Genomic DNA, 247,972 nt, shown 5'->3' on the forward strand with positions numbered 1-247,972 from the left:
ACATCTAGTCATCTCAAAGTTCCTCTGATCAGGGGGGTCTCACTGCCAATATACCTCACAATCCGCTATCATCACCTGGGAGAGCATGCAAGTAGTCTTTAAAGGTGTTGTAAAGTACCAAAAAATATGACATATCCTCAGGATAAGCCATCAATATCTAACGGTCAGGGTCCAACTACCGGCACCCCCGCCAATCAGCTTTTTGGAAGGGCCGCAGTGCTCGTACAAAACCTGCTTCCCCTTCATTCCTTATCTGCTCCTCCTGTGAATCGCCGACACACTTGTAGCGGTAGTTCGCAGTATTACAACCGCCCATTCAAGTGAATAGGACAATGTTATAATATTGGGAAGCACCACTAGAAGTGTGTCAGCGATTCAGCGTGAACAGTAAATGATATAAAGGGAAAGCAGCTCTTGTACGAGCACTGCGACTCCTTAAAAACAGCTGATGGGCGGGGTCGGGATTCGATCCCGAATGATCAGATATTGATGGCCTATTTTCAGGATAGGCCATCAAGTTTTTGGAACTCGACAACTCTTTCCTGACAGCCACCGTTTATACACAGTGGATGTTGCGGGGGAATGTATGGACTGCGCTCAGAAGCTGAGCCTGCTCTGTACACAACCAGTGTTAGGCCTCATGCACACGACCGTAGCCATGTGCACGGCCGTGATTTTCAGGGTCGGTCGGGGGAGGCCTTTCACCCCCGAGCCGCCCCCTAGTCACAGGCCATGCACATGGCCACGGACATTATTTGCTATGAGCCTGGAACGCAGAACACGGCCGTAATAAGACATGCCCGTTCTTTCTGCGGTCCAGGCTCGTGGGCCATGCACGGACCGTGGAAACCACGGTAGTGTGCATGGCCCCATAGGAATGAATGGGGAATTGCGGCCGCAAAAGCACGTTCGTGTGCATGGAGCCTTAGCTCTATATTACTCAGCCTGAGGGTGTAGCCCTAGAAAATCGTAGTCATTGGCCACCACAAGTGGGGATTTGGCCACATGCAGCAACCGCTACGCTGGACCACACCCTTTACTCTTATATGCAGACATAGTCAAATTACAGTTTATTGCCGCGCTTACTGCAAAATCGGTAACTAACTGAACGCACCATGTATACGAGGACATGGAGTATGAGTATAACTGCACAGGTGCGATCTTTTCGCATTGTGACTAATCACCGTTTTGCAAAACGTGGCAATTCGCAGACGGTTTTGCAGTCGCAGAGCAAGAAGACGGTGCAATCCGGCACATTGTGAAGTTAACCCCCCCCCCCCCAGGAGGTAAGGCTTCGTGGTGAGCGGCCTGGTGCGCGATTGGTTGCGTTCAGAAGGAGGCGGGGCTTCAGGTAGCATGGAAGTGCTTGTACGGCTTCCGGCTCATGCCGCGCACTGATGCTGAGGTACGGCGCTTTTATTGCGGACATGTAATGTGGGGAGTGGATAAGCGGCTGAATGACAGGCATTCTGCGCTCCTTCCGCATACTATAGTGGAGGGCAATGCCTACTTAGGGGTGACAGACCAATACAGATTTGGATAGGAGCTCCGGCTCTGTCAATCCAGCTATGGCGTATAACAATATGTGCTAGTTCGGGGCTTTCTTGTATCGGCCACTATGGTTCCCGAAGGCTGTGCAGGGGGAGGGGGTCCGTGGCATACTCCTGATGTTCGGCATCTACAGTAACGTGCAGCTCTTTCTCTCCTCACATGGCCGGAGTGTTCACATGCTGTCTGCGCTGCTGCTAGACTGTAGTTCTGCAGAGACGTTATTGTACGTTATTTCTTTATATGGGATTTATTAGGATTCTAGGTCTTTCTGGAAGCCCTCAGTAGCTGGGTCTGGGTAAAAACAGGTGTGTCCTACCCATTCAGATCACCCTGGTGTACTCTTGTTTGTTACTTTACATCACCCAGGCTGTGCCATACTCCATCATGGAACTGGTGGCATGTCCTCTTGCACACGACCGGGTTCGGGCCGTGAAAAACGGTCCGTGCGTTGGCCGCATTTCCCGACCGCGTTAGGCCCTGTTCACACTGAGTTTTTTGGGGCAGAAACCGCGCAAAAAAAACTCCTCAAAAACCGCCCGAGAATGCCTCCCATTGATTTCAATGGGAGGCAGATGAGTTTTTTTACCACAAGTAAAAAAAAACTCGTCGTGGTAGGCCCTGTTCACACAGAGTTTTTTGAAGCGGAAACCGCGCCGCAAAACTCCTCAAAAACCGCCCGAAAATGCCTCCCATTGATTTCAATGGGATTTGGACAAGTTTTTTACCGCGAGTAAAAAAAACGCGTCACGGTAAAAAGAAGCGTCATGACCCATCTTGAGGCGGTTTCCGCCTCCAAAACCCCATTTCAATCAGTCAGAAAGAGGAAAAAAACGCCTCGACGAGTGTTTTGACGAGTTTTTGTCAAACCACTGTGCAAAAACCGTCTGGAGCAGTTTTTGCAGGAGGAATTTTCCTCCTGCAAAAAACTCTGTGTGAACACAGCCATACAGGTGAACGGGACTCCTGGCATCCCAGACGTTTTATGATACTAGGAGTCCCTGCCTCCCCGCTGAACTGCTGTTCCATACTGAACAGAATGATCCAGTACAAAACAGCAGTTCTGCGGGGACACAGGGACTCCTAGTATCATAAAACGCCTGGGATGCCAGGAGTCCCGTTCACCTGTATCGCGGTCGGGCCGGGAAATCCAGACAACATTCGAACCGTTTTTCACGGCCCGAACTCTGTCATGTATAAGAGGTGGGGGGTTTGTAACGAGGGAACATGTATATGCACAATTTACTTTAGTAAAGCAGAAGAGCTCCTAGTCCTGTGATATACAGATGATAACCCCTCTGATTCTGAATATACTACGTATTCTCCTCAGTAGTATTGTATTAGATTTTGGACACCATCTAATAGCTTACAGATTCAATTAGGGTCCTGTTCACATAACGTTTATTTACCTATGTTTGACGTATATGCCGGTAGAAAGCTCCCCAATGTATACGTTAAACGTAGGCTGTGACAGATTCTTAACCGTGTTATCTATTACCATAGGCTATAATGGTTTCCATCACGAGGGTTGACACATCCATTAAAAGAATACTATTATATTCTATGGGTGACAGATGCCGCTATTGGGCACTATTATCGTTTAACATGTCCATCACCCATAGGCAATAATAGTATCTGCTAAACGCATACGTTGTGAAAAACCAATGACATACAGGAGTGTGGACACGTCTCACACTCCGCGTCCCGCCAGTCAGGTATACAGCCCCTTGGTCTCAGAGAATCTACTGCATTTAGGTCCTAGAAGACTGCTTTACTAGTATCTATAGGGGCTAATATGTACAGAAATACATTTGTTGTCCCCAGGGCGCCATAGATCACAATGGAACAAAGTGCTGGTTTATGGGCTAATCTCTATGTAAAGTAAAAAGGTGAAACTTCCACCATGCGTAGGGATCAGGCTATATACCGATACCATCCGTTTCTATATGGGATATAAATTCATAAACGTACTATTTTTCATTCTGCATTCATGTAAAAGATGGCGTTTAATAAAGTGATATACACGTTCCGTGGATAATCCGTATATATTATTAAAGGGACCTGTCTTATAGGGGAGGGGAAGGGCATTTTAAACTTTTTTTTTTCCTCAGTCATGCAAGTCGCTTGGGAAGCGGTGGTCGCAAGTGCCACTCTTTTCTGTGAGTAACGGCTCTAGCGGCCGTCATTCAGAATGCTACAGCCGTCACTCAGAGCAGAGGGTCGTGCAGCGGTACTTGTTCTCGGTGCCCCGGGAGAATTAAAAAAACAAACAAAAAACCTTTTCTCAGTTGCATGACTGAGAAAAAAGTTCCATTCCTATATCGCGCTTTCAGCAGATTTTAAACCTTAAAACTGCTGACAGGTTCCCTTTAAGGAATTGTTGTTCATGCAATTCCTTTATGTAAAAGAATGGGGTTCAATAGCATGATGGTGTGTTTATTACTTTATTGTACCCCTTCCTTTTACATGAATTCAGCATCCACAGTAATTCCTAGAAGAATATCTGTCAGCTCATCTATTGAATAGTGCCTTACTTTTACCCAATGTGGCTGCAATCAGCCCTGATGCGCCATGCAAAGTTCAGTGACCTGGTGCTGGAAAGTCCTATATATTCTGTGCTGCCTATTCCCGACAACAGGTATTATGCCAGTTTCTTCGCTATAGGTAAATCACAGCTGGGTGGCAGAAGAAGGAAGCCTGCTTCAAATATGACTTCTTACTACCGGCGCTAGCTTATTGGCCTTTTCTTTAATTTCTTGTAGCAAAAATCAAGAAAATAGATGTCAAAATTGAGAATTGCCCACGAGCATGACAAAATTGAAACTTTATTTTTAGGCCATATGGCCCAGCCCTACCTCTGAGGGGTTAACATAAGGAAAAGTTCTTGTATCACCCTCCTGGGGTAAGGCTGTACAGGAGGAGAGATGATAGTTCCTACTGTGACTTGCAGCCTCCACCCCACCCTGAGGGTATATTCACACATTACCACAATTTTTTTTTTAAACCGCATTGTTTTGCTGAGATTTTGCCCTAATTGCAGCAATAAACCGTCATTTGACAGCACCGTGGGAATAGACCCTAACGCCTCATGCACACGACCGTGTGTGCTGTCCAGTCAGTGATCCGAGGAAAGATAGGACACGTTCTGTCTTTCCTCGGATCGGAGACTCGGACCATTTTTCACGGACCCGATTCACCCGCTAAAGTGAATGGGTCCGGGAAGACTATCGGGTGCCACTCGGATGCCATGAAAAATGGCCCGAGTGGCACAACAGTTGTGTGTATGAGGCGTTATGGGCACAAAACCAGGAAGTAAAACTTTGAATCTGCTCCTTGACTTCAAACGAGTACTGCACTTATAGCCTGGTATCATTTGAAAGCTTAGATTCTAGGATTTAATATAATACCAAGATCTAAGCCCATACCTTATATTTTAAGGTCATGACATATTACATATGGCCTTGGCAATTAAAGAAGTTTTCCCGTTTCAGACGTTTATGCCATGTCCACAGGAAGTTACACTAATGTCACATCCAGGCGAAGACTCAGGTGGCCGGATGTACGGAAACAGCTGAGCATGCAGAGTTACGTTGTTTCTGTAACTGCCATATAAGTGAAGGGGAGTCTAGCACAGTGCGCTTGGCTGTTTCTGTACACCCAGCTGCCTTGCCAGTGAGTCTTCTCCTGGATGCGGCGGCCATCTCACCCAAGAGGTGTCGAGGGACTCCTGTTCTCGGTATAGTTGGTGGTCCCAGATCTGATACCTGCATGTCAAACATTTATGGCATAACCTGTGGATATGCTATAAATGTTAAATATTAAATTCCTCTGATCACACAAAACATAAACATTTTTTTAAATAGATTACTGTAATTAACCCCTTCACGACTGCCATACGGCTATATACGTTCTAACTGCCGATGCCCCGTGCAGTTAGCACGTGTATAAACGTTGACAGCCTGGAATAGGTTTAATGAGTGCAGTGCTGCACTCTCATGTCTGCCGGGGCTTTGAGAGACCCGGAATACACCCCCACTGTAGATAACTCCACCCACAACCCCCTGTAGGCAGTGCAAAACCCTCTGTAGAGAGCGCCACCCAAGCTTCCCCCAGCATCGGAATCCCCGGCCAGCTCTTTGGCTGAGGATTCCCCTCCTAGAAGGCGCCCCCACCGGCTCTCCAGTGCCACCCCCTCTGCAGATGGCACCCCCCACTGTAGATATCGCCACCTGAACTGACTCTAGAGGGATCCCTGGTGTCCGATCGCACTGGCCAGGGATTCCGCTTCTAGAAAGAGCCCCTGACGTCACTGTCCACTTGACAGTGACATTAGTGGCTCTCTCTAGGAGCGGAATCCCCGGCCGACACTCTGGCCAGGGATTCCGCTACTGGAGAAGCTCCGGGTGTGACTATCCATATATGGACAATGATGGCAGTGGCTCTCTCTAAGAGCGGAATCCCCAGTGTCAGATCGCTCTGTCGGGGATTCCGCTACTTGAGAAGCCCCTGGTGTCACTATCCATAAATGGACAGTGATGTCAGGGGCTACTCCTGTAGCGGAATCCCCTCTCTGGCAGAAATGGCCGTTACTCCCGCGTCGTACTATTCCGGCGCTGTGCGCGAACGATGCACTTAGCACGACGGAATAGTACGTCGCTGAGCGCGAAGGGGTTAAAGAGGCTCTGTCACCAGATTCTCAAATCCCTATCTCCTATTGCATGTGATCGGCGCTGCAATGTAGAGAACAGTAACGTTTTGTTTTTTTTAAAAAACGTTCATTTTTGGCCAAGTTATGAGCTATTTTATATATATGCAAATGAGCTTTGAAATGGACAACTGGGCGTTTTTTTTTCGTTATGTCCAACTGGGCGTGTATTGTGTTTTTAACTGGGCGTGTTTACGTGTATGACGCTGACCAATCGAGATTACGGAGGTAAGCGAGATTTTGTTTTCCTTGCTGGAAATCTCACAGAAAAGATTCAGAAGTGTCAGGATTCTGAATACACATGACGTCCAGGCTGGATGATCATGTGTATTCATTATCCGGACACTTGATTAACGTTAATCTCTGTGTATGTGGCTGCACATCGCTGCTGTGTAAATGAATGGAGAGGAGTGTGACGCTGACTGGTCATTGATTGGTCAGCGTCATACACGTAAACACGCCCAGTTAAAAACACAATACACGCCCAGTTGGACATAACGGAAAAAAAAACACGCCCAGTTGTCCATTTCAAAGCTCATTTGCATATATATAAAATAGCTCATAACTTGGTCAAAAATGAACATTTTTTTTTTAAAAAAAACACGTTCCTGTTCTCTACATTGCAGCGCCGATCACATGCAATAGGAGATAGGGATTTGAGAATCTGGTGACAGAGCCTCTTTAAAACATTTACTTTTCATTTTTACACAACTTGTTTTTTTACTTTGTCCCACTAAGGGACTTGAGGGCAGGAGGCCCTGATCGCAATTTTAATACACTGCACTACATGTGCTGACAGCAAGCATAGTGGGTCCTGACTTTGACATGACCTAATAGTACGTCCAGGAGTGGGAACGGGTTAATCATTGAAATTAGGTATTTCATTCAATCCATGGGTGTAAAAACACCTAGCCATGTAGTCTGCCTTTACAATCACTTATGAAAGAATGGGTTGTTCTAAAGGCTCACTGAATTCCAGCGTGGTACAGTAATATGATGCCACCGTTGCAACAAGTCAGTTTGTTAAATTTTTTCCTTACTAGATATTCCATGATCAGCTGTGAGTGGTATTATTGCAAAGTGGAAGCATTTAGGAACCAAAGCTACTCAGCCACAAAGAGGTAGACCACGTAAAGTAACAGAGCGGTGATGCTGAGTGCATAAAGTTGCCAATGCTCTGCTGACTCAATAACTTTAGAGTTTCAAACCTCCTCTGGCATTAATATTAGCACAAAAACTGTGCACCGGTAGCTTAATGGCATGAGTTCCCATGGCTGACCTGTAGCATGCAAGCCTTACATCACCAAACACAATGCCAAGATTCAGATGGTGTAAACCACGCCGCCGCTGGGCTCTGGAGCAGTGGAAACGTGTTATGTGGAGTGACAAATCATGCATCTCTATCTGGCAGTCTGATGAATGAGTCTGGGTTGGTGAATGTCAGGAGAGTGTTACCTGCCTGACTGCATTGTGCTAACTGTAAAGTTTGACGGAGGAGGGATGATGCAATGGGGTTGTTTTTCAGGGGTTGACCTAAGCCTAAGGGAAATCTTAAAGAGGCTCTGTCACCAGATTTTCAAACCCCTATCTCGTATTGCAGCAGATAGGCGCTGCAATGTAGATAACAGTAACGTTTTGTTTTCTTCAAAAACAAGCATTTTTGACCAAGTTATGAGCATTTTTATATTTATGCAAATGAGCCTCTTATGGACAACTGGGCGTGTTTAAAGTTATGTCCAAGTGGGCGTGTATTGTGTATGTACATCTGGGCATTTTTACTTGTTTTACTAGCTGGGCGTTGTGAATGGGAGTGTATGATGCTGACGAATCAGCATCATCCACTTCTCTTCGTTAACACCCAGCTTCTGGCAGTGCACAGACACACAGCGTGTTCTCGAGAGATCACGCTGTGACGTCACTCACTTCCTGCCCCAGGTCCTGCATCGTGTCTGCACTGCCAGAAGCTGGGTGGTAACGAAGAGAAGTGGATGATGCTCATTCGTCAGCATCATACAATGACAGCACTGATGACATGTCACTATGAAGTCAAAAGTTTTATGAAAGTTAGTTAGACTTTAAGGGCTTATTCAAACGAGCATGTGACTGTCGTTAAAAAAACGTCCGTCACACGGACACATGTATTTAGTTGTTTTACCGGACCGTGTGAAGGGTTCATAGAAAAATAGGACATGTCCTATTTTCTTCCGTTTTCACGAAACCCTCAATAGACCCAAGTCTATCAGAGATCCATGAAAACAGGTCCCGCACGGGTGCAACTCGGACGTGAAAAACGGCTAGTTTTTCACGGCCGAGTTTGTACTTGTTTGTGTGAATCTGTCCTAAGACTCAATAAACTGATAAATGAAATCTATGGTTGTGCAGATACTAAATATGTGTAGGTTTTTTGTTTTTATGTAATCTATGGACAACCAAATGTATTCTCCCTTTTCATAATGCTATACTGGAGTGATCAAAGGGTCAAACGCCTTGATCGGAAATTCACCGATCCCATCTGTATAGCAGGTGGCTGCTCTAAGGACCGGAGCTGTTATTAACAGTGCATTCATAGAGCAGAAAACCTCAGGAAGCTGTTAACCCCCGCCACCTCTACTGCAGCATCACCGCTGCCTTCAAGACAGTGGGCAGTCATTAAGGGGTTAAAGCACATGGTTTTGGGATGAGATGTCCAACATGCATATATAGGTGTGATGGTCAGCTGTCCCAAAAAAAATTTCCCCTATAATGTATACACTGTTAAAGTCATACGTTTACGGACACCTAGCCACAATTATTAACTCAGCTTTTCACAATTCCTGACATGATCCTGGTACACATTTCCTCTCTTAGGGCATGACCACACATGGCGGAATTCCTCCGCAACTGTCCGCATCAATGCCGCACAGAATCTGCGTTGCAGATTCTGCAGCGGATCTGCACAAAATGTGCCGAAAATTGATGCGGACTGGCCGCTGCGGACTGCAGGAAAAGTGCTTCTCTTCTCCCTATTCAGTGCAGGATAGAGAGAAGGGACAGCACTTTCCCTAGTGAAAGTCAAAGAAATTCATACTTACCGCCCGTTGTCTTGGTGACGCGTCCCTCTTTCGGCATCCGGCCCGACCTCCCTGGATGACGCTCCAGTCCATGTGACCGCTGCAGCCTGTGCTTGGCCTGTGATTGGCTGCAGCCGTCACTTACACTGAAACGTCATCCTGGGAGGCCGGACTGTAGACAGACGCAGGGAGTTCTCGGTAAGTATGAACTTATATTTTTTTTTACAGATACATGTATATTGAGATCGGTAGTCACTGTCCCGGGTGCAGAAACAGTTACTGCCGATCGCTTAACTCTTTCAGCACCCTGGACAGTGACTATTTACAGACGTCTCCTAGCAACGCTCCCGTCATTACGGGAGCCCCATTGACTTCCTCAGTCTGGCTGTAGACCTAGAAATACATAGGTCCAGCCAGAATGAAGAAATGTCATGGTAGTAAAAACAATACGCTCCGCAGCACACATAAGATCTGCGGACGTCATTGCGGAATTTTGACTCTCCATTGAAGTCAATGGAGAAATTCCGCCATGAGTCCGCAACCAGTCCGCCACTGCTCCGCAACAGACAGAGCATGCTGCGGACACCAAATTCCGCTCCGCAGCCTATGCTCCGCAGCGGAATTGTACGCATCGTGTAAACGAACACTGCTAAATTAAAGTGAAAGTCAATGGAGAAACGGCTCCGCTGCGGATTAACGCTGCGGAGTGTCCGCAGCGGAATTTAAGTGAAATTCCGCTATGTGTGAACCCGCCCTTAGGTTAGTTAGGATCACTACTATATATCAAGAATGTGAAATGTCAGAATAATACTAGAGGCAATGATTTGCATACATGTGGTTAGTATTTGATAGCATTGCCTTAAAATCTTGCTTCTAGCAGCAGCACGAACTATGTAAAGTCCTATGCAGTAGGTGACAGAGCGTCCTGCTTGTCTCCATGGCTCCTGTATCCAGAACCGCCATTGGCGCTATAGCATTCTACAGCACTAATGTCTTGGCTGATTTCTTGTCATGTCAAGCAAAGTATGTTAAAGTGTAGCTACTCGTTTGGTAAGCTTGTGAGAGCTCTACTAGCAACTGGCAGAAGTTTGGATTGGTGGGGGTCCGAGCAATAAGACCCCCACTAATTGCTAGAACGAAGCAGCTGAATTCTCAGTGCTTGGACCCTCACCAATCCAGGCTTCTGACATGTCACTATGACATGTCAGAAGTTTGTCAAACGATTCGCTACACTTTAAGGTCTTGAAGGTAGGTTGTAAAGTACTGCCACAGGTACTCCTCCAATGATGTCAATGACCCTATCAGAAGCTTCTAAAGCCATGACATCGTTTTCTGAAATTTTCCAAACTATTTAAAGGCACAGTCAACTTGGTATATGTAAACTCCTGAGCTACTGGGAATGTGATGAAAAAAAATAAAAGCTGGAATAAATCATTGTCTATTCACAATCCCGACACTTCATTAATGTTTCTGTGGTAGTTACAGCAGAGCAAGCAATAATGTTTTGTGCTGACTAGATGATTAGAGTGTGACACCATGAGTCTACAATCTTCAACTTTTACCCAATTATTCTAATTTTCTGGGAGACTAAATTTTGGGTTTTCATTAACTGTTATCCATAATCATCAACATTACAAGAAAAGAATGCTGGAAATAGATCACTCCGTGTGTAATGAATCTATATAATATACGAGTTTCACTTTTTGAATTAAATTACTGAAATTAACTTTTTGATGATATTCTAATTCATTGAGAAGGACCTGTATATCCTCAGTGGTTATGAATGTGTATAAGAAATGGCAAAGGAAAACGTGAGATTAGCTACGTTTGCTATCACCAACATTCACAATACTGACACAACTTATTTATAGCGTATGCTTCTATGTTGCTATATACATGCCCTCATTTGTCCATGTGGGTAAAACTTTAGAAGTGACAGCTCCTATATTTGGCAGATTATTTTTTTTGAACGATTACAGGTCAGTTTTTTCATGGAGCCAAGTCATACAGTATGTCTAGTACAATACTAAGTTATTACTAGTTGCCGCCATCTTCCACTAGATGGTGCTAGAAAACAAATATGAATGAAACAGAATGGCCCACACCCATTATAAACCATCTGTCATTTTCTCTAGCTGTAAACTTCCATTGATATTGTAAAATCCTTTTGCATTCTTAGCATTGATTTTAGAACTGTTGGGACCCCACTCATATTGTGTTCAGGCGTGTTTGCCTTTTTAAATTTGCCATTTCTATGGACGGTTTTGGATCTGATATCGGATCTACACTGACCTTGTGCAATAGCAGCTTTCCAGCTTATACTTTTTAGAGGTAAATTTGGAGCAACATTTTATGAGTTTTGTCTTAAGCAGCTCTCAACGTAACACTCCAGAGAAGGGAACCCCACTATGGTGGAACAGACAACACAGTTTAGCGAAATGATTTGAGCCTTCAATGGGATGTTGATGGAATCCATGCAGTACTGGCTGCTTTTCCCTCCATTAATGTTATTTTAGGTATACCTGGTTGTACAGACGGGTAAAGCAATAGTTATTATCTCCTCTTCTACAGTGCTGGGGGGGTGCACTTTATTCAGTTATACGTCTTATTATGACACTTGCTATAGAGAAGCATAACCTTCCATTCAATGCCTATACCTCTTAAATATGACTATCCAGAAATGGAGCCACTTGGAATACTATAACGTTCCAACTGTCCTCATAGATTTTTTTTCTGGCGGTAGAGTAGAGGTTGCCTGGTACGGATTATTACAGGGTGCACACCGCTCTGTCTTGGAGGAGTTGCATTAGAATCTATTTACACATTGTGGACAAATTGCTGCAAAAAAACGTGATCTGAAGATTGGTAAGTATCATTAGAATGACAGTTAAAGCTTCTTCTCACTAAAGCTTCATAGATACGGCCGTGTGCATTTTGACCCATAATAAAACGGCTGGTCTTACACCGCCAATAATTCTCCTTCATACACACTGGTCAGTTAACTGCCCGACTTATTTGGGAAATGAGGGATTTGCCGGTGTGATCGGGCCTTTTACTTGATTATATGAATATTCATCCTACAGTGATCTCAATAATTTAATAAAATATGTAGCTAGAATACTGAAACAAGTTACAAGATCCAGTGACGAGAGGTAGAATTGAGGGCGGACAGCCAAAGAAACCGTGCCAAGAAATAGATGTAGTGCAGGATTTGGGAAAGAAGCCAAGACCTGTGAGAGGGTCGTCGTAAGTATAACGCCAGAAGTCCTGTGTCGATGTGGATTTATACCATATCTATATCATGGCTGCTGTCCTAATACATTGCAGAATCCGTTTCTCATTCTTTTTGTTACAGGGTAGCAGTTGTTTGCAGTATGCTTTGGCCTCTTCTTATCTGAGATGTGGTTCTTTGTGCGGTAATGTTTCTGGACACACATGATAAAGCGTACCCTGTGCTACACAAGACCTTGATCTTGATGTACAAAAGCCGTCATCTCTTCTGGGATGAGTTACAATGTATAATGAATTCAGTGTCTGTGCTGTTCAGAGCTGGACACAATTGCAGCATTGAGTTGTATTGTATTCAAGACAAGTTGTTTTGCATTTGCCAGTCAGCCCACTTTAAATCCAAGCATGCAGGATTTTCACTAGATCAAGTTGGCTTCATTTTCTGTCCCTTTTTTTTTTTTTATTATTATTACTAAAGATTGCTGAGGTAAAGTGTATATTATATAACCTTATACAACCAAAGACTGCAATATGTTTAATTTGTAAAGAACAATGTGTTTTCCTGATGTTGTTCATGGTTTTTACTAGCTGAGATAAGTATTTGAGGTCATGTCTAATGCATCTAAGCCTCCGTTGCAGATTCCATTGTTTTTTGCCAGACAAAATAGGACCGTATGCTGCGCTATTTTGTCCGGAAAAAACAATGGAAACTTAACGTCAACGGGTTCTGTCAAACGCCGTTTTTTCCCATCATGCGACAGACCCAGCAGCTCTGTTTTAGCGTTGTACATCTAACCTTTTGCACTAGGCATCCCACATCACTTCCATGCCACTATTTTTATTTTTTTATCCTGAATAGAAAGCAGTCACAACCTCTGAAGAAATGTATTGAGCAGTTTAATTTACAAATGTCCAGCTTTGCCTCATAAACTAAAGAGATGGACAGCCTGGAGATTCCTTCAGTCTGATGACGTCTGCCTAGGGCATATGGAAACCAAGCCATTTCTTGTCTGCAGTGTTGTACATCTTTTCTGGAAGGGTGCGGAAGCTAACTATTGTATACAAGGAATAATAGAAGGAAGTTAAGGGGGTTTTACACTGGGCAATTATAGGGCAGACGAGCGTTCGAGTGTGTAAACAGGGCAGCGATCAGCAGATGAACGAGCAAACACTTGTTCATCTGCTGATCTTATTGTTTTAAAAAGCCGACATGATAATGTATGGGGACGAGCGATCGTCGTAACGACAACTCGTCCCCATCTATAACTCCTCGTGACAGGAGCAGACGAGCGCTGATCAACAAGCTGTCTCGTTGATTGATGCTCGCTGCACCGGCCACAATCGGCCAGTGTAATAGGGGCTTTACAGTGTATCAAGATTTAAGGGAATGTGTCACAAAAAATGACTTGTTGTAACACCTCTATATAGATTACACAGGATCCACCATTGACTATAGGTGATGGACACAGCTCCCCTCCTATCCCTTCCAGCACAATGACCTCTGCACAGGTCACAGAGCATGCCCAGAAAACTCTCCTATAGAACTCAATGGGCTCTATTCCTGTTCACTGGTTCCTACGGTCCATGTGGCTGCTGTAAAGTATCTCTCTAAATGCTGTTGAGAGAGCAGCTCAGGCAAGATAGCTGCCCCCATAATAATATACAGAAAGAAGAATAAAAAAAGAAAAACATTAGAAAAAAAGAATATCTAGCACTATCTGGTTTTAATTAAAGTGCAGCTAAACGTTCAACAAACTTCTGACATATCATAGTGACATGTCAGAAGTTTAGATTAGTAAGCACGGAGACCCCCACCAATCGCTAGAATGAAGCACTCGTGTGAGTTCTCAGCCGCTTCGTTTCTGTTCTGCTTTTTCCGGAAAGCCGATGTATAGGAGTACAGGCTGATAGACTTTCTATGGAGTCCGTACACTGATACATTTATTTCCGGAAAAAGCCGAACAGACCCGAAGCAGCTGAGCGCTCACACGAGCTCTTCAGCTGCTTCATTCTAGCGATTGGTGGGGGTCTCCATGCTCGGACCCCCACCAATCCAAACTTATGACATGTCACTATGACATGTCAGAAGTTTGCCGAACGTTTAGCTACACTTTAAAGAAGTATATAGGTGAAACATTCCATTAAGGGTCTGTTCACATAATGTTTACCATTTACGGTCAATCTCCCGATGTACGTGCTGAACATAAAGGACCAACTTATGCCACTGTATGACACAGAAGCCCCTATTTTAAAATAAACAAATATTGCAGAATACTTTTTTTATTTTTGCGGTGGCCCACTGTATAGGAAAGTGTCATAGAATGATTTTCCGTGCATTATAGAAAAACAAGTAAACCTGCCTGGTGGCACCCAAAAGGACACTCTTTCAGCATCCTCTGGGTCCATAGGGCTCTGTGTGTGTGTGTGTGTGTGTGTGGGTGTGTGTGTGTGTGGGTGTGTGTGTGTGTGTCATATGTGGGTGTCATATGTGGGTGTCATATGTGGGTGTCATATGTGGTGTGAACAGAGACATAGATTATCAGATGAACATTTTTATTTCCCTCTTAGTAAAAATAAAATGCAAACTACACGGAGAAAATAAAAAAGTCATGTATGCAGATTTCAGAATTGCTGACAATCATTTTAACCTTTGCCTTAAATAGATCTTTTTTTTTTTTTTTTTCTGTCTTTAGGTTCTTGATGACTGAGAAAACAATTCATCAATGGTGAGTATTTATATACAAACAAATGAACCCAACAAATATGCATTCCATTAAAGGGGTATACAAATCTCAGAAAGTGATGGTGTATTTTAGCAATATTCCATCACTTTATGAGATTTGTATACTTTTTTGAAGAAATTAAAGGAGCTATGTTTATGGATGTTATAGAGAGGGGTACCCACTCAGGAGCCCCCCCCCCCCCCTATGAACAGGACAGATCAGCAGCGGATTGCAAACTTCCCTCCTCCAATATCAAATGTGTGCAGAGTGTCTTGCTTTGTGAAGAGACAAACCCATTAAAGTTGATCTCCAGTTACAGAAAATACCTGAGTGTTATAGAGACATATCAGGAGTTCCCAAGGTTAAGTGGAGTGTTGGCCCACCAATCGCTATAATGATGGAGAGTGGCATATGCCTCTCTGAAATGTAGCCAAGGTGGCCCATGGACTGTAATGCAAGTCTATGGCCTGTTTTCCCCTCTCCTGAATGAAGGGAAGAAACTGTTACTTGACTAATATCTACTAGTTAAATGCAATGAAAATAACAAACAAGGAGCCCCTGTACTCTCAGAGCAGAATGTTCCCAGCCCAGCTGTTGTAGGTACAGGGAAAAGATTATTTCCCATAGCACTTACTTCTACCACTACACAGCAATCCCCATGTGGACTTTATTGTTCTGTTTGTAGCACAAATCATATTTTGGCTTCCTAGCCTTAAGGCCCACAAAAGGATCCTGAAAAACGAATGGCCTGTCCAGATCTGCCTGTATTAAGCAGTGGGGGTGGAAGTTTCATAGTCCGGAACCTTGTACAGCAGGAAGTGGAGTCGTTTTCCCACAGTGTCCGCACGTCTTCCCATCCTCCCGTGTGACACTGCACTTACAGCTCCCTATATATTATTATTATTGTTGATGAGTATTCGGAGCGTTCTTCAGGGCTGTACCTGAATACACACTCTGTAAAGTTTCTGTTTTTCTGGAATAGTTTAAGTAGTTAAATAATAAAGTTTTCTTCCTGTATGTATAACACTGCTGGACAGCTGCTGAAGCAGATGTGTTTTGGGGTTTTCATAGCAATCCCAAGTGTTATGAAGGATGTTTGCTTTGGCTTTGTGGTTTGCTTGAATGTATAGATAGTTAAAATTATACTTTGCTGTCTGTGAAATGTCTCATTTTTACAATGCTACGTTATACAATATACAGTGTTTGACGTTTGCTGAATTAAAAAAACAGGAAGTGAATAAGGTACTTGAGCGTTGCTACATCTGTAGATTTTTTTTTCCCCACAAAGATCAGATTATAATAATAAACGGGTTTGTTAAAATTCATACACAAGTACATGTATTCCTATGGACTGTCAACTCTCCGTTTCTTTTTCAGCCGTCACAACATTTTCTGTATATAGTCAAAGTTAATCCCTTCCCGCATTTGGATGCAACGGTATGTCCGTTTTAGCAGGGCCTTCCTGCAAATAGGCATTGTTACATCCACTGGATGGCATGGGCACAGAAGCTGTGCCCACGCTATCTGCAGCAGATGCGGGCTATAATGTACAGCCGAGATCCCACTGCAACAGTCAAGATCGGTGTTCCCTCTGATTCTGACCGTTTTAACTCCTTAGATGGCGCTGTCAGTAGCAACCACGGCAACTAGGTGGTTGGGCAGAGGGAGGAGGCTCCCTCTATCACTTATTGGTGTCCCACGATAATAGACCACCTATAGCTATATATCTATAAGGCCATGCAAAAGGCCTAATAGCTTGCCTGTCAGTTTGTTACTATGCTTTGGTATACTAAGTGTACCAAAGCATTATATCACCGATCAAAGATTAGCAATGTTAATTCCCCTAGTGGGGCTGAAAAAGAAATTAAATAAAGCTTTTAACAAAGCTTCACATTTAAAAAAAAAAAAAGTTTTTATTTTGCAAAATGGTATAGCTGGAATCGTAATGACTCATACAATAAAGTTATCACGTTATTTGTTCAACACGGTGAACAACATAAAAAGAGGCAGAATAGGTTTTTTTTATTTTCTTCCTCAAAAAAATATAATAAAAGTTAATCAATAATTTATTTGTCCCTCATAATGGTTCTTTTAAAAAAATGTGACTCGTCCTGCAAAACACAAGCCCTCTCATACAGCTACATTGATGGAAAAATTAAAAACGTATGGCTCTTGGAATGCGGCAAAATAAAAACTATTTTTTTTATGAAATTGTGCAAAAGTAGTCAATAAAAAAAACTACTTTATTTGGTATTGCCATATGTACTAAACCATAGAATAAAGGTAACGATACATATATCCCCGCGATGAACGGCGCAGAATTTCTAACCCCAAAAATGTTTTGCTTTGGTTTTTTTTCCCCCAGAAAGAGTTAATAAAAGTTTACCAATAAGTAATATGTACCCTAAAATTCAGCCCTCATGTAGACAGAAAAAAGTTATGGTACTCGAAATGCAGCGACGCAAGAACAGAAAAAAAGTGGCCAAAATAGCCTCGGTCCCGAAGGGGGGTTTAAGGAGATTGATTAATCAAATGCACTGGGGGCATATTGCTAGGAGATGACCACAATGTCTTTAATGAGACCACCCTTGTAAAGTCATGGGGGGAGGACTCCCATTAGGGGATGCCAAAGGAAAAGTTTCCACCAACCTGGAAGAATGTTTTCAACGCGTCTCCATGCCATGCTATGCCATCTTGCCGGGGTCCGTTTCCATTTGAAAAGCTTTTACTTCAAGACATTGGGACATAATGAAATATACTGCGTCACTGATAAAAATAAGTTTGTTGGTTAGAAATACTAGTACGATAAGATCTACATATGGGGCTAGGAATATGGTACACATTAGTGATGCAAACTACCACAAGTAATTTTGTTTTTCTGTAATTGTCACCTTATTTCTAGGCAAACATACACGTTCAAGAATCTGAGCCCTGGTATGCTGGGCGGGTGTATTCCAGGTACTGGAGGCATTATAGTCAAGCAATGCAGTGGCTGTACAGGCATAAGAGAGCATACAGAATGGCCGTGGCATCTATGTGTTATCCCCCCTGGTACCAGGCTGAAACCTTTCATAACACACGGTATACAGATTGGGAAGGAGGAGAGTCCTCTTATTCGTCCATGTATGGCAGGCCACAGAAACAAGCTGTGCCGCCACGCCGGGATCGTCCATGTTTAAAGGTATCATGTTCTAAAGAAGAGGAGTCTGAAATGGAACAAGAAGCTGCTTCAACGGATTCTGATGAGGAAGGAATAGAATGTGACATGAGCAACATGGAGATAACCGAGGAGCTGCGCCAATACTTTGCAGAGACTGAGAGACACCGAGAAGAGCTAAGTAAGTATCTGTCATCTGTTTGTAGGGGATCCCATATATTGGTTCACTGCACACAACTTCCTTATTATACTGCAATATTACATACAAGTATTCAGTGGGAAATGCACAGTAGTGGTATAAAAACTTGTACTCTATGGAGTATTTTGGTAAAAAGTCCTATGTATACACATTGAAATTCTTTTAATCCCATAATCCAGCACTTGTTTTCAGCACAGAAATATAATGGGGACTTTTCCAAGACCAAAAGCAGAAGACTGAGAAGAAGCCATTAGGAAGTTCATTGGATTTAAAAAAAAAATTCTCGTAGATCCCCTTAAGGTTGACGACCCATGATTGAAGTGTTTCACAATTGAGAAGCGGGTATAAAAGACAATAGTTGTCTGCAGAGGTCAAGTCACTGCTGCTCTGTTATAATAAAGGGTTTAGTGATATTACATTTGATAGTTTGTGGCTTGAATCCCCTGGCAATGAAGAAGGTAAATAAATCTCTCTAGGTTGTCACTTTGCTGGGTTATTGGCTTGTGTGTCTGTATGAAGCGTCGCTTACCAGTCTATACTGGATCATTATTATGCGCTGTTCCCCAGTCTCATTTCTGACTTCATGCGCGTTCCTTTATTATGTGGGATCTAGCTGTAATGTGACAAAATTTGTATTCCTTCTCTTGCTTCTTGTCCAAGCTAATTTAGTATTTTAATGTGAAATACCTTCCAGCAACCACATAATGGCTGCGATACTATTTTCTTATAAGCCTAAAGCACATTGCACTGAAGGGCTTTATGGTGTCACTGATACTACTTCCAAGACCGCTTCATGTTCAGCTTCCTTTAAGACATTGCAATCCCACTCTCTAAAGTTTCCATAACAACAGTGCAGATCGCTTAGAAAGGCTCCATTGACAGGACTCAGTAGGGCCCCTTCGAGTAGGAGAGAACTGGAAGCTCCGAAGAAACAAAAGGGAGACCAACACAGAAAAATGGAGTCCTATCTCTCAGAATATATACTGTGTGTGCACCTTATACAATGTGTGTGTGTGTGTGTGTGTGTGTGTGTGTGTGTGTGTGTATATACAGTGCCTTGCAAAAGTTTGCGGAAAAAGATGCGGAAGGCATCATGCTTTTCACAAATTGTAAAAAAAAAACTCTCCATGCTAGTTGTGCTTATCACACTTGATATTTTTCTTTAGGGATCTGTAACTTCTTCTTAACAATACTGCTTGTGGTTATAGCTACGTGTTTTTTCATCTCTCTTTAGAACCATAGAAGACCGAGCTTTTCCCATGAACTCCCTGCTGGAGTTATGTATACTTCTAATATTGACCAAGCTGTGGTTGAGTTTTCTCAGACCCCCCCCCCCCCCCAAAAAAAAAGTGTTGTAGAATATAACGGACACTAGTCTTTCTTATAAATGCTTCATAGAATGATTGGCAGTTCCCCCTTTTTATATTTCAGCTTTGTTCTGATTCACGGGTGATTCCAGTGCCTGGCAAGTGGACTCTAAAGACCCAGTACTTATGTTTTAATAAGATGTGTTCGCACATAAAAGGCAACCTAAGTCCTGGTCACATTAGAGTGGATATGCTCTGGGAAGACCGCATAGATCAAGAATATAGTTTACTTTTTAATATTTAGAGATTTAATATTAATTTTGGGAAGACCGCATAGATCAAGAATATAGTTTACTTTTTAATATTTAGAGATTTAATATTAATTTTGGGAAGACCACATAGATCAAGAATATAGTTTACTTTTTAACACTGTCCCTTGCATGCTTTACAGCAGTGGTGCCTTATTGGCGAGCCGGGCACCATTGCCCCTGAATCGCAGCAATTATTTACAGGTTTTTGTTAACGACTGTTAATTGGCCACTCTAAATAATCTTCTTTTAGTGCCCCTAAATGAGTGGCACAGAAATGTGAAGGATGGATCTAAGCGCACGCTGCTTTATCTGGGGCTGTGACTCGTCTGCACAATCCTATTCACACGCAGTGGAAAAAATCTGCACAAATTTTAAGGCCGCAAAGATCCGTGGTGGAAATTGGCAAAGAATGAGCAGCCGATATACAACGTTGACCCTCTTGAGAGATGGCTTTAGCTTTCTGCTGATTAGACGCTGGAGCCGTCTTTAAGAGGGAAGGGAATGGTGGCATTGCGTGGAGCCCGGAGCATTAAACATGAAGTGGTCGTCTCTGGGGCACTTGCTTTTGCTGTGTTGAGGACAGGAAAAGGCAGACTTATTTATGACCGATACCACAGGGCTAGTTATGCTGCTCTCCCCATTCTCTATATAGCGCTTTAAGCAGTTTTGAGGGCTCAAAACCGGTGACCGATTCCCTATAACACACTGCATTATTGACGGCAACACACACATATGCACTATCTGATATCTAAGGTAGTTCTACATATATCAAAGCTGAGAGACAGGCCTTATTGTGATAGAAACATGTTTGAAAGATAAAAACCAAATACTCTACTGCAAGAAATTGGGCTGTCAGGAATTGGCTCAGGGTTTGGCAGAGCCGCTTCATTTTTTCCACTTGATGCTTTCCTTTTTCTAACCTGGCACTCGCAATGCAAGAGATTTTGTACTTTCCCACCTCCCACTTCTCCCTCATCACTCTCTTGCATTCTTTAGCTGAGCATCTGCTGCCATGTACCAGGGAAATTCTGACTCATGCCAGGATTTGTTGTATGCGAAGGTTTCTTGCAGGTCCTCTGAATTCACCACTAATTCAAGAAAAGAGGTCAAAACAGGTTTTGTCTGAAGTATAAGTATTGCCCATACACACACTTGTACATGCAATATATAGTATAGTGGAGCAGTTAATAGAAACCAATCAGATTCCTGCTTTCATATTTTTATGGGCAGTTTAGAATATGTATTAAGTGTGAAAGGATCTGATTGGTTTATGTGAGCCACTTCTCCACTAGTTATTACAAGTTCCTTACAACAAACAGCAGTAATATAATTCATGTATTTAATATGTGGATAACAAAGCTATTGCTTGGCTTTCCACTAAATGTGGATGCCTCAGTATTTTTGTAGTGTAACTATACCACAGCCTTACGAATGTGAAATCCAAGTTTTATCCGGTAAGTGCTTTTGAAATGCTTTACTGCAGATATATGTAAAAACAAAAGTAACCACAGAAGTGAATGCCAAAAAGTCTGTTTTAAATTGCAAAATGCGTATTTATTGTGGATTCCACAGAAAACTAAAGTCACTTTAATAAGGTTTTAACAAACACTATTCGCAAACCATGTAAAAACAAATTCACCAAATCTGACTTTCAAGCGGTTTCCACGGCATTTTATTATTAGTATGTGAATCCAGCCTTACTTGTATATTTGGTGAACTTATTATAGTTGGGTGAGTTAATTATACCAGTAACGCCTGGTTCACACCGCGTTATATTCCTTCCATCGGAGGTATATGTCCGCAGGAGTCCTAACGTATACCTCTGATGGAAGATAGTGATGTATTCCGCTGTATATTGGCATATATTAATAATCTTTATTCAACATATTCCACAGCACTTTACAATTTAGAGGGTTTATGTATAGACATTATCAGACATTACATATTGACAAAGCTAATATACAATTCAAACAAGAGGAGTGAGGACCCTGCTCGCAAGAACTTACAATCTATGAGGAGATAAGGGAAACACAAAATTTAAAAAGTGCAATGGTCCATATAGTAAGATACGTTGCCTGAGCACTGTTCTACTTGAAGCACTGCCCAGGGAAGCCCCTGATGTCACTGTCTGTATATGGACAGTGATGTCAGGGGCTTTCAACTACGGAGTCCCCAGCCAGAGCATCACAAGCGCTCTGGGAGAAGACTCCTGTCGTGGGAAAGCCATCGACGTCACTGTTCATTTATGCACAGGTCCTGGACTCCCCAGGCCAGAGCCTCGGCAATTCTCTGGCCGGGCATTCCTCTCCGGGAGGAGCCCCTGATATCGCTGTCCATTTATGGACAGTGACATCAGGGGCTCTTCCAGTCCCAGAGTCCCCGGCCAGAGTGCGTACCGATGCTCCATACGTCATGAGCTTCCCCAGAGTTAGAATCCCCAGGCCCAGCTATATCTGATGTTCTGCCCAGGTACTTGGGCCCTGGGGAAACTCCCTAAACTATAGGTTTAACATATACCTCAGATGGATGAAATACAGTGGCATCCGTGACACATAGCTCCTGTTAAAAAAAATAAAATAAATGTATACCGCACAGTATTTTCCGCGGTATCCCTCAGACTGTAATAGCATAGTCTACTACGTTATTCCATCCCCAAAAAAGGTATACCAGCCTGCTGGAGGCCTTCTGAAGCCCTATGGAGTTTTCCCGACGTACACGATAAACGCAGGGCTAAAACGCAATATGAATCAGGCCTAAGTGCCAAAGTATATGACATAACTATGGCTGTCGTGGACACTGCTACGTGTTAAATCGCATTGAAAAGAATCCTACGTCCCATTAAGGTGTCATCGTTTTTAAGCAATTAAAGTCTTAGTGTAATTAACTTACATATGGATTGACAGAGTTCATTGAAAGTATGGACATGTTCAACCAACATAACAGGTAATCTGTCTAAGGTTCACTGCTGGCATGAGTGTTCTCAGTTTACTATTTGTAACCTGTAGGTTTTATTGAGCTTTGCTTTGAGCTAAAATCATAAATCATTGGTATAGACTGCAAAGCGCAATGAACAACATGGCTTGGAGCATCAAAGAAAATGAAGGTAGTTTCTCAAAATGAGTTACAAGTGTGCTCGCAAAGACAGAAGAACCTCTGATGAAATCCCTACGTGGTACCAATGACACACCACCTGGTCCACTGAAATGACTTCTATTGATTCCGTTGATTGTTGTTGTTCAGTGTTGACAGGTATCCAATGACCATACAACGGATTGTGGGGATGGATTTTTCTGTGAAATATTTGTTGGTTTGTTTTGTTAGGCTAAAACACAATCGCTCTCTTTTTTTTTTTTTACCCTACTATTTCAGAGAGACAACAGGAGCTTGAGGAGGAAATGCATGCACAGTATGTAGATGCCGGTCATGATCTGCACATTCCCACTAAAACATCAACTCAGCCGCCTTCTGAAAGACCCGGAGAAAGGCGTCGGATAGAGATGCAGAAACTATATGGAGAAGATGCAGCTCAAATCCAAGGAATGGAAACTGCAATGCAACTCAACTTTGATCGGCACTGTGATAAGAAACAACCGAAGTACTGGCCCATCATCCCACTAAAGCTCTAAGTTTCTGGGCAGAGATGTGAACAGTTTTTACATCCCTGTATGTAGCGACCACAGCTGTATCAACTTGTAAAATGAACATCTACTTGAGCAATAGATTCCCACACTGAAACTGTTTTGACAGTTACTGTGTCCATGAACATTGTTGCATTTTTTTTTGTACTGAATATTTCAACCGCGTTATGCTTTTTTATTTGAATATTATTTACCTTCCACCATATTTTTCATAAATGACCTGTATTTGTACATGTACATAAATCTAAATTGAAACTATAAAACTTAGTAACTGAGAGAGAGCATTTAGATTATATATATTTTTTTCTCTTCGGAAAATGTATAAACTAGTATTAAAGGGGTTATCCAAGTGAATAGGACAGTGGTGCAATTCCTTGCACGGCCACTACAAATGTAACGGCGCGTGCAAGTACGAACGAGGAGAAGCATGTAAACAATGAAGAGTGCGAGCACCGCATCCGCATCAAACAGCAGATTGGCGGTGGTGCTGGTAGTCGGTCCCCTACTAAGGATAGGCCATCAATTTTACAAACCCGGATAACACCTTTAAGGATAGAGATTTGGGTGTTACACATTTAATCCATCAGATCTACTGTGGTTGTAAGTAGATGACCTCTAAAAGGGGCAATTCTGTGCATCGCAGCTTCTATAGAGGAATCATTGCATTTTTGGTATGCGCCAGCTTATTTATTTGTGAAGGCATCCGTGGCAAAATGTATCAATGATCGTAAATGTAGAATAATATATAGCATTTATTTAACATTGCCGAAATGATTCCCACTTCTGTATGTAGCATTAGCATGATCTAAGTTCTGATAATTTGCACTTTGGTTGTATACAGTAGTGCTGTTCTAAAGACTACACATGCAATCTATTCTTTTATTTGTTACACTGTGCCTTTGGCAATACACGTGGGTTTTGCTAGGAAAATAAAAAGCTGAAATATTGTTTGAAGTTCTGCATTAGATCTCATTATTTGGTAGTGTCAGTTAAAAAGCGCCATAAAATGTTGCCATTTTATATCTAAGCTTAACATTTTTGCATTCGTTATTTACCAAAATAATTAATTTATAGAGCACTACTATTTCCCAGTGATGGATATTTAGGCCCCATGTACACTACAGTATTTTTTCCCTCCCGTAAAAAAAGGGGCTGGAAATGTCACAATCATGTCCAAACCAATTAAAAGGGTCACATGGTCTCACAGACGCCATTTTCTTTGCTTCTCTTTATTCAAAAATGTAAATCTCCTGACGTCGCCTAGCAACGCTCCAGTAATTACGGGAGCCCGATAGATTTCTATGGGCCTGCCAGTGGCGTAATTACGGCCTGAAATAGGACATGTTCTATATTTTTCAACGTCCCGGGCACCTTCCCATACGCAAACGGGAAGATACCCGTGGCCAATAGAAGTCTATGGGCCCGTAATTACGGGCGTTTTTACGGTCGTGTGCATGGGGCCTTAAAGTGTAGCTAAACGTTTGACGAACTTCTGACATGTCAATATTACATGTCAGAAGTTTGGTTTGGTGGGGGTCCGAGCACTGAGACCCCCACCAATCGCTAGAATGAAGCAGCTGAAGCGCTCGTGTGTGCGCTCAGCCGCTTCGTGTCTGTTTGGCTCTTTCTGGAAATAAATGTATCTGTGTACGGAATCAATAGAAAGTCCATTAGCCCGTACACCGATACATTGGGTTTCCGGAAAAAGCCGAACAGACACGAAGCAGCTGAACGCTCACACGAGCGTAGGAAAACCTGTACGAAAAATGCAAACATGGGGAGAATAACTTAAAGCCTGGTTATCGCACCCACTTTGGTTCGGTTGGTAGAATTAAAATTGTTACATTTCCAATATCTTTCTCTTCTCTTGAGAGCAATACAGAAGTCACACTTTAAAATACGGAGAGACGTCCGTTATTTTTCTGGGGTACCTTGGCCCGATGACTGTCAAAAAGACACTTGAAAAGTGTGGGGAGAGTTGCTCTATCCAACCTCTACAGTGAAGGAAATAAGTATTTGATCCCTTGGTGATTTTGTAAGTTTGCCCACTGTCAAAGACATGAACAGTCTAGAATTTTTAGGCTAGGTTAATTTTACCAGTGAGAGAGAGATTATATTTAAAAAAAAAAACAGAAAATCACATTGTCAAAATTATATATATTTATTTGCATTGTGCACAGAGAAATAAGTATTTGTTCCCCTACCAACCATTAAGAGTTCAGCCTCCTCCAGACCAGTTACACCCTCCAAATGAACTTGGTGCCTGCATTAAAGACAGCTGTCTTACATGGTCACCTGTATAAAAGACTCCTGTCCACAGACTCAATTAATCAGTCTGACTCTAACCTCTACAACATGGGCAAGACCAAAGAGCTTTCTAAGGATGTCAGGGACAAGATCATAGACCTGCACAAGGCAGGAATGGGCTACAAAACCATAAGTAAGACGCTGGGTGAGAAGGAGACAACTGTTCGTGCAATAGTAAGAAAATGGAAGACATACAAAATGACTGTCAATCGACATCGATCTGGGGCTCCACACAAAATCTCACCTCGTGGGGTATCCTTGATCCTGAGGAAGGTGGGAGCTCAGCCGAAAACAACACGGGGGGAACTTGTTAATGATCTCAAGGCAGCTGGGACCACAGTCACCAAGAAAACCATTGGTAACACATTACGCCGTAATGGATTAAAATCCTGCAGTGCCCGCAAGGTCCCCCTGCTCAAGAAGGCAGTCCCCTAGTGGGACAAGTGAAAAAAGTAAAAAAAAGAATAAAAATGTTTTAAAAAAAGTGTAAAAATAAAAGTTACAAGTGATATAAACAAGAACTGCATTTTTTCCTATTATAAGTCTTTTATTATAGGAAAAAAAATGAATACGTAAAAAAAAATTACACATATTTGGTATCACCGCGTTCGTAACGACCCCAACTATAAAACTATAATATTATTTTTCCCGCACTGTGAACGCCGCATAAAAAATAAACGAAAAACAATGCCAGAATCACTATTTTTTTGGTCACCACCCCTCCCAAAATATACAATAAAAAGTGATCAAAAGTCGCATGTACGCCAAAATAGTACCGATACAAACTACAACCCGTCCCGCAAAAAACAAGCCCTTACACAGCTTTTTTGACTGAAAAATAAAAAGGTTATGGCTCTCAGAATATGGGGATACAAAAAATAAATTATTTTCTAAATAAGTTATTTTATTGCGCAAACGCTGCAAAACATAAAAAAACTTATATACATCTGGTATCGCCGTAATCGTACCGACCAGCAGAATAAAGTATAATAGTCATTTATAGCCCCGGGTAAACGCCGTCAAAAATAAATAAAAATCATTGTCAGAATTGATGGTTTTTGGTCACCTGGCTTGCCGAAAAATGGAATAAAAAGTGATCAACAAAATCACATGTACCCCAAAATGGTACCAATGAAAATTACAGATTGTCCCGCAACAAATAAGCCCTCACACGGCTCCGGTGGTGAAAAAATAAAAAAAGTTGCGGCTCCCAGATTATGGCGATGCAAAATGTGCTGAGTGTTCCAAAAGCAGATAAGATCGGGCGCCATTTATAAGCGCGACACTGGCCACAGATCTGTGGATTATTATTTATTTACCCCATTATTATACCCTCTCATTATGCCCCTGATGTACTCTGCCCAGCCTACATGTGCCCCCACATTATAAACTGAAATACCAGCAAAACGCCAGAGCTACTACCAAGCAAAATATGCGCTCCAAAAGCCAAATGGCGTCCCTCCCTTCTGAGCCCTACAGCGTGCCCAAACAGCCGTTTACGTCCACCGATATGGCATCGCCATACCCGGGAGAACCCTGTTAATATTTTATGTGGTATTTGTGGCACAAACTGGGCACAACATATAGTGCACTAAAATGACACATCAGTGGAAAATTTTAATTTTCACTCTGCACCATCCGCTGCGCATTAAACCCTTCGCGCACCATGACTTAATAGCATGTCGTGGTGTGGGGGGTGATATATGGAGCGTCTCACGCGCTGAGCCCGCGCCATACGCTGTAGGTGTCAGCTGTGTATTACATCTGATACCCGGGACTAACGGACAGAAACAGCGATCGCGCTGTTACAGGAGCCTGTAAAAATGACAATATACTGCAATACATTAGTATTGTAGTGTATTCTAACAGTGATTTAACGATCGCTGGTTCAAGTCTCCCAGGGGGACTAATAAAATATGTAAAAACAAAAGTAAATAGTTATTATCAGTGGAAAAAATTAAATAAATATTTAAAGTCCAAAAAGAAACCCTTTTCACATTTTTTCTCTAACGTAATGTAAAAAAATACACAAAATTGGTATTGCTGCGTCCGTAAAAGTCCAAGCTATTAGAATATACCATTATTTAACTCACACGGTAAACGCCGTGAAAAATAAAGAATTTTAAACGGCAAAATCGCGTTTTTTTGGTCACCCTGGCTCTAACAAAAAATTTAATAAAAAGTGCTAAAAAAGTCTTATGTACCAAAAAATGGTACCAATAAAAACTACAGCTCGTCCCGCAAAAAATAAGCTCTGACACCGCTCTATTGACGGAAAAATAAAAAAGTAGTGGCTCTCGGAAAGCGGGGAGGAAAAACAAAAAAGCAAAACATGAATCAGTTCGTAAAGGGTTAATTACTTTCGAATGAAAAAAACATTTATGACCACATGTGGGGTATAGCCGTACTTGGGAGAAATTGCTTTACAAATGTTGGGGTGCATTTCCTCCTTTATCCTTTGTGAAATTGAAAAAAATCAACATTTTAGTGGAAATAATGTTGATATTCATTTTCACGCCCTAATTCTAATAAATTCTGCAAAAGCTCACTATACCCCTAGATACCTTAAGTGGTGTAGTTTCCCAAATGGGGTTACTTTTGGGGGGCTTCCACTGTTTCGGTCTCTCAGGGGCTTTGCAAATTCGACATGACACCCAAAAACTATTCCAGCTAAATTTGAGCTCCAAAAGCCAAATAGCGCTCCTTCCCTTCTAAGCCCCGGTGTGGGTCCAAACAGCAGTTTATTACCACATATGGGGTATTTACGTAATCAGGAGAAATTGTTTTACAAATGTTGCGGTGCTTTTTCTCCTTTATTCCTTGTAAAAATTAAAAATGGCTACCTTTTTTCACCAAAAAAGTAGATTTTCATCTTCACATACTAATTCAAATAAACTTAGCAAAAAAACTGTGGGTTTAAAATACTAACTATACCCATAGATAAATTCCTTGAGGGGTATAGTTTCCAAAATGGGGTCACTTTTGGGGGGTTTCCACTGTTTTCATCCCTCCAGTGCATTGCAAACGCGACACGGCACTGAAAACTATTCCAGCAAAATCAGAAATCCAAAATCCAAATGGCGCTCCTTCCCTTCTGAGCCCTGCTGTGGGTCCAAACAGCAGTTTATTACCACATATGGGGTATTGCTATAATCGGAAGAAATTGCTTTACATATGTTGGGGTGTTTTTTCTACTATATTCCTTGTAAAAATTTAAAATTTCTAAGTTTTTTCACCAAAAAAGTAGATTTTCATCTTCACATACTAATTCAAATAAACTTAGCAAAAAAACTGTGGGTTCAAAATGCTAACTATACCCATAGATAAATTCATTGAGGGGTGTAGTTTCCAAAATGGGGTCACTTTTGGGGGGTTTCCACTGTTTTGGCAGCACAAGACCTCCTCAAACCTGACATGGTACCTAAAATATATTCTAAAAAAAGGAGGCCCAAAATCCACTAAGTGCTCCTTTGCTTCTGAGGCCTGTGTTTCAGTCCAGTAGCACACTAGGGCCACATGTGGGATATTTCTAAAAACTGCAGAATCTGGGCAATAAATATTGAGTTGCATTTCTTGGGTAAAACCTTCTGTGGTACATAAAAAATTTATTAGGAATGAATTTTTGAAGAAAAAAAATGAAATTTGTAAATTTCACCTCTACTTTTCTTTAATTCCTGTGAAACGCCTAAAGGGCTAAAACACTTTGTGAATGCTGTTTTGAATACTTTGATGGGTTCAGTTTTCAAAATAGGGTGATTTATGGGGACTTTCTAATATATAAGGCCCTCAAAGCCATTTCAGAACTGAACTGGTCCCTGAAAAAATAGCCTTTTGAAATTTTCTTAAAAATATGAGAAATTGCTGCTAAAGTTCTAAGCCTTGTAACGTCCTAGAAAAATAAAAGAATGTTCAAAAAACGACGCAAGCATAAAGTAGACATATGGGAAATGTTAACTAGTAAGTATTTTGTGTGGTATTACTATCTGTTTTACAAGTAAATACATTAAAATTTAGAAAAATGCTAATTTTTGCTAATTTTCTCTAAATCTTGGCGTTTCTTACAAATAAATATTGAATTTAACGACTAAATTTTTTCAGTATCATAAAGTACAACATGTCACGAGAAAACAATCCCAGAATCGCTTGGATAGGTAAAAGCATTCTGGAGTTATTACCACATAAAGTGACACACGTCAGATTTGCAAAAATGGGGCTGGTCCTGAAGGCCAAAACAGGCTTAGACACTAAGGGGTTAATCCCATCGAAAACTTATGGAGGGAGCTGAAGACACAAGGTGCTTTTCTGTTTACATTCTGAGTTTGACAGCTGTTGCGCGAACCACGCAGGTCGCACGGAAGTGCTTCCGTGCGACCTGCGTGGTTTTCACGCACCCATTGACTTCAATGGGTGCGTAATGCGCGAAAAAATGCTGAAATATAGAACATGTCGTGAGTTTTACGCAGCGCATTCACGCTGCGCAAAACTCACGGACTGTCTGCACTGCCCCATAGCCTAATATAGGTGCGTATATTACGCTCGTGTAAATGATGCCTTATTGTGAAAAGTATGTTTGCTACCCTGTTTCCTCTAGGAGGATATGTCTATAAGGCAACAGATTTTAGTTCATATCTGTTGTATATTACATTACAATCTTTAAAACAGGGAGAAGTTGAACCTAAAGATACCATCCAGATATTTCCCTTGGTAGAATGCAAACTATGGCACATGTATCAACTACAGCCACCATGCCACATTCATTGGAAAAGAAATGCAGTGGTGCAGGTTATCGAATGTTCTATGGCCAGATTCACACAAACTAGTGCAAACTCGGACGTGAAAAACTTCACGTCCAAGTTGCACCCGTGCGGGACTCGTTTTCACGGATCCCTATAGACTTGAGACTATCGGGGGATCCGTGATAATGGAAGAGAAGAGGACGTGTTCTATTTTTCAACGGACCCTTCACACGGTCCGTTAAAACAATGGCCGTGTGAACGGCCCCATTGAAATGCATGCGTCCGTGTGATGGCCGTGGTTTTAATGGGCGTCACACGGACGTATACTATGGTCGTCTGAATTTGGCCTAACTTGAACTCTTTGCGGAGCCATCAGGGTATGTGCACACGAGGGCATTATGTCCGTAATTGACGGACGTATTTCGGCTGCAAGTATCGGACCGAACACACTGCAGGGAGCCGGGCTCCTAGCATCACACTTATGTACGACGCTAGGAGTCCCTGCCTCGCTGCAGGACTACTGTCCCGTACTGTAATCATGTTTTCGGTACGGGACAGTAGTTCCACGGAGAGGCAGGGACTCCCAGCGTCGTACGTAACTATGATGCTAGGAGCCCGGCTCCCTGCACTGTGTTCGGTCCGGGACTTCCGGCCGAAATACGTCCGTCCATTACGGACGTTAATGTGGTCGTGTGAACCCAGCCTAACCGTGAATACAGGGATCATAAAGCTCTTTGAATATGCAGGTACATAGTTGATGTTGCACCTCCCCTGGAGTTTACCTTAAATTTACAATATTTTTTCCACAAATAAGAACTTTATCAAAAACCATCTAAGCAGGTTCTCCCAAGTATGTTGTCTCACCTGGATCAATACTACAAATGAATGTATACCTGAAGGAAATCGCTTCCTCTGAATAAACCCTTAATGTGAGGCACATGGAGGTTAAATTCATCACATCTCGTGCCTCAGATTAAGGCCCCATGCCCACTTCAGTTTTTTCCTTCTGGGTGCTAGCCGTTTTTCTGATGGCTAGCACACTGACCCATTCATAATAATGGGGCCATGCTAACTTCAGTTTCTTTGACGGTCCCGTTGCTCTATTCCGATACAAAGTAGAGCATGTCCTACTTTGGTCCGAGATTCTGTGACCCATGCAAGTCAATGGGGCCGTCAAGAAAACAGAATGCACGCGGAAGGCGTCCGTGTGCCGTCCGTGTGTGACGGAGCCGTTGCCTAGCAACGGCTGGGCGGGCAGAAATACATTACAGAAATATTACACTAATCGGCAGCCACTTCTTTCTATTAATCACTGATAGTTCATACATACCCGGTCGTTGTCTTGGTGACGAGTCCCTCTTCTTCCTCCAGTCCGACCTTCCTGAATGACGCGGTAGCCTGTGAATGGCTGCAGAGGCCGCTGCAGCCTGTGATTGGCTGCAGAGGCGGTCACGTGGGATGTCATCCCTGGAGGCCGGCCTTCTGACATCATCATGACGTGCGTGACCGCCACTACAGCCTGTGATTGGCTGCAGCGGCGACATGGATGAAATGTCATTGCTGGAGGCCGGACAGGAGGAATGTAAGTATGAACTTATTTTTTATTTGTTTTTATTACATTAAAATTGTATTTTCCGAGTGCCGAGCATGGTACTGTCCAGGGTGCTGAAAGAGTTACGGCCGATCAGTGCAGCCCATTAACTCTTCCAGCACCCCGGACAGTACCATGCTCGGCGCTCGGGAGTGCACACGTCCGCTAAACCGTAAGCATTAGCGATGTTTCCGTCACTATTGAGATCAATGGTGACTGGAACGGAAGCTGTGCTGTCAGTTTCACTTTCCGTTGCGGGGTTCACCCGACGGAACCCCGGAACGGAAATGAACAGTGATGTGAACAGGCCCTAATACAACTCGTCTTACACATAGATCACTTATGTGTCCTGAAGTCCTGTTCCTCTGTAAAATGTACTGTCTACAGTTCAATAACCAGAAAGAATGTTGTCAGATTTTTCTTTTGGTATAAGCCAATATTTTTCTTTTTATTATACGGCAACAAAGTGCTTGGACTCTTCAGGGAATGTGTTTTTTGTGGTAAGTGTAGCGAGAATTAGAGGGAGGAAATATATAGTAATTCTGAGAGTATTTGTTTGAAGTAAATATTAGGTTTTCTTATATTTATTGACCACTATTTTTTTTTTTTTTAACTCAACCATGTATATAATTCTATTCACACAATTACACAAAAAACACAGCCGAATAAGCTATAAGGAATTTTACCATAAAACCAGTTTTAGATTAAAGAGGCTCTGTCACCACATTATAAGTGGCCTATATTGTACATGACGTGATCGGCGCTGTAGATTACAGCAGTGTTTTTCATTTAGAAAAACGATCATTTTTTACGGAGTTATGACCTATTTTAGCTTTATGCTAATGAGTTTCTTAATGAACAACTGGCCGTGTTTTACTTTTTGGTCAAGTGGGCGTTGTAGAGAGAAGTGTATTACGCTGACCAATCAGTGACCAATCAGCGTCATACACTTCTCCCCATTCATTTACACTGCAGATAGTGATATAGCTATATCGCTATGTGCAGCCACATAAACACACTATAACATTACTGCAGTGTCCTGATAATGAATATACATTACCTCCAGCCATGACGTGTATTCATTCTCCTGACCACTTCTGTAGCATCTCTGTGATTTAGAGCATAGCAGGCGTAGTCTCGCGAGATTACGCTGTAAATTGTCATTTACAGCGAGATCTCGCTGTGCTGTGCTGTAAATCACACAGATGCTACAGAAGTGGTCAGGATTCTGAATACACATCACGTCCTGGCTGGAGGTAATATGTATTCATTGTCAGGACACTGCAGTAACATTATAGTGTGTTTATGTGGCTGCACATAGCGATATAGCTATATCGCTATCTGCAGTGTAAATGAATGGAGAGAAGTGCATGATGCTGATTGGTCAGCGTCATACACTCCTCTGTACAACGCCCACTTGGTTATATAGTAAAACACGCCCAGTTGTCCATTGAGAAACTCATTAGCATAAAGCTAATATAGGCCATAACTCCATCAAAAATGATAGTTTTTCTAAATAAAAAACACTGCTGTGATCTACATTACAGCGCCGATCACATCATGTACAATATAGGCCACTTATAATGTGGTGACAGAGCCTCTTTAAACAATTTATGGTACTGTCATAGAAGAGAGCATATAGATCCTTCGTTATGATGGTGCTACTCTTGTGTACTTACTGGAGTCCAGCTGCTGGAAAAAAACATTCAGGCCTTGTTTACATTGTGCAGATTTTGCGTGTATTTTTTAATCCAAAACTAGGAATGGAACCTGAACAGAAGAGATATACGGTATAAATGAAGGCCTTATAGGTCTGCTCTCCTGGATCCAATTCTCGTTTTGGCTTAAAAAAATGCATGCAAAATCAGCAACAAATCTGCACTGTGTGAAAAAGGCCTTACCGTGGTGATTGGTAAAATCACCGTAACTCGCTTGTCTGCCATCTTTTTATATGTAGAGTGTGCTGCTTTGTTCTAATTTTTGTAGCATAGATTCAACAAGTGGTTTTTGTTTGGTTTTATTTATGTTTAAACTGCATTTTTTTGAGTAACGTGTTTTTGTACATGTTTCTTGATGCGTTTTTTAAGACATATTAAAAAATTAAACATAGCATACTGCATTAACAAAAACAAAAAACACGGACTACAAAAACAACATCTTATTAAAAAAAAAAAAAAAAAGGAACTGTCGGAGGATATTTCAAAAGTTTTAGGAATCCTTTAGTCAGACCTTGAAAAAGGTCTAAAACCTTGTACATTAAAAATTCAATTTTCAGCCTTCAAGGCTATGTGCACTTTTTTTTTTTTTAATTATTATTAAATCGGTTTTCTGTGTTTACAAATTAGTTTTAATTGATTTTTGTTTTTATGATACAGATCTTTGCTTCCTTAACCCCTTAGTGACCAGCCTATATTAGGCCTTCACGACCAAGCTATTTTTTACGTTTTTCCATAGTTTCATTCAAAGAGCTATAACTTTTTTATTTTTGCCTCGACATAGCTGTATAAGGTCTTGTTTTTTGCGGGACAAGTTGTTTTTTTTTTAATAGCACCATTTTGGGGTACTTAGAATTTATTGATTAACTTTTATTAACTTTTTTTGGGGGGAGAATAGAAAAAAACTGAAATTTTGACACACTTTTTTGCGTCCTAAATTTACGCAGTTTACCGTGTGGTATAAATAACACAATAACTTTATTCAGCGGGTTGTTACGATTGTAACAATACCAAATTTATATAGATTTTGCATGTTTTACTACTTTTACACAGTAAAAACACTTTTTTTTCAAAATTATTTGTTTCTGTGTCTGATATTTCAAGAGCCACAACTTTTTTATTTTTTCGCCGATGCAGTTGTATGAGGGCATTTTTTGATGGACAGCTTGTAGTTTTTATTGGTACCATTTTGGAGTAGATGCGAATTGTTGATCACTTTTTATCACATTTTTTTTTAAGGAAGGATTTACAGAAAACAGCAATTTTTGCATTGTTTTTATTTTATTTTATTAACTTTATTAATCTTATTTATATACTTTTTTACTAGTCCCACTAGGGGATATTACTATGCGATCCTCCGATCTCTTTTATAATACACTGCAATACTTTTTTATTGCAGTGTATTAGTGCCTGTCCACTGTGTTATATCAAGTCCAGAGTCAGCGCAGCCGTCTAGTAGGAAATTTTAGAGTGCTTCATGCTTCCCTCTGCTGACAAGCTTTATGAAGATGTGATTTCATTTTCTAGCAGGGCTTGGCACCTGCCCACACTGCCAAAAGTACCAATACCTGGTACAATAACCACAAGTATCACTGCACTTGACTGGCCAGCAAACTCACCTGACCTAAACCCCACAGAGGATCTATGGGGTATTGTCAAGAGGAAGATGAGACACCAGACCCAACAATGCAGACGAGCTGAAGGCCAAAATCAAAGCAACCTGGTCTTCCATAACACCTCAGCAGTGCCACAGGCTGATCACCTCCATGCCACGCCGCATTGATAACACCTCAGCAGTGCCACAGGCTGATCGCCTCCATGCCACGCCGCATTGATGCAGTAATTCATGCAAAAGGAGCCCCGACCAAGTATTGAGGGCATATACTGGACATACTTTTCAGTAGGCCTATATTTCGGCATTAAAAATTATTTTTGAATTGGGATTATATAATATTCTCATTTTCTGAGACACAAAATTTTGGGTTTTCATTAACTGTTACCATAATCATCAACATTAAAAGAAAAAATTCTGGAAATAGATCACTCTGTGTGTAATGAATCTACATAATATATGAGCTTCACTTTTTGAATTGAATTACTGAAATAAATTCACTTTTTGATGATATTCTAATTCATTGAGAAGGACTAGTATATATATAGAGGATACATAGAGGCTGTATCGTAAAAACGATTATTATTTTTTTTATAAAAGTCAATTCAAAAAATGTTTATACACACATAAAACATAGATTTAATGCAAAACAATTGCTTCCAAAGATGTACATAGCCTTTAGGGTAGGAACACACTAGGCGTAAATACTGCGGATTTCATTGCCAAAAATCTGCAACGTAATACAGTAGCAGCAGTGTGGGTGAGATTTCAACATTCCCGCACATAGTGGAAAAACACTCTGAAATTGACCTGGCGTGCGGTTTTTTCAGCCGCAGCATGTCAAATTGTGTTGCGGATTTTACCTAATAAAATCAATGGGATGCTTAAACCCGCAAAAAGTAGTATGTGTTGCGACACTTGCAGCGGAATCGCAGTGATTCCGCTGCAAAAAATCGCAAGTAAGAACAAATAAATAAAGTTATACTTATCCAGAATTCCCTGCTTCTTCTCCAGTCCGGCCTCCTGTGATTGACTGCAGCGGTCACATGGCCTGCAACTTCATTTTAGGAGGCCGGACTACGCACATTTTTTTTTAGATATAGTGTGGTTTTTCAGATGGCATTCCCTGCAGGATTCAGGTATCCGCCCTGAACGTGCTGTGTGTGTTCCTACCCTTAAAGGGATGGATGGGATTAGAAAAATAACTGCTTTCTTCCACAAACGGCACCACACATGTCATTGAAGTGAATGGTTCTGAGCTGCAATACCACACACAGCCTGTGGACAAATATGGCACTGTTTTTGAAAGAAAGCAGCCATGTTTTTCTAATTCTGGACAACCCCTTTAAGGGGCCTGTTATGTGATAAGACAACTTTCCCCTCACCACCGTTAGGCCCGGATCACACACTGTGGATTTGGCCTGGATTCTTTCCCCAAGATACCACAATGCATGTGAATGGGATTTGGAAAACCTTATTTACATGTTGTGAAAAAAAAATCTGTACATATTTGAGTATGCTATGGATTTTCATATCCATTGCAGATTTTGCATGTTCATTTTGTGGATTTCATCCATTTCAATTCAATAGGGGAAGTCCCATCCAAAGACGCATGCGGATTTACAATACGAAAAAAGGTCTGGTTAATAAAAAAAAATTCAGAGACATACGCAGTAAGTAAACCCGGCCATACACAATCACCAGCATGAAACATTGACAATGCAGTTGACCTCAAATAAGCCTTGCATAACAATATACATACATACATACATACATACACACGTACGTACGTACGTACGTACGTACGTACGTACGTACGTACACAATACATACATACAAACACTCACACACATATATACATACGTACGTACGTACGTACGTACGTACGTACGTACATACGTACGTACGTACACACACGCGCACATACATACGCACATACATACATACATACACACACACACATATATACGTACGTACGTACACAATACATACATACACACACTCACACACACATATATACATACATACGTACATATGTACATACATACACGCATACATACATACATACATACACACACATATATACATACATACATACATACACACACACATATACGTACACAATACATACATACACACACACATATATACATACATACATACATACACGCGCACATACATACATACATACATACATACATACATACACACACACATATATACATACACACACACACACACACACACACACACACATATACATACATACACACACACACACATATATACGTACACAATACATACATACACACACTCACACACACACACACACACACACATATATACATACATACATACATACATACATACATACGTACATACATACACGCGCGCATACATACATACATACATACATACATACATACGTACGTACGTACGTACGTACGTACGTACTATGTTCTGTCTGTGGTACTGCCAGATAGCATCAATGCCCTTCCATAGTAAAACGATAATGCTGTCAGTTTTATGACTGTTCTAAACAAAGACTATTTTTATGGAATAGCAGAATCTTTTCACTTTACTTGGCAGTTAATCCAAGATTATCACATCTAGTGTTCTGTGGATCAGGCTGAGGAGCCTAATGAGATTCGAGTTGTTGATGACAGGATTAACCCTTGTATGACAGGAATTCACATAAGAAGATTTAATACTATGGCAATGTCATGGCAATATATAATGTTCATTTACAAAGCAAAGACGTTTTTATTTCAGGAATTAGCCTTATCACATTACAAAAGTTAAAGGTCATTAAAGGGGTCTTTCAACAATTAACATTTATCATCTATCCACAGGATAGCTGATAAACGTATGACCGTGTTCCTTCTCACCACGTTTGCAGTGAGGAGGATTTTGAATTGAATGGCGGTCATGGATGGACGCTGCCGCACCATTTAAAATGTGAATGACGGAAACAGCCAAGTTCCTGCCGTACACGCTAAGGGTCAATGCACACGACGATGTGTATTATGTGCGGTTTTGCTGAGCGTATTTGCGTGCGGCAAAGCCTTAGCGTAATACAGTACCAGCATAGACAATGAGAGTCCAGGAAATTTCATGTACTCGCTGCCGTATTTTCCCGCAAATAAAATGACCTGCAGTGTGGATATTAAAATCTGTGGCATGTACGTTTATCTTGCGTTTCCGCTTGCGAATTCTATCTGCCTAGTGCAGAGGAAAATCGCACATCAAAATTCCGCGATTTACGAATCAAAACGTAAAAACCGAAAACCGAATCAAGGAACGTATCTTCAGGTGTGTTTTTTTTCCTGCGAATTTCTTTCGGTTTCCTGCGTTTTTGCAGCATATTTCTGCAGAAAAATACGCAATGTGTGCATGTATCCAGCAAAAAAACTAACCGATACTTAATGGAAACATGACTGTTCCATTATCAGTCAATGAAGAAAAACACGGATCCGTCATGATGGATTATAACGGATCTGTCATATCCACTATGGCTCCTGTAAAAACAGAAATCATTACGCAAGTCCTGGGATGACATTTCATCCCATGTGACTGCTGCAGCCAATTACGGGCTCCAGCGGTCACATGGGCTGCAGCGTCATCCTGGGAGGCCGGACTGCATGAGAATGGAGGGACGCATCGCCATGACTACAACCGCGATAAGAATGAGCGTTTTTTGTTTTTTTTTCTAGCGCTTCTTTCTGCAGAGGAAATGACACCCATTTTTTTTCGGATGGAATACAATATCTAGGTCGGATACGCTGTGTCGTTTTGCGCAGCTTATCCGACGCGTGGGAATCCGGCCTGAAGGGAACCGGTCATGCACATTCTGCTGCGCTCACTGAGTGTGTATGTACACCTAAACCTTGGATTTCTGCCACAAATTTGCACGATTTGCACGCTTATTAGTGCCATCAGATCTAAACTTTTCAGCACAGAATCCGTGTGAATATGAACATGGGTTATAAAATATGCTGCACGATCATTATTCCATGCTGATTTTTTTCAAAATATGTTAATGAGTCATAAAAATAAAAAAACAATCACATGCATAATTGCTGCAGTTTCTGTTTGGGTTTAGGTGCGGAATCACACTTGCAGTTTTTGGTGCTGTTTTTTGCTCCTTCTTTTAGCCAAACACATGTTGAATATAAAAGAGAGGAGATGCATCAGTCTTTTCTCTTTACTTTTCCTTCTTTTTGGATCCATTCCTGGCTCGAAAAAAAATGCCACAAAAATTGCATGTGTGATTCCAGCCTTAGGATACAAACATATAAGGAACATATAAAGGCACTGGGGGACACATAACAAGTGCAAGAGTAAAACCTCTGCAGTATGTCGCCTCTCACCACTATAACGTATTTATAAGCCGTGTGTGAAGTTTATCCCAATATTTAAAAAAAAAACAAAAAAAAAAACGGTGACGTCATAGAGTCTCACTGCAGCGAGAACCGCCCCTCAGCTGGGCTGCGTGACGTCACTGGCCCGCCTCCCTCTGCGCTGCAGAACGTGTCAGGCAGCCGCGGCTACTACATCTCCAATGAAGTGAGAGCAAGCGGCTCCATCTCAGTACCATCCCCGCCGGGCACACAAGACGCTCACACGGGACAGACAAGAAGGCGCAGGGCACCTCGTACAGAGCTCATCATGGGTAAGTGCTCGCCTGTCTTGTGCCACTAATCCCTGTCATGTGTGCGCTGCAGAGCTTCCCCTGCATACTATGTACCACAACCCCCTCCAATACCGAGGCTGATCCGAACTTTACAAACTTTCACCCAGTGCATCCTGCAGGGGCATGTGCCAGGTGAGAGGGCACCAACAGTGACCATTCCACCGTCCTCCAGCGGAATATACACCGCACTACTGACCCTTTCTGTGCCCAGCACCACCAGGTGCTCATTTCCTATTAGACATTGATTTCATGTAGCTGGAGCAGCCCTGTGGGTATGACCCCTCCAAGTTTCTACTGGTGGAGTGTTCTGTAGTGATTACATGGAGTTACAATACAGGGCTTTTCTGGGATTTAGTAATCTAGCGGCACGTGTGGTTATCTGACTTCATGATATAGTGTGCGTTCTAATCCCGAGCACTGATGTCGTGAATTGTTGCTGGGGTGGTGAGTTTGGTTAGTTTACACTAGGGATAGAATATGTGGGATATATCCATGAAGAGCACAAGAACTTATACGGACAAGCAGAATATAAACAAACAGTGCTCGCATTGTAACAACGGTCCCTGAGATCAGCAAAAAGGGACAAATTTACCAACATGGTGTAAAGAGCGAGCGAGATGTCGTCATCTTTAGATATGGCCCATTTGCAACTTTTTCTTATTCTGTTCCAACGTGGCTGATAAACTGTGTGATGGACTCGTAAAAGATGTGCCCGAAATGTACGATAGAAAATGTGACCTATTCCTTATATATCATAACGCATTTCAGTGTATATGTCACACACCTATAGGTTTCCAGTATGATCTGATGCCTTTAATACATGACGCGGGCATTATATTAGGAATCTAGAGCACTAGACCTGGTGTGTTATTTTAATCCTATTTACAACATCCTCTTCAGTATTTATCCGCAGTAACAATCTGATGTCATCGAGCGTGAGAAAGTCCTAGACCTTTTCTGTGCTTCTAGTTCATTCTGGATGTCCTCTAGAAGTGGTCTCTGGGATTTGAGGCTGCTATATGGAATTTCTCTACACAGCAGGTTTCTGACCCGTTCCTAATGCATTGAGTGGGGCCTGACGTGACCCATTGTTTAAACAATGCCTTGCCTTTTTTGGGAAGCGTAATGGAAGACGCTGTGTGACGTTGGCGTAGTCCACCTGCTGACAAGTAGATATGCAATTTCAAGTTTTGGGGGCTGGGATTGTGAAAACGACTCTGGTGTTGTGCATTAAACTTTTTTTTCAAGTTGTTACCAGGTGGGACTCGAGTAGACGTAAAATTGTAGGGGAGTCCTCTATTTTACGTGCAGCTCCAAATGTTCATGTGTCACTCGCTAGATCAGTAGATCGCAAGATGGCCATACACATTAGATTACGATTTTCCACCAGGAGACTGATCATTATCGTATACAAACATTCTCAACCTCAACATACCAGACTGGCAGATCGGGGGCATAGTTATAAAAAAAAAATTGTGGTGAACAAACTGCCATATTTTTAGATAATGACCGGTCGGTCACCTTTTTTTAGATGTCGTTTTCGTAGGCAATCGCAAACAGTAGTTTTTGTAAAAATCTTCATCCAACTTATAAGTGCCCTATCTCCTACATAATCTGATCGGTGCTGTAATGTAGGTGACAGTGGTTTTTATTTTGAAAAACGATAATTTTTGAGCAAGTTATAAACAATTTTAGATTTATGCTAATTTGTTTCTTAATAGACAACTGGGCGTGTTTTTACCAACTGGGCGTTGTACAGAGAAGTGTATGACGCTGACCAATCGGCATCAAACACTTCATATTGTTCCAGCCCATTGTTAAGCCGGATTCACACGAGCGTGTGCGATTTGCGTGCGCAAAAGGTCCATAAAAGCTCCATGTGTCAGCAGCATATGATGCGTGGCTGCGAGATTTTCGCGCAGCCGCCATCATTGTCACACTCTATTTTTATGTTTGTAAACAGAAAAGCACGTGGTGCTTTTCTGTTTTCATTCATTGTTTTGACTACTGTAGCACGCATCACACGCGGCACACGGAAGTGCGTCCGTGTGCCTTGCACGGTTTTCACGCACCCAATGGGTGCGTGATGCAAGAAAAACAGGCAAATATAGGACATATCGGGAGTGTTACGCAACGGACATACGCTGCGTGAAAATCACTGACAGTCTGAACGGCCCCATTGACTAACACAGGGCCGTTGCACGGACCTATTATACGTTCGTCTGAATAAGGCCTTACAGTGTGATTGTGCAGTGAAAGAAGCTGGGCTGGAACAATGAGAAGTGTATAACGCTGATTAGTCACTGATTGGTCAGCGTCATACACTTCTCATTGTTCCAGCCCAGCTTCTTTGGCCTCATGCACACGACCGTGTTTTTGCGTCCGCAATTCCCCCGCAAATCCACGGGAGAATTGCGGACCCATTCTTTTCTATGGGGCCGTGCACACGACCGTAGTTTTTGCGGTCCGTGCACGGCCCGGGAACCCGGACCGCAGAAAGTACGGACATGTCCTATTATGGTCCGGAGTTGCGGTCCGGGCTCATTGAAAACAATGGCCCGGCCATGTGCATGTGCGGGCGGCTTGCGGCTGACAGTCCGCTGACAGTCCGCAGCCGGCCGACACGAAAATCACGGGCGTGCACACGGCTACGGTCGGGCTACGGTCGTGTGCATGAGGCCTTTCACTGCACAATCACACTGTGCTGTGGATCATGCTGGGCTGGAACAATGAGAAGTGCAGGACACTGATTAGTCACTGATTGGTCAGCGTCATACACTTCTCATTGTTCCAGCCCAGCTTCTTTCACTGCACAATCACACTGTGCTGTGGATCATGCTGGGCTGGAACAATGAGAAGTGCAGGACACTGATTAGTCACTGATTGGTCAGCCTCATACACTTCTCATTGTTCCAGCCCAGCTTCTTTCACTGCACAATCACACTGCTGTGGATCATGCTGGGCTGGAACAATGAGAAGTGCAGGACACTGATTAGTCAGCCTCACACACTCCTCTGTACAACACCCAGTTGGTAAAAAGTAAAAACACGCCCAGTTGTCTATTAAGAAACTAATTGCTCATAACGTGCTAAAAAATGATCGTTTTTTTTCAAAATAAAAACCACTGTTATCTACATTACAGCGCCGATCAGATTATGTAGGAGATAGGGCATTTATAATCTGGTGACAGTGTTTAATCAGAATTACATAATGATATACAGACAATGAATTATATATTTGTTAATGTTTTGTTAACTCTTGTTTCATAGTAGACAAGTGATTCTAGAGCCAGACATAAAATGAGTTCTCCATAGTCTAGTAATCTGTTATCCAGCTCTACCAAGACTAGGATTACTGGGAGTACATGGAATATTAGGAGCACAATTGTGCCGCGTAAGGGTAAGTTTGAAAAACGGCAGCATGTTCCAATTTCCGGCCGGAAAATACTCAGCAGCGTGAATCCAGCCTAAGGGTTACAAAGGAATTACATTTTCTTCTTCGGATATCTGACCTGTCCGATGGAACATTATATCAACCGGGTTAAAATTAAAAAGCAAATCTGCTTTTTCCATAGAGTATTTTTTTTATGGAACCACAACATGTCACAGGGAGGTGAAAAGATCTGATGTGTTCTATAAAGTGGTTTTCCGTATGTGAAGCGGTCTTTAACGGTTTGGTTTTGTCATCCTAAAAACAGCTGGATTTTTAAAGTGGAATTGAAATAGAACTGCCACAATTTCAGAACAAGGCTCTCAAATAGCTTTTTGATAATGAGCCAACACTTCTTCCCTTGCTGAATTTTGACTAAAAAAACCTACCTGATGTATACATATCCTTCTAGATGTGAGATCAAGATGTAGCAGAGTTGAGTTTGTGATGTTACAATGTGTTATCTGTGGTATTCCTTACAGCTAGAGATAAACCTCCAGTGTTGCCTTATCTCAGTTATTATGATGACCAACATTTTTCTAACCATGAAACATGTCTCGTTCTTGACATGGTTTTTTTCCCCCAAGCTGACTTTTATGGCTTCTAAATTGGGTTCAGGCTTCCACACATGGCTACATACTGCCCATGAAGTGTTTGATGGGTCCACACACTTCCTATAATGCCACATATTGCTATTCTCAAGCTCCATTGTTATGTAAATTGTGTAGACCAGCATTGGCAGCTAGGCGTGGTTCACACATTGGAATTTTTAGAATTGCTGCGTTTTGTTTCTTTTTTTGCTTTTTTTGCTTTTTTTGCTAAATCTCTACATTTTCAAAGCCGTTGCGGTGAAAAAAAAATCCTGACTTGACCAGAACTTTTGAATCAGCCCTTAGGGTACTTACACATGCACCAGTTTTACTGCTCTTTGGCTAATATAATAATTTATTGCAATGGTAAGATATGCTATTGTGGAAAATAAGACTTTAAAAAATGTGTGCAGTGCGGTCTAAAACCACATGATATTCAATCTGCGCTGTTTTTTTTGTTTTTTTAAAACGTACAATGCCCTACTGGCCACAGTTTTGAGTTCAATGGGGAAAAAGTCAGCATTGAAAATTCCTGGTTTTGACATAACCATAAAGCATTGCACTATGAATCTGTCATAAGTAAAGCTCTGCTACATCTGCAAATAATACCTTATCCATTAAACAGTATTTGTACAGATGTAGCCAAGTTTATCTGGACTCTGATAACTTGCTGCAGCGTGATATCACACCACAAAAGCCATTGAAAAGTCATTGAAAAAGTAAAGTTAAAGATTCTTGCCACTGTGTATTTAATGCGTTGAGCCAAGATAAAAATGGCTACATCTGTGTATAAAATTAGTAGTCTTCCTTGTTTAAAAATAAAAAAAGACAGCCACAAAGCTTAATAAGTGTCAAAAATAGGAGCAGCAGAGTTTAAAATATAATCTTGTTTTTAATTTCATGTAGGAGGATATACCGATGTGATGGATGATTGTTTAATCCTAAATTACATCCATTGTTCACACATTAAGGGTAGATATGCTTATTGTATTAAAGTGGGTGGTTTGTTTTAGCATACATTATTCCCAAGGTGCTCTGTACACTATAGGTTCTTAACACCACAGAAATTACAAAACGTTTGTATGTTACTGGGCTCGACAGGTGAAGATGCCAAAAAGATGTCCCCTTTTCTGATCTCACTTCCTGCTCCAGATATTGGCTGAAGCTGCAGCTTACATACTTCTGCTCTGCCGACCCCCTGCAAGCGCACGTGAACCTGGTGATACTGAATGCTCTGTGCTCCAATTTAACAGCTTCCTCCTGCATTTGCACCAGAAAGCATAAGGAAGCAGCTAAAAGGAAAGCTTCGCATTATATGCAGAGTCAATGTAAGGGGTGGAAAGAGCTGGAAGTCTGTGAGGTGAAGCTTCGGCCAATGGCTGCCGAGCTCTTACTGATGTTATTTAGCCATTTTGTTATTTTCTGTAGTATGATGGTCCTATAGTATACATAATGTTTTGTAGTCTTGTATTTGAGGAATCAGAGTAAAAAAAATAAGGTTATGTTCACATCACGTTTTATAACGGTAGCTATCTGTTTTGTCCCCTAGGCTTCTAAGACTGACAGTTTTTAGTGAGAGTGGCCCTTGACCCTGACACGGAAACTGAGGCAGACACCGTACAGTTCTTCAAAACAAGACTTTTACTCTGGCTAAGACACGAGGCGTGAAGGATATACAACAGTGGTACTAAGTGCAGCAGTTACATTTTAGTACTCATTCACACTGAATCTTTGCAGCGCTGTTTTATGGCATAGTATTTCGGAGATGTTCTCTCCTAGAAGCAGGGCCCCTATAGATGAAAATTGGGAGCTTGTACAAAGCTCTAATCCTCCTGTGTAGATGAGCCCTTACACAGATATATTGTAGCAAATTAATAGAGCAGAGATCTTGAAATGGTAGGCATTTTAATAAACGGTGAATACATTTCAATTGCATAAAACCAGAAAACCCCTTTTAATTCTAACTAGCACTTAGTTAGGGCATTCCTTTATACTAGTTGTTATATTTATGTCAAATTTAATATCTTGTAGACAATATGGATAAAGGTTTACAGCTCAGAATAATACTATGAGAACCTCATGCTTTAGCTTTAACATCTGCAATTAAATCTCATAAAAGTACCCCAATTTCTTCCATTCATCGGTTCTGTTCGACCTTCCCGTCGGAGGATCCGTTGAAAGGAAGCCATAGCATCCGTTTGCGTTACCATTGATTTCAATAATAATGCTTCCATTGCAGTTGGTTTCCATTCCGCAAAGTTTCCTTTTCTCTTTTCACAGAATAGCGCAGTCGACTACACCATTAATAATTTTAGCGAAAAAAACAAACTTTGCGGAACGAAAACAAATGGAAACCAACTGCAACGGAAGCATTACCACTGAAATCCATGGTAATGCAAACGGAAGCTATATTTCCGTTTGGCTATCTGTTCATCGGTTCCTCCGTTCGACTTTTCTGTCAGCCCTTAAGCACACAGCCGAGCTATGTGAATGCAGCCCGTACGAAGGCACACATAGTTTCTGTGACTTTTTACTACAGAGCCATTGGTAGTCACTCCATGTGCCGCCATATGGTGTTTTCATACGACCCTGTATTATGGATGTGCTGTCTGCTAGAAGTTCTGATAAGTAATGCCACTTTTTCCCGTTGGATTCCATATGAAAAAACCTCGGTATGGCTCCATATGAGGGTTTTGTATACGCAGGTACAGTAGATTCCCATAGTCTTGTATGGACATCATATTTTGGCTCCATACAACTCAGACGTTGTATGATGGAGTCCTAAAGTGGTCATATTCATGAGCCTTTAACCTTTTGTAGAAATTTCCTACATAAGCATTTGTACTTTTTAAGCTGTAGCCTTAGGGTCCAATCACGCGGTGAGTTGCGGTTAGAACCGAATCCAAAAATGGCACACATTTTTTACTGCGATTTGGTTAGTTTTGCAATGCGGTAGCAGTAAAAACTGCAACGAAAATTGCATCAAACCGCTGTAAAAACGCATATGCTGTTTTCAGGTGCAGTTTTTCGATGGGGCACTAACCGCAACGTGTGAAAGGAACCTTAGCAGCCATCATCGGGTATTAAAGGCGTTGTTCGAAATTAGATCAAAGGGTCTGGTATCTCTAGAAATAACGCCCTTTTTTTCTTGGGCTGTGTTTGATATTGCAGCTCATTACTATTCACGTTCATGGGATTGAGTGGTGCAGATTCTGGAAAAATTACACAACCATTTAATCTAGTCCTGACAACCCTTTAGGGTGTATTCAGGCATGGCGGTTTAGGTGCGGAAAAAACCACATGCGTTTTTACTGCAATTTGATGCATTTTTTTTTATGCAGTTGCAATTCTTTTTACCACAACTGCATAAAAGCGTGATAAAACGCATGCTGTTTTTTCATTCGTTTTTAACCGCACTTCAACCGTAACGTCAGAATATATCGTTTATAGTTCAGACTGAAATTCCTTGATGTATACATGGAATAATTTTGCGATTCCCAAAATGAAAATGCTAAATTTCTAGAAAGCAAACCAGTTACTCTTCAATTATTCTTTTCCATTTAATGCCTCTCTTGGCTCGTTTCCAACCCCAACAGCTGTCTCTTATAGCGGGGTATTAACATTAAATAAGAGTTAGTAATTCAAGGCAAGGACTGCAGATTGTGATGTGAAGGCTGAAATAACAATCCTGACATATATCACATCATAGGTTTACGTCCGTTGGAAATATGTAAAGAAATGTAACAATTTCAAACCCTGTATGGTGATATGTGGGTTAGGCTGACTTGTTCAGAATTTAACATTCCATGGCATCACCTATAAAATAACCACATAGCACACTTACAAATTCCGGTATAGATGACCTATTTATTTTGAGGGTGTGTAGCCGAACGGCAACCTTCTGTATATTTTTACGTTTCCAAGGAATTTTGCCCAATACTGGCTACACTTCTGCAGCTTTACTATTTGCTGAGTGTCAAAACTTTTCAAGTATTGTCCATTTAAATGCAACTACAAACTATGCTAAATATTTTTCTTGCTCGGTTGTGTTTGTCAGATATAAGTGCTTCCGGCCAATGGTTTTTACACTTCTACAAGTTCTAACACATTTATCCATGTCTCTAAAATATATACGTTTCCATGAATCGGGTTGTGTCCCAGTCCTATCTTTTCTGTTGGAATACATGGCTAACACATCTGAGAAGGGATCTCCAGATACCCCACTGCTCTACATATTGCAGCATTGTAGCTGGACTATTGCGGCTGATTAATCTGATTGTCGGGCTGAATTGTTTGTTTGAATGGGATCTTGGCTTTTGTTCACTAGATGGTGTAACTCTCTCACAGCGGCCGGTCATGTGATGCCATTGTCCTTGATGGAATCGTTCACATGGGAAACTGTCAGTTTGACAGGCTCTTTAATGCTGCCACAACATAGCAGAATATACATTAGCTAGCTGAAGGTGCTAAATGTGCAACTGTAAGCATCCCGTGTCATTAGTTCGGGGGGAAAAATTGCAAGAGTTCGAATTTAAGTGCAGGTAAAAGTACGTTTTGATATAGACTTAACTTTACAGCTCACTTTATACTAATTGCAGCTAGAACAGCTTCCGCTTTTTTGGGAAGGTTTTCTACAAGATTTTGGAGTGTCTGTGGGAACTGTTGCCCATTCATCCAGAAGAGCATTTGTGAGGTCAGACGCTGATGTTGGATGAGAGGACCAGGCTCGCAATCTCCGTTCTAATTCGTCTCAAAGGTGTTTGAGGTTGAGGTCAGGGCTCTGTGTGGGCCGGTCAAGTTCTTCCACACCAAACTCCCCCAACCATGCCTTTCTGTACCTTGCTTTGTACACTGGGGCACAGTAATGCTGGAACACAAAAAGGTCCCCCCCCCCCCCCCAAACTGTTCCCACAATGTTGGAATCATACAATTGTCCAAAAAATCTTGTATACTGAAGCTTCAAGATTTCCCTTCACTGGAACTAAGAGGCCTAGGCAAATCCCTGAAGAACAATCCCATAGCAGTATCCCTCCTCCACCAAACTTTACAGCTGGCATAATGCAGTCAGGCAGGTAACGTTCTCCTGACATTCACCAACCCAGACTCATCCATCAGACTGCTAGATAAAGTAGCGTGATTCATCGATCCACAGAACATGTTTCCACTCCTCCAGAGTCTAGTGGTGGCGTGCTTTACACCACTCCATCCAATGCTTGGCATTGTGCTTGGTGATGTAAGGCTTGCATGCAACTGCTCGGCCATGGAAACCCATGCAATGAAGCTCCCGGCGCACAGTTTTTGTGCGGATCTTCATGCCAGAGGTTTGGAAATCTGCAGCTATTGTCATTAGAGCGTTGGCGACTTTTATGCACTGTGCGTCTCGGCACTCGGCGACCCTGCTCGATAACTTTACACGAACTGCCACTTCGTGGCTGAGTTGCTGTAGTTCCGAAACGCTTCTACTTTGCAATGATACCACTGACAGTTGATCGTGGGATATGGTGGAGGGAAGATATTTTGCAAACTGACTTGTTTTTTTTTTTGTTTTTTTTTGTCGGAAGGTTCGTATTGCCAACATTTTTTCCATTAACCAATCCAAGCGTACCTGGTTAGTGAGTTCCTGAAGGACCAAAGGTGACGGGGACTTCCAGGATCTAGCTATTATAATTCTAGTCGCCATTATTATATGTCCCACAATCGTCCTCATGGATTGTGGGATGTCCATAATGCCTATGAAGCATAGAGCTAGAGCCTGGGACGGGAGGATTGTGCAGCGAGTAACGTTAGATATTAAGGAAAAAGACACCTTCCAAAATTCAAAGACCCGTGGGCATTTCCACCAAGCATGAAGGAAATCACCCCTCTCACCACAGTTACGCCAACATAGTGGAGAGTAGGATGAGTTAAACCTGGAGATTTGTGCAGGCGTTTTGTACCATCTCATCATAATTTTTAAAGCAGTTTCCCAATGTGATGAACTATGAGAGGCTTGTTTTGAGCCTCTGATGGCCTGCATCCAGTCATCCATTGAGACAGTAGTATTGAGCTCCTCTTCCCACACCAAAAAATGACCAGGTTTCAAAGAGAGTTGAGGCCTATGTAGAGCAGTATAAAAAAAAGGAAATACCTTTTAGTTGATGGGATGAGCTGTTCTAGTAATCGAAGGCTGCTTTGGGAATAGTCGGAGAGTCAGGTGACCAGGACTGTAAAAGATGTCGGATCTGGAGGAATTTATAAAAGTCCCGATTCGTGATGCCATACGTATTGCTGAGATGTTGGAAAGAAATGAGACCTGTGGAGTCCAGGAGAAGATTTATCTGGGAGATGCCCGCTTCTTCCCATCCTTGGAAGGGCAAACTGACTTGTTTTAACGGTGGCATTCTATTCCAGCGCCACGCTGGAATTCAGTGAGCTCTTTAGAACGACTCAGTACTTCACAAATGTTTGTAAAGGCAGACTGCATGGCTAGGTGCTGGATTTTATACGCCTGTGGCTATGGGACTGAATGACACACTTAAAGAGGATATGTCACTAGTTTATTAATTCCCTATCTCATAACTAATCTAATAGACGCTATGATGCTGATAACTACAGTGTAATTTTTTTTCCAGAAACGTTTATTTGCAAATTTATAACCATTTTTCTAAATATGCTAATGTAGCTCTAATAACCAAATATGAGGGGACTCCTTCTTTTCACTCTGGGCGGTGTAATGTTTTCTGTATGACGCTGTCCAATCGGCATACAGCTTCTCCCCCTTCCCTGTCCAGCAACACAGCCTGATCATATAGTATACAGCTTCCATTCCCAACTGTGTATTCAACTGGTGATATCTCCGGTTGTTTCACTGCTAGATCTTGCTCTGTACAGCGATCCTGGTCTCGTATGAAAGATTAGAATCTCATCTTTCGTATGCCATCAGAAACACAGCCAGAGATATGGCTGTTTGAAGTGATCCCGCTTCCCCCCCAGCTTCAGTCTCTCACTGTAATGTCCGTGGCTGTGGGCTGTCAGCTCCAACCTCCCCCTGACAGCCGCAGCCACGAGTCGGCAAGCGCTGGCCCCAGCCTCCTCCTCAGGAGACGCCAGCGCTCGCGTCCACTCACCTCAGCCGAATCCCGTAGGGATTAACTTTGACCCGTGAGTACCCTGGACCATAAGAGGGGTCCAGCCCCCTAGTTCTATGTCTGAGCGGCGTTGTGTTCCATAGTTTGTCTATGTGATGGCCTCCTAGTGTGTTTTCTGTTCCAGTCCCTGTCCCTGTACCTGTTCCTAGCAAACCATACATCCCTGGTCTAGCACTGAGCTGTGCCAAAGTCGTGCTGCGCTACATCCACATCTGCCCTGCTCCACCTCGCCTGACGTCTCCCTGCTACCTAGTCCCAGCCGAGCCTGCCCTGCTGCTGTCTGAGCTGCCACAGGTACCTATAGACATTCACCTGCTCCCTGTTGGCCAGCTGCCTTACCGCCAAGGCGGTACGGCCCAGTGGGTCCACAGACCCTTCGTGACACTCACACTATGTGGAGCAGCTTCATGCTGATAGGACAGCGTCAGACTGTGAGGTGGCTCCACCTCCGGAGAATAACTGCTGTTGATGCTAATTTGTCAAGTAAAGGCTCATTTACATATTTAGATAAAAGCTTATAACTTTTAAAATCTTGGGACACAATTTTCACTAGCATTATCAGTGCGACAGCGCCTATTAGATTAGTTAGGAGATATGGCATTACTAAAATAGTGACAGATCCTCCTTAAATTCATTTGTAAAGTGGTGTGTCCCAATACTTTTGTCTATCTAGTATTTTATTTATTTTTACGTTGCTTAAAGAATTCTAAGATATTCTGTTCACAGTTTAGAAACACATCAGTTTCTTTCTCCTTTGGGACGATCAATCTAATTGTGTTTTTGGAGTGTGGGAATCCCGCACAAGTATGGGGAAAACATGCAAACACCATACAGATGTTGCTTGCTCAGATTCTAATCCAAAACCCAAGTGCTGCAATACAGCAGTACTAACCCCTGAGTCACCATGTGTTTACTTCTCATATGTAAGCAGTTGTTTTGTGTTGTATATCTATTTCATTGTACCAGTTGCTGTGAACTGCATTAGACTGTGTTTATTGCAGAAACATTATAATAGTATTTTGGGAACTCCTCCTCGACACCGAATGCATTTTACACTCCGTAAGGCTTGAGCTTCTTGATGGGTATAACCATTTCCGCTTTACATTTGTCATGAAGACCTTTTGGCCATGGCCACACTGAGGCCTCATTCACACGACAGGGTTTCCCGTCCGGGTGCCGGCCGTTCATAAATCGGCCAGCACCCGGCTGCATTAGGAATAATAGACCCCTAATGGGGCTATTCACACCGATTTTATTTTTTTTGACGTGGGGCCGGGTAATACACGGCCATCACCGGAATGTGTCCCGAGTGATGGCCGGGTTTTCCGTGGCTTGCGCTCTATCTCCTCCTCCTCCTCACAACGCAGAGTGCATGTGAGGAGGAGGAGTTTATGCCATTCGGACGAATGGCTACGCTGTACACTGTGTGGCAGGGCCGGGGTGTACAGCAGGTGGAAGGAGCGCTGCGCTGGCTCCCTTCCCCTTCTTGTTAAAAGCGCCCTGGCCCGGCGACACCTTCCATGGCGCCGCTAGCAGCTGCTGCTGCGGCTGCTACTACTGTAGCGACGCCACTATAGCAGAGCAGGGAGGTATCTCCCCGCTCTGCTATGTGCTAGCCCCACTTTAGCTCCTTGAAGGAGCGGAATCCCCGTGTTTTCGGGGATTCCGCTCCTGGACAGAGCGCTTGATGTCTCTGTCCATATCTGGGCAGTGACATCAGGGGAAACTCCTGAAGCGGAATCCCCAAACACATGGGGATTCCCCTTCAGGAGTTGCCGCTGATGTCACTGTCCAGATCTGCCCGGCCCGGAATGGATGCAAAACTTTATGCAAACCGGCCGGGCAAAATGGCAGATTTTACCGGCCGACACTTGGGCTCGGGCGGGACCCGGTCGTGTGAATCCCGCCTGAGACTTTTTGTAGTACTGCTGATTGATTTCAACTATAAAGTGACAGCTGCAGTCTGAGATTGCATGCTATGCAGTGTACTCGATTGATTTTAACTATGGAGCCACAGCTGAAGTCCAATCAGTAGCTCTACAAAAACTTTAGGTGTAGCCCAGGCCTTTGGCTTGGGAAGCTGTGTATTAACTCCACAGGTAGTGGTGGGTAAGCACATGGGTGACTCTAGGTCTGGTGGAGCTATAAAAATTCCCTAATTCACATTCCACAAATTGGTGGTAACTAAAGGTCCTCTTACATGGCCCGTCCTGGGCCCTATAAACTAGCGCCGATCAACCAGACCGCTCGCTAATAGGCGCTCGTTTGCTCCTTTGACAAGAAACTAGTATGGGGACGAGCGCTCGTTACTCTGATTAATCGTTACTCCGATCGCTTGTCTCCATACATTATCATGTCGCAGCGCATCTCCCTGTTTACACGGGAAATGTGCTGCCGACAACCGTAATATTTAACTTTTTTAAAACGATACGATCAGCAGATGAACAAGCGTTTGCTCGTTCATCTGCTGATCACTGCCCTGTTTACACGGGGCAGTTATCGGCAACGAGCGTTCAACTATCGTTTGCCTGATAACTGGCCCGTGTAAAAAAAACTAAACTGGAAAATAACAAAGTTTTTTATATAAAATATATATTTTTGTTTTTTAATCCCTGCAACGCTTCTCAATCTATTAATGCCCCCTGAATATCGTTATCCAATTTTTTATTTACCATTATGTTCTTGTGTTTACATTGAGAGGTTTGTTTACCTCTGTGTGTTCGTTGCGTCGCTCTTCTGGTCATACAGTCCCCGGCCTGCACGGCTTGTGTCACAGCATGCAATGCTCCGGCAGCAGGGACTCCTCAGGCCTATTACACCCAGCTATAAACATTTTCTAATCTCCGTTGCCATCTTACTGCTCTCATTAGATCAGTATGAGCTAACGATAAACGTGCAACATATCAGGGCTGTACCAAACAACACTCTTAGCACTGTTCCTGGGACTACAGCTCTTCTCCTGACATCACTGTCCATATATGGATAGTGATGTCAGGGGCTTCCCCAGAGCCAGAGTCCTGGGCAGAGCGCTAGTATAGGCGCTGTAAAACTACGATTGGTGGAAAGTGAATGATGCATGCACGATTTGAAATCAACTGCTGTGTAAGTGGAAGATGCTGTTAGTTATTTCAACGCAGAGCACACGGTCGAGGAACTTGCTTGTCTGAATGAGCCCTTACTCTCAAAAAGTCATTTTGTGTTTCAAAATGTTCTGTAAGAGTGTAATTATTTTTCTCATTCTTAGTAACTGGTTATTGGAAATATTAGCGATCCAAGGGGAAAAAATTACAACTGTCATTTTCAATGTAACTATTATGGTTTGTATGCCTTGCCAGTTTGTTCTAATTTCTTTCTAGCTGGCATTCCAAGTCAATTTGACATTCCAATAATTTGGGTTTAGGGATGTCTGAAAATTCTCAAGCCCCTCTCTTTCTCATTCTCCGATGCAGTCATCTATTTAGTGCCACCAGAGTTTCAACTCCCCTGGTGGGCTACCATAGAAGTATTTTTCCTCCCACATGCTCAAAAACAATTTGACGTAGCTGGGGGCGAATATTACTTGCATCGCCACTCCGGAAATTTTCCGGAAAATACTATTGTTCCACCAAAATAAATTGTGGTTAAGCGCACAATCAATACATTACAGAAGGAAACACCGGTTCCCCTGGTATATCGGCATCACTACCCACAATTTCTCTGATGGAATTTAGACCCAAAGTATGTGGAATACTAGTGTACAGTGATTTCACACTAACTCTGCACAACTAGTGGTTGGCCTTCCTCTTCATAACATCCACATAGGAAACCAGGTATGTAAAAATCCTTTCTTTACAAAGGAATTTCTTTGATGCATTTCTCGGTGGAAGGATTTAATATATTCCCTCAAATTGGAATTAAGGGATTATATTACTGATACTAAATTGGAGGGAGGGGGGGGGGGGTATTGACACTTTTGTGCACTTAGGGGAGAAAATAACTTATTTACGATGTTTAACATGCAAAAATTCAAGCTCCCTTTAAACCACAATCACCCGTTTTCCCTTATCTAATTATTTTTTCAACTGTTCCTGAAATTCGCCATTTTGGTTGGAGTTTAACTTAATATATGTATTAACCTCCCTAAGCCTATCATTCATCACCTCCTATGTACTGTATTTTTTGCAATATCACAACCTCCTTTCCTTGTGTGCTGGTTATATCACAATTTTTTTTATTGCGTTCCAGCTCCCTTAAGACTGTTCTTTTCGATAATAACCAGATGTTTTAAATCTTCGAAAGAAGCCAATTTCACTGGGGGGTAGGGGGGGGGGGGGTGTTGAAAGTGGATGGATTTTTCAAAGTGGTGCGTACCATGTAGCAAAAAGGAGGAATGATCCAGCGATCTGTGATAAAGGTGGGGGAAACTCTGTTCCCACTTTATTAGAAAAATCAAAACACGAATGATACAACAAAATGAACGAAAAACACCAGGAGGATGACAAGGTGGTAGAATTGGCATGATATGAAGCCTACGCGTTTCAAGCACTGGCTGTGCTCTTACTCATGGCTCAGACAGTGGTGCGTACCATGGTCTGATCGATACTTTTAACGTCCGAGTTCCCTTCTTTCCTTATTTCTTCTTTATTTAGAATGAATTTCTTAATCTTCGGATTTCTTATGTATTTCTGGACATTAATAAAATTTAATTGTGCATCAGGAGCAAATTTTATAACTTTTTGAATAATTTATATTAAGTGATCAGTATATCTGCAATATTGTAAATAGCTGCTGGTTGTACCTCAACCGCTGGTTTACCCCTAACTTCTATTTCCTGCCTCCTGTTTTTTGGGGGTTCCTTCACTTTTCTCTACTTTCTCCTTTTTCTAAGTCTCCTTTTCTTTTTCCTGAAAAAACAGTTTCTACAGACTGTTGCTTCAAAGGGGTAAAACAATTCTTCTTTTTCACGGCTGTTGCACGGGACTAATTTCTCTCACCCCTTGTGTACCCCTTGTTTGTCCATTGTACATACCACGATGTCCATCTTCATAATAAGAGTTCTGATGTTGATAACCCGGTCTATTGGTGGGGGGGAAGGGAGGCGTATTCATCATAGGAAAGTGTTAATGCGACTCCTAGTTCGAATTAGGGGTAAATTAATTTATTGGTTTACAAAATCATGTGGTATACTGCTAATTATTTGTTAATGAGGGAAAGGATATTGCATGGATGTTGTATCAGGATGTTGTTCATATTGTTCTTCGCTCCTACTATTAGGTCATTAATACCCTTATTGCCTGGCCATCTATACCCCTGTTCTCTGATAATCTAATTTTTCCCTATTGTATTTCTTCCACATAATGTCATTCTCTATTTTCTCCAACCTCTGACTGAACACTTCCAATAGTGTTTAATAACTATCTAAATCTTTAAGTATGAGGAATTTCTCCCTCATGTCATTGTTCTGGCTAGCTATCTTTTTTTAATTTTCCCCTTCCCATTCCTAAATTAAAAACCACACCCCCCCCCTGCACACTTCTCCGAACAATATTCGGAAGGTTCTGTTGAGGCACAGTGTTTCAGCACACTATGCTAATACTTAAAAAAATATAAAAATTACCTAGTTGCTTACAGGTTGAGTATATGCAAATTTGAACAGGATTGGAGGGGAGGAAATGTTATATGGTCATTCTCCCTAGAAGAAACCGAATACAATTTTTATTTTATTTTTTTTACTAAATCCTATTTCACCAAAAACAGCACAGACTCCTTTTTTTTTCTTGTATGTTAATTTTTTTTTATTTTTTTTTATGCTAAATCGCTATTTTAGAGTCATTAATATTTATTTATATGTACCTTTGACCTGGAAGCATCTCTAGGTCGAGCCTTTTAACCCCCGAACTGATGAAGCCGGAATGCCCGAAACCTATTGGGTTTGATCGTGGATTTTATCATCATGTGAGACGACTAGCTCTTTGACAAGATTTTATTATTCTAAGTTTTAACCAATGAAAGTGGTGTTCCCTGTTTATACTGATTCCACCCAGTGGTTATTCTCTTCTTCTTTTTCTCTTTAAAATTTCTCCCTCACTGCGAAGGATTCTGCCTAAAGATACCAAGTCTGAGGATCTAGTTATTTCCAGTTTTCCGCAGCTACGTTCATCTTAGGACTTCTTGGTCCCAGAGGCGAGCAAGCTCCTATATCGGCATCTATGTGGACGCCAACATAGGAGAAAGTAAGAGTGGTGAAGGACTTGTTTCTGACAGCAAGCAGTTTGCACATTAAAAGATGCACTAATTACACTGCTATTTGTATATCTTTGTGTTGACTGTGTGTATTAAGTTCTGGGACTGTTGGTGTATATATTACACGTACTATTGAGACTTTTGCTATTGCTGAGTGCAGGACTCGGCGTGCCTAGTTTAAAACTTGTATGTGTTTAGTGTCCCCTGCTCTACCCAACGACTATTGATATAGATCTACCAATGAGAACTCTTTCTGTGGCAAACAAACCAGAGTTAGTTGCTAGTAGTGTGTGTGTGTGTGTGTGTGTGTGTGTGTGTGTGTGTGTGTGTGTGTACTGTGCAGCGTTTTTACACAATTGCCTAAAACTTTTACAAAGTTAGAATGTTTTCAAAAATGAAAGTGTTAATAGTTGTTTTTTTTTTTATCAATTATCAAAATGCAAAGAGAAGAGAAATCTTAATTAAATCATTATTTGGGGTTACCACCTTTTTGCCTTCAAAACAGCAAACATCTTGGAAAACTAACCACGGATCTTCTGTGGATTTATCCAAAGCAGAAAATTACCACAGCACTGGACCACAAGTGGGTGCACGCCTCAATAGGACCGGATCCGTGGTCCCCAATATCAGATAGACAAAATAGACGAGGAGACAGCACTTCCAAAATATGTCAGCTTTTTAATCACCCGTGCGACGTTTCAGTCCTTCTGTGGATTTAGGCTTCCTTAAATCCTTCTGTCTCCATCTAATCCAAGATAGATGTTGAGATCAGTGCACTGTGGGGGCCATAGCATCACTTCTAGGTCTCCTTGGTCATCTTTACGCTGAATATAGTTCTTAATAACATTGGCTGTATGTTTGTGGTCGTTCTGCTGCAGAATAAATTTGGAGCCAATCAGATGCCTCCCTGATTGTATTCCATGATGGATAAGTATCTGCCTTTATTTTTCAGCAAATCCCCCCCCCCCCCAAAGCTTCATTTGCTGAGATGCAGCCCAAAACTTGGAGCCTCCACCATGCATCACTGTTGCATGCAGATACTTATTATTGTACCTCTCTCCAGCCCTTCGGTGAATAAACTGCCCTTATTACAGACAAATATTTCAAATTGACCTAGTGTAGAGCACCTGCTGCCACTTTTCTGCCACTTTTCGTGCCTTGAGTCGCATGACTTTATTTCCACGGTGAAGGTATGGCTTTTTGGCCTCAATTCTTCCATGAAGACCACTTCTCGCCAGACTTCTCTGAACAGGAATTGGTGTACCTGGGTCCCACTGGTTTCTGCCAGTTCTGAGCTGATGGCACTGCTGGACATCTGATTTAGAAGGGAAGTAAGCACGATGTGTCTTTGATCTACTGCACTAAGTTTCCTTGCCAACTACTGCGTCTATGGTTTTTAACATTGCCCGTTTATTTGTTCTTCTTCAAAAGGGCTTTAACAGCATATCTTGAAACCCCAGTCTGCTGTGAAATCTTTACCTGAAAAAGACCTTGCTGAAACAGTATAACTACCTTGTGTCTTGTTGCTGCCCTCAGTCTTGCCATGTGGCCCTGTGACATAAAACGGTCTTCCACAATCTCACCTTTTGTAGCAGAGTTTGTTTTTTCCTCATCCAATTTTAGGCCTCCTACACAGCTGTTACAGTTAATGACTGTGTTTTAACCTACATATGAAAATTGCATTTAGTCAGGGGGATCCTGGAGTTCCCTTTTAATGAGTTTTTCAGCTAGTTGTTGGACTCACTTGAAATTTATGAACGCTCCTCAACCTGTCACCTGGACTCCTGAAATGCTAATAAATAAGCGGGTGATGCCATAAACACTTGTTGGTCAAGCCATTTGTTTGTTTAGTGCAGGGGTCTCAAACATGCGGGCCGCATGCATCCTCTGAGGCAATCATCTGCGGCCCGCGGGGCACCGAAGCTCCCGAAACGTCCTCGTGACACCAGAGAGCAGGCGAAGTAGGAGTCACACATACACCCCCTCTAGAAAGTGCAACCACCCTGTAGATGGCACCCCACCATGACGACAGCGCGACACCCCCCCCCTCCCTGTAGATGGTTCTATTGGGGCTCCCTCTAGGAGTGGAATCCCCGGCCTAGAGGTGGCCCTGACGTCCCTGTCTTCAGGAGAGGAATCCCCGGCAAGCGCATCGGCAACGCTCTGACTGGGGATTCCACTCCTAGATGGAGCCCCAATGGAGCTTTATACAGGGCGGAGGTGTAGCGCTGTTGACAGGGTGGGGTATGTGGGGCAATATCTACAGGGGTCAATGTGGCACGATCTACAGGGGTCACTGTGGCACAATCTAAAAAGGGGATGCCCAATCTTGACATTCTTGTGTGTGCCAAACGCTGCCAACTGAGCAGCCAGACTGCATTAAGCGAAACTTAAACTGGAAAACTGAATTGTTAAAATAAGCACATGGAGTAAACTCGCAAATTTCCGGTAATTTTAAACCTAGCGGTATTATAGTAATGTAGTAGTAGTTTTATAGTAGGGCACCGGATGTTATGGCACATTATGCTATGTACAGAGCCCGGAAGCAGTTGGCTCCGTACCTAGCATAGCAGCCGTGCTGCAGAACTGCAGGTACGCTCCTATTTACTTGAATAGGAGCAAAGCTGCAGTACTGCAGCTCGGCTGCTATTCCGTGGCTGGAGCTTAGTGCTTCCATCATGTACGTCTGGTGTATGGAGGCACTGGACCAGCTGATCTGTGTGGGGTTCGTGTGTCGGACCCCCACAGATCATGCACTGATAACCTATCCGGTGGATAGGTCATCAGTTGTCAGAAGATGGGAAAACCCCTTTTAAGACCCTGTTGACACTGAATTTTTTGACACTGGAAAACGTGCCAAAAAACGGCCAAAACTGCCTCCCATTGATTTCAATCGGAGGCGGACGCGTTTTTTACCGCTCACGGTAAAAAAAGCTCTTAGTAAAAAGCGACATGCCCTATCTTCGAGCGTTAACGTCTCTGACCTGACGCAGCGTTTTTGCCCGTGGCAGTCAATGGGCGCGAGCGAAAACTGAATTTTGAGGCAGAATGAACTCAGCGTAAGGCATTGCTGCAAACCAGTATTATAGCATTCCCAGCAGTAAAAAATAAAAAATATCTTTATATAGCCATACATGAAGACCGTTCTTCAAACATTTAGTGGCACCCACTGAAGCTAATCACATCCTTTCAAAGTTTTTTTTTTTTTTAATGTTTTTTTTTTTTTGTTTTTTTTAGTGTATCCATTATGTAAGACTACACCCGGAGAACCAGTGAATTTCAAAGCATTTTAAAAATGTCTTCATGATTTTTGTGATATGAACTGCGTTGGTTTTATGCTGACACTTTTGACAATGTAGCAATTTTTGTACATAGATCTCTTTGTTTATAATGTTCCATCAAACTCGTGCAATCACTTCTGTTCTAAACAAGTATCTTTTTCTGTGAGAGAATAATAGAAGCATTGAATGCAAATAACCTTGATTCTCTGAAGCGTTTTTTTTGTGTTTAGGAAGAACAAGAAGGTGCTAAAGAAAATAAAATAAAATTATATACTGCATCTTTAGTTGTAAACTTCTAACCTTGTTCATTACTTTGTCTAAAGCTGGCCATACACCAGTCATTTTGGAAAGCCGAATAGGACAATTAAGACCCATTTTTGGTAGTCTGCAATGTGTTTCTCTTTGTAAAAGTGTGTGTTCAATATTAAAGTAGAAAAAACAAAGGTATCTGTGCTGCCCCGTATATACCCTGCTGATATATATATGCCTCTGTGGGTGTGGATATAGTAATCATCTGCGACATTAGCTTTACTCAGAGTTATCGCTGTGTTATATGTTGTGTTACATAGAACTGCAGGGAACATCTACATTATCTGTACTCCATTATTACTGTGTTATCTGTGGTGTTAAATAGGACTGCAGGTAACGTCTACTACATTATCTGTACTGCGTATATATGGGTCTGTTTGTGAATTTCTTTTTGCTTGTATATATGTGTCTTTTATGTATTTGTATATGATCCTGTGTGTGTATATATATATTTGCCTGTATGTCTAAATATCTATCTTTATGTATGTTCCAGCGTGTCTATATATGTGGTTAATTTTTGGTTTGTGTAGGGGGTGGCAATAGAGTCCCGCTCAGGGTGCCATCCAACCTAAGGCCGGCCCTGGCAGATGCCGATTGAGGGAAGGTTTTTGTGGAAAAGTTGATCTGCCGTATTGTTTTTTTTCCGGTCGCTGTTGGGTGTAGTCCTTGAAAAGACGTTCATGCCAAATAACAGATCTGCACCCAATCAATAAAAGCCGAGACCAGACCACAGATAAAGGCAGAAATATTTCAAAATTTGTCTTTTTTTTAAAATTTTGTATATGCCAGTCATTCAGAAAATGGCCGTATACATATACATATCTTACAGATCTTTTGCCCTAATACAAGCGTACTCCTTTGCATTAACTGCATATACATCATTTGTATTCCGTTCTCTTTGTCCACTGCTTACTCACTTTCTCCAAGTCCCATTAAGTGCATTCTGAAAACTGTGGTACTTGAGGTTGCCATGCAACCACTTGACTTCCTGTCTGGGTGACCAACATTTCATTGCTAGGCTATGTACAATACGTGCAATATATCTAAAAGTATAAAAAAAAAATCTGTACTCCTTTATTAAATGTCAACAAGTAATGTCAAAAATACAATATTCCTCAATATAAATAGAACACGTATTACATCTAGCAATTCCTATGCATCGTCTGGCCATTATTTTGTATCCGAACATGATTTATGGATCCGAACGCAGTGCTATGTATCTGTACATGATCTAAAAAAACAGCCGTCCGTACTTTTATAGAGCCTTTTTTTTATCCCTTTTGTGTTTACTTTCCGTTCCCATTCCGTTTACTTTTATCTTTTCCTGCCGTATTGACCAGCACACACACGTTCTGCTCATGCGCCAACTTTACTTCCTGGAGGGACACTGTGGACGCATTGCCATGGTGATGGGTGTTCTGACGTAGTGCTCCTACATCTCTCACCTACGGCATATCCACAGGTGCGTGATGTCCAGGACGCTGACTTGTCGTGACAATAAGGCGCCGATATGCTCGTCTCTCAGATGTGCACATTTCATTAATACTATATATACCACTTAAGTTTTAAATACTACTGCCTCCTGACAAAGCTGCCTTGCCAGTGAAATGCGCGTCGAGGACGCGGTCTTTTTGGCCTCCATGCCAAACATTTAGTGAAAACATCTAGGGGTAAGTGATCCATATCTTTCTAACAAGTATACTTGTTGTATTGTTTCTTAGAGTAACTTATTCTAGCTCTTGCGGTTTGTTGCATGGTACCTTTTTATTAGAAAATAAGTGCAGCAATCCAGCCCTTGTAGTTTCTTTTTTACACCAGCATAATTGTTTGCTATTTTTCGTATTACTATATATCCCTTATGTCTATCACTTGCAGTATAGATTAGGAATAAATTAATGTGTTTTTTTTGCCTGTCATACACTCAACATTTGAAATTGTAATACCAAGAAGGAGAAGTTTTGAAATTGTGGAAATCACAGTATCGATGGACATTTCATTAAAATGCAAATGATAAAAAAATGGAAACAAAAAATTCCAAACATCTTGATTTATTCAGTTTCGAGTGAGTGCCACATGCAGAAATACACGCACTTACATGCCTTGGCATGCAATTAATAAGGTTATTAATGGTTGTCTGAGGAATGTTATGCCATGCTGTATGCACTTGGGCATGCAAATCATCAAGATTGGCCAATGGCAGCTCCCTTTCAATTGTTGACCATTGACACCCCAGATGTGCTCGATGGGAGACAAGTCCGCAGACGCTGCACACCATGGTAGCACGTTTAGTCCATGCAGGCTGCTCACAGTAGCATGAGCAACATGCGTCCTGACGAAAAACTGCTTTTGGGACACTTTCGAGAGAGGGCTGTACCATTTGGTTTCACCATCAAATCAATGTAACGCAGAGCTGTTAGTGTCCCTGAAATGAATAGAAGGGTCTGGCTACTGTACATTATACCACCCCGATCATAATCCTGGGAGTAGGACGGGGGTCACATTTTCTTGTTAAGGTCTCTTCATGGAGTTTTCCATGTGGTCTCCTGACTAATCTCCGACTATCATTACGCCCAAGACAAAAGCGGAACTCCTCGTTGAATAGGATAGACCTCCATTGCCGTTTTGATGTGCATCATGATAGCCTTTATAACTGGTGGTCCGTGGAACACCTGCAGCTGGACGTCTGGCTCGTAGCCCAATGTCGTGCAAACGCCTTCTGATGGTTTTTGATGCTGGTTGCTGCCCTAGGCTTGGGATGTGACGTCCAATTTCATATGCAGTACAGAATGGATCACTATGCGCCATTCTTCCAATCAGACGATCCATACATGCAAAGGTTCGCCTCCACGCACCTCTTGCTGTTGTTCCTGTTGGTTGTTCCCCCAGCCTCTGGGAAATGCAACGGTGAACAGTGCTGACATCTCAGCCTAGGTGCGTAGCGATCTGCCGGAGTGATGAACGAAATTATCTCAGTTCGTGAATTCTGTACTCTGTCTACGTGCCAGTTATTGCCACTTGTCACAAACTAACAGGAGGGATCACACAATCAGCCCACCCCACTTGATTTTTGAGGTTTCGTGTGGCTAAAAAAAAACCTTTGCTTTCAATCTGGCTTTTATGCCTCTCCCACATGCCACGGTTTGGAGTTAGGTGCTTGAAATTGTGATCATTTGCAGATCTTGGCGACATCTGCTACTGCCTGGATTTGCGTAACCTTACGGCTTGCCCTTCTTAGTGTTTTCAATTTCTATGTTGAGGAGTGTATATTAATGCCCTCGATGTGCAATAAAATTTCTGATCTAGACGGGTGTTCTCCGTTTTATGCAGTGTATGCACTCTACCATCAATGCTCCCTTGTTCTCTTATTTATATTCATAATTATTGTTTTTTTTTATATTACTTTTTGAAGTCTCAAAGATTATAAATTAGTTTTTTCATATTCGCTTGGATATATTGCCTTAATTAGTTCTTTTTTGGTTTTCTCTATTTTTTTTAAGGTATCTGTAGGCCATTTGATCTTAGGTCTCGTTAACATGTGCATTGGAGGCTCCAATAGGGGCCTGTGTCGCAGACCCATCCGAGATTACCGGAGACAATAGCACAGCATGCTGCGCTAATGTTTGTGGTTAAACCACGGACACCCCGACGGAAAGCTGACGGAACCCCTTAAAGTCAATGGGTTTCGTCGGCTGCCAGTGGTGTCCGTGGTGCAATGGAACCATCGCTTACGGTTTTTCCTTGTAATGCTCCTCTGACAGAGCAGAACGGAAAGCAGAGACGCAGGTGTGAACCTAGCCTTCTGTTGTATTGAGGACTATGTATGTGTGATATGTACTATATGTGAACAGCCATGTCACAGGAAGTTCTGTTTGCTCTTACAACTGGGAAAATGACCTGAACACACATTGTGCTCAAAACTTATAATATATCTTGTGTGACAACTAAAAACCCTAAAGCAAATCTTTTAGACCATAGCTTCAGGTACAGTTCTTTGTTGTGAGGTCCAAGGAATGTACACATAGAATCACATCTATCGGCTAGTCATCCATAGAGGTGTTGAAAATAAGCACTGCAGAGCATTTACCTTTTAGTTGTGGTCCCTGACATCAAAGCCTGGGGATGAAAATAGTAAATTTTGTGTTCCGGTTAAACTAACCATTTCTGCAGTCCTGGAGCACCCCCTCAAATCTAGAACCTATGCAACTGGCTTTTTGGTAATAGTTTATGAAACTTTAAATCTATCTTTGATTTGCGGTTTAGTGTTGGAGTTGCGCTACAATTTTCTCCTATAGATACGTTGCAATGTACAAGAACATAATTGAACTCCTGCACAAAGATCTTTCCCTAAGGGCTCATAGTCATGAAGGGTTTTTAATTACAGAACTGTCTGCCTTCAGTGGTGGAAGTGGTGTTCATTGCAGTCAACCATGTGGATGGTGTAAATAGCACATCATACAGATCAAACTGAATTTTCATGTCACCATGACATTTTGGTTTTATTCTCATAAAGCAGTCTGCTTAAGTAGATAATAGCATAAATAATTGACCAATTTGGCATAAAAATCTAATTGTGTTATGCATTTAGAGTGGCGGTTTACTAAAAGATTTATCCAACAATTAAACTTTTTCCCAAAAGCTCAAGACCTTCCTGGATGTTGAAAAAAGCGTGCCACGTGCCAAAATAAACTTACTAGGCGTTTTTATTTATTTATTTATATATATATATATATATATATATATATATATATTTTTTTATTATTATTTATTTATTTGGACTGCTTTTGTCCTGTTGGTGCATCCTTCTTCCAACACCAAACCGGGCGGTCTGGCTACCAAGAGAACGTGACCACCCTTTTTACTTTGGAAAATACAGCTACCTGTGTCTCCAACCCCCCCCCCCCCCCCCACTTCATGTTTTGTCCTGGATGATCTCTGGCCTTGATGAACTTCTGCGCATGCTTAGCTGCAGCCTGGCGGCACATATTAAATTCAGAGAAGAAGATTGTATAAGGGAATTCTGTCAGACACATCGCAATTCTCTACGAATGCTCGCCATGGTAAAAGAGCTGGTAAAAGAATAGACAGTCGGTGGCGCTAAGCTGCACATGCTTGTCAGGGAAAGTAAAGAACTACTGGAGGGCTTTGCCAGAAGCAACGAGACGATAACACTGGCATTGCATGGGTTATTTGGGAGGGATTCATAACGAAGAAATGATGCATTATAAACAACTTATATTTGTAAATTCTTTTTAGAAAAACCCACTATTGTTACTTTTCAAATCCGAGATATTATCTTGCATTGTCACCTTAGATGCCCCCCAATATTCTGTAAAGCCTACCAAAGAATTCAGGCTTCCGTTTTACATTAGCTCAGATTCTGTCTTTTTTGTAGCAACCGACAGTTTTCCATAAAACAGCCTACGTCTGATGATAGCGAACATGTAACCATATGTGAACCCACGCTTGAAGATTCCGGATATGATCACTTAAAGAGGCTCTGTCACCAGATTTTGCAAGCCCTATCTGCTATTCGGCGCTGCAATGTAGATTACAGTAACGTTTTTATTTTTAAAAAAACGAGCATTTTTGGCCAAGTTATGACCATTTTTGTATTTATGCAAATGAGGCTTGCAAAAGTACAACTGGGCGTGTTGAAAAGTAAAAGTCCAAGTGGGCGTGTATTATGTGCGTACATCGGGGCGTTTTTACTTCTTTTACTAGCTGGGCGTTCTGACGAGAAGTATCATCCACTTCTCTTCAGAACGCCCAGCTTCTGGCAGTGCAGATCTGTGACGTCACTCACAGGTCCTGCATCGTGTCGGGCACCAGAGGCTACAGTTGATTCTGCAGAAGCATCAGCGTTTGCAGGTAAGTAGCTACATCGATTTACCTGCAAACGCCGATGCTGCTGCAGAATCATCTGTAGCCTCTGGTGCCGATGTGTCCTCGCTCGTCTGACACGATGCAGGACCTGGGGAAGTGACGTCACAGCGTGATCTGCCAGAAGCTGGGCGTTCTGAAGAGAAGTGGATGATACTTCTCGTCAGAACGCCCAGCTAGTAAAAGAAGTAAAAACGCCCCGATGTACGCACATAATACACGCCCAGTTGGACTTTTACTTTAAACACGCCCAGTTGTACTTTTGCAAGCCTCATTTGCATAAATACAAAAATGGTCATAACTTGGCCAAAAATTCTCGTTTTTTAAAAATAAAAACGTTACTGTAATCTACATTGCAGCGCCTACCTGCTGCAATAGCAGATAGGGGTTGCAAAATCTGGTGACAGAGCCTCTTTAATTACAAGTTATTCTTCATAACTGTGTTATTATAGGCACCTTATAGTGATCGCTCTCACATTGCCAGAACCATCATGCCGTCTTCATTTATATGACCTCTACATGAGTGGTCCTGAGTAGATGAGATAGTCTATTATTTAATAGGCGAGTATTCCTTCAGTGATGATGGGAGCTGCTTGTTCCTTTTTCCGGAGGAATGGTTATAGATTTGCTCACAGTTGTCAGTCTCGGGGTGTGTGGGTGTCCGCCTTCAGCTGCTGGTAACTAGCAGAAATATTCTAATTTCTATGACAAATTAGGAAAACGGGCTCTATAAATAAAATGCACGGAAATTGTATTTGTTCCGGAGGTGGTAGTTTCCGAAAACCGGGGGAGGCTAAGGGCCCTTTTACACAGGCCAATAATTGGGCAAACGAGCGTTGGTATGAGCGATCGTTCGCAATGTGGAAACAGCACTGATCAGCCAATGAACGAGCAAATGCTCGTTCATCGGCTGATTCTATCGTTTATGCAGCAAGAAATATTCTAGTTGTCGGCAGCACATCTCCCTGTGTATGACGACAAGTTCTTTTGAAAAATAATAGATTCTCAAGTAATGGTAGTAACATCGCCCTCAGAAACTTTACAACTTTTGTAAGTGCCATTTTCCCAACAGATGGCATCATTGAAGAACATCATAATTGGAATTACATGCAGAGATGATTCTGTATAATTACTAAATTGGTGCTATAGAGCTTCCCATGAAGATGACATCTATTTTGGCTAATTTTTTTAATCTAAAGCATTTACAGATGTGAAGAGACTCAATTTGTGAAAGTCCGCTCTTTACTTACAAGAGGGGAAGTTGGGAGTAAATGAAAAACCATAACATTTTTGATATGGAGTTTTATTATAATACTTGCTCTATTGTTTTCAGAGACTGTGGAGGAGATATATTGAAACTGGTGCAAAGGAAAAGTGGAGTAGTTGCCCATGGCAACCAATCTGATTCCACCTTTCATTTTTCAGAGGCCTTTGGAAAATGAAAGCAGCAACCTGATTGGAGTAGTTGCCCATGGCAAAAACTTTTTTCCTTTGTACCAGTTTTGAAATCTGCCCCACTGTCATTGAGCTTCCTAACCTAAAATAAAGATACTGTAATTGTGACCTGAGGCATTTGTTATCTGTGCTTTTTTGTAAAGAAGACCAGGCTCCCCAATGTACGCTATAATAGGCTAGATTCCTCCAGTCAGTACAGTTAGGCTACATGCACACGTTGCATATTTTGCTGCGTATTTTCCGTATTGCTTCTGTCCAAAACGACGGAACCCTTGCACAACGGAAACCATTTGCACCGGATCAGTCACCGTTGAAATCAATGGAGATGCAAACGGAAACCTATGGTTTCCGTTTTTTTCTGTCAGGGTTCCGTTCATGGGTTGCTCTGACGGAACCCATTAACGGAGCCCTGATTCAGATGTGAACGAAGCCTAATACTGAAGTGTTTGGAATATCCCATCATTAATACCACGATTGTGAATCCTTGATGGTTGCTACCGGCATGCAGTCTACATGTGGGTAGCGAATTGTACAAGCTGGAAGCAAGATGCTGCAAGACTGTCCTTACTTAAAATGTCCACTGTTCTGAAGCATTGACCGAGCGCTGCACATTTGAAGACCAAACAAAAAAGGCTCACATTTATTATACAAAACCTATAATTGTTTGCAGAATGTTTAGTGATTACATATCTAACAAGTTACAGTTACGACTTAGGCCCCATGCTCACGACCGCGACCATAGATCTTATCAGTAATTACGGTCCATAATTACGGACCAATTCATTTTATGGCCGACTGACACCTTCCTGTATATTTACGGGAAGGTGTCCGGGCTGTAGAAAGTTTCCGTAAAAAATACGGACTGTGCTCCCATACTTTATAATGGGAGCACGGCCCTGCAAACGCAGAGGACTATCCGCAATTGGCTGTGCCACAATTAAATTCTCAACAAAATTTATTGGCAAAGAAAGTGTCCTCAAATTCCAATCTTGGGAGCTGCACAATAAATACACTAGTCAGGACAAGTGTAGTGTAGTAAGTAGAATATTTGTACTAAATAACCTGCTCCGAACTAATCCGCAGATGAAGCCGTTATTGTTACCTAAGAGATACTATGCTAATTGCTCTGGTGCCACAATCTGGTAGCTGCACCCATAAACCAATCCGGCCTGGATTTTTTTCAGAAAATCTGCTGCAGAAATCTGCTGCTGATTTAAAGATTACTGCCGCGGATTGGCTAGTGGATCTTGTCCCATTGTAATTCAATAGAGCTATAGCGTTCCTTTTTTAGCATGGAATTTGCGGCAATAATGAACGTTTTGCAGATTTTCAAATCTGCAGCATGTTCTTTATTCCACGTTAATATTTTCCTGAGCGTGTAAATAGGACACAAAATATCTCGTTCACCGCATGCATTGCCGTCTGAATGTTGGCGTATTCTGTCAGTATTTGAGCTTGGAATTCGCACCTTTTAATTCTGACCGATTTTCTGAACGTGTATACATGGTTTTAATAAAAATCTCCAAACGGTGTTTACCAGAAAATACTTATGGTACCCTAGGAAGTCTGTAATATGTCTTTCTGTGTAGGGGGAACCCTTTAGGCTACATGCATATTTTGAAAATACGCACCAAAACCGCAGTAAATTCGCAGGTAAAAACCGCACCAACTAATGCGGGTGTTGGTGCGATTTTCCACAGCACTAGGCAGATACAATTCACAAGCGGAAATGCAGGATAAATTGACATGCTGTACATGAGATTTACTGTAATCTCCTTGACTATGTTGGTACTGCATAACGCTGCGGATTTGCCGCACGCAAATCCGCTCGGCAAAAGCGCACATATTATGCGCCGTGTACATTGAGCCTTAAAATAACTGCTAGTTTTATTTATTTGTGCAACTAATAATGTGCTGTTGTTTTAAAGGGGTATTCCTGTTTCAATATTTTCTTGCGGGTCTAAAAATCTCAAAGTAAACAATGATGGTTCTTATTAAATCACTGTAAGCAGTGGATAAATATGTGTCCTGGTCATGTGATGGACACACAGGTGCAGGACTGATTACAGGTGTAGTACAGTTATCAGAACTCCGTCTTGTAACAATCCCAGCACCTTTGTGTCCATCACGTGACCATGGACAGACTTTTTTTCCACTAAAAGTAAACCATAAATGTTCCTACTGAGTAACAACAAGCAGAGATCTTGAAAACGTAAAGAATTTGTACAGAAAGTGTGTTGGAAAATCATATGACCTCCTTTTACAAAGAATAACTTTTAGGCCATGTTCACATGACGACATATGTTCAGGCTGAAATGTACATGGCGGATTTAAAAAAAAAAAAAAAAAAAAAAAAGGCCTCTAAATTCCAGGTCTTTTTGACACTGGTTTTCAAAGCGTTTTAGATTTTTTTTTAAGGGTTTTTGAAGCGTATTTTCAAAGCATTTCTCGAAATGGAAAGGGGGAAAAATCCGCTTGTAAAGCGTTCCAAATATAGATGTGTCAGTTATTTTTTACGAAACGCATTTATGCGAGCACTTTTAAAAAAAAAAAAAATTAATTTAGCAGCGTAAAAATATGCTTCATATAAACTAAATCAATGGGAAGCTATTTGCAGGCATACTTCGACTCTATTCCGTGGGATCATACGAGCGTTTTACACTCGGAAATACACCTAAAAATATGGTGTGTCAATATGGCCTTATGTGCTGAAACTGGAAAACCCCTTTAAAACAGATTTGTCAGACTATGGTGCCATTTCGAAGGGCAGCATAATGTGTATAGGTCCCATATAGGTCTCCTATTAGCCAAAACAGCTTAAAAATGATTCTGCCCCCCTTATAAGTACACTAGATTTCTAAATATGGCTAGTAGGAGCAATCAAAGCATTCGCTGGACTCAAATGGCACGATACTTATTTTTATGCCGTTTTGGCTAATAGAGCGGACATGTCCTCATGACAGATCCGTTTTCATCTATAGATAATTGTAATGTCTGTGGCTGCGGGCCGTCAGCTCCTATCTCCTCTTGAGAGCCGCAGCCACGAGTCGGCAAGCGCTGGCCCCAGCCTCCTCTGGAGATGCTTGCGTCCACTCACCACAGCGCTGCCCCTTTAAGAGCGGGCATGAGCGTGTGCGCGCACCGGACTTCTGATGAACTTTGACCCGTGAGTACCCTGGACTATAAGAGGGCTCCAGTCCCCTGCTTCTATGCCTGAGTGTTGTTGTTTCCCAAGTTTGTCTATGTGATGGTCTCCTAGTGTGTTCCTGTTCCCTGCATTCCATACTATCCTGGTCGAGCACTGTGCTGTGCCAAAGTCGTGTTGTACTGTATCCCACGTCTGACTTGCTTCACCTCGCCTGACGTCTACTTGCTGCCTAGTCCCAGCCGAGCCTGCCTTACTACTGTCCGAGCTGCCACAGGTACCTATACGAACTATAGACATTGACATTCGCCCTGTTGGCCAGCTGCCTTGCGGCCAAGGCGGAATGGCCCAGACCCTTTGTGATAATAATATAATATAGATTTCAATTGACAATAAGAATGCTAAATATTTTTTTCCAACTGCAGGATCCCTAATTGTATGCTTTCCAAGTGTGTCGATTTAAAAAGTATAATACCCCATTCACACACTTGGTGAATTTCCAGAAAAGCCGTGGACTGTCTCCATTGAATTTCAAAGGAGCTGATCCAGGTGCAGATCCAGTGGTAATTCTACAAAGTAATCCGTGTTTCTGCCGCAGATTTTCTAAAAAAATCGACGGATTTGCACACAAATCTGTACTTTGTTGATGGTGTCTATAGCCTTCAACCTCTTCCCGACATCCGACTTGCATGTACCTCAGAGGAGGTAAAGAGTATGGTGCAGGCTGTGCATTACAGCAGACTCCTGGTCCTAACTGCAACCACTGCATCTAAGCGGTTAGACAGAGGGGGGTCCCCCTCTGTCCCCCTATTTTCCCTCCCCGATGGGCTGTCATGGCATCCTGGGGCCTAATTGTATTGCCTTTTAGCAATATCCTATTGAAGCGGGTCTGTCACCTTTCTATGCTGCCTATCTGAGGGCAGCATAAAGTAGAATTCCGTGGTCTGTCACTTATTCATTACAGTGCAGTAGTTTAGGAGAACTTGCATTGTATCTTTGCGGCGCACGGCCAGCGCTGCAGGCCTGAAGTCCAATGAAATGTATGATATTCACGCTTCTCCTGCCTCCCCATTCCTTCCAGCCGCTGATTGACAGATTTCTCCCTATTACTGTGCATAGTAAGCTTGAATATCATTGGACTCCAGGCCTGCAGCGTTGGCCATGCTCAACAGAGATAAACCTCAAGTTCTCCTACACTACTGCACTGTAACGAATAAGTAACAGACCGCTGAAATATGTTCCAGTCACTACTTTATGCTGCCCTCAGACAGGCAGCAAAAGCGGGTGACCGATCCGCTTTAATTGGACTTCACTGAAAGAACAATACGCTACAATACAGAAGTATTGCAGTGTATTATCCAAACAATCAACTGATTGCATGTTCAAGTCCCCTAGTAGGACTAAAATGAAAACGGTTAAATGTTGAAAAAGATTTCAGTACATTAACGACAAAATAAAGTTATGGCTTTTAAAAGGTGGGGATGAAAAAATGAAAATAAAAGAAAACAAAAACTGACTGCAGTGGAATAGGGTTCAAGTTGTAAAACAAGCAAGTATACTTTTTAAATCTCCCTGTCCGATAAACACTTGTAGCGTCTGAGCCAGAATTTAGCATCTAGATAAAGGTAGGTTTTGTTTTTTTTTGCTTTGTGTAGATCCATGTGAAGGTTCTGTGTAATGTGTTCATTGCTGCTGCCAGAACCCTCTTCCTGTGTCATTGATATAAGTGAGCACATCTGTCTGCACTGAAAGTCACCAGAAAATTCCTATTAAAGCTGTAGCATAGATAGCAGCTGGAGAGCAGAACAGCCCGGCGTGTAAGTGTCCCCTGCAAATCGCATGGAATGTTGACTGTTCTTTCCACTCTTGCCATGAACTTCTTCACTCAAATAAAATGTATCCACTCAACACAAGTGAGCAACTCCGTGGGGAATATTTGTATTGTGTACCTCCAACTATTTACGGTGTTGGAGTCTGTCACAACTTATTGCCCCCCACATCACTTACACTACTAGATAGGGTTGGGGAGACCTGTTTAATCATACCTATGTCTGTGATCCTGATGCAAGTCACATTTGGGAAATTAACTTGTAATCCTCATGCACATAATGTGAAGTGTCCACATTCTCTGCTCTAATCCCTCTCCAACTCCTCCCCCTTTGTTCTTGAGTGACGGCTCTACTGGTCCTCAGCGCTATTCGCCGTGCGATCAAAGAGCCATCATTTGAGCAGAGGGGAGGAGTTACAGCGGATAGCTGGGCACTTCACATTCAACGCCCAAGGATCAAAAGTTAATTTACCTAGTGTAACTTGCAGCATGATCGCTGACATAGGGGAAGAGGAAACCCGTTTAGTCATGCCTATCTATTGGTGTGGGTGGGGGGCAAAAGTCATGAGACTCCCTTTTAAGTACAGCATAGGTTGCGGCCTTCTCTCCTTGAAAGGTTTGCCACCTTTTAACCAAGAATTACTGACCAAGGTAAAAGGGGTGTGGTTTGAGGACGTGGCTTAACATGGCGTTTGCTTTTATGCTTTGATCTGGGAATTCTTCGTTGTTTCTCAATACCATTTTCATTCCTCTTTGCATTTAATATAATCCGTGGCGGATTAAGTAGACTATAGGCCTGTTTCACAAACTTGGGCCTCCCCATTCTGTACTGCCAACCTGTTACACACTGTCTATAGTGAACACCACCTTTCTGTGCTAGCGGGTGTAATTTCGGTTATATAGCATATCCTTGTTATGCTTGTAGGAATAAATTGACAACTGGCTGTTATCATTCCCCTTGTCAAAGGCCTATGTTCCTACTCCCTGACGGAATCAAATCATCACTAACCGTTTCACACCGTGTAGGGACTCATCCTCCTGACAATGGGAATGATAACATTCAGGTATCACTTAGGTCTGGACTACAGTCTTTTTGTAGAATTCAAGGACTTCCTATAATGGACATGTTATGAGAGATCACAGCTCTTCTATAAATCCAGTGACTCACGGGTGATTTCTTCTCTAATGGGAGATATTCTCTTTTCTTCTCCATCCGACCTGGACCGCCATGATGACTTCTCCTGCCAACTGCAGAATTTACTGCCAAGACCTCTTTGGCCCCTCTCTTCTGCAGCCATCCCTAGCATCTATAGAAACACAAATAATTTCAAATCCCAGACCCTCTAAATATAGAACTCAGACGAGACCCCAAAAAAAAATAGATCCCAGACCAGGCCCACAAAACCCATAAATACAGGCCACCCAGATCTCTTAAACGAATAAAGCCCACAGGCCTGACCCCCCCCCCCCCTCAAACCCCATAGTACAAATCTCTAAATAAAGAAATATTCCCCCAGATATCCTAAATACGTGCCCCCAGAGTCCTTAAAATAGAGACTACTACAGCCCCATGAAGAAATAGACCACAGACCCCCTTTATAGAGGCCACAGACCGATTTTATACGGATCACAGCCCCCCTTAATACAGACTTTAATTCAGCTACCCCTTTTATACAGACCCCAGACCAGACTACCCCTTTATACAGACCCAGACTATTACCTTTATACAGGTCACAGACCCCCCTCCTTATACAGACCCCAGACCAGCTACCCCTCTATACAGTCCCAAAACCAGATACCCCTTTAAATAGATCCAAGATTCAACTAATCGATTTTAGAGACTTCAGACAACCGGTGCAGATACTCACATCTCCCCATACCTTAACTCCACTTCCAATCGCTGCTTCAGAAAGCAGGAAGTTCGAGCAGCCACGCTCGTTCTGCACCCGCCTATTTGAATCCGCCTCGTTCCTCCAATTAGTACCTTCACTCCGTGGGGACCCACCTTTGGTCCCACTTCCTTGTCCTAAAGTTAATGTTTTTTAAATAATTGACCAGAGAACAATGCTAGCACTATATAAGAATAATCTATTTTATTATGCTGAGGTTTACATGAGCTAGCAGCTACTCAAACCTCCAATGGGACTTCTATATAAAAATGTAAGGACATTGCTTCACATAGGTAGGGTGAGTAGTTCTGTGCTGATTTAGCAAAATGTTCCTTTAGTAGAATTGGTTTAGTGTACAATCTAAATTTAGCTCTATATAAAAAATAAGCTTTAGAAAAAAAAAAAATCCGGGCCCTTCTACAGATAGCATTGCAGTCCCTTTGTGCTGCTTTTTGGTGTTGGTCCCAGTGGGCAATCCATGTTTTTTTTTTTTTTCCCTAGAACAGCCCATTTAAAAAAAAATTTACACAATGTTCAGGTCGATACAATTTTGTGAAATATAATTGTTTTGTGTCTATAAATATTAAGTACACAATGTATATTGTTCTTGATTAATCTAGTGCTGTTACAGGGGTTTTCCAGCCAATAAATATTGATGGCCTATCATCAGGCCGACTCTCTGGACCCCCGCCGATCAGCTGTTTTGAAAGGGCCGCAGCGTTTATATGAGCGCTGCTTCCCCTTTATTTCTTCTTGCTCACTTTGAGGCCCCATGCACACGAATGTGTGCTTTTGCAGCCGCAATTCCCCTGAAAATCCACGGGAGAATTGCGGCCCCATTCATTTCTATGGGGCCATGCACACGACCGTAATTTTTATCGGCTGGAAAACCCCTTTTAATGTCGCAACTTGTGATATCAATGAAAAGACTCCATCAGTAGAACACCTGGGTCCTTAGAAGAAAGTTTGTTCCAAGTCACATTCTGCATTCTTCTAGTGGTGCCAACCACTTGTCTCCTCGTCTGGTGTCCGTTTTCTGACAGCTGTTTTATATTTGTGGCGGATTTAGCTAACTGAAGGCTGCGTTTACATTTTGTAGGAAACTGCGTGACTAATTTTTAGGCATTTTGACGTGTTTTCCGTACACTTGTAAAACTATCTGCATTCTTACATGTAGCCATGTTCATATCCTGGGACTGTAAACAGAGAGGTCATGAACTGCTGTAGGAGCACAGCATAAGTACGTATAAGGCCTTGTTCACATCATGTCCATTTAGCCAGTATGTTGGGAAATTTCCCAACTTGTCCATAGGGTTCCACTAGCCCGATGGCAGCCAAGAGTGTCCCTTGGTCTCTGTTAGTTTGGTATATGCCAGTATACCTTTTTAAGGCATGTCCTTTCTTGGCCCATTTTCCGCCTCTGCCCTCCCATTAAAATACATGGGAGGCAGAAAGAAAAATGCGGCGCTCGTTTGTGAGCATTTTTCGCTGCGTTTTTTGCCCCTGGTCCATGCTTTATTTTCAATGGCCGCGGGCAAAAAACGCTGCGTAAAGAAGCCGTAAAAATATGTGCAAGCAGTTAAAAATGTCAGATTTTTTTTCTGCCTACAAAAAAACCTCTATTTTTGTTCTTTAGGCCCTGCCCTGTTCATACAGATAGTAAACTTAAATTGTGAGCTCCACTAGGCGTAGTGAGTGATGCCAACTTCCGTACAGTGCTGCGTTTTATGTTGGTACTATACAAGCAACCAAAAAAAAATAAAATGTATTTCTGTTGCTTATATAGCCCCAACATGTTCCATAGAACTCTAAACACACTGTGGCCCCATGCACACAAACGTGCTTTTGCAGCCGAAATTCCCCCGAAAATCCACGGGAAAATTGTGGCCTCATTAATTTCTATTGGCCCATGCACACGACCGTGGTATTCACGGTCCGTGCATGGCCCAGGAGCCTGGACCGCAGAAAGAACGGACATGTCTTATTACGGCCGTGTTCTGCGGCCAGCGATTTGCGGGTGGCTCACGGATGGCACTCCTCCCCCGGCCGACACGAAAATCACGGCCGTGCACATGGCTACGGTAGTGTGCATGAGGCTTAATCATACACACTAGGAGTAATTTATTAGGCAAAGAAGCTGGTGATTAAAATGTGTATCAGGATTTGGCGACATTTGGATCTGCTCTTATAATGGCTCAAAGTAGTCAGTATCCGGCTCCTTTTTTTTTTGTTAATAATTTGCTTGCACATTATCTCATTCACTATGACTATAATAGAGCATGACTATTGTTTTTTGTAAAATTTTTAAGGCATGGGGGTTTTTTTATGGTTAATTGGGAAGCATAAGAAATGTCTATTAATATTATTTCGCTTCGGTTTTTGTAGCCCCATGCTTTAAAGGGAGCCGGTAACCAGCATTTAGCCTATTAACCCCTTAATGACCAGATCTTTTTGCACGTTAATGACCAAGGATTATTTTTTTGTTTTTTCACTGTCGCAATCGGAGTCGTAACTTTTTTTATTTTTTTTATTATTCCCTCGACGTAGCCGTATAAGGGCTTGTTTTTTGCGGGACAAGTTGTATTGTTCAATTGCACCATTTTAGGGTGCATATAATATATGGATTTTAACTTTTATTAACTTTTTGTTTTGGGAAAGAATTAAAAATAAACCGCTATTCCAGCATTGATTTTTGCATTATAAATTTACTCCCTTCACTATGCGGCATCAAATAACATGTTCCCTTCATTCTGTGGGTCGGCATGATTACAGGGATACCAAATATGTAAAGGTTTTTTGTTTTCCTAGGTGTGCAAAATAAGAACCCCTTTTTCTTAAAAAAAAATGTACTTATTTTTGCATCGCCGCATTCAAAGAGCCGTAACTTTTTTCTTTTTCCATCGATGTAGCCATATGTGGGCTTGTTTTTTGCAGGGCAAGGTGTATTTTTTTTATTCTGAATATTTTGGGGTACATGGGACTTATTGATTAACTTTTATTTTATATGGGGAGAATGGGAGAAAAGGAATTTTGCCATTGTTTTTTTTTTTTACGCCGGTTACCCGGTGGTCTTAATTAATGTGTTAACATTATTGTTTGAGTCGTTACGATCACGACTATACCGTATACTTGTATGTGTTGGGGATTTTCTTCCGCACTTCTTCTTTTTTTTTTTCTTTTTTTTTTTTACTAAATAAAACCACTTTTAGGGGGAAAAATGTTTTTTTGTTTTTTTTATAATTTTTTTGTAAAACTGACAGGCAATCTATTAGGCCATGCTTCTAGCATGGCCTAATAGGCAGATGCTAAAGGCAGACCTGAGGACCTTTGTTAGGCCCCCGTCTGCCATGGAAACCGATCGGTACCCCGCAATAATGTGGAAGCTCCCTCCCCATGTCAAACACATTAGATGCCATTGTCGCTATTGATAGCGGCATTTAATAGGTTAAACTGCCGGAGTCTGAGAGCGCTTAGATTCCGGCAGTTGGGACAGGAGCAAGGCTATGCTCCTACCACTGATCTCGTGGGTACACTGGCAGTACCAACGAGATCAGGGTGAATTATCTATCAGTCGCTATGCATGAAGTAATGCCTGCTTGTGACAGATATATCTGTCGTTAAGGGGTTAAACAAGCAATACCTGGTGGTAGTGGGCGATAAATCATTTTTATGTAACAATTCTTTTCTAAGTAGGCTCTGCACCTTTAGTATTCAGTTTTTTTTAGTGTTCCCGCACTGTATGCTAATGAGCCTAAAACAGTCATGACTCTTTTCAAACAAAGATATATATCTTCATTCCTCAAGCCTTTCTGAGTTTACCCGCGTCCTTCCTTTTGATTGACCGCTCCTCACCTCCCCCAGCACACACAAATTCCCATGCTTGCGCATCGATGTTCTGGTGCGTGCGCACAACGGCATTCCATAGCGGCGCATGTGCAGTAACTAGATTTGAGGCCTGGATGAAGCAGAGAAGGTTGTCTGACCATACAAGATGGGGCCCATGCGCACGATCTCCGCAGTTTTTGATTTTGGCATTCAGGGCCAGCCTATTTACAGCTGTGGGCGGCCATAAGAGGAGGAACAAACGAGACTGCAGGATTATTATCATAAAAGGTGCAAAATGTTTGCAGTCTGAGGAGGCGTTTAGGAGAGGAAAGAACGGCAAAAAACTTTTGACCGCAGTGGCCAGTGAGGGGTGAGTAGAGTTCAACAGGTGAAATGCTGGTGACTGTCATGTCTTTGGATTGGGTCAACCATTTTAGGTTAATAAATTATTTCATAAGAAGCCAATTAACCTTTCAGTATGTTTGTTTTAAAAATGTTGTGCAAATTGAAAACCCGCTGAAGATGTTGGCCCTAGTCCGATTCAAACCCATGACCAACCCCCCCTTTCCATTCCTTTGATTATCTTCAGAACACAAAAACGCCAATAGTTAAGGACAGGTTCATGTTTTTTTTTAACCTTATAACTTTTTTAATGCCTCAAATGCATATTGGTTGAATTATTACCTATAGAAATACACAGCAAACGGGTTACCGTTTTTCTTTATTTTTCAAAACTCTGACTACTAGAAACCGTAAACATATTTGCTGCTGATTCCTACAAAAAAATTGTTGTCTGATCCTGCTGTCATATTGCCTTCCATCTGTCCACTTCTTGTTAATCTAACAAATGTAAGTTAGTAACAGGTGGAAAGTAGTATGACTGCAGGATCAGACTACACAGTTTGTAGTCTATTACCATGGAAACATAAAGGAATGAACGGGTTGTCGACACAAAAAGATTAAAGGTTAATGTTTTTGTAAAGTTGCTTGCTTTATCTTCATTTTAGATGCATTGGTAATAAAAAATAATTGGTTGCTAAGTGTCCAGCTGTAGTAGGTATGTAGTAGACCTACCGTAGCAAACCAGCTTACCTCAATGATTAAACTTTGTCCAATGCTGGCACTGCTTTACATTGTATGATTTATGCTCTTTTCGTATTGCCAACACCTCTTGCACATGACCGAGTTTGGGCCGTGAAAAATTGTCTGTGTGTCGGCTGGATTTCCCGTCTTGACCGTGGTACAGGTGAACGGGACTTCTGCCAACATAGACATTTATGATGCTAGGAGTCTGACTCCCCACGGAACTGCTGTTCTGTACTGCATCATTTTGTTCAGTATGAAACCGCAGTTCCATGACGAGGCAGGGACTCCTAGCATCATAAAGGTCTATGTTGACTGGAGTCCCATTAACCTGTACCGCGGTCGGGCCGGGAAATCCCTCCGACGCACACACCGTTTTTCACGGCCCGAACTCGGTCCTGTGCAAGTGGTGTGAACATTTGGTTACATGTTAAAGGCACCAATCAATGGGACATTGCAGCGCAATTGTTAGCGTTAATAAATAATGGTGCAAATAGATGTTTTATTTGTAGTGATTTAATATTTACAAACTTATCGGTGTTCCACATGTATTCACTAATACAATGATGTACAATTATAGGAATGTAGATGCTTATGAAAGAATATGATCTGTGCATCTGTACAATTCTCGTTGCACTCATAAGCCTGGTGGTGGCACTATTGCAGTTTTTGGTTTTGATTTTGTTTTTTTCCTTTTGTTTGTGACTTGTCACATCTGCCAACAGCATTACACTCCAGAGACTGAAAAATTCCTCCTACGTACAGAGAAGCCTTAGAAGGCGGAAAACATTAATGATCTATGCAAATCTAAGTTGCTATAATCATAAGGTAGACTTTTACTTGGGCCAATATTTGTGGCTATATACAACACTATAATTAAAAAATAAAAAACGACTACTTTTTATATGAGTATATAGTCTGTTAAGCTCATGTATTAAACTCCTGTTAATTCTCTAATGGCATCTGTTACTATTTTTACCCCCAAAAGATATGGCCTTACACTGGTTCACACGGGGCCCAGATTCCACAGGGATATCCACCTAAGAGTCCGCACCAAATCATGTTTATTTCAGTGCGACTTTTTGGGCAGATTTGCAGAAAATAGCTGACTTGAAAAAAACTACTCCCCTCCCATGCGACGTTTCAGTCCAACAGGACTTTTTTCAAGCATGCTTGAAAAAAGTCCTGTTGGACTGAAACGTCGCACGGCTGAATAAACTGCTAATGCTTTTTGGAAGTGCTGCCTCTGTCCATTTTTCGTCTGCCTGCTATTGAGGACCGTGGACCAGGTCCAATTGAGGCGTGCACCCACCTGCAGTCCAGTGCTGTAGAAACTATTTGTTTTTACTCCCCTCCCATGGCGCACCAATAGTAATCCGTTTATGCTCCCTCGGCTGGTCTCTGTGCAGCCAGCCTCCGGTGGTGACATTTAGTCAGATGAGACTGCTGCAGTCTGGGTTTGGTCTATCTGATTGGTTTAACTGACATCTAGTTGGATGCTAGAGCCGTCACTCGGAGCATTCAGTACAAAGTCTCCTTGCCACTGCACATGAAAGTTCTTAACTGTTTCCGACATTACACAGACTCTCATTAACCAAAATGGATAAAGTGTTCACATATACGTACTTGTACTTTTTCACAAGGCCTCATGCACATGACCATGCCTGTAATCACGGGCCGCGATTGCGGGCACGGACGGCCGCGGACAGCCGCCCGCATTCTCCGCCCCTGCTCCCATACAAGGCCCGTAAAACGCAAAAGATAGGACATGTCCTATCTTTCGCGGTACACTTCTACGGCCCGGAAACCGTCCCGTGAATAAACATAGAAGTGAATGGGTCTGTAATGGTGGACCGCAATTACGGGCTATTTTTACGGTCATGTGCATGGGCCTAAGGGTTGGGTGAGGCGGAACATCAAATATTGGCAATTATTTATTTTACAGACTACAAATATTCAACACTAAAATACAAAATCTGTTAATAATTTTCAAGCTACAGCAAGATCTGCTCTCTTAGAAGAATCTTTTTATTGGATTCTCTCTCCCTGGGGCTAAAGCTGAGATGTAGCTAATCTGTAATGTTAGCTAGCTGCTTAATACATGATCCCTGCAGCACAGTGTACCACACCTGAGAATTGTGCTAAGAATAACCTGTAATCTGCTCCACCTCAAGGATTACAACTTCACAGCTATCTTCGTGCACACATACCCGAAGAGATTACGGAATTACAGAGTTGACTTGTTTGTTAAAAACACTTTCTAAAAAGATTATTATTATATTGGTTTAATACTAGATAGGTGCAGACAACTGCTAACCGAAGAAGAGGAAATAAAAAGTAAATTAATTTCATAAGGTTGGCTCTGCACAATATACAATGCAGATTTACCTTCGGATATTCCGTTAATGAAATTAGAGTAATTCTGCCTCTTCAGGGTCCTCCAAGAGGGCACTGCATGGCATATTGTACTATCCTCACTCCAGCACTGGGAATCTGTATCGGTACGCACCACCAGCCCTTCCAGTATAAATCCGTTGTACATGCAGATCTCAACCAGAGCATAAAGATCTATCTACATGTGTCAACTAGACGTGGCGGCCTGCATTGCTATTCAATGGTCATATTCAGGTCTCAGTTGGGCGACCAGGTAGTCTGAAGGACTTCTAAGTGATGGGAAAACCCTACTGGAGTATTTCTCTCACCAGTATATGCTGCATATGGTCATTGTCTATGTTTTGGCATTTTGCCATTGTATACTCTGTGTGCTTTTGTGGTCAAAGTTGACTGGTTGCTTTCTGTGTAAATGAGTTATTTACCTAGCATGCTATATATTTTATTTATAATAAAGAACAGACAACATCCGCATGGCGCCTGTGTTCTCTCCATGTTTGTATGGGTTTCCTCCGTATACTCCGATTTCTCCCACATTCCAAAAATATACTGATCGGTTAGTTGGCGTACTATGAAATTGTCCCTAGTGTGGGTGATCGGAAAGTCCGAACATGAGCCCCATTGGGGACCGTTACTGATGTGAATGGTGACCGTCTCTGTACAGCGCTGGAATATGTTGGCGCTATATAAGTAACTAGAAATAAATATGATATCTATCTCCTAAAATGGAGTTCCTTTAGGAACAGTGGACTTATTATTTCTCTGTTATACAATGTGATGGGATATGATGGACTCCGGGGGAATTTTGTGTCCATATCCTCTGCTTCTGATCAATGTCACATTGTTCGTTTTTGCATGCTGTCCTGCATGATGTTATGTAGTGACCAACATTTGGAACAAAATATGCATATTTAAACAGTAAAATTTAGCTCTAGGAAATCACATGGCCATTTTAGAAACCACAAGCCCATGAATCAGTTTATTGTTGCTCTGTTTTTTGGGTTTGGCTCTGCATTGTCAACTCTTACTTAATGGGTATTATTTTAGCTTTGCATGTCACAAGCACCAGGCCTTAGGTTCTCATTGCTGTGCTACCGTTTTGTTAACCTGAAAAAAATCTAGAATACGTTGCAACATAAGTCAACTACAGTTATTTCTAATATCACTGGGCTCATACTATAAATTAAAATGGAAAGACAACATTTTCGTCCAAGATTTTTCTTTTCCGGATGTGACCCCTCAGGGGAAAAATTAAAAAAAACCTCTAGTTTTCCATATGGTCAGTGTAGTAATTGCTAAAGCATTGAAAGAAGGCTTTTGTAGTATATGTGAAGAGCTATTTTAAAACGGTCATCGTTTTTCCACATTATTTATGGCCATATTCTGACATTGTATATATTTTGTGCAACTTAATATTTAGCTGCTCTTCCAAGTACTTCAAGTATTTTAACTTTTTCCATATACTTACAAGAATATGTAAAAATGGGCAAAACCGCAAATATAAAGCAATAACCTATACATTTTCTGAATATAGGTAATTCATGAATTTGGTGGTGTTGGCCCTTACAATTGTAGGCCCACCTCAAACTTATTTAAAGTCCACTAAAAAAGTTGGCATATCATGAACGTTTGTCTTTGTATATGTTAGTGTAGTGATATCTGATCTTTGTTACTTGCCCTCTACTCTACATGTACCCTAGGGGGTACATGCCGTGTCTCTAGGGAGTACTTACATTGTACTCTGCCTATTAAAAGCAAAGCAAGAGGACAGTGCCACACCTGTCCGTGGGTTGTGTTTGGTATTGCAGCTCCGCTCCATTGAAGTGAATTGGGCCAATCTGCAATACACACACACAACCTATTGACTGTTGCGGTTCATTTTACGGATGAAAGCAGGTATACCATTTTTAATCCTGTACAATCCCTTTAACTTTTCACTTGTTCTCTCCCATAAATTTCACATCAGTGGTATTTTTTAGAAATGGGACAAAGAGAAAACTTGTATACTGTATTCCAGTTACACAAGACAAGACAATAAGTTAGTTCAGTAAAAATAATATTTTAAGAAGAGAAGTATGTTAAAAAAAAAAACAAAAAAAAAACAATTAGCATACTTTTCATGGCCTAACTGTTTTTGTATTGCAATTCTGTTTAGGTCGGGGTGGGCAAAGTCTTTTCTAGTTCTTATGTTCTCATAGCTCAAGGATAATTATTCTTCCCGTTAAGAGATATGATTGTAGTTGATAACCCCTTTAACCGACCATGTATGCATGATTTACTGTAGTAGTTGGAATGGAGGTATCCCATCTTTAATATTGCATAGTAAATGCATACTAACATGGAAGCACTGTTGGACAGTGGCGTAACTATAGGGGTCGCAATTGCGACTGGGCCTCGATGCCAGGGGGGCCCGCAGCCCATCAATGAAAAGTTACTATAGTAATTGGGGCCTATGTAATAAACTACACGTACCCCTGTTACTATAGCAACTGAAAGTACTTGCCTTCCTTGTTCCGGAGCTGCGGCCGAAGAGTAGGGTAAGTTTAAAAATTAATACCACTGTCTGCTGCAGCTGATGGGTCGGGGGCCGACTCCCAGGTCCCCCGCCAATCTGCTGTTTTGAAGGGGGTGTATCGCTCGTAAAAGCGCTACTTCCTCTTCATTACGGTCACTTTCTCACACTGTGAATCGCCAACACGGGCATGTCAGCGATTCAGTGTGAGCAAGTAAGGGAAATGAAGGGAAAGTCGCGCTCGTACGAGCCTGACCCCTTTCAAAACAGCTGATTGGCAGGGGTCCCGGGAGTCGGACCCCGACCCATCAACTATTGATGGCCTATCCTGAGGATAGGCCATCAATGTTTAGGGACTGGACAACCCCTTTAAGCCTACCATGTGGTTGGCTTAGATGCATGGCCCCAGCAGGCAGTAATCTTCTATAGTATAAGATTACTGTCTGCTGGACCCTGTATATAAGCCTACCTCGCTGTAGGCTTAGATACAGGGTCCAACAAACCGTATCACGCATGCACATGGGCCCTGTATCTAAGCCTACCATATGTGTTAGGCTGTGTTCCCATCACCATTGCCCTTCCATTGAAGGGTTCCTTCTGAGGTTTCCGTTGGGTAATCCCTCAACGGAAAGGCAAACCAAAACCTCCGCTTCTGTTTCCTTCACCATTGATCTCAACGGTGACGGAAAAGTTGCTAAAGGTTTCCGTTTGTCACCATTGTGACAGGGTTCCGTTGTCCTTGACGCAACCAATAGCGCAGTAGACTGCACCACTGATTCTGTCGAAACAACGGAACCCTGTCACAACGGTGAGGGAAACGGAAGCTGAGGTTTCAGTTTGCCTTTCCGTTGAGGGGTTACCCTACGGAAACCCCCGACGGAACCCATCAACGGAAGGGCAGCAGTGATGTGAACAGGCCCTTACTAATGTGTTTTTTTTTTTTTGTTTTTTTTTACAGGTTCGGTCGTTGGACTATGTCCGGTTTGAGGACTACTTCGACTGCTTTTTTTTTTTATCATCAATAAAATGGTTAACGAGGGTTGTGTGGGGTTTTTTATAACCATAAACCTATTTTTACTATGTCTTTGTATTTTTTTAAAACTTTATTACTACCACCTTAGTAATGGCCGCTGACAGCGTCCATTACTAAGGTGGGACATAGTGTTAGCTGGTGAAAAGGCTAACGCTAACACCCATTATTACCAGGGTTGTAAAGGCCACTGTTTTTGGGCTGTCCCAGCCTTATAATACCAGCCTACGGCCCGAGCCGGTGCCCCTACATCACTACAGATGGTCGGGTACTGGATCGTACCCGGCTCCTCCCTGTGGCAGTGGGTACCGGGGTAATAATGGGGGTTAGTGTTAGCCTCTGAACCAGTTAACGCTAAGTCCCGCCTTAGTAAGGACGTTGTCAATCAGCCAGCGGCCATTGCTAAGGTGATAGTAATAAAGTTTAGAAAAATACAAAGACATAGAAAAAATATTTTATTGAAATAAAAAATCCCATACACTACCCTCGTTAACCATTGAAAATAAAAATATATGCCGTTATTGAAGTAGTCCTCGAATCCGAAGTAGTCCAACAACCAAATGTGTAAAAAAACAGACATAATTAGTAACACACAAAAAAGCAAAACCATTCTTATACTTACCGTTGCTGGAGCCGCAATTTCAGCGAGCTAGGCCCTATATCTAATCCGATCGTGTGATACGGTATGCTGAGCCACTGTATCTAGTCCAATCGTGTGATACTGTCTGCTGAGCCACTGTATCTAACCCTATTCATAGCTATAGGGTTGTGGTGCTATAGATATGTCTCCTATACACTTTTTTTGGGGGGGGTATATGTATTGGGGCTATTTCCCCTGATGATGCAAGACCTTAGGGACACTGCTGCTAGTACTGCATTGTTGGGTCAATCCTGAGAACCTGTGATGCAGCTGAAAGCTGCGGGCCGTCTGATGAGAAGTTTGGGGAGGGGGCCAAGAAGAACCTTTGCATCGAGGCCCATAAGCCTTTAGCTTCGCCCCTGCTGTTAGACTTAAAATATCCGTCAATAGAATGTCCGTATTAAACTAGTACCAGGGTATTGTAGAGGAGACTAACCTGTTTCTAACTTTTTCATTTTCTGCTTACTTCCTCCTTTGTAGAGAAATTATTTTATTAACTTTTATGCTAATGAGCATTTAGGTGCAACGAGGGCGTTACCATTGCACCTAAATGCTCATACTTCGCTCCCCGGTTCAACCCCCCCCACTCTTCCTTCTTACATTGATTGATTTATAGGGGCCATGCAGCATAATCTGCGCGTTCATGCCTGGCCCTGTACTATCTGTAACGCGCACGCATCCCTGCTCTTCACTCGGCACATGCGCAGTACGATATTTCTGCCCAACGTTCTAATCGGCAGTACTGCGCATGCGCAGCGTCCCTGCTCTTTATTCGGCACATGCGCAGTACTGCCGATTAGAACGTCGAGCAGAAAGATCGTACTGTGCATGTGCCGAGTGAAGAGCAGGGACGCGCACATTACAGACAGTACGGGGCCAGGCATGAACGCGCCGATTACTCTGCTTGGCCCGTGTCACTGTAAGAAGGGAGGGAGGGGGGTTGAACTGGGTAGCGACGTAGGAGCATTTTGGTGCCATGGTAACGCCCTCATTGCACCTAAATGCTCATTAGCATAAACTTAAAACTTATTTCTCTACAAAGGAGGCAGTAAGCAGAAACTGAAAATAAACATTAGAAACTGATTAGTCTCCTCCTACAATACCCTGGTACTAGTTTAACGCGGACATTCTGGTGACAGACTCCCCTTAAAGGTCTATATGGTAAACAGTAAGCCAAATAATACAACTTCACATATAGTACAACAGACATGATAGAACTAGCAATGTGTTTAATTTTCTAGCATCTTAATACGTATTATGTGGCATGCTGTTACTTGCATACTCATCCACTTTAATATGATTTGTGTTTTTATTTTTGAGTGATCCATGGCTTCTAACCTTCCTAAACTTCATGGTGGCTGTTCTTTAACAGTCCTAAATACATGAGGTTCTAGTGGCCCTTTTTAGGATGGTTTCTTAATGGCGTAAACGTTCTAGAATCTGGCAAACTTCAGTGACTTGATGCTGTAATATTTCTTCGCTATTATTATGCAGAAATCACAGTTCCACAAAGACGTTCAACTTCTCTGGCAAGCAAATTCATCATCTCTATAACATTCTCCCGGCAGCTTTTATTCTTCTATACCAAGTCTTCTCTTCACTCTTCCCAACCGATTGTGAAACTCCAGGCGTTCCCATAGGTGTGACATCACACAACACTGAGACACAAATAGCTATCTATTTACGATGCAAAAACATTTGGCTTCCATTCTCTGGAACCTTTTGCTTGAAGGGGTTATTTGGGATTTTTCTAAATTGGCAGCAGGGCAGGGGATGGAGTTACATAATGAATGAATGAATAAATTCTCACCACCTGAAGTGCCCTTTGCTCCAGCGCTGAGGTTTCATTTTTCTGCCGCTCCAGTCCAGGAGGATCCTGCAACAATCATGTGCTGTTCATCAACATCATCATCTACAGCCGCTGCAGCCATTCGCTGGCCTCAACGGTGATGCTGCCATGAACAACACGTGACCGCTAAGGCCGGCAATTGGCTTCATCGGCACGTTTAATAGTAATGTAATGCTACAGAGCCCTAATTTCAAACTCTTTGGCCATGATGCAAAAGCTACACCTAAGCCCCCACTCTATAACACACATTTATGTATTACTCACTCTTGATCAAATGAATTCTGAGAAGGTGTGAGATCATAATTGATAGGATCATGCAATTCCGCAGAATACTTCTCTTGAGTCAGTGGTAGTAGGCTGTTGCTATGTTGTTGCTGCTGGTGGTCAGTAATTCATTGTTTGATCCCTAGTGGTAAAGGAAACGTTGAACATGTGTCAACATCAAGTATCTGAAGCCTTATGGTTCAGGGAAAGTTCTGTACCCAGTTGTCTGTAATAAAGTCGTATCGTAGTAGCATACGCCATATTCAAAAACAACGCAGCAAACTGTTTAATATGGGGCTCAGCTGGAATTACAAACACTGCCTATGGACAGACATTGCGCTGTTTCTGGAAAAAAAAGATTTTCTTTTCTGATCCCAGATGACTTTTTAATTGTTGGGTTACTACAAATGTTGTCTAACTTGGTTGCGAAGTATGAAAATGTTTAATAAAATTTGGATTTTTATCAATTTTAAGCAATACCCAGTACAGTAAAAAATAGTGTAGTACCGTGTTAGCCAGAGACAATATGAAATGTTAAATACTTTTGTGTCAAAAAAGACAAAAGTATAATAGGTATGATACCTTTATTGGCTAACCATAAAAGTTCTATATGCAGCTTTCAGAGCACACAGACTCTTCTTCAGGCAGTTTACAAATGAATGACTTAGAAAAAAGCACAACATTTAGATGTCACAGACATACAATATAACAGGAGGTGGATACACCCGTGGGAAAACACTTCTCTGGACCAGACCACAGTTTGGCAGATTTAAAGGTACTCATTCTGAAGGGTCATTTTAAAAACAACAGAGAAAGAAAAATTTGGGAATTCAAGATGATAAAATTCCAGTCATTGACACAAGGCCTCAATCTAACACCAGGATTTATGAGCCACTACATGGACACACGTCACGTCCCCCATCAGACTGACTCCAGATGCCTTAACTCCTAAGTCATGACCCCTATAACCTCAGTTTTATTGCCCCGGCTTATCTTAATGATGTATCACCTCATGTACTAATTGTCTTTGTGTAACATCTAAATGTTGTGCTTTTTTCTAAGTCATTCATTTGTAAACTGCCTGAAGAAGGGGCCTCTGTGCTCTGAAAGCTTGCATATAGAACTTTTATGGTTAGCCAATAAAGGTATCATACCTATTATACTTTTGTCTTTTTTGACACAAAAGCAATACCCAAAATCCCTCTCATACAGGACCTGCTTCTGTCCTTATAATTCATTGTTTTTTTTTATAAATTCTTTTATTTTCATTTTGTTGTTTTATATCACAAACGTTCAAAGTATACACAACATAATGCGAAAATGGCAGTGCAAAACATTCAACGGATCACAGGTCAGTTATCGGCCTCACATAAGTACATAGGGTCACCTGAGAGTACCATGTCGCTGAAAACAATTGTTTAGGGAATCTCTGATATGCACCCTGAACCCGCAGCCATGCATGTTATTCCATAAGCGAGCATGAGAGCATTAAAAAGAGGGGAGAGAAGCATAGACCGTAAGAAGGAGAGGAAAAATAGTGAAGAAAGAAAAGAAAAAATGGGGGGGGGGGAAGAGGGGAGGGGAGCTGACCTGACATGACATACCGCATCCAGGTGGGAATTCACGAGGCCATGATGGTCTTATATTCCTCGGTTGTTTGGAAACTAATCCATTCACGCCATGTTTTTAGGAAGGAGGCATGGACCCCCTTCATTGATGCCGTGAGGTCCTCCATTCTCATGATCTCCTGGATCTTGCCGAACCACATGCCCACCGTCGGAGGACAGGACTGTCTCCACAGTGTGGGAACACATGCCCTAGCTGCGTTCACCAGGTGTCGAACTACCGAGCGTCTATACGAGGACAGGGGGACCTCACACAAATGAAGCAGGAAGATGCCCGGAGATCGCGGGAGGGGAAAATCCGTAAATTTTGAGGAAATGCGCCACACCTCGGACTAGAACCTAGTCAGGAGTGGGCAGTCCCAGAAGATATGCATGATTGTACCCTCTTGAACCCTGCCTCCTGAAATCTACTGGCCATGGAGGACTTATGCGTCATGGTGAACAGGCGTTCTTGTTGTTCAGGGGTAAATGTTTCGCCCAAGTCCCTCTCCCAGCTAAGCAGGTACGGAGGTGGCGATAAATTGGAGGGTGAGATCAAGAGCGCATAAATTCTGGACAATGCATGTCGGATCGTGCCCGTGCCTGTACATAGGAGTTCAAACGAGGAGCAGTCTCGTAGTTGCGCTCCAGGATGGTCTAGTGACGCCAGGAAATGTCGCAACTGGGTAACCTGCCATGTCGAGAAAGGGACCGGATCCGACAGATCGTATTTGATCGCTCGTCATCCACCTCCCCTCCTGCTCAAATTGTATAGCCTGTCCCTTACCCGCCCGCAACCATACTTGAAACGGGCCACTGTCTAGTCCCGGTGGAAAGGCGGGATTGCCTAAGATTGGAAATAGCGGGGAGGGGGACGGCTACTAATTCATTGTTAATGTACAAATTGACCTATGCGTCTCAGATAAAAAAAATATAAATTACAGGTTCTCCTATAGTGCCCTTAACCCCATGATTTTGCTTCCTCTCTTTTGCAGTTACCTCTGCTTTTTTCTATGTGTTAGTTTCTTTAATCTTGCTTGAAATTTGGTTGTGTTGCATTTGGATGCTTGCTAAAAAGGTTTTTATAAGTGTTATTTTAAAATAAAAAAAATCGAAGTTAGTCGACTATTCATACAACTGAATAATCGCTCAATTTGAAGACCGCTGACCTGTTCCTTTCCAATTTTTAACATCCAGTTCACTTAAACTTGCATGTTTGGACTAGTATTCTGGAAAACCAGAAATCTCTAATAGTAAAAACTTTTAAATGTTAAGATGCTTGCCTTTTTTTTTTTTTATTTACATTTTCCTGACACAAAAGTTAAAATAAAAATATTCATTGTTGGAAACTCGGGAGGATGAAAGGGTCATGGAGAATAATATATATGTAAAGGATCTGCCAGACACAGCTGCTGTGTCGACGCCCGTGGTTAATCAGTCTGCACCTGCTCCTGGGTCTGATAGTGACTCGATCTGCAACCACTCAGGCTGGTAGGCTCAGGAGTGGGAGAGCCTATCACAGCCTGGCCAGACGGAGCTAGCTCCCACCCACTGTCTATTTATACCTTCTTTTCCTGCTTGTCTTTGCCTGTGATTCTCTCTTGTTAACTGGCTCTGCTGCTCCTTCTTCTATTATTATTGACCTGGCTTCATTTTGACCCTGGCTTTACTGACTATGCTCCTGCTCTGCGTTTGGTACCTCGTACACTCCTGGTTTGACTCGGCTCGTTCACTACGCCTGTTGCTCACGGTGTTGCCGTGGGCAACTGCCCCATTTCCCTTAGCTTCTGTGTACCCTTGTCTGTCGTGCACATATTGAGCGTAGGGACCGTCGCCCAGTTGTACGCCGTCGCCTAGGACGGGCCGTGCAAGTAGGCAGGGACTGAGTGGTGGGTAGATTAGGGTTCACCTGTCTGTATCCCTACCCCGTCATTACAATATATATTTTTTCTTGGTTTAGTTGAAGAAATTGTATCTGATTTCGTTGTTTTTTTCCACAGACAAACGCCAGCAAATCAGCCACCACATAGTCCTAATTCATTCTTTGCATTCCCCTGTTGAAAAGCATTGTACATTTTGCTCAATGCTGAATAATAAAAGCAAGTACTGTACCGTGCCTATAAAAAGTATTCAGACCATTGAAAAATGTTGGATTTTATTTTTAACAAAGTGATCTGCATTAAACCTAAAGTACCTAAATTAATGTATATTCACCCCCAATATGTATTAGAAGCACATTTTTGCTGCAATTTTATCCTCTAATTTGTAGTTGGGTCTTTATAAGCTTTCCAAAATGTTTGGACATTACAATTTATTTTTTAGTTAGGCATTACGTTATTTTATTTAATAATTGAGGAGTATAGAAGTTATAGACTTGTTTTTTGTTCTAAACGTTAGCACGTTTCCTCAACTGGACATAAATGTACGTCAAAGGCAGAAGGCACTTCCTGAACTGATACTCATATTTTCGTCCTAGTGATTATACAGGGGGTTCAAACTTATGGGAAAGCAGCTGCGTTTGAACAACCGTTTAATCCTTTAAAACCATTTTTTCCACACTCTGTGTTTTACCCTTTTCAACAGGATACCAAAAGCCTGAGTAAGGTCCCATGTAGTTTGTCCTTTGGCGATGTCTATTAGGGCATACTTTAGGTATTTCCGAACAATATTATTATTTATTATTAAAGCATAATGTGCTGGCGTATACCAATATGCTAGTACTTCTAGGAAGAATAAATTATTATTGTAGTCTTTAGAAGAGAGTTTGACCACTTCAGGAGCCAGTTAGATTTTTGCTCTATAGTGATCCAGCTACAAGAACTATCCTGCCAGGTCTGCTGCACTATTAGCCCAAATGGCCCCAAAAAATATTGTGCCATTTTTGTTAATATCAGCTAGCAAAGAATACGGCGGACTCGTAGCTATGAGTCCACTGTATTTGTGAGGGTATGCTCTCCCGCCTCTACCTTCCCCTCATCAGTGACTGATGGCCGCCATGTAGCTGCATGTATACATGGCAGCCATCAATCATGAGCCATGATAGAAATGAAAACTGAGCTTGTTATGGGCAACAAGGCAGAAGCCACTAAGGTAGTAGTTCTGAACAGTAAATTATTCCTTATGGGCTCAAGGAAGGGACAATACCTCCTTACCTTTTTGTGTTCTGTAATAAACTCAACACTATTGTAGTCGTGGTATAAAGGTCCTGGATACTTCTACTAAATCATTCCTTCCAAACGTGAGTAGTCTTGACAACAAAAATGGATCCGTAATAATGCAGGGTTTACTCGGGCGCTTGACCAGGTCACGTAGATGTCAAGGGTATTTTGACAAAATCCAGTTTTATTTTCTTAGGCGTTACAGAATGGAATTGATCCCTTCCTGAGTTTTTCTTTCAGACCGTTTTGATATTGAATATGGTGAGGTAAAAACAAAAAAGCCTTAAGCCCTAAACTCAATGCCTTAAAGGGGTTGTCTGGAATTAGGACGAAAGTGTTCACTGCCACTCTTGTCCATGAGCTGTTTCTGGCATGGCAGCTTATCCCCTTTCAAATGAACAGAGCCAAGATGCAATACCAGACACAACCCATGGACAAAAGTGGGCTGTTTCTGGGAAAAATGTAGACCCTTCTGTCAAATACTTGACCGCCCCAATGTAAAAAAAAAAAAATATTTAAATACACCGATTCAAAGTTTTAAAAGGGTTGTCGCATCTGGGTAAGAAATGGGCTAATACATTTTAGAGGCACTTCGTGTATGGTTCGCTGTCTTTTCACAGTCCCAACAGTAAAATCCTATTCTGTCAATGTCCACTTTGAGGGGAAAAATTAAGCGAAATGAAGTCCTTAGCTCATTAATTGTCAAAGTTTTTTTTATGTTTTGTTTTTGTTTATGCAACCCATGGGCATTGATGTCTGAACAAGTATGATTAGATAGATGGCTTTAGGCAGTACCCATAGCGGGGGCATATGTAAATGCCAAAGATAATAATTTGACACATTGAACATGGAAGAAATGCACTTCCATTCTCTTAGATTTATTACAGAACTTTAGCCTGAAAAGAAGCCTTCTGTTACAGAGGACAGGACGTAGCGGACACTCTTGACCCCTTTTCCACTTTTCTTGGTGTTTGTAAATGCCATAAATATAAAAATGTTTTGACTGTGGTTGGCACCCCATCGGAAGCATTGAAATACTACTATGTCTTACACTTAAATGTCTGTTTTAATTGATAAAAGTACTGGGACCCTTTTGTGAGGTATTACAGTCTATCTAAATTTTAGAGGTGTAACTTTCATTTGGTCCTCTTCATAAAACAAGCTCCTACCATGTGGTATGTTGGCCATACATTAGTGATTTCTGATGGCTGTTTTCTGAATGACTTGTCGTTCATGGTTGGTCTGTGAAGGTTGTCATTTTGGACGACAACGTCATAAGTTGCCCTAATTTGTGGCCTGGTCTGAGCTTTTATTGATGCAGATCAGTCGTTTGCCATGAATCACTTCGCCGGTTGGCATCCGTCACACTTGTTTGTGTCATGAAAAGGTGCCAACATTCAGAAAAATGGTCTAAAGCCGCCTTTTTATCCATCCAAAATATATAGTGTATGTCAAATTTTAGTTTTAGAATTTGGATCACACGCGTTTTGGTTTTGCAGCGGTTCCCTTTTAGTCCCATTTAGACTATTTGTAATAATACAGTACCATCACACTTATACAGCAGAGCCTTATTGATTAACCCATATACTGTACCACTGTTCGTGACCAGCTAAGGTGTCTTAAGTTGAGTGCTGCTCCCATTGTACTGCTTACTGGAATACCGCATTCACCATACATACCACTGCACACATTTTTTTTATTTGCTAGGAATAAACAATATAATCATATGAAGTAAATTTTTGGGTTATTTTGTATTGGGCCATATGTTAGCATAGGTATGTGCCTGTCCTGGAGATATCTTGGTCACATGTTGCATAGGCATATGTTCAATTTTAATAACCTAAAGTTTAAAATACAAATAAATAAAATGGAGGATTTGTATCGGTGTAAATAATACTTGCATGGTAGTATGCTGGCTACTGATAGAAGAAAAATTCTTGCATAAGAGGAAGTGTTCCTGTGCACGATAAGGTTTTTATAGAAAGCTGGATCTTGTTAAAAACTTGTTTAAAATCTATGGATGCGGCCAGGAAATCTGTGAGCCACAAAAAAAGCAAAGGAAAAAAACTGCACAGCTGTGGTCTAGACACTGGGACAGCACATGTCTTAGTTGATGCATTATGACTGACAGTTGTCCCATTTGTCCTGTACAGTGCATTAGCGAATATTGACCAGCTGCGCAGACATCCATATCACTAGTGTGATCATGTAATATTAAGTATCATTCTTTTGTTTATGTAGTATTCAGGACTGGTTGAAGATCACTGTTTAAATTAATCTAGACTATACATTGAGTTTAAGCTTTTTATTTGTTTATTTTGGTTATATGGTCTAAAATCTATCTAATATATATTTTGGATATTATGATCTTGGAAAATTAAAAGGAGTGGACATATGTCGCTAAAGCCCTCTAAACATCACGTTATTGCACTACATTTAATGTGTACGCTGGGAAAAACTACCAATGTATACGATAAACATAGGCTGTGGCGGATGCACTAAAAGTGGCATCCATCACCAAAAACTATAATGGTATCTGTTAAACGAATACATTCATAACATATCTGATAAATGATTATCATTATAGTGTATGGGTGACGGATGCCACAATTAGGCTCAGGCTATACCGCACCTTTGGCCGCAATACCGGTCACGCGTCCAAAGATTGATCGGTCACGCTGCGTACATCACAGTAATGTAAATAATTGTGGCCGTGTTTCAACCCGCAATTTGGAGTCTTAAAGAGGACCTGTCACTAGGTCCTACAAAGTGAGTTAGTAGTCTCACCTAATAACTGAGTCCAGCAGTATTTGTCCTGTACTTTTGCGTCCCCCGTCCCCCCTGTTGCTGAGCTTACGGGCCCCTTTTTATTTAGCAACCAATATGTAAATGACCCGCCGGCTAGCCAAGTGGGTTTGGTCGCCAGCAATTCTTAATAGGCGGAGCTACCACTGAGCCTCTGACGCTGACCTATCCGCATGAGGCTGTTTCCTAAAGACAGTCTTCAGCCAGCATCATCGCGTGAGACGCTGTGCCATGGAATATATTCTCGGCAGAAAAAACGCACATAAATTGACCTATGGTGCGGTTTCTTCAGCCGCAGCATGTCAATTACTCCTGCGGAATCTATGCTCTTCTGTTGCGGCTTTTCCCCATTGAATTCAAAGGGGTGTTTAAACCCGTAACGAAGTAGTGTGTTGCGACATTTGCAGTGGAACCGCAGCAATTCCACTGCAAAAATCGGAAGTAAGAAAGAAAAAAAGTTAGTTACCCAGAGTTCCCTGCTTCTTCTCCAGTCCGGCCTCCTGGGATTATGTTTCATTACAAGTGACCACTGCAGCGGTCACAAGGCCTGCAATGTCCTACCAGGAGGCCGGACCATGCACAGAATACAAGGGGGGGGGGTTAAGTATGAAAGTTTTTGTTTTTTTTCCTGCGGAAATTCCATCTGAATAAACGCACCACAACGTGGTGCGGATTGTCGAACTGCATTCTCTGCGGTGTTCAGGGCGGATACGCTGCGCAGCTTCACGCAGCGTATCCGCCATGAACACGCTGTGTGTATTCCTACCCTTTAAGGCCTTTTACACGGGCCAATGATCAGATAAACAAGCGTTTTCACGAGCGTTTGTTCCCCGAACATTGCCCTGTGTAACAGGGGCAGCGATCCGCTAATAAATGAGCTTACGCTTGTTCGACGGCTGATCGTATCTTTTATGGGGCTATAAAAATGGTGATTTGTCAGGAGCTTATCTCCATGTGTAAACATGGGATGTGCTGCCAACGATATGTAAATGTATGCGGACGAATGATCGCAGTAAGGCTATGTTCACACGCTGAGTCAAAAACGTCTGAAAATACAGAGCGGTTTTCAAGGGAATTGGTCCTGATTTTCAGACTTTTTTTAAGCCACTCGCCATTTTCACAACGTTTTTTACGGCCGTTCTTGGAGCGGTTTTCCATAGTTGATGAAAAACGGCTCTAAAAACGTACCAAGAAGTGACCTGCACTTTTTCGCGGAACGGCTGCAAAAAAAACGGCCTGTCGGAACAGAACACCGTTTTTCCCTTTGAAATCAATGGGCAGATGTTTGGAGGCATTCCGTTTTTTCGGGCGTTTACGGCCAAAAAAAAACGGCCGAAAATAGGCCGTGTGAACATATCCTAACAGTAACTCTTCTCCATACATAACCGATCATTGCTCCGTTTGCCAATACAGCTTGACGATCGTCGCTCGTTTGCTCCATTCAATCGGTGCTCATTAAAGGTGGTAAAAACCAGACTGGGTCCAAAGTAAGGAAATCAATGTTGTGCAAGGTGCTGTAGAATCAAGTTGGTACATTTTAGGCAATAAAACGTAATTATTTTTTAGTGAGTGAATGTGATAATGTGATTGCCAGAGCTCTCCTCATTAACTGTGTGTTCTCCAGACTTTGTTGTCCCTGAGGTCTTCTACAGTTTTTAGTACATTATGCAATCCACTTGGGGAAAAATGTGTCATGCGTATTTTAATTAGGAGTGAATACAAGATTGTTCTTAATTGAGAGTTTAAAAATGTGTTGGCAAAAATAGGAGATTTAGAAATATCATGCCGGATACTTCAGGCTTTTTTATACGTAGTGAGAGATGTTTGTATAAGAGTGTGATATAACTAGGTCACTTATATCTCTGGGTGTGGAAGAATACGTTTTTGTCTTGGAATTTATAATGTCTTTGATCTTGCAGTGTTGGGCTTCTAGAAATGATTTCAATCTATGCTTTATGTGCAGCTATAACCGATGTCTAGGCGAAATGGAAATACACAAAGTAGTTGTGTTATGGTTTCAATGAGGTCTCTGGAGACATTGTCTGAATTAATAATTCAGTAAACTTCCAGCTAAAGGCAACAGAATTAATCTTACACGTTAAATATCTAGTAACCATCCACAAAATACATTCATATATAGTATTGTAAAATGTTAGAATATTATTATATACACTACAAATACAGTATGAATTGTAATTGACAGTTGCATTTGTTTAGTTTTTGTACAATTTTATTTATGACGTATTTTTGAGTAAAGTACAATCTTAATCTCCCGTCAAGGCATTGGCACACGATGTACTGAATGGCTGAGGTTGATTTTATTCAGGTTCAAAGAGAACCACCACCTTTTTAATTACGAAGTGTTTTATGGCCTTTCAAATCAACATTTTCACACCATGCCCTGTGCACCTTTTAGCATATGTTAAGTTACTTTTATACGGCCTGACCTGGGCCATGTAAACGAGTTCCGGTCAACGAGACAGTTAATCATTACTCGTTCGTCCCCATACGTTATTTACACTGCGAGATGTGCTGACAATGATAATGTTTTCAGTATTTAAAATGATACAATCCGCTGATGAACGAGTGTTTGCTTGTTCATCAGCTGATCGTTTATACAAGGCAATTATCGGGAAGAAGCTCGTTTGCCAGTGTTAAAGGGCCTTAAAGAGACTCTGTCACCAGATTATAAGTGCCCTATCTCCTACATAATCTGTTCGGTGCTGTAATGTAGATAAGTGTGTTTTATTTTGAAAAACGATCATTTTTGAGCAAGTTATGAGCAATTTTTGATTTATGCTAATGAGTTTCTTAATAGACAACTGGGCGTGTTTTTACTTTTTGACCAAGTAGGCGTTGTACAGAGGAGTGTATGATGCTGACCAATCAGTGACCAATCAGCGTCATACACTTCTCATTGTTCCAGCCCAGCTTCTTTCACTGCACAATCACACTGTGTATGACGCTGATTGGTCACTGATTTGGTCAGCGTCATACACTTCTCTGTACAACGCCGAGTTGGTAAAAAGTAAAACACGCCCATTTGGTCACTAAGAAGCGAATTCGCATAAATCCAAAATTGCTCCTAACTTGCTCAAAAATGATCGTTTTTCAAAATAAAAACCACTGTTCTCTACATTACAGCACCGATCAGATTATGTAGGAGATAGGGCAGTTATAATCTGGTGACAGAGCCTCTTTAAAGAGCATCTGTCACTATTTTAGTAATGCAAAATCCCCTAGCTAATCTAATAGGCGTTGTCACACTGATAAACGTTTTGGGACACAATTTTCACTAGCATTGTTATTTTAAAAGTTATGAGCTTTTTTGTAAATATGTAAATGAGCCAGCGATTTGTCCTGAGGTGGAGCTACCTCACAGCCTCTGATGCTGTCCTATCAGCATGAAGCTGCTTCACACAGTGTCAGAGACTGAGGCTGGGGGAAGGGGGATCACTTCAAACAGCCACATCTCCGGCTGCAGACAACATAAGAACAACGGTTCTGGTGTCATCGCATGCTAAAGCTCACAATGTGATATACAAGCTTTATCCACCATTATTTTCCATCTCAAATCTATTCGGCATCTCCTTAAAGAAGACCTCCAGTGGAAACACAACTTTCAATGTCTGCATTCCCCACCTGACTATATACCACACTCTACACTTCTTTTAGGTATACTGTACTTACTTTTTGAACTGTTGCCTTGTGGTTTTGTTATAGTCTGCATAATCTACCACAAGATTATTTTTAACCTATTAAAATGAACTTTTAATTCTCGTTTTGAAGTTTTCTTATATTATAAAGTCAGTTGGTTTTGCATATTTTTACAGAATCTTACCTATGTTATGTTATATTGGCTTGCATATGCCATCGACCTTTACCATCAGTAAATTTTTGACACACTGAAAATACAGCTTGACTGACATGTTCTTTCTCAGCAGAAAGCGCAGTGGGGCCCATGGTAATTGTGCCTAATAGTGCATTTCTTTAGACTGCATACCCCACCAGACCTGTAAATAATGCAGAACCTCCCATTGGTTTTATTATCCCTCCTGGGAGTAGAATGCACACATCACTTGGTCATGGTCTGCTTATTATAGGACTATTGTTTGGCACGCAGTTGAAGGTGCTGCATTCAGTACTTTTAGGTTTTATATCAAAGAGAAGTAACAAGCCTTTCATATTGGGATGTGTTCTTAGTAGCGTTACCAAAAAGTCATCAAAATAAAAATTCTATATGCTCGAAATTCAAATAGGTAGCTCTCTACATTCTCTTTTTTTTTTTTTTATAATAGTTGCAAATTGACATCTATATACCTTTTCTACCAAAATTCAGGTTTCGATTTTGTAATGTCTAACACGAAGTGCATCTATTGAGTTTTTCAATTGCTCTAAAATCTTTGTGAGACTAGACAATTATTCTGGGTTTGGCAAAGAATGTGTGGTTGCCCTGAAGGCCGGATTCACACGAGTGTGTGCGTTTTGCACGCGCAAAAAACTTGCCGTTTTGCGCTCTCAAAAGGCACATGACAGCTCCGTGTGTCAGCCCCGTATGATGCGCGGTTGCGCGCTTTTTGCGCAGCCGCCATCATTATGACACTCCGTTTGGATTTTTGTAAACAGAAAAGCACGTGGTGCTTTTCTGTTTTTCATTCATCCTTTTCACATCTGTTGCGCGAATGACGCTTGTCCCACGGAATTGCTTCCGTGGGGCATGCGTGATTTTCACTCACCCATTGACTTCAATTGGTGCGTGATGCGCAAAATACGCCCAAAGAACGGACATGTGTTGACTGTTTCGCAGCGGACTCATGCTGCGGAAAAATCACGCAACTGTCTGTACTGCCCATAGACTAATATAGGTCCGTGCGACGCGCGTGAAAATCACGCGTGTTGCACGGACGTATATCCCGTTCGTCTGAATAAGCCCTTAAAGATATCCCCACGGTTAGTCTCATTCTCATACTCCGTATATTACGACACTCTTCGACTTTTGATCACATTTCCCAGCACTAGGAGAGAAACCTTGAACCAATGGAAGTTCCACTTGTTGCCTTTAGAAGTATGGCTTGATCTTTAGATATGTCATTGACTAATAGAGCTACACAATAGTAGATCTAGTTGTTATATAAAGCCTCATGCGCAAAACTATGTGCACAAAGTGTGTAGAACGGCACACAGAGTTCAAATGGAGACATAGGTACTTAATGTGCCACTTTATGATGCCTCCCTTATGTGGCATGTGATGGAACATGTCTATTTTTTTCCCCTCATTTAAACATGGAATAAATAAACAGTGTATGCCTCCTATATGAAATCAGAGATGTACAGAATATGGTATGAAGGTGTTAATTGTCGGGTAATTAGTTTGCTTCGTGATCATATCTAGCAGTGTATGTGATAATCCTGTTGTAATGATCCTTTGCCAGATTTGGCCACACATCTTTGCAATTGTATAGTAAAGTTCATATTTTTCAGTAGTTTTGGACAACGGGGCATGTGAATAAGCTTTGAGTGGGTTGTAAATAAGGCCACATCTGCCTCAGACGGCGGTTTGCAGTGGCTCTGAGGGGGTGGCGGAGCGGCCGCACTCGCTCGCTTAACAACCGCCGCTACCGTTCCCCCTGTGCTCCAAATGTTACTAGACAGCATGTGAATGGGACAGGTAAGTACTGTATGTTTATTTGCATTAGGCAGGCACTGTGGGTGTGGCACTATCTATAGAGGGCACTATATCTAGGGGGCACTGCATGTAGCACTCTACAGGTAGCACGATCTGCAACACTATAGCGGGCACTATATACAGGGTGCCCTGCATGTGGCACTCTACAGAGAGCACTGTCTGTGACACTATCCACAGGGGGCACTGTCTGTGGCACTCTATAGGGGGTACTGTCTACAGGGGGCAGTGTGTGACACTGGCACTGTGTGTGTCCATCTAAAGAGGATACTGTGTGTGTTGCATTATCTACAGGGGGCACTGTGTGAACCTATCTATAGGGGTACTGTCTTATTGGGCTTTACTTTCATGGGGCACAGTCTGTGGCACGATTTTCAGGAGCTACCGCGTGTGACAATATTGGTATTTGGCACCGAATGTGTGATGATTGATTTTCAGGGGGCACGGTGAGTGATATGATTTCAATTCTTGGTGTGTGGCAGTATATTCTTTGCACTGAGCATTCTTGGGGAGTGCCAGGCAACAGAGCATCCACAGGAGTTGAAGGTGGTTGGTAGTGATGTAGTACAACCAGGGACTGTCAATCAAGGTCTGGGGTGGGTGTGCCATTTAAATTTTCGAATTGGCCCTAGTTGCAAATCCTGTCACATTAAACTCCTGTTCGATTTTAGAGTTATGGTGCTGAAGTTTGAAAGCTTTCATGCAGTTTGATGTCGCACAATTATTTCCTGGAACACCGCTAACAGGCTCCTGCCAGTACCTGTCATCATTTACATCTCATTAATACTCATAAATATTCATAGGTGCTCAGAACACAGATGACGTCATGCAGGCATTTTCAAGGGATGCACAGAGAAAATTCTATACAGTTTTATTTCACAGTAGATGCATCAGGCATGGGCGAACATACCATATGTGCAACCTTTGCAACACAGGCGCCCTGCTCTGTAGGCAAGGGGGCCCACTACCACTGGGTAGTGGTAATAATCCTTCCCTCTACTCGTTCCTAGTAGATTGACACACAATGGTGAAGGACTTTCTGGAGAGTCATGATGGTGTTGCTTTATGACTAACACCCATTCTCATCAAATTAACAGTTGGGCAGCAAGATGCCTATATAGTATATACCAGGGGTCTCAAACTCGGCCGGGTAAGTGGGCCGCATATAGAAAAAATGGGAAGTTGACGGGCCGCATTACTTTCAAATTTGATACAATACAAAATTATTGTTAATCAATTAGTTATTTGAACTACTATAACACTATATTACTAGAATAATAATACTACATTACTATAATAATAGCGCTTAATAATAGGTTTAAAATTTGAGATATTTCTCCACGTGCTTATTTCAACAATCCAGCTTTCCAGTTTGTGTCGCTAAATGCAGTCCGGCGGCTCAGTTAGCACACATGTCAAGATTTGGCAGCCCCTTTTTAGATAGTGCCGCAGTGCCCTATGTGGATGCTGCCACAGTGCCCTCTGTGGATGTTGCCGCAGTGCCCTCTGTAGAGGCTGCCCCAGTGATGTCAGGGGCTTGCCCAGAGCTGGAGTCCTGGAGCAGAGCCGCTTCTGGCACCCTGCCTGGGATTCCAGCTCTGCTCCTGACATCACTGTCCATATATGGACAGAGATGTCAGGGGCAACCCCAGAGCTGGAGTCCCAGGCAGAGCGCTAGTAGGCTCTTCCTGGGACTCCAGCTGTGCTCCTGACATCACTGGGACTCCTGCTCTGGGGAAGCCCCTGACATCATTGTCGATGTATGGACAGCGATGTCAGAGGCTTCCCCAGAGTCCCGGAGCAGAGCCGATAATAGGGCTCTGCCCGGGACTCCGGCTCTGGGGAAGCCCCAGACATCGCTGTTCATATGTGGACAGCGATGTCAGGGAATTCCAGTCTCGGAGCAGAGCCGATACTAGCTTCTCTGTGTCCCGCGGGCCGTAGATGACAGAACCAGGGGCCGCATACGGCCCGCGGGCCGCGTGCTTGAGACGCCTGGTATATACTATTCTTGCACAGATGCCCTCTGCTGTCAGGAGTATATGTTGGTTTTTTGAATATTTGTTGAACGTACAATTGCAAAGACTCTAAAAACTTTCTAGGATGCATAGGGCTCAAGTATATTCTGTGGGGTATTAGCACCTTCTGCCTACATGTATCTACAGACTGATGTACATACAGATACGTGTCTTTCGAACCTACTCTACAATACCTTGCTTGCCTTTACTACACAGGCTTGGATTCTTTTTCTCTAACGCAGGTAATGGAAAGCATGTGGGAGTTAGGCCTGTTACACATAATGTTCAGATAGTCTTCTTTTTGAAGTCGCATGTGAGAACAGAAGAGATCACGGCACAAGATCGAGGGAAAAAGTTTCCTTAAAAGGAACCTGTCATGATAAATATGTAGTCTATGTGGGCATCCTATTATAGAGCAGGAGGAACTGAGCAGGTTGATATATCGTTTTTTGGGAAAAGATTTAGATTAACCTGTAATTTTATTTAAATCCATGATCACTGTGGGCGGTTCTATCTCATACAGGAAAGGCTGTCCATGAATGGTTGAGACCGCCCAAGGGACTCTTTAGCCCACAGTGAGCAGGGATTTAAATCCATAAATTTCAGGTTACCCTGAATATTTTTCTACAAAGCTATAAATCCGTCTGCTCACCCCCTCCTGCTCTATTACATGATTCTATTAAGTAAGTCTTAAAGTGGACCTAAACTTTAACTTGTGACATATCAGAAGTTTGGATCGGTGGGAGTCCGAGCACTGAGATGCCCACCGATCACTGAAACGAAGCTGCAGAAGCGCTTGGGTGAGCACTGTGCCACTTAGTTTCTGTTCAGCTTTCCTCTAAGGGGTGTATGGGCTTAAAGTACGAGTCCGAGTAAAGTCTATCAGAAACGAAGCAGCACAGCCCTCGCCCGAGCGCTTCTGCCACTTCGTTTTAGTGATCGTGAGGGTCTCTGCACTCGGATCCCCACTGATCAAAACTTCTGACATGTCACTATGACATGTCAAATTTTTTTTTTAAACCCTTAGTTAGCGTTTAAAGGGGATTCTGTGAGGGTAAACAAGTAAGGCTTTTCTAGAGCACTGTTGCTCACACTTTGCAGTTACAGAGATTTGAGTATAGCCAGTTACAGGCAGGGCACTGTTTTTATACCTACTGCTGGTTCATGGACAAGGAATACCTTCTTTGTCTTAATGGCTGCTGTCTACATGGTCAAAAACTGTAGCCCTGATGTTGATGTCCCTGCAATCATGATCTCAATTGAATAGGAATAGAACCCTTTGCATAATCTTAAATACTATGTGGCTTGATTTATTCACATTTAATATAGCAAATGTCCTGCTGCCAAGTTGTGCAGAAATAGCTTATATTTATGCAAACACAACTGAAATCTGAGGGAAAGAGAATTGTGCAACCATCCATAAAACAGTCCTTCATATTTCAATAAACTACTTTTTTCCAGATATCTATCAAGCAATGCCATGTGAGTGGATTTCTTCATGGTTATTATCTTATTGCCTTTCACAGCTGATATTTTTTAAGTATTAGAGTATGTTTCCTGTGCGTCTTTCCAAGAACTAAAGATAAAATTGGGTAATTGCTTCCAGAAGACAAAGTGTATGTCCCATTATTTGCTCTGTAAATTTGAGCCAACTTTAGTGATACGCTTTTGAAGACCTTTAGAGTCCTAAAGCTGACCTCAGACCTAAAGATTTAGTCCCAATCCATCCAGCGTTCCAGTATGTTAAAGGGACATACATACGGGGGTAGTAACACTATTTATTGCTTTAGATGTTTTGTTCTCGTCTTCTTTAGATGTTTTGAATATCGTGGTTCAAAATTCCAATAACAGTGCTTTTTAATTGAACGTAGTGCTATGCACTTACACATTAATGACAAAATTGTACCTACATGCTATTGGATGGAAATTTACTTAAATACGCATTCTGCTACTGAAAGAGCCCCTGATGTCACTGTCCATATATGGATCGGGACGCCAGGGGCTCCTTCAGGTGCGGATTCCCTGGCCAGAGCAGAGTGTTGGCGGCATCACTATCTATCTATCCATCTATTTATCGATCTATCTTTATCCAGTAAAAAAAAAAGAAATATTTGGTAAAAATCATGCCAGAAAGTTCTCGTTTGTGCTGAACATACATCACAAGTGTGAAGTGAACGTGGCTTTTCTTATTTATACTGCTATATGTTCAATATAAATACAATAGCTGGGATCTATACACTGCTGATTTAAAAGTATAAAGTGCCTGTGTCCTTAGACCATTGCATTTTAAACAAGGGCAGATTATGAATGTGGCCAAAAATATCATGGTTCAGAATTCCAATAAGTGTTTTTTAATGGAATGTAGTGCTATTTCATCCAATAGCATGCAAGTACAATTTATTTAAACTAGGGCTGAGGGAGGTCAATGTAGAAAATAAAGGGGTAGTCAGGTTAGAGAGGGGTCAGACTATATTGTTGGGGGGAGAAACAGACTGTGGGGAGAGAACTAGACAACAGAATAGGGAGTTCCTTTTGTTACAAAACCGCAATGAAAATAAAAATGCCCAAATCACATTTCTAATAATGAAAGTGAAAAACGGAAAGGCAAGTTAAAGTGTTTGTTCACAAATGCCAGAAGTCTAGCAAGCAAAATGGGGGAGCTGGAGGCCTTGATACTGGAAGAAAATGTAGATGTACAGGGTGGGCCATTAATATGGATACACCTAAATAAAATGGGAATGGTTGGTGATATTAACTTCCTGTTTGTGGCACATTAGTATATGGGAGGGGGGAAACTTTTCAAGCTGGGTGTTGACCATGGCGGCCATTTTGTATCCAACTTTAGTTTTTTCAATGGGAAGAGGGTCATGTGACACATCAAACTTATCGAGAATTTCACAGGAAAAACAATGGTGTGCTTGGTTTTAACGTTACTTTATTCTTTCATGAGTTATTTACAAGTTTCTGACCACTTATAAAATGTGTTCAAAGTGCTGCCCATTGTGTTGGATTGTCAATGCAACCCTCTTCTCCCACTCTTGACACACTGATAGCAACACCGCAGAAGAAATGCTAGCACAGGCTTGCAGTATCCGTAGTTTCAGTTGCTGCACATCTCGTATCTTCACAGCATAGACAATTGCCTTCAGATGACCCCAAAGATAAAAGTCTAAGGGGGTCAGATCGGGAGACCTAGGGGGCCATTCAACTGGCCCACGACGACCAATCCACTTTCCAGGAAACTGTTCATCTAGGAATGCTCGGACCTGACACCCATAATGTGGTGGTTCACCATCTTGCTGGAAAAACTCAGGGAACGTGCCAGCTTCAGTGCATAAAGAGGGAAACACATCATCATGTAGCAATTTCAGATATCCCGTGGCCTTGAGGTTTCCATTGATGAAGAATGGCCCCACTATCTTTGTACCCCATATACCACACCATACCATCAATTTTTGTGTAACAACAGTCATGGAGGGATCTATCCAATGTGGGTTAGTGTCAGACCAATAGCGGTGGTTTTGTTTGTTAACTTCACCATTCACATAAAAGTTTGCCTCATCACTGAACAAAATGTTCTGTGTAAACTGAGGGTCCTGTTCCAATTTTTGTTTTGCCCATTCTGCAAATTCAATGCGCCTATCTGGGTCATCCTCGTTGAGATGCTGCAGCAGCTGGAGTTTGTAAGGGTGCCATTTGTGAGTAGCTAATATCCGCCGAAGGGATGTTCGACTGATGCCACTCTCCAGTGACATGCGGCGAGTGCTACGCTGTGGGCTCTTGCTGAATGAAGCTAGGACAGCCACTGATGTTTCTTCATTAGTGACAGTTTTCATGCGTCCACATTTGGGCAAATCCAACACTGAACCAGTTTCACGAAACTTGGCAAGCAGTTTGCAAACTGTAGCATGGGAGATGGGTGGTCTCGTAGGGTGTCTTGCATTGAAATCTGCTGCAATGACCCGGGTACTGCGTTCACCAGACATCAACACAATTTCTATCCGCTCCTCACGTGTTAACCTCTGCGACATGTCAATGGCTGTAAACAAAGAGAAGCTTGTAAATAACTCATGAAAGAATAAAGTAACGTTAAAACCAAGCACACCATTGTTTTTCTTGTGAAATTCTTGATAAGTTTGATGTGTCACATGACCCTCTTCCCATTGAAAAAACTAAAGTTGGATACAAAATGGCCGACTTCAAAATGGCCGCCATGGTCAACACCCAGCTTGAAATGTTTCCCCCCCTCCCATATACTAATGTGCCACAAACAGGAAGTTAAAATTGCCAACCATTCCCATTTTATTTAGGTGTATCCATATAAATGGCCCACCCTGTAGTTGTGTTGCTGAAACATGGCTAGACTCTTCACTGGGCTGTAAATCTACAGGGTTTTACACTTTTTAGGAAAGACAGGGCAAATAGGAAACGCGGTGGTGTATGTCTGTATGTGAGAACTGATATGAAGGCAGGTGTGAAGGAGACATTAGAGGGTGAAGATTGAGAGGAGGTTGAAACCTTGTGGGTGGAATTAGAAAGGGCGGTAAATTTAAAAATTACTTTTGGTGTTATCTATAGACCCCCAAATATAACTGAGGAGATGGAAGTTCAGCTATATAAACAGATGAAGCGGGCTGCACAGGCGGGTACTGTAGTGATAATGGGAGATTTTAATTACCGGGATATTAATTTGGTATCATGGTTTGGCTTCAATCTCAAAGTGGAGAAATTTCCTCAACCTGTTGCAGGAAAATTTTATGGGCCAGTTTGTGGAAGACCCGACTAGAGGTGAAGCTCTGTTGGATCTGGTCATTTCTAATAATGTAGAACTTGTAGGGAATGTCAATGTTCGTGAAAACTTCGGTAATAGTGATCACAATATAGTTACATTTTACCTATACTGTAAAAAACAAATACAGGCTGGGAGGGCAAAAACACTTAATTTTAAGAAGGCCAATTTCCCCAGGATGAGGGCTGCAATTCAGGATATAGACTGGGAAGAGCTAATGTCAAATAATGGTACAAATGATAAATGGGAGATTTTCAAATCTACTTTGGGTAATTATAGTGCAAAAAGTATTCCTATAGGTAACCAGTATAAAAGACTAAAATTAAACCACACATGGCTTACACCTTCTGTAAAAAGGGCATTTGAAAAATACAAATCTGAGGGTACATCTGTAGCCTTTTTAAATTATAAAGAGCGCAATAAAATCTGTAAAAATGTAATAAAATTAGCAAAAATACAAAATGAAAGGCAGGTGGTCAAGGATAATAAAACAAATCCTAAAAAATTATTCAAGTATATAAATGCACAAAAGCCAATGTCTGAACATGTAGGACCCTTAGATAGGGCATCAAGAGAAGGCAGAGTTACTAAATGGGTTTTTTAGCTCTGTATATACAACAGAAGAAAGTGCAGCTGATATAGCTGGTGGCAGTGCTGTTAATATATCGGTTGACATACTGTATTGCCTGAATGTAGATATGGTCCAAACTAAATTAAATAAAATAAAAGTGCACAAGGCCCCAGGACCAGATGGGTTACACCCTAGAGTTCTTAAAGAGCTTAGTTCAGTTATTTCAGCCCCCCTCTTCATAATATTCAGAGATTCTCTAGTGACTGGTATAGCGCCAAGGGACTGGCGCAGGGCAAATGTGCCTATTTTCAAAAAGGGCTCTAGGTCTTCCCCAGGTAATTATAGACCAGTAAGCTTAACATCCATCTTGGGGAAAAAGTTTGAGGGACTATATACAGGAATTTGTGACAAAAAAATTGTATCATAAGTGATAGCCAGCACGGATTTATTAAGGACAGAAGTTGTCAAACTAACCTGATCTGTTTTTATGAAGAGGTGAGCAGAAGCCTAGACAGAGGGGCCGCTGTGGATATAGTGTTTTTGGACTTTACAAAGGCATTTGACACTGTCCCTCATAGACGTCTAATGGGTAAATTAAGGACTATAGGTTTAGATAGTATTTTTTGTAATTGGATTGAGAATTGGCTCAAGGACTGTATCCAGAGAGTTGTGGTCAATAATTCCTACTCTGAATGGTCCCTGGTTAGAAGTGGTGTACACCAGGGTTCAGTGCTGGGACTACTATTATTCAACTTCTTTATTAATGATATAGAGGATGGGATTAATAGCACTATTTCTATTTTTGCAGATGTAATATAGTTCAGTCTATGGAAGATGTTCGTGAATTGCAAGCAGATTTAAACAAACTAAGTGTTTGGGCATCCAGTTGGCAAATGAAGTTTAATGTAGATAAATGTAAAGTTATGCACCTGGGTACGAACAACCTGCATGCATCATATGTCCTAGGGGGCGCTACACTGGGGGAGTCACTTGTTGAGAAGGATCTGGGTGTACTTGTAAATCATAAACTAAATAACAGCATGCAATGTCAATTAGCTGCTTCAAGGGCCAGCAAGATATTGTCGTGTATTAAAAGAGGCATGGACTCACGGGACAGGGATGTAATATTGCCACTTTACAAAGCATTAGTGAGGCCTCATCTAGAATATGCAGTTCAGTTCTGGGCTCCAGTTCATAGAAAGGATGCCCTGGAGTTGGAAAAAAAATACAAAGAAGAGCAACAAAGCTAATAAGGGGCATGGAGAATCTAAGTTATGGGGAAAGATTAAAAGAATTAAACCTATTTAGCCTTGAAAAAAGACGACTAAGGGGGGACATGATTAATTTATATAAATATATTAATGGCACATACAAAAAATATGGTGAAATCCTGTTCCATGTAAAACCCCCTCAAAAAACAAGGGGGCACTCCCTCCGTCTGGAGAAAAAAAGGTTCAACCTGCAGAGGCGACAAGCCTTCTTTACTGTGAGAACTGTGAATCTATGGAATAGCCTACAGCAGGAGCTGGTCACAGCAGGGACAGTAGATGGCTTTAAAAAAGGGTTAGATAATTTCCTTGGTTGAATTTGATGGACATGGGTCTTTTTTTTTTTTTTTTTCAACCGTACTAACTATGTAACTATGATGTGTAAGTCGTAAGAAAATGATATTTTAAAAAAAATTTAATGCCTGTGAGTTTTCTTTGGTTATAAATATCCTCGTCGTTTTCAGTAGAATTAGATAATGATGCAGATACAGACTTAAAAAAAAAAAAAAAAAATATGTTTTCATGGCAACAAGATTCTTTTTCCTGGCAGCTGAACATGTTGCAATAGCATATTTCCTATGTAGCCATGCAATTGTTCTATCTAAAAATACATTTCTAATCTCTCGTCATAGAGCGTTTGACACATGTAGTTATTGTGGATTCTGCGCTTTTTTACTTTAGTCCAGAATCTATTTTTATTATAAAAATAGTGTGCGTCATGTTTACTCCCCGAGCACACTCATGCACCCCTCTGAAAACTGTTCATAGCCAAGTTTAATTGCTTGTTGAATAGCTGAACCTCAATGTCCAGAACACGCTGTGTGGATTAAGGCCTGATGCACACGACCGTGTTCGGTCCGTGATATACGGTCCGCATGTCGGCCGCTTGTCCCGGACCGTACAAAGTACAGGGAGCCGGGCTCCTAGCATCATACTTATCTATGACGCTAGGTGTCACTGCCTATCCACGTAACTACTGTCACACACTAAAACATGATTACAGTACGGGACAGTAGTTCCGCGGACAGGCAGTGACCCCTATCGTCATAGATAAGTGTGATGCTAGGAGCCCGACTCCCTGCACTGTGTTCGGTCCGGGACATGCAGCCGACATGCGGACCGTATATCACGGACCGAACACGGTCGTGTGCATGGGATCTTGAGAACAAGGCAATTGCCTCAAAGAATCCATTGTAAACAGCTCCTTTTAGTCTTCTTCCCTTATTTCCACCTGTTGTGCCCCTTGTGTTGGCCAGTTGTGCATAGATTTGGCAGACGCTAAAAACTTTTATACTAAACATAGGACGTTCTGGAGGAACACTGACCATATGGTTGTCTTGTCGTCTATGATCATAAAAAATATGAAGTCCATTTCCACATGTTTGATATAAAATCAAAACTAGAAACCGTATTTTCTGTGCACATATTTTCTCTTCTCTTTGCACATTCCAGCAGCAGACCGCTATAGCAGTGGAATGTACTTTGGACTCTTCAGCATTAGCAAAATCTTACCAAAAGGACACAGTTCAAGGTCTTGGCCTGATTTTAGTTGTTTGGTACAGAAATAATAAAATATAATTTGAAGTAATTCTATCAATTATGAGGGTGATCTTAGAAGGTACTTTTATGCACTTGACAGTTAGAATTTTTACTGAAAAGATCAGTATAGAGCACTCTTACCAGGTCCTGCCATAACTGAAATCTATTGTTCCAAAGAGTGAAATAGAATAGTTTTCTGAATCCCTCATTAACTATCAGTGTAGGATAGATGAATCTGCAGAATCCTACGTTTTTACAAATTTTGTGCAGCCATTTCAAAGTGGAATCCAAGGGGGCCCCCAATAACCATTCTGCCCACCAAGTCTCTGTCTCGATCGCTCGATCTCTCTATCGCTCACTCGATATCTCTCGCTCAATCGCTCTTTCTTTTTTTTTAAATCTATATAGCATTTTACGTCGCTGGCAGTCATGGATTAATTGTGTGTGTGTGTGTATATGTATATATGTGTGTATGTATATATATATATATATATATATATATATATATATATTCCTTGATTTAAATAGAATATCATAAAGTTAATTCCATTCCAAAAGTGAAACTCGTATATTATATAAATTCATTACACACACTGATCTATTTCCAGCATTTTTTTCTTTTAATGTTGATTATGGCCTAACAGTTAATAAAAACCCAACATTTAGTATCTCAGGAAATTAAAATATTAAGTAAGCACAATTTCAAAAATGATTGTTGGTCTACTGAAAAGTATGTACAGTATATGCACTCAATACTTGGTCGGGGGTCCTTTTGCATGAATTACTGCATCAATGCGGCGTGGCATGGAGGCGATCAGCCTGTGGCACTGCTGAGGTGTTATCAATGCGGCGTGGCATGGGGGCGATCAGCCTGCGGCACTGCTGAGGTGTTATGGAAGCCCAGGTTGCTTTGATTTCGGCCTTCAGCTCGTCTGCATTGTTGGGTCTGGTCTCCTCTTCCTCTTGACAATACCCCATAGATTTTCTATGGGGTTAGGTCAGGCGAGTTTTCTGGCCAATCAAGCGCAGTGATACTGTGGTTATTACACCAGGTATTGGTACTTTTGGCAGTGTGGGCAGGTGCCAAGCCCTGCTGGAAAATGAAATCTGCATCTCCATAAAGCTTGTCAGCAGAGGGAAGCATGAAGTGCTCTAAAATTTCCTGGTAGACGGCTGCGCTGACTCTGGACTTGATATAACACAGTGGACCAACACTGTTGCTCAGTGGTCCAAAGTCCTGCTTTCAGATGAAAGTAAATTTAGCATTTCATTTGGAAATCAAGGACCCAGAGTCTGGAGGAAGAGTGGAGAGGCATCAATCCAGAGAGTCCAATTTTAGAGCACTTAATGCTTCCCTCTGCTCACAAGCTTTATGGAGATGCTGTTAGCTATTGATGGCCTATCCTGAAGATAGATCATCAATTTTTAGGGTGTGGCAAGCCCCTTTAACATGTCTATCCTGTGATTTCCATAATTCCAAAACTTTTCCTTCTTGGTGTTGCAATTTCAATGTTGAGGACTGTATATAGTCTGGCTCCACCTTAGCATGTAACCGTTGCGGCGCCACGCCACTGTGTCAGCACATATGAATAGAGACCTCACCAGGCCATCGTGACAGTCTGTAAAACCGTATAGCCGTAACATCCTGGTACAATGCATAAACATAACATGAACGTCCAGTAACTTCCCTGGTTTATCACCAGTTCACATGCAGAGCAATAAGAGGACCGTTCTAGTGCGTTATTATGTAAGTGGTGGTGGTCAGTGCTCAAGTCCACTTTTGCTGGAGCACCTCCTTACATTTATTCAAGGAAAGCTGTCAATCTGCATGTGTGAGCAGGGAAATCAAACTCACTGGCACACTCCAATCTATCCTATGCTGCGAGACCTGAATTATGTAATTTAAACCGTGATATACTTTTTATAAAACGAGCATATAGCCATATCCTGTCCTTATTGTTTTTGTAAGTCCGTTTCTTGGAAGATATGCTTGATTATAGAAGGTCTTGGTCAGTAGTGGTTGTTTCTGAATACAGATCTTCTCACATTAGCGTACATTTTCCATGAAATCCCGCTGACTCCTTGATTTCACACATCCTGTTTGCTTTAAGATTGTGGATAATTCAGAAAGATTACAAAGGTCTATGAAAGGTTACGTATTTCCATAACAATTTCTAGCTTTTTGGTCTGTGCACAATATTTACCATATGTACTATTTTAAATGGTTCTGTACTATTTTCGTAAATGTCCATTCAGCATTAGTTGAGTACAAAAGCTCCTGGAACGCAATGGTAACAGGGCGCCCTACCTATCATATGCCACTTATTATAATGATGTCTTCTCATGTGGCAGAGGGACCTTTGAGGTGCCACAGGCAGGATTTTGTGCACGCTAATGTGGGAAGATCTACATTCAGAAACAACCACTACTGACCAAGACCACCTATGATGCAATCAAACATATCTTCCAGGAAAAAAATATTTTCAAAAACACAATGATTGGATATGGCTAAAAACTCAGGTTATAAAAAAAATAATAATCACTATTTAAAGTGAATCTGTCAGGTCTCGCAGCATAGAATAGATTTGAGTTAGTCCTGCTTCCCCTGTCCAGGCAAGAAGACTGACTGCTTTCTATCAGCCGTTTTTACACAATGAAAACACTTCTAACAAAAATAATTTTGTTTTTGTGTGTCTGCATTCCAAGAGCCGATGTGGTATCTGTCACAGATATAGGTCGGAAACCTCCGGTGATGTCACTGTACATATATGGACAGTTGTATCACCTGGAGCTTCCTTCACAGGGCTGCAGGCAGCATTGCCTTTCCCAGTTTCCCCAGAACCGGTGCCCCTGGGCAGAGGAAGCATCAGGAAGTGCCCTGCCTGAAAACTCTGACCCTGGGGAAGCTCTTGACGTGACTGTCAATATATGCACAGTGACGTCAGGAGCGTCCCCAGGGCTGGAGTCCCCAGGCAGGAAATCAGGTAGCATGTTGCCTGGGGTTGAGAGGGGGCAGGGCTGTTCGGGCGAGGTATCCCCACTGTATACCTATGCAGTGGGATATGTTGCAGCCCTCGGTCGGAGGTATTCGTCAGGAGTCCGTCCAACGTTTACTCCCAATGCAAGGCAATAACATTATGTGAAGGGGGCCGAAGGACAAAATAGGCCTGGTCGTTAAGGGGATAAATTGGAAATTTAAGTACTATAAATGTTTGTTTATTAATGATCCTTGTTTAGAATTGGATCTTCGAGCAAAATTTTACATCTATTGCCACCATACTTTTAGTTAAAAATCAAGACCGCTAGAGGGTGTCTTTGTTTTTGTCTAGTATGTATGCTGTACTGGAGACTGCTTCTTTGGATGTTACTGATAACTGGATTCTAAAGTGTGCCCTTGGACTTTCTTCAAAGTTTTTTCTGAAAGCCTCAGAGGGACATGTACGTGCAGATTTATTTTTTCACAGCGCCCCATATTCTACCATTTGTCATAGTTTCTTACCTCTGTGCTCCTGCAGCTTCTGCTGCATTGAAGTGCGTGTACCTTCCTGTATCTGTGCCAAGCTGTACAAGAGGTTTACCTGGATGAAACTTTCTGCGATCGATCGCTTCCAGGAGATGGCACATACAGCTAATTCATTTATATTACCCAATCTTGATAGTACCAATAGATTCTGTGTGATGTTTACAAGGCATGCCCTTTAATATTTCTGATGACACTTATATAAGACTTTTTTTGATCATTATTGTACCTTTTTATAAGCATATTACATGCTGTCCCTTCTATACATATTGTTTCTGTTCTGCTACCCTCTGCTTTTTTGGCGCATAGTTCTTCAGCAACCTCAGATCTTTTTCAAGCGCTCTGCTGTACACCCACAGGGATTCTGTGGCTCAATGTGGCATCTGCTTGATTGCTTGAGGCTAATTTAATGGGCTCTTTGCTTGACAGAATAAAAATATGTAATTATATCATTTGTATTGTTTCGTCCTGGCTACCAATGTAATATACAAGTGTTTTTTTTTTTTTTTACATGTGACTTGTGATCATAATTTTCAGTAAACATTACTCTCATTTCATACGATGCATGGAAAGGCGTTGTTTTTCAATCACCACTCTGAAGTCTGCAGCGATCTTTTGCCATATGTGCACAATAAAAGAAATAGAATCCTGACATTTTTATGTTGTGTGCGATTTTAATAAACTAAACTGTATTCTATTATGAACCCTGCAATAGAAGAGAGTGACCCCTAAATATGATCTAAACTAGACAAAATGGGACCAGAACCAAAAAACCTGCATCTAATATGTTAATAGTTATCTATTACGTTTTTTTTCATTATTTTGGCTAGGTTTATTAACGTGAGTGCTTAAGGACTGAATCCTAGTGGCAATATTACTAGTAAGTTATCCACAGCTATTATGCCAGCTATTTATATAGCACAGGTTCACCCACATCTATCCTCTTAACCATTGGGGCTCAGTCTTGTTTCCACGTCACTCACTCACTCACTCACTCTCTCGCAATGACTTTTCTGAAAACTTGGCAGAAAGCTTCAGTAAAACAGTAAGCAGCACCCCTTTATCACAAATGAATGTGTTGCAAGAAGGGACGACGAAGGGAGGTGTGCGTGTGTGTGTGTGTGTGTGTGTATGTGTGTGTATATATATATATATATATATATATATATATATATATAAATATATATATATATATATATAAAATCTCTTGCTAAATGACTTTTATTTCAGTACATTTGCTGTGAAAGATTGCCATAGTTGTGCTTTAAAAACACAGTGGTGCCTATATTTAAATTAAAATATGTTGCAAATAAGAGCAAGTTGTTTACAGTTGCCACTTCACAAGTGACTGTTCTAAAATGTAAACCTGAGTTTTGTTGCTTTGGGCAACTGTATTGTTTTTAGTTGCACCTGTTTTTGTAAATAGCCCTCACTTTTGGGTTTTTTAATGAGCCTTAAGGCCTTTGACATATTGTTTAAAGGGGTAGGCTTTGTTCACGTCTGAGTCGGGGTTCCGTTCATGGTTTTCGTCAGGGGAACCCATAAACGGAAACCAGATCTTTCCCTTTGCATTACCATTGATTTCAGTGGTAATGCTTCCATTGCAAGTGGTTTCAGTTTGTCTCCGTTCCGTAGGGTTTCCGTTGTTTTTTGGGCAGAATCAATAGCGTAGTCAAATGTGCTTTAGTTTCCGCAAAGAAAACGGAAATTTTACAGAATGGAGACAAATACCAATACATAAAATATGATGTATAGCAATATTTACAGTATATCTGTCACGTTGCGGGTTTGTGGACCTACTAGGCCGTACCTCCGTAGCGGGGAATCAGCTGGCCAAACAGAGAACCCCAGAAATACAATGTCCCGCACAAGGGTACCTGGATAGTCCAGGTAGTGGCTGCAGCTCTGGCACTGATGGAGATGGATGCAGCAAGTAACGCCAAATGTGGCGGATGATACAGGTGCTACAGGTTGCACCAGACGTGGCGAATTCCTCTGGACATGGCAGATGATACAGAACGTGGCGGATGACACAGATGCCGCAGGTTGCGCCAGACGTGGCGAATTCCTCTGGACGTGGCAGATGACACAGGATGTGACACGACTCCGACACTAGTAGGCACAGGAACAAGAACAGCACGGGATACAGGAAGCAGGGCACGGGTAACAACTGGAACGGGAAACGCTAGGGGAGCATTTGCAAGACAGACTTGGGATAACTAACAACGCTCAGGCAAGGATCAGAAGGGCTGGGGTGGATTTTCGTGTTCCTATTCTGGGACGTCTGAATATGGGAATACACTTCTTTCCCTTACCCTCTTTCCTTCACCTATCCGGTTCCCTTTCTTTCTTTTGTGTTTTCTATGACTGTATAATTTACATTGGTGCTCACATGTCGTATCTAGGTTTTACAGATTTGTGAAATGTGTTATTTCTCTGTCATTCACCTTTGATAAATAAATAAAAACAGAATAAAAAAAAAAAAAGAAGGGCTGGTGCCTTCTTATAGACCAGGAAATCATGAGCAGATGATGATGATTTTCCTCTTGTGCGCTACAGGACACAGCAGACTGGAGTGGAAGTGAGCGCTGGCGTCTCCTAGGAGATGGGGACCAGCGCTCACGGATCCATGGCTGCGGACATTGGGAGGTGAGTAAACCCGACTGCCCGTGGCCATGGACGCTACGATACCAATTCGCAATGCAATACTGCAACTTATTCACAGACCTATATGGTTCTTAAGCCTCCTTTTGATCAAAGCGTGTGTGTTCCTACCACAGCATGGTGATCCAAAGAAAGCGCTTTTAGAACATTAAAAAAAATATTTTTATATATATATATATATATATATATATATATATATATATTTTTTTTTTTTATTTTATTTTTTTTTTTTAAATGAAACCAAAAATATGCAGATTGCATTAAAGCAGAAGATTTTCCCCCAAAATACAAGAAAAAATTGGGTAAAAGCACTGTATGGGGTTTCTTCAGGACCAGCAAACCATATATGGCCATACTTTTTTAATTGACTGTATGCAGCAATCTAATCCCCACTGGTGCTCCTACACTTCGCCGCACATCATAGATGATGTTTGTATAGATACATATGTCTTGAATATGCAATGGAACAGCAAACTGGGGCGTATAGACATTCCTGGTGAGGAACAGCCTCTCACTATGCGTTCATACGGATTGTGCAGAGGAGTAGCTAGGTTCTCCAGCACCCGGGGCAAAGATTCAGTTTGGCGCCACCCCCCCAACCTCTTTCCCGACATCTCCCTCCCCCTCGCCGTGTTTGTTTACTCTACGTGTCATTTCTTTTCCACATTTCTTTTTATGTAACGCGAGCATAAAACCATTTGTACATTTTACAAGCAATATGGTTCTATACACAACACCAGAACCAAGCTCAGTACATAAATACAGCCCCAGAACCAAGCTCAGTACATATATACAGCACCAGCACAAATACAGCTCAATTTAGTGCAACCCCTGCTGTACAGGTTTGTATGGCGTAAAACTACAGCTCCCAGCTTGGCCCGAACAATGATAAGGATATGCTGGGAGATGCGGTTTCACAAAAATAAATCCTATCAATCATACCACCCATCATCTCACTGCAGATCATACAGTGACTACTGATTAGAGGCAGAATGAACATTTACATTAGGTGACTCACCAGTGACGTCTCAGATTCTAGTTCTTTTTCTCCATCCGGTCCAGACCTCTATGATGACTTCTCCCGGTCACAGCCCATTTCTGCAGTTTGCCGCTCAGATGTCTTCAGCTTCTCACTTTTCCAACATTTCTGCACCTATAAATAAAGTTCTCATTATACCACACACTATGCCCCTAAATATAATAGCGCCATACATTGCACCTCTAATTATAATAGCACCATACACCGTGTCCCACACACACGCTGTGCCCCCTGTAGATAGTGCCTGCCATAGAGCCCCCTGTAGATAGTGCCCCCATATAGCCCACCCCTGTATATAGTGTCCCACAAATAACTCCCCCCTATAGTGCTCTACAGATAGCCCACCCCTGTATATAGCCCCCTGTAGATATAGCCCACCACTGTATATAGTGCTCTACAGATAGCCCACCCCTGTATATAGCCCCCTATAGATATAGCCCAGCCCTGTATATAGTGCTCCACGTATAGCCCAACCCTGTATCTAGCCCCCTGTAGATATAGCCCACCCCTGTATATAGTGCTCCACAGATAGCCCCATGTAGATATAGCCCACCCCTGTATATAGCCCCCATGTAGATATAGCCCATCCCTGTATGTAGCCCCCTGTAGATATAGCCCACCCCTGTATATAGTGCTCCACATATAGTCCACCCCTGTATATAGTGCTCCACATATAGTCCACCCCTGTATATAGTGTTTCATAGATAGCCCACCCCTGTATATAGCCCCCCTGTACATATAGTCCACCCCTGTATATAGCCCCCCTGTACATATAGTCCACCCCTGTATATAGTGCTCCACTAGAAAGTCCACTCCTGTATATAGCCCCCCTGTACATATAGTCCACTCCTGTATATAGTGCTCCACAGATAGCCCACCCCTGTATATACTATATACAGGGGTGGGCTATCTGTGGAGCACTATATACAGGGGTGGACTATATGTACAGGGGTGGGCTTTCTGTGGAGCACTATAGGGGGAGCTATTTGTGGGATACTATATACAGGGGTGGGCTATATCTACAGGGGGACTATATCTATCTACATCGGTGGGCTATATCTACAGGGGGGCAATATACACAGGGGGGCTATATACTATATAGCCCCCCCCTGTAGCTATAGCCCACCCCTGTATATGGTGCTTCATAGCCCATCCCAGTATATAGCCCCCCCTGTAGATAGACCCCCCCCCCCCCCGTAGATACAGCCACACACTTTTATTACAATTTTAAAAAAAACAAAAAAAAAACGATTCAAACTCCCCTTAATCTCGTCCCACGCCATCCGGCAGCCATGGAGACCTGCTCTCTTCTGCGCAGGTCTCCTGGGGGTTGAACGCAGCGTCTATGAAAGGCGCTGATTGGCTGGGCAGGATGACTTTCCCTGTCAGTCAGCGCCTTTCATTGACGGAAGCTTCACTGGTACAAAAGGTACCAGTCGCTTCACTCGTGGAAAGGCGCTGAATGGCCGGGCACGGAACGTGCCCGGTCATTCATTGCTTCTAATTGTACCTGTGTTCTTGGGACACAGGTACAATTATAGTGCAGGAGGAGGTAGTGCTGGCGCCCCCCCTCTAAGTTGCGCCCGTAGCACATGCCCCGCCTGCCCCCCCCTAGCTACGCCCCTGGATTGTGTGTGAAGGAGAAACATACGAGGCTGATATCAAGAGAAATCAGCCTCTGAAAATCACGTGTCTTTTGAAGCAGATTTGGCAAGCGTTTTTTAAGTGCATTTTCGGCATTGTACATTGGAAGTGTTAAAAATCTGCTTCAAAAACACCTCGAAAAGGGACATGTCACTACTTTTTTACAAGGTGTATTTCTGCATGCCGTTTTTACACGTAAAATTACGCGTCACATGACCGACACAACTTTTTACCTTTGAAATCAATGGGAAGCAGTTTGCGGTTGTTTTCAAGGTGTATTTGGGAGCATAATGCAACAGTTTTCCTCTCCAAAATATGCCGGAAAATAAGCAGTGTGAACACGGCCTTAGGTTACTATTGGCAACAACAGTTGTTTTTTTTTTTCCCCCTTTTTTTAGGCTGAATTATTTATTAACATAATCCGTTTCCTGAACTGTTATATTCTAATATCTGTAATCGAAGTGGCTGCCCCCATAATTGTGTGTTTAGTTTTTTTTAACATATGCCAGTCAATGTATTGTTTATACAGATTGGTCAGGCAGCGCTTTCAGCTGGTAGAAGTATGGTGGGTGCCAAAGCCTCGTGGTAAACCCCCTTACCACATACAAAATAAGTAGTCGGAAAGAATAGGTCAGCTCACCGTAATGCAAGTGAATTTAAAAATAAAAAAAAGATTATATTTTTTCCCACTTAATCCATATCGTGATTTACACGACTGTGCTGTACTGACTGCTGATATATTTGGGGGGTGTGCTCCCACCTAGGTACGCTCCACTTGTCTAAGAATGACTTGTCTAATACCCAACAAGCCTGATGAAGGGCTAAACCCCGAAACGTCGCTACACTAATTACCCTTTTGACACCGTGAATTCACCTGCATTACGGTGCTGACCTACCCGTCCCTACTACTTAATGTATTGTTTATAGTGATTTCTGATGCTTTGTGTTCCTCTTATTTAATCCATGAATGGCTGTTGCCCAGATAAAAAGCCTCAGGCTTGCAAGTATTGGCAATGTAGAACATAATTATGGCTGATCAGTAGAAAACATGCTTCTCTGTGGCGAGTGCTGTGTGCCTTGTGTAAAGGGCATATGGGATGAATCAATCCGCAACACGAGAAAATGGCCCCTGGAGGATGCATCCATATAGTCGTTCATAGAATTGTGGGATAAGCACTTAATTGTCAGGAATGGTCCAACTTCAGAGGATTGTGTGACACGGGAACTCTTCTTTTACTGCTTCCCATACATCCCTGTGGTGTCACGTGTGTATCCCTAAATGATGAGGGGCGATTAGCATTGCATAAGGGGGGCTTTGGAGGAGACGAGACCAGAGTGGTTGAGCACTAGAGGGGGGGGAGTGGCAGTATATTTTTCACACTGGCTTCGGCATTCAGCAAGTCTGGGTACAATCAAGAACAGAATGGCCATTTTCTAGCAAGGGATCCTGCATGACGTATGACTGTTTTCTGGCAGAAGGCTTGGAGGACCAGTAGGGAGAGCTGAATTGGAGCTGACAACTCTGCATCTCGGAGGAGGTTGTGATCTAGTGTAGTTCAGAACAGAAGCACTCAATCACTGAAGCTGTAAAAAGGAGGCAGGGAAACCAATCCACAGCACAGGAAGACACAAGAAAGTGTTTGTTGGTGGGGGAATTAAAAGGCATTTTTGGTGTATGGTATGAAGCCAGCCATGGAAACTGCAGCAGAGGAAACGACCGAACAAAGCCAAGAGAGAAAAGGTACCCAGAGAGTTCTTGTGTTCGCTGGCACTCCAGTAGGCTTACCTCATCCTATGTGTCTTTCTGTAGTTTTTTTTTTTTTTTTTCTTAATCTTTTTTTTACATAAGGCTTCTGCAAATAATGTGGATTGTTTGATTGCAGTTAGCACAGTATCGTTTTTAGAAAATATATTTTAATGTCTCAAACACAATTGTAGCATAGTGCTATATAATATATAGATTTATTGTGTGCTCTCCATTTGTAGTTTGATTACACAAACAGACATGTTTCTTTGTTGTTTTTATTATTCTAGGGTGATCTGTTCTAGAATTTATTTGAACATAGTCTCCTTTTCTAACCATTTTTTTTTAAATTAAACCTTCCACTTTGAATACTATATAACACCGGTTAAAGGCTATTCTGAATTTCTAAGCTCAGTCACCATTATTCTAGTCAGTTGGAGCATACATACAAATTGCAGCCCTTCTCAATAGTCAAGTCGTTTCTTAGCAACTCGAGCGATGTGTTGCCTTTCTGATCCTTATTAAAATAAATTACGTCACATGATTGATTTTATAGAATCTTATCTTTTTAGGTGCCACAATTGAGATTTTAATATTGAAGTAACTTGTGAATCTGTGTAAAATCTGCAATAGTTAAATATATGGTGGATTTCAGAGGCAAAATACATTAATAGATACACACACACACACACACACACACACACACACACACACACACACACACACACACACACACACACACATACATGCGCCACTTGTTTGGTTTTTGTAGTGTTTTTGAGGTTTTGATATGTAAACGATTAAACAGATTTATAATTACTATTACTACAATGGTAAGACGCCTGACTTAATGAAAACGCATCATAGCATATACCATACTACTTTAGTAATCTGTAGTTGAATACCATTATGCAAAATATCTGCACAATCTTTATTAGAAATAACATGTATAGCGTTGAGTTCAATTTCCCTAAGCAGTAGAATATGTTTGACTAAGTAAAGTATTTGTGTGCACGGTTTTTGATGTGGGGTTGCTGTTGCTGTCTGTATGCAGCAAGTTGTTTTCATGCAAACCATTGATGAAATAGCAGAGAAGTGAAAACATGGCATCTGTTCAGGTCAGTTCACACGTTGCGTAAATACTGAAGATTTTCCACAACGGTGTTCGTTGCGGAAAATCTGCAGCAAATACAGTAGTGGCAAAGCGGATGAGATCAAACAAATCTCATCCACACGCTGCATAAATACTGAGCGGAAAAAACTGCTCAGAAATTGACCTGCGCTGCGGAAATTTACTCTGCAGCACGTCAATTGTATTTGCGTAAATGCTGCTTATTTTTTGCGGGTTTTCCCCATTGAATTTATGGGGGAAGTAAAACCCGCTACAAATAGCAGTTGCGCTTTTTGTGGCGGATTCGCAGCGATTCCGCCACAAAAAAACGCAACTCAGAAAAAAAAATCTCTTCTACTTACCCAGGAGTCTCTTTCTTCCTCCAGGCCGGCCTAATGAGATGACGTTACATCCCATGTGACAGCTACAGCCACCTGTCTCCTGAGATGAGACGCATCCCAGGAGACCGGTCGGCTAAAGGCTGCAGTTTTCCACAGCGGACGTTCCGGGCAAAAACCTGCACCGCAGTTGGTGCGGTTTTTTCACCCGGAATTCCCTGCGGCGCACAGGGCGGATACGCTGCGTGCTTTTACGCAGCATATCTGCCCCGTGTGAACTCCGCCTTAGGCCTTATTCACATGAACGTGTATTACGTAATCACGCGCGTCGCACAGACCTGTGTTAGTGAATGGGACCGTTCAGACAGTCCGTGATTTTCACGCAGCGTATGTCCGCTGCGTAAAACTCACGACATGTCCTATACTTGGCCGTTTTTCACGCATTACGCAACCATTAAAGGCAATGGGAGCGTGAAAATCTCGCACGGCACACGGAAGCACTTCCGTGTGACGCGCGTGATTCGCGTATCTAACTGTAGATAAAGGAATGAAGGAAAAAATAAAAGCACTTCCTTCATTTATTTTTCTAAACTTCAAAACCGCATGGCATATGCGTGAAAATCACGCAGCACATACTAATGATACACGCAACTGCAACGTGCAAAAAACGCAGCGGTTTTTGTGTGCGCAAAACGCACACGTTCGTGTAAATAAGGCCTTATAGTGACAGTTTATTGAGTTCCAAGACGCAAAATGTCTCACGTGTGCAGTACATTGATGATGGCCAGGATGAAAAATTTAGTAAGCAGAAAGAAACTGCTGTGATTCGAATGACGACTATAACAACGTTATATCTTTTTATTAAGGATGTATGACTGTCATGAGTTTTGTATATCTTATTAAACTGTGACATTTTCTCTAGCGAATCTTCTTTTACTTTTTTTTTTCTCCCATCTTGAGAATAACCGCACCATGCATGTGATTTAAACTACAGACGTAATAGTGTTGGTGTGTGTTGCTGTTTTTGTGGAAAATGTAGAAGCTGGGAATGATAGGTGGCACTAAATACTGACCAGATGCGGAAACTTCTAGTTGCCATAATACTGTATGTACCATAAAGTGGTATTTCACCAATTCTGGCAATTTGTTCAAACACTTTAACATTGTGATTGGTCTGTATGGGAACGGAGACCAAATTGGTTGACCATAAGTAATGTATGATTTAGCAACAAGACTTCTTAGCCAGTATACGTGGAATATTATTCTTTGTGGGCATTGTGATAGATATGCTTGGCATAGCGAGCGTTCTGTGAAACTATTACCATATTTTGATTTTGCGGCAGTAGTGACGGGGTAGTGAATTGTCTTTTTGTAAACTATGAATTCTAGAAAATGGTCTCCATAGTAAAGACTGTTCTAGATCTGAAGAAATACAAGTTAAAAGGAAAGTTTTATATAATGATATGGAGATTGATAACTGTATTCATTTTCGAATAATAAAGCTTGAGACTATATGCCCAAGACCGTTTGCATTTTTGTAAACAACGGATCCATTGTCCGTTTTTGCCGTCAGTGTGTCCTCCACATCCTTTCCGTATGTCCGCAAATATTGCATCCGTATGTCCGCAAATATTGCATCCGTATGTCATCTGTATTTTCGGGGGCCGCAAAAAAAATAGAAGGCAGGAAATTTTCTCAATAGTTTGTCCCAAACCCCTGGGTAGGTCACATGATCTCCGTCGCCTAGCAACTCATCTGCAAAACACAGACGGCATATGGACAGCACACGGATGTCATCCGTGTGCCGTCTGTCTCGCCTATTCAAGTCTATGGCGACATGAAAACCAGAGTCTCAAACCTGCACAGGAATGGGAACTACTGAGTTTTGCAGCCCGGTCACATGGTAGTGTGCATGGGGCCATAGAAATTATTAAGTCCGTGTGCTATCTGTTAAAGAAATGGATAGCACACTGACAAAAACAATGGTTGTGTGCATGTAGCCTAATTCCGCTATATAAAAAGTTTGGGCAGTGGTAGGTTATTCCATTTTTGGTGTCTTTTAGTGTGGATGTTATCATAGATTGCTGTTGCCGGAAGCATGTTTGTCTAGTAATATTATCAGATTGAAAGTGCCAAGTTTCTGAAATAACAAATTTCCTGATACAAAACTCTTAAAGAATAATAACATTTATAATTAAATTAGTTTCAAGCGGCTTTTTATGTATTTTATATCTAGACGTTTCATGGTAAATTGGTGAAGTGGTTGTACATTCCTATCATGGCATGCTTTGTTACATTACCCAATGGTCCACCATGTTAGTTTAAGGGTATGTTCACACGATGAGAGGCATTTACGTGTGAAAAGACAGACTGTTAACAGCTGCCTCGTTTTACACGTAAATGCTCCTCCTTGCATTTTGCGAGCCGTCTGAGACGCTCGTAAATCTTGAGCTGTGCTTCATTGAGTTCAATGAAGAACAGCTCAAATTACGTGGCAAAGAAGTGTCCTGCACTTCTTTGCCAAGGCAGTCCATTTACGCGTCGTCGTTTGACAGCTGTCAAACGACGACGCGTAAATGACAGGTCGTCTGCACAGTACGTCGGCAAACCCATTCAAATGAATGGGCAGATGTTTGCCGACGTATTGTAGCCCTATTTTCAGGCGTAAAACGAGGCATAATACGCCTCGTTTACGCCTGAAAATAGGTCGTGTGAACGCAGCCTAAGACTGATCTTTCTCCCAAAAACTTGAAATGTTATGTGCAGTTTGGAATTATGAACAGGTTTACAGGCATTAGTTCAGGGGTTAACATATTACTATAGATTTTACAAACCATTGGGACCACTTCAGAAGCCAGTGTAGCTTTTTTTTAATAGGAAAAAAAATGGGGAACCTTTTTGGCTCAAAAGATGATTCTTTATCTCTAGAATCCTAACACAACCAGGAATTCCTATCCATCCATGCATCTATCCGCATTGGCCTCATGCACACAACCGTAGCCGCAATTCTCCCGAGGATTTTCGGGGGAATTGCGGCCGCAAAAGCACGTTCGTGTGCATGGGGCCATATAGTGGCACTGATCAGGAGTTTAACATTTGTCTCACAGTAGCTGGTATGTGATCAGTACATTGCATTGGTTGCATCCTTGATCTTTAGTCCACATGCACACGAATGTATTCTTGCCGCCGCAATTCACCCGCAAACCTGCAGGTGAATTGCGACCCCATTCATTTCAATGGGCCCATGCACACGACTGTGGTTTCCAAGGTCTGTGCATGGCTGAGGAGCCTGGACCGCAAAAAGAATGGGCATGTCTTATTACGGCCGTGTTTTACAGTCCAGGCTCATAAAAATTAATGCATGCGGCCATGTGCACGGCCCGCGATTTGTGGGTGACACTCCACAGGCGTCCGACCCGAAAATCACGGCCATGCACATGGCTACGGTCATGAGACCTTAGGTTGGGGCCATCCAGACACACACATTTTCACGACCTGGATGCAGTTTGTGTGTAGTGTTTGTTCATCCCACTTCTTTCTTAATGTACAGTATGTGTTGTACGAAAGGCAAATTAAAATTTGAATGATTCATGAGACTCTATGTATTCTTGTGTACTGTTGTGCCACAGCTGCTATCACGGCTATTATGCTAAAAAAAAATACTTCGTATTCCAATGCAGGGGCAGCATTGATAAGTATACAAATCCAGCATGTTGCTAGGCAACTACCCAAACTCATTTTGGCACTGCCTGGCAATTCCGTGCCTGCAAAGAGCATTTTCACTACAGTTTCCCTTTACGTGGTCCTTGCAGAGACGTAACTTGAATCTCCTGGGCCACAATGAAAAATCTGTAATAGGACTTTTTTAGCGAGCGGCATTAGGGCCCCCTCAGGATCCAGGTGGAAATGTTACCTCTGCACCCCTATAGCTACGCCTTGTCCTGGTGTATCCTGTATAGTGATTTACAATGGGTTATTTTTTTTCTTTTGATTTATGAAATTCCAGCAGCATGTAATATACTTGGCAGATATTTCCTTTTAATTTAACTCCTTTTTTTTTTTTCTTTTTTTTTTTTTTTTATATCCTCAAAAGTAGTTCTAGCTGCTAAGTGCTAAGCTTTAGTATTCTAATTCATTTGAGGCTCTGTTTCCTGAGGGCCAGTCACCAGTAAAGGTAACTGCCAAAAATAACAAGAATGTCTCTTTATATCCCAATATTCCAGCAACATCATTTGATCTGCTTCGACTTTAGTCTGGCTTTACCATCCAAATCGCATCAGAGCTTTCATTCTGTCCAGGCCTTTATTAGGACATTGGAAAAATGACGTTTTTTTCCTGATGGTGATTTCCATGAATGCGATCTGTGTGTTAGACTTTTTGCCTTTTATTTATTTTATATAATAGTGACCATACAAATGTTTGAATAAAGTATTTCAGCTTTGCACTTCAAAAGATCCCCAACCCTACCAGCACATGACTTGTCGTGTGTAGTTTTTGTCCCACAGAACTTATTAAAAAACAAAAACTTGGCAGAGCAAAATAATACAATATAACCTTGTGCTTAAACTTGAGCATTGTAAAGTAATCTTTATTACATTTTGCCATAATCTAACCTAGGGCACCCAAGGCACTTTAACCCATGTGCACTCTTAACTAGCTGGCAAAACCATAGCCAATGGTGATTATTGTTAAAGGGTAACTAAACGTTCAACAAACTTCTGGAGTGTCATAATGACCTGTCAGAAATTTTGATCGCTGGGGGTCTGAGCACTGAGACGTCCACCGATCGCTAAAACTAAGCGGCAGAAGCGCTCAACCGCTGCATCATTAATGATTCACCAACTCCTGGGCACTAGAACAGACTTCGAATGGAATGTCCCCACTTCCGGAGGAATTGCGATGCCACGGTACCACGTGGCCCGGCCCCAGAGAGAGGAAAACGCGACCACATTTTAAATGTAAGCCAATGTTAAAGGTAGTAATTGTTATATTGTTGCAATGTAGGAAGGGGGGAGGAAAATAAACAAACTGAAAACCCCTTTTAATCACAAACTCACAATTTTAGAACTTCCTTGCAGATGGATTGACAACTATTACTATGAATCTAAAATAAACTAGTTGTGTTAAAGGTCTACAGTGGAACTAATTTTGGCCTTCTACAAATATGAGTCAAAATGTAAATAAAAAATTGTAAACCTGGTGGTAGTGGGAATGTTCAGATGTAAGGAATTTTACTGATTTTTTTTAGAAGAAGAGCAAGGTATAAACATACTTGGCTAAACGCAGTTCTCTTGAGGATAAACAAGAAATGTGCATTATCTGATAACTAGATAGTCCATTAGGCCTTTCATTTCTTTCGGCATCATGTTTCTATGATTATGAATGAACCTACACATGTTAATAAAACTACTGTATATCCTGTAGCTGATGTTACTGCAATCATTGCAAAGCCACTTTATTTGTTTCTTCTATCTTCCAAATTTCCTAACCATTATTAAATCTTAGTAATTGATTTTCTTGTCATACTCACTAATACGTTATGTCATGTAGATTCTCATCTCTAGCAAAAGGAACGTTCATATCTGTGGCTAACTTCCATTCAGTAGTTTTGCTAGAACAAATTATTTTTGGAATTGACGTTAAATAATATGCAGGAGAACACTGACTTTTTACCACCTAAAATTGGCAGTGAACAGCAGCAGACAAGAAATGGAAATTGGCAGGTACCACTGGATGTACGGGAGTTCAAGGCCCCAGCAAGTGCCAACAATGAGCGGCAGTATGAGTCCCTTGGGTACTGGAGGTAAATAAAGAGATGGGATAGATTCAGCGTTCACGTGCAGTGCCGCCGTCAATAGCTACTGCTCTTCACTAATCTCTATCTAGAACACATTCTAAGCTACATTTGTCTCTTACAGATGACTGATTTTTCTACTCATCGATATATTCAATAAAATAGAAAGTTGTTTGTTGAGCACATACGTAGATATTACCAGATGTACTTTGCTAACTTTTATAGTTCATGTCATTTCAACATTTTCATCTGCTTGTGCCAATGCTTCTATATGGGTTATAAATGATTGTTCCTATTTTGTGTTACTCAGCCGTGCTTCATGTAAAACCAGAATTCGTATATTACTATAATGATCTATTGCTATTAAATCATGACTTGATGCTTCACATTATTTATTTCTATGCAAACCAAGGACCTAGATAGATGGATGCAGCATCTGGCTGAACCCGGTCATTCCAGGTTAGGATATGAGGATCACAGGTCAGCTTAGGTCGTGATATGAGCAGCGTCATTGGAAAATTGAGCATCATAACCTGATCTGTCGTGTTCAGCCAGGAATAGTATAGACATAGCATGTTCTAAACAAGTGCTTTTTGGGATATTACTATAGATGATAGGTATACCAATTGAAAGAATTTGCTAGCAATGTAAAGGATTTGTCTTCCATTAAGAGTTTCTTCATACCATCTCATCGCTTCTACTAAGATGTATAGGCATTTTAAGAATTTAGATTCGTACAAATGATATAAACTCATAATGCCCATTGATCATGTAATCCAATATTATCAGAATTCTAAAAATTATTTACGCATAAAAATGAATAATGCCAAATACGCAATACAGTTGTAGATGAGATTTTCTGCAAGGTGCAATCAGTCATCCTTTTCTATATACTTTGCTGGGTGACCTTCATCCTTGCTTAACATACTGAGGGAAGAGCTCTGTTTTTAGTTCATCATAATATGCTACCCCCTCTGCCCCTTTTCTATTCTGGAGTGCACTAGTTTCCCAGCTTTGCATATGAAAAGTTCTTCTTGTCTCACTTCCTGAGAACCTGAAGAGACAATACTGCTTGAGAACTTTCACAGCCGGGGGTGGGGGGAGTGTGAAAATGATGTCTTCCCCCCCCCCCCCCCCCAAGAAAAAGTTCTAAAAGACTGCAAATGTGTATACATCTGCATTTTTTTTTGCCAATGTGTAAAGCAGTGAAGTCATAAATATATTTTTAGAATATACATAAAACACATATACAAAACAGCATACTAGAAAATATATAAAATACAAAGTTGTAGCATCTGTTATCCGAAAGAAAAAGCAATGATCGACATGTTCTTAGTGTGTCAGGTTCTCTTCCTCTTTATTTCCCCCTATTCTGATTTGACAGTTTAGGTATTTAATGTTTTGTTTCCTTGCACAAAACCCTAATGAATAAACATTGGATCAAAAAATATAATAAAGAAAAACGAATGATCTGCTCTGCTGGAACATTCGGACATGATCAACATATCTTTTTTTTATATTCACTGCCAAACTGCGGAAGGGGGTCGTGTAAGGATCAGTACAAAGCATATTTTAAGACCTCTGCCATTTCCATAATGACCATTACAAAAATTCAATTTTGTAAAAATTAAGTGACTGGGAAACCGTGTTTTTTTTAATTTATGCTCCGTTTTCTTAAAACACTTACTGATACTGTATGTAAACTGTTTTGGAGAATCCCTTTCTTTGGGATAGTCGTCCAAGCTTAGTAGCCTCCATTATATGATGTCAAAAGAACAATTTTGCTTGGAGTTTCCCATTTTTTTTTAGTTTTACACTGTTTTCGCAGGTTCTTGGAGTTGCCTTTATCTTCTTCTATACCGCTGTTATTACTGTCCTGAACAATGTTTCATTGTATGTATGTATGTATGTTTTGCCTCATGGCAGCCTTTTTTGTTGTCTGTGTTTTCTCTTTTTCAAATAAGGGAAATTTAGAATGATAGAAAATTTATAGAGCGCTGCGAATTGACCACTGACACGATTTGGACAGTCGGCCTTTTTCCCAGTGAAGCAAATAAATCCTACACATCGGCCAAAGTTCGAAGGATGTTCCTTGGCAATGGGATTACTATACCGAATCTATGATATAGTTCGTAAAAAGACCGAAAAAGGGAAAATACGTGTGCCTGGCTCTGACAAATGCTTGTAGTCCCACACAAAAATGGTCACTCAATATGCTAGTACTTTATAGGCTGGTGTCTCCTTCATCTTTGCATGGATAGAGAATGTCCCCTCCACACACCCACTTGTCCATGTAAACCCTGACAGGCGCTATAGCTTTAAGATGCCGTGGGTTATTACATTTTATATATTAAATGGCACTGATTCTCTCTTATAATTTTACCCCTTGTTTTAGCTGGCCCGCCTTCTGTGAATGTGTTACTTTGGCAGCCAGGATCACAGGCGGCACTGAGCAAGTCGCTGGGCCGTTATTAACTTGTTTCTATGGCGACGGCTGCTCACAAGCCTGAGGACAAAAATGTTTTTATTCTGCTGTGGTGAACAAAGGGGTTCTGGTGATGCTTTGGACAAAATGATCTTTGAAAGCAAGAGACATTGATGTGTTTGTATTATGTAGTTTATATTCAGGGTTATTTTCGACCTCTGTACCTCACAATTTTGTACTTTTTTTTTTTTTTTTTTTTTCTTGTTTTAAATTTGTTGCCTTCCTATTATCTCATTCAGTCACATTTTTCTCAAACTTTTTTTTTTTTTTAATGCAGTGTACATCTGTGATATATATTGCACAAAGCAATTAGAGGCTTTAAATTCACAATCGTGCACACAATACAAAAACACTATCTGCCCTGTGCTATAAATGTGAACACAAATTGCCTATTTTTCTGGGACACTGGCCTTGAAATGAACTCTTTAGTTTATGCAAACATCAACTGTGCTAAACTATAGTAAAATGAAAGTTTATTCTAAATGTATGGGACATGTTTTTACGTGTGTGTGTGTGTGTGTGTGTGTGTGTATATGCATGCATATAGTGTGTGTGTGTGTATGTGTGTATATATATATATATATATATATATATATATATATATATATACACACACACAAATAGAAGGTAGCACTCCAAATTCAGTGGAAAAAAAATAGGATCACTTTTTAATCACCACTTGCGACGTTTCAGCTCTATCCCATTGGGCCTTTCTCAAGCAAAGGCCCCATGAAGTAGGGCTGAAACGTTGCAAGTGGTGATTGAAGTGATCCTATTTTTTCACTGAATTTGGAGAGCTGCCTTTGCTGTCCGGACATACGACCAATGTCCCAAATTTTATATATATATATATATATATATATATATATATATATATATATATATATATACACACACACTATCTCTCTCAAAGAAGCAGCACTCAAATTGCTTGTTATTGGTTTATCACGGCCTTTACAGATTACTATATAGGTTTTCAAGTGACGCGCGCGCGCGCGCACACACGCACACTCGCACACACACGCACACTAACTATATGGAGATTACAAAAACCACAGCTGATGAGTTCAATATCCAGTGTTTGCATGATTTTATTTTATACAATATTTTGTGATGCTACTGAAAAGGTGTCTACAAACATATGCCAAAATAGTTTGTCAACCAGCCACACTCTTCCCTCCAAAATTTTGTATCTACTGATTTCATGTGTAGTAGTAGTAATAATAATAATTCTATCTACATGGTGTTTTTTTTTGTCTTGAGTTCTCCCAGGATCCAAAACTTGTTGAATAAAGTGGTACCATTGTTGGTAATACTGGCATTTGGGCGTTATCGGCATTGTTGTGTGTTTTTGTATTTTTTCTTTTTTTTTTTTTTTGTGGGTGTAACTGGGTCATCATTATTTTTCCCCAGAGTGGAACAAATAGGGGTATTAAGCAGCACCACCCTGACAAATCACTGTACGGGAAAGAGGAGTGGTGCACTTAAGAGGGGTTGGAAAGGGGTTAGCAGATGGTGCTAGTCACCAGGGACGGCTGTTGTCCTGGCTTTTATTATTCCATCCTGCCGCACCAGATCTTTTTAGCAAGGAAATGCAAAATGACATATCCCAAAGGAAGGCTCTCTGAAAGATGTCGTTTTGATTTTCTGCCATTTTACTACATGACACATTTTGAGCATTTAGCCTTATGTATACATTCAACATGCTGAATGATGCTTTTGGCTGATGAGAGGCCTAGTATAATGTGTTTGGGGGCTTATGTGACATGGAGTGGAGCTTTCATATGATGAATGTTTGATTTCATTCTGTATAGTATAAAACCCAGAAGATTTAGTATTGGAATGTTCTGTATTTGAGGAACTCAAAGTATACTTCATAACAGCATAGCGATGAATATTGTCGTTGCAGTTAAACACCTGGTTTTGGTTCAGGCTTCTTCATCTCTGTTATCTGTCTATAGTTTGTGTCCATCCTGAATATTTGGTAAAATAGGGCAAGTCTGCAGGGACAAAGTCAACAATTTGTTTGGTCTATCTAGACAGTGAGGGTATGTTCACACGCTGAGCCAAAAACGTCTGAAAATACAGAGCTGTTTTCAAGGGAAAACAGCACCTGATTTTCAGACGTTTTTTGAGCAACTCACGTTTTTCGCGCCGTTTTCGTGCAGTTTTTTCGGCCGTTTTTGGAGCTGTTTTCAATAGTCTATGAGAAAACGGCTCCAAAAACGTCCCAAGAAGTGTCCTGCACTTCTTTTGACGAGGCTGTAATTTTACGCGTCGTTTTTTGACAGCTGTCAAACGACGACGCGTAAATTACAGGTTGTCTGCACAGTACGTCGGCAAACCCATTCAAATGAATGGGCAGATGTTTGCCTACGTATTGGAGCCGTATTTTCAGACGTAAAACAAGGCATAATACGCCTAGTTTACGTCTGAAAATAGGTTGTGTGAACCCAGCCTGAGATCCAATTTGATGACTTGATGTGGGTTTCTTTTTTTTTTTTTTAAATAATGTTTCGAATGTGTAAACTGCACGAGGGAAGAATTAGAATTCATACATTTATGATTTATGTTCAGAAGTTCTTTCACGTTTTTAAGCTTTGTATGACCGCGTAGCAAATACTAATGATAATATAGGGTGAGGTTTTTGCTAGTAGGTTTGAAGTAATTGTATCCAAAGTGGCTGCTAAGTAAAAGCAGATGGCAATCTAGGGAATCAAATAAAATCGACCACTAAGTGGATTAGGCAGCGAAAGGAGGGTAGGTGAATGATCATTGGAACTCCTGGTACGTCTGTGTGCCAGGCCTGCATATAGGAAATGTGTTACTGTACAAACCATTAACGGCTCAATGTCGAGAGTCTTCATAAATTATATATTTTACATTAGTCTTGTCTGTAGTAAAAACTGATTGCTCAGGATGTTAATTGGGAGCATTTGATTGATGCTTGTGGTCATAATTCAAGATTTACATTATGTTCTATATTTTTACTCCATTAGGTTTACTAGTCACAACAAAGTTTTTATTTGGTACGTCTAAATTTTGTCTGAAATCCAGTGGCTTTCCGATATTTTTTTTTTTTTTTTTAATGAGTAAAGTCTTCTCTACATTTGCTTTATTGTTGATGTTCATTTGTTTTCGTTCGCAATTTTGTACTTTTCCCGGGCCACTGGTCTGCGTTGCGGAATCTGGTGCCACTACATAATAATGACCTTTATTTATATAGCTTCCATACTTTTACATACAATTTAGGTCAGAGGTTTCTAGCCATGAACTAATAACAGTGTGTGAACAGGCAAAGAATGATGTCTATTGTCCTGTATTATTCACTTTGGAAACACTGCATTATTTTATGGGGTGGTAATGAATGGCACTGTGACCCACTTACAGAATATGAAATATTAGTCAGATGGTATTTCCCTTTCCAAATCAAGAAAAAATAAATTTGCATTTTCATAAGTTCTATACAGTAAAGTGAATAATTCCGCAACACCATGCAATTTAAGACCTTGGTCCTGAAAACAGATTTTGTACCGTTTGCTAGACACCAGATGGCTGAGTTAATGACGAGGGTATCAGCGAATGGCAAAATATGTAATCTGGGGCTTTTGAAGACTATAGAGCAGTATAAGCCATTCATTCTATGATGCATGAATCTTGTATTTGAATATCCAGGCTTTGTCCACAGGCACAAAATTTGTATTGGGGCACTAGCCATATAACATCATATATGTATATTTTTATGGTCCGTGATATAGGGATAAGTATTCGGATATTTACTGCAGTAAGGCCGAATTCAGACGAACGTGGGGAAACTCGTCCGAATTGCCCCGTGCAGGTCCCATTTTCACGGATCCCTATAGACTTGAGTCCATCAAGGGATCCGTGAAAACGGAACAAAATAGGACATGTTCTATTTTTCAACGGACCCTTCACACGGTCTGTTGAAACAATGGCCGTGTGAACAGCCCCACTGAAATACATGCGTCCGTGTGACGGTCGTTTTAACGGCCGTCACACGGACATATACTACGGTCGTCTGAATTCGGCCTAATGGAGCTGTGGAACAGTTTGAGTGCCATGTTCTCATTACATGTAATTATTTTATACTAAGAAGCTCAAAGTTTTTAGTTAACGTTCAAATGTCCCCTTGCAACTTCAGATTGGCTATTATGCCCCTTTATGTAATTTAAAGGTGGTCTTCTCTTCTAATAATCTGAACTGTAAAGGTATATCCCTATGGTTTTAGAGGGGTAGGCAAGTGATTGTGTAAGCTGTAATATCCATGGACACTGGCCCTCGCTCTCTTGCAGTGACTGATCACCGTAGGGCAATGTGCCTACAGGCCCCTGCGCTATAAATCTGGTGCTGGACAGAATAGTTATTAAATGTATCACTCGTGTTTGCCATGATACACAGTAAAATTTGATTTGCGTCCATCTGTCCTCCAGATTAAACATTAAAATTTAGATTCTGTTCTTCTCATGATCTGGAAATTCTGTCTGGGACTATTGCGGACGCTAGACAAAGATCATTTAATGTATTTTTTAAGAGACTCGATTAATGTGTAAAAGTGAATATAACCTTACAAATAATGCAAAATAATGGTCCCTTTTTATTGTTTTTAATTTAACAAAAAGGGGGAGGGTTAAAGCAGATCAGTCACATACTTATACAGCCCTGTCTGAGGGCAGCATAAAGAATTGACAGACTAACTTCCTGCGTGAAGTTACAATTTGCTATGAATCTATATAATATGCATGTTGCGTATCCAAATTTTGTTGAAATATAATAAATTGATTTGAAACCTAAAGATGTGACCGGCACAGTGATTTCAGCGTGCTGTCACTTATTAGTTTAGGAAAATTTCGTACTTATGCATACAGTGCTGGATGCACTTTGCAAGTACAAGTATGAGTCCAAACTTATTCATGCTCCCCCTGCCTCCCCCCACCCACCAGCCGCTGATTGACATTTTCCTCCCTATGCACAGTAATGGGGAGAAAAGTGTCAATCAGGTGCTGAATTGGGGGGGGGGGGGGGCAGCATGAATATACTTGGACTCATGCTTTCACTGTTGGAGTAAAGTTTAAGCACTAAATACTCCTAAACTACAAAACCTTAACTAATAAGTGACAGGAGCAGATTTCAGCATGCTATCACTTCTTTATGCTGCCCTCAGACAGGGTGGCATAAGTATATGACAGATCCTCTTTAAAAACCGTTATTGATTACTCGATTACACCAAGCCTCACAAATTGCTCATAAGTCACATGGCTTAGTGATCAGTGAATCCAGTTTTTCAACGTAATGGTTATTTGTCAAACACACAGATTCATTGTGTATGCTAGATGATGGTGAGCATCTAACTTGAAAGACCACCTCTGTGGGATCTTGGATAAACTTTACCCTTTTAGAAGCCAGTTCAAATACTCCAGGAGCCAATTTGACTTTTTTTTCTTAGTAGCCCAGTCATTAGAGTGCATATAGACCTCAACCGAAAACAACTCCAAAAGTAGCCAGTGGTACTTTTTTGCCCACCTGGTGCCTGGAATACGTGTTTGAGGATAGACAAACACACCCATACAATGTGCACACACAAACCCACTCATAAACAAGAAGCATGGCCCAAAAAAAAGTGCCCCTGGTACCATATGGAAGATATTTCCTTGTAACCAGCTGAGCTGACCCACATCTGTCTCTAGATTGTCCAATAGTTTTATCTACTCGCTTTGTCTCTGTCATCTCGCTAACTTTCCAGTCACATCGGTTAATCCCCTATTGTGTACTGGTAATCTACGGATTATATCAGTCCTAAATGCAGCTCAGTGATTTATAGATTATAGTGCTTAGATTCAATGCAGATTCTTTTTTTAATAAAAATGTTATTTCGCTGGATTATTTTTTTTAATTTTTTTTATGTGGTATTGTCTGTCCTTGTAGATGGTCACTAATAAGTTTGGTTACATGGTGCACACTTGGTTGGTATAATCGAGCTCACCATTTTATTACACGTGGTATATTGGGAGTTTTAGCATCAGTGGAAAGTCTTATTTGCAGCCAGTGTTTGACACACCAAGCAGTTTGCATCTTGATGATGACTAACTGCCTTTGGTTGCCAGGTAAATGTATTCTTATTAAAAAGTTTCTGTCGGGGTAAAGTAAAGCTTGCAATGTGTTAAAAAGAACATAATCCCTCTCTACTCCCTCGCCTAGCACATGTCAGTTCTGAATTGGCTGCTATATCGGAGTTATTCCTTTTACTTTTTTTGCCTAAGAGTTTAGTGACCCTTTAGGCCAAAAATCTTGGAAGCGAGTCCATCTCTACAGCCAACGTTTAGGATTTGCATGTAACCTGTGGGATTTTCTATAATCTCGCCTGTAAGGGCACAATGTGGGAATGTACTGGTTTTAGGGCATACATGGTACCAAAAACGCATTCGTAATACATCATTTCCCTAGTAAAAATGTCTCCCTTTCAGACGACGAGCAAACTCCTAATATAGCAGGGCAGTATAACTGGCAGAGCATACTGTAGTAAAATGTATACAATTATTTTAGTAAAAAGTGTAGTATTCACAAAGGTGAACCTCTAGCCACTTGCATTGGAGATCTACATATATATTTATGCGTTTCCAGAAAAAAGAAGTCGCCTTCAATGAAAAAAATGGTCGTCCTTTCTCCCTCACCCATTGCTTGGATTCCCCCAGTGGTATGGAACAGGGGTGGGCAGTCTGTCTGATGGGAAAACACCTTTAAAGGAGCATGCAGAGACGTTTATGACACATCCTCAGGATATGTCATAAATGTCAGATAGATGCGGGACCCACCTTTAGGACCCGCACCTATCTCTAGAACAGGGACCACTAAACTCTGTTCTACTGCTGTGTTGTGGCAGAAGCTCGCAATTTCTGACCATAAATTACGGAAACTGCGTCACTCGCATGCTACGCTGCTTCCATTCACTGCTTTAGGAGTTACGTAAACAGCGTAGCTCCACGAGCTACGCTGTTTCTGTACTTAATGGTTGGAAATGACACGCTTCAGCCACAACACAGAGCAGTAGAACGGAGTTTAGGGGGCCCTGTTCTAGAGATAGGCGTGGGACCCGCATCTATCTGACATTTGACATATCCTGTGGATATGTTATAAATGTCTCTGATGGGAAAACCCCTTTAACTTCCTTGCAACAGACTCCCATCAACAGGTGCCATTATAGTGAGAAAGTTATATACTATGATTTTCTTATGCTGTGGATAGGCTAAGGGCGCTTTTACACCGGCCAATTATCGGGCAAACGAGCATTCCCAGAACGCTCGTTCCCAATCATTGTCCTGTGTAAACAGGGCAACGATCAGCCAATGATTGATCAAATGCTTGTTGATCGGCTGATTTGTATTGTTTATGCAGCCGAAAATATTATAGTTGTCGGCAGCACATCCCCTGTATTACCAGGGAGACGTGTTGCCGACATGATACAAATGTATAGGGCCGAGCGATTGTAGTAACAAGCGCTCGTCCCCATACTAGCTCCTTGTGAAAGGTGCAAACGAGCGCCGATCAACGTTGTCTGGTTGGGCCGTGTAAGACCTCCCTAGTACATGTCAATCATCTGTCACTATTATGGCACCATCTCCGCTCCTATTACAATTTGTGCTTTAATAGACTAGATATTACAGGATCCTGCGGGGCTGGTACTTATAAGGAGACCAGGCAGATTGTGACTCCGCTCCATGTAGGCAGTGAAGGTGCCATAGAACAATTTATGTATTTTTTTTGTTACTTTTTTCATACTTGTTCAATATTGCATATTTCTGTAGTACACCGTATTCTTGGAATATCCAGTCCCTGAGAACATCCATTATAGTGATAAAACAGCTGGATAATGCTGGTGGAAAACTTTTTTATTTTTATTTTTCCAAAAGTAGCTCCCGCCAGAAAGTACAACCTTGTGTCTTAAGCAACATATGCTTTGTATTTCACTGCACTGAAATGTTAAGCGATTGTTTAGACAATGGTAACGTCTCCTTAGAACGCATGAGAATGAACTCTGTGACAACTGGAGGGGACATCTCATCTGCCATTGGCTATGAAATGCTTCCCATGGTAAAATATTTGCTTTAGCTAACTGATATTTACATGACCCGTCTTGGACATGTAGGGGTAGACACTGTTCAGCTGTTGACGTTTGGTCAACTTATCATGAAATGGATGTATAGAAACCCTGATTGGAGGAAGACTGGGGACATGTATTCAGAATATGACTAAGAGCTATAGTATGGTAACTGTCCGGATAACGGCATCCTGTTGCCGTTGGAGCTTTTCCTAAATAATTTTCTAAAGCATTTTTTAAGCTGATAAATAACAAAATAAATCACCAGTCTATGATATGTTTATAAACCTTGCTAATCCGTTGGTTTACTTGTTAGCAGTTTATTAGTTCTAATGGATCAACATCTCCTATCGCCTCTATTTCACTCATTTTGTGAATAACAAGGCGAGAGCAGAAAAATTTACAGAAAGTTTTATTTGTATTTGTATTTGTCTTTATATTGTAGGCGGCCGTACATGAAGTGTTTTTGTTTTTTAAAAAATATTTCTACTGAAAAGTATATTAGAAGTCACCAGACTATAAAGCAGGGTGGTTGACTTTTTTTTTTTTTTAATGGAAAGTACATGAAAAACTAGGTCAGTAGTGCCAGTCTATGCTGTTAATATTTACAGCTTAATGGACATCATGGACAGGTCCCTATTGATCTCATTTTCATGGACTGTCCTTGGTATAAAACCATTGGTGGGTGCCGCCTCAGTGCTGCATATTCTGAGTCTGGTGCTCTCTGCATGTTACAGACCCTTCTAAATTGTGAATTTAATGCATAATCTATCATTCCTTGGCCTTCTTTAGCTTAATGGAGAACTTGTCACCTCCCCTGACATGTCTATTTGAGTAAATACTTATATTCCCCATGAAATAACTATTCTGAAAAATATTTTCTTAGAACTCTGCCTTGTGCCGTTCCTCTGTTATTACTCCTAGAAATGAGGGGCATGGTTTTTGTTTTTTTTCTTCTTACGGAGATTATCCCTTTTAATGTATATGAGAGGTGTGCGGCTGGCTATAGTACTCTCTACAGACGTGACATATAGTGGGTTGTATGCTAGGGTGTCGCATTAAAAAGGCGTGATAGGTCCGATCACTTTCTTTTATAGTAAGATCAAATGTTGGTATTAAAAGATAGATTTATAAATGGTATCCTCTAATTTACAGAAAGGGTTTTTTTTTTTTGTTTTTTTTTTTTTTAAAACAAAAAAAAACAACAAAAAAAACAGATTTGCCTAAGCAGTCTTCTATACCACTACTATGTGCAATTTATAAATTCTAGCTTTTTATAACATGCAGTTTGCAGGCTATACCATCTCACTTGCCCATCTTACTCTACTGGCATCATGATGCTGTTGCATCTTATCAATCTCATGCACAGTTGTCTAACTTGTTCAGTCCTACTATTTCTCATTGGTATAAGACTGATTATAAAACGTCGCTCTAATTTTAATCCTATAATTTAGTACATTTAATACACTTTAATCCCAACAAACCGCACATGCCCATAGTACTTGTACCTTTGTGTTTTTTTAGAAACACTCAACAATAAATAAAATCTACCAACAAATTCCTCTCCTTGCCCAAAAGTCGTACGGTACTTAATGAATCGTTAGATCTCTATGAACAGTGTCCAATGTCCCCATATAGTGTGGTGGTAACTAGTAAAGCACCACGAGGTAACATCTGACATTAGAAGTTGTTGCACTTTCGTCTTTTATATAGTGCTTTGGATTTGCTTCCACAGCTGTGATGGGATAGATGGATGCATTGTTCTTTCAAATCTATTTTAGACGGTCAGATTTACAGTGTGAATGTCCCAGAAGAATACCAAGTGCTGGAAGTTCATCTCATGAGCCCGCCAGGCAGAATATTAATGTCAGGCTGCACACAGTGTTCTGCCACCTTGTTTTGCTATGTCTGCCACCACCTCTTGTATAATGAATTATTTTGTGCGGACTAAGCCATGCGTATATCTTACATGCTTGTTTGCTAGATTTATGTGGTGGGAAATGAAAGTGCCTTCAACTGCTTTCCATAAACACAAAAAGACAATTTTATACATGTGGATGACCTGACTGGAAATGTATATCTGTCCCGTTCACACAGTGCCGCCTTGTTGTAGTTTTCTCTAGTAGTGTTGGTATGTTTTTTTGTCCCAACATGGCATCCTTTGTTCTTATGACCTAGTTTTTTATTAATAGGGGAGACTACTTGCAGCTGCAGCACAGCTTGCCACAGTAGCCGTTGTATGCATTCGTGTGAAGTGGTCCCCATCTTTACTAATTCCTTCCTCTCTCACTATGTGCAGGTTGCTTTGAATGCTGTATTAAGTGCTTGGGAGGAGTTCCATATGCTTCACTGGTGGCGACCATTTTGTGCTTTTCTGGAGTGGCCCTCTTCTGCGGGTGTGGTCATGTGGCCCTCGCAACCACCGTGTCCATCCTGGAACAGCACTTCTCCTCGAATGCCAGTGACCACGCTCTTCTTACTGAAGTGTGAGTATTTACATTGAACTGCTAAATGCTTAAGAGGTCAAGGCCTTACACCACGGGCTAAAAATCTGTAGAGTATGGTGACACAAGGTTGGAAACGTTCACTTGGATTCAAAATCGACATACACTTTTATATTATACAAGATAATGTAGTAGTAATGTCGCCTACATTCATCCAGGAAATGTAAACCCTACTGTAAATGTCTATAAAACAATCTTTACAATTTTAGTGGAGGGAAATGACCTAATTCACTCGTAAAGGGTGTTTACACCAATATCCATAAAAGAAGATTGAGCATTGTTTAGATGTCCAAGACTTTGAGACCTATGGTACATTGTGACGTACGACAACTTTTTATATATTTTTTTCTAATACATGGCAGTAACATAACCGTGTCTTCAGAAACTGCTGTCGTAGCGTTATAATGGAACCTCTTTATGACTAATGTTTGAGGCCCATATTACAGATCTCTTATAGGGACTGCGTAATATAAAGCCATGGATACACGGTTATCTATACACACTTGTACAACAGTTATACCTGTAATATCTCAATGCTGGTGTTGTGAACACTGCAGAAGGCATTGTTCATAGTAACATTGTCGCAGTAGACGGGTTTATTGATCCCTAGTGATCTATACCAGGCCTTGCAGTGTGTACGTTTATTGAACATTCTTACTATCTATGGACTTACACAGTTAGAGCATTGGAGACATGACATAAGGTTTTTTGGGGAAGGAGAATTTTGGACTTTACTGTCTATAGTGCCTAGCTAGTGTGCACGCTGTAATGTTCACCTCTTAGGGTAGTGATAGCAGGTAACCTTCGCAGGTAGAATTTCTTAAAATCGTTCCGCAAAAAATAATTAATATAATAAACCAAGAAGCGCGATAAGCTCACATCACAATGCGCTCCTATTGCAAGTAAATGCACAGAGATTGCACAATGCACCAGCAATCCATTGCACACAAAAAAAAGGCATGTAAAAATATGATTGTATAATGAAAATATCTTCGCGACCTATTGTGAAGCTATATGAAATGTGTATTGTTCTACAGAATCCAGTTAATGCAGTATGTGATCTACGGAATTGCTTCCTTCTTCTTTCTGTATGGAATCATTCTGCTGGCAGAGGGTTTCTACACCACCAGCGCAGTGAAGGAAATGCACAGTGAATTTAAAACCACGGCTTGTGGACGATGCATCAGTGGAATGGTAAGACTGCTGCTTCATTGTAAAAGTTAATTTAGTTTACCCTGGAAAGTTAGGCAGGATTGTTTTTTTTTTTAGATCTATACAGTTATTGTTAAAAAAAAATAAATGGGTAAAGGCCCGTCAAGTTAATCCACAGGAAGGCTAACACAATATTATTATGACTGTACATGTCAGTGGCAGCACACATTGACGCTTTACATATCTGCTTATTTTCCTATATGTGCCCCTAGGTCTTTGACACTTCGGATCTGTTGGGCACTTAGGTTGGAAAACATTTGTATCTTTCATTTGTTTTTTTATACCATTATAAGCATGTAGCGCTATTCTTGCTATCAAAATGACAGGAACCCCCCGATGGAAGTCAATAGGGTCACCGTATGGATCTGTCGTACGACGGATCTTTCAGAGCTAGCTTTGACGCTAGTTTGAATAGAGCCTAAGATGAGCATCTGAAAAGATAATGTGATATTAAAATTAGTCTTGTGTCTGGAATATTTGGGCTGGGATAAATTGTGTTTTGAGGATATTGGTTTAACAATTTGTTGCACTTATTTTTTCTTGTTTTGCTTTATCAGTTTGTGTTTCTTACCTACATCTTGGGGGTGGCCTGGCTTGGAGTGTTTGGCTTTTCTGCAGTTCCTGTTTTCATGTTTTACAACATCTGGTCATCTTGTGAAGTTCTTAAAGGGCTGCCTGTAAATTATACTACTACTGCGGAACAGATATGTGTGGACATCCGGCAGTATGGTATGTTTTTTTAATTTCTGTTTATGTAGTGCCAACAGTCCTTGTTCCCCAATGAGGCTCTCAATCTAAACTCCCATTCTCAAACAAACTATGGACAATTTCTTAGGAAGCTGAATAACCTCACAGTATGTTTTTTGGAGTGTTAAGGACACAGACACAGGGAGAAGATACAAACTCCATGCAGATGTTGTCCTTGGTCTGATTTAAACCCAGAACCCCAGTGCTGCAAGTCAACAGTGTTAACCACTGGACCACCATGCTGCCCATAAAGCCACAAACCAGTTTTGTTGAATAGAAACAGATTTATAACGGTTTCTACGTACTGCTGAATAGTTTCTTCCTTCTCCATCTCTACCTATCTCCGTGTATGAGAGGTTCCCAGGAAATGTAGCAAGAGGTGCAATTGACATCAGAGGACAAAGGCTCGTCTTTATGTGTTTTGCCTTCATTATTAATAGGTCCATTGCCGACCCAGTAGGGACAGGTAATGCTCTACTTTCTCAATACCAGTAACTTAGCACAGCAATTCTGTAATGACAGGACTTTTGCAGGAAGAAGCCAAAGCATGCAGGGGGAAGAAGAGGATCATCAGGTGTCCTCTTCCTTGAACAGGGTGCATGTGAGAGAGTTAAAGGAGTAGAGTCGTATATCAAAGGGAGTTAGAGTGAGACCTAGAGAGAGAAGAACTGACATCAAGAGAAATGAGAATAACATTACCGGAACACTCCAGCAAAAACGGACACACACTGGGGCAGATTTACTAATGCTGTCTAATATTTAGACAGGGTAAGCTTAGACCAGACAGAATATGCCCAAAGTTTATCAACACATTTGACGCATCTTGCTAGACAAGTTAGATACTTTTTCTTTTACCACCTCTTGGTTTTCTTAGTTTACACCAGTTTTATTGTGGCAACATTTGGCGCAATTGTGGCACGTTTCAAGCCACCACCCTTTCCACAAGACTACGTCTTCAGGGCGTACGTGTCGTGTCTTAAAATTTGGCACTCGGCAATTTGAGCCCGAATTCTAGTGCACTTTGAATAGTAAATCTGCCCCTCTGTGTTATGCCTAGTCAAGAACCAGAATTCATACTTTTTTCTTATAATTAAGAGTCCATAATATTGATTCTTTGTTTGGACACAAATGGTCAGTGGGTGAAGAATAGAGAAGACACCTGAGTTTTTGCAGTGGGCTCACATAATTGTGTTTCTAAACAGGTATCATTCCATGGAGTGCCTTGCCTGGAAAAGCTTGTGGATCAGCATTGGGGAACATCTGCAGCACCAATGAGGTATTTATCCTGAAATCCATTACTGAAGACAAATAATAATAATCTGAGAAGCAGAAATATTTTGGGGTAAATAAAATAAAAGGGTAGTCTCCCTACAAACATCCAATGTATATGGGTTCCCCCACATAAGATAAACCTTTCAGTAATTGGAATTAATTTCCAGAAAATGCCTTTATTCCTGTATCTATTTTGTCACCATCCTCCTGACAGGCTCTTTGTTCTATGTTGCCTTTGCATATGGCCACCAGTGGTGCTCATACGTGCACAGAGCTTCTTTGCTCATCCTCCCTACCCCAGTCATGCTTCTACAAAGTGTGCACAGGCTCTGCATACACCGTATTTCCCTGCCCAACCTCACGTACACATAGAAATAAATGGGGCCACTCCAGTCATGCGCTGTATGCTGGCAAGATAGCTGTAGGGTACAGTGCGTGCTGAAGCAGTCATTGATTTCTATGAACCAGTGTACTGGTGGCCAGGATGGGAACTACATTCCATGATCTAGAAGCGAGAACATTTTCCTGATTCCTTCAATTCAATAAAAATGATTGGAAGGAGCTTATGTGCACAAGAAAGTGATCTGTTTTGCGTTCTGGGAATTGGCAGTCATCTAAGACGGTCAACTTGCAAATTTATACCCATATAAAGTCTTTCCATACCTATATCTATTGTTCTATTAAAAAAGGCTGAGTTGAGACAACCGCTTTAATTCTTATGCATATTATGGCAGGCCAGGAGATTAAACATATTATATAAAAATGTGACGCTTGTAACTTTCATTCCAGCTGAACTGCTTATTAATATAAGGCTTTGTTTATCTACTGTATGTTTTATATGCTCATTCTGTCATTTCTCTTCTAGTTCTACATGTCCTACCACCTTTTTATTGTGGCCTGTGCTGGGGCAGGTGCTACAGTTATTGCACTGGTGAGTATGAATAAAGGTCTCGTGTAATTGTCACTTCTTAGATTACAAGTAATTAAAGTTGTTGGTTTATTTTACATTTTGCTGTTAGAAGCGTCTAAGGTGCTGTGCTCACAAAAATGCACAAGCTGTCTGACAAAACATGTTAAAGCAATAGCTCAGCTACTTATTTTCAGACCTGGTATGTACAAGCTATGCATTCGTTAGTATGAAATAATGATTCCCATGTTGTATGGTCTTGGGACCAGTTAAAATCTATAGATATATGCCACACACACATACAAGTGTAGGTATACAAACATTGTCAGTAGCCCATGGTGTTCTTCAATGGTTAAAGAGTAAACCGGAAAACTGGTTAAACCATCATTCAAGATACTGCCCACCAAGTAACGTGGGTAACCAAACTAAAACCCATAGTCCACTGGCAAAACGTAATATTCATGCCCCTGAAAAGCTAACCCTCAACTCGACTACATTTAGTTTTTTGGTATTCAATGACTAGTCTCCCTGTGGTCAAACTGCAGTACATTAAAGTTGACTGAAAGAAGTTGTCTCTTATGAGACAACCTCCTAATGCAGAGTTTGGATACTGCAGCGATCTGCTGATTTTACCGACACCCGGCAAACTGCTGATTTTGCTGAGATAAATGGCTGTCCATGTAATAGATGGGCAGCTCGAGTCCACCAGAGCAGGAGTAGCTCTGTAAAAGCAGTGCTCTGTTCTGGCTCCTAGAGAGGATCCCCCATTGGCAGACTGACCCTTGAAAATGTAACCTGTGATGTGACTTTGAAATTCTGCAACATTGTGTGCGGTTTTTTAAGATCAGCCAATTGCATTTTCCTTTTTACCCCATTTAAGACCATAAAGGACAGATTCCTATTTTAGATCATCCTGAAGGGAGTTGAGGAAAATGTGTAAATAGTTCAGTTGGGGAACCTACAAAAGACGCATGTTTCTAATTAGGGATTACGATTTTATATATCAAAAAATAAATTACCAGCACTCAAAAAAATACAAGTGGGTGCCAGCAAACAGACGTGATCCACAGTCCATCTAATACAAACTAAAAAACTGCAGCACTTCCAAACATATCCAAAAAAGTGATAAGAATCACTTTTTTTTTTGGATATCCTTGGAAGTGTTGCAATATTTTAGTTTGTATTTTATATATCATATAGCAGGCCATATACACAGGCTATATATCGTCTTATCACAAAGGCTTTTGTATATTTAATGGAGAAAAATAATGCTGTATAAAAACAAATAGTAGTTATTCTATATTTAAAGGGGTTGCCCTGGATTAGAAAACATGGCTGCTTTCTTCCAGACAGCACACGCCTGTCCATGGGTTGTGTTTGGTATTGTAGCTTGGCTCCAATGAAGTGAATGAGGTTGAGCTAATCCCACACACAACCTGTGGACAAGTGTGGCACTGTTTTTGGAAAAAAGCAGCCATGTTTTTCTATCCCTGGACAACCCCTTTTTCAGTGTGGTTTTTTTTTTTTTTGGCGCTGGATAAAAGACTATCCTGCTGTGAATACACATTATTGTCTTTCTGCATGCTTGGCCTTTCTTTTTGTTATCTTGAGTATTGTAGTTTTTTTGTAAACCCAGATGTTATATAGTAAAGCATCAACAACACTGATTTAAGAATAATGGTCTAAAATATTGAATATTAATTCGGACTGAACCCTAAAAATCTTCAGTTCGGTCGTCACATTGTCCAGTACTTCATATTGAAGGACACGCATTGCTATTGGATTGGGTCCTTAATCCTGGCCAATCCCACCAATTCTATCATGAAGACATTAGTCACAATCTTTAAATGAGAATTTAGCTGAGTGATTTCCAAGGCTGCGTGAGGCATTCCAGTGCCATATCTTATACTCCTTTCATTTTGTTCTTTTCCACCAGCTGATCTACATGATGGCAACCACATATAACTATGCCGTTTTGAAGTTTAAGAGTCGGGAGGATTGCTGCACTAAATTCTAATCTGTTTTAGTCACAGCATTAGAAAGACTGCATTATTGTAGCGTAAACTACCACTGACACTCTGGACTAAAACCCAGTCTAGCATTTACAATATTCTATGATTACTATGTTTTTTTTGTTTTTCATTTTGTATATAGCAAGTTTCACTCAATAGCATCATAGAGTAATATTAAAAATATATTGTATGTAAAACACAACGATATGAGATCTGGCTAAATTCTGTTACTTAAAGCAAGGCACATTCACTTGGCGTCTATTGAATGATGTTATAACACGTGCCTTCTCTGCTGGTCCAACATCCCTTACATGCGGTACATTTATACACACGATGTTGGATGATCGGGGCAGATGGAGCTTCATTACTGCCACAACTACATTTACAGAATATGTATTTTTTTTTTGTACAAACTATTACTAACTAATAACAGAGCTAATTTGCCCTTATTGGCCAAAATTATTTGTAGGTGCTCTTTCATGATTTTTTTTACTGTTTTGCGAAATGCACTTGTACAGTTGAAATAAATATTGGTAACAGATTATTATTTATTAGCCAGATCTCAGACAAAAGGTGAGGCTAATAGACCCTTGAGCAGTAGATTCAAGACCAATGATTTGATACGCCATTAATGGAGGCCTGGCTGGCCAAGCAAGGACGACACAAGGAAGTGATGTGTGGCAGGAAATAGTGCAGAGAAGGAAGGTGTGTCACATACTTATCACTGGATACATGACCTGGAAGTTTGAAAGAAGAATATAAGCACTAGCAATAAATTCATTTTTATAACCTATTTTTGTAGTTGAATAAAGTGGCAATAAACACTAATTTGTGGCCTGCATGCTTCTGTGTATACGTTTTTACCTCCACAGGTTTATTAATAGATGAAGAATAATTAAGGCGCCTTCCATCATTTCTGTTCTCATATGTACTGAGGTTTTCCCTCACTCATGTACATGCCTGTCTGATAAAATATCCCTTTTATATCTCCTCAAAATAAAATGATTTATATCCTTTTTATTTGTTTTGAGGGGTTTGTTGCTTTAACCAACTGGCAAACACATTTACTCTATATTCATTTTATTCCTGGCTCCCTAACTTACTTCGTTGCTTTCCTCACCCTTTGTTTTTCAACCATAGTAAAGCAAGTGCATGCCTAAATATAAAGTTATTAATGTACACTACAGGGTTATAAAAGCCTATTAACTCTTATTTATTATTAAACTACTACTATTACTTTTAGTACTCTAATAACCTGCTTGCTTTGCCTCTTGACACGTTTACTAGCTATCGTGCTCACCCTTCTCTTGCAGATCCACTTCCTCATGATTCTGGCTTCTAATTGGGCCTACTTAAAGGATGCAAGCAAAATGCAGGCCTACCAAGACATTAAAGTTAAAGAAGAACAAGAACTTCAAGACATCCAGTCACGGTCAAAAGAACAGCTCAATTCTTACACATAAAATCTTACCGGTGACACCACATGGAAAGCAGTAGCCTTCATGATTAATCCATTAATGCAGATGTGTGCCATTAAAAAAAACCTGAACGAGTTACCAGACATTATTAAAACTGCAGCGTGTACCAATATTCTTAATATTCCCCCCACACTGTGATCTCAGGCGTTTTAAAATGAAGCACTTTATAAGGTATCAGTGTTTTTCTCCTCCAGTGGAATACACGTTTCCTAAATGGAGGAAGCAGATGTAGAGAGGCAGCGGGTTCTCATATAAACTACTTGCATCTATTATGTTTATTTCGATTATGTTCAGGCCCATGTTAGATTTGTATAAAATGTTGCCATTTTTAAATGAATTAATGGCCCAGAAACATTTGTACATATAATACTGATCATTTAAAAAATGCTCAAAGGAGCTGAAGTGGTACAAACATCTACTGTGCATCAGGGCCATCATGTTCTGTTCTGTTTTTTTTCCCTTCTAAAAATATAGGGCACCAATCATCTACACTGCATAGACAGCCAATTTTTGAGCAGAACCAATTCTATGGGGAGTGTGTAGTTTTACAGAAAGTATTCGAGTCAAACTGCATAAGATCTCATTCACGTGACCAGATTGTAAGGGCCTGTACACATCAGCGTTTGGCTTTACTCTTCTGCTCCGTCAGAGCAGAACAATTTAAAAAATAAAAATAGAAGCGCAGGTTCCCCTTGGAACGATTGAGACAACAGACACCCTACGGATCCCATTGACTTTAGTGGGTTAAATTGGGGTGTCCATGGTTTTACTGGAAACAATAGTGCAGAATTCTGCTCTATTGTTTACGATATTTTCGGCTGGGTCTGTGACTGAGGAGCCTCCAACACAGATGTGAACAGGTCCTAATTCTTAGTTCCCTTTCATAACTTTTTGGCAAACAGGAATGGATCCCCGCAAAGTAAGATCCGTTCATATTTTTGGCCAAAAAATTCAGAAGACCACAAGGACCTCAGGTCTGGTAATGTAAACAAGACCTAACACCTTTTTAGTTTCTTGGTGAACTGGGAGATGTTGCCTGGGAAATGGCTGCCTGCATTGTGTGTTTAGATGATGGGTCCAAGTTAACACATCTTAATTAATAGTGTTAGTTTTAGGTAACGATGATCAAAAAAATTACAGTGGTGCATTGAATATATAGTATTACATAGTTGCTGTAGGTCATTCCGATTTCTGTAGTTGGCTGTGATTTTTGTTTTGACAGTTGCACTTCTAAAATATTTAAAAAATAAATAAAAAAGTGAAAAAATACATAAAAATCCAAACAAATGTGAACTATAGATGATGATGTCCAGTCTACTTGACCTAAAGATATTACTAATTGTTGATATGTTAACAGAGTGTTCAGGTATTTTGTTTGGTTACAATTCTGAAAGGAAATTTTTGTTTTTGACAATTTCAAAATTGAGGCGTATATTGTACTTAGAGAAAATGTTACCATAATAGCCTAGCTTTTTGTTGAAGCCAATGCATGGAAATCTTGTAATTCTTTCTACTGCAATGCAGGTGATTGTTTTAGCCCAGTGTCCTAATGTATGGATAACGAAGGCAATGTCTTAATTTTTTTTCTATTCCATGTAGTTCATTGAAGTTTTCTTTTTGAGATCCTGTTTAGTGTAATTATTTTTATGTAAAAAAAAAAAAAAAAGCATTTACCTTTTGCTATGTATAAATTTTTGTAACCTAACAGTGAATCAATATTTTCTATCAGTGCCAAGGGCTTCCTGTAGTTATATCCAAGTGTTATAATAAATATTTGTAGATAAACCTCATGGTTCTGTGGTTTTAATTTTTTTTTACAATGCATATCGGCTATTAAACTTGTTTAAAGCTTACTTTAAAAGTGTCACTTAAAAATCATTTATAGATAAAACTGACATTTTATAGCTTCACTATTTTGATGAATGTGTAATCATGAGACATAATGCAAAAGGAGAGGACATCCTCGTTTACAGAAGTGCATTACATTTAAAGTGTAGCTAAACCTACATCATAGCGAGACCTACATCATAGTGACATGTCAGAAGTTTGGATTGGTGGGGGTGCGAGCACAGAGACCCCCACCAATAAAAACTTCTGACATGTCTCTGAGACATGTCAGAAGTTTTCCGAACATTTAGCTACACATTAATTTGTCAAACATTGATGAATTTTAGACACTGATTTAAAGCTGTCTGATTTCTTGCATATAATCGGGCATGTCATAAGCAATAATATTTGAATGACTATTTAATTTTCCACCCCTTTTTTGAGGATTTTTAGACAGGCTGTTCATTCTGGAAGCCGAAGCTGCTTTTCTCACCCCAAGGGAGGGTCAGCTTTTTTTTTTTCCCCTGTCTATTTCTAACCCTGCACAATCTATAATGTAACATGAACAGGATGTCTTCAATTTCACTCCAGTAGACCAGGATACAACTGTGTAGCACACAGAGGGTTCAGGCACTGGCAGATACCTTGGCAGATGGGTGAGGCTCAGAAGACCGTTTGTAAAAGGAAGGAAGCCTCAGGCAGCTGGATACAGACTGGCAGTAGACCGCAGGATAGAGATAGATGGCGGGTAACAGGATACGAACTGGTAGCTGGACGCAGGCTGGCAGCAGGTGCAGACTAGAATCGGGATGCAAACCGGAACTTTTGCAGGACAACTAGGTGGCACCAAAGTTGCTCAGGCACCATGTGAACTGAGGAAGTGCCTTAAATAGTCCAGGAACAATCCCATTGGTTTGTGGAACTTTGCAATGCGCGCACTGGCCATTTAAGGGGGGCTCAGAGTGTGCACCTAGGAAGGACACAGCTGCGAGCAGGAGGAGAGGCAGTCAGAAGAAGTCAGCGGTCATGCAGGACAAGGCCGCCGGTTAGGCAGGTACGAGACCAAGCAGCATTACAAAAACAACGAGACCTACATCTGTTATACACCAACTGACATTTGTTCTCTTAAAAAAAAAATATATATATATATTTATTGTATGTGGAAATAAAATATACTGCCCCATGATGGCTTAAGTGCTCAGTGAAAGCCACACATGCCAAACAATAATCAAAATATAGGTCAGTCTTTGTAATTCTAAAAGATTGTAGAAAATAAATTATTCACAACATTCCTAAAATTGGCCAAGACATTAAAAATAATCTAGAACAAATCCTTCCACTTAGAATGCTAGGAAACAATTTCTCCATAGTCCTATTGTAGACAGGGGTTAAAGACTCAGATATATTCAACAAATTCAGTTACAAGAATTGGCCTTTGACGAAATTTCCACATCAAATAAAAACATGCTGTGCTGGTCACACAAATGATTAGTGTCAAGATTCAAAGGACTTGGATTCATCGTGGAGAGAGGAAATGACTGTTTACCAGAAGTCATCGTCCGCTTCTCCGGTGGAGTGAGCTGTTATACTGAGAAAAAAAAAGCAAAATTATCTTAAGAGACAGAACGATGCATGGTTAGCCTCACAATTAGGTCATTTATAGACATAGCACAGAACGGAGGAGTACGCCGCAGCGCTAGAAACCGATCGGAATCATTTTCCAAGTGAAATCTTGGAAAAATTATTGGACTGATGAGTAAAAACGTGTGGAGATGAATTGTCCAAATGACTAAGGGCTTGTTCTTATTTTCATCCGTATTTCTATTTATTTTGCAGCTACAACTAGGGATCAAATATGAACAGAATTACAAATGAAAATAAGAGTCTGCATATGTTGCAAGGCTCCATTGATACAATGCTGCATTAACAAAACGACCATGTAAATGCCCTATGTGAACGCAGGCAGACAATTACATGAGCACGTGGAAGTCTAAGGTCAATGATTCGAACAATCTGCTATTCACAGGTCAAATATTCAGAAAGTAGTCATTGGAGTTCTCCTGTAAGGCAGCCTAAACATATCAGGGATGGAATTACAAAGAAATCTAATGAATATCAAACTTTGGACTTGTTTACACGTCCTTATTTATGGTTAGTGTTCTTGTAGTCTTTTTTGGGGGGAGAAAAATAGGAGGGGAAGTGTAAACGTGTGGTAATGAAAAGACAAAGCCATGCAGGAAGTTTACCTCATCCCCATTTCTTACCTTTCATTAGATAGTTTTTCCTCTGCCGACACCTCTTCGAAGATTTCTTTAGTAATCTTTATAAAAAAAATATATATATAAAATTATATTAACCTCTTAGCGACATCTGCTGTACATGTACAGCGGATGTGCGCTACCCCAATATGTCAACGGTTTCATACAGCTGACACCCACATGCAACGGCTGGGATCAGAGAACTCTTAGGGTATGTTCACACGAGTTCATTACGTCCGTAATTGACGGACGTATTTCGGCCGCAAGTACCGGACCGAACACACTGCAGGGAGCCGAGCTCGTAGCGTCATAGTTATGTACGATGCTAGGAGTCCCTGCCTTGGTGCAGGACAACTGTCCCATACTGTAATCATGTTTTCAGTACGGGACAGTAGTTCCACGGAGAGGCAGGGACTCCTAGCGTCGTACATAACTATGATGTGAGGAGCCCGGCTCCCAGCAGTGTATTCGGTCCGGGACTTGCGGTCGAAATACGTTCCGTCCTTTACAGACCGAACATGCTCGCGTAAATCCAGCCTTATTCCAGACATTTAACCCCTCAGATGCTGCGGTCACTATCAACTGCAGCAGCTAAGCAGTTAGAGAGAGGGAGGGGGCTCCATCTGTCCTCCAATCACCACCCCCTCTGGGACAAAGTCGCAAGGTGCTGAACAGTTGCCATGGCAGCCAGAGGTCTATTGAATACCTTCAGGCCTGCCATCAGTACTCTATTATTAAGCCTTGCCAGAGGCTAATAGAGCACAGATAAAGAAAATACACTACAATATATATTATAAAGTATTGCAGTGTTTTTCATGAGTGCGCTACGATCGCATGTTTAAAGTCCCCTAGGGAGACCAAATTGACAAAAAAAAGTTTAATACAGTTTTTTAAAAAAAACAAATAATTATATAAAACTTTCTTTTTACGACAATGGAGCAGTGTAAAGGCTTATTTTTTTGCGTGAGGAGTTGTCATTTTTATTGGCACCATTGAAAGTACCATAAAATGTACTTTTGGGGTGGAATTGCAAAAAACTTAGATTCCACTGTTTTTTGGGGTTTCGTTTTTACGGCTTTCCCCGTGTGGTAAAAATGTCGCAGCGATACCAAATTTATATATTTTTCTTAAAGTTTCACTACTTTTACAAAGAAAAACAAGTTGTTAAAAAAAATTATTTTATGTCGCCATATTCTGAAAAACAATTTTTAAATTTTTTCGTTGTTTGAGCAGTGTGAGGGCTTATTTTGTGCGGGTCGAGCTGTAGCTTAGTTACATACGACTTTTTGATCACGTTTTATTAAAAAAATTTTTACAGCTAAGTCGAACAAAAAAACAGCCATTCTATCATTTTTTGTTTTCTTACTCCATTCACGTTGTAGGTTAAATAATGTTACGTTGCGATAGTTCAGACTTTTACGGACTTCTTTTTACATTACTTTAGAGGAAAAATGAGAATTTAATTTTTTTTAAAACTTAGTTTTTTATTTGTTTGTACAAATCGTCAGATCTCTGGTACAATACACTGCAATACTAAAGTATCACAGCGTATGGTCATTTTTACATGCCCTTGTTAAGCCCTGAAAGGCAGACCTAGGGGCCTTCATTAGGCCCCCAGCCTGCCATGACAACCCCCACCACCTGGGGCAAAGGGCTCTCGGTTAGGGCCGCCTCCTCTTTGAAATGGCTTAGATGCTGCGGTCGCTATTGACTGTGGCATCTAAATAATTAAGCGGCCAGGATCGATCAATCTCTACACGAGCGTATTTAACGTCCATCATACGCGCGTGAAAATCACGCGCTTCGCACGGACCTATGTCAGTCAATGGGGTTGTTCAGACAGTCCGTGATTTTCATGCAGCGTATGTACGTTTTCCGCGCATCATGTACCCATTGAAGTCAATGGGAGTGAAAATCACGCACGGCACTCGGAAGCACTTCCGTGTGACGCATGTGATTCGCGCAACTGTAGATAACGAAATTAAGAAAAAAATAAAAGCACTTTCATTTCTTTTTTTAAACAGCAAAATCGCATGTCATAAGAATGGCATATGCGTGAAAATCACGCAGCCACGTACCATTCACCGATGGCACACGGAACTGCAACGTGTGAAAAACGCTTGTGTGAATCCGGCCTTAGTGCGAGGTGTCAGCTAGAATACAGAGCTGACACCCACAGCATATGGAGCTGGCTCTGCTCTGTATGTCATAGTGCGGGGGCTGAAATATAGTGTTGGTATCGCTGCGTCCTTTAAAAGTCTGAATATTTCAAATATACAGTTATTTAACCCACTGGGTGAACGCCGTAGGAAAAAGGAATTCACAATATCAAAATTGCTGTCTTGCGGTTACCTCGCTTCCAAAAAAAAATAAAAAATGTAATCGAAAGTGATCAAAAGTCGTATGTACCAATGAAAACTACAGTTCACCCTGCAAAAAAAAAGCCCTTGCACCTCTCCAGCAACAGAAAAATAAAAATATAAAAGCTATGGCCCTCAGACTATGGCAATGCAAAACAATATTTTTTTCTCTTTTAAAATAATTTTTTTTTGTCAAGTAGATCATAATAAAAACATATTACCGCACGGAGAACCCCTTAAAAATGACCCCCCCCCCAAAAAAAAGAGGAATTGCTGTCTTGTTTACCATTTTACCTCACAAATATATTTTTTCCAGTTTTCCAGTACATTATATGGTGCCATTAAAAACTACAACTCTTCCCACATAAAACAAGTCCTCATACGGCTATGTCGATGGAAATAAAAAAACAAAAAACAAGTTATGGCTCTTGCAATGCGGCGATGGAAATATAAAAAAAAAACGAAAATTGGCTGTGTCTCCAATTCACAGATAGGTGTGCTCAAAAACCTCACATTCAAGTCTTCATCCAAGAGGAAGCCATAGCAATCGAATGTATATTGCACCCAACCGCTGCAGGGGACGAGTGGTAGATAATTGGTGATCGATTTCAAAGGCAAAACTGCACTCAGTCACGTACAGATGCAAACCCAGAATGACTTTTTGCCTCTTCCCAGATGAGGTAGAATGGCTTGCTGTGAAAAAGGTTGTGTTGTCCTTTTTCCACTTGAGCAGCAGCGTTACAGGAGAACATCATGACGATCAATAATGGCTTACCTTATCAGACTGTTCCTCATTTCTTTTCTGAAGGAGCAACTGCATGTACCTGTCCAAGGGATTTACTTCTGGGTTACTGTCCTCTAAGCTTTCCTCTTGAACGTTATGTGGCGTTCCAGGCTCTGCTGCAAAAGCCTTAAAACAGAGAAGCCACACTATGTAGAATGTCAAATATGCGGAAACTACTAGAATTATCGTTTAGTCACACCTAATGTATTGTAATAAGATATTCATCTTAGGAAATAACATTTCTAACACCACGTCCTTACATAGGTCCCATGCACACGAACGTGTTTTTGCGGCCGCAATTCCCCCGAAAATCCACAAGAGAATTGCGGCCCCATTCTTTTCTATGGGGCCATGCACACGACCGTAGTTTTTGCGGTCCTTGCACGGCCCGGGAGCATTGAAAACAATGGCCGCGGCCATGTGCATGTCCCGCGATTTGCGGGCGGCCTGCGGCTGACAGTCCGCAGCCGGCCGACCCGAAAATCACAGCCGTTCACACTGCTACGGTCGTGTGCATGAGGCCATACTATTAATCTGGCCTGAATGTTTCCTTCAGTAGAGTCAGGTCAACATGTAGTTGTCAGAGAGACAATCTGGCACCGTTTATCTCCAGGCGGTACAAAGGATCGGGCGTGTTAAATCTCAAAATGGCCAATCCTTTCCTTCCTCCAACGGCACACAACATAGACATGAGATTATTGGTGGAATCCAACAACATAAATCTCTTGTCTAAGGCCAAGGTCTGGGACTCAACATTGCACCATTAGCTTTTTTTTTAAGAAAACTCTGGGGGAAAATGTAGTTGTGGTTTTCCCCATTTAAGTAGTTGTCCCAAATGAACATCCCCTTCTAAGAATTAACCCCTTAATGACCAGCCTATTTTAAACCTTAATGACCAAGCCAGTTTCCATCGTCGCATTCCAAGAGCTATAACGTCGACATAGCTGTATAAGGTCTTGTTTTTTGCGGGACAAGTTGTATTTTTAAATAGCACCATTTTGAGGTACACATTATTTATTGATTAACTTTTATTAACTTTTTTTTTGGGGGGGGAATGGAAAAAAACCTTACATTTTGCCACTCTTTTTCGCGTCTTAAATGTACGCCGTTTACCGTGTGATATAAATAACACAATAACTTTATTCAGCGGGTTGTTACGATTGCAACGATACCAAATTTTTATAGTTTTTGTATGTTTTACTACTTTCACAATAAAAACGCTTTTTTTTCAAAATTATTTGTTTTTGTGTCTCCATATTTGAAGAGCCATAACTTTTTTATTGTTTCGCCGATGCAGTTGTATGAGGGCTTTTTTTTTTTGCGGGAAGACTTGTCGTTTTTATTGGTACCATTTGAGTAGATGCTTTTTGATCACTTTTTATCACATTTTTTTAAAGTCAGGATTCACAGAAAACAGCAATTTTTCCACAGTTTTTTATTACATTTTTTACGGCGTTCACCGTGCGGGTTAAATAATGTAATAGATTTATAGTCGGGGTCGTTACGGACGCGGCGATACCAAATATGTGTAACTTTTTTACTTTATTTTGGGTTTCTAATAGGATAGCATTTTGTAAGGGGAAAAAGTGGGTTTTTCATTTTTTTTTTCACATTTTCTTTTTAATTAACTTTATTAAACTTTTTTTTTACTTTTTTACTAGTGGGACTTTAATTCTCCGATCGCTATTATAATACACTGCAATACTTTTGTATTGCAGTGTATTACTGCCTGTCCGTTTAAAACGGACAGGCATCTGCTAGGTCATGCCTGCGGCATGATCTAGCAGGCATTCACTCCAGGCAGCCTGGGGGCCTTTATTAGGCCCCCAGCTGCCATCGGAGACACAGCCACTCGGCGATCGTATCGCCGGGTGTCGGTGGGAGAGAGAGGGAGCTCCCTCCCTCTCTCCAAAACCACTCAGATGCGGTGCACGCTATTGTGCACCGCATCTGAGGGGTTAAACGGGTGAGATCGATACTTATATCGATCTCACACGGCAGAGCAGGGACGCCCCCTGCCTCTGGCAGCTGAGAGCAGGGAGATTTGACGGCTCCCTGCTCTGTTTACTTTATCCTGATGCAGTGCCGTAAAAAGGAATATGCATCAGAATAAAGCCTGTTAGTGGCCGCCGTTAAAAGGCGTATTGGTGGTCACTAACGGGTTAAGCTGCCCTGGTGATACTGGAGGCACAGTGGATAGCACTGTCGCCTTGCAGCGCTGGGATCCTAAATTTGTATGTTCTTCCCGCGTATACTCCCACACTACAAACGAAAAACCATACTGATAGAGAATTTAGATAGTGAGCGGCACTGGGGACAGTGAGTGATAACGTCTGTTTATTTATGTTGCTTATATAGCACCAACATATTACAAACTGATTACCGCAGTCCTAGCTTCTCTAAGACCCCATGCACAGACAGCCTGTACGACGCCCTAGAACGGAGCCACATAGTCTCTGTGTGCTGCCATACAGGATCCGTTGGGTGCCATATGTGCGGAAGCAATGCTTCTAGGGAAGAATACTTCCGCACATACAACAGGCCACTTTTTTTTCTGTTGTATTCGGATTCTGCTGCAGTTCCAGCATCTCTTCGGCTCTGTGGCAATCATGACTGAAAAAAACTCTATACGGAGGTAAGTAGCGGCCCCATGCACTAGAATCATCTTTACAATATTCACTGGATATTAGATTGACCTGTAGGTCATTCTGTTTCAGGGTCACCATTGTTATGTCTCAATGTACAGGATGACATTACCTCTGGATGTTGCTCTGCTTTCTCTTGTATCTCTGAACGGTCTGATTCTTTCTTGAGCTCCTGGGGTTCAGTCGCCTTACTCCTATCCAAGTGATGGACTTGGTTTGAAATTTCACTTTTCTCCCTACTGCCAACTGAAAATAAAAAGGTTATACTGTAGCACATCACACACGTCACTGCTCTGTCCACCTAGAAACTACCGCCTGTATACATACAAGAGAAATCTTTAGATCACTCAATATTTCTTCCTGTGTAACAATCCATACAAGCACAAACATGCAGAGATTTCCACCACCCACCATAGTAAGAGAACTAGAATTATACAAACAGAAATTTAATAAGAGATAAAAATGCAACACGTCTCAAGTAGGGATGTCACGATACCAGAATTTGGACTTCGATACTGATACTTCGTTTAGTATTGCGATTTCTATACCAAAACGATACTTTGCCAACAGTAATAAAAATAAAAGTTTTTCAGTTTTCTGATGTGAGGTGTGATCAATTTTGAATGTGCCTCACACTAATAGTAATTAACCCCATCATGTTTCTCAGTCATAATGGGTTGTGTAAGGTACATGATGGGGTTAATTACTATTAATGTGAGGCACACAGAGATTAAATTCATCACACCTTGTGCCCCACATTAATAAGTGAAAGAAAGCAGTTTTTTTGCGTTTGTTTTTTACAGCGTACACATCATAAATGACGCCAAAAAATTAACAACTGCCTGTGTACTAAGTATGCCCTAACAGGAAATATGGTAAGACAGCCCTGGGGTCCTTCAATGCACCCTGGGCTGTCTGCCCATATATGGTATGTCCCTCAATCGCGTCACAGGGATTCCTGTGATGCGATCCAATGGGCAACCCCGCATCTCATTTTCTCCTGAATGCTGGATTCAGCATTCAGGGGAATAGCGGCGGAGATAAGAGGTTTCTCTGATCTCCGCCATTATAGAGCGGGGCTGCGGTTGTGTAATACAGCCATTGCCCCGCTCCTGACATTAAGTGCGTGCGCGGTCAGCATAAGGAGATGCGGCTGGCGCTGCACTAATGAGTGGCGGGTAAGGCACTGAGGACAGAACATGGGGGTGTTTTGCAGTGCGCACGCCATGTTCTGTCTTCAGTGCCGCCGCTCATTAGTGCAGCGCTGGCCGCATCACATCATCCTGACCGCGCGCATATGTCAGGACTCAGGAGCGGGGCAATGACTGTATTACACAGCCGCAGCCCCGCTCTCATACATTCATGTGTTACTATACTTAGCTGTGCGGCCGCACAGCTTAGTATAGAAATACATGAAACAACGGTATCGAAGGGTTTGGGGATGCACAGTATCGAAACAGTATCGAAGTTTTGATGCATCGTGCATCCCTAGTTTCAAGCAGTTTACAACCAACTCAGCAAATCCTAAACAATCATTTTATTCCATTAGATTAAGGGTAGCCAAATTATCGATATTTGTAGCTGCCCATATACATTAAATTTAAGGTCCTTTTACACCGGCCCATTTTAGCCGTAAGGAGCACTGGTCAACGACACAGCTCGTTAATCGGTGCTCATTTGCTCCTTTCACAAGAAGCTATGATCAGTAATGTACGGGGACGAGCGTTCCTTACTATGATCGCTCATCCCCATGTATTACCATCATGTCGACAGCACATCTTCCGGTTTACACAGGGAGATGTGCCGACGACAACTATAATATTTTCTGCTGTATAAACGATCAAATCAGCTGATGAATGAGCATTACTATTATCGCTCGATCATTGGTCCGTGTAAAAGGGCCCTTAGTCAGTGAATAGGGGTGTTGAGTCTACCAAACATAGGTGGTATTAAGGTTCCACTGAACAGACATGCAATATGACAACCCTAGCGGACCGTTATGGACAACTCTATTGTCAAAGGTGAGCCAAAAAAGTTGGCAATTCATGTCTGATTCAACATGGACACTACTGGAAAAGTCCCATTTGTATGTAATGAAGAATCTGTTGTCATGAAGCCAGTGTCGTTTCTTCTGTCTTTCTGCCTAATAAGATCGAACACTGTATTTGCTGCGGTTGTTGCGTACCAACAGTCTCCATTTATTTTTTGACAATGCCAATCTCCATCATCCTGTTTCATATAGTTTTCAGATGCTGCAGGCCACTTCCCATCCTCTGTAGATCACATACTATATGGACAAAAGCATTGGGACACCTACACATTACACCTACAGGAGCTTTTATGACATCCCATTCTAAATCCATAGGCATTAATATGGAGTTGGTCCCCCCATTGCAGCTAAAACAGCGTCGTCTCTTCTAAGAAGGTTTTCTACAAGATTTTGGAGCATCTTTGTGGGAGTTTTTGCCCATTCATCCAGAGCGTTTGTAAGGACAAACACTGATGTTGGACGAGAGGGCCTGGCTCACAGTCTCAGTTAATCCCAAAAGGCATTCAATGGGGTTGAGGTCAGGGCTCTGTGCAGGCTAGTCAAGTTCTTCCACATCAAACTCACCCAACCATGTCTGTGGACCTTGCTTTGGAGCCATCATGCTGGAACAGAATACAGGTCTTCCCCAAACTGTTCCCACAAAGTTGGAAGCATATAATTGTCCAAAATATCTTGATATGCTGAACCATCAAGATTTCCCTTTACCAGAAACCTAGAAGAAGCCCTGAAAAACAGCCCCATAGAATTACCCCTCCTCCTCCACCAAACTTTACACTTGGCACAATGCAGTCAGGCAGGTAACGTTCTCTTGGCATTCGCCAAACCCAGACACGTCCATCAGACTGCCAGATCGAGAAGCGTGATCCATCACTCCACAGAACACGTTTCCACTGCTCCAGTGTCCAGTAACAGCATGCTTTACATAACTCCATCCGACGCTTGGCATTGTGCTTACATGCAGCTCGGCCATGGAAACCAATGCCGTGAAGCTACCGGCGCACAGTTGTTGTTCAGATGTTAATGCCAGAGAAGGTTTAGAACTCTGCAGTCATTGAGTCAGCAGAGCGTTGGCGACTTATATGCACAATGCGTCTCAGCGCTCTGTAACTTTACGTGGTCTGCCACTTTGTGGCCGAGTTATTGTGGTTCCTAAACGTTTCCAATGTGCAATAATACCACACAGATTATTGTGAAGTTTATTCCCTTCTAGATTTAACAGTAACTGACTTGTTGCAACGGTGGCATCCTATTACAGTACCACGCTGGAATTCAGTGAGCCTTTAGAACAGGGGTCTCAAGCACGCGGCCCGCAGGCCGCATGCGGCCCCTGGGGCTGTCATCTGCGGCCCGCGGGACACAGAGCCGCTAGTATCGGCTCTGCTCCGAGACTCTGGAATTCCCTGACATCGCTGTCCACATATGAACAGCGATGTCTGGGGCTTCCCCAGAGCCGGAGTCCCGAGCAGAGCGCTGGTGTCGGCTCTGCTCCGGGACTCTGTGGAATTCCCTGACATCGCTGTCCACATATGAACAGCGATGTCTGGGACTTCCCCAGAGCCGGAGTCCCGAGCAGAGCGCTGGTGTCGGCTCTGCTCCGGGACTCTGTGGAATTCCCTGACATCGCTGCCCATATATGGACAGTGTGTCAGGGTCTTGCTCAGAGCGGAGCAGAGCGCTGGTGTCGGCTCTGCTCCTGGACTCTGTGGAATTCCCTGACATCGCTGTCCATATATGAACAGCGATGTCTGGGGCTTCCCCAGAGCCGGAGTCCCGGGCAGAGCGCTAGTACAGGCTCTGCTCCGGGACTCTGTGGAATTCCCTGACATCGCTGCCCATATGTGGACAGTGTGTCAGGGTCTTCCCCCATAGCGGAGTCCCGGGCAGAGCGCTAGTATAGGCTCTGCTCCGGGACTCTGGGGAAGCCTCTGACATCGCTGTCCATACATCGACAATGATGTCAGGGGCTTCCCCAGAGCAGGAGTCCCAGTGATGTCAGGAGCACAGCTGGAGTCCCAGGAAGAGCCTACTAGCGCTCTGCCTGGGACTCCAGCTCTGGGCAAGCCCCTGACATCACTGGGGCAGCCTCTGCAGGGGGCACTGTGGCGGCCTCTGCAGGGGGCACTGTGGCGGCCTCTGCAGGGGGCACTGTGGCGGCCTCTGCAGGGGGCACTGTGGCGGCCTCTGCAGGGGGCACTGTGGCGGCCTCTGCAGGGGGCACTGTGGCGGCCTCTGCAGGGGGCACTGTGGCGGCCTCTGCAGGGGGCACTGTGGCGGCCTCTGCAGGGGGCACTGTGGCGGCCTCTGCAGGGGGCACTGTGGCGGCCTCTGCAGGGGGCACTGTGGCGGCCTCTGCAGGGGGCACTGTGGCGGCCTCTGCAGGGGGCACTGTGGCGGCCTCTGCAGAGGGCACTGTGGCGTTATCTACAAGTGGGTGTGTGACAGTATCTGAAGAGGACACTGGCATTATCTAGGGGTGTGTTGCATTATCTACAGAGGGCACTGTGGCCTTATCTACAGAGGGCACTGTGGCCTTATCTAGGGGTGTATTGCATTATCCACAGAGGGCACTGCGGCAGCATCCACAGAGGGCACTGCGGCAGCATCCACAGAGGGCACTGCGGCAGCATCCACAGAGGGCACTGCGGCACTATCTAAAAAGGGGCTGCCCAATCTTGACATGTGTGCTAACTGAGCCTCCGGACTGCATTTAGCGACACTTAAACTGGAAACCTGGATTGTTGAAATAAGCACGTGGAGAAATATCTCAAATTTTAAACCTAGCGCTATTATTATAGTAATGTAGTAATCTATATATATCTCAAAAGCAAGTTTTTATGTCTGGATTATTACGGAATGGATGATTTGGTCTATACTGTATTTGATACACACAGCCGCTCTCTCTGTATTACATATGTTATCATACCTATGTGTGAAGCGAATAGTAAAAATGAACGAGTGTACAAGAGGGAAGACCACTTAACTTACACGAGTCAGGCATGGAGTAATCTGCCACTGGTACATATGCAGTGACACCAATGTCATGGAAGGAGTCTCCAGATGGATGAGACAAGTCACTTTCAAGCTGCTCTGGTATGTTCTCCTGGTCTGCGGGAAAGAGGAGGGGGATAGTTTAACAATGATCCCATTATCTTGTAGTGCCGGGCCTGGCAGAACTGTCTGGGAATCACTCCGTTCACACACTGTAGCATTAGGCTCAATTCTATAGAAGCAGAAAAGAAGTTTCTTTTAACCTCTTAATTAACCCTGCGGTCACCGCAGTACCAGGGAGTAGTAGAGGAACAAAAAGGACAATAAAAAGGCAAAATGAATAGGAGATGAACAATGAGAAGTAGGGAATAAGTACATTCAAGATTTATACTTTCATGTCGAATAGTGAAATGTGTACAATACTTTCACACTGTATTACTTATTGCATTAAAAGAAAGCGAGATGTGACTTCAGTGGTGGCGAGTATCTTCTTTTCCAGATTTAAAGGAAGGGTGTCTCGGAAAAAAAATTGTTTATATTCATTTGCTTTTAGTGTTTTATTAAAATACATTTTATTTATTTGTGTGTTTGTGTTTTACTTTTTTTTTCTCTAACTTTGTCTTCACTATGGGGGCTGCCATTTTTTTTTTCATCTCTGTATGTGTCGATTAACGACACATACGGAGATGGAATACGGCACATACATCCCCATAGAAAATGTGAACGGGAGCCGTTCCATTCACTATGGTGTACGCCGTCTGTGTGGGAAGCCATGGCCGGACAGTAAGATGACGACTTCCAGACATGTGATTAGAAGCAAGCACTAGGAGCGGACGGAGCAGAGAATTGCTTTACCACATGCCAATGCTGCAATTTTGGGAATTGCTCCCTCTAGTGACCAGCACAGGGAAATGTTATAAATTAGAATTAAATTTATATTTCCTGACTTGTGAAAAAATTAAAAAAAATTACTACAATGTCTAATCATGTATACACTAACTGTTTAACTAAAAACAAAAAAAAAATGTTCTAGCGACACATTCCCTTTAATATGACTACAGAGTGATATGGTGACAGTACACTGCTAAATGGAGCTGGGTCATGTTATATATCAGATTATCTTTAAAATAAATTTAGGTGGAAAATTGTCCTTAATACATTTATACCTACTGTACAACCTACTACGTTATTTCCAAATAATCCCTAATCATGTCCTATTGTACCAAAGCAGAGCTCCACTATGCCTATATACACAGCCGAGTCACATTATTATGACCACCAGCTAATATCCAGAGTAACCGCCGTGTGCAGCACAGACAGCAGCTAGACGGGCTGGGGGTGACTTAATAAGGTGCTGGTAGGTTGTCTAAGGTATCTGGAGCCATGCTGACTGCTGTGCATCCCACATTTGCTGGAGGGTGTGGGGCAGGATCCATAGAGGGAACAAGACGATCGAGGTGGTCCCTCAGATGCTGAATTGGGTTCAAGTCTGGTGAAGTAGGCGGTCAGGGAAGTCCTTGGAAGTCTTGGTCATGCTCTTCTAACCACTGTCGGACATTTCTAGCCGTGTGACATGTCGTATTGTCTTGCTGGAAGATTCCATCTGCCCCAGAGAAGACCAACCGCATGTATGGGTGGACGTGATCTGCAATAATGGATTCATAAGCAAATCTGTTCAGAGTGTCTTCCACATGGATGAGTGGGCCCAGTGAATGCCATGAAAAAATTCACTAAACCATAACACTGCCGCCCCCAGCTTGTGTTCTTCCAGCAATGGCTGCAGGGTGTTTGTTCTCTGATGTTTCTCGCCTGACACACCAACGTCCATCCGTTCGATGAAGCAAAAAAACGGCACTCATCGGAGAAGGCAGCCCTTTGCCAATCATCGTTGGTCCAATTCTGATACTGTGTTGCAAATTGAAGCCTTTTTTTCCGATGCACCTTTGTTAGCATAGGAGCAGTGACCATCCGTCTGCTTCGGAGCCCCATACACAGTAGGGTTAGCTGAACTGTTGTTATAGACACACGTCTGGTAGCCCCCTGGTTGATTTTCACAGTGAGCTGCTCCACTGTAGCGTGTCGTTCGGCCCTCGCGCACCTTCGTAACTGACATTCACCTCTCACATCAATGGCACGTGGTGCTCCGCAGTTTCCACGTCGGTTAGTCCCAGTGGTGCCATTTGTCCACTCACGATACACTTTCACCACAGCAGCACGCGAACAGTTCACAAACTGCGCTGTTTGAGAAATACTGCCACCCTTGGCCCGAAAGCCAATAGCCATCCCTTTTTGCAACTCTGATAAATCGCCCCTTTTACCCATGGCAACGAGTGATATTTACATAGTTACATAGTTAGTACGGCTGAAAAAAGACACGTCTTGATATGTGTTCAGACAACCTATCGCACACCTTATATACCCACCAAGCCAGCCCATGACACATCACTTCCCTCATGAGCTACGCCCTGCTAACGTCGAAAGTAGGAGGTGGTCATAATAATGTGACTCGACTCGACCCTTAGGCCACATCCAACAGTTGACAATATTGGATCTTTGTGGAGATTCAAAAGTGCAACTTAGTAGAAAGTGCCCCATCATATGCTAACTCCTGCTAAAGGAAGATGAAAAGTAAAAAATTGAGGACTCCGTGACAGCAGGGTCAACAAGTTTAGCTTACAAGTGATGTGATGTGGGCTGGCGGGTGGGTATATAAGGTGTGCGATAGGCTGCTTGAACACATATCACTTGTTGCCATGGGTAAATGGGGCGATTTATCAGAGTTGCAAAAAGGGATAATTATTGGCCTTCAGGCCAAGGGTGGCAGTATTTCTCAAACCACGCAGTTTGTGAACTGTTCGCGTGCTGGTGTGGTGAAAATGTATCGTGGCGAAAGTGTATCGTGAGTGAACAAATGGCACCATTGGAAATAACCTTTGTGGAAACTGCGGAGCACCACGTGCCATTGATGTGGGACGTGAACGTCGGCTACGAAGGTGCGCGAGGGCCGAACGACACTACAATGGAGCAGCTCACCGTGAAAATCAACCAGGGGGTTACCAGACGTGTGACTAAAACTTTACAGCAGACCCTACTGCGTATGGTGCTCCGAAGCCGACGGATGGTCACTGCTCCTATGCTAACAAAGGTGCATCGAAAATAAAGGCTTCAATTTGCACGGCAGTATTGGAATTGGACCAACGACAACAGGCAAAGGGGGGTTGCCTTCTCCGATGAGTCACGTTTTGTGCTTCATCGAACGGATGGACGTTGGTGTGTCAGGCGAGAAACATCAGAGAGCAAACACCCTGCAACCATTGCTGGAAGAACACAAGCTGGTGGTGGCAGTATTATGGTCTGGGGAATTTTTTGATGGCATTCACAGGGCCCACTCATCCACGTGGAAGGCATTCCTAATGAGTTGTGTAAGGTAGGCATTCTGAACAGATTTGAGTATGAACGCATCGTTGCAGATAACGTCCACCCATACATGCTGTTTGTCTTCCCTTGGGCAGATAGAATCTTCCAGCAAGACAATGCGACATGTAACACGGCTAGAAATGTCCAACAGTGGTTAGAAGAGTGCGACCAAGATTTCAAAGTACTTCCCTGGCCCCCTAATTCGCCAGACTTTAACCCAATTGAGCATCTGTGGGACCACCTTGACCCTCTTGTTCGCTCTATGGATCCTGCCCCACACCCTCCAGAAAATGTGGGATGCCCTGCAGTCAGCATGACTCCAGATCAGCAGCAAGCGCATCTAGCTGCTGTCTGTGCTGCAGACGGCGCTTATTCTCTATATTAGCTGGTGGTCATAATAATGTGACTCGACACTGTATTCGGGAACTAATATTCTGTAAGTATCTAAATCACTTGGGAGCAAAAAATTATTTTCACTGTGCAGAAACCTGTAGATAGGTACTCAGCTGAGAACACCCTTCTTAAGCTTGTGTGTGGGTTTTATTTTGTGCTGATCACTGAATAACACTGCCTGATTATTAAAAACTTGAAATCTAAAATTAAAAATATAATATGACTTTTATCTAAGCCGTACAGGGGTTTTCCCATGAGAGACATTTATGACATATCCACAGGATAGCCTGTTTTTTGTCTTGGCAATAAATATACTAATTATACTTGGAGAGGTCTGCTGTGGTCCTACTACTTCATCCACAGGATATGTCATAAATGTCAGATAGATGCGGGTCCCATCTCTGGGACGCGCACCTATCTTTAGAATGGGGTTCCCTAAATCATGTTGTAGCTTTTTGTGCTCACGCTGCCTCCCGGCCACTTACTGATTACATGTTCGGGAGTTACAGAAACAGCGTAACTCGTGAGCTACGCGGTTTCCGTAACTCCTATACAACTGAATAGTATTTACAGAAACAGCATAACTCGCATGCTGCGCTGCTTCCGTAACCGCCATTCACTACTATGGGAGTTACGGACACCGCGTAGATCAGTGAGTTTCGCTGTTTCTGTAACTCCCAACCATGTAATCAGTAAGTGGCCGGGAGTCAGCGTGAGCACAAAAAGCTAGAACGGGGTTTAGGGGACCCTGTTCTAGAGATATCTGACATTTATGACATCCTCATAGGAAAACCCCTTAAATTGCAACTGTGGGGGGAAGTTACGCCAATGTGACATTGGCGTAGATAAGCTAGAAATGGCACAAAAGCACCTGAAACATAAAAAATGCTGCAAATCTAGCTTTCACTCTGACACACATGCGGCCATTGAGGAGTCTAATTTATTAATAGGTCTATTAATATATTAGTAATAGAGCAAAAAAGTAAAAATAGCGGGGTCTCTTATGACCCAAAAAAAAAATAATGGTTTTCCATGGAATGGTTTTAAAAGTATAACACATATATTTATTAGTACATAAGCAGCGCGTTACCAGTCTCTTCATCAGGCTTGAAAATATTAATAAATTAGGCGCATATCACTTCAACTTTGTTCATGCTGACAAACTCCCCCTGTAGGTTTATGGTATTTACATACTGACAAGCACATGAGTAGATTACGTATACAGCGGTGCATGGTATTCACAGACCCCGTCTGTTTTGCAAATGATACTGTTACGCTGTAGAATTAAAGACGTGTATTTAACCTTGTGGTTGAGGCAGGTCCAGCCGTTTATGTTATCTGCCAGTACACAATGGTTTACATTGTGTTGCCATGTAATACGTTGTTTACGAAGATACGGATAGCCATGAATGGATCTCAAACAATGAAGAGTTTATCACACACACATGATGTGGATTTATTTGTGGTTAAAGCGATTGTCTTATTGTTGTTTACAGTCTCCTTTGGGACATTCGATTATGAAAACATTCGCTTGTGCTAAAAGAGATCTTTGTGGTCACTGACATAAAACATGAGCGATTGTGAGGAAAGGTTCTACTTGTCCTGCGTATCATCAGATTATACTGACAACAGGCGACCTCTGTTGGTCCCAAGGGAGTAGTACAACACATACTCATCCATGGTAACACAACACATAAACCTGTTACATCACTGTCAAATCCCCAGGAATCTGGATTACCACAATGTGGATTTCATCGTGTTTGTAACAAAGCCAGAAAATGAACACAGAAAAAGGTGTAAAATTTGGAATGGTTTCTTGAATTTTTATCCAGCAGGAGAGCAAAAGGCAAATTCAGAAACACGCATTGGGAGAGATCTATTAAGCGGAGTAAGATTTAGACCAGGGGTCTCAAGCACGCGGCCCACGGGCCGCATGCGGCCCCTGGGGCTGTCAACTGCGGCCCGCGGGACACAGGGCCGCTAATATCGGCTCTGCTCCGAGACTCTGGAATTCCCTGACATCGCTGTCCACATATGAACAGCGATGTCTGGGGCTTCCCCAGAGCCGGAGTCCGGAGCAGAGCGCTGGTGTCGGCTCTGCTCCGGGACTCTGTGGAATTCCCTGACATCGCTGCCCATATATGGACAGTGTGTCAGGGTCTTCCCCAGAGAGGAGTCCCGGGCAGAGCGCTATTATCGGCTCTGCTCCGGGACTCTGGGGAAGCCTCTGACATCGCTGTCCATACATCGACAATGATGTCAGGGGCTTCCCCAGAGCAGGAGTCCCAGTGATGTCAGGAGCACAGCTGGAGTCCCAGGAAGAGCCTACTAGCGCTCTGCCTGTGACTCCAGCTCTGGGCAAGCCCCTGACATCACTGGGGCAGCCTCTACAGAGGGCACTGGGGCAGCCTCTACAGAGGGCACTGGGGCAGCCTCTACAGAGGGCACTGGGGCAGCCTCTACAGAGGGCACTGGGGCAGCCTCTACAGAGGGCACTGGGGCAGCCTCTACAGAGGGCACTGGGGCAGCCTCTACAGAGGGCACTGTGGCAGCCTCTACAGAGGGCACTGTGGCAGCCTCTACAGAGGGCACTGTGGCAGCCTCTACAGATGGCACTGTGGCGTTATCTATAAGTGGGTGTGTGACAGTATCTGAAGAGGACACTGGCATTATCTAGGGGTGTGTTGCATTATCTACAGAGGGCACTGTGGCCTTATCTACAGAGGGCACTGTGGCCTTATCTACAGAGGGCACTGTGGCCTTATCTACAGAGGGCACTGTGGCCTTATCTACAGAGGGCACTGTGGCCTTATCTAGGGGTGTGTTGCAGCATCCACAGAGGGCACTGCGGCAGCATCCACAGAGGGCACTGCGGCAGCATCCACAGAGGGCACTGCGGCAGCATCCACAAAGGGCACTGCGGGAGCATCCACAGAGGGCACTGCGGCAGCATCCACAGAGGGCACTGCGGCAGCATCCACAGAGGGCACTGCGGCAGCATCCACAGAGGGCACTGCGGCAGCATCCACAGAGGGCACTGCGGCAGCATCCACAGAGGGCACTGCGGCAGCATCCACAGAGGGCACTGCGGCACTATCTAAAAAGGGGCTGCCCAATCTTGACATGTGTGCTAACTGAGCCTGCCGGACTGCATTTAGCGACACTTAAACTGGAAAGCTGGATTGTTGAAATAAGCACGTGGAGAAATATCTCAAATTTTAAACCTAGCGCTATTATTATAGTAATGTAGTGTTATAGTAGTTCAAATAACTAATTGATTAACAATAATTTTGTATTGTATCAAATTTGAAAGTAATGCGGCCCGTCAACTTCCCATTTTTTCTATATGCGGCCCACTTACTCGGCCGAGTTTGAGACCCCTGATTTAGACAGTGTAAACTTAAAGAGGCTCTGTCACCACATTATAAGTGGCCTATCTTGTACATGATGTGATCGGCACTGTAATGTAGATTACAGCAGTGTTTTTTATTTAGAAAAACTAACATTTTTGACGGTGTTGTGACCTATATTAGCTTTATGCTAATGAGTTTCTGAGTTTCTTAATGGACAACTGGGCGTGTTTTACTATATGGCCAAGTGGGCGTTGTACAGAGGAGTGTATGACGCTGACCAATCAGTGACCAATCAGCGTCACACTTCTCCCCATTCATTTACACAGCATATGGTGATCTTATTACATCACTACGTACAGCCACATAAACACACTATAACGTTACTCAATTGTCCTGACAGTGAATATACATTACCTCCAGCCAGAATGTGATGTCTATTCACAATCCTGACATTTCTGTAGCGTCTGTGTGATATTTACAGCAAGGCAAGCGTAATCTCGTTTTAAATGACAGGTTACATCGTAATCTTGCGAGATTACGCTTGCCTGGCTGTAAATATTGTGCTGGACCAGGGTTACCACCTCTACCTGGATAATTTTTATACCAGCGTCCCACTCTTCAAGTGCCTCGCTTCCAGAGGTACTGCGGCATGCGACACTGCTAGAAGAAACCTGAGAGGCCTCCCTAAGACTCTGCTTGGGCAAACAATCAAAGGGGTGAGAGCAGGGCACAATCTAGCAGCAACATATTGTGTGTCAAGGACAAGAGAGATGTCCTTGTATTGACAACAATACATGGCTACACCAGTACCCATGTACAAGTACGAGGTACCAGTACAGAGACCCCCAAACCAGACTGCATCCTGGACTAAAATAGGTACATGGGAGGGGTGGACTTGTCAGATCAAGTCCTGAAGCCCTACAGCGCCATGCTGTGTGGTATAAGAAGCTGGCCGTGCACATCATACAGATGGCATTGTACAACGCGTACGTGCTACGTCGATGTACAGGCCAGACGGGAACTTTCCTGGAATTTTAAGAGGTGGCTATCATGAAACTAATTTTTAGGGACCAAGAAGGGGGGGGCACCCAGGACTTCTGGAATCGAGGGCACACGAATCGTACCAGTGCAACACTTTCTAGGAGAAGTTCCCCAAACTGGCAAGAAGGGAAAAAGTCAAAAGAGGTGCAAAGTCTGCTATAAGAGGGGGATAAGGTAAGACACAATACATCAATGTAAGATAAATGTGCCAGAGGCACACTGAGGACGAATTTCCCAACTGCTAACTGATATAATTAAAAAGTAACTTTTATTATTTCATTTAAAGATGTCCATAGGGACAAAAAATATGAACACGAACAATTAAAAATTGTAGCCAATGTTGCTTTAGCACACGCTCTATTTTACCTCTATCTGCATGTATTGCCAGACAGAGTATAAAGTATTCAGATTACAGAGTGTCAGTCCGGCGGCTGCAGACTGCCGGGCTATGTGCGATACAGAGTCACGTGCGTGCTAGGAATGCTAGTCAAGCCTGGCTGATTAAAACAATAAGTATAGCCCCCCGACATGTTTCGCTGTCAACACAGCGTCCTCAGGGGATCAAAACGGGGCTAGTGATCGCGCGTGTATGCTGTCACTCCCTTTAAAGACTTTAGATTACATCAACAGGATTCACCTGTATCAGAGCCAATAGGGGCTCTATTCAAAAGACGAGCCTCCAAAGCTCCAGATTGACGTGTCATTTAGCCAATGTGGGAATCGCTTATGTGATCCAATTGGAAAGCGCCAAGTGCGCATGGGCACTGGGTTCATTGCTGGACTTAGTCAATTTCTTAAGAGATTTTGCTCTATTGGCGGAGCATGCGCATATCGGACCCGGCCGGTCTTAGTCATTTTTTAACACTACATGATTGGCATTAGTATTAGCCAATATGGGAAGAATATATATGGCCAGTCGATGTACGCCGGATGCGCATGGGCACCAGAATCACGGCTGGACATAGTATTCCTGTATTATGCTAACCATACTGTAAGTCAATGTATGGAATGCTTCGTTTCCCACATTTAAGGCAGATCCAATATAATGGCTCAGTTATAAGGAGAAGAAAAGACTATATAGGGGAGATAACAAATAGTCCAGATGGACATATCCATTATGTATCATATAAGTTATTTGTATGGAGATAGCCTGTCACTCAAGCAAGAAATCTCTCATCATTTTTCATCCCTCTGTTATCCCTATTTGTTATCTCCCCTATATAGTCTTTTCTTCTCCTTACAACTGAGCCATTATATTGGATCTGCCTTAAATGTAGGAAACGAAGCATTCCATACGTTGACTTACAGTATGGTTAGCATAATACAGGAATACTCACCTTATCTGTAGTAGAACCCTTGCTGCTGCATCCTGTGGGCACCCCGATGTGCGCACCGATTCAGATATCTGCAGGATCTAACTTGATTCCACTGGCAGCACAATGTACTTACATTATTAATATATCCAGCTCTTCAGTACTAATAATAACTAAGTCTCTCAGTGATCCCATTGCGCAAGCGCGTTTTATTTGTTCACTTTATTTTCTAAGAGCCTAGACATGCGTACAGACTCCACTACAAATGTCAAAATCTGCTAAGTCCTACTAGCAGTTATATACGCATGCGCGGAGGAGATAGTCGGGTTGTCAATTCAATTTGACTATGTCGAGCCGTGATTCTGGTGCCCATGCGCATCCGGCGTACATCGACTGGCCATATATATTCCTCCCATATTGGCTAATACTAATGGCAATCATGTAGTGTTAAAAAATGACTAAGACCGGCCGGGTCCGATATGCGCATGCTCCGCCAATAGAGCAAAATCTCTTAAGAAATTGACTAAGTCCAGCAATGAACCCAGTGCCCATGCGCACTTGGCGCTTTCCAATTGGATCACATAAGCGATTCCCACATTGGCTAAATGACACGTCAATCTGGAGCTTTGGAGGCTCGTCTTTTGAATAGAGACCCTATTGGCTCTGATACAGGTGAATCCTGTTGATGTAATCTAAAGTCTTTAAAGGGAGTGACAGCATACACGCGCGATCACTAGCCCCGTTTTGATCCCCTGAGGACGCTGTGTTGACAGCGAAACATGTCGGGGGGGCTATACTTATTGTTTTAATCAGCCAGGCTTGACTAGCATTCCTAGCACGCACTTGACTCGGTATCGCACATAGCCCGGCAGTCTGCAGCCGCCGGACTGACACTCTGTAATCTGAATACTTTATACTCTGTCTGGCAATACATGCAGATAGAGGTAAAATAGAGCGTGTGCTAAAGCAACATTGGCTACAATTTTTAATTGTTCGTGTTCATATTTTTTGTCCCTATGGACATCTTTAAATGAAATAATAAAAGTTACTTTTTAATTATATCAGTTAGCAGTTGGGAAATTGGTCCTCATTTATCTTGTTTTGTATTCACTATAGACCTGCCAACTGCTAGGGTCGCTTCAGCATCTATACAATATATCAATGTGACACGTGTCCTGAAAAACTAAGGCTCTGTATGAAAGTGTTTCAAAATGTATCATACATCCCTTGATTTTTAATCTACCCCAGTTTTACTCGCCCTGATGACCTCCGCACAGCTTATCCCCCCTCATCTTTCCCTTCTGAGCCCTACTGCGTGCCCAGGCAGCTGATAACAGCCACATTGAGGGTATTGCCATACCCATGAGAACCCACATTACAGTTTATGGGGTGTATGTCTCCGGTCAAAATGCTCACTACACCTCTAGATGAATGCCTTAAGGGTGTAGTTTTTAAAACAGGGTCACTTCTTGGGGGTTTCAACTGTACTGGTACCTCAGGGGCTTCTGCATACATGACTTCGCACCAGAAAATCCCCAGTAGGCCAAATGGTGGTCCTTTCGTTCTGAGCCCTCCCATGGGCCCAAACGGCAGTTTATCACCACAAATGGGGTATTGCGGCACTCAGAACATATTGGGTAACAAAATAGGGTATTTTATTTCTTGTGAGAATAAGAAATTTTGAGCTGAAACTACATATTATTGGAAAAAATTAATTTTGTTTTAATTCCAAGCCCAATTCAAATAAGTTCTGTGAAAAAACTATGGGGTCAAAATGGTCACAACACCCATAAATGAATTCCTTGAGGGGTGTAGTTTCCAAAATGGGGTCACTTCTGGTGGGTTTCCATTGCTTTGATACCTCTGGGGCTCTGCAATTGCAACATGGCACCCGAAAACCAATTCAGCAAAATCTGCACTCCAAAGGACACACAGTGCGCCTTCCCTTCTGAGGCCTCCTGTGGGCCCAAACGGCAGTTTATCGCCACAAATGGGGTATTGCTGCACTCAGGAGAAATTGGGCAACAAAATGGGGTATTTTGTTCCCTGTGAAAATAAGAAATTTTGATGAAAAATTACATCTTATTGGAAAAAAATTTCATTTTTTTCATTTCACAGCCCAATTCAAATACGTTCTGTGTAAAAACTGTGGGATCAAAATGGTAACACCAACCATAAATTAATTCCTTGAGGGGTGTAGTTTCCGAAATGGGGTCACTTTTGGGGGATTCCTACTGTTTTGGCACCTCAACACCTCTCCAAACCTGGCATGCTGCCTAAAATATATTCTAATAAAAAAAAAAAGAGGCCTCAAAATGCACTAGGTGCTTCTTTGCTTCTGGGGCTTGTGTTTTAGTCCACAAGCACACTAGAGCCACATGTGGGACATTGCTAAAAATTGCAGAATCTGGACAATACATATTTAGTAGTATTTCTCCGGTAAAACTTCTGTGTTACAGAAAAAAAATTAATACAATTGAAATTCAGCAAGAAAAATGAAATTTGCATATTTCACCTCTACTTTGCTTTAAATCCTGTGAAATGCCTAAATGGTTAAATAAACTTTCTAAATGCTGTTTTGAATACTTTGAGGGGTCTAGTTTTCAAAATGGGGTGTTTATCAGGGTTTCTAATACATAGGCCCCTCAAAGCCACTTCGGAACCAAACAGGTACCTTAAAAAAAAAGGCTTTTGAAATTTTCTTAAAAATATGAGAAATTGATTATGTTCTAAGCCCTGTAACATCCAAGAAAAATAAAAATATGTTCAAAAAACGATGCCAATCTAAAGTAGACATATGGAAAATGTGAACTAGTAACTATTTTGGGGGGTATAACTGTCTGTTTTACAAGCAGATGCATTTAAATTCTGAAAAATGCTATTTTTTTAATAAATTTTCTCTAAATTTTGCAATTTTTCACCAATAAACACTGAATATATCGTCCAAATTTTACCACTAACATAAAGCCCAATGTGTCACGAGAAAGCAACCTCAGAATCGCTTGGATAGGTTTAAGCATTCCGACGTTATTACCACATAAAGTGAAATATGTCAGATTTGAAAAATGGGCTCTGAGCCTTAAGGCCCAAACAAGGCTGCGTCCCTAAGGGGTTAAACCAGGCATCAGAAAGTGTGCTAAATTTATCAAAGTAACGCATGCTGTATGATAAATTTGGCACATAGCCAAACACACTTTTTCTCGTAATAACCCCACTTGGTTGGCTTCATTTACGGCAGGTTTTTTTTGCGTCAAATTATGAAAAAGTGCCTAGCGAGGCCCAAACATCTGTTCTTTCTGGCGCATTTGCTTCATAAATAGGTCTAAAATGTGATGCAACATTATGCACCAATTTGCCACATATTGGCACATTTAACGACAAGGTCTAGGCGCAATCAAATTAGTAAATCTGTCCTAATATGTACATGTTGCAAAGTCTAGAATTATTTGTTTCTTCAGTTTTTTTCAGAACCGGTAGATAATCTAATGTGTAATGGGACTTCCGTTACTCCCCTGACGGCATATGTCGGGGAAAAGAAGGATCGGGCATATTGGATTTCAACATGCCCGATCCTTTGTTCTCATGGGATATAAGAAGTGTTTGGCACTGGCTTATTCCCTCTCCCATTGACAACAGTTGAAAACTCGGGGGATATGGAGGAATAGCCGTTACCCATAAGCTATCCAAGTTGTATGGTGACCTTTAGATTGGCACAATATTGTTTTTGCCCTGCTGTCATAGAAATGGCTCATTAGAGTATTTTATCTTTTTTTTTTTTTAACACAAGAAAATGGTAAACTCGATGGCCTATAGATTAACTGTTTGTTTTTTTTTCCTTTAAAGAGTCGTGTGAACACAGAGCATGTCGTTCTACCACTTTCATGTGCTGTATTACATGTGTTTTTTTTATAAAACTGTATTGTAGTTGCAGATATAGAATAACTTCCTTTAATGGAAAAAAAATAATAATAAAAAAATAACTAAAAAGACAGCTGCACACGCTGCTATGTTTAACCTCAGCAGATTTTCACATATTTATCTTTATGCCAGAAAAGCTGGACAAATTGCAGTAATTCACAAATTCCTTTCTAGTTTTGAATCCTTGCACCCTCCCCCGTCTAAATTCAGTGATCTTACCTTGTAGTGAGGAGTCTGTACGATTCAGGTCCTCTGGATGCAACTTTTCAGGCAAAGAATAGTGGGATAGATCCAATGTTTCCCTGGCCGGCAAGCGAGAACTACAAGGAAATCAAAATTAAAACTTCATAATTTGACTTTATCTAGAGGAACTATTTTTTAGCTAAGAAATACTGTGAGTTCACAGTAATTATGTACACTACAGCATTAAAGTGACCCTCGTCCACGTTTTTCCTACATTAAAAAAAAACAAAAAACATTTTTTTCCCCCTGATGTGCATCTGTGCACATCAGCTACGCTGAAGGAGCAGCCCGTGAGAAGACCTCCGTAGCGGCAGGGACTAGGGTAAGTATAACATGAGGGGTGGGACCGTTTCCATAGGCACTATGAATACATTTCACGACAGAGGCGGAACAGAAGAATTGAACACTTGCTGCTGGATTCTACCACATCTTACAGCTGAATGTTCAAGCAATGGGATTCCCTGTGATCAGCTTACCATCGGAGGACCCTTCTAATAAAAAGGGAATGTCTAAAGGAAAAAATATACTATATTCAAACACAATTGTGAAAAGCCTAATATGTTGTGTCATTATAGTATAAAAGATAAACTAGGTGTGATCCTATACCTGGACTGCTGCTCGATTCCATCTTCTACTCCAGTATCTAGAACATCACAGCTCTGTGTAGGAAGCTGCGCAATTTTTGGAATAGGAGAAAGTCTGTAATTAAGACTATGGTGAGATGATGAAATACAGGAGTCATCTGTAATGAGGGAAAGAACACACAGATATAGTTTATATGTAACTTACAACAAGAAAAACACAGTGTCTATTCATATGATCCATAACAATAGTGGCTCTGGAATACATTAATATTGTAAAGTAAGACAATAACTGCACAAAAAGCGATTCAGATGTTCCTAGGCCCCCAAAATGACAATCCAAATTTATAATAAAATAAAGACTAAGGAAAAACAAAAAAACAGAAATAAAAGTAGTAATAATAAACTACAACACATTATGCGAAGTACATGAAATATGATGCAATTCAAGGTTACGGTATAAACCTCCAGCTTTCCTGTGTACTGCTTGTATTAGGTGGTAGGGGGTTTAGGATGGTTAACAGAACTTTATTCCAACAGAGGCACAATCGTCACGGTTACAATATTTGGTACATAAGCTTGACTGTTTCACTAATAAATAGGCGCAATACTTGGCAGTTTCTGATTTAAGTTGTGAGAACGGGACTTCGTGTTGGCTACGGTTCAGTCTCAAGTTAAACTTGTGTTGCAGGAGATCTTTCTTCTCATATGAAGTGCTGAGCTTGCGATACGCCAATCAGCCTAGCAATACAAAGTCATTTTTTCCTACACGCATCATTCTTTCTGACTCTCTCCTCCCCCACTCACCAACTGTCACTATATAAAAAAAAAAAAAGTTTTTGTTAAAGGGGCCGCTACAACCGACCTCTGACGCTAATGTGTCTTCACAGAGTCCCCTCTGTACAAAATATATAGTGCCCTATAAAAAATAACCTTTTTTCCTAATACAAATACAGTTGCATTACATAACATAACATTAGGGGCTTAACATATATACATAAGTGGGTTCGGGGCACACCCTACATGCCGACAGACGCTTATTCCCTTCTGTATTCTGTGCTACAAAGATGACGGCTCATAAGATCTAATGTACAGGACAAACGATATACTTGATTCTATGTTCGTGGAAGTGCATTGAGGGATTTTACACGAGGGTCCTCTAATGCCAAGTCACTGATCCGTTTATTATACCACACAGAAGAACTTCGGACACACCACCATGTAGAGCGGACGTAACAAACACATCTGACTGGTTGTTTGTTCCAGCCAATTGTGTCTTCCTTAGTACTGGAGTGAAGCAAAATACTGACACCATTGTAATGCGATGGATTACTATATAACCAAATCGGGTGCAAGCTTGGCAAATGGGTGGCATCACATAAGTAATAATAATAATATTACCTTCCAGAGAAACTTTCTCTTCATGACTCTTTTCTGTTTTTGACACCGGAGTGGAAGACAGTCTACGGGCTGAGGATTTCTTGGTCCGTGGTGGAGTTATACCTACTTCAGCTGAACGAAGGCCTTCATATTTCTCCGTTTTTAGCCTGTTTAAGAGAATATGCTGTTGTGGAGTGAGGTTGTCTTCTAAAAAAGTGACCTTGTGATGTGGTACGGCTGGCAGAGAGCTTAAGTATCCTCTGCTTGGTAGACTGGCAGCCGGTGGATAGTTCTCAATTGACGCAGCGTGAAGGACTCTATGCTGATAGTTTTGATAAGCCTCCTCTAAAAACTCGGCTTCTTTTTCAAGTTCTTTAATTCGTGCTTTGGTGCTAGCTACAAACTCCAGATCTGAATCGGGGGAGCTGCTTCGGGTACCATCGTTGTAGCGATGCCTTCGAAATGAGAGGTTACCTGTTTCAGCAAGAGAGTCCATTAACCGTTGGCTTTTCAATACAGGTTTCTCAAAATAATTATCGGGATTGACACTCCTTCTGGCAGGAAAGCTTAGCGCTGAATGAGCAGGGACACATGTCCTGGGGTGATGATATACTTCATTTTCAAGGGCTGATCATGCAAGAGGAAAGCAAAAAAAAAAAATAATATGAGAAATTATTGAGTAATCCGTTATTTTAAGATTACTTCAAGGGATTATGCGAAATAGCAGTCTCTAAAACACTTACATTAAAAAAACAACACATTACAAAGAGAGACTAAAAAAGCTTAAGTAAGCAGTGTTTTATACTCATTAAGAGTATGTTACTTTAAAACTTCTATTCATCAGCCAAGAAAACATGGACAGGAATTGTATTATTATTTGCACACCATCTATGGTTTTAACACACGCACACATTTAGGTTCCTATATACACTAGGCAATTATGGTTCCGATTCCTTTTTTTTCCAGAGCGTAAAGATAATTGGCCAGTGTAAATACACAAAAAGATCAACTATAAATGATAAAACTACAGTTTCTTTGTTGATTGCGCATATATAAAAATCATTACCATCATTGGCAGGGTCTGCAAATGTCGGCTTGTAAAGTAATACTGCCCAGGGCATGGCTTTTGCGAGAGCTGTTGCAAGACAATATTGACGAACCATAACCTAGAGAAAACTTCTTACCACTGACTGCAAGGAGCTTTATAAAGGAAATGTCCATCGGATTCTTGTCATGATTTTTCTAACCACTTATCATTCATAAGTGGTTTGAAAAATCTTCCCATGTACACAGGCATTAAGATCAACCAAATAGCTGCACACCTAAGGCCCCATTCACATCACGTTTTTGGCCTACGTTTAACCCCTTCCCTCTGCTTGCATTCTGGGCCCTAATGTCCAAGCCATTTTTTACATTTTTACATTGTCACATTCAAAGAGCTGTAACTTTTTTATTTTTGCGTCGGCATAGCTGTATAAGGTCTTGTTTTTTGCGGGACGACTTGTAGTTTTTATTGGTACCATTTGAGAGTAGATGCGACTTTTTGATCACTTTTTATCACATTTTTTTAAAGTCAGGATTAACAGAAAACAGCAATTCTTCCATTGTTTTTTATTTTATTTTTTACGGCGTTCACAGTGCGGGTTAAATAATGTAACAGTTTTATAGTCGGGGTCGTTACGGACGCGGCGATACCAAATATGTGTAACTTTTTTGCTTTATTGTAGTTTTTTTTAATAGTAAAGCATTTTGTAAGGGGAAAAGCTGGGTTTTTCATTTTTTTTTTTTCACTTTTTTTTAAAATTAACTTTATTAAACTATTTTACTAGTCCCACTAGGGGACTTCACTATCCTCCGATCGCTATTATAATACACTGCAATACTTTTGTATTGCAGTGTATTACTGCCTGTCCGTTTAAAACGGACAGGCATCTGCTAGGTCATGCCTGCGGCATGATCTAGCAGGCATTCGCTCCAGGCAGACCTGGGGGTCTTTATTAGACCCCCGGCTGCCATAGAAGACACAGACACTCGGCGATTTTATCGCCGGGTGTCAGTGAGATGAGAGGGAGCTCCCTCCCTCTCTCCAAAACCATTCAGATGCGGTGCTCGCTATTGTGCACCGCATCTGAAGGGTTAAACGGGTGAGATCGATACTAATATCGATCTCACCCGGCAGAGCAGGGACGCCCCCAGCCCTCAGCTGCCTCTGGCAGCTGAGAGCAGGGAGATTTCACGGCTCCCTGCTCTGTTTACTTTATTCTACAGCAGCGACGTAGAATAGCGGCGCTCTAGAATAAAGCCCACTAATGACCGCCGTAAAAAGACGTATCGGCGGTCATTAAGGGGTTAATGTATATGCCGGGAAAAGGTGTATACGTTAAACGTAGGCTGTGGCGGATACCTAACAGTGGCATCTGTCACATAAAAATTATTAAACGGATACATCAGGAACGCTCATGACGTATACGATAGCCTGAGGGTGTCAGTCTCTTGGGCTAATAAAGCCCTATGGACAAGTTACATAAGCCATGGCCTGACCACATCTACCGTAATCAATAAATATCCTATTAATTTCACATTGCGATATTATAGGTGTTCTATAATAGTATTTTATCAGGATGGTAACCATGAAACCAAGAAAGTGAGACTTCTGACTGACTTGTTGCTTCTGATACACCACCTAACAACAGAAGTCTTATGAATGGAGTTGCCTGGCAGCTACAAGCCTGTCTCCGATTACTCAAGTCTTCAACTCAAGTCAAAATTGCTGTTGAATTAAGTTTTATTGACAAATGGTTGACAAATATAGATGGTGATGTGATATCCAACTCAAAACCATCTAAAAGACGTTAATGTATGTAACAGACTGCCAGAACACTAGTGTAGGATCGCAGTGGTTTCCGCATCACTAGCGACCTGCAGAGCGAGATTCCGTTCTAACGGTTGAGGGGAACTTTTTGTAGTGTAAATTATTCCTGTAAACATCGATTCAAAATAAGACATGAAATAGGGCTTCAAGTGGAATATTAACACATAAGAAATCAAGGAAATGTGTATTTAACGTAAAATGCAATAAAATATTAAGTGATAAGTAATTCAATAGGATAAAAAAAAACAAAAAAAAAAAACACACACAACAACAAAACAAACAAACCTTGTTGGGTTTGTCTCAGCTGAAACTCCAGTTGTTCAACTTGGGCACTTAATCTTTTCGAAGATTCCTCACGACTTAACAACTGCATTTTCATTTCCAAACCACGTTCAATCTGAAAAGCCAAATAGCACATGCCATCACATGCAGAGCCCAGACTGCCATCCATGCGACCAGTTCTACTGCTACATTAGGAGTAATGGCAACAGGGAAACATTATCATCTGTCATTTGTTCCTAAAACACAGAGGCCTAACTTGAAGCCTAACTTGAAGCCCCTGGGCCCCAATTCAAAATCTGTAATAGGGCCCCCTATCTACTATGTGCCATTTATAATACTTGTATGTTCTTATATCGCAGAGGGGCCTTTGGTCTCCCTCCGACTCCAGGGCCTTGGTGCACCTCCTATAGCTCTGCCCCTGCTAGAAAATGAGATCCAACATACATAACAAAATATATTGTAGTTATTTTTTACATTTGTTGTAATTATTAAACATATAACTATCTATTCCTAAACTAGGAGTCACCCAATTTGAACAACTTTAGGCTAATGTCGCCCACAGATCATGGTAAAATGCAGGATAACGGTGACCACGCTGAGACTTCACTGGAATAAAAGTCAAACCATCTGGTGACTTTACAGTGAATAGCCCTCGACACCATTTCATCATGGATGAAACTGCTGTATGCGGACAAAAAAAATGTGAAATTCATTACAGTAATGTGAATTATTATTGGATTGTACAATAGCTAAAGCAAGTGTGTCCGACAATAAAATAAAGATTGGGGTGCACTCTTGAGCCATCTCCATTTTTGCCACATGGGTGTTACTATAAAGTTATTTGGTACCTGTTTAGTGTACACTTACATACTCAATAGGTGACTGTTTATACACACTGTTTATCTAGTACGCATGTATTATAGATGTATCTTCTATCGTGGACCATGGTCATATGGTTCTTTTCACTTTACTGCTCACAAAACTTATGGCTCTAGAGTGTATGTGGTGAAAATGCTTTTATGTGCTTTGGTTCAACTATTCCTAAATACAAATTTTTTATAATTTTTGTTTCTATTTAAACTCTACTAATACAATAATAATATTCGGAAATTATATGGATCCTGTTTAAGAAAGTTGCAAGTAGATCTATATGCTAGCGAAACTTTTTTTTTTTTTTTTTTAAAAACAACAAACAACTTAGTATTAAATAAAGGATTAAAAGGCTATTTACACTATTGAGGTTTTTTAAAAAAAAAATAAATAGATCAGTGTGTTTAGAGTAACTTCTTAATTAGTTTTTATTAAAAATTCGTTTTACTTTTTAAGATACAGCTGCTCTGTATTCTCTATGCAGAACAGCTGTATCTAGCACTAAATCCTGTTCTCGTCAGTCCCGTGGACCTGACGGGGTTCAGTGAGAGCGGGACCTGCGCGTCTATGACACACAGGATCCACCTGTAATCTATCACATCTAAGTTTATAATTTAGATGTGATAGATTACAGGTATATCCTGCATGTCAGGGACACGCAGGACCCGCTCTCACTGAATCCGTCAGGTCCGCGAGACTGACGGATTCAGTAAATAGCGAACGATACAGCTGTTCTGTATAGAGAATACAGAACAGCTGTATCTCAAAAAGTAAAACAAATTTTTTTTTTATTTTTTTTTAAACTCGTTTTATTGAAAGAATTGTACAATACAAACGTCCATAGTACATGACAGAAAATAAACACATTTATGTATTCATACACATTTAACACAGATGCATAGTGGCTATGGTGGTTTTTAACATGTCATAACCCAATAGATCACATAGTTAGCCCTCGGAAACAACACAATAACATCCCAGCGGGCAAAATACTTTCCCAGGCCAGTTTGATTTATTCCATACAAAATATAGAGATCTTATAAGTAACCAGACATGCAACACTCGTCCTCCTCAATGTTGCAGCAACTGGTCCCTCAGGTCTGTAAATCTATGCGGAGTATACAGGGTACATGATGAATCACACCAAATCTGCCATATTTTATAAAATTTACCAACACACCCTCTTTTCTTATATAATACTCGCTCATATGGTATAATGGAATTGATCAGCGATTTCCATTTCGTCACCCTAGGAGGTCTCTGATCCATCCACCGAAGTGCGATGGTTTTCCTTGCCATGAACAATACTTCTTGCAATAAAATACGCATGTGAAATGGCCATTGATCTTCAGGCAGCACCCCAAATAGACAAATCTTAGGTGAAAAGGGGATCGGCTGCTTCACCACTTCCTCAACCACTTTCAACACCTCCCCCCAAAAGGCAGCCACCCCTGGACAATCCCAGATCATATGCCAGAAATCAGATCTGGGAAAACGGCACCTGTGACATTCAGTGCTAGGATATCTGCCCATTCTATGCAGTCTCACCGGCGTGAGATAACTCTGATGAACTATAGCTAATTGGATCATTTTGTTATTTGCCGCCGGTGACACAGACACAGGAGATGAAAGTACATCCTCCCATTCCTCCCCTGTCAGATCTGGTATCAGACTCTCCCATTTATCTTTTACCGGTAATTTGACATTGGCCAGTTTAGCATGTATAAGGGCCGTGTAGACCGCAGAGATCAGCCCCCGGGGGCCCTGCGATTTAAAAACTCCAATCAAAGGGAATCGTGAGAATTCGTGATCTGACCTAGGGTATTGACTTGCGAGAGCATGTCGCAGCTGCAGATATCTATAAAAACTTTCCCTAGGAATTTGGAAGTCCTCTTGCATTTGCGCAAAGGATTTAAGGACATTATCCTTATACACATCCCCAATTCTACGTACCTCAAATCCCTCCCAAAAAGAGGGGGCCTGCCCCTCCATTAGATGTGAAAGAAGGGGGTTATCCCATAATGGCATGTCCACTTGTACATCCGCATATGCATAAATTTGTTTGGCCGCCGTCCATGCCTGCACGGCCACCTTGTGGATTGGGAGCATTCTTTTATAAGTTCCCGGGGAGCTTTCTATCACTGGCCAAAGGTGCACTAGATGCAAATATGCAGCGAGGTGCTGTTCCCTCATTGGTAACGGGTCCGACCCAGTCCATAGCTGTAAATATCTCAACTGCCCAGCTAGATAGTACATAAACAAATCCGGTAGTGCCATTCCCCCCTCCTGTTTAGGTCTCTGCAGAGTAGCCAAGCTAAGTTTGGATCTATTGGATCCCCATATAAAAGCCGGGAATAATGCATGTAGGGTTTTAAAAAAGGCCTTATATACCGGTATGGCTGCGTGCTCCAGAACATACAGACATTTTGGGAGAATAACCATTTTAATTAAATTTACACGACCCGTCACTGCCAGTGGAAGTGCCCCCCACACCTTGAATTTGAGCCTGATATAGTCTAACAGAGGCAGTATGTTGGTGATTCGATCATACCTGTGATCTCTGTTTATGATAATACCCAGATATTTAAAGGACGACACTACCTGCAGGCCATGCTCATCTTCCGCCCACCCCACTTCCTTCAAAGGCATGAAAAATGATTTATTCCAATTAACGTGTAGGCCAGAAAATCTACCGAATTGGTTCAGGATTGCAATAGCTAACCCCAAGTTGTCTTTCGGGTATGACATATACAATATCACATCATCGGCGTACAAACTAATCCTCTCCTCTCGTCCTCCCACCACTATTCCCCTATATTCTGAGTGCGTTCTTACACGTATCGCTAAAGGCTCAATAGCTATTGCAAACAAAAGCGGGGAGAGAGGGCACCCCTGCCTGGTACCTCTACGGAGGTGAAAATAAGGGGACATTATACCATTAATCAAAATTTGTGCCCTCGGATCCTTATACAAGATTTTTACCCATTTGATGAATATCGGGCCAAAACCAAACCTCTGTAATACTTCAAACAGATATGCCCATTCAACAGAATCGAAGGCCTTGGCCGCATCAAGAGATGCCATTGCCCAGTCCTCCTTTAGTGCCTCTCCTATTTGAGTCAAAATTTGAACCTTGCGTATATTATCAGATGTGGATCTCCCCGGCATAAAGCCTGCCTGATCCGAATGAATGAGTTGTAATATCACCTTGTTCAATCTATTTGCCAGTACCTTTGCAAGTATCTTGTAGTCTAGATTCAGTAATGAAATAGGGCGGTAAGAACTACATTCACTAGGGTCTTTGTCAGGTTTTAGTAACACTACAATTGTGGCATCATAGAAACTGTCCGGTAGTTTCCCCTCCCTCCGGGCATAAGAATACATAGAGCATAATGGGGGAATGAGCTGGTCAGAGTAACGAAGATACACCTCCAATGGAATCCCGTCTGGTCCCGATGCCTTACCCTTTGACATATCCCTTAATGCCTGCGTAACCTCATCTTCCATGATATCGAGCTCTAACATATCCCTGCCTGCCTCCTCTAACTGCGGGAATTCCAAGTCCTCCAAGTATGATACACACTCGGACCAATCATACGTAGACTGTGAGGAATATAAGTCCCTATAGAATTGAGTGAATCGAGCCGCTATACTAGGGGTATCAGTCAGCTCACGGCCTTGACTGTCTTTAACCTTTAATATTGCTGAGCTCTGAGAACTGTGGTGTATTAAATGAGCCAGCAATTTACTTGATTGGTTTCCCAATTCAAAATAGGTCTGCCGAGCAAAAAACAAATTTCCTATCAGCTTTTTCTTGTAATAATAATAAGTATTCACGGCCCATCGTCAGCCATGCATGTTTATTCGCTTCAGATGTATTTTCTATATACTCGCCCTCCAGTGTTTTACATTGCTGTGCCAACTGACCCTCTTCCTTTGCCGCTTCCCTTTTTATGTAGGAGATTGTAGATCGCAAGCAGCCTCTAAGGTAGGCCTTCAGGGTATCCCATAAAATATTAAGATTATCACACGAGTTATTAGTATCCTGAAAAACCTCCAGTTGATCTGGTATGCGATCCTGCGGCCCTATCAGGGTAAGCCAGAATGGATGAATTTTCCAGCTACCAGTCCTCACAGGCCCTGGGTGAATGAAACGTGCAACCATCGGAGAGTGATCTGACACTCCCCTTACTTCATAAGACACATCCGTTACTATCGGGACCATTAGAGCGTTCCCAAAGATATAATCTATACGAGACAGGGAATTCCTACCGATAGAATGACATGAGTACACCTTTACATTCGGATGTTTGCACCTAAATATATCTAACCAACCCATTTCTTGAAATAGCAAATTCAACTCTGTTGGAGACACCGATGTATCCCCACCATCCATCACTCCTCTAAATCTATCACATTTGGGATCCATGACCATGTTAAGGTCCCCCATGCCCAGTACCGTAGCTTGTGGGTAAGCGGCAGCAAATGCGGCAGCCTCATGTAAAATTCGTATATTTGCCGGAGGAGGAACATATAGGCCCAACAATACAAATGGTATAGTGTCGATGTAAGCATGTATAAACACATATCTACCTTCCTTATCCACTTTAACTTTAACAGCTTCCCACCTCAGGGATTTGTGTATTAATACCGATACCCCCCGGGAGTAGGACGTATGGAAAGAGTGTGAAGACCATTGGATCCAAGGTCTACGCAATAATCTCGCTTTGTCTGGGATTAAATGCGTCTCTTGCAAACATATTATAGAGGGATTAAATTTACGGATACATGCAAAAATGGCTGTCCTTTTCCTCGGGGTACCCAGCCCCCGTACATTCCAAGACACAATCGATATAGACGCCATTAATGAGGCCGGAAGCTATGTCTGCCTCGGAGGGAAGATGGCTCCCGACTCCTGCATATTATCCATGTACTTTCCCTAGTGACCTTTCCACACCTTCTGTGTACTGTATGACTTTTTAGACATTTGCATTCATAAATGAGTATAATTTCGCCTAAATACGGCATTAAAAACATAAACGACAGAACTAACATTTAAACAGTAAATTGTATCGACAATGCGAGATGACACATAGGCCATTGCCGAATCATGCCCTCCTCGTGGCACCAAAGAGTAACGGGGAAGGCCCCGTGCTATTAGGCAGCATTAACGTATCCTTCCCTATCTACACCTTCAAACACCATAATACATCTTAAGCCCTTTCCATAACTTCGTACAGGAGGATAATAAGTCCAGCAGCAGTGTAAACAATATATCAGCAATATTTAAATGTAATATGCGTCCTGCGCATATACCCGGATCTCCTGCAGTCCTTCAACTGGGGCCCCTTCTTTACTTCGGCCGGATCACTCCTTCCCACTATAGGCCAAGCTCCATGAACCGAATGGTAACAGATTGAAAGTCCCGACAGTCCATTCAAATGAAATGGGGCGGAGAAGAATGCCCCTTTTCCAGGGCCTCCGGAACCATTCACCCGCCGGATAAGACTTCAAATTGGGTGTACCATAACATTGGAATCCCTCCTTAAACACAGGAGATCAACCAGCAAAAAGAAACCTTTTAGTCTGCATCAGGCGCAGAAGAAACTCCAGCATCATCTTAAATTCCAGCACTTTCCATCTTCACCCTCCAAAGGGGTCACACGCGGCGGGGCGATCTCCTCCCTCTCACCCAGTCGTCGGCTTCCATCGGAGAGTTAAAAAAGATAGAACGGTCGTTATCCACTACCCGCAGCCTTGCAGGATACGCCATAGAATATGGGATATTGAGATCCCTCAGCCGCCTTTTCACCGCCATAAACGTAGCGCTGCGCTTTTGCAGATCAGCCGAGAAATCCGGGAATATGGATATAGCAACACCATTATATTTAATACCTTGCAGTCGGCGGGCTTGACGTAGGATCATGTCCCTGTCGTTACAATTAAGCAACCTGGCCAACATCGGCCTCGGAGGGGCCCCAGGTGGAGGCGGTCTTGCCGGCACTCTGTGCGCCCTTTCTACTGCAAAGGCCTGCGAGTAAGGTGCATCTGGCATTATCTCTTTCAACCACTTAGATATGAATTCGCCCGGATCTTGGCCCTCCGATTTCTCAGGCATTCCTATTATCCGGATATTATTCCGACGCAGCCTATTTTCCAGATCATCATTTTTTTGTTTTAATAACTCCGTCATGGATTCCAGATCTGTAATCGCACGCGGCATGGCCGCCATCCTGTCTTCCACCCCAGACACTCTGTCCTCCACATGTGTCACTCTTTCTCTCAGGGTCTGCATATCCTGCCTTATGAGGCCTATATCAATTTTCACCTCCTCCATCTTACCGGTCAGCGAGGTCTTGCATGCTGATATGGCTGCCAGGAGTTTGTTCATCACCTCTGTCGGAGTAGGTTCCGGTTCTGTCTCCTCCACCACCGCTGAGGAAGATGTCGACCCACCAGGCGTCTCACTGCCCTTTGAGCGCTGCTGCAGGGAAGCACGGCCGCCATCTTTGATTTCTTCCCGGACATAACTCTGTAGCTTTTCCGCGGCCGTTTGACCTCTCGTGGGGCCCATAACTCCACTCTTACCACCCGACTGCTGCCTGGATCTCCGGGACGTAATGATGAAGGTAAGGAACGATCAGGATAGTCACAGGATCAATATAGCACGGAACCACAGCGGAGCTCTCAAGTCATGCGACTGCTCCCGTTGCGCGCCAAGCCACGCCCCCACAAATTTTTCATATAAACTAATTAAGAAGTTACACCAAACACACTGACTGATCTATTTATTTAAAAAAAAAAAAAAAGCCCTCAAAAGGTGTACATAGCCTTAAAGTGCACATAGTGCCTCATGCATAAAACAATAGTGACAAAACGTGCCAGTGTTACCCAGTGTAACAAATCAGGTCACTTATTTTTCCTTTGGAAACCTGCACTAGAAATATGAAAGTTGGTTATTACGAGCATCCAGATTGATGTATAAATTAGAATACCAGATAAACATTCGCAAATCTCACCTCTAATTCAAGCTGTTGTTCAAGGATTTCCCGTTGTATTTTGAATTCATTTTGCTCAAACGTTCTGGAAGACTCCAGTTGTTTAATTTCTTCTTGAAGGCAAAGCAACTCAGGAGATGGCTGAGATGTTTCTGTAAATCATAAAGTAGAATAATAAATATAAATAAGCCAAACTTTGTGTTTAAAGAGAACCTTTCACCTCCCCATACATGTGCAGCTGAGTGCAGCATGTAATGGGGAGGGCTGAACAAACCCTGGGGCACTTTACATTTTTTTTCTACCCTCCTCTGTTATTTCGATATTGGTGCCGTTATATTTGGCGCTCAATATTTAAATAACCGCCTGAACTGTCAATGGGGCGTGTACTGGCAAGGGGGCGTGTCCAATCAGCTACGGACAGTGCCACAACAAAAGCTGGAGGAGAGCGTGTGCGCACACTCAGCTCAGAGCAGTGGCACAGGTGAAAGGTTCTCTTTAAGGCCTAGTTCACAACGTTTTTTGCAGGCAGAAAAAAAAACGTGCCTCAGAATTGCTTCAGGCCCGCGGTCGTTGATCTAATTCAAGGACCGCAGGCAAAAAACGCTCAGAAATGAGCACTGCCTTCCATTAATTTCAATGAGAGGTCAGAGGGGGAAAAAAAAGTCACCTTTGCCTCCCATTGAAATCAAAAGGGGGCGATTTGAGCCGTTTTCAACACTGTTTCCGCGTCAAAATCAGCGCCAAAAAAAACCTCTTTGTTAACTGACCCTAAAAGGTTTAATATAAATGACTCTATAAGTGGAAAAACAAAACGGACACTGGAAAGTTTAATGGTGTTTTGTTGAACCAAGTGCAAGTGACAATACAGAGATCTCATCTTAGAGGCAAGATATATTTTGTCTGGTTAATTCAACCTTTGCTGGGTTTGACAGTCAAGTTTTAAAATTAAAGTACAATTGACATTTCACATTTTAACGGTACAGAGAAGGGGTGAATAACTTAACATTAAAGGGGTTGTACCAGAATCGACAATCCTCAGGAAAGGTTTTCATTTTTTTGATCGCTGGGGCCCCCACCAATCGTGAGAACAGGGGTCCCGAACCCCCATTCATCCTCACTGCTCAACTGCAGTGAGGAGTACTTTAAATAGAGCGCGCTGCACCTCCATTCAATGTCTATGCGAATGACGGAAACAGCCGAGTACAGCGCTCGGCAATTTCCATCAGTCCCATAGATATTGAATAGAGCGGCGGACATATGTTAAACCGTAACTCCATTTCAATTCCTCCTCAATCTATGTAAATAAAGGGCCCTGAGAGCTCTATCTGAAAAACTGAGCTCCGACCACTATAAACATATATTTTTAACCTATTTAGTTAAAAAAACAAAAACAAAATGGTATTCAAGAGTGGACACTCACTTTAAGCAAAGCTTACATTTCTATCCAATCAGAAACACTTTTTATTGTTAAAAAGAGATTAACACCATGTGAAATCCTTCCTTGCAATAAAAATAAGAGGGAAAAAGAAGTGGTGCAGCAGGGTTTTCTGAGCAAAGGGAGTACAAAATAAGTAAAGCGGGCCTGTCCCTAGCATCAGAGGTCATGATGCAGTTTAGTGATTTAACATTATCTAATAACATCAATGTTTTTATGGGTCTCAGGTCAGTGTGAAGAGCTTAGGCTTCATTCACATCTGTGCCAGGGTCCCGTTCCGACGTTCCGTCTGAGCTTTACGTCAGAACAGGACCCTGAGGGTATGTGCGCGCACAAACTCAGAAACGTCTGAAAATACGGAGGTGTTTTCAAGGGAAAACCGCTCCTGATTTTCAGAAGTTTTTTAAGCCACTCGCAATTTTCGCTGCATTTTTTTTCTATAGGGTCAATGAAAAAAACGTCCCAAGAAGTGACATGCACTTTTTCGCGGGCGTATTTTTACGTGCCGTTTAAAAAAAAATTCAAAAAAAATTCAAAAAAAAAGCGGAAAAAAAAAAAATCACCCCGTCAGAACAGAACGCCATATTTCCCATTGAAATCAATGGGCAGATGTTTGTAGGCGTTCTGCTTCCATTTTTTCAGGTGTTTGTCGAGGTGTAAACGCCCTGAAATACGCCTGAAAACACTACTTGTGCACATACCCTGACTGAAACAAACGGAAACCAAAAGGTTTTTCCGTTTCCATCACCATTGATTTCAATGGTGACTGATCTGGTGCCAATGGTTTCCGTTTGTCTCCGTTGTGCAAGGGTTCCGTCGTTTTGACGGAATCAATAGCGTAGTGCCAGTCAGGGATCCGTTCTGCTTTGGTCTATGGTCATTTTTATCCATTTTCAGTCAAGAAACTGATTCATCCTTTGTGGTAAACAGTCTCATACGTCTGAGGCATATATGTTCAGCGATACACTTCAAACGTATGTATGTCCAGACGCAGTGTGGAGAAAGGCAAAGTGTTAATAGGCCTAACGGGTTACTAGCTTTCACAGAATTGACATGTTTCTAATGAACGAGGACATGGTTTCATTATTGGCGGTAACATCACATACTTTCTCTGAAGTCACGATTTTCTTTTCGGAGTTCCTCTATTTGTTGTTTAAATAACTTGACTTGAGTCTGAAGTTCATCCTTCTCTTGCTGTACTAGGGGATAGGCCGCATACTCTCTTAGCTTCTCAGTTAGGCTTTGGTTTTGTTGAGTCACAAGGGACAACTGTGTTTTCAGGGTATCAACCCCTACCTAAATGAACAAACACTAGTTAGACTGATTGGAGGATAAATATATGCACAATACATTTTTTCTTTTGAGTCATACTTCGGCTGGCCGTATATTTTAGATAGCTGTCCGCTATTCCTTCCGACTCCCCCATGCCAAGCATGCATGTTTCTCAAGGTTAAAGATGCTGCCATACTTCTTTGGAAGCAGCTTATCCAAAAATGAACAAAAGGTTCGGGCATGTTGAAATTTAAGATGTCAGGCCCTTCTCTCCCCCGACATCTGTCGCCGGGGGGAGAGTTGGTACACCGCCCTACACATTAGATGTTCAACCGCTACCAAATATCTAACAGTCCGAAATTACGCGGCTGACGTTGGAGTCTCCTTCAGCCGTTCCATCACAATTGATGGCAAGAATAGCACAGCATGCAGCACTAGACTTTGCCTCAAAACAGACAAAATGAAGGAAACCTGGACGGCCCCCATTATAAGTCAAGGTGGTTCGTGTGAATCAGTTACAGAATTATGGCTTCCGTTATGAACGGAATGCACAACTTTAATATGTGAACATAACCTAAGGCTATGTTGACAGTTCCATCAATTTTGACGGTCAGAATAACGCAACATGCAGAACTATTTCTTGCTGCCAAAGCAACGGAAACCCAAACGGATCCAGTTATAAGTTACTAGGGTTCAGTGAATGCTGTTCTGGCATATGACAGATCTGGCACAGTATAGTGGCTTCCGTCATGAACGGAAGCCAAGACTCAGATGTGAACAGAGCCCTTAAAGAGGCTCTGTCACCACATTATAAGTGCTCTATCTCCTACATAAGGAGATTGGCGCTATAATTTAGGTGACAGTAATGCTTTTTATTTAGAAAAACAATCTATTTTAAACCACCTTATTAGCGATTTTTCACTTTATGCTAATGAGTTTCTTAATGCCCAAGTGGGCGTGTTTTTACTTTAGACCAAGTGGGCGTTGTACAGAGGAGTGTATGACGCTGACCAATCAGCATCATGCACTCCTCTCCATTCATTTACACTGCACTAGCGATATAGCTATATCGTTATGTGCAGCTACATACACAAACACATTACTGCAGTGTCCTGATAATGAATATACATCACTACCAGCCTGGACGTGATATTTATTCAGAATCCTGACCACTTCTGAATCTTTTCTGTGAGATTCCAGCAAGGCAAGCATAATCTCTTTTGAAGTGACAGATTATATCGTAATCTTGCGAGATTACGCTTGCCTTGCTGGAATCTCACAGAAAAGATTCAGAAGTGTCAGGATTCTGAATAAACATCACGTCCAGGCTGGTAGTGATGTATATTCATTATCAGGACACTGTATTAATGTTAGTGTTTGTGTATGTAGACTACAAACTATAGACTATAAACTATAAAAAAAAAACTATAAAAAAACTATATCGCTAGTGCAGTGTAAATGAATGGAGAGAAGTGCATGACGCAGATTGGTCACTGATTGGTCAGCGTCATACACTCCTCTGTACAACGCCCACTTGGTCTAACGTAAAACACGCCCACTTGGGCATTAAGAAACTCATTAGCATAAAGCTAAAAATCGCTCATAAAGTGGTTTAAAATGGATAGTTTTTCTAAATAAAAAGCATTACTGTCACCTACATTATAGCGCCTTATATAGGAGATGGGGCACTTATAATGTGGTGACAGAGCCTCTTTAAGTGTTACTGTCAACACCAGAAGCCACTTCAGTTATAGAACTATACATGCTAATTACAGCAACAAAGAAAATAGGATCAGCTTGGGGCATGCTGGAATGTACAGTGCATGTTATGAGCACTAGCGACACATACCAAATAGTGGAATTTCACTTAAATGTTTTCCTATACCTAAATTAACAGAACATTATTGATGGGTATATCTTACCATGCTGGTTGAGGAGTCCTTCAGAAGTTTTTCACCATCAAGTTGTCAAAAACTCTGTTTAGTCTGTCAGTTGTATTTAAGGGTGACCAAACATTCCCAGTGAAGCTCCATACAATTTTATGGGATACAGTGATAATAGTGGTTAGTGGAAAAAACCCTTTTAAAGACCACTAGTCCTAGCTGAACACTCCTGTGCAGGTCAAAGAATGGCTATTAAAATGTATTATCGTCAGTGCTGTATTAGGCCCCATGCACACAGCCGTGCCCATAATCACAGCCCGCGATTGCAGACATGGCCGGCAGCGGACAGCCACCTGCATTTGCGGGTTGTGCTCTCATATAAAGTATGGTAGCACGATCCGTGAAAAGCAACAGATAGGACATGTCCTATCTTTTGTGGCGCCTTTCTACGGCCCGGACACCTTCCCGTAAACAAACAGGAAGTGAATGAGTCCGTAATTGCGGACCGTATTTACTCTCCCCAATTACGGACGATTTTTACGGTCGTGTGCATGGGTCTTTAATCCCTGGGTGTACCCCTTAATGTAAATCTAAAATATACAGTAAAAGCGGTCAGACTTTGTATACAGGGAGAGCTGTCAATCATTCTTTGCGGGAATGCGGAAAGAAGGACTGAAAGACTTTCTCTAGGAATCCTGGCAGTATTTAAGTTGCTTTTTACAAGAAAATACTGAACAAAACCATAGAAACTATATATGTGGAAGCTCAGCATCTGCCCTTTGATCATATATTATACTACCCTCAGATTGGATAGGATGGGAGACCTGACAGATCTGCTTTAACTCTTAAGGCCCTTTTACACTGGCCAATTATCGGGCAAACGAGTGTTCAAAGAACGCTTGTTCCAGAGAATTGCCCTGTGCTCGATTAGCAGATGAACGGGCAAACGTTCTCCCGACATGATAGACATGAGACGCGCTGCCAGCATGATAGCAATGAATGGGGACGAGCGATCGTACTAACAAGCGCTCGTCCATATACATAGCTCCTTGTGAAAGGAGCAAACGAGCGCCGATCAACAAGCTGTCTCGTTTCATCAGCGCTCGTTTACACGGCCCATGTCGGACCCTTAGAGTTGACTTGTGTAATTTGCTTCTTTAGAATAGAGATCTTCTGTTACATCAATTAAACGGTTTTTGCAACTGAAAAATACAAGGGAAAAACATGTACTCACCTGAAGTTGTGTTGTGCGAGACATAGCTTGCTCCACTTCCTGTTTCCTCATGTTGATTACAATTGTATCTTCCCGTAACTTTGCAGCGTCCTCTAAAAACATAATAATGAAAGGGAAAATAGCGTTAAACGCTATAAAGTATTTGATTAGACAACAAACATGATTTCACTATGTCCGTTAATTATCAGATCGTACCTAGCTTGGAAAAAAAAACGTTCTCTGGGGTAATAACTAACCCTATGCGTCCGAGATTGCCTGTCCAATAATTCCCATAATTATTGCACAGCACTGAGACCTTGGATTTATACCCCAGGGATCTCAAGATTGTCAACCACCTTTTCTGAACTTCAAAGACTTTTGACAATCTGTATTTCCAGACTACTAGGTGCAAATCTAATGTATGGATCTTTTGAACATTTATAGTGTTGCTCCATACTAGTCAATAAATCATGTTCTCCTCAGCAATCAGTATAGCAGTGACGATTTATCTCAGATTCATACTATACTATACAGGCTAAACTATGCAGGACTTAGAAAATTCTGAAAACGATGATGTATAACATAACCTGAAGGGTAAGGCCACACAGAGTTTTTCGCTGCGGGTTTGTTACATGCGCATTTTGCCTCTGATTTTTGTTGCTAACAGTGAAATCCGCAGCATGTCCTGAATTCCACGTAGATTTTTTTATATATATATTTTAAACCCTTATCCCGCTGTATTGCACTTGAAGTTGTTGTGGATTCCGCACCCATAAGCTGCAAGGTCTGAACGTACCCTCATGTAAAACATAAGTAAACATAGGACTAGAAGGCTATAGATTTAATCTCTTTAGTGTCGGGTATCCAAAGGGAGTCAGAAGTAGATACAGTTTCTCCTATTCTCAGTATGGTTTTATTACTGGCCCTGATAGATGGTTGGGGCAGTCGTCCAGAAATAAATGGTCGAGCACAGCAGTCTGATTCCTCAACTCAAGCAAGGCCTATTACTGATTCCCTTCACGTTTAGGGGATGTTTAATGTTGTCATTTAATTTTTTGTTCCGTACAGCTCTAACATATTTCACAGTGTTGTACAGAGATTGTAATCACCCACACCAGTCTTTGTCTCCAGTGGGGTACACAATCTAATTTCATTATTTCAAGCATGCAAGAAGATTAACCTTTGAGTAAACTTTCAGCATCATTTAGATGTTGCCCTTGGTTGGATTTGAACCTAGGACCCGAGTGCTGTAAGGCCACAGTGCTAAGCACTAAAGGCCCTTTTACACCGGCTGGTGCAACAAGACATCATTGATCGGTGCTCGCATGCTCCTGTCACAAGGAGCTATGGATGGTGACGAGCGGTCGTTACTCCGATCGCTCGTCCCCATACATTATCATTATGTCGGCAGCGCGTCTTTTTGTTTACACAGTTAGTTGTGCTACCGACAATGATAATATTTTATCGGCAACGAGCGTTATATTAACGCTCGCCTGCCCGATAATCGTCCTGTGTAAAACCCCCTTAAGTCGCATTGTTAGGAAACCAAATTATGATCCAGATCAACGTCCACACCTTAACTAGCTAGAGCGTGGACATGTGGATAGAGATTTGGATCCATACAAATGTCCCAGTGGCAACGCTAAAACCACAAGGAGGTGTTGTCATTGGACAAACATTTTAAAGCCATACATATGGCCTACTTGATAGCTAGACAATCTTTGCCTACAGGCTCCGGAGTTGTAAATCCGGTATGGTGTGTGTATACATATGTTCGCGTGTGTACATGCATTTTGTTTACCAACCTCTGTTTCTCCTCTCATCTTCACTGGCTTTTTGGGTTTTGTTCAAATATTCCTCTTTTAGTTCAAATTGATACCTTTTAAATAAAAATAAAAAATATTGCTTTAGATTACTGTATAGAAAAATGTGAACGGACACAAGTATATGCAACGGACACCGTTCCACCATGTTTATAGCACAAATAACCATAATAATCATAGGTGCAAAGGGAGGACAAGAAATAATTTTTTGTACATGGACCACTATTACCACTATTCAAAAATTAATAAAAACTCCCCCAAATCAAACCTTGATAAGCTTCTGACCCAATCGGTCCAATTCCTATTCTTTTTCTGGCTATTCAGCAACGTTATAGGGAGATTAAGGCTTTGTTCACATCTGCGTCAGGGCTCCGTTCAGACGTTCCGTTGGAGCTTTCCGTCGGAACGGAGCCCTGATTGACACAAACGGAAACCTTGATTTCAATGGTGACTAATCTAGTGCAATGGTTTCCGTTTGTCTCCGTTGTGCAAGGGTTCCGTCGTAGTCGACTATGCTATTGATTCTGTCAAAAAGACGAAACCCTTGCCGAATGGAAACGATTTGCACCGGATCCGTCACCATTGAAATAGACTACGCTATTGGTTCCGTCAAAAACAACGGAAACCATTAGCTAGGTTTCCGTCACCATTGAGTCCAATGGTGAGGGAAACAGAAACTAAGGTTTCAGTTTGCCTTTCCGTTGAGGGGTTAACCCGATGGAAACCTCCAAAGCGGAAAGAAACGCTGATGTGAAAGGGCCCTTAGTCCAAATTACCACCCACACAAATAGTTACTGCTGTGATAGTAAAGGGGACTTGGATCGACACAATATCAATGTGAAAAACTTAAAGGGCTTGTCCACTTCAGATAATCAGTTTTTGTTAGCAGGGTCCCACTGCTAGGACCCCCAACAAACAGCAACTGTCCTGCTGCGCCACCTTAGGTAAAATTAAGCATTCCACAGTTCCTATGGAAATCAATGTAAAGAGTCTCTTTGTAGCCGCTGATACTTCTTAGGTATTTGGAAATTTATTTTTTTATCCAGACAAGAATTTTAAACACCTACCTAAACACACAGAACAGGAAGTGTTATCATGGGGACACAGAAGTAGAGGAGCTAGAGGCTTTGGGTCTATATCTTCAAATGTCTTACTGCTCACATGCAAAAGATCATACGAAATACAGAACACAAGAATGTTTATACCCTTATAGGAGAACATACAAGTAGACAAGAAAACAGACCGGAAACGTTCATCTTTAAGCTTCTGTTCAAAGGTATTTTCAATATTCTTTACATCCAGCTCCCTCTTCCTGAGCAACTCATTCACACTTCTGTTCTTCTCTTCTTGTAACTTTTGAGCTCTAAAACAAAACGATACTCATATATAATATGGGTTTCAATAGATTATTAAAGACAGACTGAAAAATATGAGCTAAAGGCAGGTGCCACCTCCATCATACCATGTGGCAAGGCCAGAAGTTACCCAGCCTAATTTTCCTGGATCAGTTTAACATCATTCTCCCCTCTAGTTTTTTTTTCTTTATTTTGTTACCGTTTTTACAATTACTACCTCTTGCAAATTTCTCTTAAAGAAAATACCCCTTCCTATATTGCAGGTTTTAACGCCTTTCTGACACACCAAAATTAAAATAAAACATCATGTGTATCAAAATGATACATGAAATGTAACGAACATGAAGGTAAAATGAAAATTTAAAGGGGCTATCCCACTATAACAACCTATCACCTATCCACAGTATAGGTGATAAGTGTTTCATCTTTGGGGGACCCCCACCATTCACAAGAATGTATGTCCCGGATACTCTGATTGAATGGAGCGGCGATCACGCATGCACGCCGCTTCTCCATTCATTGTCTATAGGACTGACTGAGAAAGCCGAGCTCAGCCATTTCCATCAGTCCCATAAAGAATGAGTGGAGCGGTAACGTGCACGTGTGATCGCCGCTCCATTCAAACTGGGGATTTGGGACCCACATTCTTGTGATCAAGAGGTTGGGACCCCCAACAATCAAACACTTATCACCTATCCTGTGGATATGTAATAAATTGTTATGGTGGGACAACCCCTTTAATGGGCAAACAGATTATATACTAAAACATACAGCTCAAAAGCTTCAATGCGTTGGCGAAGGTCCATTTCTCTGTTTCGTACCGCTTCAATCTCTTTCAGTAGCGTCTGTCTCTGGGAATACACTTCCTGGGATTCAATCTGTAAGGAGAAAAGATGCTCCATCTAAACACTCTTTAAAATACCTGGCAACTGACTTAACAAGATGCTCTATTTTCTCTTTTCTTTATATTTAAGAATAGAACTAGTGGCAGCGGACTGCCAGGTCCATGCTTATCCCTCTGTGTCACATTTTTGAGAAACTACCAGCTCTCATACTGTGATTTCAATGAAAAATGGAGGTTAAAGGGGGTTAAAGAACTTCACATATGCCTATTTGGTTTCATCCAGGTTCACTTTAAAATACCAGTTAACATCCAGATATTATCCTGAGTAGCTTGGAAATTACAATACATTACGTAATCTGGATTCTTAAAGGGGTTGTTCCCTTTTTAGTTTATAAAGGGGGTTCCTTTTTCAGGATCCTCATCTTTTGGCTAGAGTGGAGAGCTCTGGAGGACCAGTCCTGCATTACATAGACAATCCCTCGATGGGCACTGTGTAATGCTTACTTTAACCTGTGGTGGAGCTGCATGGAAATTGAACACATACCGCCAGGATTCCCCACAGATCACGGCATATTGCTTGGTGTCCTAGCAGAGGAACATTTTGTGATCTGCTTGTTTTTAAGAACTCTGCTTACAAGTAGGGATTTTCCAAAGCAAACAAAACCTTTAAGCTAACCACACAAGGCCCAATGTCTCTGCCAAATCCAAGAATCAGGATGTTATGTAGGGGACAAGAAGTGGATCCGTCAGCTGAATACGCTACCCTAGGTAAGGTCAGCATATTACAGCTACAGGTCCATACTCCTAGTAAGTAAAGTATACTGAAGACAAAGCTGCTATGCAGATGGGCCTGAGCGTTGCGAGGCGGGCTGTGCCGGTGCTGAAGTGCTTGCTGCAGCTTGTGAAGATGAGGAGGCCGATGTTGAGCCGTTTGGCTAATAGGAAAGGTTAAAGAATACAGCGGACCCATAGTTATACACATTGTCCAGTGTATCCTTTCAGCGCTCCTATTAAGACAGAGCAGCAGCCTGGACCACTGATAAGATAGGAGGTGTAGATCAGACTACCTCAGGCTCCATAGATTATTATGTAGCGGAGCTGCAGGCACTGATCATAGCTTTGCCCTAATAGAACAGAAATAGCAGCCCAACTTAGGAAAATAAATAGCAAGTAAAAATCACAAATGGGCTTACATATAATTGAAGACTACCGCTTTTTTAATAGTGGCCAGCGTGGCAATCAGTTGATTGCTGTGGGTTTGCCTTCGCTAGCACATGCTAAACAGCTGTGAGCACCAGGGGAAGCCTGCATTTTTGTCTTTCTAAATGAATGGCCATCCATGTAATGCATAGATGGCCCAGGTCCACCAGAGTAAGGGCCTGTTCACATCACCGTTCACTTTCCGTTCAGGGGTTCAGTCTGAGGTTTCCTGGAACCCCGCAACGGAAAGCCAAACGGAAACCACAGCTTCTGTTCGCATCACCATCGATATCAATGGTGATGGAAACATTGCCAATGGCTTCCGTTTATCACCGTTCCGGCAGATTTCCGTTTTTCCGACGGAATCAATAGCGCAGTCGTCTGCGCTATTGATTCCGTTATTAAAACGGAAACCTGCCGGAATTGTGATGAACGGAAACCATTGGCAATGTTTCCATCACCATTGATATCAATGGTGACGGAAACGGAAGCTGTGGTTTCCGTTTGACTTTCCGTTGCGGGGTTCACCAGACCGGACACCCCCTCTGAGACATCCATTTGAGCTTAGAATATGGATAGGGGTTCTTTTTATGAGACAACCTGTTCAATCCTCAACTGGAATTTTACTTTAGTGTGACAAAAAGCGCACATCCAAACTCAGTTTATGTCAAGGATGTTTAATTCAGGCCTGGGCTTTACACTTATTTGAAGCTATATTTCTAATGAAAATAAAAACAGATCTAATAATAATGATAATAATACTATTTAAACTTAATGGAAATTGCAAATCATAAATGAACATTCTTTTTTTTATCATATGCATTCACAGACTTGACCATACAGACTATAAAATGATCAGCTTGCTACTACCTCCTGTTGCCTCTGAAGTCTCTCTATAGCGTTCTTTTCTCGCGACACTAAGTTATCATACTTCAATTGGTACGTCTTCTCCAATTCTCTCCGTAAATCAGAAATCTCCTTCTGGGACTTTTCTCTTTCTTCTAGTTTTATTTTTGCCAGTTCAACATCTTTAAAATGTTGAAACTTGTAAAAAAAATAAAAAAAATACAAAATCAATATTAGTGAAATAAAACATAACTTTTGTTCACAGGTTTGCTAAGGAACCTGATTATACATATGGGCTAAAGCTTCAGCAAGTCAAAATTCATACTTTAAAAAGGGGTTTCACAGGTTATGCCTATTTACACCTTTGAAAGCCAAAATTTTGTTTTGTTTTTTTCTACAAAAAGGTCAGTCAGTGTGATTAGTGCAACTTTCTATATCGTTTTTATTAAAAATTTGTTTCGCTTTGAGATACAGCTGCTCTGCATTCTCTATTTGGAAAGTTGCACTTATCACACGGACTGGCCCTTTCATTAAATTAAAAAAAAAAATAATTTGCCTTTCAAAAGTTTACATAGCCTTTGAAAGGCAATACATTGTGCACCGGCTCCGCTGGCAGAAAATGACACTAACCTTTTGAGCCATTTCCTGCTGGAGCTGTTCCTCAATTTCTCTGCGATACTCAGAAAGCTTGCCCTCCAGAGACTCAAATTTTGGACGTTTCGGATACATTTCTTCAAACTGTTCATCAATAAATTTCAGTTTCTCTACTATAAAATGAGAAAGGACATTTGAAAATAAGTGATTCTGTATTGGGTGTAAGCAATACAAATTTATTTTATAAAAATATATGTTTAAAATGAACAATATATTTCCGATAAAATAATTGAATAGAAAGCCAGCAGTTAAAGGAGACTCTTTACAATTGGGGTACAAACTGTATTCTGCAGATGATTTGCACCTAAATGGAAGGGGGTCCGCTGTGCTGGGGGAGAGAATTCTAGCTGGGGTGGCGGAGTATTTAAACTAGGGCTGAGGAGGGAGGTCAATGTAGAAAAAAAAGGGGTAGCCAGGTTAGAGAGGGGTCAGACTATATTGGTGGGGGGAGAAACAGAATGTGGGGAGAGGACTAGACAACAAGATAAGGAGATCCTTTCGTTACAAAACATCAGTGTAAATAAAAAGGACCGATTAATGTCAAATCACATTTCTGATAATAAAAGTGAAAAACTGACAGGCAAGTTAAAGTGTATGTTCACAAATGCCAGAAGTCTAGCAAGCAAAATGGGGGAGCTGGAGGCCTTGATACTGGAAGAAAATATAGATATAGTTGGTGTTGCTGAAACATGGCTGGACTCTTCACATGACTGGGCTGTAAATCTACAGGGTTTTACACTTTTTCGTAAAGACAGGACAAATAGGAAAGGTGGTGGTGTATGTCTGTATGTGAGAAGTGATATGAAGGCGAGTGTGAAAGAGACAATAGTGGGTCAAGACTGTGAGGAGGTTGAAACCTTGTGGGTGGAACTAGAAAGGGAGGTAAACACTGAAAAAATTACTTTTGGTGTAATCTATAGACCCCCCAATATAACTGAGGAGATGGAAGGTCAGATATATAAACAGATGGAGCGGGCTGCACAGGCGGGTACTGTAGTGATAATGGGAGATTTTAATTTCCGGGATATTAATTGGTGTCATGGTTCGGCTTCAACGGCAAAGGGGAGACATTTCCTCAACCTGTTGCAGGAAAATTTTATGGGCCAGTTTGTGGAAGACCCGACTAGAGGTGAAGCTCTGTTGGATCTGGTCATTTCTAATAATGCAGATCTTGTTGGGAATGTCAATGTTCGTGAAAACCTCGGTAACAGTGATCATAATATAGTTACATTTTACCTATACTGTAAAAAACAAACGCAGGCTGGGAGGGCAAAACCATTTAATTTTAAGAAAGCCAATTTCCCCAGGATGAGGGCTGCAATTCAGGATATAGACTGGGAAGAACTAATGTCAAATAATGGGACAAATGATAAATGGGAGATTTTCAAATCTACTTTGAGTTATTATAGTGCAAAATTTATTCCTACAGGTAATAAGTATAAACGACTCAAATTAAACCCCACATGGCTTACACCTTCTGTGAAAGGGGCAATACATGACAAAAAAAGGGCATTTAAAAAATACAAATCTGAGGGTACAGCTGTAGCCTTTGTAAAATATAAAGAGCTTAATAAAATCTGTAAAAATGTAATAAAATTAGCAAAAATACAAAATGAAAGGCAGGTGGCCAAGGATAGTAAAACAAATCCTAAAAAATTCTTCAAGCATATAAATGCAAAAAAGCCAAGGTCTGAACATGTAGGACCCCTAGATAATGGTAATGGGGAGTTGATCACAGGGGATCAAGAGAAGGCAGAGTTACTAAATGGGTTCTTTAGCTCTGTATATACAACAGAAGAAAGAGCAGCTGATGTAGCCGGTGCCAGTGCTGTTAATATATCAGTTGATATACTGAACTGGATGAATGTAGAGATAGTCCAAGCTATATTAAATAAAATAAATGTGCACAAGGCCCCGGGACCAGATGGGTTACACCCTAGAATTCTTAAAGAGCTTAGTTCAGTTATTTCTGTCCCCCTTTTCATAATATTCAGAGAATCTCTAGTGACAGGTATAGTGCCAAGGGACTGGCGCAGGGCAAATGTGGTGCCTATTTTCAAAAAGGGCTCTAGGTCTTCCCCGGGTAATTATAGACCAGTAAGCTTAACATCCATCGTGGGGAAAATGTTTGAGGGGCTATTGAGGGACTATATACAGGATTATGTGACAATAAATAGCATTATAAGTGACAGCCAGCACGGTTTTACTAAGGACAGAAGTTGTCAAACTAACCTAATCTGTTTTTATGAAGAGGTGAGCAGAAGTCTAGACAGAGGGGCCGCTGTGGATTTAGTGTTTTTGGACTTTGCAAAGGCATTTGACACTATCCCCCATAGACGCCTAATGGGTAAATTAAGGACTATAGGTTTAGAAAATATAGTTTGTAATTGGATTGAGAATTGGCTCAAGGACCGTATCCAGAGGGTTGTGGTCAATGATTCCTTCTCTGAATGGTCCCCGGTTATAAGTGGTGTACCCCAGGGTTCAGTGCTGGGACCACTATTATTCAACTTATTTATTAATGATATAGAGGAAGGGATTAATAGCACTATTTCTATTTTTGCAGATGACACCAAGCTATGTAATATAGTTCAGACTATGGAAGATGTTCATGAATTACAGGCAGATTTAAACAAACTAAGTGTTTGGGCGTCCACTTGGCAAATGAAGTTTAATGTAGATAAATGTAAAGTTATGCATCTTGGTACCAACAACCTGCATGCATCATATGTCCTAGGGGGCGCTACACTGGCGGATTCACTTGTTGAGAAGGATCTGGGTGTACTTGTAAATCATAAACTCAATAACAGCATGCAGTGTCAATCAGCTGCTTCAAAGGCCAGCAGGATATTGTCGTGTATTAAAAGAGGCATGGACTCGCGGGACAGGGATGTAATAATGCCACTTTACAAAGCATTAGTGAGGCCTCATCTAGAATATGCAGTTCAGTTCTGGGCTCCAGTTCATAGAAAGGATGCCCTGGAGTTGGAAAAAATACAAAGAAGAGCAACGAAGCTAATAAGGGGCATGGAGAATTTAAGTTATGAGGAAAGATTGAAAGAATTAAACCTATTTAGCCTTGAAAAAAGACGACTAAGGGGGGACATGATTAACTTATATAAATATATTAATGGCACATACAAAAAATATGGTGAAATCCTGTTCCTTGTAAAACCCCCTCAAAAAACAAGGGGGCACTCCCTCCGTCTGGAGAAAAAAAAAGGTTCAAGCTGCAGAGGCGACAAGGCTTCTTTACCGTGAGAACTGTGAATCTATGGAATGGCCTACCGCAGGAGCTGGTCACAGCAGGGACAGTAGATGGCTTTAAAAAAGGGTTAGATAATTTCCTAGAACAAAAAAATATTAGCTCCTATGTGTAGAAATTTTTCCTTCCCTTTTCCCTTCCCTTGGTTGAACTTGATGGACATGTGTCTTTTTTCAGCCGTACTAACTATGTAACTATGTAACAATGGCCAGTAATTAAACTGGATGTTTACATCTCATGTATTTGGTTGTGTCCCATAGTGATCAATAAAGTGACTACAGACAGCAAAATTCAGAGGAAGAGGCAACACAAATATGTTGAAACGATTCATAGCAGTCAAAGTAGAGCATCAATGCTCTGCATAGAAGAAGAAAAGACAAAAGGAGTATACTGCAGATTTACTCAGGTCTGATTTTTTTTTAGAATGTAATGGAGGTACGTTAAACTTGCTACCAAAGAGTAATACGAAGCCTTATACAAGTGTGAATTGATTATTATATAATAAGTAAACAATACCTATTGACTCCTTGTAAGGAGAAGTTGTGATTGTCTGGGTATCCGCATCCCTGCCATCTTTATGGAGGAGGTAGTCTATCAGTTCTGTCAGGATTTGTAGAAGAAAACCTTTAAAAACAAAGAAAAGTGAGCCATAAAAAGAGCTAAAAGAAACAAATACACTTATATTTTTATAACCATTATTTCACCATCCATGCATAAATGAATTTAAAAAAAGCATCATGTATCAGGGTATATGGAAACTGGCAATCACATAAGGTCTATGAAGCCAGAGCAGATAGTGGTTACAAAGAGTGTCTCTTGCTCTGGAGGACTCGGCACGACCACGTACATTGCATGGTCCCCTATTGGATTCTCTGGGCACTGTATGAACCTACACAGCTGAATGTGGTGGGATTCTAGCAGCCCGCTCATCGTCAGGGAAGCGGTCAAATGAAAGGGGATTGCCCTGATGGGACAATCTTTTTTTAAAGCCCATCAGCATGTTGGGTTTCAAAAATACACACAAAAAAAATACTTGTGGGAATTAGGGATGTCACGATAGCAGAATTTGGACTTCGATACCGATACTTCGTGTAGTATTGCGATTTCGATACCAAAACGATACTTTGCCAACAGGAATAATAAAAAAAAAAGTTCTTCCATTTTCTGATGAGGCGCGAGGTGTTATGATGAATTTAAACCTCCACGTGCCTCACATTAATAGTAATTAACCCCATCATGTGTCATAATGGGTTAATGTGTAAGGTACATGATGGGGTTAATTACTATTAATGTGAGGCACATGGAGGCACAATTCATCACACCTCGTGCCTCACAATAATAAGTGAGAGAAAGCAGTTTATTTAATTTTTTTACAGAATAAATGATGCAAAAAAATTGTTGTGCAGGTTATTACGGCCGCGTCAATACCGAATACGTGTATTTTATGTATTAAGACTTATTTTAATGTTTATTGTAAAAAAGGTGTATGTGTATTTTTTTAAATTTAATATTACTTTATGTTTTTACTTTATTTTTAAACTTTAATGTACTGGGATATATCTATATACCAGTACATTAGCGGATAGTACCTAAGTAGGCCCTAACAACAGGAAATATGGTCAGACAGTCCTGGGGTCCTTCAATGGACCCTGGGCTGTCTGCCCATATATGGTATGTCCCTCAATCGCGTCACAGGGATTCCTGTGATGCGATCCAAGGGGTATCCCCCCCCCCCCTTCTCATTTACCTCTGAATGCTGCAGTCAGCTTTGATTGCAGCATTCAGGGGAATAGCGGCGGAGATAAGAGGTTTCTCTGATCTCCGCCATCATAGAGCGGGGCTGCGGTTGTGTAATACAGTCATTGCCCCGCTCCTGACATTAAGTGCGCGTGCGGTAAGCATGCGGTGATGCGGCCGGCGCTGCACTAATGAGCGGCGGTTCAGGCACTGAAGACAGAACATGGGGGTGTTTTGCAGTGCGCCCGCCATGTTCTGTCTTCAGTGTCGCCGCTCATTAGTGCAGCGCTGGTCGCATCACATCATCCCGACAGCGCGCACTTGTCAGGACTCAGGAGTGGGGCAATGACTGTATTACACAGCCGCAGCCCCGCTCTCATACATTCATGTATTACCATACTAAGCCGTGCGGCCGCACAGCTAAGTATTGAAATACATGAAATAACGGTATCGAACCGTTTGGGGATGCAGAGTATCGAAACAGTATCAATGTTTCGATGCATCCCTAGTGGGAATATAATGCCATATTTAATCTATCGTCGAACATGTAACTTGGACACATTGATTTTAGATTCTATTACAAACAAAAACACTAATGCCTTGACTCAACCAAGTCTAAGGGCTCATTCAGACGAGCGCGATTCTTGTCCGTGTGCTGTGCGCTGAAACGCACAGCACACGGACCCATTGATATCAATGGGGCCATTCCCACATGCGTTTCTTTTCATGCAGCGTGTCCATTGCGTGAAACTCACTGCATGTCCTATATTGGTGCATTCTCATGCACCTAGTCGCCCATTGAAGTCAATGGGTGCGTGAAAACCACGGACAGCACACAGACGCACATCCGTGTGCTTATCTGTGTTTCACGCATCAATTACATTGAAAAAAAAAGTGCTTGCAAGTGCGTAAAAAACACATGCCACACGCAAAGAACACTGATGCAAAAATGCAATGCGCACAAACCGTTATGTGCGCACTTTTTTTGCACGTAAATCTGTCACGCTCGTGTGAATGTAGCCTTACTATGTGGATAACCAGAAATCAGAACAAATAACTATACCTTTTGTACTGCTATTCTGGTGGGTTGACGTCTGCGGGAGAGAAATAATGCAATAAAAATAAGCATACAGATAATTACAACATAACAAGTATAAGAAACAATAAAAATACACATTACCAGAGATTTGTAGAGCTTGGATTGGGGGTTGATTTTCAGAAGCTGCATTAAATCATGGACTGAGAAATCCTTCATGAAACAAAAAAAAAAACGTGATGTGAACACAGCCTAAACACTACACCAAGCTCTTAGATTCACTACTACAATATACACAATTAAATAATTACAAATCAAAACATGAAATATCACCACAAATTGTCAATCTTTAGTTTTAGGTCTTCCTCCCCCATAAAGTGAAATAGGACAACAGTCAGATTGACATGTACTAGTAGATACATGCACTGATCTGCCATAATATTCTCATGTTCTTCAAACCATTCCTGAATAATTTTTGTAGTGCTTTCCGCCATCTTTCTATCGTAGCCAGCAGTAACTTTGTCAGCAATTTGTGCTACAGTAGCTCTTCTGTGGGATCACTCCCCAGCGCACATCAACGAGCCTTGGGCATCCATGACCCGGTCACCGGTTGTCCTTCCTCGGACCACTTTTGGTAGGTACTAACCACTGCATACCGGGAACACCCCACAAGACCTGCGGGTTTGGAGATTCTCTGATCTAGTCGTCTGACCATTATAATTTGGCCCCTGTCAGATCCTTACACTTGCCCGTTTTTGCTGCTTTCGACCTTAAGAACTGACTGTTTACTTGCTGCGTAATATATCTCACCCCTTGTCAGGTGCCTTTGTAAGGAGATAATCAATGTTATTCACTTCATCGATCAGTGGTTTTAATTGCTGATCGGTATATATGGCACTTACGTCTGAAGTATTGATCGAAACAAATGCAACGTACCTTTTCTTTCTCTAGTCCACACTCTGGGTAAAACACAGAGAGAGAGAACTCATAACCACATCTTCTCAGGTGATCTGCCACTAAACTATTACAGGCCCTGTGTAATAGGGAGTCCCCAGAAACAAGTGGAGAATGAAGGGACTCGCCACTAACCGCACGATGCTTCAGATCTTGAATGAGCTGATTTCTTAGTTGAGTCTTGTAAAAGTTAAAAATAAAAAGTTTTACTTGATCAAACAAGGGAAACGTTGATTTTTAATATTTGTATTTGCTTTTCCGGTTTAAATCCAATAAAGCGTATATTTATCGCATGTAACGTTCTAATAAACTTGGACATGATCGGGACATGTTTTAAGCCTCTGGATGTAAAAAAACCCACTTTCAATTCACTGGCAGCAAGCAGACATATTAAAAATGGTGCGGAATTGAAACAAAGTATATTAGAAAGTTTCAGAACTTTTTTTAAATTATACAATAATTAAGGCTTATTAACATAAAACTAAAAAATGGATGTCAATTAATATTTATGTGGTCTATTCATACCATAAATCTTATCCAGCAATCTGATATGCCTATGCAAGTATGCGTTTCCCAAAAACATCTGTAAACTACGTGGCACTGCCCTGTATCGTATAAGGAAACGAAAACACAGTTTTACACTCAAATTCCGCTTTGCTTTTAGGGTCCACAATCTTTAAGGCCTTGTTCACACGTTGAGGATTCTGTCAGGGTTCAGGTGTGGATTCCGTCACCAACGCATGTGAATGGCTTATTTTATAACACCATTCTCAAGCGCAGGAAAATAAAAATCTGCGCGGAATAATGAACACGCTACAGATTTTAAAATCCCCAGCATATTCATTATGGACAAAAATTCCCCACTGAACAGCTGCGGACTAGCTCTATTGAATAGCTACGGGGCTAATCTGCGTGCGAATCCTCTAGCCAATCCGCAGCATAAATCTGAGGTTTAGCTGATGATTTCGGATGCGGATTTTCTAAAAAATGAGTGAACATAGCCTAATAGTAAGAAAACAAAGACATACCTTAAGGGAGTCCAAAACGCCCTTCTTTTTAAACGTCTGATAAAGTCTTTTCCGCAGTTCTTCTTGGGATAAACATTTTGGCTCGCTTTGAGACATTTGGCCTGAAAAGGTAAAATATCTGAAAAAGAATAATATGACAATATATTTAATGTAAAAGTAAAGCCTCCACATAAAGAGTCGAGTAACTGTTTAAATACGGTGCTCTTCTAATTTTCTGTTCCTTGTGATCACAGGACAGCGCAGCCGAACTACAGATCTCAGAACCGATGGCAGCCGAGTGCACGCCACAGATGGCGCCATTCACAGTGAATGATAGACCAGGATCAAGTCATAGTTGGAGAATCACTACTTCTATTGTTGATTGATATGTGAGAAGAATGAGATAGGACAGATCAACGTAACGGCACAGGAGGTGTACATACGTGATCAACGCACATTCCGAATACCAGGGTCAGTATATAGAGGGACGGAGAGGATGGCATTGTGCATGTAGGACCACCTGAATGGAGCACTTCTAGTAGTTGCGCCATATTCCACACTGTGCGCGGTCTTCCCCATTCAGCACTACACCAGTATTAGTTAATGTGCCAAAATATTTTACAATATTATTTTTATTTTTCGTTCTTCACATTTTGGGAAAAGTTGATCCCATTACAATATACATGAATGATGCTGGCATTGACTGAAGTGTCATTATAAGGCATCTTAGAGCTACAGTATTGATCATGCCAGGCCTGGGATTGTATTGGAATATATAAGAATGAGTCTAGAAACACAGCTGAATGAGACACACACCACCCTGTATTCCCACCGAATAGAACCGCATATTAATTCTATACTGTATACATGTGCGGCAGTTCACAATGGCAGAAAATATCTGATTCTCACCTCCCAGGAGCATACAGCAACGCTCTCTGCCAACCGCCAGCTTTGTGTAAACACAGCGCACATAACCGCCTGGATTCCTGTACAACCAATCACACCAAGAACTTCCGATCACCTGCGATGTACCCGCCCCTAAGAGAACCGAAAGTGGGTTTCCGCGTTCCAAACCTCGTTTCCAAAATGTTAGTTTTCGTTTTAAATAAAGTTGTTATACAGCGGAAGTGCAGACGCCTGAAAGGAGGACGTTTTGATGGAATTTCATGGTGGCAGGTTGACTAGTTTGCGGATGTGAACCTTTGGGACTGGTCTTTGGTTACTTGGGCAGAGGTGAGCGTCATGCTCTGCGTAGTTTTCATCGTCTAAGTTACTCAGTAGGTTTACCTGCAACTATGGAAAATAAAATGACATACTCGGCACTGCTACATATGTATGTCACCCTTTCTTCTGTTACTGGGTCAGGGGCGTAGCTAAAGGCTCATGGGCCCTGGTGCAAGGATTCAGCTTGGGCCGCGCCTATGGCCAGCCGCCTTGTCCAACAGCCCCCCCAGTATATTCCCCCCCCCCCCATAGCCTGCCCCATACAGTATAATTCTCCCTGTAACTGTCCCCATAACTGCCCCCATACAGTATAATGCTCCTCATAGCTGCCCCAACACAGTATAATGCCCCCATAAAGTATGATGCCCCATACAGTATAATGCCCCCCCCCTCATAAATGCCCTCATACAGTATAATGCCCCCATAGCAGCCCCATACATTATAATGCCCCTCATAGCTGCCCCCACACAGTATAATGCTCCCATAGCTACCCCACACAGTATAATGCCCCCCATAGCAGACCCCATACAGTATAATGCCCCTCATAAATTCCCCCATACAGTATAATGCCCCCATAAAGTATGATCCCCCATAGCGGCCCCATACAGTATAATAACCCCCCCCCCCCCATAAATGCCCTCATACAGTATAATGCACCCATAGCAGCCCCATACAGTATAATGTCCCTCATAGCTGCCCCCACACAGTATAATGCCCCACACAGTATAATGCCCCCTTTAGCTGCCCCCACACAGTATAAAGCCCCCATAGCTGTCTCCCTACAGTGTAATGCCCCCATAGCTGCCACCATATCAGCCCCCCCGACAGTATAATGCCCCCATACGGTATAATGTCCCTCAGCTGCCACCATATCAGCCCCCATACAGTAATGCCCCTCATAGCTGCCACCATATCAGCCCCCCCCCTCCTTATACAGTATAATTCCTCCATATGTGCATAATAGAAAAATAATAAAGTTGCTTACCTATCCCCGTTCCCATGATGGGTGGAGGATAAGATCCTTCTCCTCCTTTGCCCTGTGTTATGAGTGACTCGGCGCAGGCAGGCGCGATGACGTCACTAAATCGCGCCTGTCTGCGCCGAGCCGCTAATAGCTCACGACAGTGAATGCTGGAGGAAGGACAAGAATTGTAATCTGCACACCTTGATTGTGTTCAAAATAATATCTTTATTTGTTTCTCAGGATAAATGCCAGAGGCTATACGTGCAACGTCAACGTTTCAGTCGTGAGACCTTCGTCGGGCACTGAGCCGTACTGGGGACTCGATCTGTTTGTATAATGCGTAGTAGCGCTGCTATCAATTGGATGTGGCGGTTTACCGCTCTTATCGGCGCTGATAAGAGCGGTAAACCGCCACATCCAATTGATAGCCACGCTACTACGCATTATACAAACAGATCGAGTCCCCAGTACGGCTCAGTGCCCGACGAAGGTCTCACGACGTTGACGTTGCACGTATAGCCTCTGGCATTTATCCTGTGAAACAAATAAAGATATTATTTTGAACACAATCAAGGTGTGCAGATTACAATTCTTGACCTACATCTGGGTTGGGACCCTGTCTAGCACCCGAAAAACACCGGTGCCGTCTGAACACAACCGTAGATGCTGGAGGAAGGAGCCGTCGGCTCCTTGCTCCAGGATTAAATTCAACTGGATCTGCATCCTGAGGACGTGAATATAGTTGGAAACAGGACCTCGGTGAGTGGTTCGCGACCCCCCCCCCCCGGATGTCTTTACACGACCCCCCCCCCCAGGGGGAGTGCGACCCACAGTTTGTAATGTATTGTGTCGTGCAGTTTGTGTTTGCGGTGGAGAGAGGAGAGGGGGGGCCTGTAATTTAAAGCCCCTCTCTCCACCGCAAACACAGACTGTACAATACAATACAACACACATACATTACGGGCCCCCTCTGCAGCTCACCTGCAGTCTTCCATGCTCTTCCGCATCGGCTCTTCCACAGTGGCTGGAACGCCCCCTCTCGTGACTGTGACGTCTAAACAAACCATGCCCGTAACCAGGAAGTGCCGGCACCACGGCACATACAAACTTTGTATTAGCACGCTGTGTGGTAACGTGGGCCTGGTCGCAACTGCGACCGCTGCGACCCCTATAGCTATGCCGGTGGTCACGGTAGTGTTGGTATCAGAGTATGCACGAATAGTGCCCATTGAAATCCGTGTGGGAGTGCAGTCCCCCCAGTGGAAGAGACTCTTCAGAGTGTTTGTTATGAGAAGTCTATGGAGTTTCAGTATCGCAGGATGGTCAGCGGGGGAGAATTATTTAATACTGGATAAAAGTAGACCGGACGGGCAGAAACCGCACCAAATTATTCATGGTGGTGCACGCAGTATGATAGATTTAACACCACTTGCTAGCCATGTTAGATGCTTCTCTCTTCGTTGCACCACCTCTTGGCTTAGTATACTTTACAATATTGTTGAATACTTTTGAATATTTATCGCTGGTGATTAGGCCAGAGTGACCAAGATACAGACCCCTGAGGATGAGTATTTGAAACGCGTAGGGTCGTTTTTGTATGTGGGATTGTTGCATAGGGGACAGTAGCATTGTAGTGGACCCAGCACTAGGAGACTCCGGTGTTTGATCACGGACCCTGGTGTGTTCTTGGGGCTCGTACTATTGTTGTGCCCAGGTTAAATGCTGATTCCGGTGAATATCTAGACAAACACTGAGATATACTTCTCTTAATACTCAGTGTTTATTGTTTAATACATTTTTTAATATACACGGCGGGGCTTTTTTCACAGTGGTGTGTTACCCCTGTTTTTAGCGAGTTACTATAATAAATGGTATATTTTACTCAATTGTCACTTCAGTGAATTTACTAGTATACTTTACACCAATATTTTGTGCCAAAAGAATTGAGTATGCCATTAATAGTTATGGCACATACGCCTCTTTTCAAGACCCTTATCAAAACTGTTGAATGAGGTGTCAAAAAGGGTCACATAATAAATTTGGCGCACTGGTTGTAAGCCAGTTTTAATACAGTTTGAGGAAGATTTCTGGCGCATTTTGGGATGTGAATCTCACACTATTGTGTTTTTCATAACTAGTGACGACAAACATTGGAGCAGTTGTACATAACAACCAATAATATTTCAGTTTGCGTTTTTGCAGTGCAGGGTTGAGAATGTTACAAGTGATCTGATTCGCTGTAGTAAACTGCACTTCTGCGCTATGTTTTTACACCACTGCTCACGAGATCTGCTCTTCGATCTGTCATTATTCACCAAAGAGAGAATGGATTCCAGCACAACGGAGAATGGAAGCACTCCTAAGGCTGAGTTCACACAGAGTTTTTTGCAGGCAGAAAATTCTGCATCAAAATTCCGTTGGGAATTTTGAGGCCGATTTTTTTTTTTATCTGCCTGCACGCAGTTTGCTGCGTTTTTCGCAACATGTTTCGCTCGCGCCCATTGAGTGCCACGGGCAAATACGGGAGGTCAGAGGCGTAAACGCCCGAAGATAGGGCATGTCCCTTCTTTTTACCACGAGCGTTTTTTGGGTGGGAGACAGACTCACCTGAACATCTGTCTTTTCCATACAGCTACTTGGGCATGGTGATTAATAGGATCTTGCAGAACAATCATCTGCACATCCCACACCAACCAAGTCATGTTAGGCCTTAGGGTAGCATGGCAAGGACTGTTCGCTTTTCTCTGAGACCGTTTTGATATATAATATGTTTTATTATGGATGGACTGCTTTTGATCCTATAAATGCATCACTGGCCATAGTCCATGTAAAAGCCTAAGTAAAACATCTGTTTTTCACACTTTTTAAGAATTAAAAAGGCGTATTTAAACAACCTTAAACCCCTTCATTGACAAATCCCCAAACCTGTGTTTAATTCTCCAAGTATTAACCTAATATGTTGATGGTTTTTTACAGTATCGCTTTGTATCTTCACAATGCTTTTACTTCTATACGACACAAATGTATTCCCTCATGTTAAATGCTATAAAACATCTGCCTGTATTTTAGGAGTCTACAGCTGTGAGGACCATGTCTGGCAGCTTCTACTTTGTGATTGTGGGGCATCATGACAATCCAGTATTTGAGATGGAATTTCTGCCTCCAGGAAAAACGGAATCGAAGGTACTTTGCTACTATCACATTAAACACCCCATTCAGCATTTAGTGACACACCTGACCGTATAGTATCTGAGCCTGGGATGTCACATTGTGGATTAAATTAATCTTTTTATGTGGATTGCGTCAAAACAGCGCCGGTGCCACAAACTTTGGAAAAACGCAGCAGTTTTGCAGTGATTTATGTAAAAAAAAAACGAGCATTTAAACCGCAATGTGAGATTCCATCCTTAAAGGGAAGGTGTCACGAAAAAAAAATAACTGTCTGAAGGTATGTGAAAGGGCTGCAGCAAGGACACGTTCTCAAATGTATGGGACAGGGCGGGCATGGCTGCATCAAGGACACACTAGGGACAACCAAGCATTGTACAGACAGGGATAGGGGGGCTTAGGTCAGTGGGCCCCAGAGAGAGGACATATTTCTTATAACCCGTATTGAGAAAGCTTTTATTATTCATGAATAAGAGGGCTAGATAAAAAATTTAAAAAAAACACAAGCCCAAAAGCCAACCTTTCAAATGTTCAGTTTGACCTTTTGTCATTATTTTTTTACGCACCTGATGAAAAATAGCTCTGACACGAATAAATGTTAGGAAACCGGTATAAACTTTATAGCAGGTCTGACCTTTATAAGGCAAAGTTCTGTCATTAGACATTGTTAAATATGTTGTATATCTGGGACTAACAAACAAGGCCCCATTACTACCTGACGCTGTTCACACTTCCGTTAGTCCTTCTCTGTCAGGTCTCCGTGGCACTTTGATGGCCAGTATAGGCAGTAAAACACAAAACCTGATGCCCCTATCGTAAGCCAATGGGATCTGTCGGTGTCTGCTCTAAACAAATTGATCACAGCCATAATATCTCTTGTAACAACAGAAATTCTAATGCTAGTGTGAACAGAGCCTTCACTTTCTGTGGCAGTATCGGCGGGCAACTGTTTGATACATACGGGGCATTTGTAATCCTTTTCACAAACTTATTATGAAAGTTTTCCGCTCTTGTGTGTTCCTATTACAACTAAGTTTATCAGCATAGAGCATGTGCAAAATCAATCAAACGTATCTAATGGTCCAAAATATCGATGTATGATCTTTCTCCTTTTTCATAATTCACCAAGGATGATCATCGTCATCTGAACCAATTCATAGCACATGCTGCATTGGACCTTGTGGACGAGAACATGTGGCTGTCCAACAACATGTACCTCAAGACAGTTGACAAATTTAATGAATGGTTTGTTTCTGCATTTGTAACCGCTGGACATATCCTTTTTATGCTGATAAAGATAAGATTTTGACATTTCTGCATACTAAATACATTTATATTCTATATTTTAACTATTGAAAAAGAAAAAAAAAGTGGCCGTAGGTTAAAGGGGTTGTCCAACAAACAAAAGTACTTTTTAAACAATAGATCCTGCAAAATTAAAGGGGTTATTTGGGGACTAAATATTGCTTGGGATTTATATTTTTCTGTGAAAAGAAGTCTCTTACTAATGTATTTTCATTTTTAATTCTGTACTAAACTAGCTCGTGTAGTTCAAACCCATTGAAGTGGTGGCGGAATGCCTGTTTCACCATTTTTGTCGATTTTCTAGTTTATAGAATACAATAAGAATAATTATTATTTTTTTTGTCATAAATTCACCAAAAGCAAATCTCAAACCTGGTGTATGTAATTCCTCGATGCATTGTAATGGGTGACGGCAAAATGCAAATCAGGCTAAAAATTTTCTTACCTTCAGCTTTGAGCCTGAACATTACTGCATACAGAAAATGTTTATTTATCAGCCATGTAATAAGATTTCCCCAGTTAGACAAGGCGACAACTGCTTGTAAAGGGTCAATCTGAGTATAAGGGTATGTGCACACGTAGTGACCAAAAACGTCTGAAAATACAGAGCTGTTTTCAAGGGAAAACAGCCCCTGATTTTCAGACGTTTTTTGAGCAACTCGCGTTTTTCGCGCCGTTTTTTACGTCCGTTTTTGGAGCTGTTTTCATTGGAGTCTATGAGAAAACCGCTCCAAAAACGTCCAAAGAAGTGTCCTGCACTTCTTTTTACGAGGCGTAATTTTACGCGTCGTAATTGCCGTACGACGCGTAAAATTGCGCGTCGTGGGAACAATACAGCGTTATACCCATAGAAAGTAATGGGCAGATGTTTGACAACGTATTTGAGACGTATTTTCAGACGTAAAACGAGGCAAAAAACGCCTCGTATACGTCTGAAAATAGGTCGTGTGAACCCAGCCTAACTGCAAAGACACAGAGCCCGCAGCAGCCATTGAGGAGAAAGCTGTGACAGAATTTACCTCTGCTGCTTCTTTTAGCCTCCTCATCATTGCTGCTCCATAATAATGAGAAATCCATCTTACATTGCTGTTAATATAACAACCTCCTCCAGCATGAAGTAATATAGCAGCTGAGATCTCCGTTGTCCACGTGATGCACACTCAGTCTCCCCCTCCCCCCTCTCATAGTGGACTCTCCCAGCTCAGAAGCAGGAAATCCCAGAGCAGTCAACATCTTTTGAGATTTTGTTCTCTGCTGCCTGTGGAGTCTTTCATTTTCCTTTTAATAAAGGGCCGGCGCTTTTATCACTAAATTAGAGAGGAAATGTTTTAATTTACCTAAATATAATTGAGAGAGGTTTTGTCTCCTATTACTTCAAGGTTTCCGGGGAAGTGATAGATCCTTTGATTAAATATTTGGCTCATATATTTGTGATAATACATACTTGCACAAAGTTCTTGTATTTATTAAAACATGTATGTTCCCTTTTGTCTGCTTTAGCACATATGGATGTAATATATATGGGGTACTGTCCCCCTTCCACCTCCGATTAGCCAGAGTGCAGAGCCCCTATACACCAACTCTATAGAAATGATGGATTACACTGCATTCACTGAAATGAAACCTAGGGGAAGAGTCGAATCTTTCCTTCAGGATTGATTTTAATGGGTGCAGTGTAATCCATCATTTCTATTGCAGGTGGAATGAGCACACACTTTCTGAGACGTACCAGCTGATTGGGATAGGGGTGGTGTTCGGTCCTGGCAGTGATTCCAACCATATTGGCACATCATTGGGAAACTTTTAGCATTGGTAGATGTGGCCCAAACTGGACAAATCTTTAAATGCTATGCTTCACAATAGAAGTAAAAGACTTGAAATTAAGCTCGAAATATCCTGTTTTCGGTATGTATTGTTTAAAAATGTTAACTTTTATATGTGCCTGGAAGAACCTTTTAATTATTGGGCTGAAATAAGTTGTACAGGACCAATATGTAAAAATATAAAAAGCTTTTCAGTATACGTACTGTATGGATCCTTTTTTTATTCCAGTCAATCTCAGCCGCCCGATCCTCCTGTAGATGGTAACACGTCACCTGACTGGCCCACTGCTGTGACATGTCATCCACAGTGATGTCACCGAAACTGTTTGACCTAAATAATCATTTTAAAAGCCTACACGTTGTGCCTACAAATACAAAACCAATGCCTTTTTGGGCAAATATTCTGGTATATGCTGGTTTTTGGGTGGTTTGTTTTGCATCGGGCAGCAGGGTTGCTAATGTCCATGCATTGTCTTTCTGTCTGAATTTTCCTTAGCATTTTTTTTTTTTTCTTTACATATGAGATTAATTATGCTACATGATGTACGACAAGAAGATGGAATTAAAAATTTCTTCAATGAAGCATATGACTTATACATCAAGGTATGATATAATATGTTGTCGGTGTGCGCCTATTACGGCGTATAGCTTGTCCGTCTGTATATAATGTATTTATGTATACAAACCTATTCTGTTTTTCGTCCTGCAGTTTGCCATGAATCCATTTTATGAACCAAATACTCCAATACGATCAACTGCGTTTGACCGCAAAATACAGTTCCTTGGCAAGAAGCATCTACTAAGCTGAATACAAGTGTAGATTGTGCAGCACAAGTGTGTGATCCTACATACAAGCCGTGTTGGGGGTCACAAGTGAATGTTTCCATTGATTGAAAGTCTTATCAGGAAGTGAACCTAGGTATTAATCTCTGAAAGGATGTGGAATTGGCGGGCAGATGAGGCTGTTTATGTGTTGATCATTCGCAGTTGTAAATATTCTGTGATTTAAAACCATGTATATATCCCTTGGACAGAGGCTTTCTTGTTATATACTTAATATGTAGCAATATTGTCATGCTTTTTCATTATTTGTAGATCGCTCCCTGATGTGTCCTGTGACTTGTTTGTTCAGTTATTTATTTGTGTTCCTTCCATAGAAGTTGTTTAGAGAACATACTGAAGGGATTGTGTGTGATGTCAGAAATGGTTTATAGTCTGTGAATAATAAACTCTTCTAGAAGTCAGTTCAAATATACTTCTGTTTTACAGTCAAATATACTAATGACTCAGATATTAAACATACATACATACATACATACATACATACATACATACATACATACATACATTAAAACCAGTTAAGAGGTCGGGTTTTTGGCCCTAGAAAAGATTCCAGCTCCTTTACTATTTTCTATGATGCCTAAAACCAGAAGACATCTGGCAGATCCAGAAGAAAAATGTCTCTGTTCTTAATGGGCTGGATCAGACAGATTAGTAAAATTCTTAAAGGAACACTAAACCTAGAAATGAACAATAAAAGTAAACCAGCGATATACCCTCGCTCTCACTGTTTTTCGTTCTGCTTGTTTCTGAAAATAAGTTTTGCAGAAATCCTGCCGAGATCACCTGGGTTATGGCTGGTGAACGACTGAGGGGGTGGGGCCTAATGGTCTGTGTGTCCTATTGCGGATAGAGCGGGGGGGGGGGCACTCCTGCTGCAGCCAATTCTCTTACAGCCAAACTATGTATGTATATATATGTGTGTGTGTGTGTGTGTGTGTGTGTGTATATATATATATATATATATATATATATATATATAAATACCTCCATACATACACGCACTAGTCCTTCTCAATGATCATCAAAATGTTAATTTACTTCAGTAATTCAATTCAAAAGGTGAAACTCATATATTATATAGATTCATTCCACACAGAGTGATCTATGGCCAGCATTTTTTCTTTTAATGTTGATGATAATGGGAACGGTTAATGAAAACCCGAAATTTTGTGTCTCAAAGTTAGAATATTATATAAGCCCAATTTCAAAAATGATTTTTAATACCGAAATGCTGGCCTACTGAAAAGTATGTACAGTATATGCCCTCAATACTTGGTCGGGGCTCCTTTTGCATGAATTACTGCATCAATGCGGCGTGGCATGGAGGCGATCAGCCTGTGGCACTGCTGAGGTGTTATGGAAGCCCAGGTTGCTTTGATAGCGGCCTTCAGCTCGTATGCATTGTTGGGTCTGGGGTCCCTCTTCTTCTTCTTCTTGTCAATCTGGGGTTTAGGTCAGGCGAGTTTGCTGGCCAATCAAGCACAGTGATACTGTGGTTATTACACCAGGTATTGGTACTTATGGCAGTGTGGGCAGGTGCCAAGCCCTGCTGGAAAATGAAATCTGCATCTCCATAAAGCTGTCAGCAGAGGGAAGCATGAAGTGCTAGAAAATTTCCTGCTAGACGGCTGCGCTGACTCTGGATTCATATAACAGATGCTGATTTAATTTTCTTCAAGCTGTTACCGATCACATAAGTTAACAACTTAGATGTGATCGATTACAGGTGGTTCCTGCACATGTTCGAGACATGCAGGATCCACTGATCCTGTCAGTCCCGCAGACCTGACCGATACAGGATTCAGTGCAAGATACAGCTGCTCTGGATACAAAGCAGCTGTATCTGAGAAAGTAAAAGTAATGTTTAATAACATTTAATTACAAAGTTGCACCAATTGCACTGATTGAAAAGTTTTTTTTTTTAATAAAAATGTCCAAGGTTTACATAGCCTTTAACCCTTTTAGGACCAAGGGTCATCGATGCCTCAATGGCCAGCCCAATTTTTTCTAATCTGACATGTCATTTTATGTGGTAATAACTCTGGAATGCTTTTGCCTATCCAAGCGATTCTGAGATTGTTTTCTTGTGACATATCGCACTTTGTTAGTGGAAAAATTTGGTCAAGAAATTCATAGCTTATTTGTGAAAAACACAAATTAAAGAAAATTTGCAAAAATTATAATTTTTATAATTTAAAATATAATCCACTTGTAAAACCGATAGTAATACCACACAAAATTGGAGCTAATTAACATCACCCATATGTCTACTTTATATTTGCTTTGTTTTTTGAACATTTTATTTTTCTAGGACGTTACAATAAATCACCCCATTTTAAAAACTGCACCCCTCAAAGTATTCAAAACAGCATTCAGAAAGTTTATTAACCCTTTAGGCGTTTCACAGGAATTAAAGCAACGTAGAGGTGAAAGTTACAAATTTCATGTTTTGTGCCGAAATTAATATGTAATACATTTTTTTTCCTCTAACACAGAAGATTTTACCAGAGAAATGCAACTCAATATTTATTGCCCAGATTCTGCAGTTTTGAGAAATATCCCACATGTGACTCTAGTGTGGTAATGGACTGAAGCACCGGCCTCAGAAGCAAAAGGAGCACCTGGAGGATTTTGGGGTCTACTTTTTTTGGAATATATTTTAGGCACCATGTCAGGTTTGTGGAATCTCCCTAAAAGTGGTTTTGGAAACTACACACCTCAAGGAATTTATCTAGCGGTATAGTTAGCATCTTGACCCGACAGGTCTTTTGCTATACATTTTGGAATATGTCTGTGAAAATAAAAAATATAATTTTTACAAGGAATAAAGAATAAAAAGCACCCCAAAACTTGTAAAGCTATTTCTCACGATTACGGCAATACTCCATATGTGGTAATTAACTGCTGTTTGGACCCACGGCGGAGCTCAGAAGGGAGGGAGCGCCATTTGGCTTTTGGAGCGCAGATTTTGCTTGGTAATAGTTCTGTTTGTGGTTTTGCTGGTATTTCAGTTTATAATGTGGGGACATATGTAAGCTGGGCAGAGTACATCAGGGCATAATAAGAGAGTATAATAAGGGGGTAAATAAATAATTCATAGATGTGTGGCCGGTGTCGCACTGATAAATGGTGCCCAATCTTATCTGCTTTTGGACACTCTGCATAATTTCTGTCGCTATATTCTGAGTGCCAGAACTTGATTTTTTTTCTCGACCTGAGCCGTGCGAGGGCCTATTTGTTAAGTTACAATCTGTAGTTTTCATTGGTACCATTTTAGGGTGACTTTTTTGTCCTTTTTTTAACATTAATCGCTGTGTTCTATAAATGACATTTTACTTTATTTATTCTGTGGATCGGTACGATTACGGCGATACCATATGTATATAGTTTTTTTTGTTTTGTGGGGTTTGTGCAACAAAATCCCTTTTCTATAAAATTATTTATTTTTGTCACCATATTCTGAGCCATAATTTTTTTATTTTTCAGTCAAAAAAGCTGTTTAAGGGCTTGTTTTTCCCGGGACGGGTTGTAGTTTTTATTGGTATTATTTTGGGGTACATGCGACTTTGATCACTTTTTATTCTATATTTTGGGAGGGGTGATGACCAAAAAAAATAGTGATGCTAGTATTGTTTTTTAATTATTTTTTTGCGGTGTTCACCGTGCAGGAAAAATAATATTATAGTTTTATAGTTTGGGTCATTACGAATGCGGTGATACTAAATATCTGTACTTTTTGTAACGTTTTAATTTTTTTCCTATAATAGACTTATTGGCAAAAAAAAGCATTTTCCAGTACATCCCTCATGACCGCACTACAGGAGGTTGCCCTCTTGACCTCTGTAGGGACAGGAAGACAGAGAGGTTAAAAGGCCCCTCCCACCACCCACTTGCCAGTGTTCTTCCTGTCCCCACAAGGGTCAGGAGCAGAGAGCGTCGCTCCTGTATTAGTGCAGGAAAGAAACTCGGGCAGGGGGCAAGATCGGGAGGTCCGTGCACTCCCCCTTCACTTCCCCCTAAAGCCCAGGCTAAGACCCCTCAAATGACGGGTCCCTTAGCTCCTTCCCTGAGACACCTACCGGAGGAATCCTAGGCAGGGTTCTGGTAGTGTGTGGGGGCTGGGGTTTCCCAAGCAGGCTTCGGCCGGGCCGCGGACCAGGCGGGGACCGGCCGCTCCATAGGCATGGACGCACCGGCAGGGATCCTCGCTGCACCGCATAGCAAGCCTCAGTCGCCGGCTATGGCGGCTGCACTCCAGGTACACGCTGGACGAATAGCCGACCGGAAATAACGTCGCACTACTTCCGGTCCGCGGCCATCTTAGAAGGCGGGAAATTCAAAACGCCCACATTTAAAGGGACACGCACAGGTATGTAGTTAGAGCTGATAACTCTAACTTGGATTCATTTTTTGTTGATTGCATATTGAATTGCCTGTTACCTGTCGCGGTATGGAACTTCCTCGTCCTGATGGAACTCCAGATATGTCCCAGGGTCACGTGAGTCTCACCCTTGGGGAAGGGTATGACCCCTTATGTATGTACACCATACTTTACCTACCTTCTGTTTTCTCTAGGAAAAAGATTCCTCTCAGAGACAAACTGATAAAAAGAAGGTTAAAAAATGTGCGACTTGTGCAAAGAAATTGCCAGAGTCCCATAGAAAACAATTGTGTCAGGATTGTATTGCAAAAATACTAAAGGAGGAACAACCAACGTTCATGTCCGAACTTAGGACTATGATTCGTGAAGAAGTGGGTCAGTCAGTAGCCTCCCTCGCCCCTCCGCAAGAAACTCCCTCACATTCCCGGGCAAAAAGACCGCGGATTGAAGTGGATCAAAAATATTGGCCTCCTCAGGGGGGACTCTGAGCAGCTGTGCTATTACCTATCGGAGGATGAGTTAGAAGAAAGAGAGGAACTCTTGCCTTCAACTTCTTCCACTCAAGAGAAAAAATTTTTCTTCTCTTCCGAGATGTCGGATACCTTAATTCAAGCAATACGGGAAACTATGGATATTCCCGAAGAAGACCAACCACATACCATCCAGGATGAGATGTTTGGAGGTCTAACGGAAAAGAAAACAAGGGTTTTTCCGGTAAACGAAAATCTTAAAAGAATTGTGACAACTGAGTGGGAAGATTCAGAAAAAAGGCTCTTCATTTCAAGAGATTTTAAAAACAGACTTCTCCTTGGGATGAGATCTCAAAAGTAGATGTCCCAGTCGCCAGGGTTGCTAAAAAAAACGCAATCCCATTTGAAGATACCTCTCAGTTGAGGGACGCCATGGACCGAAAGGCAGACGGACTACTGAAAAGAGCGTGGGAATCTCTGCCTTGAACTCAACTAATATCGCGGCCACATCAGTAGCAAGAGCAATGTTTATATGGCTAAACCAGCTAGAGACCCATTTGATGATGAAGACATCACGACAAGATCTATTAGAATCTCTACCCTTACTAAAGATGGCAACCGGATTCTTGGTAGACGCTTCAGCGGAATCTATTAGATTTGCTGCCAGGAATTGGGCTCTCTCAAATGCTGCTAGAAGAGCATTATGGCTCAAAATGTGGTCAGGAGATACAAAGTCCAAGAACAAATTGTGTTCTATCCCGTTTACAGGGTCTCTGATGTTCGGTCCTCTCCTCGATAACATGCTGGAGAGTGCAACAGATAGGAAAAAGGGGTTTCCTGAAGAGAAACCAAAAAAACCCCCTCAGTTTGGAAGATTACGCCAACAGAGGGATCCTACCTTACAGAACTACAGCGGGAAAGGGAAGTCCGGTCGCTGGAGTTACCCCAAAGGAAAAAGGGGTCGAGGATATCTCCTTAACCCAAATAATTCATTCCAGCCCTCAAAGCAATGACGCCAAGAGCATAGGAGGAAGACTCCTACAATTTTATCCCAAATGGTCGAGAATAACCCAGAACCCCTGGGTTCTAAAGATCATAGAAGAAGGGTACAAAATAGAATTTTCCTCCATTCCTCCAGAGAAATTTCTAATAACCCAGTACCAAGCAAAAGACCTTCATCAGATCCTTATCCAGGACGTCCAGAAACGACTCAAATTGAGAGCCATTTCTCCAGTTCCCCACAACGAAATATGCAAAGGCCACTATTCAAAAATCTTCTTAGTCAAAAAACCAAACGGTTCCTACAGGACAATAATCAACCTGAAGGTCCTAAACAAATGGGTGAAATATCGAAAATTCAAGATGGATTCTATCAGATCAACGATTCCTCTAAGGGAAGAGGCATCAATGTGTACGATCGATTTTAAAGGATGCGTATTATCACGTTCCTATCCACCCCGCGTACCAGAGATTCCTCAGATTCGCAATTCAGGACGGTCCTTCCATTCTCCACTTCCAGTTTGTATGCCTCCCCTTCGGCATTTCCTCCGGCCCCAGAATTTTTACAAAAATTATGGCGGAGATCATGGCATTCATAAGAAGTCAAGGTATAGTAATTATCCCATATCTAGATGACTTCTTGTTGACAGCAGATACTCCGGCTATCTTAGTCAGTCATCGGTCACAGGTTCTTTCCCTACTACAGGAATTGGGATGGATAATCAACTTTCAGAAGTCGAGTCTTCCTCCCCAGAAACAGAAGGTCTTCTTAGGAGTACTGCTGGACTCCTCCCTTCAACATTCCTTCCTCCCAAGAGAGAAACAAATACTCCTACTGGCAGAAGTAAGGAAATTTTGGGGGAAAGACGCCTGTTCCATAAGGGAATGTATGCGGATGTTGGGAATGATGACGTCTTGCATCCAATCTATTCCATGGAGCCAATTTCACTCCAGACCCTTACAGAATCTGATCTTGTCCCAGTGGGATCGAAAAACAAAACTCCCTGAATTCAAATTTCCGAAACTGTGAAATCATCCCTCCTGTGGTGGCTCTGCACAAACAACATAGACAAGGGAGTCCCCTGGAGAACTTCTCCTTATGTAGTGATTACCACAGATGCCAGCAAACACGGCTGGGGGTCGGTAATCCAAGACCAGCACTTTCAGGGCACATGGCCTGTTCAAATGAAGATAATGTCCTCAAACTTCAAAGAACTAATAGCCGTATGGGAGACACTTATAAGAGCTTCACCCACCATAAAAGGGAAGCATATAAGAATTTTATCGGACAACACGACAGCAGTGTCCTTTCTTCGCCACCAAGGGGGAACAAGACACTCTTCTTCAGGCCCTCTCTGCACAAATTTTCAGTTGGGCAGAAGAAAACGTCCTATCAGTCACGGCAGTCCACCTAAAAGGCTCAGAGAACCTATCAGCAGATTTCCTGAGTCGGGAAAAAGTAGACCCTGGAGAATAGTCCCTAAACAGGGAAGTCTTTCTGTCCCTAACCCGAAATTGGGGTTATCCACAAATAGACCTGTTTGCCACGAGGAAGAACACTCAAGTAGAGACATTCTTCTCCCTAAATCTCAGAGACAACCCATTGGGAGTCTCTCCCAGGGTCCCTTATTCTTCCAGGGAATAGAAACTCTGAAATTGTCAGCCTGGATCCTGAAAGGCAGATCTTCAGGAACCACGGTCTGTCAGACGAGGTAATTTCAACTATCTTATCAAGTCATAAAGAAGTTACCTCTAAAATCTATCAAAAGATTTGGAAGAAATTCTGTTCCTGGCATGGAAACCCAGGACCAGACCCCTTTTCTCCCAACATTGTGAGAATCCTAGATTTCTTACAATCTGGATTCAAAAAAGGACTTAGCCCTAGTACCTTAAAAGTACAGATTTCAGCCTTAGGTAATTTTTTTAACACTCCTCTGGCTGAACATCGGTGGATCAGAAGATTCACCCAAGCGGTCTCTAAACTGAAACCTTCCCTAAAGAAATCAGTTCCTACCTGGGATTTGAATGTGGTGTTAACGACTCTTTGTGAGCCCCCCTTTGAGCCGCTCGATGAAATTAGTATGCATTTTTTAACTCTAAAAGCTGCATTCTTAGTCGCTATTACTTCAGCAAGAAGGATTGGAGAAATCCAATCTCTGTCAGTCATAGAACCTTACCTAAAAGTACAAGAGGATAAGATCATCCTAAAGCTGGACCCTTCCTTTATTCCAAAGGTATCTACTGCTTTCCATAGAGAACAAGAAATAATTCTACCTTCCTTTTATCCAGATCCAAAAAACCAAGAAGAAGAAAAATTCCATTGCCTGGAGGTCAGGCGAACAATTCTTCAGTATCTGGATAGAACCTCCTCCTGGAGACAAGATAAAAATCTATTTGTCCTATTTGGGGGAAAGAATAGAGGAAAGAAAGCCTCAAAAGGCTCTCTAGCGAGATGGGTAAAAACCACCATACAAGAAGCCTACAAGTCCCAAGGACTATGTACCCCACAAGGCATCAGAGCCCATTCAACGAGGGCAGTTTCGGCATCCTGGGCAGAAAGAAGAGAAGCCTCTATGGACCAAATCTGCAGAGCTGCCACTTGGTCAAGCCATCATACGTTTTACAAACATTATAGGCTCGATGTTCTGTCCGATACGGATTTAAGTTTTGGACGGAAAGTCCTTCAATCCATAGTCCCGCCCTGAGCATTATAATCTGGTATTGCTCCTGTAGTGCTGTCATGAGGGATGTACTGGAAAATAGCAATTAGACCTACCGGTAATTGTATTTCCAGGAATCCATCATGACAGCACCATTACATCCCTCCCTGATTGAATTCTGATTTGTGCATTTAACATGTCAGTTATTATCCCTAGAAATAAAATAGGGTTGCATCCATCCTGGTGTAGTAATTGAAAAACACTGGCAAGTGGGTGGTGGGAGGGGCCTTTTAACCTCTCTGTCTTCCTGTCCCTACAGAGGTCAAGAGGGCAACCTCCTGTAGTGCTTTCATGATGGATTCCTGGAAATACAATTACCGGTAGGTCTAATTGCTATTTTTTGTTTTTACATTTTTATTTTTATTTTTTTACTTGAAGACCTGCAGCACTGATGGCTGTTATAATACATTACACTACCTAGGTAGTGTAACGTGTTATAAACTGTCAGTGTGAGGATGACCGTCACACTGACAGGAAGTCTATGAGGGCCAGCTGGTCCTCATAGGCTTCCGTCAATGGCAGACCTGGAGGCTGTTGTATGGCCTACGGTTTTGCCATGCATCGACGGCAGCACCCGCAATCGGTCATCGGGAAAGTTTGTTGTAGCAACAAACTTTCAAGTTTGTTGCTACAACAAACTTTCCCTGCGATCACATGATCGGGACCTGAACCAATCAGGTTCCGATCATGTCTCCGGGACCAGAGGCAGGGGTTAACAGCGCGATCCGTGTGTCAGCACTACTCTGAGACACCCTGATCATGCTTTTAACACCCACTGTGAATTCACTTCGGCGCTGCACAGAGCCCAGCAAGCTCCGACGTGAATTTACTGTGGGTGGTCAGGAAGCAGTTCATAACGGCGATCATATTCTCTGTAGCTGAACCAATCGGTTCGGCTGTCCGAGAACAGGTTGCTGGGGACACTGACACCGCCGGCGTCAGAGCGATCGCCCCAGCGCTATGCCGACAGAAGCAGAGGTCTGCAGATTCATGCCCTGGCAGCACGGGGTATGTGCGAATAGGACGTGAATCTACAGATTGTCGGCATGAAAGGGTTAAAGAGTAAATAACTGGATTATTCAATAGAGGCAAGTCAGGTCATGGAAGCGAGCCATTGATTTAGCATATTGCCATACTTGCCTAGTGACATTATGTTTGGGGAGCAGACCCCTATCACTATAAAGGACATTTCTAAAACAGGCCACAAAGATCTAATTGGCGTGGATATTTGTTTACATTGTATAATGAAATTCACTACTATATATATTAATTGTACACCCTAACTTCACTGCTTGAAAAAGGCAGTAGGGTATGTGCACACACAAAATCAAAAACGTATGAAAATACGGAGCAGTTTTCAAGGGAAAACCGCTCCTGATTTTCAGAAAGTTTTTTTAACTCCTTCAAGACCCAGCCTGTTTTGGTCTTCAGGACCCAGCCAATTTTTTCAAATCTGACGTGTTACTTTATGTGGTAATAACGTTGGAATGCTTTTACCTATCCAAGCGATTCTGAGATTGTTTTCTCGTGACATGTTGTACTTTATGTTAGTGAAAAAATTTTGGCGATAATTTTTGTATTTATTTCTGAAAAACACCACAATTTCGAAAAAAATTGCAGAAATTAGCATTTTTCTAAATGTAAACGTATCTGCTTGTAAAACAGATAGTAATACCACACAAAATAGTTACTAGTTAACATTTCCCATTTGTCTACTTTATGTTTGCATCGTTTTTTGAACATCCTTTTATTTTTCTAGGACGTTACAAGGCTTAGAACTTTAGCAGCAATTTCTCATATTTTCAAGAAAATTTCAAAAGGCTATTTTTTCAGGGACCAGTTCAGTTCTGAGGTGGCTTTGAGGGCCTTATATATTAGAAAATCGCCAGAAGTCACCCCATTTTTAAAACTGCACCCCTCAAGGTATTCGAATCAGCATTCACAAAGTGTTTTAACCCTTTAGGCGTTTCACAGGAATTAAAGCAAAGTAGAGGTGAAATGTACAAATTAATTTTTTTTTGCCGAAATTCATTTCTAATACATTTTTTTTTTTGTAACACAGAAGGTTTTACCAGAGAAATGCAACTCAAGATTTTATTGCCCAGATTCTGCAGTTTTTAGAAATAACCAACATGTGGCCCTAGTGTGATAATGGACTGAAGCACCGGCCTCAGAAGCAAAGGACCACCTAGTCGATTTTGGGCCTCCTTTTTTTTAGAATATATTTTAGGCACCTTGTCAAGTTTGAAGAGGTCTTGTGGTGCCAAAACAGTGGAAACACCCCAAAAGTTACCCCATTTTGGAAACTACACCCCTCAAGGAATTTATCTAGGTGTATAGTTAGCATTTTGACCGCACAGGTTTTTCGCTAAATTTATCAGAATTAGTCTGTAAAAATGAAAATCGACTTTTTTCTGAAAAAACATAGAAATTTTTAATATTTACAAGAGATAATATAGAAAATGCACCCCAACATATGTAAAGCAGTGTCTCCCGATTACGGCAATATCCCATATGTGGTAATAAACTGCTGATTGGACCCACAGCAAGGCTCAGAAGGGAAGGAGCGCCATTTGGATTTTGCTGGATTGGTTTTCGGTTCCATGTCGCGTTTGCAACACCCTGGAGGGACCAAAACAGGGGAAACCCTCCAAAAGTGACCCCATTTTGGAAACTACACCTATCAAGGAATTTATCTAGGGGTATAGTTAGCATTTTGACCGCACAGGTTTTTTGCTAAATATATTGGAATTAGTCTGTAAAAATGAAAATCTACTTTTTTTCTGAAAAAACATTGAATTGTAATATTTACGAGGAATAATGAAGAAAATCACCCCAACATTTGTAAAGCAATGTCTCCTGATTACAGCAATATCCCATATGTGGTAATAAACTGCTGATTGGACCCACAGCAGGGCTCAGAAGGGAAGAAGTGCCATTTGGATTTTGGAGCACGGATTTTGCTGGATTGGTTTTCGGTGCCATGTCGCGTTTGCAATGCCCTGGAGAGACCAAAACAGGGGAAACCCCCCAAAAGTGACCCCATTTTGGAAACTACACCTCTCAAGGAATTTATCTAGGGGTATAGTTAGCATTTTGACCGCACAGGTTTTTTGCAGAATTTAGTGGAATTAGGCAGTGAAAATGAAAATCAACTTTTTTTTATGAAAAAGCATAGAAATGTTACATTTTTACAAGGAATAATGGAAAAAAAAACCACAACATTTGTAAAGCATTTTCTCCTGATTACGGCAATACCCCATATGTGGTAATAAACTGCTGATTAGACCCACGGCAGCGCTCAGAAGGGAAGTAGCGCCATTTGGATTTTGGAGCACGGATTTTGATGGATTGTTTTTCGGTGCCATGCCGCCTTTGCAACGCCCTGGAGGGACCAAAACAGTGGAAGCCCCCCAAGTTTCCCCATTTTGGAAACACCCCTCAAGGAATTTTTCTAGGGGTATAGTGAGCATTTAGACTCCACGGGTCTTTTGCAGAATTTATTAGAATTAGGCGGAGAGAATTAATATCACAATTTTTGTCCACTAAAATGTTGAATTTTCTCATTTTCACAAGGGATAAAGGAGAAATAAACAACCAATTTTTGTAAAGCTATTTCTCCCGGGTACGGAAATACCCCACATGGGGTCATACATTTTTTTCATTAGAAATGAATTAACCCTTTCAGGACTGATCCATTTTTTGCTTTCTTATTTTCGTTTTTCACTACCCGCCTTCCAAGAGCCATAACTTTTTTCTTTTTTCGTCAGTAGAGTGATGTGAGGGCTTATTTCTTGCGGGAGGAATTGTAGTTTCTATTGGTACCATTTAAAGTGCCATAAAAAGTACTGGGAAACTGAAAAAAAATAGGAAAATATAGGAAGAAAATCTGATTCCATTTTTTGGTGTTTTAGTTTTTACAGTTTTCGCCGTGCGGTAAAAACGAAAACTACAGCGATTTTGGTGGTTTAAATTATTTAAGTTTTTTAAGTGTTCACCGTGCGAGTTAAATAATGGCATATTAGTTCGGCCTTTTACGGACGTAGCGATATCAATTCTGTTTATTTTTTTACATTACTTTTGAAGAAAAATGGGAGAAGGTTTTTTTTTTTAACTAAACTTTTTTTCTTTCTCAGTACTAATAAATTTAATTCTTCTACACATTTTTTTAGTCCCCTTAGGGGATTTGTACCAGCGATCATTGGATCCGCGGGTACAATATGCTGCAATACTAATGTATTGCAGTATATTGTTATTTTTACAGACTCCTGTAACAGCGTGATCGCTGTTCCTGTCCGTTAGTCCCGGGTGTCAGCTGTAATACACAGCCGACACCCGCAGCGTATGGAGCGGGCTCAGCACGTGAGCCCGCTCCATACATCAACCCCTGCGCCATGACGTGCTATTAAGTCATAGTGCTCAAAGGGGTTAATGCACAGCGGATGGTGTGAATATTGCAATTTTCCACTGATATGCCATTTTAGTGCATATGTCGTGCCCAGTTTGTGCCCCTGAAGACAAATACCTCATAAAGCTTTAACCCCTTAATGACCGGCCTATTTTGGACCTTAATGACCAAGCAATTTTTTACGTTTTTCAATCGTCGCATTCCATTATTTTTGCGTCGACATCGCTGTATAAGGTCTTGTTTTTTGCGGGACAAGTTGCACTTTTTAATAGCACCATTTTTAGGTACATATTATTTATTGATTAACTTTTCTAAACTTTTTTTTGGGGGGGAATAGAAAAAAATCTTACATTTCGCCACTCTTTTTTGCGTCCTAAATCTACGCCGTTTACCGTGTGGTATAAATAACACAATAACTTTATTCAGCGGGTTGTTACGATTGCAACGATACCAAATTTGTATAGTTTTTGTATGTTTTACTACTTTCACAGTAAAAACGCTTTTTTTTCTAAATTATTTGTTTTTGTGTCTCCATGTTTGAAGAGCCGTAAAGTTTTTATTTTTTCGCCGATGCGGTCGTATGAGGGCTTCTTTTTTGCGGGACGACTTGTAGTTTTTATTGGTACCATTTTGGAGTAGATGCGACTTTTTGATCACTTTTTATTACATTTTTTGAAAAGTCAGGATTCCCAGAAAACAGCAATTTTTCCATAGTTTTTTATTTTTTTTACGGCGTTCACCGTGCGGGTTAAATAATGTAAAAGATTTATAGTCGGGGTCGTTACGGACGCGGCGATACCAAATATGTGTAACTTTTGAACTTTATTTTGTTTTTTTAATAGTAAAGCAGTTTGTAAGGGGAAAAGCTGGGTTTTTCATTTTTTTTTTTCACATTTTTTTTAAAATTAACTTTTTTTCACTTTTTTACTAGTCCCATTAGGGGACTATAATATGCGATTCTCCGATCGCTATTATAATACACTGCAATACTTTTGTATTGCAGTGTATTACTGCCTGTCCGTTTAACACGGACAGGCATCAGCTAGGTCATGCCTGCGGCATGATCTAGCAGGCATTCACTCCAGGCAGCCTGGGGGCCTTTATTAGACCCCCGGCTGCCATTACAGACACAGACACTCGGCGATCGTATCGCCGGGTGTCGGTGGGAGAGAGAGGGAGCTCCCTCCCTCTCTCCAAAACCACTCAGATGCGGTGCTCGCTATTGAGCACCGCATCTGAGGGGTTAAACGTGTGAGATCGATACTAATCTCGATCTCACACGGCAGAGCAGGGACGCTCCAAGCCCTCAGCTGCCTCTAGCAGCTGAGAGCAGGGAGATCTGACAGTTCCCTGCTCTGTAAACTTATTCCGATGCCGCGACGTAAAAAGTCTATGGCATCGGTATAAGGCCCGTTAGTGACCGACGTAATAACACGATGGGTCGGTCACTAGCGGGTTCTCCCGGGTATGGCGATGCCATATATGTGGACGCAAACAGCTGTTTGAGCACGCTGCAGGGCTCAGAAGGGAGGGACGCCACTTTGCTTTTGGAGCGCAAATTTTGCTTGGTAGTTTTTCTGTTTGGGGTTTTGCTGGTATTTCAGTTTATAATGTGGGGGCATATGTAATCTGTGCGGAGAACATCAGGGCATAATAAGAGGGTATAAAAATGCGGTAAAGAAATAATAATTCATAGATGTGTGGCCGGTGTCCCACTGATAAATGGTGTCGGATGTTACCCGCTTTTAGAAAACACTGCACATTTTGCATCGCCATATTCCTGGGAGCCAGAACGTCTTTATTTTTTCACCACCGGAGCTGCGTGAGGGCTTATTTGTTGCGGGACAATCTGTACTTTTCACTGGTACCATTTTGGGGTACATGCGATTTTTTTGATCACTTTTTATTACATTTTTTTGCAAGCCGGGTGACCAAAAACAAGCAATTCTGACAATGTTTTTTAGTTTATTTTTTGCGGCGTTCACCGTGCACTATAAATTACCATTATATTTTATTCTGCGGGTCGGTACGATTACGGCGATACCATGTGTATATAGGGTTTTTTTAAGTTTTGCAGCGTTTGCGCAATAAAATCACTTTTTTATAAAATAATTAATTTTTTGTGTCACCATATTCTGAGAGCCGTAACTTTTTTATTTTTCATTCAAAAAAGCTGTGTAAGAGCTTGTTTTTTGCGGGACGGGTTGTAGTTTTTATCGGTATTATTTTCGGGTACATGCGACTTTTTGATAACTTTTTATTCTCTATTTTGGGAGCGGTGGTGACCAAAAAATAGCGATTCTGGTGTAGTTTTTTATTGATTTTTTTGGTAGTGTTCATCGTGCGGGAAAAATAACATTATAGTTGGGGTCGTTACGAACGCGGGGATACCAAATATGTGTACTTTTTTTAACGTGTTCATTTTTTTCCTATAATGAAAGACTTATTATAGGAAAAAAATGCAGTGCTTGTTTATATAACTTATAACTTTTATTTTTACACTTTTTTTTAAAAACATTTTTATTCTTTTTTTTTACTTTTTTCACTTGTCCCACTAGGGGACACTTAGACTTGCAGATTTGATCGCTGCTAGAGTACATTACACTACACACGTAGTGTAATGTACTCCAACTGTCATTGTGACGTGACAGTCACACTGACAGGAAGCCTCGGAGGACCGGTGGAGGATGCTCCTCCGAGGCTTCCGTACATGGCAACCCGGAGGTCATTGTCTGACCTCCGATTGCCGTGACAAGCATCGGTAGCCCCCACGATCACTTCGTGGGGGCTGCCGATGTGCTTCAAACCCCTTAAATGCGGCGACGGCAATCCGTCGCCGCATTTATGGGGTTAATTGCCGAAATCAGCGGCGATGGTCCGCTGACCGGCAAGGCTGGAGTGTCAGCTGTCAGGGACAGCTGACCTCCCGATTCCCGGACAGTGTGCGCCGGGAACTACTCCGCAATAGTACGTCTGGATGCGGAAACTAACCCCGCTGCAGGACATACTATTGCGGCGCAGCGCGGGAAGAGGTTAATAATACTCGCGGGTTTTACGGCTGTTTTTGGAGCTGTTTTTCTTGCAGGTTCTGCACCAAAAATCTGCACCAAATCTTCCGCGTCTGATTGTGACTACTTTTCTAAATTGGTTAAACTGGAGTGCTGCTGATCTCTGGTGATTTGGAAATAGGATGAAATCTAGAGCCGGCATTTCTTTATTTGCATCTGCAACATCTATTTATGGGATCTTTATTTTATATCCAGTGAGCAAAGCGCTTAACATGTATGTAGAGTGGCTTTCTTTTGCTCTGTACATACATGGGCCACCAAGTCTTCAGCGAGGTAGTGTAAAGTGCCAGAGGCATCTTCTCCCCCCTGTCCCTACTGAAATATCCCAGCTTATAACAGATTGGCTGACTGCGTCACCATTGTGTACAGAAGCACGTCTGATAGACCGTAACGGTGTTTGAGGATTTGTCACTAGTTTAGTAATGCCTTATCTCCTAACTAATCTAATAGGCGCTGTCACATTGATAATGCTAGTGAAAATTGTGCCCCAAAAAGTTTATTATTTTAGAAGTTGGGAGCTTTTTTTTTCTAAATATGCAAATGAGGCCACACTAGCCAAGTGGGAGGTAACAGCAGCGATTCTCCTGAGGCGGAGCTACATCACAGCCTCTGACGCTGTCCTATCAGCATGAAGCTGCTTCACAGTGTGAGGCTGGAGGGAAGGGGGATCACTTCAAATAGCCATATCAGCGGTTCTGGTGGGATATGAAAGAGGAGATTCTAATCTTTCATGACACCAGGATCGCAGTTCTAGCTGTGGCACAACCGGAGATATCACCGGTTGAATACACAGTGGGGAATGGCAGCTGTATACTATATGATCACATGGTGTTGCAGGGCAGGGAAAGGGGAGAAGCTGTATGCTGAGTGGACAGAAAACATTACACCGCCCAGAGTGAAAAGAGAGTTCCCTCCTATTTGGCTATTAGAGTCACATTAGCATATTTAGAAAAATCTGGTCTGCTTTTTCCGGAAAGCCGATGTATCGGCGTACAAGCTCATAGACTTTCTATTGAGTTTGTACACCGATACATTTATTTCCGGAAAAAGCTGAACATACACGAAGCAGCTGAGCGCTCACACGAGCTCTTCAGCTTCTTCGTCCTAGCGATTGGGGGTCTCTAGTGACATGTCAGAAGTTTGTCAACCGTTTAGCTACACTTTAAGTTATACAGTAGTAACATGAGTGACTGAAGATTGTTATGCATGCAATGCAAATGGTTACATCTGCTTACTGTACCCCAGCTGAATCTCTTTCAGGGGTACACATTCTTCTTTCTCTGTAGCTGCCAGTGTGTGGTGTAGGTGGGTATTTATAAATCTTTGACTACATCATTTGGAAGCAATCATTGAATAGAAAGGTAGAAACAACATTCTTAAGAAAAATACTCCAGACAAAAATAATCATGCATTTCATTGTTTTACTCGTGTTCTTTACCTTTACATTGTAAAGACTTTGTGCTTCCTGTTATTTGCGATTAATTCATATTTTCTACATTATAGCAACAAGTGGCTCCCAGCTTCATGAACCAAATGTTTTCCGCTCCGTAATTGAGTCTGCTGTATGTTAATAATCTCTCCGTACATAAGGTGGTTTTACACGGGCAGATATTCTCCCGTGTTAAACCACTTTTAGGCTGGATTCACACGAGCGTAAAAACCACTTAACAGCTCCGTGTGACAGCCCCGTATGATGCGCGGCTGCGTGCTTTTCGCGCGGCCGCCATCATTATGACACTCTGTTTGGATGTTTGTAAACCGAAAAGCACGTGGTGCTTTTCTGTTTTCATTCATCCTTTTCACAGCTGTTGCGCGAATCACGCAGTTTGCACGGAAGTGCTTCCGTGTGGCATGCGTGGTTTTCACGCACCCATTGACTTGAATGGGTGCGTGATGCACGAAAAACGCTGAAAGAACGGACATGTCGTGACTTTTACGCAGCGGACCAACGCTGCGTAAAAATCACGCACATGTCTGCACGGCCCCATAGACTAATATAGGTCCGCACGTTGCACGGACGTATAGCCCGTTCGTCTGAATAAGCCCTTAGGCTATGTTCACACAGTGTTTTTTTGCAAGCAGAATTTCTGCCTCAAAATTCCGTTGGGAAGTTTGAGGCAGATTCTCCTCTCCCGGCCATTGAGTGCCGCAGACATAAAACACAGCGAAATACGCTCTCTCTGCCTCCCTTTGATGTCAATGGGAAGTTCGAGGCGTAAACGCCCAAAGATAGGGCATGTCCCCGTCTCGTGGGAAAAATACGCCTCCGTCTCCCATTGAAATCAATGGGAGGCATTTTCGGGCCGTTTTTGACGAGTTTTGCGACGCGGTTTCCGCGTAAAAAAACCTCAGTGTGAACATAACCTCAGGGTATGTTCACATGCTTAACAAAAAATGTCTGAAAATACGGAGCTATTTTAAGGCGAAAACAGCCCCTGATTTTCAGACGTTTTTGTAGCAACTCGCGTTTTTCGCTGCGTATTTTACGGACGTTATCGGAGCTGTTTTTCAATGGAGTCAATGAAAAACTGCTCCAAAAACGTCCCAAGACGTGACATGCACTACTTCTTCTTTTTCCGCGCCATATTTTGACAGTGACGCGTAAAATAACACCTCGTGGGAACAGAACATCGTAAATCCCATTGCAATCAATGGGCAGATGTTTGGAGGCGTAATGGAGCCGTTTTTCAGGCGTAATTCGAGGCGTAAAACGCCCGAATTACGTCTGAAAACACTGCGTGTGAAGATACCCTAACTATTAGGGTATGTTCATACGGCAGCGTCCGTAACGGCTGAAATTACGGGGCTGTTTTCAGGAGAAAACAGCACCGTAATTTCAGCCGTAATGGCATGTTGAGGCGCTTTTTGCTGCATCTATTACGGACGTTAAATGGAGCTGGTTTTCCATGGAGTCCATGGAAAACGGCTCCATTTACGTCTGAAGAAGTGACAGGCTCTTCTTTGACGCGGGCGTCTTTTTACGCCCCGCCTTTTGACAGCGAGGCGTAAAAAAAATGACCGTGTGCACAGAACATCGTAAGACCCATTCTAATGAATGGGCAGATGTTTGCCAACGCTATCAAGCCACATTTTCGGACGTAAATCGAGGTGTAAAACGCCCAAATTACGTCTGTAAATAAGCCGTGTGAACATACCCTTACCAATTGACAATACAGCTTGAAAATCAGCACTTGTAAAAATCCATTTAAATAGAACAATGATCGCTACTACGGTAGTTTGTCCCCATAGACTTGCATATTGTCGGCAGAACATCCTGTTTACACAGGGAGAAGTGCTGCCGACTAGCGACCAATTTTATGGCCGCATAAAATATCCAAGCATTTGCTAGTTCATTGGCGGATCGCGGCCCTGTTTACACAGGACAATGATTGGGAACGAGCAGTCGTATGAACACTTGTTCATCCGATCATTGGCCCATGTAAAAGGGCATACAGAGGTCATTGGGGAGGTTCACACAAAGTAGCCCCTCCACAAAAATGTTAAACTGGAAGTTAGAAACAACGCGTCATGGAGTCTGTCATAAACGATGAGGAATGTAGAAGTCTCCATTTAACGCTTTGGGTGAGTTCAAGAAACAGTAAACCGATTGGAATGTGAAATCATGGTCTTTATAAGGGCTAGTTCCCACCAGCGTTCCATTCAGGGGTTCCGTCTGAGGTTTCCGTCGTGGAACCCTGCAACGGAAAGTCAAACGGATTCCGGCGAAAAAACGGAAACCTGCCGCAACGGTGACAAATGGAAACCGTTAGCAATGTTTCCGTCACCGTTGATATCAATGGTGATGCAAACGGAAGCTGTGGTTTCCGCTTGACTTTCCGATGCGGTGTTCCACGACAGAAACTTCAGACGGAACCCCTGAACGGAAAGCCAACGCTGATGTGAACAGGCCCTTATTCCTGCTCTGTGACATCATTGTATTTATTTTCCATGTGCTGTGACATAATTGTATTTATTATCTAGGTGCCGTGGCATATCTGTGTGCCTTATGACTACAGTGACACCCCTTTGTATTATCCCTGCACTATAACCTCTCTGTGTTCATTATTCCTGTGCTGTGAGATTACTGTGTGCATTATTCTCGTATGACATCATTGATTGTATTATCCCTCTTGTGTAACATAGTATGTAAGGCTGAAAAAAGACACAGTATGTCCATCCATTTCAGCCTATTATCCTGCCATGATGATCAAGAGGAAGGAGGAAAAACCACGAGGCAAAAGCCAATTTTCCTTATTTTAGGGGGGAGGGAGGGAATTTCCGACACCAATCTGGCACTTCTAATAAATCCCTACATCAATCATCCCCTTCAGTAATCTAGTAAACATTAACTTGTAAAATTATTATACGTCCAGGTCCCTTTTAGGGCTATGTTCACATCTGCGTCACAGGCTCCGGCACGGTTTACGGTAAAATAACGGATACCCCGACAGAATCAATTAAAGTCAATGGGTTCCGTTATTCCCTTGTTCTTCTCCTCTGATGGAGCAGAACGGAACACCCCAACGCAAGTGTGAACATAGCCTATGTTCTTTCAGTGAATTTAGAGAGTTGACTAATCTTACTATGTGCATCATCACTAAGCTGTGACTTTATCATATGATTATCCCTGTTGTATGAAATGACTGCAATTATTCATGTGCTGTCACATCACTGTGAATTTTCCCTATAACACCATTGGGGGAAATATATGAAGACTGGCATTTCAAACATCGGTCTTAAATTAATCTACATCAGCAGGAAATGCGCCAAAAGAGGCGCACATCAATTAATACATTTGGCACAACTTTGGCTTTGCGCAACAGAAATACAAATATACGCCTGTTTTGCGCCGGCATAAATTGGTACCATAACTTACGCCAGCCAGCTTCTGGCTTAAAGGGGGTTGTCCAGTTTCAACAAATTATTGTTATTTTTTGTATAATTAAAAGTTACATATTACAATATAGATACAATTTTCAAATATTTTTTCTGTATAAATGCCTTTTCTTACTTTTATTCAATAGGAACTTTTATTGTTCACTTCCAGTGGATAAAGATCTGTCCTTGGTCACGTGATGACCATGCAGGTGCGCAGGGAAAATAAAAAGGTACAAGAAACATCATCAAGCCCATCATTGGAGAACATGCCTCAGGACTAGTCCACAATAGTTTAACAGTAAATGACTCATAATGCCAAGTTCCCACGGGTCGGCTATGCTGCGTAAAATGCAACGTATCTGACCTAGAACCCGCAGCACATTGTCCGAAAAACCGCACCACATTGTGGTGCAGTTTTTTTGGGTGGAACTTCCACTGCATAAAGCAGTGGTAAAAAGAAAGCAAGAAAAAACCAAAAAAAAAAAACATACAGACAACCCCGTCATTGTCATGCAGTCCGGCCTCTTGGGATGACGCTGCAGCAGTCACATGGGATGAAACTTCATTCCAGGAGGCCGGCCTGGAAGAAGAACAAGATAAAACTTGGCTATTTGCTGCAGGTTTAAATTCAGTGGAGAAAACCGGCAACAAAAACGCAGCATAAATTGACATGCTGCAGATTTATAATCGGCACAGCAGGTCAGTTTATGAAAATTTTCGCTGCAGTTTTTTTCCCGCAGCATGGGCATCAGATTTTCTAAATCTCATTGTTTGCGTATAGTGTAAATGCTACTGGGGAACCCGGCCTAATGGTAATTCACTTCAATAGAACTGCAGAAGAGACAAGGTAACATGCAGGTCTCTTAGGTTGCTTTCGATCTATTACACCTTTGTGCAAGATAAAATGAGAAAGACTTGGTCCACACTTCAAGCATGATTCTGTGCCTACTTTGGCAAAAGAAAGCGACAAGCAAATCGCTCCATGCAGAGTATGTATGTGTATGGACTCTAAAATGTGGTTATTATACAGTTATTACAAGAGCCGGCTGAAAGAGCACATTAACCCCTTCCCAACATTTGTCGTAAGTATATGTCATGGAAAGCCAGTGCTTCCCGCAAAATGTTGTCTTCTTACAACAAATAGATGGCATGGGTTCTGAAGCTGAGGCCACACCACCAGCTGCAGGTGTTAGCTGTATGCTACAGCAGACACCCTGTTGGAATGGCAGGAACCAGAGCTACCTCCGATCCCCGCCATTAACTGTGGTCAAACTGCAACTAAGTGGTTTGTAGCCGATTTGCATCCCCGCAACACGATCACAGATGGTGTCCCAATGGCTACTATGGTAACCAGGTCTGCCGAGTGCAGAGGCCTATTAGGCCCCACCCATGGGCAGCGCTTAATAGGCTTGCTGTCAGTGTAAGGGTGAGCTCACACGTAGCATAAATACTGCAGATTTTCCGTAACAGAGTTCGCTGCGGAAAATCCACAGTATAATATAGTAGCTGCAGAGTGGATGAGATTTGAAGAAATCTCATCCACATGATGTGTAAATGCTGAACACAAATTGACCTGCGGTGCAGTTTTTAAATCTGCAGCACCTCAAATGTATTTGCGTAATTGCTACTTATTTGTAGCGGGTTTTCCCCATTGAATTCAATGGGAGGTACAAACCCACAACAAATAGCAGTTGTGAGTCCAAATTGTTCACTACGCCCCTTAATAAATGCCTCGAGGGGTGTTGTCTCCAAAACAGGGTCACTTCTCAGGGTTTTTTTTATTTTTTTATATCAGAGTCCTGCAATTGTAAACCAATACTTTGTAAATCGCCAAGTTAGGCGTAATTTTCGCATGGTACTCTTTCCTCCTGAGCAATGCCTTGTGGCAAAAGATTAAGGCCACATGTAGGGTGATTCTAAAACTGGTAAACATAGCACAATAAGGCTACGTTCACACGCCCTATGTACGGATGTAATAAAGGCGTTTTACGCCTCGAATTACGCATGAAAAACCGGCTCCAAACATCTGCCCATAAAATTCAATGGGTGTTACGTTGTTCTGTGCAGACGAGGTGCATTTTTACGCGTCGCTGTCAAAAGACGGCGCGTAAAAAGACGCCCGCCTCAAAGTAGTGCATGTCACTTCTTGGGGCGTAATTGGAGCAGTTTTTCATTGACTCCATTGAAAAACAGCTCCAATTACATCCGTAATGGACACCGCGAAAAACGCGTGCACTTGTCAAACCGTCTGAAATTCAGGAGCTGTTTTCCCCTGAAAACAGCTCCGTAATTTCAGACGTATTTGGCGTTGCCGTGTGAACATACCCTAATTAGAGCTGTCTTTTCATGGGAGAACATATTGGACACTGAAAGGGCATATCCATGGAAAAATTTTCATTTTCACTCTTCCAGAAATTAGTGTGCACTCGATTGTTGTAAACTCCTGTGCGGTTCGCATATGCTCACTACACCCCTTGATGAACACCTTAAAGGGTGTAGTTTCCAAAATGAGGTCTTTCTTGGGGAGTTTCCACTGTTTTTGGCACACAAGACCTCTTCCAACCTGAAATGGTGCCTAAAATATATTCTAATAAAAAGGAGGCCACAAAATCCACTAGGTGCTCCTTTGCTTCTGAGGCCGGTGTTTCAGTCCATTACCGCACTAGGGCCACATGTGGGGTATTTCTCAAAACTGCAGAATCTGGGCAATAAATATTGAGTTGCATTTCTCTGGTAAAATCTTCTGTGTTAGAGGAAAAAAAATGTATTACATATTAATTTCGGCACAAAACATGAAAAACAATGTATCCCCTGCAAAAAAAATAAATTTAAACCTGTAAATTTCACCTCCAGATTTCTTTAATTCCTGTGAAACGCCCAAGGGTTAAGAAATGTTCTAAATACGGTTTTGAATACTTTGAGGTGTGCAGTTTTTAAAATGGGGTAATTTATTGGGGTTTCTAAAATATAGGACCTCAAAGCCAATGCAGAACTAGTCCATATAAAAAAAAAAAAAGGCTTGAAATGTTATTGAAAACGTGAGAAATTTCTGCTACGGCTGGGTTCACATGACCACATTAACGTCCGTAATGGACGGACGTATTTCGGCCGGAAGTCCCGGACCGAACTCAGTGCAGGGAGCCGGGCTCCTAGCATCATAGTTATGTACGATGCTAGGAGTCCCTGCCTCTCCGTGGAACTACTGTCCCGTACTGAAAACATGATTACAGTACGGGACAGTTGTCCGGCAGCGAGGCAGGGAATCCTAGCGTCGTACATAACTATGATGCTAGGAGCCCGGCTCCCTGCACTGAGTTCGGTCCGGGACTTCCGGCCGAAATACGTCCGTCCATTACGGACGTTAATGTGGTCGTGTGAACCCAGCCTAAGGCCTCATTTACACGAGCGTGTGCGTTTTGCGCACGCAAAAAAACGCTGCGTTTTGCGTGCGCAAAAGGCAATTGACAGCTCCGTGTGTCATCCGTGTATGATGCGCGGCTGCGTGATTTTCGTGCAGCCGCCATCATAGAGATGAGGTAGTCGACGCCCGTCACTGTCCAAGGTGCTGAAAGAGCTAACTGATCGGCAGTAACTCTTTCAGCACCCTCAACAGTGAATGCCGATCACATTCTACACCAACCTGTGAATAAAAAAAGACGTTCACACTTACCATGAACTGCCTGCTTCCTCCAGTCCGGTCTCCCGGCCGTTGCCTTGGTGACGCGTCCCTCTCTTGTCATCCGGCCCCACCTCCCAGGATGACGCGGCAGGGCATGAGACCGCTGCAGCCTGTGATTGGCTGCAGCCTGTGCTTGGCCTGTGATTGGCTGCAGCTGTCACTTGGCCTGAATTGTCATCCCGGGAGGTCGGACTGGAGGAAGAAGCCGGGAGTTATCGGTAAGTCAGAACTTCTTTTTTTTTTTACACGTATATGTATATTGTGATCGAAAGTCACTGTCCATGGTGCTGAAACAGTTTAAGTCTTTCAGCACCGTGGGCAGTGACTGTCTCCTGACGTCGCGTACCCGAACATTTTTTGCCGGGTTCGGTTAAAACGAGTTCGGCCGAACCCGGTGAAGTTCGGTGCGCTCATCTCTAATTTGACACTCCGTTTGGATGTTTGTAACCAGAAAAGCACGTGGTGCTTTTCTGTTTACATTCATCCTTTTGACAGCTCTTGCGTGATTTTCGCGCATGCAACGCAGGACCGTCAGTGTGGCATGCGTTGTTTTCACGCACCCATTGAAGTCAATGGGTGCGTGTTGCGTGAAAAACGCAAGAATATAGAACATGTCGTGAGTTTTACGCAACGCACTCACGCTGCGCAAAATTCACG

The 247,972-nt window shown here is 41.8% G+C and overlaps 4 protein-coding genes and 1 long non-coding RNA gene across 12 annotated transcripts; 4 read left to right on the forward strand and 1 right to left on the reverse strand.

Moving 5' to 3' along the window:
- Positions 1-1,333: 1,333 nt before the first annotated feature.
- Positions 1,334-24,820, forward strand: GEMIN8 (gem nuclear organelle associated protein 8). 3 transcript variants are annotated; one of them, XM_075852784.1, is made up of 4 exons: positions 1,334-1,405; positions 15,225-15,257; positions 18,157-18,592; positions 23,598-24,820. In XM_075852784.1, the coding sequence occupies exons 2-4, from the start codon at positions 15,255-15,257 to the stop codon at positions 23,852-23,854; spliced, it is 696 nt and encodes a 231-aa protein (XP_075708899.1). In that variant the 5' UTR covers positions 1,334-1,405; positions 15,225-15,254; the 3' UTR covers positions 23,855-24,820. The 3 variants fall into 3 exon arrangements, with proteins under 3 accessions (XP_075708899.1, XP_075708900.1, XP_075708901.1); XM_075852785.1 differs by lacking the exon at positions 1,334-1,405 and adding an exon at positions 1,747-1,774; XM_075852786.1 differs by lacking the exon at positions 1,334-1,405 and adding an exon at positions 12,528-12,549.
- Positions 24,821-40,347: 15,527 nt separating this feature from the next.
- On the forward strand, positions 40,348-153,078 carry GPM6B (glycoprotein M6B). 6 transcript variants are annotated; one of them, XM_075852788.1, is made up of 8 exons: positions 40,348-40,499; positions 130,454-130,567; positions 143,456-143,642; positions 144,698-144,854; positions 145,430-145,601; positions 146,822-146,895; positions 147,757-147,822; positions 151,124-153,078. In XM_075852788.1, the coding sequence occupies exons 1-8, from the start codon at positions 40,496-40,498 to the stop codon at positions 151,271-151,273; spliced, it is 924 nt and encodes a 307-aa protein (XP_075708903.1). In that variant the 5' UTR covers positions 40,348-40,495; the 3' UTR covers positions 151,274-153,078. The 6 variants fall into 6 exon arrangements, with proteins under 6 accessions (XP_075708903.1, XP_075708906.1, XP_075708902.1 ...); XM_075852787.1 differs by lacking the exon at positions 40,348-40,499 and adding an exon at positions 122,951-123,312; XM_075852789.1 differs by lacking the exons at positions 40,348-40,499; positions 151,124-153,078 and adding exons at positions 122,953-123,312; positions 149,735-150,638.
- LOC142740953 (uncharacterized) lies at positions 44,227-57,929 on the forward strand. Its single transcript, XR_012880935.1, has 4 exons — positions 44,227-44,384; positions 46,089-46,223; positions 57,513-57,600; positions 57,741-57,929. It is a non-coding gene; the product is annotated as an uncharacterized LOC142740953 (long non-coding RNA).
- A 340-nt stretch (positions 153,079-153,418) lies between the features above and the next one.
- Positions 153,419-214,419, reverse strand: OFD1 (OFD1 centriole and centriolar satellite protein). The gene is made up of 23 exons (XM_075852793.1): positions 214,295-214,419; positions 213,407-213,524; positions 212,361-212,558; positions 211,569-211,637; positions 211,452-211,482; positions 209,168-209,275; positions 205,363-205,499; positions 204,757-204,930; positions 202,614-202,720; positions 201,731-201,850; positions 200,470-200,543; positions 198,686-198,777; positions 195,403-195,592; positions 192,883-193,013; positions 184,997-185,108; positions 181,861-182,466; positions 180,485-180,620; positions 179,855-179,955; positions 166,198-166,317; positions 161,275-161,408; positions 158,509-158,643; positions 155,380-155,435; positions 153,419-154,703 (listed from the first exon to the last, which is right to left on the reverse strand). Exons 2-23 carry the CDS (start codon positions 213,500-213,502, stop codon positions 154,658-154,660), a joined length of 2,973 nt encoding a protein of 990 aa, XP_075708908.1. The 5' UTR covers positions 213,503-213,524; positions 214,295-214,419; the 3' UTR covers positions 153,419-154,657.
- A 59-nt stretch (positions 214,420-214,478) lies between these two features.
- TRAPPC2 (trafficking protein particle complex subunit 2) lies at positions 214,479-223,113 on the forward strand. The gene is made up of 5 exons (XM_075852794.1): positions 214,479-214,618; positions 218,643-218,756; positions 219,871-220,013; positions 222,385-222,472; positions 222,579-223,113. Exons 2-5 carry the CDS (start codon positions 218,664-218,666, stop codon positions 222,675-222,677), a joined length of 423 nt encoding a protein of 140 aa, XP_075708909.1. The 5' UTR covers positions 214,479-214,618; positions 218,643-218,663; the 3' UTR covers positions 222,678-223,113.
- Positions 223,114-247,972: the final 24,859 nt, after the last annotated feature.

The sequence above is a fragment of the Rhinoderma darwinii genome, chromosome 2 (assembly GCF_050947455.1).
Source record: "Rhinoderma darwinii isolate aRhiDar2 chromosome 2, aRhiDar2.hap1, whole genome shotgun sequence".
Lineage (NCBI taxonomy): Eukaryota > Metazoa > Chordata > Amphibia > Anura > Rhinodermatidae > Rhinoderma > Rhinoderma darwinii.

Bases quoted from the DNA above. Each gene is read 5' to 3' on its own strand.
- GEMIN8 (XM_075852784.1), top strand. The intron at 18,593-23,597 runs GTAAGTATCTGT...CTACTATTTCAG, and splicing joins GAGACACCGAGAAGAGCTAA to AGAGACAACAGGAGCTTGAG.
- GPM6B (XM_075852787.1), top strand. From the start codon at position 123,252: ATGAAGCCAGCCATGGAAACTGCAGCAGAGGAAACGACCGAACAAAGC. The intron at 143,643-144,697 runs GTGAGTATTTAC...ATTGTTCTACAG, and splicing joins CACGCTCTTCTTACTGAAGT to AATCCAGTTAATGCAGTATG. The intron at 146,896-147,756 runs GTATTTATCCTG...TTTCTCTTCTAG, and splicing joins ACATCTGCAGCACCAATGAG to TTCTACATGTCCTACCACCT.
- OFD1 (XM_075852793.1), bottom strand. From the start codon at position 213,502: ATGTCTCAAAGCGAGCCAAAATGTTTATCCCAAGAAGAACTGCGGAAA. The intron at 205,500-209,167 runs GTATTGTTTACT...CTCATTTTATAG, and splicing joins TCCTTACAAGGAGTCAATAG to TAGAGAAACTGAAATTTATT. The intron at 204,931-205,362 runs GTTAGTGTCATT...TTTTTTTACAAG, and splicing joins AGCAGGAAATGGCTCAAAAG to TTTCAACATTTTAAAGATGT.
- TRAPPC2 (XM_075852794.1), top strand. From the start codon at position 218,664: ATGTCTGGCAGCTTCTACTTTGTGATTGTGGGGCATCATGACAATCCA. The intron at 218,757-219,870 runs GTACTTTGCTAC...TAATTCACCAAG, and splicing joins CAGGAAAAACGGAATCGAAG to GATGATCATCGTCATCTGAA. The intron at 222,473-222,578 runs GTATGATATAAT...TTCGTCCTGCAG, and splicing joins CATATGACTTATACATCAAG to TTTGCCATGAATCCATTTTA.